Source organism: Lissotriton helveticus, chromosome 10 (assembly GCF_964261635.1).
Source record: "Lissotriton helveticus chromosome 10, aLisHel1.1, whole genome shotgun sequence".
Taxonomy (NCBI): domain Eukaryota; kingdom Metazoa; phylum Chordata; class Amphibia; order Caudata; family Salamandridae; genus Lissotriton; species Lissotriton helveticus.
Window position 1 is genome coordinate 1,029,731,257 of NC_136071.1, and position 288,358 is coordinate 1,030,019,614.

The 288,358-nt window shown below is 44.0% G+C and overlaps 1 protein-coding gene across 2 annotated transcripts; it reads right to left on the bottom strand.

The window, feature by feature from the left end:
- Window positions 1-8,414: 8,414 nt before the first annotated feature.
- On the bottom strand, window positions 8,415-179,303 carry LOC144784738 (ankyrin repeat and SOCS box protein 4-like). Of its 2 annotated transcripts, XM_078663726.1 has the most exons (5): window positions 179,118-179,303; window positions 162,635-162,934; window positions 149,687-150,177; window positions 43,861-43,974; window positions 8,415-10,997 (listed from the first exon to the last, which is right to left on the bottom strand). In XM_078663726.1, exons 1-5 carry the CDS (start codon window positions 179,299-179,301, stop codon window positions 10,809-10,811), a joined length of 1,278 nt encoding a protein of 425 aa, XP_078519852.1. In that variant the 5' UTR covers window positions 179,302-179,303; the 3' UTR covers window positions 8,415-10,808. The 2 variants fall into 2 exon arrangements, with proteins under 2 accessions (XP_078519852.1, XP_078519853.1); XM_078663727.1 differs by lacking the exons at window positions 8,415-10,997; window positions 43,861-43,974 and adding an exon at window positions 99,341-101,691.
- Window positions 179,304-288,358: the final 109,055 nt, after the last annotated feature.

The following is a 288,358-nucleotide window of genomic DNA, read 5'->3' on the forward strand; positions in this document are numbered from 1 at the left end:
CACGACGCCTCAGGGCAGCAGTGCGCTATACAAGACACATACATTTAAATTTACATTTATCCCACGGGGGTGGTTCCGTGGCCCGACACAGCTACAATTGCCCAAGAGGGAAAGGCCAACCTGTAAAGACTTGCTGAGACCTTTTTGGGACGCATGGCTATACGCTCCCTGGTCAATCTTTCCCTAGAGACGGGGGTAGTCCCCACTAGTTGGAAGCAGGCGGTGGTGTCTCCGATTATTAAAAAACCTTCTCTTGACCCGTCTAAGCCGGAAAGCTATCGTCCCATTTCGCTGCTACCCTGGCCTGCCAAGTTGACAGAGGCCCATGTCAACCTGGCCTTGTCTGAACATCTTGCCCGGTCCAATGCCCTCGATCCCACACAGAATGGCTTTCGTGCTGGTCACAGCACGGAGACTGCCCTTCTTGTGATGGTGGAACATCTCCGTGCGAGGTTGGATGCTGGTCAGACGGCGGCGCTGATTTTGTTAGATCTCAGCGCCGCCTTCGATACTGTATCGCACAGCATCCTCCTCCAGCGGCTCGAGGAGATTGGTATCGGTGGCCAGGCGCTGCAATGGTTCCGCTCCTTCCTAGACAACCGCTCCTTCTGTGTTGCCATCCCTCCCTTCAAGTCCAGGTTCCAGCCTCTGGCCATGGGGGTTCCGCAGGGATCCTCGCTGAGTCCCACGTTGTTTAATCTTTACGTGAGACCGCTGGCTGATGTCGCAAGGCAGTGGGGCCTAACTTTGGTCGCATATGCCGACGACACACAGCTGGCGGTTACTCTAAGCGGGGACGCGGAACAGGACGCCCCCAGGTTTCAGTCTGGACTGAAGGCGGTGGCCAGCTGGCTGACAGGCAATTGTCTCCAGCTTAATGCCACAAAAACAGAGGTTATGGTTGTCGGGAAGGGAGTGGAGCTCTGGGGCGATCAGTGGTGGCCGTCGGAGCTGGGCCCCACCCCGACCCCGGTGTCGGAGGTGAAGAACCTAGGGGTCTGGTTAGACGCTGGTCTCACATTCATAGGGCACACCAAAAAAACTGCAGCCTGTTGCTTTGGACTTTTAAGAGGCTTAAGGCCAGTGCTTAGGTTTTTTGATGCTCCCACCAGACAGCTTGTGGTCCAGGCAACCATCATCTCTCGTCTGGACTATGCAAGCTCTCTGTTGGCTGGGGCTAACCAGGCTGAGTTAACCCGCCTGCAGCGGGTGCAAAACGCCGCGGCGAGAGCCATTGTTGGCTTACCCAGGTTTTGCCCGGTGACTAATGTCCTTCGTTCCCTGCACTGGCTCCCGGTCAGGAAGCGTATTCTTTTTAAGGTCTTGTGTTTGACCTTCAAAATCCTAAGAGGCATAGGCCCTGAGATTCTGGCCAACTCTATTTCTTTCTATGTCCCCACCCGCAACCTCCGATCTCAAGGTCAGGCCCTCGCTGTTGTCCCTAGATTTAGGTTGAGCAGGATGGGGGGTCGTTCTTTCAGGGTGAAAGCGGCGTTAATCTGGAGCACCCTTCCAGTTGAAATCCGCCTGCTTGAGGACCTGTTGTCTTTCCGCAGAGCCATCAAGACCTTCTTGTTTTAGCCTCTTTTTCTGTGGCATTGTCTCCCTGTTATGTTGTGTTGCTCCGCTGTCTCTGCGCCGGGATGCCCCTTCGCTGGGGTCGCTGTGCGCATAATAAATTGTTATAACATAACATAACATAACAATGACCCAGAATGCTACTTGGGAATGCCGGGACCTTACCTATGTTTTTTCTAGGTTTTGACGGTTCTGCCGGGGGGCGACCCTGTGAGGTTTGCTGCCATGAACCCCAATCATTTTAACACAGGACCAGTACTGGCAATGTGCAGTACCTACCACCTTCCAGGGTCAGGGACTCAGATTTTGTTTGGTTTCGTGTTGGGTTTGTTATTGTGGTACTCACATGTAAAGCATCAATATTATAGACTGGGTTTTTACCACACCGGGGTGACTCCTCCTAACTCACTGAGGCCCATCAGAGCCCTATATTTCCCATACTCATGCCAGGTACTCCACTGAGGGTAGTCACACTAAACATGAATGGGCTTAATAATTTTGCCAAGAGGCATGCCATCATCTCCTATCTGGAACAATAGCAAACGGACGTTTGCCTTCTCAAGGAAATGCATTTGGTTGCAAGAGATTGGCAACAACTAAGGTCCAAAGCATTTCCCTTCAAAATTCTTCTTCCCCTTGGCCCATAAAGTGGCTGGAGTAGCAATTCTTATTTCACATTCCTTTCGAGGGAAAATTGGACCTAAGCTTGCAGAAATTAGAGGCCACCTGCTTGTCTACCAGGTACAGTTAGACACGCATACACTGATCCTTGACTCCCTTTAAGCCCCTAAAGACTGACAGGAGCCTTTTCTGCGGACAGTAATAGCTCACTCCCTGACTGCACAAGATAGAATGGCTTTAATTGAGGGCGATCTTAACTTGGTGTTTCATAATGATGTACATCGCATGACAGGGAAGGAGGTGCAGGAGCACTATCAGCGGAGTGCATTCAATGGCTACAAGAGATGAGCCTAAGAGATTTGTGGAGGGAGTATTATCCGCACACATAGGATTAAACTTTTTATTCCCATGCACCTAAATCTTTTGCCCGCCTTGACCACTTGTTGGGATCCTGGGAACTACAGCCGATGGTCAAATTGGTAGTAATAGAGCCATGATCCTTTTCGGACCATTCCACCATTTCTGTAGAGATACAGTTACTGTAGAGCGATGCTGACTCTAGGCCTTGCACTTGAGGGATCCTTCCTGTAGTGCCCAGCTGTGGTCCAGCAAATAAGGAAGGTCATTATTGATTACCTTAGCATCAATGATAATCCTGATGTTTCTGTGTCACTGGTGTGGAATGCTCTAAAAGTAATCACCAGGGGTGAGTTTCTCACAATCTCAGTGGCAGATAACAAACTGTGGGAGCTCAAAAGAGAGCAATTACAACAACAGGTACGCAATCTAGAATGTATTCACCACCGCACTGGGGTCCCCAGGATTTGGCATCAAGTAGAAGCCACCAGGAAACAATTGGCAGGGTTAGTCCTTGACAGGGCTGAGTATTCCTTACTTCATCTGAAGCACTCCTTCTACGTGGGGGATAATAGATGTGGGAGGTTACTGGGAAATAAACTTGCAGCACAACGACAAGCTGCAGGGGTTGAGTTCCTGGTGACAGGAGAGGGAGTGGTTGTTAAAGGGGATGTCCCATCACTTTCAGGTTCAGGAACTTTTATAAAAATCTCTAGTCAGAGCACTCCTTGCCTGCCCGATAATCCGGCCCTTTACCACCACCGCGAAACTCTTCAATTCCATCACTACCTCAGCGTCACTTCTGCCCTCAATGATGGAGGCATAGATTGTGGTCATCCCTAAACACGGCAAGGCCAGCCACCAGTGTGCGTTATATCGACTTATTTCGATGCTAAATGGAGATGCTAAGCAACTTATTGGTGTTCTGGTGGCTCGACTCAACCCCTTCATGCCAGGACTGGTGGCCCCGGACCAGGCAGCCCTTATTCCTCAGAGACAATGGGTGGATAACACAAAGAGGATCATTCACCTCATAAATAAGGCAAACTGCTCCAAAAGGAAGATAATGCTCATCTCCATCGATGCTGAGAAGGCCTTTGATCGTGCTCACTGGCCTCACTTGGTGGAGAACCTGGTCCATTTTGGTTTCGGGGAGCAGTTCCGGGCCTGGGTCTTAAGCAACTATGGGGAACCAAGCGCAACCGTTAAAGTTAATGGACGGAGTTCCACACTCTTCTCAATATGGAGGGGCACACAACAGGGGTGCCCATTGTGATCCTGTTGTTTGCGCTCTACACAGAGCCATTCACACAGACTGTAAGGTTTCATCGAGCTATCACCGGCGTACATTTCAGGGGAGAGGAACATATTATTAGCTTATACACAGATAATGTTATCGTAGAATAAGACAACCCCCTACATGCCCTGCCGAGCTTCTTGGAAGAGATGAGTGACTGTGGAGAGGCCTCGGGTTTCCGGATAATCCTTCACAAGTATCAGGCCATTTAATATCCTTCTCCCGCATTAAACGATCCTCTTACGACCTCAGCCAGAAATAATATCCTCCTTACAGCACAGGGCTTTGTCTGGGCTGATTGACACCATCCCATGAAGAAAGGGCTCAGTTGGCACCCTTCTGTGGTCTCATTTACCGCTTGGACTCTTCTGAGCACAAGAAAGTGTACAATTGAATTGCACAGCGGACTGACCCTGGATGGGCTTCAGACTACCTTCAATTTGAGCCAGGATATGGCACTACACTCCCGCACAGAACCACGAGCGGATAAGGTACATTCAACCAGGATTGGTTGCCCCCCACCTTCCTCACTAATCCCGTCCTGAGGAAGACTCGCAGGCAAGGCTTAAACATCCTACACGCCACAAGTCGAGTCGAAATGTCGACTACCATATATTCCTGTACCTGGACCCAGCCTTCCTATCCCTACTACGTGCCACAGATGATTACAATCTGTGATTGTACAAATCATTGTAAATAGACCATGTAAAATAGCATTGCGACAGGACACCAAGATTGATACATCTGATCAATCTCACCAAATTTCTCTACTCTTTTCTTCACTCTGGGAATAATTCTCCCACCCACTTACCTTCAAGCACCCCTTCTTTTGCACGTTCCCCTCTGGAGCAACCACAAAATGTACAGTGATTTAAATCCATTGATGTAAATAAATTGGTTTTGTTACATATGAAGATTATACTCTGCACATCCTTTCATGCATACTGTGGAAAATTATTATATTGAAGTCTATTATTTATGAGGAGCGCAAATTCATTTTTTGCTCGTAATTAAGAATTGGAGATTAATTCTGAGATCGTGAATTTTTGTTTGAGGACCACTGTTCTTCTATACTGTGGAAGGGGGCTTGGGTGTCCCGAGCCTACTCCATTAGTGTCCCAGCTTGCTACATGGTTGAGTGGTGTAGGGTGGAGTCAGAGAAGCCATGGTTGTTTATAGACTGGGCAGTTGCTTGTACCCCACTAGGGAAGATTCTGTTTCTACTTCGAGCACACAGCCCATTATGCCTTTGCCTGTCCCCAATAACCGGTTCGATTCTAAGGACATGGGATGGGACGGGCAGGTGACACGTGGGAGTATCTCAACGATCCCCTCCCCCTTAAACCCAGTGGTGGGGAATCCGGCCTTCACATAGGGACTTGTCCAGACGATATTCAGAGTTTGGTAGGACACTGACTGTCACTAAGGAAGGCCCCATACCCTTTTGTTAGGCTCAAGGAAGACTTTGTGATACCTGAAAGTGAAAGGCTGCACTATCTCTAAATCAGACATTGGATTATGCATCCACAGAGTAGGTGCGTAGAGACCCTTGACAAAGTTCCAAAAATGACTTCTCACCAAACAAAGTGATAAACACCTTATCTCTGACTTCTATGCAATTATTCTCTTGGCTGCACCTGTGCTGAAGTCCCCTGACCTGTTACACTGGGAAGTGGAGCTGGGGAGACAGCTGACCCACAAGGAGTGGCAAGATATATATTACAGGGTGCAACATTCAGCACTTAATATACCAAGCAAGGAGATGGCCACCAAAATAGTAAAATATTGGTACTTGACCACCGCTAGGTTACATAGGGGTAACCTGTCCCATAGTGACGACTGCTGGTAGCACTGCAGAGCCAAAGGCACGCTCATTCATATCCTGTGGGATTGTCCCAAGCTAGCACGTTTATGGGATAACGTTTTGACTGATATTGATACACACCTCCAGACCTAAATTCCCTGCTTTCCAGCTTATACTATTTTGGGACTTCCCAATGCCCTTACATAACCACTCACATCACACAGGGTCCGTCACATTAGCTTGGCACTCGGGCGGCTCACCAGATGATATTGGCACATTGGAGGAAAGAGAGGCTACCACACACCAGCGGTCCGTGCAGGTATGAACGGTGGGGCCGGGTGGGAGTGGGATTTTGACAAACTAGGAAAATTCATTATATATTTCATTTTCCCTTATGGTAGTCTGTCAAATCCCCTCCCAACCCGGCACCACTGCCTCACAGTTCTTACCCGCACGGTCCGCTGCTGCCGTCACATTTAGGATGGCTTCATCACATTTGGCACATACTGGTAAGGGAGAGATTGACAATGACACTGATTGCCCAAGGTGGATACATACAGAGATTTGTGGCATCCATATATATCCCTCTTCTCAGAGGAATTTAGAGAGTTAACTACCGCTACCTGAGATTGCTCCATTTGACCAAATTGATTCGTCCACCAGAGAAGGAGGACCTAACCCCATAGTTCATTCCTCTTTTGTTCATGCTCTTTATATTCAGACATGGCTGTGAGTGTAGGGTGGTAGGGAGGGAGGGGTGGGTTAAATTAGTTATACTACTAAGGATTGATATCAATATAACTGATACATGGCTTACTCCATGAAGCCTTGTGTATGTGTTTTGATGCAACAATAAAAACAAACCTGAACCTAAATCAAATTTTTGATATTTACATTTCCAATAATGTATTGCATTGCATTGTCTTTAGAATCATATTGCTTTTAAGAGAATCACTGCGTGTTGAAATAAAAATGATCATATTTGCACATTTTGGATATTCCTGTTGAGCCAAATGTTTGACATTTCAGCCTTGCATTTAGTCTGATATCTAATTTGACAAGATCACCAATCCCTCCTAGACCTTTTTTCCTTAGCAAGGGGTTGGAAGCTGGTTCAGGTTCACATCTGAATTCCGATCAAACACTAGCCCATCAAGATGTGACAAGATTCCAGCTATATTTGTAAATCATCTAGAGGATCCCTCACCCAGGCATCTATAGCAAAGTGCAACCATTGTCAAGAGCATCAACTGTTTAGCCCTACTGAACTTGACAATAACAAAGGGCCAGCATACATCTCACTCCACAGAGCATCTCAGTAGAACTCATCAACATATCTGCCCCTCCTTGCTCCATCTCAACCATACCATGCAGAGCCAAACAACATAACCACTCAGTTCCCCCCAAGTACCACTAACCTTTCTATGCAGCTAAGAATGCAGGACTTTCAACCCTCTTTTATACACACAAATGCATTTCCCTTTTCCTTACAGTAACCTTGCTTTTCCCAACCATTATACCTATCATTGATGTCCTAGAAGACTACAGTACCTTGCACAGTGAGCCTCCAAACAGACCAGGATGATGTAACCCCACTGTTCACAGAAGACCAGGCCCTGCACTCTGTAGCCATAGACATCCTTCAGTTGCACAAGGTTAATTTTCAATGCACAATGTCTCCTTTCTTCTGATCCGCTAACGGCTCTGATCCAAACCAGCTTTCATATAAAAGATGACTGACCTCTTCACAACGACCTTGAATAGCTATATGAACAATAGTATATTTCTCAGAAACGTAAACCTCCCAGGCAATGGATCGAAACAGCCCTTAAGGATGCCCTCTTTGATATATCAGACACCGTTGCCATTATTTAGCATTTTGCAATGCAAACACAACAAAGGAAACACTCTCCGCTTTGTTTTTCCAACAGGCACTAACCTCACCTGTCAGCTGCCCAAAGAAACATTGATTGGATAGCCAGGAAGTTACTGCTTTCAATCTATTCCTTCTTATGCACACACCTTGTACAAATGAAGTTAAAAAAAGCAGCTGATCAGATAATTGAAGACATTTTCAGGCATGCCACTCCACAAGAACATGAAATCCTTAAGAGTCATCCTGATGGCAATGTTGAGATCCTTCTCCTTAACGTAAGACATACACTGCGCGTGATGGCTATCCTCAACACAAAACGGTAACCAACTGCAAACAAACCATTAAAGATGAGAGCCACCAAGCTCTGTTTGAACCTCCCAATGGATCTAAAACATTCAAAGGATAAGCGTGCACAATCAATAATGTCTTTAATAGCAAGATCGATAATGATCACATATCACAATGCCTCCAAATACACCTCATTGAACACCATTCCTGCCAAATCCCTTCCACTGACTTAGAGCTAACTCATATAAATATGACGTGATTTCATCATCAATATTGAAGGGAATAACCCCATTGAGATACAACTACCATTGCTTTTGTTGACCCATTCTCCCAACCTTATCCTGCTCAGACTAAGACAGATTCCACCCCATGTGTCTTGTGATGTTTGTTTCTTTCTTTTCTCTCTAACCAACAACCGTTCTTGACTATGTGCCCCAACTTTTCTTGCTTAATCATTCTTTCTCCCAGTAGTTCCAAATACAATCCTTCACCACACTTTCCATTCCTTCCTCCATTAACAGCCACATGAATGTTCCCATTGTATCCCATACCCCCACCGCCCAAGAGAGACTTTACTATACACTTGTGGAACCTTAAGGTTCTAAACATGGCTATTCTCACCTTGCTTTATTGTTTCAATTGTGTGTTTGTCTTATATATTCTTCAATAAAAAGATATTTAAACAAATCATGATGGAAGGACATTGACGGATCAGCCCTTAGGCCACTTTGCAGCATCGCCAGCACCTCCCATACCATTCCACCCTGAACAACTCCCTCAAAACTGTACAAACTCTACCACTCCTCAAAAAGCCTAAACTGAGCCAGGACGATGTGGTAAATTACTATCCAATTATGCAGCAGCCATTTCTTAGAAAGATCAACAGTAAGGATATAGCAAGCCAGCACAGAAAATAAAGAGTAACTGCCTTCTACAAGCCAGTATGGAGGACAGAGATGTCACCCCCTGAAGTCGCCAATGATTAACATCGAATCACCATTAACAGCAACCTGTGTCCTTGTCCGGCTGTTGTCTCTGTGGCCTTTAACATTGTTAACCACTAACCCATGCTCAACCCTGTTAGCTCCAGAAAACTTCAATACTAACCAAAGACTAAAGCTCATTTTACCCAGATTATATCTTCCAGATATGAACTAATCTAACCCTCCCATGTCATTCAGTTGTGGTCCATTCTCTGTCAGTGATCTTCCACCTGGGTATCGGACCCTTAGCGTTCACCTGGCTAAAGAGGATATAAGAATCTATTAGTGTGCAGATGACACCCAACTCTGGCTGAAAGTCTTTGTTGGGACTGACAGTAAAGGAGTGTTATGCAACAATTTAACCTTGGAAGTCAACTACCTATCTCAAACTCAACCCAACAAAAAGAACTTTGGCTTATTGCCAATTACACCAATCAAGAAGTGTATGTTTGATTCTCAACAGTGAATCAGCTAGCTCTGACCCATATATCACTGACAAAGCCAACCCTCTGACGTTTTTCATATAAACCAAGCCCAGCTTTTAGTCTCAAATCGCATATGTATCAAAAACTATCTACTGCTAGCACATGAATGCCTTCTATTGGGACTTCACTTCAGAGCTGCTGTCCAAGAATTGACCTGGTCCCATCTCAATGGTGATAACAACCTACTAACCAGTGACTTTGACACACACATCCGCCTCACCAGCCCAAAGAGTGTTGTCCATGCTGATGTCCACCTCATACAAAGTATTCAGAAGTATAACCAAGTCACATCAATCCTGAGAGAACATTTGTCCACCACTACATATCAAAGACCTACTGCATCACCTACAAGTTAATCATCTCACGCTAAACACCAGAACCAAGAATCAGATATCTGGCAGATCATGTAACACCTACAGTAGCAAAATTGTGAGATTTTAGATCAGAAATTGGAGGAACAAGAAGTCAAGATGTCAGGTTTTTTGCTATGAAACGAAAATCTGGAACTCCATCCCAGTCCAGATTTGGAAGGTTCCATCTCTTTGCCACGTCCAAAAGGAACTGTAGACCCATTCTTCAAGCAGCGCATCACTGCATTGTAACCACTAGTTTACTGGTCTTCCCAAAGAAAATACTACCTTACCCTAATCAACTGCAAATGGCTTTCAGTGCTGCTTAATTGATTCATGTGAATATGACTTGCACCAGCCCTGCCTTGTTCTCAACCATTTCTATACCTTCCCTTGCTCTTCCCCAAAACGTTCTTGGACAACTTTTCTCTTGCACAATAAGTATACCACTTTAAACACAGAAAGTTCTAATTTTCACCATCATGTATTTTATACACAATACTTTCCGTGAAAAGAACCTGGTGGTCAATATGTAGCACCATTGTTGCGCATGGTCGTTTATGCAGTTTTTAGTTCAGCCGGCACATAGATCGTACTGATATTTTTTATATACATTGCCCACCTCGCGCCAACCTAATAAATTATGTATCTGCGTGTCTTTAGATAACTATTGATGTTTCACTTTGAGAACTGAAACATTTATACCTGCTGTTTCTTTACCAAAACGCCAAACTGTTTGTATTCATTACTGTTACATAGAAATATCTCACACCTTACTATTGTTTGAAAATTGCATTTGAAGGTTTTCGTGTTAGTTATGCAATGAGGCCCACACATATACACTTCTATTTGAGCTATAACTGGAAACGAAAATGCATGAATGACATTGGTGCTTTGCACCATGTAAATGATCTGCTTGAGTTCCTAAAATAAGTCATGTGGCAGAGGAACAATGCTAAGCAAATACAAACTGTGTTGTCCTAGAACACCAAATGAGCATTGGCAGAGGTCTGTCCCAACTGGGGCACTCGAGGAATGGTTCACATGCAATCAATGTGCATCTCAAAGATCCGGGTTTTTGTAAAATCTCCCCATTCTTCTTTTCAAAATTGTGCGCAAAATTGTGATCTGTTATGTTCACCCACCAGGGCCAAAGGCAAGGGATGAGTTTAGTAGATGACTCCCTCAGGTTCCAAAAGTAGGTATCTTTTAATAGCAGGTGGTAAACAAAGTTGAGGAATTACTCGGTGGCATCTGTTCCACAAAGCTGATCGAACCGCACATCTGGCCAAGTGCATGAGTGTCCTGGGAGAGGTACTACATGCAGCAAATAACGACTCATAGAAATCCCGGTGTGCCTACAAAACAAGGAAATATCTGTAAATTCAGACTGGTCGCTTGCTGATCCACATATGTATTCAGTTACAGAACAAATGATAACCTCGTTCGTGAATTATTTTAGCTTTGAATGTGTTGGAGGGAAAAGGGCTTTATTATGGAACGAAGAGAACATTTTGCGAATGGCGTGTGCCCCCATGATTTGCTAATAGCACCAGCCACAAGAAGAGAACAGGACCTATCACTCTCTTACCTCACTTAAAGAACAACACTGCAGAACAATACCCTTGAAGAAAACTCAAGCACGCTAAAAACATCGAGCACTATATTTTACTCACCTCGAAAGAATAAAGAGCAATCAAAAAGCAACACTTCACATCTAAATTGACCAAATCAAAGAACTATGGACGGTATTTCTTATGCTAAGCCCCACCTTGCTGGAGGGATAACTCAGTCAGATGAATGATCACCTATGCCAGAGAGTCGTCACTGGTAGGTCACATGTTTGATTATTGGCATGCCCGAATCTGAAGGTTGGCAGACTGAGTGCCATATTATCAAGAACGGCGCACACATTATCGCTGCTTTACCGGCAGGAAACTGCCGCTGAAGCGGCGATAAGGGGCTTTTATAATATGCCCTAGAGAATTCCAATGGAAGCCCAGGTTCTGGTGCAAGGACATCAAATCTGGGATTTTATGGAATTCTCTTGGGAATATTATCAAGCCCATTAGCGTCGCTTTAGCAGCAGTTTCCTGCCGGTAAAGCGGCGATAATGTTTGTGCCGTTCTTGATAATATGGCCCCTGAGTGCCATAAATTAAGTAATAGTAGCTAGCGTCAGTTATTTACAGCACTATGAAGCTGCACTTATCTAGCATGTAGCCTCATAGAGAAAAACAAGTTATTATTTTCTGATATTCCAGCACTACATCTTCAAAATCACAACACTCAACTGAATACAGTACCGCTACCCACCATCTGGAACACTCCAGGCAATTGCAACCTGTCGGGACCATAACCGATTCCTTCATTATAACTGTTATTCACCCCCAAACTGTCCCACTCAAGTGATGGCCAACAATCAGCGGCTACTACAGTCCCATTGGCGCTCTCCACTCTGTACCCTAAATTGAAGCAAAAACCGATATAGTCCAACAACAAGTGCACCCTGAGGAGCAACTGCCTAGTGAGAAATGACCATTCTTATCTACTGTTAACACTGCAATGTCTTAGGACGTCTTAAAAAGTCTTGAGAGTAAACTGATAATCATGACCCATTCATAGCCATGAACAGCTCTTTTAACACTGCAAAGTAACAAACTAGTTAGTACTGTTATCTATTGGTTTGTATGTTTTTGTTATAACCCACATATTCTTGGAACACTTCCACCAGTGCCTCTTCTTGAAGCACAACCAGCAGAAGCCTGTAGTGTTCTCACTCTTGTTAAATACATCTATGTGTACAGACCCATCAAGCGATCCAGTACATCTTTAGGAGTGATACCTGAGCTCTATAACGTTTCTGTCATGTCGTAAAAAGATATTTCTTTTTATTGAAGGTTTAGACATTGATGAATGCAAAAGAAGCAGGGAAAAACTTCCTTAAACCTAGAACAACTCCCGACAGCAGATGATATTTCCACATGTCCTAACTGCAAGGCTTGATATCGTTAGCCACAGCATTCTGTTAGACCCGGGATCCTTGGTTGGCTGAGGTAGGTACCTTAGGCCAAGTAGGGATCCACGTTCCAACGTCAGGGAAAGGAAGGTCACCTTCTTAGATAGCCCCGCTCACCCCCTCGGTAGCATGACACGAGCAGCCAGGCTTATCTTCAAAGCAAATGTGTAAAGTATTCACAACCACGCTCACAATAATCCAATGATGACACCACAAATAGACTCCACACAAGTTTTATAAAACAAGTATAAACTTGATGTAAAAAGATATAAGATAAGACCACACAATATAAAACCAACATATGAGGTTGTGTAATATTTTACCTGGCCGGTTGTTAAGCCAGCCAGCCCTTGAAAGTGCTGTGATGTTAATGAGCACTTCTAGACATTTTCCTGCACTCCTAATATCATGTCAAACAGCTCATAATGCTAGAATCAGGCACTTTTGCAATGTAAAAGTATTTTAAATGCGTAAAACAGCAATCAAACACTCTGCAATGAAAAGAATGCAATGCGTAACGCAACTAGCAGGCACTTTGCAAGATAAAATAATGCAATGCGTGATCCAACCACCAGATATGTCGGTCTGCAAATATAAGGCAATGCGTATACACTGATCAGGTCATTCGTTACGCATGAATAATGCTATGCGTAATACTAATGATGCAATGTGTAATACGACAGTCAGGTACTCCGTTATGCAGAAATGGAATAATGCGTAATACACTCAGGCCCGATCACTGGTTCTTAGGCCGTCTCTCCGCCTCTCCGTCTGACCTGTGGTCAGCCTCTCACAGTTGCCCCCAACACAGTACGATGTAATCCCAAAGTGCAGCTTCACACTCTGGTCCCTGTACCGCCACTCCCTTCGCAATACGAGTCGCGATACGAGCCGAAGTAGAGGCTCGCGCTGCCAACACGAGAGAGAGGCCGTGAGCGTCTCCCTCCGAGCCCGCACCCCACCCCAGGAGTCAAAACAGGTTACCTGGGGGGGCGCGAACGCATTCTCCTCTCTCCTTCCAGTGGCTGGGCCTCCAATGCAGCTTTGTGAAAAGGCAACGGTGGCTCGGGTTGGCAACTCAGCTTCTCCGGGACTGCCGGTCTAGGCCGCTCCAATTACGAAGATCTCAGACTGCAACAAAGCACACGCACACAGCCTCGCTGAGTGTTCCTTCACTCTGGGTGCACGATCACTGGGCACTCCACACACAAGTCTCAGGATGCACGAAGATCATGATTGAAGACAGCTGAGACTCTCTTTACTCCGGTGCACACGATCACTGGGCAATCATCACAGAGGGGTTCAGGCTGCACAAAGCACACGCACACCGCGTCGCTGAGACTCACTTGGACGCCAGGCGCCACCAATCACAGGGCAGTTCTTACGAGGGTCTCAGGCTGCAACACACAGTGCCGCTGAGACTCTCCTGGAAACATTTATATTCCTGTGTTTCAGAACAGAGAGACAGCTCACCTCAGGCCCTTGGGGATAAGTTACTTCAGAACACAGTACACAGCAAAGTCTTTCAAGCAGGGGGACAGAGCGCACAACAAAGACCCTTTAGCCTTTCCTTGGTTGAAACAGCTAACTGCAGGCCAGCCCCAGATCACACTGCAAGGGTCAGTCCTATCCTTCTGTCTCTTAAGTTGTTTCTTCCTTGGCAAAGGTCCTCTTGACCATGAAGTAGCTCCATTCCTGTTCACACTTGATCAAGCCATTCTCCAAAGTTCAGGGGCTTCAGCTCTCATAGTTATACCCCTCAATGTCTTTGAAGTCTTCGTGCTTTAGGGGGCACTGACCCCCTGTTCAAACCAGTTCTGTGTGCCTCCCTGCCAGTGACACCTTTCTTCCTTTGATTAGTGGGGGGTCTGGATTCTCAATCACTCAGCAGGAGATGAGCCAATTGTTTATAGCAGCAACCCAGCCCTCTTCACCTCTAGGGGCTTCTGCTCCCCCTTCACTTCAGCTGCAGGTCAGCCTGTTGCTGTCTCCCCTCCTCTCCTGGGTCAAGACATTCCCCAGATCCCATCGCTTTCAAATCCAGACAGTCAATCCACAGCCAGGCAGAGACACACCGAAATGATAGAGCACAAAAACTCAGCCACTTCTAAGAGAGTGGCTTCTGAACACCCAATGCAAAAACCACCTACATAAAAAGATGGGGTATTACATTGCGAGTTCAGGCATACTGAAATTCACCTTTCCATCTTAAGCTTTTAGGAAGATAGGCTGGAAAACATATTACACAGCCTTCCCATTCTGTCCTATGAGCAAGATGGCCCTTCAACAGTGAAAAACGAAATGGAGATTATTTCACTGTCACGACATGACACACACCTTGGTACATGTCCTACCTTTCACATGCACTGCACCCTGTCCAGGGGGTACCCTAGACCTACCATAGGGGTGTCTGATGTGCCTAGAAAGGGAAGGGTAAGGTCTGGCAAGTGAATGCACTTGACAGAACAACATGACAGTTTAACAAACTGCGCATAGGCCCTGCAATGGGAGACCTGAGTTCCCTTTTTAAGGCTACTTGTGTTGGTGGGACAAATAGTGCTTCAGCCCCACTAGTAGCATTTGCATTACCAGCCCTGGCGCACATAGTGCACTGTACTAGGGACTTTATTAGTAAGGCAAACATACCAATAATGGACAACCAATTACCATTACTTTATACAGTGTTATATGTTAGATTGAGGCTCTAACATAGGTGCACCGTTTCAGAGGAGCAAATCCTTTGTGCCACAAAGACAGGCAGGCCCATTCTCCCACTTAAGGCCCTTTCACCTACATTAGCCCTCCCTTCACAATAACGAGCAACAGAGGCTGTCCCTTATCGGTACTCAGACAAAATATCGAAAATAAAATATCGTAAAGACAAAATATCGAAGTTAAAATATCGAAGGTAAAAGATATTGGGAAGCAAAAATATCGGATACAAAAATATCGTAATAGGTAAGTAAGTATAAATATCGATAATAATAATATCGTATGACAAAATATCGACAATACAAAATATCGTGTAATAATGGAAAAAATAAATGGTATAGGAAAAAAAAATAATTGTACATAAAAATACATATCTAGTTTTAGGAGCGGGTAATTGGGTTTATTGGGGATAAGGGTGGGGAGTGTATTAAAATGTATGTAAAAATACATAAAATATGAAAAAATATGAAAAAAAAGATAACATTTAAAATAATATTTAAATTATTAATATTAATAAATAATAATAGATATCAAGTTTTAGGAGCGGGTTATTGGGTTTATAGGGGATAAGGGTGGGAAGTAATTTAAAAATAATTAATAAATTAATATATGTTTGAATTTTTTTTTTATTAATAATTAATTGGTAAATAATTAATATTAATTAGTTAATTAATTAATATAATTGTGTACATTATTTTATATAATAATTAATTGGTAATTAATGAATATTAATTATTAAATTACTAATTATAATTTTTGACATAATTTTAAATAATAAATAATAGGTAATGAAATAATAATAATTAATTGGTAATTAATTAATATTAATTATTTAATTAATTAATATAATTTTGTACATAATTTTAAATAATAATTAATTGGTAATTAATTAATAATAATTAGTTAATTAATTAATATAAATGTTTACATAATTTTAAATAATAATTAATTGGTAATTAATATTAATTAGTTACTTATATTAATTAGCTTCATTTAGTTAAATATATATTTTTTACTTATTGTAAATTATTTTGGAAAAAATAATATTAATAATTACATTTATTTATTTACAGCTAATGTGCTAATATATTTACTTTATTGTTATTGTTCATTAATAATTAATTTGTAATTACATAATAATAATTATGTTTGGGTAAAGGAGTATTGTTAGAGTTCAGGGTCAGTTTTCAGTTTTTGGGTAAAGCGGTATTTTTTGGGTTCGGGGTCAGTTTTCAGTTTTTGGGTAAAGGGGTATTTTTAGGGTTCTGGGTCAGTTTTGGGTTTTTGGGTAAAGGGGTATTTTTAGGGTTCAGGGTCAGTTTTCAGTTTTTGGGTAAAGGGGTATTTTTTGGGTTCAGGGTCAGTTTTCAGTTTTTGGGTAAAGGGGTATTTTTGGGTTCAGGGTCAGTTTTGGGTTTTTGGGTAAAGGGGTATTTTTAGGGTTCAGGGTCAGTTTTCAGTTTTTGGGTAAAGGGGTATTTTTTGGGTTCAGGTCAGTTTTCAGTTTTTGGGTAAAGGGGTATATATAGGGTTCAGGGTCAGTTTTGAGTTTTTGGGTAAAGGGGTATTTTTTGGGTTCAGGGTCAGTTTTCAGTTTTTGGGTAAAGGGGTATTTTTAGGGTTCAGGGTCAGTTTTGGGTTTTTGGGTAAAGGGGTATTTTTAGGGTTCAGGGTCAGTTTTCAGTTTTGGGGTAAAGGGGTATTTTTTGGGTTCAGGGTCAGTTTTTAGTTTTTGGGTAAAGGGGTATTTTTAGGGTTCAGGGTCAGTTTTGGGTTTTTGGGTAAAGGGGTATTTTTAGGGTTCAGGGTCAGTTTTCAGTTTTTGGGTAAAGGGGTATTTTTTGGGTTCAGGGTCAGTTTTCAGTTTTTGGGTAAAGGGGTATTTTTAGGGTTCAGGGTCAGTTTTGGGTTTTTGGGTAAAGGGGTATTTTTTGGGTTCAGGGTCAGTTTTCTGTTTTTGGGTAAAGGGGTATTTTTAGGGTTCAGGGTCAGTTTGGGGTTTTTGGGTAAAGGGGTATTTTTAGGGTTCAGGGTCAGTTTTCAGTTTTTGGGTAAAGGGGTATTGTTTGGGTTCAGGGTCAGTTTTAATTTAATGTACGCTGGATTTGGTATAGTAATAATTAAATTATCAGAGTCCAACATATACTCACATTTAATATACAGTGCAAAATTTCTAATAAGATTGTTACATTATAGTAAGATAATGATACAAATTGTTCAACATGATTGTAGAAACATTATTTTTATTTATGTTTCACAAATAAAATGTTATTTCATAACAAAAATATTTTTATTACATTTCGTTTTATAAACATATTTTATAAACACAATGATAAGCAACTATACAGAAGCATTATTATTTTCATACTTTTTGTAAAAAAAAAGAAAATTATTTATTATCTCTTTTACATATTGTAATTTCAGAAAGAAATGTAGAAATAACAAAAGTATTTTTTCCACTTCATTTCAATACATCAAATATTTATTATATAATTCACACATTTTTTACACATTTTTCAATTATTATAATTTGTGACAATGTACTTATATTTCTAGACATTGTTAACATAAATATTATTCTTTTTTTAATATGTATTTATTACATTCATTTATATATTTGTTAATCAAATCATTGTAGGATTAAAGTAAATATTTCTTTACAATAATAGAAACTTAATGTTTATTTTTGCCTATTTAGTTAAGTATAGATATTATATTTTATACTTGGGACTATTTTATTGCATTTGGGTGCTTTATTTTGTAACCGGGTTAGGTCGTTTTGGGTTATTTGGAAGAAGGGCTGATCGCGGTTGGGAGACACTTCACGTCGCTTCAGGTAAGGTTTATTTTATATGTTTTATGTGTATTTTAATGATGTTTTGAGATTAGTGACCTTATATTTTGTGTTGTTGAATGTGAGGGAGTTATGTTTTAGATTTCGAAAACAGATAATTACTTATGGTATATACACGTAGTGTTAGTTAGTTAAATCATTATATATAGAGTGAATTTTAGTCTTTTACGGTATATCTACAAGTGAAATCATCAATTTTAATATGTTTGTACCTAATTACTAGCTAATTATTGTGGGTGGGAATGTCTGTTTTCTATGTTTTTGTCATAGGTGTACGCTACATCGGAAGTTCCGTTTTTTTTTAAAGGAAGTGTTTGTTTGTTTAATTCAACACTGCTTTACAAACACTTCTTTACATTTTTCGGTTTTGCTGGAGCGATTCTTTCTATTTTTCCAATTTTTCGGGTTTTTTATGGTTATTCGATGGCTCTGGACAACGTGGATGTCTTAATTTTGGAACAGTTGTATTTTTACATTTTTTTTTGGGTTAATTTTGCACTACCTGGATTACTTTGGTGGAGAAGGACGTTATTGGATTGACAACATGATTGGTAAGTCCTTGCTTTCTTATTTTGTGTGGGTGGGTAATGTTATTTTTATTATGGAATTGTTTTTTACTTGTTATTTAGTTTTAATGTGTGCATATATTATAATAATATCTCTATATATTGCATACATTAAATACTTTAGAAGCTCACGTTACATATTTTTGCATACTTAGGTGATACTTTTAGTGTTTTATAACATTTTGGGAATTAATTAGAGTAGTGTTTTGGCAATGATGTTTAGGTATTCTATGCCTTTTGTACTAGGGTAAAGTTTAACTTGTTCTTCCAGGTACTTGTGCATTTGTTTATTTTGCTTTGATGTTTTAGGGACAAGTTCAGTTACAGATTGGTCCATTCTAAATTCCTGGTAGCTCTGTTCTTTCTGTAGGCATTTAATGAAATGTTCTAAAGTTTGTTTGGGTCTGCCAGTTGATTGTACAAATGCATTGTGCCAACCTTCCACTGCATTGTTAGTTTTTGATTCTCCGTTAAGGGTACTTCTGTAAACGTTCCACCAGGGTATGAGGAATTTGGGATTTCGTCTGTGGCCAGATCTGTGGAGTCTGCCTACCCAGGTGTCTTCAAAGTAGTCGAGAAATGGACTTAATTTAGCTTCATTTTGTTTGTAGAAGGGGCTGTCTATAAGAATGTTGTAGTGTTCAGCTACGTCTGTTTCAGGGACATAAGCAAGTGCAATGAGTTTTTTAATTTGAAAAGCAAAAGATGAGTTTGTAGCATATTCGACACTTAAGGTAGTTTTTTGAAGGTGTCTCCATAAACACTGGTTTAAATGATAATAGCAGCCTTGAATGCAGGTATGGGGGTGGATTTTTAGGATAGTTGAGAGCATTGCTTGCTCAAAATCAAGAATGATTTTTTCAGGAGAAAAATCATTAGTTTTTTGTTTAATTATATTTATTAATTCCATATATGTGGAATTATTTTTGTTTGGTAATAGTGCATATAGCAAAGGTATGTTGCAGTTGTGGTAGAGGCCATGTATTGTGTATAATTGGAAAAATGGTTTGGGACAGATGTTAAATGTTCCATCCATCATCCAATGTTGGCTTTGCTGCAGTTTAACTAAATTCATATTGGTACCAAAAATTATAAGCCTTTTGTCATTGTTTTCGTTGTCGTAAACTATAAATGGTTGTTTATTTAAAGTTATTATTTGGTTAGCAGTTAAATTTATATCCTGATATGTTCTGGGAGATGGTGTTGTAGCAGTAGTAGCTTTTTTAGTTCGTGCTATAGTTCTTTTTAAGGAGAGGATATTTGGCATTTGAGTTGTGGCAGTTTTTGGGATTTTAGGAATGGCTTCTTTTAAAATTAAATTTGTTTGCTTTTGGGAACCTGTACTAGCTTCTTTTATATTTTCCAAAGCTGTTCTAACTTCTATTTCAGTAACATTAGGTGAATGATTGTGTTCCCTAGTATACAGTACTGTAGCTTCTCTAGTTGTTGCTCTGCCATAGCACTTGTTAGAATAATATTTACAACATTTCCAATTAACTTTCATGCCATATTGCTTTTCTTGTGTATAAGTGTAACCCATGTAGCATAGTAATAGTTTTCCTTTCTGGCTGGTCACAAATTCGGCTCCTTCGGTCATTTTGTACTTTGTATATCTATAAAATATATATATAATAGTTAATGTCAAATTAAATGTGATAAATAATCTATGTTAGTGATAAGTAGGAATGTTTATACTTACGTGTTTTAGAATTTACAGCAAAATTAGGAGTTGCTTGCTTCTTTTGTTGGGGATAATTGTTTGTGATGTTGTTGTAGCTGTTATGAAAAACATGAAAGTAGTATATTATTAATTAATGTTTCGGTACATTTGCAATGTTAGAGCTCATTTCTACTACAAAAGTGTATCTTCATTATTCACATTGTGAAGATACTTACATATTTTTTTAGGTTGGTCTTTGCCAGTATAGTTGTTTCTTCAGCTTCTGGAGAGTAGTTTGTAGTGTTATCTTAAATAAAAAAGGAACATATGTGTTAGAATAATCACCATGTTGGTATGTTTTTTAATAGATTATCTGGTAATTATGTTCTTTAATATACTTACTTTGTGATTAGTATCTTTATTATTCAGAATGTGGAGTTCTGTATTATGTCTGTATATCTATTCGTTGTGTTTGCTCTGTAAATAAACAATATATAATAGAAAATAATTAGAACAGTTCTAAATGTTTGTATTGTTTTTCCACATTTATTTCAGTTGCATAATACTTACTTAGTAAAATGTATTGGAGAAATAGTACTGATGTCCTTAGTTCATTAGTAGTGCAGTTTTCAGTAGTAGAATCTACAGAAAAAAAGGAATATGTGGGGCAAAAGTCATTATTTCTGTGTGTTTAGATTTATGTGCACATAATGAAACAATGTGAAATTACTTACATAGTTATTAGAATCTGTATTCCTATGCTTTGTTCACAGTTATTTTGAGTAGAATATTCAGTAGTCGTTGTATCTAAAAAAAATAGTTTCATATAATTATTTAGCATGTTAAGTAGTATGAATAGCAAAGGGGCACTGGGTATTTAGCAGGTAAGTAAGTAGTAGTAGCAAATAATGCAGTTTCTATTTTATTTACTTACTTAGAAGATGTGATAGTAGGTTGATAGTCTGGTTCTTCTAGTTGTTGTGCAGCAATTCGGATAGAGATAAATCTCCTTCAGTGACTTTTGGCAAGTAGTTTGTGTTTAGATTTTAATTGTTTATATAGGGGAGTGTCAGTAGTAATTACTTTGCTATTGGTTCATTTAAAAAATTAGGTTTGTGATTGGTTAGTTAGTATATTTGAATTTCAGCTGTGATTACTTTGTAATAGAAGTGAAAAACCAAAAAAAATAATAAAATTATACAAAGTAGTATAGAATATTTTTATATATGTAGGTGATATAATTATACCAATAGGATATTTTTGACAAATTAATAGTGTGTCTATAGTATTAATTTAAGTATTGTGTGTTTATTTAGATGTGAAAACATATAAAACGTTAATTAATTATACAAACAGATGCATATAAAAAGTCGATATAGCTGATAATCCGATATTGAAGTGCACGATATTTTTGATGTCGATATTATAGTTAATGTCATTATTTTTTGTAGATAGCGATATTTTTGTTTTCCGATGTTAATGTAGTCGATATAAAAGTAAACGATGTTTTTGTATATCGATATTAAAAAATCGATATTTGTGTATATATCTAGTTAAGTATAGGAAGCCGATATATTTGATTTCGATATTTTTGCTCCGATATTTTTGTACGTCGATATTGTGAATGTCGATATTTTGTCAGACATTCCCCTTATCTAATGTGTGCTCTGGGCGCAGAAGACGGTCCATCCTAAATACGTCATCTCCATGTCCAACAGTGACTAACCTAAAGTCACAACGAATTCTTAGAAATAGACCCTTAAGTTCTTGGGATTTTCCCTAGCACAGGATTATTGATTTCTCCAAGAACTCATTAAATATCCATGAAACACTATTCCCTAAGGGTTCATTCCTGACGTCTTCCTCTGACTGACTTTACGTCAATACCAACATTCCAAGCCACCTATCAGGTATAAATAGTTCTCCCTTTTCCCAAGTAAAGCAGAGAAGTCGAGACTTCCATGCCGACACTCTGATCTGAGACGCTGCAAACTGCGTCATGCCACAGCTCAGGCTGGCAGAAGTCCATCCATCCATCCTGGAGTGTCCAGCTCGAGATCAGGATGATGTTCGTGACACACTTTTCAAAATGCATTATTTTGTGACACGGTAATGCAGTGTAGAGCGCGAGTAAGCCCGAACCACCTAAGGGGGGGTGGGGGTATCCCAAGAAAATTTTGAAAAATGAGTGGCTAAATTGTGCATTTTTAAGCAAATTTGAGAAAGCAGGAAGGTTAATAAAGCAATTTTGAATCTGTTCTAACAAAGACAGTGACTGGCGAAACTGGGTGGAAGGTTACGCCAACACCCCCCTTCATACAGCCACAAAAAGAACACCATGTATCAACACAACCAACGATCATATACTCCACACACCACCATACATCCACACATACCACATCACAACAAAACTCCTGTAAATTCCCTAAAAACACTAAAGTTGAATGGGTATTAAGGTTGACTAATATATTAACAGTGCCTTTGCCATAAAAATGAACAAGGCGTAAATTAATGAGGAAATATGCTACCTCTACCTCGTGGGCCCAACCCCACCATACTAATTGATCCTTAACTTTCATGCCTGGCACCCAGACTTCTCACCATCAGAGTAATATAACATTTGACACAGTGTAAAACATTAACTACTTTATATGCCAATACCTCCAACATCTCTTAAATGCCCTTACAGTCAGCAATATATGTTGACATCCCCACCATTAAAAGATAACACATCCCCCATAAAACGATCATCCACGCAACATCATATAGGACTGCCCAACCATGATTACACATTGGCATAGTCACAGGTATATGCGTACACACTACTCATCGGACAAACACATGGGTAATTTCATGTACCCACACCCACCAACAAACAACCCTACCCCAGCATCAAATGCCCACACATGCACCATTATATACCTAAACACTTACCATCCTGCTTCAGACACCTGCAATGTACATGTTCATAACCACTATCTGACATCCACCAGCATATCACAATACATTGGCCCTCATGCACGGATAAACAAAGCATTTACCAGTATGCAGTGTCACACCAAGAACTCAGTCACACCATCATTCAACCTTTTACAGTACACCATTATAAATATATGGACCAATTCAAAAAGAAAGTCGTAAAGGAGCATTTGTAACAGTAGGTCGGTGATAGGGTGCTGAGTTACATTTCATTTCCTGTGGAAAAAGGCCTGTCGTGTACCCCTATCAAATTGGAAGATGGCAAATTTCCCTTTCCATCCTGGAAGGAGAGTTGCCTAATTTCTTGGTTGACGTATGTCCCTGATCATTTACAGGGTGAGAGTTTTTGATTGGAGTTTGATAATGCTCACAAATGTACGAGCTGTAATGCAAAACTGTATTATTTTTTAGATTCTAATCTACACCTTTTACTTAAAAACTTGAATCTTGTGCTCTTCTTTTTGCTGTAGGAAACCAAAGGTCATGGTTCAGTATTTCACGTACGATTTTCAGTAAACTTTTCCCTATTTAAAAAGCATATTTGTAAGCCATCTTTAAACTAAACATGATATATAAAATGTATAATAACGTGTTACATAGCTCAGTGTTGCCATCTGATGTGTCACGTATTGAATAAAATAAACAGCATTTTATCCTCTGTTCGTCTTCATATATATACATATAAAATGAAAATGCTGAAGTGTGATGAATGCCCACGTATTCTTAACTAAGGGCATTTTTAAAGGATGCCAGTTGGCATTAGCTCGAAGTTCACTAGACTTGCTTCAAACATTTGGCACCACGCACTCGGCAGTCTGAAGTTGATGAAACTACCTTCACACTGCTAGCATGTCATTTAAACACTTCTGAACAGACTTTACCTCTGGGCAGTGCTCCTCGTCTCCGGGCTGCCTCTCCTATTTAAAGTGCACCGTACGAGCCTGGGATGAGGGCAGAGGCGGCTCTGTGGACTGACTGGGCACTCACTGTTCAACTTGCGTGGCACAGGGAACGAGGCCGCGCGTACACGCTCCTCTCCTGCCTCTGTTCTGCGTCACTGACATGCGCAGACCGTCCTGCTTATTAGCATAATAAAATGAGTTTACAAGTGCTTTTATTGAACGCTATTGTGTGCGAGATGTATATAAAACCACACCGAGGAAAATAGGGTGTAATTTGGACACGTCAGTAGAGCCATACTGTTTTTTATGTAATTACACATTTATGATTTACGACGTACATGCAGAATAGAATACTAGAGCAGTAATCTTCCCTCAGACTTCATCCTCGTGCGACACACCCACACATGGCAGGCGACACAGTACCGTGTCCCGCCACATAGTTTGGAAAGCTCTGCACTAAAGTAATGGGGTTAGACTAAATCCTAGGGGGATTCTTGGCTCTATAAGACCTACACACATGCTAGGTACACTTAGGTACTTCTAGTTAGGCATCATAGGGGTGTAGGCTTTATCTTAATGCATTCTGTATTTCATGAATGTGTTAATTACTATTGCAAAATGGTAGAACTATACAATGCCTTTTTATTTAACTGCACTGCTGGCCATAATTCTCTGCTACTGTCCAACAGTTGTCGCAGCACATATAACAAGTACTAGAATAACAACTGTGTAATAAATGTTATTGTAAACACACCCAACTGCTTCTTCTATGTGCTTCTCTGAGATGAGTGACTGAATGAAAAGTAGTATATTGTTTCCACGATCCTGAGGGCTCAGGGTTTTATGTTATGTGGTTGCCAGAAGCTATTCCCTTCTTGTCTTCAAGAAGTTTCTAGTGGCCTCTGAGCTAGCTGGTACACAGTAATTAAGTTTCATAAACATGATAGTGGCATACTGACTTCAGTCCTATGCCAAGCCTATTGTGTATGTTATTCCAATGCGCAGAACCTATAAGGGAAATAGGAACTACACTACAACAGGGAACACGTACATTTTGACACTGTTTAGCAGTGACAATGTGTCCAAAGCATCTAAGTTGGCAACACCATGTCAGAAAAAAGGTCCAGGGGAAAAGCAAAACGTTTAGGGACTTTAGCCAAAAAGGGCCAAGTCCTACACATTTGGGTTAGTTTTTTCTCAAAAGGAACTAGATTGCTAAACTCCAACCGTCCCTAGTTAGGATTCCTCCTCCCTCTGAAGCCGTCTTCAAACAAAGACTTAAGACCTGGCTCTTCCACAAAATACACTAACTTCCTGTATGTGGCTTGCGCTTCGGGGCTCCGCTGCTTTCACAGCACCGGGACACCTCCTTGTGAGGTAGCTGTTCGCGCTCAATAAATTGCATTATTAGTGTGTCAGTTCTTACTCAGAAACAATGTTCTTGTAAATGAGGCACAATTTTGATTGTCATTGAGACTTCATTAGGGTGTTTTTAATTCTGTAATGTGACAGGTGAGCAAAAATGATAGAATGGAATGCTACTTGGATGCTTCTTAGTAAGAAATGTCAGAATTGTGTACCATCTCTGTATTTCTCAGTTTATGTCCGTCAGGAGGGAAGTAAGTAAAGGCAAAACCCCAAGGCTACTGAGCTTTTGGAACTGAAGCTGCATCTCACAAATGAACCCCAAGTGCAGCTGGGGTTTCTTATGTTCACATGTGGATACGCCAGCCTCAGACGAGCATTCTGCCGATTCCTCGCAGAGGAGAGATTTACCCCCCCCCTAGATCGATCACGTCGGGATCGACTACTGCTTAGCACCGGACAGCGCTCTTCCACCACCGGCCAGCCTCAACAGCAAGATCGGCGCCTGAGACTCACACCGGCCTGCCTTTCGCGTACCTCCGCTGCCATTGGATATCACATAGGTCCACTCTTGATACCGCACTGTCTTCAACCCATCCTTTTCCTGAAGATGATCCTGATTTCCATGGATCGAAACGCCGTCGACACACCAGCGCAATCATAGGCGCTTCCTCACAAAGTGGTTCATGAACAATGAAATAGAATTGTGATATAACCGGACCTACTGAATCTATCAGAACCACACTATGATAACCATTCACTGTATATTTCTTCACACCAGTCACGTTGCGCCGTTCACGCTGCTCACACTGTCACCAGACCTGCTACCTTGGTTTTCACTCACAAACCACGAGCACCTTGTGCCACTTGGGTTAATCCAATTATTCTCATTTATGTACTACAGTGCTGCTATAACTGTATTGTCCACCTTGTTTTCCTTACCAATTTTCTTAAATTGTTTCTATAAATGATGCCAAGAGCACATACTACAACTAAATAGAGGCTCCTTGTTTTTCCTTGTGGATAATGTTGCTTGCATATCCCTAATATTTGCCTATGAATGATACCAGTTGGGATATCTGTTGTTTATAGCACATGTGGAGGGGGGCATGTTTGATATATAAGGCTGGGTTGCCACATTGGATGAAAGTGAAGACTGATCCCCATATTAGTGCATGCAAGTTAAAAAAACAGTAACATTAAATGTTACTCCAAGAATATAGTTGAGAATTGTCTACCCGTTTCCACACATGAATTGTCTCAATCAGTGTCCCTATGTGGAAGGGATGTATAGCCGCACTGGTAATCCCGTAGGGGTTTGAGTTAGTGTAAGCTACAGGTAGACAGTAATTTCCATTTTTGGTATGCTTGAATGAGGGCTTGTGAGAGAGTGTGTTGTAGTGGGTCGATTATGTAATGTAGCCATGCAGGCAGTGGTGTTAGCAACATCACAGCAGAATGTTCAGGCTAGTTATGGGAGTTCAAATTGGAACTGGAGGATGGAAGGTCACAGGATTGCCTGTCCGGTCAAAAGCCTTGTACAGGGTGTCGGGTTCCCTTAATAATAGCATTCTGGATGACCAAGGAGGGTTAACATCAGTGGCGGTTGGTGATATTTGAAAGTGGTGAGGGCGTAAAATTTGTATGGGAGTGCACCGTAGCGAGCGAGCCTGAAGAACCTAAGAGGGGGTTCCGGGGGTTCTCCCCCGAGAATTATTTTCAAAAAGAGTGGGCAAACTGGGACATCTTAAGGATTTTGGGGGCCCTGGGCCAAATATATTTAGGGGGCTCCCGGCCCCCTGCTAGGAACAGCTTTGAATATATGGTCCAGTTTCAGCTGTTTCAAGCCCTTTTTGACCAGGTCACTGACAGTGCACAGCCATTCTGCCAAAATTCTAAATGTGTTTACATCTATAATATTCATGGATAATGATGACATGACATGTGTTATCAATATTGCAACACAACAGCAGCTCACTAATGCACATAATCTCTGTGACGCCCTCTAATTTCTCATATGTGTGTGAGGTACTGTTTTGATCCATGCATTTTCGCACTGAGTGATTGTCTCCTCTTTAACGTTTGATTTCATCATTCACATGGGTTTTGAAGCAGTGCTGCCTTTAGGAAGACTGTTTTTCATTCCTTTCACAGGCTGCATTAAGTAGCAGTGCTCCCTTGTGCTCCTATGAAAAGGCCTTCCTTTCTAGCGATGTTTAGCTTCGCAGTACAAAATGTCAAGCCTTCGACATACCGGTCTCACTACTTTTATATAAGGTGTTTTTTCCCTTTGTATTTTCGTCATTAAGGTAGACTGCAGAGCATGTTATGCAAGCAGTGTGGCCTCACTAGTAAAAACGAAGCAAACAGGAACTCAGTCTATACGCATCGGGTCAAATCTTGACGCAATCCATGTCTGACCTTAAGTTTCACCTTGTGTATATGTTGTCCATCTTCCTGTGTGGATTTGTGGACAGGTGCATTTGCTCTGGTGAGATACACATCATTTATCTTTCTGCCCTTATGTTGTTAGCATGGGTTATCAAACTGCTCTCTGTTCTTTGAATGCAGGCCAGCATCACTCATAGTAAACTGTTGCACGTACCTGTCTTAATTATCTTTGAAAAGTTTCCTACTTGAAAGCACTTGTACCACAGTGTGCATTCATTACCCGCTGATGTGGGGAGTGCACGCCATGGGCCACTCTGGAACAGAAGCAAAGGAAAGAGGATGATTGCCCCTCTACAAGCAAAATTGATCAGTGCGCTAATAAGTGAAACTACTTTTAAACAAAATGAGTGCACTGAAAGTCCCTAACTAGGCCATCCGCGTGCTCGGAGCCTTGTCCACCTCATTTTTCAAGAAACAAGGCGGGCTACCAAGCACAGTAGCAGAGGAAAACTGCTTCTTTTTAACAATGGGCCAACTGTAATTATTCGCCTGTTTCATCCTCTTGGGGCTGGCATTTTCCTGGCCACAACCAAACAAAGGTATGAAAAAACGGAGCTATAGCTAAGCTGATATTTCTTTTCTGCTGCATTAAAAATGTCATAGCCCGCTTCCATTGTCCATGTTTTCTAATAAACAGGCCACTTAGCTGCTGCTGTTAAAGTGCACTTAATGTTTTCATTAAAACTCAGTGAAACCAGAGTGTGTCGTGTGGACTGTGTGTTGTGTGACGGTGTGTGCATTAACACTTGCTTATCCAGACACTTGCGAACGGTTAGGTTTAATTAACTCTACCACTGTTGAGAAACAGTACCTCTGATATGCTGTTAGTAGACACAAAATCCGCAATGATAAGATTGCTCACTGTGGACATCTCTGCCGAACCAGGGATTAATTCTAAGCAGGGGAGATTCAGGCTTTCATGATTTTGAAGTTAGTAAAATGTGTTTGACTCTGCTCAGTTATAGGCACGTATTGTCTCAAATTTCTTGAATACTCCAATGGTATTTTAGGCCTGAGTATGACTAATGCAGATTTATGAAGGACGATACATTGTGGCTGGAATTGACACTTCTGGTTGATGACCCAGTACATAAATCCGGCTATTACAAGACAATCACCACTGAATGCGGAATAAGTGTGAAGACTGAGCTTTTCCTGGTCAAATTACACAAGGAATTGCCAATTCTGTGTAGACTACCGGTTTTGTTTATCACCTGCTCTAAGCAGTTGGTAAATCGGCGCAGGGGAGAAGGGGACAGGTGTGTTGTGGGGTGGGGAGGGTGGCAGTGGGCAGAGGTGGGTGCCGTGCAGAGGGAGCGGGAGTATTACATGCTCCTCCGTAACCACAGGGGGATGTCTTGAAATCCAGGTGCGCCATCCACAGGTGAGTTATCATTGAACAGACTCGCAGCTGCTCAGCAGTATCTGTCTCCTTAACATGTAACCGGGTCCTAAACTGTACGTCAATGGAGAGGTGCTTGTCTCCTCAGGGCGCACACATGCTGCAGCAGTGACCAGAAGTGTAGACCTTACCGTACTTCTTCACCTTGACCTGGGTTGAAGAATTGGTCTCGGGGGAGGAGGACTGGAAAATACACTTTTCAATGTCCCTGATGCTGCTTTCCCTGAGACAGAAGCTTCAGCTCCGAATGCACTTCACAGGTAAAAGCTATACCCCGGTGAAACCTTCCAGAGGCAGACTCGGCGAGTGCCTTGAGCCAGAGGTGAAGCGCTGAGCTCCCGACTCCTGACTGAGAGCACACTGCGGCGGTCTCTGCCTTGGATTCCTGTCTCAAACTCTCTCATCTGTCTGCTTGCCACTGTCTCTTTATTACCTTTAACAAGTACGGCTATGTATTTCCAGTTGCGGCTTGCGCTGCAATACGTGCTGGGGTGGGGGCCATGGGAAATTAAAATTAAAAAAAAGAAAACTTACCTGACCGGGTCTGCCTCTGACTGCTCCTGGGCCTGGGTCCCGCGTTGGCGCCTTCAACATAGGAACAGCTGTGTCACTGGAGTGGCAAACCCTCTCAGCCAATACTGCCGCTGCTCCAGCAGTGCCAGGATTGGCTTAGCAGGGATACTTGCTGCCCTCCTGCCCATTAGGAGACCGAGGGTTGCAGCGTAGATCAACCCTCGCTCTCCTAATGGGCAGCTGCCAGCCAGACTCAACACTAGTGCGCATGACTGGGCTGGTCGGAAAAATTCTCTGACCTAAACCCAGCAAGCACACTTGTCTGCTGCCTGCTGTGTGCTCTGGGCCACCCCCTGGCCTTACAATGCATGTCAGTCAGGTGAGTCAGCATGATGCCGACCGCCCACCTCCTTCAGACTCTGATGGGTGTGGGCGGTCCGGCGTCAAGCTGACTGACATACATTGTCAGTTTACTTCAGTCAGAGCTGCCGAGGGAGCTGCGGGCTCCGGTGGCTTGTGGGTCAAAGCCCCAGCACCCTAATGGACACACCGCCACTTTAACACCCCTCAAAACTATGCCACTCAAGGGGAAGTACTGATCGTTAAGACATCAAAAAAGGGGCCCATTCTCCATTCATTAAGAAGCCTGGGTGTCACTGGAGGATTAGAGGGTGATGTAAAAACTTTAGCTGGTGCCCCTCCCAATGACTATTAATCAATCTGGTGATGTGAAGAAGGAAACCATTATCCACAGGGCCTGCAGATCAGGGTGCAATGTCAGAATCACTGGGATACAGTGGAACATACTTCGATAAATATCTAATATCTAAGTAAAGATACTCCCATTGGTTGTTCATAACTGCAGCCTAGCTGAGACTGCAGGTACACTGAATCTATGAATTGGATGCAGAATGATAGGGGGGGCACATAGTCTACCCAGCACCATGGACAGACACATAGGGCTCGATGTACAGTTGTTGGACCGTATCAGTACCGTTGTAGAGGCAGATCACTGTATTCCTATCATGGAGATTGTACTTTGCCTGCCACATTTAGAGATGCCCGTCAGCCCAGCAGACATCTCTAACATTTACAGTAACCGCCATCATGGCGGTGCGAGTAAATGCACTGAAAGAGTGCCGTAAAGCTCTGTTAACAAGACGGTGTTGCACTGCACATTTTCATTTCCGTTTTTTATTTTATAAAAGAAAATCCCTCTTTTAGTAGAGTCCTGCCAAAACAGGAACCATCACAGAGGTCCCTGTTAATGCACTGGAAGTATGCCATGCTGCTCCGCCAACATGATGGTGCCTCACTGCACACTTTCATTTTCTTTTTTTTTCTTTTCAAACCAAAATCCCAAAGTGGGATTTTGTTTTTGAAAATAAATAGAGCAATGACCTCCTTCACCATGGAAGTATCCTCCCATGTTATGGGGATCATTGAACATTTTAACTCTTACTTTTGCTTACTGTCACATTTTGGGTGGCGGTTTGAAAATTTAAAACTGCCCATGTTTCCGCCCACTCTAAATTGCACATGGCCAACCTCTGACAGCCCTTACTCTATCTGTCCATCAGGAGGATATGTACGTGATGGAAACAGAGTAGTCTCTATCATCTAAATTCTCAACGTTCGCCCATTTGTAAATTAGGTGGGCAGACCTGCAGTTTGGTGGAGAGGGTACTCTGTTGCCTTTGCCACCCTCTCCACCAAACTCTGAACCAGCCTCTTTGCTTTCTCACAGGCCTGCTCTAGCTATAACATTCAGGTGACATATATTCTATGTAGGTGCCAGATCCAGCCTGTCCTGCCTGCACAGAGCCATGGCAAGATGACATTTCCTGGAGATTGAGGTAAAGCAGCCCCATATAAGCACATCTATAAGAAGCCCCCTTTCCACCCACACCCTTCAGAAACTTGTTTTGCCCACAAAACTAGAACAAGAGCAGTGACTCTGTGAGTGAAACATTCACAGTTGTTAACGATATACTTTCAAAACTATGGTCTGTACAACCACGATGGTAAAGCTGTTTTTATGCCAGATCTTTAAAAGAACGGAGCCAATCTATAATTGAAATCCCTCCCTGAGCTTCCCAGGGCGCCCGTTAATCTTTAGGCATACCTGACTTAGGTCAGTCTTGGGCAGCAATGTTTCCTAGAAGATTTGATGGCAAAGAGCAAGCAATCTTGTTTCTAAGTCTTTTTGTGGAATTTTTATTAAGTTTATTATTTGCACGCCTACAGGGCCCCACGTGATCAAGGATCAGCATACATCAACAAGCGCCTGAATTTCTGCCAACACTCCAGACACCTGCGCTCCTCCTCCCTTGCCCTTGCTTGCACTCCCCGCATCCCCCGAAGAAATAGTGGAGGTGCTCCTTCTCCCACCTCACAGCCAAGTCCTGGAACGACCTCCTCCTGCACCCTTCAAACAGCATCCTCTCTCTCTCAATTCAGAAAAGGACTCAATACCTGGCTCCTTGACTCATCCTAGCAAGACCCCAGTGCCTGTATACCCTCGTGGGTGATTAGTCACACTTTACAAACCTGAGTTGATTGATTAGGTGTTCAGCTGTTGGTGAGGCTGGCTTGGCCTGGGGATTGAGTAGGTCATCTCTGAATGCACTCAAAAGAAAAGCATCTGACATTGACATGTGTGTTAGAGTGGCTGAATAAACATGTTGGTCTGTGGTGCCTCTTCCTAAAGATCTTCTCTTGCTTCTGGTGACAGGCAAACTAATATCTGCACTGGAAACCGTAATGGCCTTGCCCATACCCAGAAGTGTTAACAACGCCATGGTAGAATGTTGAAGAGTTCAAGATTGGAACTGGAGGAATGAGAGTCACAGAATGGCCTGCCCAGTCGGAGTCCTTTAAGAGGGTTTCTGGATTCACTACTAGTGCCACCTTGGTTCCACCCTTTCAAGTTTCTATGCACAAAACATACTTTGTCAGAAATATCTTTCCAACCTGTAGAGTACACTTTGACTTGTTGTCAGTCTGAAGATCGAGATATGACATTGGTATCTTTCTCATTCCTACTTATTATGCAATCTGCAAAATATTTGGGATAACAACAGTGGTTGCATACCGTTGACCAGACACTGACTCTCAAAAGATGTTGATATCCATTCACACGGAAGAAACAGTTCATGAGGGGCAACTTCAGCCTTATGATTGCAGGCTCTCTGAATTAGGGGCAGCAAGCCAGGGGATCACTGCATGCTCCACCAAAACCATTACTTAAATGCCAACTTTTTCATATTGAAACACTGACTGTTTAATGGTTGAGGTCTTCCCAGGCTCCATCGCTATATTTGCAGCCTGAAGAATTCACAAACAAAATCCTTCCTCCTTGATATTAATGCGGCAATTTTACACCTTAAAATGACGATTAGGTTGTACAGTGGTCAGAGTGCAAAAACACTGATTTCTCTGAGATCCACCTTTTGATGCATTGTGCCCTTAGCCCACAGTGGTAGTCATTAACATGTTTTGCCATGGCCCATTTCAAAGGGAGGAATTAAAGCTGTAAGCCAGATAGACCTTCACTGAAATTCAGTAAGATTATTTAAATCACTGGCTTCGTACACTACCATTCCGCTCCTATATAGTACAACATCTAAAGCTGGACAGATGCACTAGAATGACTAGATGGTCAAAGTCCTACAAGCGGGGACACATTAGTCAAAGGAACTTATATCTTGTGATAGAGTAATTTGGGGGATCAGTTATCTGCTTCAGAGTCTTGATTGATGGCACACTGGAGTCAGTTAAGACAGAAACTTTCAACTCTTGGCAAATTTGGCACAAAGTGTTAGCAGTGAAGCCAGAAAGCGCTGCTGTTCTTTTAGCATGTTGGACTGTGGCTAACTCCTACGGGCTTCCCACATTCCGAAATCTGTCTCAGCTTGGTTCCTCCTGCTAGTCTGACAGGATGCTGCATCTGGTTAGGAATAGATACAACCAGGGTTAACTGTGGCTAGTTACCTACGGGCTTCAGTGTCTCTGCACCAAGATATCCTAGCAGGGAGTATTTTCCTTGCGGTTCCATCAAGCAGATCCGTGTCAAGCAGCCTTCAGCAAAGATGCAACTCATTATTCAATTTGACACCCAAATGGATGAACCCTGTGCAGAGTGTTTTTGCCTTCCAGAGCTTTCTATGCTTGCAGACACCAACATTATGGTTGTTGACCATGTAGGGTTCACTCAGGCTTGTTACATCTGCTGACATTCTGTCATCATCTGGTACATCCTTGTAGCTGCACAGGTTCACTAAGGCTTCAAACATGTCTGATGTAGTTCAGAACTACCATGGAGCCACCTTCTGATGGAAGTTGGCTAAGGAGCCAAAGCAGTTCTGTAGCTTCATGGAAATATTTCCCCCGATCAATACAAGCCACAGTACTGTTTCTGATGCAGAAGAGTAAATGAACAGGAACACCCCTAGTTATTGCAATGATGTTGAGATGTGCCCCAACAATTTCAAGGTAATCATGATGTACCACCTCAACTAAAATATGTAGCTATTGCATGGAAGGCAGAGCTCTGTCTCAAATAATGAACTTTACTCTTCACCTACACAGCATAAAGAAACAGTGGGGACACATTTGGCTGTGACTCAAACACCTACTGTGCCAATGAAATGGCCAAAGCGCAGGAAATATTCCAAAATATTCCAAAAAGGATGTTTAACAACAACCAACCAAAGGGCGGTGAATGTGACATGATCAAAATGTGAATGACACATACAACTATGAAGGGCTGAGTGTGAGACCTTCAGCCTTATTCTCTCTGTATAGATTGTATAGGGTGTGCCAGTTGTCTCTGCCAGACCTAAATAGGAATATTTTAAAAACATGTTAAAACCACTGAAGGCACTGATCTGTTTAGGTATTAAAACGTTCTTGGAAATTCTGACACCAGTGAACACACATTGGCTATTTGATTAAGGTGTCTTTTTGCGAACTGGAATATCAAAATGTTTACGGGGTATTGTAAATTTTGTTGACCTCTGATTACCTGAATTATTTAAACCAGTTTTTTTTGTATAAACTCTGTTTTTTGTATTTTATTCATCAACATAGTTTTAAATATCATTCTAGTGATTTTAATTTGACCTCAATGATGCCAGAATAAGCTGTTCTGATTTTCCCAGGCTTTCAAACATGTCAAAAACCCAGATGCTAGTTAATTTATTAAACTTTGTTAGACCTGGCACTATTAGCGTGGGTCTACCTTCCATTTTTGCTGTTGCCTCATGTGTTTTTGCTGGTGTTAGATGCTTTGGGCACTGTGCCACTGCTGTCCAGTGCCACAGTGCAAGTGCTCCCTAATGTAAATTAATGTATTAATTAGTGATAACATGATTGACTATTTGGTTTACTTGTCAGACTCTAGTACAGTGCACTGAGTGTGCCCACAGCGTGTTAATCCAAATGCTGCTAGTGGGCTTGCAGCACTGGTTGTCCCACCCACGGAAGCGGCCTTGTAAAATGTGTCTAAGGTCTGCCATTGCGGAGCCTGCGTGCAGTCTGGTACTGTCATGCTGACTGGACAAGTGCACCCACTTGCCAGTCCCTAAACCTTCGCTTTTCTTCATATTAGTCACCCCTATGGTAGGCCCAAGGGCAGGGTGCATTGTAAGTATAAGGTAGGACAAGCCATGATGTGTGTGGCATGTCCTAATAGTGAATTACAGCCATTTTCGTTTTTCACTATTGCAAGGCTACCTGTTCTCCATAGGCCAGAATGGGCTGTTAGAATTATTACATTTTTTAATCCTAACTGACTCAGAGAATATGGTAGAACTTTGAGTTTAGTATGCCTGGACTCAGAATGATAAAATACATATTTTAGTGAAGTTTATTTTAATATTCTGTGTTTTCAAATATGACTTTTAGAAAGTAGCTATTTGTTTGCCTAACCGTTCAAGCCTGTCTCTGTTAGGTTGTGTATTCATTTTCAAAGCTTTATTCGACGTTTGTCATAAAAGCATCAATCCCTACCCTATACAATAAATACTATAGCTAAAAACTTTTTCTTTTTAAAAAAAACATATTAAACAATGACAGTCGAATACTTTACACACATAAAAATTGTGCTCAGTTCATAAAAAGCAGTTAAAATAATATATACATATTTCAGATATAAGAGCAATTGGAACAAGGCGGCCATACTTCATTATGTTACATTTAACAATAGTGAGCGGGAACGGATTACCCAGGCCCAAGCAAGGAATTTTGCTACCGCAATCGCTAATAGTGTAGAGCAGTCAGATTTTAATATTTAAGTGCGGTCGATTGACTACGAGTACCCATATTTAAACAAACTGGCTTTAGCCATTTGCGCCTTGGACTGGCATATAAAGGGCAACAAAACAATAAATGGGAGGTGTGCTCTATTTGGTCCTTACAGTGATGACAGTGTTCATCCCGTTAAGGGTTCCAGTGTTTCTTAAAAGCATTCACTGGAAGTGTTCCAACACGAAATTGAAAGTATAGTTTCCTGTCGTGCGGACGTTCGATTATGTCCCAGTAATCTTCACACGATGGGAACATCTTAATGTCCAAGAAGCGAGATGACAAATTGGGTAAGGAACCTTTTTGATACATTGTTGAGTACACCATCTCCCAATACATTTCTTTCAGTTTTGTTTTCGATGGGAAACAAGCCACATCCCTGTTACCCCACAGATGTTCCAACTTTAACTTTACAAGAGTGTCCCGCAGTTCCTTTATCCATACAATACAGTGGAATCGGTCACACTTAACCACATCTAATAATGCTGTTACATAGTGGGTTAGCTCTGGGGTCACCATCAGGCGCCTCCAATATAACAGAGGCCGTAGCCGAGCTATGTCCTCTACGTTTTTCCTGCCAAGGTCTAGTTTCAAGGGGATTGTGGGCGTGCTCTGTGGGGCCATTACAAGCCCTCGAAGAAATCTATTTTCTGCTCTCCCCAAGTCACCCAAATTTGAGAAACCCCAAAGCTCGGAGCCATATAAACAGGCGCTCAGTACTTTCATATTGTAAATTTCAAGAGCGCAGCTTACTGGTTTTGTCAGTGAGGCCCTGTGTTTAAGGGCTACCACCCCTGCCAGTTGGCTAAACTTTAGTACTGCCGTATTAATGTGCGATTTCCATTTCATGTCTCCCTGTAGGATTATTCCTAGATAGGAAAAAGCATCTACTTTCTCAAGTGGGGTGCCCTTGTATGTTATAACACCCCTAGACGTAGAGTGATAATTAAGGCACATGAATTTGGTCTTAGATGTATTCAGTTCAAGGCCCCTACTATCACAAAATTCACCAAAGGCATCAACCACTTTTTGGAGACCACTCGGTGTACGCGAAAGTAGAAGCGTATCATCCGCAAACAAATAATACGGGTACATGTGAACCTGCTATAATTGGCGCGTCACTTGGGAATTTCCTCAGGTGATCAACAATACCATTTATATAGATTGAAAACAATGTTGGGGCCAGGACACACCCTTGCCTCACCCCTCACTCCACCGGAAAGGGCTCAGTCACTTCTCCCTGCTTGCCCCATCTGATTTTAGCGAAGTTATTTTCATGGAGGCGTACTAGAAGAGTGAGCAGTTCTTGACTTATGCCTGCATCAGCCAGGGTCTGCCACAGTTTTTCTCTTGGGACCAGGTCAAAGGCTGCTTTTAAATCTACAAAGACAGCATATATTGTGCCCTTTTTTAAAATAAAATTTCTCCAATAAATTGTTATAAAGTAAAAGACTTGGTCGATACTACTGGTCAAGGGGCGAAACCCTGCTTGGTATGATGACAGTATGTTTTTTTCATCAATCCATTGTTGCAGCTTATTCTGGACTAGTCGCCCCATAAGTTTTTGCGCTGTATCAATGAGACTGATGAGTCTATAGTTTTTCGCCTGTGTTTTGTCACCCTTTTTAAATATGGGGATGATTTCCGCTCCCTTCCAAGAAGCGGGCACTTCCCCTCCCATCGCCACTGCATTTGCCAACCATGTGAGGTAGGTGCACCATGAGTTCCTATCAGATAGAAACACATCTGCCGGGATTCCATCCATACCCGGTGCTTTTCCCCCTGATACACAATCCAAGGCCAAGCTGACGTCTTTTTCACTGAATATTTGGTGTTTAAAAAAGATACTAGGAGGGGGGGAATTTACAGTGTGCATTGGGTTGCGTGCATACTGTGGTTTGAAAAACTCAATCCAATCATTTTTTGCAACATGGTTATGTGGTTGTGCAGCTATCCCACCCCTGTCCCATTTTACTGTGGCCCAAAATAGCTTGGAATCCTTGGCTGCGCAAGCCTGTTTCAGCTCGCACCAGCGTTCTTCGTCCCAGCGTTTCCTCGCTTGTTTTTGAGTCAATCTATAAGTGTCTCTCGCCTTCCTAACTGTTATGGAGTTACCCGTTCTCAATTCAATACTTAAGTTATGACGTGCCAGTCTACAGCTCGTGTCGTACCAGCCCTGCCTAGGCTGTTCCTTTTTAACTCTTCTTGGATCTACAGATTTGGTAAAAAAGCTTTGAAGTTTGGAGAAGAAGGTTTTATGTGCCTCCATCATATAGACCTGGAAGTTGGGATTCTCACAATGGGACTTGATGTTATTTACTTCCTCTATCACTACTTTTTTGAGGGCCTCTAATCTCGTTATATCTTCAATCAACATTCTCCATTTCAAATGGCGCTGGTTGTTTGAACACACAACATCTTGAGTGACCCGCTCAATTTTGTTGACACAATCTGTAGTCTTGTGGAAGTGTGGAGGGTCAAGCACAAAGGATTGTGGTCACTTTCCATTCTCACTTCCACAGACATGTCTACCAGTTTGCTCCATGCCCTTACATCTATCAAAAAACAATCGATTCTGCTTGTGGCGCGTCCATTATCAAATGTATTGTTCCCTTTTAAGTCAGAGGGCGTACGCCCATTTGCTGCTCTCAATCCTCTTGCTAAGCAAAGACTCTTTAGCTGGATTGCCACAGCACTCCATCTTTTAATGGCTGGCACCTCCAACTGAGGTATTCCCCACCTAATGTCCTCCTCCTCGGACAGAATCCTATCCTCTTCACCCCTGGGTTCAAAAGTAGAGTTAAAATCCCCACCCACAATTACGTGGAATTGTGGTTCCAGCAATTCTAGATCATGTTCTAGTGCAGTTACTACTTCTGAGGATTTGCCTCCGCCAACACCCCTGGCATAGACATTGAACAAAGCCACTTCCTGGCCGCTGTCCCATCTGATGATTAATGATAAAATGTCATTTGATGGGGATGATCTTTGTGTTATTGGGCAGTTCAGCGCCTGGTCAATCCAAATTAGTAGACCTCCAGAAAGACGTCCTGTATGATTTCTAATTGCTGGTATATGATAGTTTAGATACCCATGACGAAAAAATGGATTTAGTGACCAAGTTTCTTGTAACATGATAATGTCATGTTGGTCAATAAAATCAGCCCATTCTGGAGAAGATATCTTATTTGTTATGCCTGCTATATTCTACGAAATGAGGGTCAAGGAAGATTTTCCTGAGTTTGGCCCTGGGTAACCCATGTCCTCAACATTTTCCACATGGTCAATACTCATTATTCTTCCACCCTCCATTACTACCTCACTTTCTGCTCTTGCCCTATTTTTGCCCTGCTGGTCTTTATCTACCTCCCCAGATTTTAGATCTTGGATTTCCTTGGGCTCTATTGGCTGTTTGCACAGTTGTGTGCGTGCCAGGATGACTACCTTTCCCTTAGTTAGCCTTCTCTGAGATGTAGCTGGCGGATATTTGTGCCTTGCGAGTCAGTCACACTCATTTAGGTTGGATATGGCTGAAAATCTATTTTCCAAGTGCAACCCCCAATCACATCTTGGGCTGTCCCTAGCACTTCTGCTACCCACGACAGACCACTTGGTCCTTAAGACACTAGGCTTTGTCCCTAGTCCTCTTCTACTATAGAAGAAGTCTAGCGTAAGTGGTATTAGTTCTGCCGTTCTTCGTTGTGGTGGGAATAGATAAAGCAGGATTTCCGGTAGCACTTCTGGGCCCTTCAAGTTCAGTACCACACAGTCCCCCGCAAATGTCTTAGGTTTGCCCCTATCCACTTCACTCGTCTTGCTGTAATCAGGTCATCTGTCAGCTTTTCCTTTCCCCAAGGAGAAATGTGCATGTTGTTACTCAACCAGTTTAGTGCTTTGTTTAACAGTGATTCTGGTAACTCAATCTGTCCTACATTCAGAGGTGGCACGTTTGCGAGAACAAGAATCAAGGGTGACGCTTCTATAACTAGCTCTACAGGACCTGTCTCTAGATTTGGGCCTGGATCTATGGTTTTCCCTGGGGTAACTGATAGATCAGCAGCAGTAGGGTTAGATGGTTGTATATCAGGATTTAATCTTGTTGTCTGGATGGGGGCTACGACATCTACTACTCCCCCAGATATAATTTCTATAGATTGTTTTTCGTTGATTTTATCCAATACCAGATTTGGTATCTCCCCCACATTATCATTGGTAGTTTTTAAAAGAATCTCCAATTTGTTAACTTTATCGGTGAGGTGATCAATTTTAGATAGCAACGGTTTGATTAACCTGTTTAGTTTATTATCCAACATACCCATGAGTTTCTTTATAACTGCATCATCCCAGCCTATACTCCCATTTTCTTCTCCCGCTTTACCTTTTATGGCGTTCTTGCTAGGGGGAGTTGCTGGTCTTTTCCTATTTGACCTCAACCCTTCTCTTCTGGGGAGGGTCTTAGTGCCCCCTCTGACTACTCTTGGAGCGGGGACAGGAGCCAATGGAGAAGAATAACACTCGACTGGCTCTAGATCATGTTGGAGGGCATCTATATCACCCTCCTCTATTATGTCAGAGTTGGTTTTTGAATTTGAAACCACAGAAACATTCAGCCCTAAATCATCGGCAAAATGCTGAGTGGGTAGATCTATGACATTTCCTGCATCCATATCTATCAAATTCATACATAGATTTCCCCCTTGCGACGATATTGGTGAGGCGCTAAGACCCAAGGAAGACCTGCGCTCATTATTTATTTTTGCCACCACCTGCACCAAATAGTTATCCATGGTGTTGGTTGGAGCAATGGGGGTCTTCTGTTTAGACATATATGGGTCTAATGACGACAAATATAAAGATTGTATTGAAGACCCTTACCAATATGGATATACAACACTTCAGCCCACTTCCCCCAAGTACAGTCACTAAACAAAAGAGAGGAGGCAGAATTATCTAAGTACCTCACCACAAAAATAGATTTTCACTCAGGAGGTATGGCCCAGTCCAGTCGTGGCCAGTCTTGGACTGTCTTAGACTGTCCGCCCTTAGTCCGGGCTTCGTCCGGCGCATCCCGCGCGCGTCCTCGCGGGACGAGGGACCTGCAGGCTTCTTATGATGCGCCGCCTGGCGCGCTGTTTGCTGGCGTCGCAGCCCCCCTAGGGATGCTGGGGGCTGTAGTCCGGCCGGCGGAGTCAAGCCCGGCCGGTCGGTTTTCCTCACGAGTTCTGGCAGAGCCAAGCCCGGCCGCGGCACTTCAGGGTGGGAATCTTTCAGGTAGGGCAGCAAGAGTAAACAGGAGAAAGACGGGGAACTCGGCCCCTGCAGGCTTCTTATGATGCGCTGCCTGGCGCGCTGTTTGCTGGCGTCGCAGCCCCCCTAGGGATGCTGGGGGCTGTAGTCCGGCCGGTGGAGCCAAGCACGGCCGGTCGGTTTTCCTCACGAGTTCTGGCGGAGCCAAGCCCGGCCGCTGCACTTCAGGGTGGGAAGCTTTCAGGTAGGGCAGCAAGAGTAAGTCTGTGAGTGACAGGGCTGGGGGATTCCAGGAGACAGGCTGGGGCAGCCCAGTGGTGAATAGAGAGATCTGCATCTCGATGGGAGGGAGGAGTTGCACCTGGGACCTGATTAGGGCTGGGCCTTCCCTCTACAATGCCGGCTCCACCCCCTGTGGTGCGTCTGATGTCTCTGCCCTGCACACTGAAAGAAGAGAAGGATGACTGTCAACAAAGTGCTCCAGGACTGTACTTGCCTTCCACAATGCTGGCTCCACCTCCTGTGGGGCGTCTGATGTTCCTGCCCTGCACTGTGAAAGGAAAGGAGAAGTCTGGTAAACAGAGTGCTTCAGAACTGGTTTGGACTGGGTACAGGCCCCTCTCCCCTCAGAGAACAAAGGATTTTGGGGTATAAATATTGGGACCCTGATCCCATGAAATCAGATCACTCTTGGACTAATAGACGAAACCTTTGCTGAGGAGAGGAACTTGAAGAAACTGAGGAGAGACTATTCCCAAGCTAAAGTGCTGCTTGGGGGATTGGCCTGTAGTGGTTTCCTGACTGCCAAAGAGAGGAGAAAGAACTTTGTGTACTTTACTTTCTACTTGGGAAAGATCTCCAAGGGCTTGGAAGAGAGCTTGTCCCCTGACCGAAGTCTCAGGACCAGTAGACTTCACCAGCCTTTGTGGATTGCTGCTGGAAATGCTGTTTCAGTGGCTACAGAGGCAGGGAGCTGTGACTGACTCTCACGACCAGCCCAGTGTCCTGTAGGCACCGCATCGACCAACGTCCACCTCGAACAACGCAAGCTCTGAGCTCACTGACTCCGTCCTGACGCCGTCACCGAGCCGTTGCCTGCACCACGACTGGTGGACACCGCGACGTGCAACGCCTCGCTACACCGACTCGTACTGGTCTGACAGATGCGGTCACTGCTGCTGACTTCGTGTCCTGGGAACGCACCGGAGTTGGGCACCACCTTGCATGCTTCGCGACGCACCGCCTGACTCGCACCGCTGTCCTGACTGATCGACGCCAGCTCCTGAACTCCAGCTCTGTCGCCTCACCAAAAGCTGCAAGCACTGCAACGAAGCACCGTCTCGCCCTGCAATGCAAGCTTTGGATCCACCAACTCTGTCACCGGGCCGCTGCCTGCACCGCATCGAGGGACAACGCATCCTGCAACACTTTCTTTTCTGCACCACGACGAACCCCGGAACCGGCTTGCACATCCGTGCCGGTCGCATCAAGTAAAAGGTACCGTGACTGAGTCTGTCGACATTTGAGTGGGCCCGGACCAATGCAGTCTGCTGGATTTGTTAGACTCTGTGTTATTTCAACAACGCGGAAGCTGGACAGGGCTACCGACTTACACTGAACCTTGATTTAAGCCTTTTTAACCAGAACTCTTGAAATCTAATAGTATTGTGGATTATTTTTGTCGTTTATTGGTCTTGTGATAACTCTATATAAAGTATACTTATTTTTGATATAAAACCTTGTGTGGTGTCCATGTGTATTGTTGTCACTTGATTATTGTATGTGTTCACAAATGCTTTACACACTGCCTCTGAGATAAGCCTGTCTGCACCTGCCAAGTTACCAAGGGGGTGAGCAGGGGGTTATTCTAGGAGTGTACGCCCTTTACTCTGACTAGAGGAGAGGGTCCCTACTTGTCACAAGTACCTACCTGTGCCAACTAGAGAACCCCAATTCTAACAAACTTCAAGACCAGGCCAGAAAGAAATAGGTTTATCAAACATTATGTATAATTACGTTCCGATTTGGGAAATTGCATTTAGATTTTAAAAAAAAGAGCATATTTCAGTTAGATGTGTTAACTCCATCAATGGGGAAATTACAGAATACGGATTTGCTGCTGACAACGGTGACTGTAATTCAGCCAGCAGAATTCCAGTAGTTAGCAACTGTATTAAATCAACCAGAGATCAGCAGGTTTAACTTCACTGCCCACCTCTGAATCAGGATTTGTGTTTATTTATTACCTTGAAGGAGTCTTCAGGGATAGCCTTTTTCCATCTGTATGTTGTTGTAATGTGTTCATATGCATTAGCCATCACTTCAACCGCCTTCGGGTATGCATGACAAGATTCCAGCACCTAAAAAAGCGAAACATAATTATCAGGTGCCACATTTACAAAAGCTAACGATTGCAGTGTTTCTATCAGTATTTCGGATATGTCACCCTCAACTAGTCATCAGATACGCCTAGAGAACTGGTGAGTAAAAGTGCTAGGTTTTGGCCAGATTTTCAGGATAGCCATGCAAATCTAAACATTCCGAATCTAACTGAAACAAATTTACAAAAGTAGCAATAATCCCAATAGTCCAGAAAATCCAGCTCTCTTCAAGTGAGGATGGACAGATTTTGCTAGGATATCTGGACCCAGAAAGAAATATCAGGAACTGTCTGCGCAATCATGAAGGGTTCGAATGAGATGACAATCTGTGAAATGAATTTGAAATGAGAAAAAAACGTTTCTAATCCAGAATTTCGTGCTTTTAAAAAAAATTATGAATTCATGTTTTTTTTTATCTGTTTTTAATAGTTAATTCATATAAGAACTGTATATAAAACAACATTTAAAATTAATTAAAATGTATGTAGGACTTGGCATGATTCTTAGTTTTTTCCCAATCATGTTTAATTGTATTTCCTGCTAAATATATTGTGTCCGGCTATTGAGCTACAAACAAACAAATGAGGAATCAAATAGAGAGTTCGTCCTCACCAAAATTGTCTGTGAAGTAAGACAGACCCCAACGACTGAAATGTATTAATTTGCAATGTTTAAACAGTTTTATTTTTGCTATTATCTATATCCTACATTTCATGAACATTGTGTACCCATTTATGCACGATTTCATTACGGTTCTCGATTATTTGCTTAAAGCAATTCACACTAGTTCAAAAAGTAAACAAAGATTTTTATTCAGCAACTGAAAAATGCAAGTCATTCATTGCATGTATGTGGAACACATTCTGCTTGCATTAGCCGCAGTCTGTATGTACTAATACTGACAATGGAATTCACGTCACTCCTGCCGAAGTTCTAATAGGTTGTCTGTTCAAATGATAACAGTAATATTGCAATTCTTGAAAAAAATACCTTTATTGAATGTATGAAGGCCAGCTTCTTTAGAATCCTAATAATGCGAATTAATTATTAAAACCATTCCTGTTATATGACATACTTCTGTTTCAAATAAACTTAATACCTTTAAACTTAAATTGCATGCATGAAACGTAAAGAAAAAAAAGCACCACACATGATGCTGTCTAAATTCCAAATTCAACAAACATTTCCAAAGCCAACAGTTCAGGTGTGTTTGACTGCCATCCGTTAGGACTTTGTCAATGATTGTTTTGGCATATCATTATGTTTTATACAACTTTATAGTTGAGCCCGATGCTGGGCAATTGGCAATATAAAATAAATGCTACAAGCAGAAGTAATTTCGGGTGTGTAAAAGCACACAATGTAAGAGTAGTCCCTGGCACTAAAGGGAACTACTTTGTGAGCGGTTGTGCTCCTTGTGGAAGAGCAGAACATCGTCATTCGCAGTGAATTTAGACAATGGCTGAAGTGAATTGACCCACTGCCCCATGCTGAATGTGGAAGAAAAATGTGAATAATACAACAACAGACTAATAAACGAAGAAGGCTAGATGAAAGACCCTAGAAGTATGCAAACTACACTTTTAATTATGATAAAATCAAAGGTCCTGGCCAACGCCAGACCTAAAAAGTATTGTTCAAGTCAATCATTTTGTGTTTGACAATTTGAATTTACTGAAATAGGAAATCCTTTTTCTGACATAAAGGTAAAGACCTGTCTGCATCAAGCAAGGTGTGCAATTTCAGTAAATGTGTACTACAATCAGAAAAAATCATATCACCAAAACTCTGTAAATAAATAAAATCGTCCCACAGCTTTTCTGGATAATTGCTAATGTTGTAAATGTGTTTCAGTTAAGATTCAGAATATTAAAATTTATCTTTCATGACTATCCATAAAATCTGGCTGAAACCTCCCCCTTTAAGACACTAGTGCTCTAGGCATATCTGATAACTAGTTTAGGAAAACACATTTAGAAAACTGATAGAAACACTGCAATTTTTCGCTTTGCAAAACTGGCACCTGATTATTGTGTTTTTCTTTTTAGGTGTTGGAATCTTGTCATGTCATAAGGCGGTAGAAGTAATGGCTAATGTATACGAACACATAGCATCAATGTTCAAATAGAAAAATACTACTTGAATGTAATAAATATACACAAAGCCTGAATTACAGGTGGGCAGTGAAGTAAAATCTGATCAAAGAAAAAACGTAATAAATGTTTTATTCCAAGTGGCTCCACAAGCCTTATAGGGCTTAATTTGGAATTTGTACTAGAATCATACTTACAAATAATGCACCAGGACCCCTGGAACATTTTGTCCCACACAAAAGTTACAAGGTAAAGCCTGACGAAATATGTACAGCCAAAACAAAGTCACAATTCCTAGTTTCACAATTTGAAAAAGGGGAAAACATCAATATTACTCTTTTATCCTCAATGTGACCTGCAAAAGGTTCAGTGGGGAATACATACCACACCAGGGGAAAAAACATACCGTGGTATTGTTTTTTCCCCAGGTGATATTATTGTATGGGCTTAACACACAAATCATAAGAAGGCAAAAATATGTGCGCTGGGGCTGGAGTCTAACTTTGTTGCAATATCAAGAGGTACCCGACAAGGGTGCCCCTGCTCCCCTTTACTGGAACATAGGCTAAATAGTTTGTTGGCGAGACCATGGCTGGAGGTTACTATACTAGCATAAGCAGATGATATTGAGGTTATTTCACCAGATCCAATCAAAACGGTGAAAGAGATTGAACAACTAGCGGCTGAATATGGGGAAAGATCTGGTTTTAAATTAAATACAACAAAAACACAAATAATCTGCACTGAACAATGTATGTATTAATGATTCCAGGGTTACAGAGGAGGCCACATATTTGGGGATCCTCATTAATGCGTGTTTGAATAAAATGGTATTATCTAATTGGGAGCCATTTGTGCGGAAAATAAAAAAGACTTGGATAGTATGGAAAGCCTACATTTATCAATAGTTGGGAAATGTAATGTTATAAAAATGGATATGTTCGCCAAAGTGCTGTATTATTTTAGGTGTGTCCCCTTGGAACTTACGGTGAAGTAACTTCAAAAACTACAATCTTTCTGTGGTATCTTTCCGTGGGCACTAGGTAAACCCAGGCGAGCAATGAGGTATATGACCCTGCCTCGATTCTGAGGGGGGTGGGCTGTTCCGAATTTTTTGTTCTAATATTGGGTGTGTATTTTACAACAAATGGGCATTCTGTTGGTTGGGGAAGGAGAGGGAAAGGCAGAAGAATTTCCGAATGTTTTTCAGTTGTTGCGCGCCTAAAAACAGAGAGGAATCGTTTCTTAAATTTGGAGCCCAGCTATTATAAAAAAAAATGATTCAAAGTGCTTCAAGCCGTCAACAAAGTATGGATATAGGTTTGAAAATATTTGAAGCTTGGTAAACTTAATTTATATACACCCACCTCATCTTAGCACTACCTCCCCTTATCTTCTCTGATAATGTTATGGCTCATGACTTTGGGGAACTTAATTGACTGCAGTGGTATCAAGACTTATTCTTCGTTAATATCTGAATATGATCTCTCCAAAACTTTTTTTTAAAATAACTACAAATTCACGATTATTTACAAAAGAGAGTAGATGTATTGGATTTGGCAAAAAAAGTAACTTGTTGGAGACAATCAGGAAGCATGGGAGGATTGGCATCTTATACCAGAATCTTATAGAATTGCAAGGGGATGACCTTGAAATACAGAACCTCAAATGGAATAATAGATTAATAGAGTCAGGTCAAAGTCAACCCAAGTCAGAGCCATTTACTTTGCAAACCCTAAATTAACCTGTGCTCATCCTCCAGTAGCTAAGCACAGAGCAGTCAGGCTAAACTTAGAGGCAATGTATAAAGTATTTGTGTAACACTTCAAACTGTAAAACAGGTAAAACACCACACAAAAAGGATCCCATGCCAGGTTGGAAAAACGGAACTTAGTTCAATAAATAAAACAAGATAAAAATGATAAAAATCCAATTAGTACAACCAGTAAAATTGAATTTTTAAGTTTACATTAAAAGATAGAGCCTGAGAGCACAACTCACTATTGGGGATAACTGGTCATGCCAGACCAGGACAAAGTTACATGTTCTGGCCCGCTGTGATGGAGTGTGTGCTAGCAATGTGGACCCAGTTAGGCCTGCTGAACAGAGTACCTTAAAGCCTGGTTGCAGAGTGCTGTGTGGATCCACGTCAACCATTCATCGGGCAGCCGAGGCTATGCATCGGTTCCGAGATGCTGCGAAGCTGTAGTGCGAGGTCCTGTTATGTCAACGTTGAAGATCCCATCAACGAGGTTTACGATGCAAAGTACGGAGTCAGGGATGTGATTTGGAGCTGAGACGATGCGTCCATTCTGATGAGCGGTGAAGCTGCGATGCAAAGTTTCGTCGTTGTTGTTGAGGCTGCTGTCAAGAAGAGATATGAGGACTTGCACTAGAGAAGTTCCACACTGTGGCAGTTCCAAAGGCGGTGCATCCGTCCCAATATGTGGGTTGCCATGGCGATGCAAGTCTTTTGCTCAAGTCCAATCCACGCAGTAGTGGTAATGCGTCGGTTCTGCTCGGGAATGTGCCTCTCAGCCAATAAATGTATTTATTTATTTTCAGCCAATAAAGAGTTGTCCGTTCTGTTCAGGGATACACCACTCAGCAGAGAAGATCTGCCTGTTCTGCTGACAAGCATCTTAGGTCCATTTCCAAGAGTCCATGACTGGGAGGATACCACTTGGCAGAGTAGATTCACAGATGACAGAGTCGAGGTACAGGTGCAAGGTTGTTGGAAGCCTGTTATGTCCCTTGGAGTCACTCTTGGTTCTGGGCTCAATAGATGCAGGTCCAGTTCTTCTCATCCTGGCAAGAGGGCAGTAGACAGCCGGTCAGCACAGCTAAGTAGGAGTCCAGCAGAATGCAGTCTAGCAGAGTGGCAGTCTTGTAGCAGGACAGCAGTCCTCCTGTCAGAGTATCCACAGGTCCAGAAGTGTATTGAAGTGGTGTTGTCTGAGGTTCTTCTTTAAATCACAGTTATGCCTTTGAAGGTGGAGAAGCTTCTGTAAGTATGCCTTTGAGGTGTACAGATGTCCTGCCTTCTCTGTCCTGGCTCCAGATTAACTACAGGAAGCATGCAGCCCTTTGTCTGGGGATAGGACACTGCCTATTCGGTGTAAGTGAGGCTGGGTCCTGCTCCTCCCTCCCATCCTGCCAGTAATGGCCCATTCAGTCACACCTAAGCTCCCATTGTATGCAGCTGTCTAGAAGGAATACACATACTGCCAACTACCCTCAGTCAAGTGACCAGAGTCAGGCTGCAGGCACCAAATGGCTACGGCAAGAACATGCCAAATTTCAAAAAGTGGCATTTTCAGAATTGTGATTAAAAATTTGACTTCGCCATAAGTTAGGATTTTAAATTAGGATTCCAGAGACACCAACCTTGAACCAGACATATCTTCCCATTTGGAAATACACTTATAAAATGTAATAAGGTAATCCCAATGTTATCCTATGGAAGATATATGTCTTGCAGTAGTAAAAAACACATTTAAGAGTTTTCACTTCCAGGGCATGTCAAGATTTTTAGGTACATTGCACCCTGCTCACTTAGCTGCCCTGGTTCTATCCTAGGGGTGACTTTTCTGTATAAAAAAGGAAGGTTTGGGCCTGGCAAAAGGTTTGTTTTGGTCAGTTTAAAACTTCACACACAAGCTCTGTAATGGCAGGTCTGAGACACGTTTAAAGGACTACTTAAGTGGGTGTCACAATCTGTGGTGCAGACCCACTAGTAGTATTTAATGTACAGGTCCTGGGAACATGTAGTGTACTATACTAGGGACTTAGAAGTAAATTAAATATGCCAACTGGGTATTAGCCAATTTTACCATGTTTTGAGCAGACAGTACAAGCTCTTTAGCACTAAGGCCAACAAAAATGAAGTTAGCAAAAACAGGTGGTCTGAAGGTAAAATGTTAGGGAGAAACCATGCGAAGGATGCCAGGTCTAACAGGTATGAAGGAAAAATATGCATTTATGTATTGTGCCTAAGAATTGTGGTAATCTGCGGAAACACGTAATATCATGTGATTCAGAAATCATTTTGCAAAATGTATTCATTTTTGTACACAGGCTTACTTTTGGAGGCTAAAAAGGGAGAGAAAATTAATGGATGATAACTAATGTTGTACTATTCTGTGTTCCCACACTTCTGATAAAAACTGTATCCCGCTTGTGTGGATGGGCCTGTCACCTGAAACAGGAAAGGCATCAAATTAAATGGAAGATGTAACGTTTTAACCTTAAAAATTGACTTATTTTGGCAACGTAGATAGCTGCAGTATTTTAGCCAAGGCTTAGCCACCACCCAGAGAAAACAATCAAATCCAAAGTTTTTTCAAAACTAGACACACAAGGGAGTCCAGAGTTCTGTGACTTGCGTGGATCCTACTACATTGGCTAAATCTTCTTACCATTTTCTTGCCAAATGCCATGCAGCCATGAAATTGTGGCTAAATCGCACATTTTCCTCTAATTCTATGAGGAAAAGATCACATAATCCCTACTACCCCGCATTCCCACACTTCTCCTGATTAACTGAAATCTCTAAAAGAAACTGCATGGGACACTAAAGTGTTATAGTGAGTATGTGGTATAGAATGATTCCTCCAGCAAGTTGGGGATATTTTTAGGGGTTATGTGCTTGTCTGTCATGGTTTACATGACAGTTTTTCATAGAAGTGATAAATTCACGAAATTGGTCAACCACTCATTTGTCATATCGGGTATCAACACATCTATTCCATGTCATATGATTAATAGATAGTCGATTTTTTTTACTAAGGGAATCTCTTTTATTTATTTATTTATTTATTTGCGGGTTTGTATCACGCTTGAATCGACTCCCTAGGGAGTATCTCTGCGCCCTAGAAACATAACAGACACAGTTAGAGATGGGACCGGATGGAGCTAATTTTGAAACAGGAAGGTTTTAAGTTTCTTCCTGAACATAAGATGTTCCGAACACTGTCTGAGGTCTAGAGGGAGTTTATTCCATAGCGATGGACCGGCCACGGAAAGGGCTCTACCTCCGTGCCTTGCTTTTCTTGCGCGGGGCACAACCAGTAGGGATTGGTTGCTTGACCTGAGGGAACGTGAAGGGGTGTAAGCTATAAATTTATTATTGAGGTATGCAGGACCTAGTCCGTTTAAGCTTTTGTGGATTAGGCAACAGATCTTAAACGATGAATGAATTTTGATGAATGATTTATTTGCAGCCTACTTCCTCCTTCAAAAACAGTTCTTCTTTCCTGAAATTGATATACTTTTCATGGACTCTATGTGAAACTTGAACATGCCCTGTGGGATAGAAAGTAATTTATAAATGTATTTAATGATTAAAAAATGAATATTTATATAAAGCTGATAAGGAAATAAAGACGCAACCTGCGCACTCTTCAATTATTGGGTTCCATGCCCGCTTCCTGTGAACACTCAATTTAATAATCAATTTGGTTAGGAACTTGATAATATTTGTCTGTGTTACTTGTAACAATTTTGAGTTAAGTAGTTAACTTTTAGAGAGTTTGTGAAATTGAAGGCTATAATCCATACCCTGTCTGGTTACATGAATACTAAATTGCATGTGTTTTCCTCGTTTGGAGGATGATCCATAATAATATGGATTTTGGTAGAAAAGCAGCGAATATACACATTTACATTTCACATGTATTTATCTATAGGACCAACCAGTTGCCTTTAGTGCGCCCGACGGGCCAATTATCAGGCTTTGAAAGGAAGAGTGGTTTAGCAGAGAGGTTCGTTTACATGTGGAGATTGGAGGTGTTTTTGTAAATGATGGCAAGTCTCTCCAACCTTGTCCTTAAAGTCCCTGTACTGCAGTGTAGTATAAAGGATAAACAACTTTAATAGTCTGGAGGCAGGCTTGTACCAGTTTTCTGTCATTATAAATAATTCTCTGTTGTCATCGTAGATGTTATCGAAACATTTCAGGAAATTGGCGTGCACAGACCTGCAGTTGTGTAGTTCACATAGAAGCTGAGAGGCAATTATGTTGGGTGTAAATGCTGTCTGCTACTCTAACCTTCCCAGGTTTGTATGTATTTGTCTTTATTGTGTTTGGCCTGAGTCTGCGCGCATTGCTCTTTGGCCATGACATGAGGGTGCCCCCTGCCTTTACGTGATAAGCCCCTGTATGGGAATTGAATAAGCTGAGGCGGTGGCAGATATCAAACACTGTATCACACTGTATCACACTGTCAACAGGCTTCCCATCTGCACCGTGTGCACGCCACGCCCTTGTAATATGTCTAAGGTGTAGAGACTGTCAGTTTATTTTTTTTCTATAGGGTTCGTGGCAGTAAATGAATTGTTCAATGTGTTTTAATGATTACACCACATAACATACCTTTTGTTGCATAGAGGAAAATAATTTCCACTTTCAATATTTGTTTAGGGCTCAATGAATGACTAGCTCAATGATAGGAGGTGGGCGATCTGCTGCAGAATGGAGAAGAGAATAAGGTCACATTCTATAAAGCCAGCCAGGCCACCTGAAGTAACATGCGCTCGCAGGTGTACTAAAGGGGGTTAAGGGTGCAAGATACAGCGCGACAGATAAACACAACACTGAAAAAATGATTCACCAATGCCAACCTAATTTGGCTCAACACAATTAAGAGGTAAGTCAATGCTCATAGAAGTCCACGTTTATAACCCTAATACAAAAGAAATATAGTTGGATTCACGCAGGTGCTTTTTTAAAATTTATTTTTTATAGTAACACACAGACTTGCCTCTTGCAACAGAAATCTAACACAGATATGCACCAAAAGGGTGTGTGCGCGAATGTAAATAAAGAGTGGCAGTCCTGATTCAATTACACTAGCATTCCAGTGGTGCACACTAAGGACCTCATTTATGGGGAGTTGGCTAGGGCAGTGCCTCAAGTCTTCTTACTACGCTGCCCTACACCAAAGTAAGAGGGGAGGAATGCACCGTATTCAAGAAATATGGTGCATTCTGTCCTTTCCCCCTGCTCTGCAGTACAATTACTGCCGAGCGCCAATGCAGGCACCCTTGCACCATGGTACAAGGGTGTCTGCGTTACATTCAGGATTGTTTTTTTGCAGGCAGGGGCACCTCCCTACACAAACACAATCCTGAGATAAATTTTCCACTTTCTATTGGTGCTGCAGAATGCACCACACAATGAAAGAGGAAAAAAACACAAATATTTCTCCTTGTTGCACCTGCTCTTGGCGTAAGGTTTTGGTGCTGCCCCGGTTTACGTGATTAAATAAATGTGGTGCAGCGTCAAAACCCATTGGTGTTACGTGGGATAACCCGCCACAATGCCCATGGAAAGCCTCCCTGGCACATACTGCCTCATAGATATGATTGAGAGACTTGCGCCACCAGAGTGCCATAAAAAGTGACGCTTCGGTGGCACAAGTCTCATAAATAAATAAGACCCTATGTCTTAAAGACATTGGGTCTGATTCACAAAAGCATTTAGGAGAATCGGAGCCCTTTATACCAGTGTACTCTAACATACTCCTACATGCTTTGGGGAATCGGGGCACAGCATCCACCTCGCCATTAGTGAAAGTTCTTTCTATTCGAATTAACTTTTTATTAATATTCCCTTAAGTTTCTTGCTTTACTTCCATTTTGGTGTTCTAATGGCCAATCCATAAAGGCACATAAGAGTATGTGAAAGGGCACCCCAGGAGTCCCATTTTATGTACACCAAAATGCCTTTGTGAGTAAGTCCCACTCTGTCCAACCCACGAAGATATTTAACATAAAACTGTAAGCCGCCTGGTAACAAACCTCACCACATATAATACAATATAATACAATATCATTAGAACAGGATTAAAAAAAACACACTGCTGCTTCCGAGGAAGCTTTCCGGTGCTAGCAGCAAGGCACCGAACGAACTGACAGGCATCCAGATCCCAAGACACAGACCTCAGTGGCGTCACTTGGGTTGGTGTCACCTGGTGCGGGTAATTCATGGTGTCACCCCCTCACAACTTACCGGATGGACCAACTCACCCTCTGCCTGCACCATGTCCCCTCTGCCTGCGCCATCTCTCCCTCTGTCTGCACCATCTCCCCTCTGCCTGCACCTTTTCACGCCCTGCCTGCACCATCTTTCCCTCAGCCTACACCATCTCACCCTCTGCCTGCATCATCTCCCCTTTGCCTGCACCATTTCCCCTCTGGTTGCAACATCTCCCCTCCGCCTGCACCTTTTCAACCCCTGTCTGCACCATCTTTCCCTCAGCCTACACCATCTTAGCCTCTGCCTGCATCATCTCTCCCTCTGCCTGCACCATCTCTCCATCTGCCTGCTCCATCTCCCCTCTGCCTGCACCATCTCTCCCTCTGCCTGCACCATCTCTCCCTCTGACTGCACCATCTCCCCTCTGCCTGAAAAATCTCTCCCTCTGCCTGCACCATCTTCCCTCCGCCTGCACCATTTCACCCCCTGCCTGCACCATCTTTCCCTCAGCCTACACCATCTCACCCTCTGCCTGCACCATCTCCCCTCTGCTTGCGCCATCTCTCCCTGTGGCCACACTATCTCCCCTCTGCCTGCACCATCTCTCCCTCTGCCTGCACCATCTCACCCTCTGCCTGCACCATCTCCCCTCTGCCTGCACCATCTCCCCTCTGCCTGCACCATCTCTTGCCTTGTCCACACTATCTCCCCTCTGCCTGCACCATCTCTCCCTCTGCCTGCACCATCTCCCCTCTGCCGGCACCATTTCTCCCTCTGTCTGCACCATCTCCCCTCCGCTGCACCATCTCACCCCCTGCCTGCACCATCTCTCTCTGCCTGCACCATCTCACGCTCGGCCTGCACCATCTCCTCACTGCCTGCACCATCTCTCCCTCTGCCTGCACCATCTCTCCCTCTGCCTGCACCATCTCCTCTCCGCCTGCACCATCTCTCCCCCTGCCTGCAACATCTCTCCCTCTGTCTGCACCATCTCCCCTCCGCCTGCACCATCTCACCCCCTGCCTGCACCATCTCTCCCTCTGCCTGCACCATCACACCCTCTGCCTGCACCTTCTCCCCTCTGCCTGCACCATCTCCCCTCTGCCTGCACCATCTCTCCCTTTGTCCACACTATCTCCCCTCTGCCTGCACCATCTCTCCCTCTGCCTGTACCATCTCACCCTCTGCCTGCACCATCTCACCCTCTGCCTGCACCATCTCCCCTCTGCCTGCACCATATCTCGCTTTTTCCACACTATCTCCCCTCTGCCTGCACCATCTCCCCTCTGCTGCACCATCTCACCGCCTGCCTACACCATCTCTCTCTGCCTGCACCATCTCACCCTCTGCCTGCACCATCTCTCCCTCTGCCTGCACCATCTCCCCTCCGCCTGCACCATCTCACCCTCTGCCTGCACCATCTCCCTCTCTACCTGCACCATCCCTCCCCCTCCGCCTGCACCCCCTCCCCTGCCTGCTGCTCTTTTAACCCTTTCCTCGTCACCTTCTCCACCCTCCCCACCCATGGTTTCTCCCTCACAGTTCTCGGCTTTTCTCAAAGTGATTGAAATAAACACATGAAATGTGCTTTGAATTTGTGCGCGCCGAGCTGAGGATAAGTTTAAATAGAAACAGAGCAGAGGCGAGGCTGCAGAGCTGTGTTACATACACAGCGTAACCAGATGGTGTCACTCCATGTAAGGGTGTCACCCGGTGCGGTCCGCACCCCCCCGCACCCTCCTAGTGACGCCACTGACAGACCTAAAGGTTGAAAAGAAATGTCTTCAAGTTTTTCAGAAAGACTGATTCAGAAGGGGCAAAACAAAGTTTAATTGGAAGAGAGTTCCAGCGTTTCGCAGTAAGAAAAACAAAGGATCTTCCCCCTCTTCTGGACCTAGGAATTTGCAGACGTTTTAGAGCATAAGACTTCAAAAATCCACCATGACAGTAGGCCTTAAGCCTTTTTAGGTCCAAAGGCATTTCTGCTCAAAGCTTCTATAGGCAAATATTAATGCCTTGAATTTAATTCGGTTAACAATAGGAAGACAGTGAGGATGGTGAAAGTAAGCAGACACTGACAGACGCACCAGAACTTTTAGAATAAGACTAGCTGCATTTTGTGTAATCTGCAGATGACGCACGCCGCAGGTAGGACGGCAGACCCAGATATAAACTGTTTGTGTAATCTAACTTTGAAGTGACCAAATAATGGACAATGTTCTTCCTGTACCATATGTAGCATCGTCATGAGAGAATTCAAAGTTGCAAAGCAGCTCAGATATCGTTTTAAGCTGCAGTTAAAATAGAGGTTATCCTCAAATTTGCAAACTAACTTTCTCACATATAAAGGTTCTTCACATGAAGATACGGAAGGTGGTGCACTTAACTCAGAAGACTATCAATTATGCGAGTCTGGATAATGATTCATGCCAAAAGAGAAATGTCATTTTGTTGGAATTCAATTCAAGGCAATTGTCACTCACAGACAGATTTCAGACACCACTTAAAAGGTCTCTACCTCATTGTCCTGAAAGAAGAGGAAGAGCTGGGTATTATCAGCATAAAAAATCCCCTGCAGGACCCAAGATTCCATAAGGTTTGCCAAAGGCTCCAGGTAGACATTAAGAAGGGTGGGGCTTAAGGCCGAGCCCGGAGGTGCCCCACAATGAAGAGGCTTCGCGGCAGAGGTAAAAGGGGACAGCTATGCCACTTGAAACTTGCCTTCAAGATATGATTTGAGGCGGGCCACATGAGAGGGTACTCGTTTTGCACAGAGCAAAGATATTCTGCTCTTTGAGATCCTAAAATTTGCAAAGCAGCACTCCTTCTCTGGATGTGCCCTGAATTCCTGTAAGTCTCTTGCAGTCATAACTGTAGCGCATTTCAATAAGAACTCTAAAATGACATACTTCCTGAAATACTTTTTACTTCAAGCTTGATAAGCTAAGTAATGCAATCCCCCTTAGTGCTCTGAATTTACTAAATTTCACAGGCAGAACATCATAAAACTTCCCAAATACAAAGCTTTGGAACTTCAGTTTTCAAAATACAAATGTGCTGGATAGTCAGCAGTTGCCATGCTTCCACATTCTTTGCTTACTAAGTAGGCATGGGAAGTATGTGTAGCCTCTTGGGACCAAGGCACACCAATGTGTACTAATGCCAACTGACTTTATTAACCAGAAAGATTTGCAGGAGCTAAAAGTAGTGCCTTGGTACCTGATAACCTCAGTTACCAGATCACTTCTACTGATCAGTAGTTTGTTCGCACTCATACAGCTCGTCACAAATCAAACCTTTACTATTAGTAAATGTATTCCAAACACTTTCTGTTTTTTGTGTATTTAAAGCTTTAAGATATCTTTCTTCTGTATCCATTCTGGAATAGTTTTTAAGTTGTCACACATAATGATCTAACACAAAGCTGGGCAGGTTCTGAAAACTATGCAGTGTGAATAATCTAAATGTAGTGGGGGTGGTTAGTTCAGTTTGAGTTCATTTCCCCCTCATTTTAATGTAGGACAAGCATAAACACAAAGCTGTCAACTTATTTGAAATTCAACTTCATCCCGATGTATTGTTTATATTTTTAAAACCCAAATCACACAACTTGTGTATGTGAATTCTTTGCATCTTTATGGAATTAAAATTACAGCCACTGCAGGGGCAATGAAAGAGAACACATTGGTGGCAGCTGCGGCTCCTCCGCAATGGCGGCGGAGCGTTGCCCCCTTCCAGCAGCGAAAAAGGAAAGAAAAACGATAATAAACCGTGGTTTATTATCGTTTGTGACACGGGGTCTTGGGGCGGGGCCAGTGGGCATACCCAGCAGCCACGGGGAGAGGCATGCATTGTTATCAGTCTGCATGACTGTTTGCCATGTATCCTATACTGACTACACCCAGCTCATCTTCACCATCACTAAGGACACCCTCACCACCAGACTCAGCATCCAGGAAGGAAAGGAAGACGTCACATTCTGGAATAGCAACAGCTGCATGAAGTTTAACTCGGAGAATGCAGAAGTCCTCGTTCTCGGACCTTCCCCCTCTGGATGGGACAAAATCCTGTGACCCGCCACCCTCGGCAGCCCCTCGACCCTCACAGACCACGCTCGGAACCTCTGCGTTATACTAGGCTTCTCCCTCACCACGACCCGGCAGATCAACGCCATCACCTCCACCTGCTTCAACACACTCCGCATCCTTCGCAAGACCTTCAGATGGATCCCCCGAATCAAGAAAGACCGTCATCCATGCACTCATAACCAGCAGACTGGACTACAATAACGCCCTCTATGTTGGGATCAATAAATCTCTACTCCGCAAGCTCCAGACCATGCAGGACACTGCAGCCAGACTCGTCCTCACACCCCTCGACACAAAGACATCACCCAAACCTGCAAGAACTCCACTGGCTCCCCTTCAAGAAGAGAGTAACCTTCATGATACTCACCCATGCCTACAAATGCCTCCACAACACCAGACCCCAATATCTCAACAAAAGAATCTCCTTCCACTTACCCAAGAGAAACCTCCGATCCTCACCGAAACCCCAAGCACCTGCAGAGCCAGAACAAGTGGAAGACCATGTGCCAGAACGAGTGGAAGACCATGTGGCAAAGACCTTGAATGAGCTCCCAATCAACATCAGACAAGCCTCCACTCTGCACATCTTCAGGAAGACCCTCAAGACCTGGTTCTTGGACTGACCGGAGCTGCACACCGCCCCTCCAAGAGCCCTGAGGCAATTATAGGTGAGTAGCGGGCTTCACAATTCCCTGATTGATTAATTTATTGATCACTGGTGCATACCGCTGCATGCTCCTCTTCCTGCATTCTTCACTGCCTCGGAGCCTAAACATTGTCCCACAGCCCTTGAAGTCTCAGAACACTGCAAGCTGACAATGCCGCTGGTGCTGGAGCTATCCTTAAGTGGGACAGGTATAGCCAGACATGGGTCCTGACCACACTGTGTAACTGGACCCAAACTGTACCCAACTGAGGAGTTCATAACTTAGGCAAAACTGGTTGTGGGTTGCTTGTGTTCCAGTTCAAGGAGAACCTGACTTTGCAGGTCAGGTTGGACTGTTCCTATTGCAGCAGTGTCAAGAATCATTTGCATATAGCTGGGTTCAGACTGAGGTGCCATGGTGTGCAAAATAACAATGGATTGGGATGTAGCCTGAGAGTTTACCAGTGGGTGAGATTAATTCAAGCATTCCGACCAGCACTGTTTTGTTTACTTGGAGCTGTGCATCAAGCAGGACTCACCCAAACCACCTCCCTACCCATGCCCACCACCTTCCGCAGCCACCCAAGAACTAAGACAGTTTAACCTTCTGCTCTGGCACTAGAGTATGCAGATGCCCTGGTGCTGTCACAACACCACTATTCATACCACAGAAGCCTAGAGTACCACTGGCCCGAGTAAAACATGTCCTCGTGCCCAGCCAACCTGGCCTTGCATTACCTTTGGACCAACACACAAACACTCACAGGCCAAGCTCGCAGACCTGGGCAGAGAAGCTTGAGCCCAGTGAGCTTAGCACTGACACCCTTACCACAGGCCTATCAGAGTAATGCTTAAAAAATGGGCTTTACAAGTAACTGTAGGGTTGTAAGTGCGTCCACCACCTTCGCAGACATCCCCTCGCACACTGGGCATTACAAAGCCATGCAAAGAAGGCAGAGGGAGATGCAGGCCTCTTGACAATAGCAACAGTGCTGCCAGAGGTTGCTTGCCTGACCTGTGCCTGGCATGCTGCAAGCCTTTACATGTCAGGGCAGAGAGGAGCACCACATACGACTTCTGCTGTGCATTTTAAGAAACAACTTAAGGACTCATCGTCAGCAGTAAATGATTTGGTGGACATAGTTGGGGAGAAGAATATACTTTTCTAAAGTATACAAGTTTGGGTCATGGGAGATAGTGTTTCTTCATTCATTGTTGTGTACTAGCATGTGCTTGCATATGTTAGTAAATTAAAGACCAGTCAACTGGTCTAGGTTTAATGTGCTAAGTCATTGCAAACAAAGCATGTACAAATATGCCCATCCACCACAACCACACAGGCGCATAATCAATGAAAAAGCATTTTCCTAAATAAGTCAGAAATGCTGGTTTTGCCAATATTTGTTGTTGCTCTGTTTGAATCTGTTCAGTATGTTTTGATAAATATGGCTAGCAAAAACAAGTTGGGAAGGTTTTCATGCATTTAAAGCATTAATCCTCTAGAAGGATCTGCATATCTAAGCAATCTAGTTGGCTGGTCGGACTGGCAATGTTCTTCTAATGTGAACTACAAAAACGCAAAGATCCTGGCAGCATAAAATTGACTGTATTTTTGCACCCCCAAAAATATTTTTCAGCCAATTGCACTTTTAACTCCTTTCTTGATTTTTAGTTTGAGGCACCTTGTGCTTGAGCATTTGTAAAATTTCCCCAAAAAAGTATGCAGGCCAAATTGAGTACTTTTTCCTAACATTTAGGGGATTCTAAAGGTATCCTGGGGTGGTAGATTACCCTGGATGGAACAGAGAATACAACAAAAATATAAAAAAGTTGTGGGTTTCTCTTAAAGAATTGCAAAATGTGTACTTTTTAATGAAAATGCCGTCAACACAAGGTTTGCTGTGCCAAGAACACTATCGGCCCAGCTATCAGGAACAAGCAGAGTTATAAAACAAAAACTTTTTTTCATACTTGTTTGTAGTTTCTGCATGCTTGCAGTTTGTGGTAAAATGAATATACAATTAGTTCCATCAGACCCTTCTGGGTGCAGGGATATATAGTGTATGTTGGCTGTGGAAAAAAGGATCACTGATAGAATATCAGAAACAAATATATAGTGAGGACAGAATAGTGTGTCAAAAATATAGAGGACCAAAATAATGTGGAAATATGGAGAATTTAAGTGCAAATAGGTAAATATAGATTTATTATTCTCAACTCCACATGGATTTTACCTTGAAGATATATACCTCGTTGTGGGCTCGTTGTGGGCTGCAGGCACTGTCTTCGCAGCCCCTGCCTTATGGACACCTGAAATCGGAGGCTGAGGCGTACCAGGGGAGCAGAGGAGGTTTTGTTGCGGACAATCAAGCTGAAAAACAGAGCATCGCATTTTGTTTTGTTTTGTGGACTCACTCTGCCTAATACCGAACTCACGCACAAGGTTTTACTTTCATTCCATCCCCCCAGTACTAACCCCCATGGTCCACTCACAAGGGACTCTGGGACCTGTAGTTTTCCCAGATGCACGGGATACCATACAGGTGTGCTGCCTTAAGTTTCTCTGGGGGAGGTGCGGACTCGTCACATTGAGTTTAAAAGAGAGGCGGGACTTTGAGCACAGTCATACTTCACCTGTGGAGGCTTTGGGCGCTGACGAAGGCACAACAACAGCCAGAAATGCATCCGCCACTCTCTTCAATAAAGCCTCCAAATGTTTCCCCTTGGGTCTCTGTTCTCTTTTGTTTGGAAGGAGTTTATGCCGCATATATATATATATATATATATATATATATATATATATATATATATATATATATATATATATATATATATATATATATCACCAAACTTCCTCCTCCCAAAAGAGCAGAGCAGAGGACACAGCGGGGTACGTATGGTTGCTTTATTTTAAAACTGGACGGCATGTCCGGTTTCGGCTGTGCGCCTTTTTCAAATGCCACAGTTCAGTTTAGAGTCACCTGACAATGTCTCCTTAATAAGCTCCTCCTTTCTCAATAGTGGAAGGCTCACGAGCGCTGCTATAGCCTGCACGATGTCACAACAGACAAATGTTAAGACTGCATGCCCCATAATGCAGCGTGCTGGTTCATACCGTGTTGCACGAGGTGAACTCAGCAAAATACTGGCGATAAAACAACCTTGGGTCCCCAACTTCCAGCCAGCACAATCCACAGGAACAGAGGCTGAGGGTGTAAGGACAGTGCCAGCACCTATCCAGGCAGTCTTGGACTGCCGTTTGGACGCAGCGTCTCGATCCCCTGTAGTCTGGGCGACGGGTCGCAATCATCCGATCCCTCGGTACAGAAAGTTGCAGTTGCAGTTGCTCATGTTCATGCGACCTCAAAGTGGAAGGGTCCTCTGTTGCGCACCACGAGCTGTGCGCTACAATATCACCAAACTTCCTCCTCCCAAAAGAGCAGTAAGAGAACAGAGTGGGGAACATATGGTTGCTTTATTTAAAAACTGGACGGCATGACCGGTTTCGGCTGTACGCCTTTTTCAAATGCCACAGTTCAGTTTAGAGTCACCTGACAATGTTTTCTTAAAAAGCTCCTCCTTTCTCAATAGTGGAAGGCTCACCTGCGCCGCTATGACCTTCATGATGTCGCAACAGACAAATGTTAAGACTGCATGCCCCATAATGCAGCGTGTTGGTTCATACCGCGTTGCAGGAGGTGAACTCAGCAAAATACAGGTGATAAAACAACCTTGGGTCCCCAACATCCAGCCAGCCTAATCCACAGGAACAGAGCCTGAGCGTGTAAGGACAGTTCTAGCACCTATCCAAGCAGTCTTGGACTGCCGGTTGGCAGCAGCGTCTCGATCCCCTGTAGTCTGGGCGGCGGGGTTGCAATCATCCGATCCCTCGGTACAGAAAGTTGCAGTTGCTCATGTTCATGCGACCTCAAAGCGGAAGGGTCCTCTGTTGCGCACCACGAGCTGTGCGCTACAATATCACCAAACTTCCTCCTCACAAAAGAGCAGAGCAGAGGACACAGCGGGTACGTATGATTGCTTTATTTAAAAACAGGACGGCATGACCGGTTTCGGCTGTGTGCCTTTTTCAAATGCCACAGTTCAGTTTAGAGTCACCTGACAATGTCTCCTTAATAAGCTCCTCCTTTCTCAATAGTGGAAGGCTCACCTGCGCCGCTATAACCTTCATGATGTCACAACAGACAATGTTAAGACTGCATGCCCCATAATGCAGCGTGTTGGTTCATACCGCGTTGCAGGAGGTGAACTCAGCAAAATACTGGCGATAAAACAACCTTGGGTCCCCAACTTCCAGCCAGCCTAATCCACAGGAACAGAGGCTGAGGGTGTAAGGACAGTGCTAGCACCTATCCAAGCAGTCTTGGACTGCCGTTTGGCTGCAGCGTCTCGATCCCCTGTAGTCTGGGCGGCGGGGTTGCAATCATCCGATCCCTCGGTACAGAAAGGTGCAGTTGCTCATGTTCATGCGACCTCAAAGCGGAAGGGTCCTCTGTTGCGCACCACGAGCTGTGCGCTACAATATCACCAAACTTCCTTCCCACAAAAGAGCAGAGCAAAGGACACAGCGGGGTACGTATGGTTGCTTTATTTAAAAACAGGACGGCATGACTGGTTTCGGCTGTGCGCCTTTTTCAAATGTCACAGTTCAGTTTAGAGTCACCTGACAATGTCTCCTTAATAAACTCCTTCTTTCTCAATAGTGGAAGGCTCACCTGCGCCGCTTTAGCCTGCACGATCTCACAACAGCCAAGTGTGAAGACTGCATGCTCCATAATGCAGCGTGTTGGTTCATACCGCGTTGCAGGAGGTGAACTCAGCAAAATACTGGCGGTAAGTGGGCAGTGGCAGTGTCCCTACCGCTTTTAAAAGACGCGCTACCGGCGTATTGGTGATTACAACTTGTATGCTGTCACAGCGTTTGAGCTAATTTTTAAAATCTTTTAATCAATTGGGCACTGGTGTGAGATAGAGCGGGTCGCTGTACCCGCGCTGTCTATATTTGCGCTATTGTGCTTGTATTTACCGGAGGACTGGCCGCATTTTGCACTCTGCTCTGCTGAGGCACTCTGGAAGCAGACAGGTAGTTGCAGCAACCTATCACTGAAGCACTGGACTCGTCCCTCCCTCCCGCCTCGTTCTGACGCCGGTGGCTAACACCGTTCGAGCAGAGGGCGTGGAGGGTCCGAGCCAGCTACTTCCTGTATTCCATCTGCAGCGCTCTAGTTGTTGGGACGCTGGGGGGGATATAAGGCGGATGTGCCCTAGGCAGCGCAGCGGACGAGCGCAGCGGGCGCGACGAAGGCGCGCCGAAGTCGCGCCTAAGTTAAGCCCGTCTGTGCCCATCCGCGGCCGGGCGCGGGCCAGGGCCAGACCCCCTGCCTCTTCACAGAGGCACTTGGTCTGGAGTCGTGAGGATCTATTGGCCCTCCGTGGTACACAATCCGGCCTTTGCCTGCATAAAATGAAGGCTGAAGATACGGTGGGTTGTAACTACTGTGACTTCGTCTTCCATCGGGGCTGCATGACATCAAAGGCCCATCATGCTTTGGTCTGCGGCCTATTGAACGTCCGCTCCTTGCGCAGGCACTGCCTTGACATGCACATCTCCTCAGTAATAAACAATGGGACCTGGTCTTTATCACGGAAACGTGGCTAGGCCAGGATTCCATGCCTGAGGTCCTCGATGCTATTCCTGCGGGTTACTCCCTATTGAGGCTAGATAGGGAGATAGGAAGAGGTGGTGGGATAGCCATCATAGCTAGACAGGGTCTCCAATGCAACTGGAGCAGGCCAAGATCGTGGGTGGGGAAGTCGGTGCCTTCTCCATCTCGGTCAATGGCAAATGCACTTTGAAGGGCCTACTGATTTACAGGCCGCCTGGCACTGCAGCAAGATTCAGTGAGAGCCTATTTGAGGGAATAACTGAGGCTGCAGTGCGAGTTGACAAATACCTGGTACTGGGTGATCTCAATCTTCACCTTGACGATCCCACAGATAAAGCAGCCAGTGAATTCCAGCAAAACATGAAAGCACTTCATTTTGAGCAGAAAGTTCTAAAGCCTACTCACCATCTAGGCCACACACTGGACCCGATTTTTGCAAATTGGGAACAGGTAGAAGTTGCTGATCCTATCCCTATTCCCTGGACAGATCACCACCTGATACCCTTTCTGATCTATACCCAGGGAGCTCGGCCGGTGATACCGTCGGCCGCTAAACATCCTAGACGACGATGGATGAATTTTTCCCAAACTAAATTTAATCAAGTCCTCACGGAGAAAGGTCTTCAAGGGGGAGTGGGAGTGGAAGCCATAAATACAAACTTTGATCAGCTTATCGTGGAGGCCCTGAACCAGGTGGCTCCACTTGGCATAACAAGAGCGGGTGGCCGGGTGCATAGCACGGCACCATGGTATGATGAGGAGGTACGAGCAGCTAAAGTGGTATGTAAGCACGCAGAACGACAATGGAGGAAAACCCTTACGGTACATGCGAAAGCAGAGTACACAGCTAAAAGGCGCATCTACCATAGGCTGATTAGGAAAGCCAAAACTTTATATTTTAGTATTAGGATTACGGAAGCGGAAAACTCTACCAAAGAACTGTTCCTAATCTACAAAACACTCTCGGTAGGGAAGCCTGCAGTGGTGCCTGAGGAACTCTGCACGGTGGAAGGTTGCGACCGGATAGCAGAGTTTTTTGCTAACAAGGTAGCAACAATTTACGCCACCTTCCCACAGCAGCCAGATCAGATTTCTAAGCCTCTGGAAACAACTAAGGTAATAGGGAAACAGCGGCTGTCTAGTTTTACCACCCCCCCGACTGAGGACCTCATCCGCATTTGCGGATCCATACAATCTGGCTCACCTAGGGACCCCACTACACCCAGACGACTAAGGGGAAGTCTAGACGTTCTCGAACCATACATACGTCATCTGGTAAATACATCTTACGAGACGCAGACTGTTCCCGCTGCGTGGAAGCAAGCAATTGTTCTCCCGCTGCAAAAGAAAGCTAATGTCAGCTTTGATAAACTTGAGAACTTGCGCCCTATTTCCCTCCTACCATATATGGCAAAGGTAGCGGAAAAAATAGCGAATCTCCAGCTGATGAAATACGTGGACGACACCTCTCTGCTCCACGATTCTCAGTTTGGCTTCCGCCCGCGCCATTCGACGGAGTCAGCTCTTCTTATGGCAGTAGAGGCTCTGCGACAGGGTGTGGATGAAGGCCAGACCATGGCTTTGATCCTCTTGGACCTTAGCGCTGCATTCGACACTGTAGCACATTCCATCTTGCTACAGTGTCTGAATGAAGGAGGAGTTTCAGGAGCAGCGCTTGGGTGGATAAGATCTTTCCTAACTGACAGACGCTTCCAGGTTCGTCTGGGTGACTGCTATTCGAGGGAGATTGGGCTGGGCCAGGGAGTGCCTCAGGGTTCGTCCCTGAGCCCAACCCTGTTCAACCTTTATGTCTCCCCATTGGCAGCAATCGTTGAGAAATACGGTTTGCGCCTAGTGTCCTATGCCGACGACACGCAGCTGGCTATCTCCCTCTCGCGCACCCCAGGTCTTGCGGCGGACAATTTCAGAAACTGCATGAAAGATCTGGCAACCTGGATGTCCGCCAACTGTTTAAAGCTTAACGGTAGCAAGACCGAGGTGCTGATTGTGGGAGGGTCGCCGGCTGCTTGGTCGTCGGCTTGGTGGCCTCCTTGCTTGGGGGAGACTCCAGTTCCTTGTCAGGAGGCTAGGAATCTTGGGGTCTGGCTGGATACTGGCCTGACCTTTGACACCCAGGTCGGCCGGGTGGCTGGGGTATGCTTCCGTGTTCTGAAAACTTAAAAAAAGGTGTTAGATCTACTCCCGCTTGCAGCTCGTAGAACGCTGGTGCATACCCTGGTGACATCCCGCCTTGATTATGGAAATCTGCTATATCTGGGTGCCACGGGAAAAGTCATCAAACGCCTCCAGGTGCTGCATAATGCAGCCGCTCGCTTGGTATTGAGGCTCCCTAGGAGGTCTCCTTCCAAAACAGCGCTTCACGCACTTCACTGGCTTCCAGTTGCTAGCAGGGTGGAATTTAAATCTCTAACCACCTGCCATCGTATCCTGAATGGCAAAGCCCCTGCTTTGCTTAGAAGCCTGGTCACCGGGTACGAGCCCACGCGCAATCTTCGCTCTTCCTGCACGGGTCTTTTGACGGTGCCAAGAGTAAGGAAAGCACGTATGGGTGGTAGATCCTTCAGATACCTGGCTGCCAAGTGCTGGAATGCTCTACCCCTATATTTGTGATTGGAACCGTCTGAAACCATTTTTAGGAAAAATCTTAAAACTCTTTTATTTAGCAGGTAGATGTCTGGTAGGAGGGTGGGCGTACTTCCAGGCGCTTTACAAATGTCCAAAATGTAAAATGAAATGAAAACAACCTTGGGTCCCCAATTTCCAGCCAGCCCAATCCACAGGAACAGAGGCTGAGGGTGTAATGACAGTGCCAGCACCTATCCAAGCAGTCTTGGACTGCCGTTTGGCAGCAGCGTCTCGATCCCCTGTAGTCTGGGCGGCAGGTCGCAATCATCCGATCCCTCGGTACAGAAAGTTGCAGTTGCTCATGTTCATGCGACCTCAAAGCGGAAGGGTCTTCTGTTGCGCACCACTAGCTGTGCGCTACAATATAACCAAATTTCCTCCTCCCAAAAGAGCAGAGCAGAGCAGAGGACACAGCGGGGTACGTATGGTTCCTTTATTTAAAAACTGGGCGGCACGACTGGTTTCGGCTGTGCGTCTTTTTCAAATGCCACAGTTCAGTTTAGAGTCACCTGATAAAGTCTCCTTAATAAGCTCCTCCTTTCTCAATAGTGGAAGGCTCACCTGCGCCGCTTTAGCCTGTACTATGTCACCACAGCCAAATGTTAAGACTGCATGCCCCATAATGCAGCGTGTTAGTTTATAACGCGTTGCAGGAGGTGAACTCAGCAAACGTCCCTGAAACCTATGTTTTTTTCAGTAAATTTCTATGGATTTTTTAAATGCTAATTTCTAACAATAACGTCCCTGAAACCTATGTGTGTTTCAGTGAATTTCAAAGGCTTTTTAAAGGCTAATTTCTAACTATAACGTCCTTGAAACCTACGGTTTTTTCAATGAATTTCAAAGGATGTTTAAATGCTAATTTCTAACTATAACATAGCAGTCGGATTTGCAGAGTGGTGGAGAAAGGTGAGCGTGGCCTGCAACTACTTTTTAGCAATCCCACTGTGTGGGATTTACTGGAGGTAACAGGAGGGGTAGTTAACCCTCAACGTCAACCTTGGGGGCCAACTACTCCTTTTATTACCTCAAGTAGGTCCCACACAGCAGGATAGCTAACTTGTTGTATATGTACCCGCCCCCTCCCTGCACCACTGCGCAAATTCTGTAGTTTAAAAAAAACTGATTTCTTAGCCCAGGCAGACCTAGGTGGTCAGGGTGTTCCTACCCTGCCTCCTTTTCTTGTTTTTTGATGTTGTTTTCACAGTAGTTTGTGACTCGGTTACTGAGTCACAAGATGGCTGCCAAGTCAGCACGTGCTCGGGAGGAGTCACAACTCCTCCTTGATGCTCAGATATCGAAATTAATTTCTCAGGAACTAAGGAACAAATCTACACCATTTAAAAAAAGGTCTCTTTCTGGACCAAGACCTACCTTTTTGCCAAATTTGGTGTAATTTTATACTGCTGTTCGGGCTGTAGCCTTGTCTAAAATTCCTATGGAAATTAACACGGGTTAAACGCATTTAGGGACCCCCCCTTTTTTCTTGGCCCCCCTTGAAGAATCACCCTAAACTTTCAAGACAGGAGCTGACCGGAGCAGGCCATTAGTTTTGAAAATTTTGCGAAGATTCGTCAATCGGCGCCAAAGATATTGGCAAATCAAAAAACGCTTTTCCTATGGAAAATAGTTCCTAACTATAACTACCTACTGGCGACCGCTAGTAGGATATATATATATATTCACTGAAAAAACCATAGGTTTCACACCAGTTATAGTTAGCTGGAAATTTTACTCGTATAAAACCATTGAAATTCCCACGTTATAGTTAGTTGGACTCACTATAACTTGCGCGTGCAATGCACTGCTGATGACGTCACTTATTAATTCACTCATGACATGGTCAGTGACACTTTTCATTGGTTCAGGACAGTTTTGTTTTCCAAATGATGAAAGCCCCCACCTATTTTCCTCATTCTCACTTTGTATTTTGAGTGAGGAAGACCTGTTGAAAGACCTCTCTGTACCTATTTGTCTGAAAAATGGCTACAGTAGCAGCAGCTGCAGGAGCATCTGCACCACCACCACCACCACCACCACCACCACAAGGACCACCACAACACCACAGTGGTGAGAACAAGAAGAGGAGGAGGAGGAGGAGGAGGAGGGGAGGTTCCTACGAGAAGATACTACCCCATATAAGCCAAAGGAGCACATTATCTGGGAGTTTTTTTCCATCTCGAAGGACCAGAAGAAAGTGAATGCGCCAAAGGTGACTTGTTTAATCTGTGGCACTCAACTTTCAAGGGGGACCCCTAACAAAAAATACTCTTTTGGCAACAACACCATGATTCGCCACATGCAACGCCGGCACCCTAATAACTATGCTAGGGCAGAGGTCAGGAAACTGGCCAGAAACCCTGCCCAATCTTCTGCCAGCACCTCCCAAAATAAACAACCCACCCCATCGGGTCCAGAGGCAAGGGAGATGATCCCATGCAGTCAATCCAAGTTTTCCAATTTTAAAATCGTTTGCATATTTTGTGTAGTGACAATATGCTATGGTGAGCAAAGCATTACACTTATCACCCGTGCTTGGGATCACCACAAGTGCCCGAAGAAACATTAATTTTTTCCTGTTTTTTTTTTTGCTCCAGTTGAGCCATTTACAATGACCTGTTTTTTGTTTCTCCCCATAAAAAATACAAAAAAAATATAAAAGTGTTCAGAAAAGCCACAAAAAGTAAAAAAAAAAGTTCAGAAAAACAATAAAAAAATATAAAACAACAAAAAGAAAAAAACTGTTATTTTTAGAACTACCTCCAATTTATAAAAAAAACAATTTTTTTTTTTTTAAACTCTGTCATTCTTTTTTCTCCATGGTACGCTCCCCGGTGGCTCCCACATCAAACCTAGGGGTCAGGGGGGGTCTACCTGCCCCCTTATGGTCATTTCTCCCTTTGTTTTTGCCACCTCTTGTGTCTCGATCCTACCGAGACACAAGATGGCGGCCGCTCCGGACTGTTTGGAATGTTGACAGACACCCGAGAGCCAATCAGCTTTCCGCTCGCGTACTCGAGTAGCGCACCCGGTGCGCTCCCCGGTGCGCGTACCGGGGCGCGCTTATAGATATATATATTTTTTTAACCTAAATTACTCAAAATCCTCTGGAGCACATATCTTGAGACATAGCAAAGGCACATCGGGCTACCAGTCCCTACAATTTTGCCAAGTTTCGTGGGAATCCATTCAGCCGTTCGGGCTAAAAGTCCAACCGCCCTATGGAAATTAACATGGGGAAAACACGTTTTGGAACCCCCCTTTTATCTCGGCCCCCGCTTAACGAATCCCCCCCAAACTTTCAGGGAAGGAGCGGAGCGGGCCATCTAATTTGAGAAATTCGCAAAAATCCGTTCACCGGCGCCAAAGTTATTCCCAATAGAATGTTGCGGATTTCCTATGGAAACTAGGTCCTAACTATAACTACCTACTGGCGACCGCCAGTAGGTAATATATATATTACCTACTGGCGGTCGCCAGTAGGTATATATAGTTAGAACCTAGTTTCCATAGGAAATCCGCAACATTCTATTGGGAAGAACTTGGGCGCCGGTTGATGAATCTTTGCAAATTTCTCAAAGAAGATGGCCTGCTCTGCTCCGCTCCTTTCCTGAAAGTTTTGGGGGGATTCGTCAAGTGGGGGCTGAGAAAAAAGGGGGGTCCCAAAATGTGTTTTCCCCATGTTATTTTCCATAGGACGATTAGAGACGGCTACAGCCCGAACGGCTGAACGGAATTACTAGAAATTTGGCTAAATGGTAGAGTCTGATTCGCAAATCACGCTTTTGCTTAAATGGTGTAAATCCCTCCAGTAGTTCCTGAGAAAATTAAAAGGAAAAAAAATTATATATCTGGGCGGAGCCTAACCACACATGTCATCGGGAGATCTGATTGGCTGTCAGCACTTCATCCAAGAAGTGTTGGCAGCCATCTTGGGACCAATATACATGATAGCACCTCATTAAAAAGCATTGCAGTTAATAGAAGGTTTTAGGACTTTAGTTACATTATAAACCATTTGTTGATGGTACCATACTCATTTTAGGAATTGTGGTGTGTTCTAAGGTGATTTTACCATGTGAAAAAGCCTTCTGCTGGGATATCATGAATCATGTTTGAAAGAAAACTATTATCTAATGCTTTTCCCACAGTGGTTTGGAAGGGGATCTGTAAGCTAAACTGAAAGCATATTTTCTGTAAATTCACATTATCTTTCTCAGTCATTTGAGAATGAAGTCTGACATTCTTAGTAAAACATGTACATCCAACAAGGACAGAGACTGTCAGTTGATTCCTTTGTGTTCTACTGCAGCCTCCTAGATTGTTATAAAGAACAACTAGAGCGCTAACAGTCCTACTTATTACAAAGGTATGGCACACCTGAAGCCATCTTGATTGGAATAAAGTGGTAACTCTTAAAACATTTAATTTAAAAAGGAAGAAAACGAGGGGTTATATTTTGCCATAGAAAGTATGATTAGTGCTGCAGAAAGAAAAATGAGGGCACATTTTGAGTGACTTCTCAAATCCTCTTTTATTTCATTAAAAAATTCTGACATGCAGTCTCCCAAGATGGCCACCGGAGAAAAAAGAACCCAAATGTAGCCCAAATATCACCCAGATGTAGCCCAAGTATAGCCCAATGACAGAATGTCCCAGAGTGTTCTAAAGAACAACTAGAGCGCTAACAGTCTTACTTATGACAAAAGTATGGCACACCAGAAGCCATCTTGATTGGAATTAAGTGGTAAGTCTGAAAACATTTAATTCAAAAAGGAACAAAATGAGGGGGGTCATTTTGCCATAGAAAGTATGATTAGTGCTTCAGAAAGAAAAATTAGGGCACATTTTGAGTGACTTCTCAAATCCTTTTCTATTTCATTAAATAAATTCTGACATGCAGACTGAAACATGCACTTTGAATACCAGCAGCAGACTTCCCTGGTGAGCAGTAGCTTTACTACAGTGATCTAATGAGCAACTAGAGTGCTAACATTCAGAATTTATGGCAAATGTGTGACACATCTGAATGCCTTCTTAATGGAACCAAAGTAAACAAGCATTGAAAATGCAATAGATCTCGCCCTCGTTTAAGTTAAACCCATTCTGTTTGTAACGAGGTGGCTTTTTAGCTTTGCTTTTATTAGTGTTTTTCAAACTTTTGTGTAAATAACATGCATATGTATGCATAAATGTATATGTATGCATGCATTTATATTTGTATTTATATAGATATGCAGATTATATATGTTTATATATGTATGTATATATATATACACACATACATATATATAAATGCATATGCATATATATGCATATATATATGTGTATATGTGTGCGTGTAGAGAGAGGTAGGGAGGTAGAGGTAGAGAGGTAGAGGTAGAGAGGCAGAGGTAGAGAGGTAGAGACTAGTAGAGAGAGGTAGAGAGGTAGAGAGTAGAGAGTGAGTAATAGAGAGTAGAGAGTGAGTAGTAGAGAGTAGTAGAGAGCAGTAGAGAGAGTAGCAGAGAGTGAGTAGTAGAGAGTAGTAGAGTGAGTAGTAGAGAGTAGTAGAGAGTGAGTAGTAGAGAGTGAGTAGTAGAGAGTAGTAAAGAGTAAGTAGTAGAGTGAGTAGAAGAGAGCAGTAGAGAATGAGTAGTAGAGAGTAGTAAAGAGTGAGTAGTAGAGAGTAGCAGAGAGTGAGTAGTAGAGAATGAGTAGTAGAGAGTGAGTAGTAGAGAGTGAGTAGCAGAGAGAGAGAATAGTAGAGAGTAGTAGAGAGTGAGTAGTAGAGTGAGTAGTAGAGAGTAGTAGAGAGAGAGTAGTAGAGTGAGTAGTAGAGAGTGAGTAGTAGAGAGTAGTAGAGAGAGCGTAGTAGAGAGTAGTAGAGAGTGAGTAGTAGAGTGAGTAGTAGAGAGTGAGTAGTAGAGTAGTAGAGAGAGAGTTGTAGAGAGTGAGTAGTAGAGAGTAGTAGAGAGTGAGAAGTAGAGAGTGAGTAGTAGAGAGTAGTAGAGAGTGAGTAGTAAAGAGTAGAGAGTAGTAAAGAGTGAGTAGTAGAGTAGTAGATAGTGAGTAGTAGGGAGTGAGCAGTAGAGAGAGAGTAGTAGAGAGTATTAGAGTAGTAGAGAATGAGTAGTAGAGAGTGAGTATTACAGAGTAGTGGAGTAGTAGAGAGTGAGTAGTAGAGAGTAGTGGAGAATATTCCAAAGTTTGGCACAGCACCACTTGCACAACAAGTCCAAACAAATCATATCACTTAGAGTCCTTATTGAAGCCCTGAATCTTGGTGTATATTCAAATGCTTTTATTTTCCTTAAGTTTATGTACCACAGCCAGCCGACGCGTTTCGTTCTGTACAACAGAACTTCTTCAGGGCGTTCTTATTTCCTTCAAGTTATGTCGGTATCCTGTTGTCATATAACTAGATATTTCTTCCAAATGTTAGACGAGACGTGAGTACATTCTTATTCAAAGTGACTAGGTATCAATTTTACCCACACAATTCGGGCAGACTTGAGTAATTTATAGCATCCTCAAAGTCAGTCTTTCAAAAATTGCTAAGTATATGACATGATTATCCAAATCCAAATGTTTCTCAAGAAAAGTCATTTTCAATCGTTCGGAATATCGGCGTTTGGACAGATATGACCCAAGGACACGGTTTATGACTTTTCTTGAGAAACATTTGGGTTATCATGTCCTATACTTCGGAATTTTTGAAAGACTGACTTTGAGGATGCTATAAATTACTCAAGTCCATGGATGCTGCTGGAAACACCCCCAGCAACACCTATTGCACACCCCTTTAACGCAGGACACTGAGTTAAAGGGGCTGATATTTATCAGGCAGGATTATGCCACAAAAAGTGGCTTAGTCCTGCCTGATAAATATCACTCAGTCTTCTGCGCCACCGGACCGTCACAAAAAGTGCATCATTCATGACATGGTCAGTGACATCACTGATGGCATCACTGATGACATCTCAAATGACATCACTGATGACATCACTGATGACATCATCCATGTGACAATCAAATACACCTCATCACACACTAGTATAATCTTTCATCACTCACTGTAAAATAGAAAGTGCCATATTTGAAACCATTGACACACCAATAGAAATTTCTAAACACCCACTCAGTTATTCTTAGAACTATACACACATCTAATCACTTACCTATAGATTCAGTGTTATATGCAGTGAATAATCAACAGAACACTATCAAATATAATTATACGCCTATTTCAACATTACACACCAGCACACATTGTATTCACTTATAAAGACATCCTTCTGACTTATGCAAACAATTGATTATACTTACATTTACTCACCTACACACTTATACAAACACCACTTCATCTATTTATATAGATAGTAACTCACACTTAGTGTGTTATAAAATCACTATTACAAGTATACAGTTATCCATATAGTGACTCATAAAATCACTAAGTCTTAGGCACACTTAATTAGATATAACTGTCACATACACTGCCTTTTTTTTTCAAGTTTAATGGAGATGTACCATTGAGAGAAATATTTCATCACCACCACACCCATAAACATATACACTCACTGAAACAACTGTTATAACATGTAGTCTTAACCTCATATACCTACTGAATGAACTATTCACACATTTTTTGGCAATCACACACCCCCCACCAAACCACATCAGCAGTGGATTGTGGGCGCGCAAGTTATAGTGAGTACAACTAACTAAAACGGGGGAAGTTCATTGGTTTTGTATGAGTAAAATGTCCAGCTAAGTATAATATATATATATTTATATATACGTGCGCGGACGTGCGCGGACCTTCGCGTGCGCGAGTTGCATGCTGCTTGGCTGCCAATGTCTGTCAACACTCCAAAACAGAAATTGTTGGCAGCCATCTTGTGCCTCGGTAGACTGAGGCAGAAGAAAGCAGAAAAACAAACGTATAGAACACAAAAAGGGGAGAGGGTAGAAACACACTGACCCCCTAGGCCTGTTAAAGTGGTCCCACAAAGACCCCCAAGGCCAATTTTTTTTTTTAGTAAACCCGGTATGTTTTTTTAAAAATTACCTCCCAGGGGGACCATATCGCGAGGGCATACTGATAAAGAAGTGTGGGGGGTGCCCAATCCCCCCCACATTGCCCCGGGGACTGCCGCCCTCCAGGGCAAAGCAACACAGTCCCCTGGCACATACTGGAGGCTCCTGGTGGGCTAGTTGGCCCCCAGGGACCCCCAGTATGCAAGGGGAATGAGTTCCCCCTCTTCAAACATGCACGGGGGCTGCGTTGCAGAGAGGTGTAAAAAAGGGTGTGGCCTCATTACACCTCTCTGCAATGGAGCCCCCTGGTGCATACTGGAGGCTCCTGGTGGGCTAGTTGGCCCCCAGGAACCCCCAGTATGCAAGGGGATTAGTTCCCCCTCTGCAAACGCGCCAGGGGGCTGCGTTGCAGAGAGGTGTAACAAAGGGCATAGCCTCATTTCACCTCTGTGCAATGCAGCCCCCTGGCGCATTTGCGCCGGGACGCTCCTTGGCTGGAGTATCTGTGCGCATAATAAATCACCCTAACATAACATAACATAACATAACATACTGGAGGTTCCAGGTGGGCTAGTTGGCCCCCAGTATGCAAGGGGAATTAGTTCCCCCTCTTCAAACATGCACGGGGCTGCGTTGCAGAGAGGTGTAAAAAAGGGTGTGGCCTCATTACACCTCTCTGCAATGCAGCCCCCTGGCGCATACTGCAGGTTCAAGGTGGGCTTGTTCGCCCCCAGGGACCCCCAGTATGCAAGGGGAATTAGTTCCCCTCTGCAAACACGCCCGGGGGCTGCATTGCAGAGAGGTGTAAAAAGGGGCGTGACTTCATTACACCTCTCTGCAATGCAGTCCCTTGGCGCATAGTGGAGATTCCTGATGGGCTTTCAGGTCTTATATAGTTAGGAATTAGCATTTAAAAAACCTTTCAAATTCACTGAAAAAAACATAGGTTTCAGGCCTTATATAGTTAGGAATTAGCATTTAAAAAACCTTGCAAATTCACTGAAAAAAACCATAGGTTTCAGGCCTTATATAGTTAGGAATTAGCATTTAAAAAACCTTTGAAATTCACTGAAAAAAACATAGGTTTCAGGCCTTATATAGTTAGGAATTAGCATTTAAAAAACCTTTAAAATTCACTCAAAAAACTATAAGATTTAGGGGTGTTATAGTTAGCTGGACATTTCACTCATACAAAACCATTGAAATTGCTCCTATATAGTTAGTTGTACTAACTATATTTCGCGCACCCGCAATCCACTGCTGATGATGTCATGATCAGCAGTGATGAAAATGGCCGAAATTAGTGGACTAGCCTATGATGATGCCATGTATCAATCTATTTTGGATAGCATGCCGAGCATTTTAGATGCTGTTCCTGCCCCAGCAGTGGTAACCATTGAAGACTGGACCAAGGTTTTAACCTTGAAGAAATCTCACTCACTCACCATGGTGCATGGCTTAGTGATGGCGGAATACATGTCAGCTAGCTGTGCCCCACCGGGCCTGATAGTGTCTAATGCTCCACGGTTATTTCTGACGGATAAAACTTTCCTCAAAGATTGGTCTCTAATTGCGTGGCGGTGCACCCGCGATTGGCTGATCTTAAACATTAGCACAGCCAAGCGGGTGGCCGACCAAATTCTTGTCGAAATACAAGTTATAGAGGCAGGAATTAGAGCTACAGTTACACCAGCTCTATTTAAAAAACAACAAGAGGAATCTAACAAAAGTAATAATGAGTTTAGGGCGCCTATTCTACAGGCTAAGATTGACAAATTTAAGAAAGATCTCTCTAAATTTAAGTTTGAAACTGTATACCCATACACCTGTGATTCCTATAAGGCACCTGAATTTAGGAACAATGGTAAGAGGTATGGTTCTAACTATTCTGGTTCCAGCTCGGGATCTGAGAGTGACCCAGACTCCAATAATTTTCCACCACCCATGTTGAGGGGGAGAGGCCGTTCCCAAAGATCCCAGAATTATAGGGGCCAGAATCCAGGTCAATTTCAATCATGGTGGCCACCAACACCTTGGGGACACATGGCACCTCCACAATACCCTTTCCCTATCAATCCGGGCCCCTTTCCTGGATACCAACCAAACTATGGAAATCAGTCTTTTTTAGCGTCTGGCCCACGATGCCCCAGAGGAAAAAGAAGAAATGCACAGGCCCAAGTACATTGGGAAGATCCAACAGGGCCACATGCAGGTACCAGGATCCAGACGAGGAGAAACCCAGCTCAGACAGAGAACGAATAACACCAAGTTTGGTGGTTAATCTGAGTCACAAAGTCCTCACAGAACATGAAGAAATTGTTCTTAATAAATGATTGGGATTTGTGATTACCACCGCTGGGGACCCCTTTCAGATTCATGTCGAACTGGCCCAATTTTTTCGGAAACTGCGATTGCACTATTTCTTCCGGAACCAAGACACTACAGAAACAACCACAATTGATGGGAACACTGGTCTTAAGAAGAAGTCAACTTTCCAACCATTCATTCATCAGGTACCTTCTCAGGTAGCGACATTTGAGCAGGCTGTGAAAGATGATATTCACAGGTTACTGAGTTCTCCCAGGAATGATTTTAAAAACCTATCCAGGGCGGAAAATCAAGCGCTCCAAGCTCTCACACAGGACTGCTCAATTACAATCAAGCCCGTGGATAAGGGCGGCTCGATAGTAATTCAAGATACTGAAGACTGTTACATGTCGAAACATCATATGAGATACTCACCACAGATCCCACAGAAAGACTGTCCTTGGAGATTAATACTCTGATAGAAGAGGCCTTGAGTGAAGGCTGGATTATGAACCACAAAGCCAAGTTTTTGGCTACGGCTCACCCCTCAATGCCCTATTTTTACACTTTGCCTAAAGTGCATAAGGCCCAGAGACCACCTCCTGGAAGGCCTATAATATCTGGCCAAGGCTCTCTCCTTGAGCCACTATCGGCATTTGTTGACCACTTTCTCAGACCTATCATGGAGAGAATGCCTACGTATCTTAAGGACACAACAGATGTCCTGAGAGCTCTACCTGATATTGAGTACAACAAGGAGACAGACTATCTAGTCTCGTTTGACGTTGAGTCGCTGTACACGTCGATTCCGCAAGACGAGACCCTAGATACTATCAGGGACATTCTAAGTCACACTGAACTGAATTCTATTACTCCAGTGTCTTTCATCATGTCATTGGCTAAGCTAGCCATGAAAGATAACTTCTTTAGATTTGAGAACAACATCTTCCTCCAGAGCTCTGGGACCAGTATGGGCAGCATTTTCGCCCCAAGTTTGGCGAATCTGTATGTCCATACTTTCGAACAGCAACACATTCTAACCACATCTAATCCCTTCCACCCTTATATCAAGTGGTGGAAGAGGTATATAGATGATATCCTGGTGATCTGGAGAGGTGACCATGAGTCCATTTGTTTGTTCCATCAATGGCTGAATATGCAGAACCAGTACCTACGCTTTACAGTTGAGCTGAATAAAGAAAGGATCTCCTTTCTGGATCTATCCATTTACGCCACAGATACGGGTCTTGAAAGTGAATTGTTCCGGAAGCCTATGGCCAGGAATTCCCTTTTACTATATGGGAGTCAGCATCCTAAAGCCCTTAGAGACAATTTGCCTTATGGGAAATTTCTCAGAGTGAGACCCTATTGCTCAGTGAAAGAAACTTTCTCAAAACATGCAGAATTTCTAAGTCAACAGCTGATCCAAAGAGATTATCCGAAACAGTTAGTTAAACGCTCGCTGAAACGAGAAACTAACAACAACCGTCTCGCATTACTTGACTTCCCAGTAGTCAAACCACCTTTGGAACGTATCACCTTTGTGAGCACATTCAACACAAGGTCAAATCACATACAACGTATTGTCAAACGTCACTGGAGAATTTTAAATGCGAGCAATGATAAAATCGAAATTCCTTTGTTCGCCTTTAAGAGGGCTACTAACCTCAGGGACAGGCTGGTACACACCCGTCCGAAGGATATACCCAAAAGGCCAGTTGGTACCCTTTGGGACCTTCCAGCAGTGACAGGGCATCATCCTTGTGGGTCCTGTTCGGTCTGTCCTCAGACTTCACGTACGTTAGAACTAGACATTGGGACGTATCAACCGTGGGTGCTTAAACAATTCACGAACTGTAATAGCACCAATCTGATTTATCAAATGACCTGCCCATGTGACAAGAAGTATGTGGGTATGACGACTCGAAAGGTTCGAACCAGAATGCAAGAACACAAGAGCCTGTTTCGTTGTAAGAAAACTGTGTCTAAGCTGACTAAACATTTTTTGGAATTTAACCATTCTGAGTCAGACTTTATTTGGACTGTCCTGGACAAACCCCATATCCCATCCCATGTGAGTGACATCTCGCATTTTTTATTCTTGAAAGAACAGAAATGGATATTCAAATTGTCTACTGACACACTTGGATTAAATGATGAAATACCTTGGGTGGCCCTAAACTGAATAAATTAGCCTCCCTGTTTCATTTTCTGTGAGGCATGAAGGTGTTCCCACTGCTTTGGAAGTGAACCTTCTAATTTGACAAGGGAATTTAACGTATCCACTTACAACATTGTGTGAAAATCTGAGGGGAACCTCTTCTCTAGTTGTAACACTAAGGACCAGAGTTGGGGCTTGGCAAATGAGGAGGTTATTGAGTATGGGACTGTAATAATATCGTAAGGACTCTGATGGAGTTGTTTTAAAACGAACTAACAAAATGGCTCCCATACAGTTATTTGATGAAAACTATAATGCAGTACCATCTTAGATACCGGCTTGATGTAAGCCTGCATGCTGCTCGGTTTTTGATTCTTTTCTACTCCTTGCTGTGTGCGTCAGGTATCTGCTAATACTCAGGGATTAAGCACTGTTCACTCTATCTCGAAACCCGAGTTGTTTTGCATGTACCGTATACAGTATTATAAATATGCGTGGAACTACTATAATGGCGCTGTAACAGCTGGTGGGAATACACGCCAGCAAGACAACTCGCCATCTAAGGCCGAGCGGTCTCACAACATTCGACACCGTTGTTGGTAGCTCCGCCCACTTCCTGTCCTTTCCAGTACTTGTTCAGGAAGATACGAGTGTGCTTTGCCTCCCACTGAGCTCAGATGAGCGTAAAGGGGTCGCGACGGACAGGTCAGTCCACAGCTCTAAGGGCTTTCTAATCATTTGTAATAATTTCTAATCATTATTGAATTGGTAGTAATAGTACCAAGGGCTTTCTAATCATCATTGAACTGGTAGTAATAGTTATCCTTCCTCTCTAAAGGATTGGGACCTTACTACTTAAGCTGGTAGTTATATTGGGAGAGGCATACCGGGTTACTCAGGTGGTCCTGTAACCTGGTCTGTCCCTATTTTTTCTGAGACTTTTTAACTGTCCTCTAAGAGGTTAGGATCAAGTGGGGGTGAGCGTAGTCGTAGAGGCAAGGATAGTACAAGTTGGTCTTCCCATTCCTCTTCACATACACCCCTCCTTACCTTTTGTAGAGGGGGACCTCCTTCTATTCCTGAGCTAGGTTTCCAGGAGAGGTGAGGTACACTCCCTGTACAATGCGGGTGAGTATGATTTAATTTTGAACTCACTGTTTGGAGACTAGTTATGGTTTTACTTCCTCCGTTATGATTCATTTCTTGTGTTGTTAGTTCCACACAGATGGAAGACACCAAGTTGATACAGAGGAAAATCTATCTTTGTTTGCACACTGATATCCTTTTTTTGTTGCACTATTGAAATGCAGTAGCGAGTATTTAGAACTGTGGCCCTGACGAAAGCCTTTGGTTGAAACATGTTGGCCTATTGATAAGCAGCTATTTGGTTAAACTGCTTCACTTGCTTGGTTTTTTTAATGAGGGAGAGAACAATGCTGATTAAAGTTCGTTCTTATTGTTTCTCTATCCTTTTTTAATCTACACCACTTTTTCCTTTTTGCACTGCACTATTTCCCATCTAGATCATAGCTCTATGGTCGTCACAGTGATTGAGGGCTTGACCCTGAAGAGTCTGAGGCATGGCATGGTCTTACTGATCAAGAGACATGCCAGCCAGATTAGGATGACCAAATTATAAATATTTGATCTACACAATATGTTGATAGAAATCCTATTTTGCTCTGTATGGGTCTGTTCAAACAATCGCAGTGGATCATAGGTCTGTGAGGTTGTATTTCCATTTCTATTTCAGGTATTAAGCTTGTTCTAGTACCTTACATGCTTGCTCACTTCTATAGGAGTTGAATGTACGTAGGGATCATTAATTAGCTCCCCTTTAGACCCCCAGGTTGTGTTTTGTGATGAGATTTCTATTGGTGTGTCAATGGTTTTAAATATGGCACTTTCTATTTTACAGTGAGTGATGAAAGATTATACTAGTGTGTGATGAGGTGTATTTGACTGTCACATGAATGATGTCATCAGTGATGTCATCAGTGATGTCATTGGAGATGTCATCAGTGATGTCACTGACCATGTATAATATGTGATGCACCTCTTCACACCCTAATATAATCTTTGATACACTCAGTCTAAAATACAGACCACCATTCTCGAAACCATCCACACACCAATACGAGTTAGTACATACCCACTCACTGATTCATAGATGCACACACATCCACTCACTCACCCATACAGTCGCTCATTCATGCAGTCACTCATCTATACAGCCACTGATATATGTAATTCTATACCCATACAGACACTCACACACTGCCTCTCACTCATAGAGTTAATGATACACCTAGTCGGTCAGGCAAATAATTAATCACATTGCCATTTACTCACCTATACAGTTATAGACACACCACCTCACTTATTCATACAGATACTAATACATACTTACTATCTTATCAATCACTGACTCAAGCACACACTCATCCAAACAGTCACTGTCACAATCCTCACTTTCACATATAGTCAATTATATACTCCAGCAATTACATATACTGCCTTTCCCATATGTAGTTACTCACACATATACCACTGAGATATCCACTCACTCTTGAACACTCACTCATGAACCCATTACCCAGTGATTCACCCCTCACACATCCATGCAGTGAGTCACACACCCCCCACCCACCCACACAGAAACTCAGGCACCCAATCATTAACGCCTATAGACACTCATGTAGCTACTCACCAACACATGCAGCCACTTACACACTACGGACAGACTGATACGGACATTGACACAGATTAGTCATTCACCCATGCATACACTAAGCCATGTTCTATCACTCACTTATTTAGTCAGTCCCATACCCAACAAATCATCCATTCAGACACTCATTCAGCCACTCATTCCGTTTGGCAGGTCGATGGCGGCATCACAGCGTTGCTGCCATTGTTGGAACGAGGGCAAACTGGAGCCCGTGCAGGGGAAGCCAGTTCGAATGTTCCGGTCGACAGCACATAAAGCGGGGCAGGTTCCGCCATGGACATTTGCAAATTTGAAAAGGCTGTGATTTTAAGTTGTTTGGAGGCACGCCCACTGGGGAAAATACAAGGACACTACATCACCCATAATTCCTTGCAAGAGGCCACGCCTTATGGGCGGGTGATACAATTATCGTGTGTGTCTTTATAAGCGCTTCCAGCCATCTTTGCCAAAAAACGCCACTGAAGAAAGGATCACTCCTGAAACGCGTCTGGCGTGAACGTTTGACTTTTGATTATTGCTGCCCTGATGGTCCCTGCTGGCAGGCTGCCTTCCAATAAAAGTGGACCTTATACTTACCCTCGTGTGGCTCTATTTCAAAGGGGTTCCTGTGAGTGTGGACATATATATATATATATATATTCCCACAGGCCGTCTCTCTTCCACAAGATAGACAAGGGGGCACGCTGGATTCAAAACAAATTTCTTTATTGGTCAAGGTTTGGCATGACGCGTTAAGCTTTCATCAGATGCGCTTCCTTGTAAATTGCCACTGCGGTCCTAAGTTTGAAGTGTTCTGGCATCTAAAGTAGATCTGCTTGCACACCTGCTTGTCATTTGGGAGGAGCCGCCTCAGTAACCCACCACGTGAAACTACAGCTCCCAGAATGCAGTCTGCTTTCACCAAGGTGCTGCGATGTGCGGGTCCATCAGCCAGATTTCCTTCATTTCCCCATGGTTGAGGTTGGCGGCAAATGAGATCAGGTAAGGATGCGCAGTGTTTTTCTGGGCGAAGTTTTGTATCCGTTATTGTCTCCAAACTTCCAGCCTTTACACCGCCGACAATTGCAGGTCCGTGACATCACTCAAGTAGTGGTGTCTATCCACGTAGGTCATGGACTATCATTGATAGCGGAATTGTAATGCCTGGTGATGAAGGGCGATCCAGATGCTTCCTAGTCCACACCCGGGACGTGACACACCGGATACTTCGGAAGGTGCCTCCCTTTCACGGTATTGCTCCGCGCTAATATTCCCACAGGCCATCTCTCTTCCACAAGATAGACAAGGGGGCACGCTGGATTCAAAACAAATTTCTTTATTGGTCAAGGTTTGGCATGACGCGTTTCAGCAATAAGCTTTCATCAGATGCGCTTCCTTGTAAATTGCCACTGCAACTGTGGTCCTAAGTTTGAAGTGTTCTGGCATCTAAAGTAGATCTGCTTGCACACCTGCTTGTCATTTGGGAGGAGCCGCCTCAGTAATCCACCACGTGAAACTACAGCTCCCAGAGTGCAGTCTGCTTTCACCAACGTGCTGCGATGTGCGGTCCATCAGCCAGATTTCCTTCATTTCCCCATGGTTGAAGTTGGCTGCAAATGAGATCAGGTAAGGATGCGCAGAGTTTTTCTGGGTGAAGTTTTGTATCCGTTATTGTCTCCAAACTTCCAGCCTTTACACCGCCGACAATTGCAGGTCCATGACATCAATCAAGTAGTGGTGTCTATCCATGTAGGTCATGGACTATCATTGATAGCGGTATTGTAATGCCTGGTGATGTAGGGTGATCCAGATGCTTCCTAGTCCACACCCGGGACGTGAAACACCGGATACTTCGGAAGGTGCCTCCCTTTCACGGTATTGCTCCGCGCTAATATTCCCACAGGCCGTCTCTCTTCCACAAGATAGACAAGGGGGCACGCTGGATTCAAAACAAATTTCTTTATTGGTCAAGGTTTGGCATGACGCGTTTCAGCAATAAGCTTTCATCAGATGCGCTTCTGTGTAAATTGCCACTGCCACTGCGGTCCTAAGTTTGAAGGGTTCTGGCATCTAAAGTAGATCTGCTTGCACACCTGCTTGTCATTTGGGAGGAGCCGCCTCAGTAATCCACCACGTGAAACTACAGCTCCCAGAGTGCAGTCTGCTTTCACCAACGTGCTGCGATGTGCGGTCCATCAGCTAGATTTCCTTCATTTCCCCATGGTTGACGTTGGCTGTAAATGAGATCAGGTAAGGATGCGCAGAGTTTTTCTGGGCGGAGTTTTGTATTCGTTATTGTCTCCAAACTTCCAGCCTTTACACCGCCGACAATTGCAGGTCCGTGACATCACTCAAGTAGTGGTGTCTATCCACGTAGGTCATGGACTATCATTGATAGCGGTATTGTAATGCCTGGTGATGTAGGGCGATCCAGATGCTTCCTAGTCCACACCCGGGACGTGACACACCGGATACTTCGGAAGGTGCCTCCCTTTCACGGTATTGCTCCGCGCTAATATTCCCACAGGCCGTCTCTCTTCCACAAGATAGACAAGGGGGCACGCTGAATTCAAAACAAATTTCTTTATTGGACAAGGTTTGGCATGACGCGTTTCAGCAATAAGCTTTCATCAGATGCGCTTCCTTGTAAATTGCCACTGCCACTGCGGTCCTAAGTTTGAAGTGTTCTGGCATCTAAAGTAGATCTGCTTGCACACCTGCTTGTCATTTGGGAGGAGCCGCCTCAGTAATCCACCACGTGAAACTACAGCTCCCAGAGTGCAGTCTGCTTTCACCAACGTGCTGCGATGTGCGGTCCATCAGCCAGATTTCCTTCATTTCCCCATGGTTGAGGTTGGCTGCAAATGAGATCAGGTAAGGATGCGCAGTGTTTTTCTGGGCGGAGTTTTGTATCCGTTATTGTCTCCAAACTTCCAGCCTTTACACCGCCGACAATTGCAGGTCTGTGACATCACTCAAGTAGTGGTGTCTATCCACGTAGGTCATGGACTATCATTGATAGCGGAATTGTAATGCCTGGTGATGTAGGGCGATCCAGATGCTTCCTAGTCCACACCCGGGAGGTGACACACCGGATACTTCGGAAGGTGCCTCGCTTTCACGGTATTGATCCGCGCTAATATATTCCCACAGGCCGTCTCTCTTCCACAAGATAGACAAGGGGGCACGCTGGATTCAAAACAAGTTTCTTTATTGGTCAAGGTTTGGCATGACGCGTTTCAGCAATAAGCTTTCATCAGATGCGCTTCCGTGTAAATTGCCACTGCCACTGCGGTCCTAAGTTTGAAGGGTTCTGGCATCTAAAGTAGATCTGCTTGCACACCTGCTTGTCATTTGGGAGGAGCCGCCTCAGTAATCCACCACGTGAAACTACAGCTCCCAGAGTGCAGTCTGCTTTCACCAACGTGCTGCGATGTGCGGTCCATCAGCTAGATTTCCTTCATTTCCCCATGGTTGACGTTGGCTGTAAATGAGATCAGGTAAGGATGCGCAGAGTTTTTCTGGGCGAAGTTTTGTATCCGTTATTGTCTCCAAACTTCCAGCCTTTACACCGCCGACAATTGCAGGTCCGTGACATCACTCAAGTAGTGGTGTCTATCCACGTAGGTCATGGACTATCATTGATAGCGGAATTGTAATGCCTGGTGATGTAGGGCGATCCAGATGCTTCCTAGTCCACACCCGGGACGTGACACACTGGATACTCCGGAAGGTGCCTCCCTTTCACGGTATTGCTCCGCGCTAATATTCCCACAGGCCGTCTCTCTTCCACAAAATAGACAAGGGGGCACGCTGAATTCAAAACAAATTTCTTTATTGGTCAAGGTTTGGCATGACGCGTTTCTGCAATAAGCTTTCATCAGATGCGCTTCCTTGTAAATTGCCACTGCCACTGCGGTCCTAAGTTTGAAGTGTTCTGGCATCTAAAGTAGATCTGCTTGCACACCTGCTTGTAATTTGGGAGGAGCCGCCTCAGTAATCCACCACGTGAAACTACAGCTCCCAGAGTGCAGTCTGCTTTCACCAACGTGCTGCCATGTGCGGGTCCATCAGCCAGATTTCCTTCATTTCCCCATGGTTGAGGTTGGCTGCAAATGAGATCAGGTAAGGATGCGCAGTGTTTTACTGGGCGGAGTTTTGTATCCGTTATTGTCTCCAAACTTCCAGCCTTTACACCGCCGACAATTGCAGGTCTGTGACATCACTCAAGTAGTGGTGTCTATCCACGTAGGTCATGGACTATCATTGATAGCGGAATTGTAATGCCTGGTGATGTAGGGCGATCCAGATGCTTCCTAGTCCACACCCGGGAGGTGACACACCGGATACTTCGGAAGGTGCCTCGCTTTCACGGTATTGATCCGCGCTAATATATTCCCACAGGCCGTCTCTCTTCCACAAGATAGACAAGGGGGCACGCTGGATTCAAAACAAGTTTCTTTATTGGTCAAGGTTTGGCATGACGCGTTTCAGCAATAAGCTTTCATCAGATGCGCTTCCGTGTAAATTGCCACTGCCACTGCGGTCCTAAGTTTGAAGGGTTCTGGCATCTAAAGTAGATCTGCTTGCACACCTGCTTGTCATTTGGGAGGAGCCGCCTCAGTAATCCACCACGTGAAACTACAGCTCCCAGAGTGCAGTCTGCTTTCACCAACGTGCTGCGATGTGCGGTCCATCAGCTAGATTTCCTTCATTTCCCCATGGTTGACGTTGGCTGTAAATGAGATCAGGTAAGGATGCGCAGAGTTTTTCTGGGCGAAGTTTTGTATCCGTTATTGTCTCCAAACTTCCAGCCTTTACACCGCCGACAATTGCAGGTCTGTGACATCACTCAAGTAGTGGTGTCTATCCACGTAGGTCATGGACTATCATTGATAGCGGAATTGTAATGCCTGGTGATGTAGGGCGATCCAGATGCTTCCTAGTCCACACCCGGGACGTGACACACTGGATACTCCGGAAGGTGCCTCCCTTTCACGGTATTGCTCCGCGCTAAAATTCCCACAGGCCGTCTCTCTTCCACAAAATAGACAAGGGGGCACGCTGGGTTCAAAACAAATTTCTTTATTGGTCAAGGTTGGGCATGACGCGTTTCTGCAATAAGCTTTCATCAGATGCGCTTCCTTGTAAATTGCCACTGCCACTGCGGTCCTAAGTTTGAAGTGTTCTGGCATCTAAAGTAGATCTGCTTGCACACCTGCTTGTAATTTGGGAGGAGCCGCCTCAGTAATCCACCACGTGAAACTACAGCTCCCAGAGTGCAGTCTGCTTTCACCAACGTGCTGCCATGTGCGGGTCCATCAGCCAGATTTCCTTCATTTCCCCATGGTTGAGGTTGGCGGCAAATGAGATCAGGTAAGGATGCGCAGTGTTTTACTGGGCGAAGTTTTGTATCCGTTATTGTCTCCAAACTTCCAGCCTTTACACCGCCGACAATTGCAGGTCCGTGACATCACTTAAGTAGTGGTGTCTATCCACGTAGGTCATGGACTATCATTGATAGCGGAATTGTAATGCCTGGTGATGAAGGGCGATCCAGATGCTTCCTAGTCCACACCCGGGACGTGACACACCGGATACTTCGGAAGGTGCCTCCCTTTCACGGTATTGCTCCGCGCTAGAATTCCCACAGGCCATCTCTCTTCCACAAGATAGACAAGGGGGCACGCTGGATTCAAAACAAATTTCTTTATTGGTCAAGGTTTGGCATGACGCGTTTCAGCAATAAGCTTTCATCAGATGCGCTTCCTTGTAAATTGCCACTGCCACTGCGGTCCTAAGTTTGAAGTGTTCTGGCATCTAAAGTAGATCTGCTTGCAAACCTGCTTGTTATTTGGGAGGAGCCGCCTCAGTAATCCACCACGTGAAACTACAGCTCCCAGAGTGCAGTCTGCTTTCACAAACATGCTGCGATGTGCGGTCCATCAGCCAGATTTCCTTCATTTCCCCATGGTTGAGGTTGGCTGCAAATGAGATCAGGTAAGGATGCGCAGAGTTTTTCTGGGCGAAGTTTTGTATCCGTTATTGTCTCCAAACTTCCAGCCTTTACACCGCCGACAATTTCAGGTCCGTGACATCACTCAAGTAGTAGTGTCTATCCACGTAGGTCATGGACTATCATTGATAGCGGTATTGTAATGCCTGGTGATGTAGGGCGATCCAGATGCTTGCTAGTCCACACCCCGGACGTGACACACCGGATACTTCGGAAGGTGCCTCCCTTTCACGGTATGGCTCCGCGCTAATATTCCCACAGGCCATCTCTCTTCCACAAGATAGACAAGGGGGCACGCTGGATTAAAAACAAATTTCTTTATTGGTCAAGGTTTGGCATGACGCGTTTCAGCAATAAGCTTTCATCAGATGCGCTTCCTTGTAAATTGCCACTGCCACTGCGGTCCTAAGTTTGAAGTGTTCTGGCATCTAAAATAGATCTGCTTGCACACCTGCTTGTCATTTGGGAGGAGCCGCCTCAGTAATCCACTACGTGAAACTACAGCTCCCAGAGTGCAGTCTGCTTTCACCAAAGTGCTGCGATGTGCGGTCCATCAGCCAGATTTCCTTCATTTCCCCATGGTTGAGGTTGGCTGCAAATGAGATCAGGTAAGGATGCGCAGTGTTTTTCTGGGCGAAGTTTTGTATTCGTTATTGTCTCCAAACTTCCAGCCTTTACACCGCCGACAATTGCAGGTCCGTGACATCACTCAAGTAGTGGTGTCTATCCACGTAGGTCATGGACTATCATTGATAGCGGTATTGTAATGCCTGGTGATGTAGGGCGATCCAGATGCTTCCTAGTCCACACCCGGGACGTGACACACCGGATACTTCGGAAGGTGCCTCCTTTCACGGTATTGCTCCGCGCTAATATTCCCACAGGCCATCTCTCTTCCACAAGATAGACAAGGGGGCACGCTGGATTCAAAACAAATTTCTTTATTGGTCAAGGTTTGGCATGACGCGTTTCAGCAATAAGCTTTCATCAGATGCGCTTCCTTGTAAATTGCCACTGCCACTGCGGTCCTAAGTTTGAAGTGTTCTGGCATCTAAAGTAGATCTGCTTGCACACCTGCTTGTAATTTGGGAGGAGCCGCCTCAGTAATCCACCACGTGAAACTACAGCTCCCAGAGTGCAGTCTGCTTTCACCAACGTGCTGCGATGTGCGGTCCATCAGCTAGATTTCCTTCATTTCCCCATGGTTGAGGTTGGCTGCAAATGAGATCAGGTAAGGATGCGCATAGTTTTTCTGGGCGAAGTTTTGTATCCGTTATTGTCTCCAAACTTCCAGCCTTTACACCGCCGACAATTGCAGGTCCGTGACATCACTCAAGTAGTGGTGTCTATCCACGTAGGTCATGGACTATCATTGATAGCGGAATTGTAATGCCTGGTGATGTAGGGCGATCCAGATGCTTCCTAGTCCACACCCGGGACGTGACACACCGGATACTTCGGAAGGTGCCTCCCTTTCACGGTATTGCTCCGCGCTAATATTCCCACAGGCCATCTCTCTTCCACAAGATAGACAAGGGGGCACGCTGGATTCAAAACAAATTTCTTTATTGGTCAAGGTTTGGCATGGCGCGTTTCAGCAATAAGCTTTCATCAGATGCGCTTCCTTGTAAATTGCCACTGCCACTGCGGTCCTAAGTTTGAAGTGTTCTGGAATCTAAAGTAGATCTGCTTGCACACCTGCTTGTCATTTAGGAGGAGCCGCCTCAGTAATCCACCACGTGAAACTACAGCTCCCAGAGTGCAGTCTGCTTTCACCAACGTGCTGCGATGTGCGGTCCATCAGCCAGATTTCCCTCATTTCCCCATGGTTGAGGTTGGCTGCAAATAAGATCAGGTAAGGATGTGCAGTGTTTTTCTGGGCGAAGTTTTGTATCCGTTATTGTCTCCAAACTTCCAGCCTTTACACCGCCGACAATTGCAGGTCCGTACTCAAGTAGTGGTGTCTATCCATGTAGGTCATGGCCCCAACATTTTTTTTAAAAACAATTCCGAAAATCGCGGAGTCCGCGTACGGTACACGTACGTGTAGGTTCGTGTACGTGTACGCGCACCGTACGCGGACCCCACGATATCGGCATTACGGGTACGGCGTGGAGCTGGTTGCAATCCTTTCTGGAGGACAGGTCACAGCTAGTCTGGCTGCCTCCGTTTTCCTCGTCATCCTCCCCTCTCTCCACTGGTGTCCTGCAGGGCTCTTCACTTAGCCCCCTTTTGTTTAACATCTTCATGACTCCCCTGGTTTACCTCGCTGAGTCATTGGGGGCTAAGGTGATGGCATATGCGGATGACACGCAGTTATTGTTCACCTGGAGAAGGGGTGAGGACTCGGTCATCACGGCTCAGCGTTGTCTTTCTGCGGTGTTTCGCTGGCTGGCCAATGCACAACTTAAGTGCAACGAGGAGAAGTCGGAGGTGCTCCTGTTTGGAGCATTTCCTGCTGGCTTTCGAACTAGACTGTGGCCTCCGGACTTTCCGCCCCCCTCAATCAGAAAAGGGCCTTGCAAAAAACTTGGGGGTGTGGTTTGAGGAAAATCTGAATTTTGCGACACATGTCAAAAAACTCACAGGGACATGTTTTGGTATACTTAAAACCCTGTGAAAATTCGTCCCCTTTCTGCCTGTGGAGGCCAAAGAAACAGTAGTCCGGGCTTTGATCCTTTCGCGGTTGGATTACTCCTACGCGCTTTTAGTTGGTTGTCCAGGCTATTTGATAAAAAAGTTACAGGTAGTCCAAAACGCGGCTGCTCGGCTCCTACTGGGCCTCTCTTCCAGGCAGAGCGTGCGGGTCCATCTCCACCACCTTCATTGGCTCCCAGTTGAGGCCCGTTTGAAATTTAAAATGTTGGTCATTGTCCAACGGGCCTTGTATGGATTGGGTCCACTCTATCTGCAGAAGCGTTTTGCTTTTTATTCCCCTACCAGGACTCTGCGGTCTTCGGACCAACTCCTTATCCAGAATCCGCGTTTTTTGCGCCATAGGTTAGGTGGCTGCTCTTTCACCGGTAAAGCCGGCCTAGCTTGGAATGAGCTTCCTCTTGCTCTCAGGAAGGTTGCTGATCCGGCTGTCTTTAAAAAGAGCCTAAAAACACTATTGTTCTGAGCCTATTCTTTTAGAGGCTTTGCCTGCGGTATTGGTGGGCGAGGGTTCAGGGTAGCAGCGCCGGGATACTCTGAGTAGCTGTGCACTTTAGAAATGCAGGATAACATAACATAACATTTTCGAAAAAAAATAAAAATGTTAGGCTTTGGGGGTCCTTGTGGGACCCCCTGAGCAGGCCTAGGAGTCAGGGTGCTCCTACCCTGCCCCCTGTTTGAGTTCTACATGTTTGTTTTTCTGCTTTCTTATCCCTCAGTCTACCGAGGCACAAGAAGGCTGCCAACAATTTCTGGTTTGGAGTGTTGACAGACAATTGGCAGCCAATCAGCATGCAGCTCATGCTCGGAAAGGCATGCTCATTGGCTGCCAACGCTACAAACCAGGAAGTGTTGGCAAACATCTTCTGGCACAAGAAAGCAGAAAAACAAATGTGTAAAACACAAAAAGGGGGCAGGGTAGAAAACCCTGACCCCCTAGGCCTGCTCAGGGGGTCCCACAAGGACCCCCTAGGCCCCAAAACATTTAAAATAACCCGGTCTGCCTTTTTAAAATTACCCCCCGGGGAGACCAAATCCTGGGGGCATAGTGAAAAAGAAGTGTGGGGGGGGCCCAATCCCCCCACACTGCCCAGGGACCGCCACCCCACGGGGCAAACCAACGCAGCCCCCTGGCGCATACTGGAGGCTCCTGGTGGGCTAGTTGGCCCCCAGGGACACCCAGTATGCAAGGGGAATTAGTTTCCCCTCTCCAAACACGCCAGGGGGCTGCATTGCAGAGAGGTGTAAAAAGGGCGTGGCTTCATTACACCTCTCTGCAACACAGCCCCCCTGGCACATACAGGAGGTTGCTGGTGGGCTAGTTGGCCCCCCGGGACACCCAGTATGCAAGGGGAATTAGTTCCCCCTCTGCAAACGTGCCAGGGGGCTGTCTTGCAGAGAGGTGTAAACCAAAAAATATTTGGGGCCTTGGTAGTCCTTGTGGGACCTCCTGAGCAGGGCTAGGGGTCAGGGTGCTTCGACCCTGCCCCCTTTTTGAGTTCTAAAACTTTATGTAAATGTATTGCGATTTATATAGCGCACGTATCACCCGAAGGCATCAAGGCGCTTGCCTTGGGAACCCGTCCTGGTATTCCCCTGTGAGATAACCCCAGCAGGGTATCCACAAGGTGAAAGCCAGGCATCCCGCCGCGAGGGGCCGTAGTGGAGATTAAGCAAGCTATTGCCCAGAGTCGCAGAGTGTGAACCCGTGAGTAGAGTAGGCAGCGGAACGAGAATTATTGAGTCCGTGGAATTTTTGAGCCCAAGACCCACCGAGGTGGGGAATTGAACCCTGGTCCAGGACTGATCTCAGCTTCCGGGTCTGCCACCTCTAACCCCTGAGCCACACTTCTCCTCTCACTATGATCAGGAGCTGCATGCTCATTGGCTTTCAACACTTCAAACCAGGAAGTGTTGGCAGCCATCTTGTGCTCGGTAGACCGAGGCACAAGAAAGCAGAAAAACAAATGTGTAGAACACAAAAAGGGGGCAGGGTAGAAACACCCTGACCCCCTAGGCCTGCCCATGTGGTCCCACAAGGACCCCCAAGGCCCCCATTTTAAAAAAAAAAAAACGTTTTATTTTTTCAAATTACCCCCGGGGGGCAAAATCATGGGGGAATAGTGATAAAGAAGTGTGGGGGGGCCCCAATCCCCCACACTGCCCGGGGATCGCCACCCCCCGGGGAAAAGCAACTCAGCCCCCTGGCGCATAATGGAGGCTCACGGTGAGCTAGTTGGCCTCCAGGGACCCCCAGTATGCAAGGGAACTTAATCCTCCAATTTAGAACACTCTACAGGGCGCGTTTGCACAGTTTAAGTTGGGGAATTAATTCCTGTTCAATCTAGAGGTCCCCTAGAGGGAACTAGTCCAACAGGTATCTCCAGTAAGCGCCATGGAGATGCGCTGCAGAGTGTTGTAAAAAGGGGGCGTGCCCTCTGAACACCTGCCAGCAAAGATGTAGTAAATCAGTATAAAAAAAATAACAATTAATACATTTAAAAATTGTCCTTTAAAAAACCTTCGAAATTCAATGAAAAAACGATAGGTTTCAGGCCTGTTATAGTTAGGAATTAGCATTTAAAAAAACATTGAAATTCACTGAAAAAACTATAGGTTTCAGGCCTTATATAGTTAGGAATTAGCATTTAAAAAACCTTTGAAATTCACTGAAAAAAACATAGGTTTCAGGCCTTATATAGTTAGGAATTAGCATTTAAAAAAACCTTACAAATTCACTGAAAAAACCATAGGTTTCAGGCCTTATATAGTTAGGAATTAGCATTTAAAAAACCTTTGAAATTTACTGAAAAAACCATAGGTTTGAGGCTTTATATAGTTAGGAATTAGCATTTAAAAAAACTTTGAAATTCACTCAAAAAACTATAAGTTTTAGGGGTGTTATAGTTAGCTGGACATTTCACTCATATGGATATGTGTCAATGGATTCAAATATGATACTCTGTATTTTACAAAGAGTGATGAAAGATTTTACTAGTGTATAAAAAGGTGTATGTGATTGTCACGTGGATGATGTCATCAGAGATGTCATCAGTGATGTCATTTGAGATGTCATCAGTGATGTCACTGACCATGTCAAGAATGATGTAATATGTGACATCATCAGCAGTGGATTGCGGGTGCGCGAAATATAGTTAGTGCAACTAACTATATAGGAGCAATTTCAATGGTTTTGTATGAGTGAAATGTCCAGCTAACTATAACACCCCTAAAACTTATAGTTTTTTGAGTGAATTCCAAAGTTTTTTAAATGCTAATTCCTAACTATATAAGGCCTCAAACCTATGGTTTTTTCAGTGAATATATATATATATATATATATATATATAATGGCTCCATTCGACCCTTCATTCGAGACGAAAACGCACTCACGGGGGTATGTTTGCACAAGATTTATTTCGGCTTCTGACAAAAACAACAGACGCGTTTCAGACCTCTAGTCCTTCGTCAGTGTTAGTTTGTGCCACGTTTCCCGGCACACTATATACATTGCACTTCCTGTTTAGCGTGAATGAAAAGGAAAAAAGGACAATGTGCAAATATTTACAACAGGGCGGCCATTATTGAGTGGATAAATGCTAACACACATGAACATAATTACAGTGTGCTACGACCCTTAGATATACTAATGCCTATCTTTTCAAATCATTAAATGAAAAATGAAAAACAATCTCGCTGTGTATCAGCATGTCATGGCATTTCAACGCCCTATTTACAAATATTTACAATATATACATTTTGAACACCGTCCTGTACAGTGAAATCATCGTACAGTTACATTGTGGGTTAAAGTCCGATCCACGTGTTCAATACACATATGTAAAAATAATAATAACCCAAGTCGGTGAAAATTAATAGATCTCGCCGTGTATCGGCATGTCACCGACAGTAGCTCAGACAATTAACGCAAATAACAACCTAATCGTATAAACCATACATTGGCAAACTCATTGACTTCCCTTATTCAAATCAAGAATTAAATCAATTAAATTCAATAATATACCAATAGGGAACGACACCACTGTGTGTCCCAAACATGACACAATGTGGCAAAATTAATTAAATACCTCAACTCCAAGTATTATAAGTCATGTATTCAAACTCAAGCCGTGTATCAGCTTAGCTCGTAAATCACAGATCCATATGGACCAATTTTCACAATTATGATACATGTGAATTTTGTTTGCCATGTGTCACAAATCTAATCAATCCAAAGATTATTAATTAGACCCAAAATTTGATAGGGAAACAAACTGAGAGGGATATGCCAATAAGAGAATAAAAGAATAAAGTAAGGAAACGAAGGTGAAAGGAGAAAAGTACACAACTATTTCATCTCCTATGAGTTTTTTTAGAGAAAGAAAGAAAGAATCTTCAAAGAAGTTTGAAACAAGCAGAAAAAGTCTCAAAACAGTCCAACAATGGTCAAGACAGATCTTCTACAAGCAATACAGCTCTTAATACATCAAATCTGCTAGTAGCATTCTCTGTCTGCCATATATATATATATACACATATACATGCATGTACACACCCACTTCATGTAGAGTTTTTCATTTACCAAGATGTACACCTAGTTCCTCTCCAATGTTGAGCCCTCCCGGATGTTTTGTTTGCATATCTATGATATGTCGTGACTCAAGTCTACGCAAGCGTAACAGCCTGTCTCCACCCCTAGGATTAGCTGGTACATGGTCCAGACCAAAGAATTGGAGTAAATCACGATTGCTCTGATGGACTTGAGAGAAATGTCGGGCCACCGGATAAGAAGCGTCCCGATTCATTATGGCCCGTTGATGTTCTAGCACTCGCATTTTGACCCCATTGATCGTGCTCCCTACGTATTTATAGCCACAGGGGCAGATCAGACAATATACCACATACGCTGTAGTACATGTGATGAAGTGCTTGATTTTCTTCGGTAAAGCTACCCCTGGGATGGAATAGGAGAGTACTCTTTTACTATGCTCACATGCGCGACATTTCCCACAGGGAAAAAACCCCGCCATATCCCTTAGGGTACTCTGTCCGATTGGTTTCACAGGTGTTAAGTGACTATGGACTACCATATCCTTAATGGATCTAGATTTGCGGAATGTGATGAGCGGTCTTTCTGGTACATCACACCCAATCACTGGATCTGTGCGCAGTATATGCCAACTTTTTGAGAGAATCCCTCTCAAAGCATTGGCCCCTTCTGAGAATTTAGTGATCATTCTAAATTTATTAGCATTCTCAGTATTGGTTGTTTTCTTAGGACTGCAGGCCATCAGTTCCTGTCTAGGAATTCTCGTCACTTTCTTGAGAGTTTTGTTGAGGACAGTTGGATCATAACCTCTCAAAAGAAACCTTTGGATACTCTCATTGACTGCTACCCTGAAGTCTTCCTCTTGTGAGCAGTTTCTTTTTATTCTCAACCTTTCACCGTAAGGTATGCTGTTTTTTAGGCTAGGTGGGTGACTACTCTTAGCATGAAGTATGCTGTTCCCCGCAGTGGGTTTTCTGTATAGGGCAGTATGTATTTTTCCCTCCCTGACAAAGACTCTCAGATCTAAGTAGTGGACTTCCTCACTACTGATATCAGCAGTAAATACCAGGTTTAGATCATTTTTGTTTAGATCCATGACGAAATTGTTTGCGTCTGTGAAGGAGCCCCTCCACACCACGAACAGATCGTCGATGTATCGACGCCACATCACAATATTTTCCGCCCATTTGATGTTATCTCCGGCAAGGGCCACCTGCTCCTCCCACCAGCCGACGAATAAATTCGCGTAGCTGGGGGCGAAGCAGGTTCCCATCGCCGTCCCGGAGATCTGTTTAAAGAGAGTGTCCTGAAACAAAAAAATGTTATTTTGCAAACAAAACTGCAACATCTCTATTAACATTAGACCATGTTCTTTATACTTTCCAGGTCTCATATCGAGGAAATATTTTACTGCATTGACCCCAACATCATGTCTAATGCAGGTATATAGACTGGTTATGTCTAAAGTAATGAGCCAGAAAGAGTTGTCCCATGTGATGTCTGTTATCTGTTCAATGAAATGTTTGGTGTCTCGTACATACGATTTCAAGTTCACCACAAATTCCGCCAGGAAAGAATCAATATAGATCGATAGATTCTCTGTCAATCCACCCTTCGATGACACAATAGGGCGTCCCGGGGGACTTGTTGCATGTTTGTGTATTTTGAGGAGGTGGTAGAAAGTCGGAGTTAATGGTTCTGGATTCCGAAGATACATAAATTCATCCATGTCCAACATGGTTTTATTCCGCCATTTCGTCAGGAGGTCATGATAAGATCTCTTGCTGTGTTCATATTCCTCATCACTCGTGACACAGTAATGTTCCTGGTTTTCTAGTTGTCGAAGGGACTCTTTACAATACTGTTCTCTTGTCAACAAAACAATATTTCCTCCCTTATCTGATGGTTTTAGTATGATCTTATCGTTTTTTTGAATACTCTCGAGGGCGGATTGTTGTTCTCTAGTCAGATTATGTTTCTTCTTCCAATTGGACCGTTTACTGGTACTCGTTCTAAGATCAACCAGGTCCTGTATGACGGCATCAGAGAAAGTGTCTATAGCGTCATAAGGCATCTGTGGATTGAATTGTGAGGGTGCTCGAAAAGTTGTTTGAGGCGATTGTTGTTCAATATTGGTTTGAATTTCCAATGTTTGTGTTTGTTCTTGCCTCAATTCCTCTAATGCCTGGACTGCATTCAAATCCTTCACGGTCAACACATCAGTTAATTGGGCAGTTGTTCTCTTTTTCTTGGTTTTGCGGGAGTCTGCAACACAGGGTTTGGTTTTATGAAATTTATGCAGCTTCATTTTCCTTACCAATTTGAATAAATCAATTCTCGTTTGTGTGAACTCTAATTGGTCACTTGGGCAGAAAGTAAAGCCCAGTTGTAAGGTGTTTGTTTCAGTTTCTGTGAGTTCCTGATTGGTAAGATTCACGATGGTTAAATTTTCACTGCTATCTACCATCTGTTGCCCTTTTTGCGAGTATTGTAGCTTGTCGTCGATATATATATATCATCAAGGTACAATTTTGTTCAGTTACATATAGAAAACCTTTGCTTACCTATATAAACTTACCTTCACAATACTTTTGTCCTTGATATTCTTGACACAATATTTTGTCCACACAGTTTTCCTGTCTCCGATATTCTGTCTAAACACTGGAAAACATTTGTTAAACTGAGCCGCAGAATTTAAAGTCCTTCATGGTGCACTGACCACAGTAGCAAGAGTGGGGTGACCCATACACTCATGTAATTCCGAGGGCATTTTGCAAAATGTGTTCTTGTTTGCACACTGGCTTACATCTGGGGCCCAAAAAGGACAGAAATTCTGTTCTGTGGATGATAACAAATGTTCTGCTATTCTGTGTTCCCACACTTCTCTTAATAAAAAAAGGTACCATACTTGTATGGGTGTGCCTGTCACCTGCAACAGGAAAGGTCCCAAATGCAATGTAGACACAAAGTAAAAACCTTGTGTGGAAATGTGCCTTTTGATGAGTACAACGGTGCAGGGTTCACATATATCATGTCCACGGGTCCATAGACCAACAAAATAGAAATTTACACTGATGCTGGAATTCAAAGAACAAGTTTATTAATCACTCATGAGTGGGACTACGTCCATACAACACCCTCAAGTGTTCCAGGAGGTAGCCCATTGAATACACAGACCATGGTGCTTATATACAGACTTTGTTGCAGAGTCAGCATGTAGATACAAATAAAAGGTACAGGCCTACACAGAAACAGTTTCAGCCAAACATGGGCAGATGAGTAATCACTTAGTCAGCAAAGTACTTAAATAATCTCCTTTAGTGAAGATTTGAGATTACTACTAGTTATAGGAAGCTGTGTAAAGCCTATATTTTCCTTTCAAAACTATATTTTATTTCCTTAAACTGATATACTTTTTAAGGATTCTATATGGAACTTGAACATGGCAGTTGAAATAGAATACAGCTTCCACTGCTTTCTTATGCAGATAGCAGCTCCCATTGCTTTCTTAGTCAATATGGCTGTTACAGCCTCTGCTACATCCTGCAGGACCTGAAAACTGTATGGACACTTGCTTTCCCGAGAGACGTAAAGGGAAGAGCTCTTTCACTAGCTTCCAAAGAAAGGTGTTATACATTTCTATATCTCTACATATGTATATATCTGTATATATTATCATATGGAATTGCTCTCATAGATATTCCTTGGTTTAGAATGCAGTTTCTATGCTAAATATATATATTCACTGAAAAAAACAAAGGTTACAGGGACGTTATAGTTAGGTTGACATTTCACTTGTTTAAAACCAGAGAAATCCAGCAGTCATAGTCACCTGAGTTAACCATAAGTTAAGCCCCCGCAATGCACTGCAATGATATCACAAATTACATCACTCTTGACATGTCATGGCACTCAAATGACATCACTGATGACATCTGGAATGACATCATTGATAGCATCATCCAGAGAAACACTGACATACCCACTTACATCCTCTTAAAACATGTCATACACCCACTCTCACACAATCACTAATAAAATCATTCACAGAACCTATATAAACACTCACACATCTTGTCTCGTCACTCATCCATACAGCCAGTACACATCAACTCACCCTCAGAACCACTTACAGAACCGTAAACCCACATTTACAGCCACTCATGCATCTACTCACTTACCAATACAGCCAGTCTCAGATCCAGTCATAGAAACATAGTCACACTTACATACCCACTCATACACCCATACAGCTACTGTCACAGTGAATGAGATTAACCATAGACCTGCTCACACACATACTCACTCACCCATACAGTCACTCACACAGCCATTAAGTCATCCATACAATTACTCACACAGCCACTCGGTTACTTCTACATATACTGATAGATATGCTTACTCAATTATAACGTGACTGAGTACCACATACTCTCCCATACAACCTCTCTCACACTCACTTATTCACCCATACATCCACCAAAACACATATTCGCTCACACATACAGCAAATCATACACCCACCCATACACCCACTTACACACCCATTGATGCACCGAGACAGCCACTCATGTACCCTGTCACTCGCCCATTCAGACACTTATGTACCTGCTCAAACAACCATTCAGCCACTTCTGCACCCTCTCATTCACCATATACAACCATTGATACACCAACTCAGTCAACTCTGCAGATACTCACACAGCCACTCTCTTACTCATACATGAACTCACACACCCACAATCTCATGTATGCTGTCTTTTATATACCCAGTCAATCTTCTATACACCATTTACACACCCATTCACTTACCCATACAGGTACTTCCACAGCAAGTTACCTTAGTATATATGTTTATCACTCAGTAACTTTTAGAAAAAACTCACAATCACTGGATGATGTCACAGTGATGTCATTTCAGAGGTCATCAGTGATGTCATCAGTGATGTCACTGACCAAGGCATGAGTGATGTAATATGTGAGGTCATAGCAGTGCATTGCAGGGGTGTGAATCTTAGTTAGCTCAATAACTTTAACTTGTGAATTTCTCTGGTTTTGTATGAGTAAAATGTCAGTCTCAGTATAACGTCCCTGTAACCTTTGGCTTTTTCAGTGAATTTCTAACGTTTGTTAAAATATTTTTCCAAACTATAACGTCCTTGTAACCTCTGATTTTTTTCAGTGGATTTCTAAGGTTTTTTAAACTCTATTTTATCTCTATAACGTCCCTGTATTTTTTTTAGAATTAGATATTGAACATCACATCTGCATGCTGGACCTCTTATTGTTGTATTTGTCATCTATTTATTTAAAAAGTACATTAATCATCTTATTTCAAGATATTTTTGGTTTTCACGACAATGACATGATTGCTGAGGACACATTGCGAATACTGCTTGTTTTTGACAAAGTGTAAAACATATCTATAGTCATAATTCACATAATGTTTTAGTCCAGCTGTTTAATAGGATACTAATTTAACTTTCCTCTTTGTATTCATTTGTCTAAATAACTACATAAAAAATGCATTTTTCTTCTACACAGCAACACCGGAGGTTGCAATGACATCAGTAGTCAGGAATACAAATGCCAAAGTGTAAAACCAATATATAGACATATTTTACAGAAAGGTTGACTCTAGCTGTTTAGTAACATAATGGTTTTACTTTATTTCAGCAACACTTTCGACAAAAACACCAGTTTTAAAAAATAACTTTCAACATCAGAACTCACAAATAGAACATGACTACCAAACAAAGAAATTACATTTGTTTACACAGTTTTACAGATGAATTGGTGAAGTGTAGCATATGTTAGAAGACGCTATCTTCTAGCACAGCAAACAAATATGTATGTGGTACAACAAGCATGTTGTACCACTTGAAAACATACCACAAGAAGCAACTTAAAATTTCACAAAGAAAAAAACTGAGAGGGAGCATCAGTCGCCCGACCTCCAGTCCCTGCTCCTGGCGACAAAGTTCCAGCTGAAGTGGAAGAAAATGCACTGAAATTTCACCAGAACGAAAGCGTTTTGCTACCTTCTGCATGAACTATAACACCATCGTAACAGCTGGGAAGCAATATGGAAAAACCATACTTGTTTATTTGTATTCTTCTTTTATTGCAGCAGTTCAAGCACTGTGAAAAAATATAAACCAAGACAAATGTATTAGCATGTCATTTTTAACATTAGGCAACCAAAACAAGATACAATAGTGAAGTGGAGAAGAGACATCTTAGATGCAACTTTAGGTTGCTGGTATTATAGTGCCTCATTTATTTTTTTATCTGTAGTAACAGAATGTAGTCCTGTAATGCTTTATGAATTCCTTTTCCTCCAGTTAAATACAGTCTTTTATTTCTAACAACATGCTGTAAACAATACCCCTAACAGGCCGAATAATGTCTCAGAAACTCATAGTTTATATACATTTTAACACAATACCACATTTTGTTATCCTAAATTGTCATTAGAACTTCGGTTCTAGAAATAGCAGATATAAGTTTGTTAGCTTTTTACGTAGTCTTGATTTGAATAGCATCTCTGTGTCATTGCACTCTGTCCATCTACTTTGACATTTTTAATATATATATTTTTAGTGTGTAGAGGTTACATTAACTCCTTCATGAAATATGTTGGTTATAGTTGTGAAACTTATTTTTTAAATGGAAATTTCTCCAGCTACAACGTTTGTAATTTCAGTTTCTAATTTACTACTATCCACTCTGCATCACCGTAGCTTGACTATGACACATTTTCATACGTTTGTACTAGCAACATACACCTAAGCTCTAATCTACAGTTTGGACAGGCCATATCTTGATGGGAGTTTTCAAAGGCCTCAGCTTAACAATCTGATAACATAAAGTAGCTGAATTGTTCCAAATTAATTTCAGAGCTAGAGGTGAATTTACAATGTTCGCGATCATTGTTCCATTTATAACGTAAACCAAGAAATTCATTGATATTTACATCCTCTTCCTCTAATAATCCTAGCATTACCATTAAATCTTCTTGAGCATCCTGCTGAACATTTTGAGAAAACACTACTATTCCAGTAAAGCTTTCTACCTTTTAGACCTTTCTGAAGCTCTGTTGGTGGTAACTGCATGTCTTTGGCTCCTTACGGACTACAACCTGAAATGGATGTATACTTTGGATAAGAATTGACTCATAAACATTTAAAACCTTGAAGTGGTTCTGAAATGGGAACCAGTACTGACTTGTTATGCACAGCTCTAGCTGTCATTTTATTATACTCTAATTTATTGTAACAGTACTTACGTATAACTTGATGTGTGGACAAGACAATGCATTCATCTACAAATAAGTACACAATAAACTTTGACAGTTGCCATTATTTTCTTTTGCACTTTTTAAATACAAGTCAACAGTCAGTGTTTGAATCTTGTAGTTAGTGTGTCGACTACATATACAAACACACTCTGGTTTTTCAGAGCATACTGTGTTAAATTTTGTAATCTCTACTTCAAAACAATAAGCTATAATATCTGTGTCCTGTTCTGCAAATCCTCCTGTTATCAAATCTTCATTTACCGCAGAGTCCGGTTCTGGACAAAAGAAGCAAAACTGCACATCATCACAAACCTTATCAATCTGTGCCGCAGTACCACACAAAAGTGGTCTATTCATTTCTCCTACACAAAAAGCAGGGATTTTTACATATCACAACCTCCTAACTAAAGTTCGCATTGTTCAGAGGAGTAAAGCTTACTTCCTGAAATGATGTAAGGTGCTTTGCCACAATATCTTTGATAAACAAGGTACGGAGTGTCCCTCCAAATGTGTATGCTTTTTAACCTTGCAAGGACCCAACCCTCGTAAAGTACCTATTTTGTATTTAAAATTTGCCTTCAAAAGATATGTAGAAATGTTCATAGTATATCAATGGATTGCTGTCAAATACTACAAACACTATTACATTTCCCTTTGTATACAGGGCCTGACAACGCTTTCCCTGTACCTCTTCTGCAATAATTTGTTCTACAGTTCTAGATATCGTCACCTCTTTCGCTGTAGGAGTGTCATTCTTTATTTCATAACATCGTCCTCTTTCGTCAATAGCATAAACTTATGTGTTATCCTCGCGATTGCTTTCTTAATTAAAAATTGTATGTATCCATTCTCCACTAAAAACTGTACTAAAGTTAGGTCTATTACTAATCTTTTCTTCTGGTTTTGTCTCATCATGTACAACACTATTTTGTCAAGAGTATTCATTCTATTTATAATCAAAATGAAAAGGTTCCTCTTCAAAGCAAAGGCCTTATCAACTACTCCCTCAACTTGCTCTTTCTGTTTGTTTCAATGCCTCTCTAGGATGATTACATGAGTGAAACTCTAGTGCCTGGATGATTGCAGGAGTGCATAGATAGTATATTGGTGATTTATAGAGTGCATGGATAGTGCATACATGATTGTTTAAGTACATCCATAGCACCTCGCAGATTGGATGAGTGCATGATTAGTGTCTGAGTGATTGGATGACTGTTAGACTTGGCACCATTGGCGTGGGTCTCCCTTACATTTTGTGCTGCTGCCTCCTGTGTTTTTGCTGGTCTAGATGCTTTGGGCACGTTGCCACTGCTTTTCAGTGCCAAAGTGCAAGTGCTCCCTTTGTAAATTGTTGTTATGGATTAGTGATTCCATGATTGGTTATTTGATTTACTTGTAAGACCCTAGTACAGTGCACCATGTGTGCCTAGGGCCTGTAGATCAAATGCTGCTGGTGGGCTTGCAGCACTGATTGTGCCACCCACAGAAGCAGCTTGTAAAATGTGTCTCAAGCATGCCATGGTAGACCCTGTGTGCAGTCTGGGACTGCCATGTTGACTTGGCAAGTGCACACATTTGCCCGTACCCAAACTTTCCCTTTTCTGCATGTTAGTCACCCCTAAGGTAGGCCCAAGGTACCCCTGGGGGCAGGGTGAATTGTATATGAATGGTAGGCCAGACCCTGATGTATGTGTCCTGATAGTGAAATACTGGCAACTTCATTTTTCACTATTGCAAGGCTATCTGTTCCCATAGGACAGAATGGGTAGTTTGTTTATAACATCTTATAAACATAACTGACCCTGGGAACAAGATGGAAAGAACATTTTAGTATGCCTGAACTCAGAATGTTAAAGTGCATCTTTTAGTGAGGGTGATTTTTACATTCTGTGTTTGAAAATACCACTTTTAGAAAGTGGGTATTTTCTTGCCTAATCATCCAGTGTGGACCCCAGACTTTTAGATCACTTCTGGGAAATCAAGAGGAAACCTTTGCCAAGGAGAAGAGCCGGAGAAGCTGAGGAAGAATACTGCCCCTGTGCTGTTTGCTGTCTGGGGTTGGCCTGCAGTGGCTGCTTCCTGCCAAGGAAAGGAGAAAAAGGACTTTGCTGCTTTGCTTTGTCACCTGCTAGAAGAAAAGATCTCCAAGGTCTGAAACTGAGCTTGCCTACAGTTCTGAAGTCTCAGGAACACAAATACTTCACCCCTTCTGTCTCCCTGTATCTGGAACTGCTGTTTTAGCTGCTACAGAAGGAAATTACAACACCGAGGAGCGACGCCGGAACCTGCCATGAAGCCTTGAGTGCTGCTTTAACTTGCGACGTAGGCCCGATGCCTACTGCCGTGCCGTAACGACTCGCTATCTCGATATGGGTGAACCCTGAATCCATTGACATCGTGCCATTGTAAGAACAGTGGTTTCGGCGCCATCATGATGTCACCTCCCCGACGCAGTAAGGAACTGTCATCTCACCTCTCCTGCACTGCAGTAAGGAACAGAGGCTGCACCTCCCCATGGGTCATAAAGAACCAATGCCGCGCAGCACCTACGAAGCCGCACCTCCCCGACGCCGTGGACGGTCTTTGTTTTCATCAATTCCAAGTTACTGTTCTTTGTGGGTCTGCTTGACACTAGGCCTCATGCTGCGCACCTCACGGTCAGTGCCGTACTTTGGGATTTCCACCGGTCACTATGTCGTTGCTACAAGCTTTATTTTTGTGAAGAACCTATTTTGGAGGATATCTTGATACCTGTACTGTGGATTTTAGTTGTTTGGTCTTGTTTTGGTTTAGATAAAGATTATTTATTTTTCTAAACTGGTGTGGCGTCCATTTGTAGTGTTTTCACTGTATTACTGTATATGTTCAAAAATGCTTTACACACTGCCTCTGAGATAAGCCTGTCTGCTTGGGCCAAGCTACCAGGGGAGTGAGCAGGGGTTATTTTAGGAATGTATCCCCCTTACCCTGACTAGAAGCAAGGGCCCCTATTTGGACAAGGCTACCTACCTCTGCCAACTAGAGACCCCCATTTCTAACAATGACTACATGGCTGCTGCCTCTGTCTTTTTGGTTCGGTAAACAGGTAGTGCCTTCGTGTTTAGATAAGTATATAGGTAGTTCCTGGATAACTGAAATGGGTGCATCAGAAATGCCTGGCTGAACAGGTGCGTACATGACTAGTGTCTGAGTGATTGCATGAGTCCATTATTATAGCTTGAGTGATTGGATGAAAGCAAGTGAGCTGCTCGGGTGATTGCATTAGTGTAGCAGTATTTCCTCAGTATGCATGGGTGATAGGTTCACTGCAATGGTACTGCCTGCGTAATTGGATGAGGGCATAGGTTGTGCCTCAGTATTTCAAAGAGTGCATGTTTTTTTTTGTTTATCCTCATTCTGCAATAGTAAGTATACGGAGTTGTCAGGGACCCGCTTCTCTGTTTTCTGTTCCTTCACTGCCCCTTTTTGTGTTCCGAACGTTGGTATCGGGGATTCTCCCTGTTCTTTATATCATAGGGGGGTCCCCTTATTTCCATTCTACCTTCAATAAATGTATCCATCCTGGGGAAGCTGACCAACCAGGCCACTCATACAAGCACTTTGCCTGTTTATTTATTGCCATCGCATAATCATTGGACTTTACTCTTTTCCGATATAAAGTGTAGGTCATTCTTTTAGGGGGCATATTGGGAGACCTCCCATATTTCCCAAAAGTTGTACTTCCTTTTGGAACTCCCCTTCCTGTCCATCTTATTTATCTTATTTACGGAGGTTACCCAATCCCGATGTATCGGGGGAGCTGAGCTTATCCAATTAATACATATCTGTCTTCGTGCTAGCAGGATTAACATAAATAACAGGTTCTCCTCTTTTTTTGATAGGCTATTTGGACCCATGTTATAAGTCACCCCAAAGATAATAAGATCCATACTTACATCTGTTGCTCTTCCCAGTACTGTGTCTAGAGTCTTACCCACTTCCTTCCAGAATTTGTCGAGCCGGGGGCACTGCCGACACATGTGCAGGTCATCTGCTTTTTCCCACCCACATTTAGGGCAGCTTTTTGTGTTTGAGCCGCGGAATTTAGAAAGCCTCTTCGGGGTCCAGTAGGCTCTATGGGTTGTAAAGAGATGGTTTCTTCTTAAGGTAGCGGATTTCACACTTGACCAACCTTTTTCCATAGATACTTGCCATGATTTCTGGACCTCCAGCGATGGCAGCTCATTCCCCCAGGTCGCTTCTGGAATCAGGAAGTTTTCATCCCCTGCTAGAAGGAGGGCCCAGTACCAGCGGGATATTTCTTTTTTTGTGGAAGAGCTCGTTATCATCTCTTTCTCTATCATGGCGTTCCCTCTTTTGTTTTCCTTCAGAGATTATAGATACCTGGGAATAGACCTAATCAAAGATCTAGACAAACTGACTAAGATTAACCTTGATAGGATCACCACTGAAGTCAGGAAATTGCTCAAAGCATTGGGAGCTCTACCCCTTACCTTTATTGGAAAATCCAACTTACTAAAAATGTCGATACTTCCCAAATGTACATACATCTTCGACACCATCCCATTAGAATTTAACAGGGAAGCCCTAAAAAAGATACAAGAGGAACTCGCAAGTTTCATCTGGTCAGCAAAAAGCACAAGAATAGCCTGGAATAAACTGAGGAGGAAAAGGGTACAAGGGGGAATAGCAAGCCCAGACCTACTGGAATATTGTAGGGCTTTTCAATTCAAGGCTACAAGGGTACTGTTGAAAAACAATGATCAATATCCGGATTACCTCCAAGCCCTGACAGAGAAGGAGGGTCATTTCCTATATAAATTTGGGCACCCGAAGTACTTCAAAAAGGTAAAACTAAAGATACTTACAGCAGCAGCGAAACTATGGTACCGGATAAGAAGTACCCTGAAGAATCCATATTATAGTAACCACGCTCCAATTTGGAGCTCTCCCGGAACACCAGAGTGCCTTAAAGATAGCTTGGCAAACCCTTTGAAATCAGCGGGTATCCAGGAATGGGGCCAACTAATGATCGGAAACACCATAGTAGACTGGGAAAGTCTTACAACAATGACAAATGCGTCCATGGCAAAATTCAAGTATTACCAACTTTCTAGCTGGGCAAAATCTCTGAAGGAAAACAAAAGAGGGAACGCGGTGATAGAGAAAAAGAGTGCATGGGTTGTAAGTGGGTGCTTGGCTGAGTGCATAAGTTGTGCCCGAGTGTTTGAATGACTGTATAGGTGCAGCCTTGTTGATTGTATAAGTGAATGGTTAGTGCCTGGGTGATTGATGAATGCATGGGTAGTGCCTGCATAGCTCAATGACTACATAATTAGTGCCTGCATGATTGGAAGAGTGCATCTGTCATGTCTGGGTGATTGAATAAGTGTGTGGATAGTGTGTAAGTGATTCGATGACTGCCTGAGTAGTGGCTGGGTGATTGGATAAGTGCCTGAGCAGTGCCTGGCAGACTGTGAAAGTGCCTCCCCTGCTGTTAGATACATAACAGTTGTGACTATATCTGTGAGTCATTGTTAAAGTCCTTCTGTCAGTATCAAACTACCTATTTTAGTGTATCTATCCTTTTCTACTGAGCTATATGTGAGTAAAGTCTAAGTATCACATTTGATATATAGGAGCTTACTTTGCTGTGTTACTGCGTCCACATGCATCAGTAAGTTTCTAAAACAACAATTCTCACTTTTTCAAAGCACAGCACCTTTTCTTAATGGTATACCTACATCATTTCTCAAATATTTCTTGTGCCTTTAAAACATTTATTGAGCATTTCTCAAAGAAATGTTACACACCAAGTGAAGCTAGCTCAAGAACTCTCAAGAGATATTCTGCAATGTTTACCTCCTCAATTTTAAACAGAGCATGTTGAAAGAAATGCACCACCCTCACCATATACATGACATTTGCAACAGCCTAAAAAAACATAGATCACCATGTAAACATGCATGTGATTTTATAATAGAAATAGATCTTCGGCCATCTTCACAAAAATATATAATTTTCTACATCTTTAAGTAAACTCCAGAGTCTCACATATAAATATCTGCAAATAGAAAAAAACATATCTCACCATCTAAACACGTGCAAACCGGTCATATAAGTTGAAAACCACATTGACAAGCACTTCGTAATACATACCCAGCAAGTATTACTACTTTAAAATTCATATACAGGCACAGCACATTTTCTTATGTTTTCTTCATGACTACACTACTCCTGTTTAATAATGTGACTAAAATACTACACTTCCCAGAATGCAAATAGCATAGATCGGTCTTTCTGCATATGATGCTTAGACATTGAAAACATCAGTTTCAAAGGCATTGCTCATGGTAACTTTCAACAGTACTAACATCTTAAACACATACCTTCTGCCAGATACAGTTCATCTAATATATTTTTTTTCACACCACTGTGATTCTCTTTTTTAAGAAAACACCCATATACATCTTCGTTTGTAATGTACATTTTTAAATAATTAAAAAGTTAGATACATACCCGTGAATTGAGTTTGTAGATTATATTATTGTTTTAGCTTATTCTGGATATTTGTATCACTGTTGAGATTTGTAAAAACTAAGCACAAGAATTGTACACCACTCTCATAGAAAGCAACAATAAAATGGCAACCTCTTCCACTTTTCACTCTTTGATCATAAGAAAGGAAGCAAATGAAATCATGTCTTTCGTTTTAGACTACTATATCTTCATCTGTGAATGGTTAGCATCTGTTAACCCTTTCACTCTATCTTTCAAAACGAGGTTCCTGTCTCCGCTTTTGCAAGATGTTTTCACGATGATCATGGAGAAATCGCAAAAAAGGGAGTCCAAACCTTTATTTAGCAGAGGTGTATTAACATTTAAATACTGCACAACAGTTTATTACATAGTCCTGAGTTGGAAATTAAAGTTTATCATTACTTAAATTATGTCATAACTCTTCAACTTAAAAAAAATCTGTCTCTTTAACACCCTTCCCCCAATACACTCTTAGCTTAGTGTACCTAGCAACCCAGTGGAACCAGTGGATCACAAGTTCACAGCTCCTTCTAGAAAGAACATGCTACTTCAAAATGAGATACAATAGGTGTGGTTTACTCCACAGATTCTAAATAAGTATATCCATGTCTGTATTACATTTCTTTTTTTAAACAACAGCCAACAATAGGACTTCTAGCTATTGCATCCAACACACTATGTACTTGTATTCACTTACATGCTGACAGCATCCAATCAAATATATATGTTTTTAAAGAAAAGAAAACACCTCCATTGTAACTGCTTTTCATTTGGAGAACTACCCCAATCAGTTCCAGCCTTCACCTGACTGCTATTGCTCCTTCACTTCAAAATGCTTAGAGTGTGGATTGATGGCCACAGCTATGTCTAGTGGGCTAAAGAGGCAGCAAAAAAGAGAGGTATTGACAGGGATTTGGGTTTGCCAAATGTAGAGATTACTTGGCTGGGCCAGAGAGGGTCAAGCTTCATCAGTTGCTGGCATTGGTAAAAATCATTGTGGATTGCAGAGATCCTCACCTCATGATTGTGCACTGCATTGGCAATCACTTAGGCACATTGACTGTGGTAGGGTTGGAAAGGCTAATGAAAAATACTTTTGCTGAATTGATGATGCTTTTCCTGACACTGTCTTGGTGTATGCCAAATACAGAAATGGAAGTGGTGTAATCAATTCTACCAACTGATTGACAACGTCAGGAAACATCTTAATAAAACTGTTTCTGATTTTCTAAGAGACCGTAACATGGGATCTATCAACATCAACAACCTGCGTATTAACATGCAAGGAATCTATAGAAGTGTCACTTTACAGACAGAGGGAACAGGGTGTTTCTACGCAACCTGAAAGTCTGCATACAGTCTTATCTGTAGATGTATTATACACACTCTCAACACAAAGGCTCTAATGCCCATAATTCTGTTCATTTTCTGGTTAAAGAATTATTATTTTTAATGTTTGAAATCTGCGAGGATGTCGTGATGACCGCGATCACGTTGCGAGACACAACACAAAAGCAGACATTCAACGACGACACCACATTAAAAGGTTTTAACGTACAAAATTAACTCTAAGTATTACAATACACACATTACCTACCACGTCACTGCTTAAAAACATCTTTGTTCACATATTTGTCTAGTAAGTGTTTTTAAAAAACTGTTTGAACCCTACTCTCCGTCCTTGCAATGACGCCAATGATCACAATGACTTAGATAACTGAGATCATCGTGCCTTTCTTTGGAGGTGTAAAAAAACACATATGCACACATTTTACATCATTTTAGACACTTGGGGCCCAATTAAAGGCAATCTGAGACAAAAGTCCAACTTTATGACTTTTGGTATTCACAGAGGTCATTTACGAGTAGTATCTTTACATCCACAGTCGGGCTGTACTCTCCAGCTCAAGCCGTATACTCCGGCTCGGGCTGGATGAATTGTAATCAATGGGCCAGAATGTAATTTTTACAAAAAGGAACATTAGGAATGTGAGATAAATGATAGAGAAGGTCATGAAAATCAATTTGGGCAGGGAAAGGCTGTGGCCAGACACTACATCACTTCTCAGAAAAGTGTGCAGTCCACAATTTGTGCTCCCCTCAGTGTTGAATGTAGCATTACACCACACTCAGTGTTGACTGTACTGTTACACCAACATTGTGTCTGTGACAGTGACCGACGAGTGTGCACAATTTGTACTAATATTCGCAATGTCACCTCGATAGTCGTGATGACCCCTTGATGGTACATGGGGGGGCTGTGTTGGTTATTGCATGCAAGAAAAAAACCTATTTTGGACACGTGTCACTAACACCCCATTTCTCAAACATGCGGTCATAGTATCTGCACCCTGACTCCTTATCTTAGGTTTTACACACATTTTCAGCCCCTGGAACCTTTTTACATTTGATAAAGTGGTAGCCGCAACTTTCTTTTCAGGTTCCATCCAGCCAATCAGAGCATTCCCGGTGGCGCACGCTTTCGCGATTTACATCAAACTTGTTACGATGCCACTACGATCACCGTAAAACCACCGCAAAATATACGTGGCCAGAGATATCACTATATTGTTTAAATGTAATTCCACCAAAACTACTGAAATGATTTGCACCAAATAACAAAAAGCACAATCTGCATAAAAACATCTACCTCTCTGCCACATTTGATGTAATTCCGTCCAGCGGTTAGGACTGTAGGTTCAGCAATGCGTTCCTATGGGAATTAACATTACAAACGCACCCTTATTTCACACCCTTATTTCTCAGTTCCTATTGCTCGGATAACCCCAAATTTTCCATGACACACAGAACCTAATTTGAGACTTTCTTTGTAAAATTTGATGAAGATTGCTCAAATGACAACAAAGTTATAGGCAAGTCAGAAAATGCTTTTTCTATGGAAACTAGGTTCTAACTATATCTACTTACTGGCCAGTAGATAATATATAATATATGTGTGTGTGTGTGTATATATATATATATATATACCTAACTATAACATCCCTGTAACCTTTGTTTTTTCAGTGAGCATAAATATACACACATATACATATATCTGCGCTAACTATAACTTACACCCCTGCAATGCACAACTTATGACCTCATATATTACAACACTCATGACATGGTAAGTGACAACACTGATGGCATCACTAATGACATCTCAAATGACATCACGCATGACATCATAAAGTGATTGTAAGTGCTTTCTGAAGGTTTATGAGTGTTAAACCTGTATACTAAGGTACTTTAAAAGTTACATTGGTATACTTTGTGTACTACTGAGTGATACTATTTCTGATATATATATTATGTAAGTGGTTGTGTGACTGTGTGTATCTGTGGGAGTGACTGTATGAGTGTGTGAGTAGGTGTGTGAGTGGCTATATGGTGAATAAGTGGGTGTGAGAATAGCTGCATAGGTCAGTAAGTGTGTGTGTGCTTGGCTGTATGGGTGAGTGATTGTGTGTAAGTGGCTGTAAGGGTGGTGTTTGTTTAACTTAGTGGGTGTGAGTGACTGTATTGTAGAGCGAGTATCTGTGAGTGGCTGCACTGGTGAGTGAGTAGATGTGTGAGTGCTTGTATGCATGTGTGAGTGGGTGTGTGATTGGTTGTATGGGTGATTAGTGGCTTTGGTGAGAGGCCGTATGGGTAAGGGGGTGGGTGTGTGAGTGGATGTATGCGTGAATAAGTGGATGTGTCAGTAGCTGTATGGGTGAGTGGGGGGCTGTGTGAGTAGATGTATAAGTACATGAGTGGCTGTGTGACTGGCTCTATGGAAGAGTGAGTGAGTGGATGTGTGTGCGGTTGCATGGGTGTGTGAGTGGGATTATGAGTGGTTGTGTGGGTATATGAGTGGATTATGTCATCAGCGATGTCATCAGTGATGTCATTTGAGATGTCAACAGTGATGTCATGTAATATCAATCAATCAATCAGTCAATAAATTTGTAAAGCGCGCTACTCACCCGTAAGGGTTTCAAGGCGCTGAGGGGGGGGGGAGTCGCTAATGCTCGAACAGCCAGGTCTTGAGTTGTTTCCTGAAGGAGAGATGGTCCAGGGTCAGCCGTAGGTGGGTGGTGTGGGAGTTCCAAGTCTTGGCCGCCAGGTAGGAGAAGGATCTTCTTCCGGCGGTGGATCTGCGGATTTGTGGGACGGAAGCGAGGGCGAGGCTAGCGGAGCGGAGCTGGTGGGTGGGGGTGTAGAATGTGAGGCGGCTGTTGAGGTATTTTGGGCCCATGTGGTGGAGAGCCTTGTGTGCGTGGGTGAGGAGTCTGAACATGATCCTCTTGCTGACGGGGAGCCAGTGCAGGTCTTTCAGATGGGCGGAGATGTGGCTGTGGCGCGGGACGTCCAGGATGAGTCGTGCAGAAGCGTTCTGTATGCGCTGGAGTCTTTTCTGGAGTTTGGCAGGTCATAAGCAGGTCATAAGCAGTGCATTGCAGGGGTTTAAGTTATAGTTAGTTCAGGTAATTATAACTGCTGAATTTCATTGTAACATCCCTGTAACCGTTATTTTTTCTACTGAATTTCTACGGTTTAAAAAAAAGAAATTCCTAACTATAACGTCAATGTAACCTGTGTTTTTTCAGTGAATTTCTATGTTTTTCTATGTTTTTTTAATGTTATTTCCTAATAATAACATCCGTGTAACCTTTGGTTTTTTCACCTAATTTGTAAGGATTTGTAATTCTATTTCCTAACTAAAACGTCCCTGTAGCCTTTACTTTTTCAGTGAATTTCTAAGGATTTTTTAATGTTATTCCCTATCTATAACAGTCCGGAAAGCTTTATTTTTTTCAGTGAATTTAAATTTTTTTAATTTTTTGCCTAACTGTAACCTGTTAACTTTGAGAGAGGCTGTGTGAGTGGCTGCATTGGTCAGTGAGTGGGTGTGTAAGTGGCTGTATGGGTCTGTGAGTGGATATGTCACTAGCTGTATGGGTCTGTGAGTGGGTGTGTGGGTGGCTGTACAGGATGGTGACTGGGTGTCTGAGTAGGTATATGGGTTGCGAGTGGGACTGTGAGTGCCTGTGTTGGTCTGTGAGTACCTGTCTGAGTGGGTGTGTGAGTTTGTGAGTTGATGTGTGAGTTGCAGTGTGAGTTTTGGTCTTTTACATACTTAGGGTATTTAACAGGGAGAACCAAGGACTCAGCTCTCACCAGGAAACCATAAGAAAGAAACGATTCATCAGAGTCACTACACATCGGGGGCCTAATATTTAAACAAGTGCTGGAGACAGAGCTTGCTTTTAAATAAATAGTTTGGCAAGAGTTCCCAGGAAACTCCAGCATCAGGGCTATGGGGTCAGGGTATTTATACCTTTCCGCCTTTTCTTTATATTTTTGTTTTGTTTGGGACACGGCTGAGGCCGAGTCCTAAGATGGCTGTTAACACTTTCTGGATGAAGCGTTAGCAGCCAATCAGATCTCTGCACAGGTCGTGAGTATTCGAGGAGTATTCGCTACCCATCTTATACAAATGTAGATTGTCTTCATTAAAACTAGTAACCCGAGTTACATCAAATCACAAAAATTGGTGAAATTCCTTTCAGCGGTTCAGGTTGTAGTCGTGTCTAAAATCCCCAAGGGAATTAACGTGGTAAACGCAAATTTTATACATATATAAAGTTAACCTACCTTACACTACCCCTACATTACCACTCAACTCAGACGTGGGTATCAAAGGTGTTACAGATAAAATTAAGTTCAGGCCACTCTTAACTTAAACTAGTGCATAATTTGGCACACAGAGGAACTTGCCCAGTACAGACAGTGTTAACAAGAGCTTATAGCTATTGATCATCACTTTACAGCACTGTGGTTCAATTACGTGGAATCTTGGCTGATGACCCTTGGACTCCAAGAATTGTAGGACCAACACACCACAATCATCAGAAGAACTGGCAATCTTTTAAATTCACTTTACCGGTTTCACGAAAAGGAGTTGTGGTGTCAAACATTGAGACCTGTAAGTATTACTGACCATTTCTTGGATATCAAGCATGTTCCAAAGTTTGTGCAATTTGTAGATGAAATTATCCCTTTTTAGAGCAAACATCTATATAGGAGATTCAGACATTACATCTTACCTTTAAGGGGCTTTTCAAGCAATTGGTGATCTTTCACCCCTCCTTTGCCCCCTGCCTGTTGCCCGAGGTGTGTTTCACAGAAGGAAACTGAGACACATTATCTTTACTTCTGTCCACTATGTATGGCTGACTGGACAAAGTTCGATCATACCTTTATGTTGTTTGTTGTGAGTTGCACAGTATGAAGAGGCCTTGCAGATGTTGAAATGAGATACAAGAAGTGCAATAGGTGTTGGCTTGGCTCGTTTTGACAAACAACTTGGTACATCGAAGTAAAATGTTAGTAAGAAGCAATGAAGTGTTTGCATATACTATAGTGTATCAATATTTTAGGTCTTGTTGTATACTTTTTGAGTTGTCTGTTAAAAATGTATTTTAAACATGGGCGTGGCTTGCGCGCCGCTTCGAGATGGCGTGCCGTGCTTGAGCTCCAGGGAAACGGAGACGGTGGGTCGTTTTTCTATCCCGTTCATGAACATTTCCTTTCCTGCTGCTGATATGTGATGTCGGAAGGTGCCGTGAACGCTTTTATGTTTATTGCCACAGTGTCCACCGCCTGGAACTGCCTTCTTTCTTCCATTGCAGCCTTCATTTCAGCACTTCAGTGAGCGGCCGCCATTTTGTTTTGGTGGTGGCCTCGCTCGTTATCTGTGAGACAAGACCCTTGCCTTTCAGCGCAACATGCTCAGACAGATATATTGAGGTGACATTTTTTTTTTTTATATATTGATGGTCCTCTGCAGTCGTTTTTTGCCTACTTGACGCTATTTCTGCTTGCTAATTTTTATGGATTGCTGACTGCCTTTCTCACCTCACTCGACCTATTTATGATGGCTCCCTGCCTTCCCTGAGGGGCTCATGCTTTGTGACCTGATTGCTAGGTTGCTTGCAATGTAACAAACTTTGTTTTTTGGCGCTCTAGGGTCTTTTTGCCTTCTTTTTCTATTCCAACTGCTTTGGTCCGCCATTTTGTGCGCTGGTGTCCCGGCCATAGTCTACGCTTTTGGTGTTTTTTATCAGTGGCAGCTGGTGAATTATTACTTGTGTGATTCCTGGCCCTTGCTCATTTACTTTACGTCAAGTGCCTTTAGTGGTGGTGTTTTTGAGCCGTCTACTGTGACCAGTTCCTATGGCGGACACCATGGGGCCTTCCCCGACGGCGAAAGACTCTAAAGGGGCTCTGAAATGTTCTAAGCAGCAGTACCCCTGTCCTGAGTCCTCTCAGAAGGATACTAACTCCACTTTGGATGCTATTTTGACGCGTCTCAATGCCGTCCATGATATTGCGCAGTCTACTAAAACCAATACCAACTTATTGCAAGTTGAGGTGGCTGCTATCAGGAATGACTTTAAAACATTATCTGTCAGGGTTACGAATGCTGAATCTCGTATAAGTGTGGTAGAGGACTCTTCACACCAGCATTCGAGATCTCTTCTCCAGCTAGAACGTTTGATGGCGGCCTTACGCAGAGACCTTACAGAGCAGGAGGATCGTAATCGGAGGAGCAACCTGCGTATTTTTGGCCTTCCTGAAGATGCAGAGCAGTCCGCTTCCTCAATGATTGACTTCCTCTCCAAATGGATTCCTTCTACCCTACAAATCTCCCTTCAAAGAGACTTTGAAATTGAGAGAGCTCATCGGGTGCCTGCGTTCAAGCCTAAAAACTCCACTTCTCCTAGAGCAGTAATCCTTAATCCACTGCGCCATCAGCATTCAGAACAGATTTTGGCCCACATGAGGAAAGTCAAGTCGGTGGCTTGGGAAGGTCATCGGATTACTATCTCCCAGGATTTTGCCAGAGACACTGTAATTCGAAGGAAGGGATTTCTCAATCTGCAGAAACGTCTGTTGGACATGATTATTCCTTTTTCCTTTGCTGGTCCATCCAAGTTTCGTATCACTTTCAAAGGCCGCTATCGGATTTTTGATGAACCTGCTGATATTTCCTCTTTTTTGGATAACCAACTTGAATCTCAGATGGATTCTTCTTCAGCTCCTGGCTCTTCTGGGGCTTGAATTTTTGTCTCTGTTGTTTCACGTGGTTTAGTGAGTCGTGCTGTTTCGCATATGCCTTTGTTTTTTCGTTCCATATGTTGATTGCTGGTTGCTTCTCGTTTTTCAAATGATTTGTTTGTCACTTGTCCGTTTTACTTTAAACTTGCTATTGATATTTATCCACTTCTCCCGATATTTGTCTGTGGCCTTTTTGTCTTTCTTGATTGTCCTCCTCGTTGTGGGCGATTTTTGGTTCCTCGCTCATGTGTCTCATATCTTCCGATATCTGTTTCGTATTGTATTTTTTCCCACCTTTGTTTTTTATTCTGGCTCTTCTGAGTTTTGAATTTTTTTTGTCTTTATTGAGCCTCGTGGTCTAGTACGTTTTACTGTTTCACATATGTCATTGTCTTTTTGCTCCACATGTTGTTCGCTGGTTGCTACTCGGTTTCCAATTGATTTGTTTGTCACTCGTCAGCTTTAGATTGTCTTGTTATTGGTATTTATTTACTTTTTCTCTGTATTTGTCTGTGGCCATTTTGTCTTTCCTGATTATCTTCTTTGTGGTGGGCGCTTCTTTGGCTCCTTGTTCATATAGCTCATATTTGCTGATCTTTGTTTCAGGTTATATTTTTCTCTTTCCCTACTCTTGTTATCTTTCGATTTTGTATTTTGCCGTGCGGTGCTCTTCTCTTTTCTTGGCGTAGGTTACTATGTTTGTTTTTGTCATGCCGTTCGGTCCGATGTGTCAGTTTTCCTCTTTATCCTCATTCATTTGGTTTCTTTTTCTATATTTGTCTTTATTGTATCTATTTTATGGCTCCCTGGCTAGTATTTCTTTTTGTCACTTGGTGGTATTCTGTTTATATTTTTGCTCTGTGTTTTTCACCCTGCAAATCTTCTTCCTGTTGATATCTAATATTGCTTGTCATTTTAGCTGCTTAATTTTACAATTTACATATTTCTTGTTTTTCTTCTCTCTATCTACATACCATGTACTACTGCCTTTTTATTATATTTTGATAGTTTCTTGTTTTGCACCATCTTTTGTTTTTTATATTTACTCATCTGGTTCTTTGTATTGCATTCATGGGTTTTTTGCAATTTAATTGTTGCCATATAGCTAAGATCCTGTTATCTCATTTTAGCTTTTATTCACAAGCCTGTTATTTGCTATGCCTCATATCATATTGTATTTTTCTGTCTTGGTTTTCGATCATTGCTTGGATTTGCTTATTCTGTGCCTCTTTCTTGTAGCTTTCATTTCCCGATTTCAAGTATGTTATTTGGTTAACTTATATTGTTCTACGCTCCTTGCTTGCTGTTTCCTTTTCCAGTCTGGGATCTATTGCTTTCTTTACTGTTCTTTTTCCTGACGGTCTGTTGTTTCCCTCTCCATGTTCCCCCTGGTATGAGTTGGGTCTCTCATAGACCTACCCTGGCGGGTCTCTTTTTCTCTCTTTTTCCATTCTTTTTTCTTCTTTTCTCTCTTTCTCTTTCCCTTTCTTCTCTTCTTTCTCTTTTCTCTTTTCTCTTGGATTTCCTGGTGGCGTATCTCTACTTTGTGTCAGATGGTGGTGTTCTGTTTTTCCGTCCATCTGTATTCATTATTTGGTGTGTTTTTTCTGTGCGTCTATGCCTGGCTTAAATGTTGTTTCCCTTAATGTTAAGGGTTTGAATCATCCGGTTAAGAGGGCTAAAATTTTAGATTATTGCAAATCTTTGCCTTCGGATCTGGTCTTTTTGCAAGAGACGAAATTATCCCATAATGAGGCTCTGTGGTTGCGGAATGGCTGGGTTATGGATGTGGTATGCTCTGCTGCTCTTGGTAAACGTAATGGTGTGATCACCCTTATTTCTAAAAATTCTGGCTTATCAATCCTTTCTTCTGACCATGACTCTGAAGGTCGTTGGATTTTATCTAGATTGTCTGATGGTATTCATGATCTTTATGCTTTGAATATTTATGCTCCAAATAATGATGATCCTCTTTTCTGGCAGAATATCACTAAATTACTGTCCCGAACGCCTCATAATGGTAACCTAATAGTGGGTGGTGATTTTAATTTGCCGTTGGATCCTCTGTTGGATAGAAACTCTGCTTTTTCTTTTCGCCCTCCTAGAGCTCACAAACACTTATTACACATGTGCTCTTCCGCTAATCTTCATGATGTCTGGCGTCTTCATAACCCTACTGGCAGTGATTTTTCTTTCTTTTCCTCTCCTCATTCTATTTTCTCCCGTATTGATTACCTCTTGGTTCATTCGTCTCTGCTACAATCTTCGTCTTCACCGTACATTCATCCTATTCTTGTCTCAGACCATGCAGCGGTTTCCTTCTCCCTCTTGGGGCTCACCCCTAAGAAATCCTCCCCTTCGTGGAAGTTGAATACGGAAATTCTTTATGATGACGCTGCGGTCTGTGCCTTGCAAACTGAAATTGACCAGTTTTTTTCTGTTGATGAAGGGTCCGTTGATTCTCCAGTGGTTTTGTGGGATGCCTTTAAATATACTCTTCGCAGTTACATCATTAAAGTTATGGCACAGAGGAATGCTGCCGTTAGGAAGGAACTTTCTGATTTAGCAAACAGTATTAAACGAAATGAACTCCTTTTTCGTCAAACGAAAGATTCACAAATTCTACAAACTATTAAAAATCTAAAATATTCGTATAATTCTCTTGGCACTAAGCGGGCTCATATTGGTGTTCAAGCACAAAAGTCTAAACGGTTGTTGTTAAAAAATCGTGCTGGTAAGGTTTTAGCGGCCACGTTGAAGTTCCAGGTTCTAAGTCATCTCAAATTTCTTCTATCTCTGATAGATCCGGCGTTAAAAAATTTCAGACCAAGGAGATCCTTGCGGTCTTTCGTGATTTTTATGATAATTTATACACTCCTACTAATCCATCGTCCTTGGAGGCTTGTCAGGAGTTCTTAAGTACTATTCCTATTCACTCTGTTTCTGACGAAGTTGGGGAGAAGCTAGGTACCTCAATTACAACTGAGGAAATTACTCTTGCTATCAAGGCTACTCGTTCTGGCAAGGCTCCGGGACCTGATGGCTTTCCCATTCTTTTTTCTAAAACTTTTCTCCCTTTCATGGTCCCTCGCCTAAAGACCCTTTTTGATGCATTCATTCAACGAGGTGCGGTTTCCGGTACAGCGGCGGATGCTACTATTGTGGTTATCCCTAGGAGGGGAAGGATATCACGGACCCTAAAAACTTTCGTCCTATTTCCCTCCTTAATATGGAGACGAAAATGTTCGCCAAAATTCTGGCTAAACGTTTGGAATCCTATATCCCTTCTCTGGTTCATCCATCACAGACTGGGTTTGTCAAAGGTCGGCTTGCTAGGGACAACATTCGTACCTTTTGCCATATTTTGGGGGCAGCTAAACGATCTACGCTTCCTGCTGCAGCTTTAGCCCTTGACGCCGAGAAGGCTTTTGACAAGGTCTCTTGGCCTTTTTTGCAAGCTGTTCTTCGTGCTCACAATCTTGGGGACTCCTTTGTTAATATGGTGATGTCTCTTTATGCTCACCCTCGAGCGAATATTAGAGTAAATGGGGCTACCTCTGAGTTTTTTAGTCTTCGTCAAGGTACTCGTCAGGGTTGCCCCCTGTCCCCGCTTCTGTTTTTACTTGCTATCGATCCGCTTCTGAGACTAATTGATCTTCATCCAGCCATTAAGGGATTTACGTTTGGTTCACAATGCCTAAAATCAGCGGTGTACGCAGATGATGTCCTTATTTTTTCTGACGATATTGTTTCAGCTATTCCTGCGATCACAGATATAATTGCTCTTTTTTCTACGGTCTCTGGCTATTCTCTAAACAGAGACAAGACGGAGATGTTTCCCCTTAATGCTTATTGTTTTCCGGCACATATGGGTTCTGCGGGTTTCAAATGGCAATCTAAACAGCTCAAATACTTAGGGCTCTGGTTTTGTAGTACTTTATCGGATACTGTGGCTTATGTTGAGACTCAGACCTTAATTAAAGTCCGTCATCTTTTAGAGACCTGGTCTCCTAAACACATTTCTTGGTGGGGCCAAACTTTAAAGATGATGGTTACTCCTATTGTTAACTTTATTTCGTCTATGCTCCCGTTGAATCTCTCCTCTTCCTTTTTTCCTGAGATTGATTCCATCACTACCTCATTTCTTTGGAATGACAAGAGAGCTTGAATTGCATATAAATCCTTGAGGAAACCCTACGATATGGGTGGCTCTAATTTCCAAGATTGGGGGAAGTATCAGGTTGCTTTTTTAGCCTCCTAAGGAGCGTTGTGGTTATCCTCACTTCCTGGTCATATCCCTTCTTGGATGTGCATCGAGCAGGCCCTCTCGTTTCCTCTTCCGGTCTCCTCTTTTTTAACCACGTATTCTTTATCTATTCTTTTTTCTTGTGCTATTATTTTGGATACCATTGCTGCTGTTAAATTGGTCGATCGGAGATTGGCTACTCCGATTCATAAATCTAGGTGGTCGTCTTTGTGGCGTAATCCCCGCATAAAGGTTCTTATTGATCCTCCACTCATTCAATATTGGTCTGCCAAAGGTATCACGTTGGTACGGCATCTTTATAACTCCAATGACGACCCGTTACCCTTTTCTTTTTTAGCTCGGCAATTTTCAATCTCTAATCTGGATTTCTACACTTTCTTGAAAATTAAAGTCGTTCTTGCCAAAGTGCATCTTGTTCCTAACTCCCCTTTGGTTTCTCTATTTTCTTTGTGGCTCAAGTCTGGTCACATTGCTTCACGCATTTATAAATTTTTGTCCTCAACATCTTCAGATTCATGCACTATTGCGCAGCAAAAATGGTCCCGTCACTTTGGTTCGGAGATAACGGAGCGCGTGTCGTCGGACACTTGGCAATTGATAGGTATGTTCTCTCTGCGCAATAAAATTGCTCCTTCTTTATTTCAATCCAAATTTTTCTCCATTAACCTTCTTCATTGGACTCCTAGGCGGCTTTGTTCTCTTCATTTAAAAGATGATGATTTATGTTGGAGTTGCGGATTGGCGGTTGGTGACTATCCACATATGTTCTTTCATTGTTCACTTCTCCAGCCCTTTTGGGATCTTATTCATAAACATCTCATGTTAATTTCTCAAATTAAATTTCCTCTTTCTTTTCCTATGGTCGTATTGGGACCCTGGGCTTCCCAGGAACCTCTGCCATTGGATACCTCAGATATGCAATTGTTGGATCTTTTATTGACTGTGGCTGTTAAGGTAATTCCTATGGAGTGGAAGTCTTTTGCTTCCGTTTCTTATCACACATGGTGGGCATGGGTATCCTTCTTGAGAAGTGCACACACTTCTGTGGATAGGGCTCATCTCACTCCCACTATTTCTTTTAATGTTTAGAGAACTTTATATACCTATATGGATTTGGCCTCAAGGGGGTTGGTTGATCAATATCCCTTTGTGACGTCTGACTGACTGGTGTCTGTAGGGTTTTGCTTTGCTGCGCCATCCAGTGAGATCCTTCCTTTTCCTTTTTCTTCTTTCTTCTTTCTTCTTTCTTCTTTCTTGTCTTCTGTCCTCTTTCCTTTTCTCTTTCTCCTTTATCTTTCTGTTTTTTAAATAATGATGCCACTCATGGGTTCCTATGATTCCCTAATGCCACTCTGTTTCTTGATTTTTATTCTTGTTTTACGAGATATGAGTTGTGGCAATTTATTGACTATTATTTCATATTCTAATGAGTTTGTGGATCTTTCATTATTTTTCATATTGGTATCATTATGAACTGTACCTAACTGTTTTTATCTTTTTAAAATCTTAATAAAACTATTGAACTTAAAAAATGTATTTTAAACATGATGTATTTAAGTTTCTGTTTTAGGTGGAAAAGCCCTAAAAATCCGATCAAAAATGTATTTAATACTTAAAAGGTGATTATTCTTCATAAAGTTAATAAGGAAATAAAGAATTAACCTGACCACTCTTTCAGTACTGGGTTCTAGGCCTGTAAACATTCATTCCTATTAATAATATGCTTCGGAATTTGTTACACGTTTTGTGTGTTACTTGGAAAAGGTTTTGAGTTAGGAGGTAATCAAAGACAGTTTGTGAAATTGAAGGCTGGACGTGATGGAATGTTACCCTAGTGGAGGTTTAATTTACTTAGAAATATGAGGCCTTGAGTTGATTTGCTACTTGATTAATGAGTTGCCTTTGAGCCGTTTATCATGTTTGGGAGGTTGATAGATAATAAGATTGATTTTGATAGTGAGAACAGAAGATAATTCATTTAACCATCTAAATTTCACAACAAGTTATCCATAAACCGGACAAAGTGCCTTTATTATACCCAAAGATAAACAAACTATAAGGATTAATCTTTAGAAGGAAGATTGGCTCGACACTGTTATTTGTTTACATGTGGAGGTGTGTTGGTAGATTATGGAAGATTTTTTTTCATCTTTGTCTCCAAAGCCATTACAAAGCAATACAGCATGATAGGATAAACAAATGTGAAAATAGTCTGTTGGCAGGCTTGAAAACATATTCTGTCATTATTGGTAGATCAAGGCACTCTTCTTGGATGCTATCCAATACTTAATGCCATAGGGGTGAAGGGACCTGAGTTGTGAAGTATGCATAGAACACAGAAATGCAATTATGTTGGGTGTGAGGAGGTATCTGATTCTGTAACCCTCTCAGTTTTGTACTTATTTGTATTTATTTTTATGGAGTGTGCTTGCTAGACCCTTTCATTACAAAAAGGGAGTGGTGATGGACAGAGTATCTGAGTTAATCAGAACACTCCTACCCAGTCAGCAGATCTGCAATTTAGTCTGACCCTGGCCCAGTGCATCATGGAAACAGGGCAGACCAAACTACCAAGTCCCTTGCTCACTGCACCATCAGGATTCAAGCAAGCCGGGCCGAAGACGGGTGTAATGCCAGAAACCGGTCCCCGGAAGCTTGTTTCCTTTCCAGTAAAGAATTGGCTTGGTAGTTTGGTCTGCCCTGTTTCCATGATGCACTGGGCCAGGGTCAGACTAATTTGCATGTAGCCGGGTTCTGAACTGGGATGGTGCAGTGAGCTAAAAAACGGTGATGGATCAAGCCCTGATCTTTTGACTGGGTAGGAGTGTTCTGCTTAATTCAGATACTCTGTCCATCACCACCCCCTTTTGAATCGTTTTGGCCACCACAAGTGTGGAAGGGTATGCTCAGATGTGAGTCCCTTGCTCACTGCACCATCAGGATATTTCAAGCAAGCCGGGCCGAAGACGGCTGTAATGCCAGAAACCGGTCCCCGGAAGCTTGTTTCCTTTCCAGTAAAGAATTGGCTTGGTAGTTTGGTCTGCCCTGTTCCCATGATGCACTGGGCCAGGGTCAGACTAATTTGCATGTAGCCGGGTTCTGAACTGGGATGGTGCAGTGAGCTAAAAAACGGTGATGGATCAAGCCCTGATCTTTTGACTGGGTAGGAGTGTTCTGCTTAATTCAGATACTCTGTCCATCACCACCCCCTTTTGAATCGTTTTGGCCACCACAAGTGTGGAAGGGTATGCTCAGATGTGAGTCCCTTGCTCACTGCACCATCAGGATTCAAGCAAGCCGGGCCGAAGATGGCTGTAATGCCAGAAACCGGTCCCCGGAAGCTTGTTTCCTTTCCAGTAAAGAATTGGCTTGGTAGTTTGGTCTGCCCTGTTCCCATGATGCACTGGGCCAGGGTCAGACTAATTTGCATGTAGCCGGGTTCTGAACTGGGATGGTGCAGTGAGCTAAAAAACGGTGATGGATCAAGCCCTGATCTTTTGACTGGGTAGAAGTGTTCTGCTTAATTCAGATACTCTGTCCATCACCACCCCCTTTTGAATCGTTTTGGCCACCACAAGTGTGGAAGGGTATGCTCAGATGTGAGTCCCTTGCTCACTGCACCATCAGGATTCAAGCAAGCCGGGCCGAAGACGGCTGTAATGCCAGAAACCGGTCCCCGGAAGCTTGTTTCCTTTCCAGTAAAGAATTGGCTTGGTAGTTTGGTCTGCCCTGTTCCCATGATGCACTGGGCCAGGGTCAGACTAATTTGCATGTAGCCGGGTTCTGAACTGGAATGGTGCAGTGAGCTAAAAAACGGTGATGGATCAAGCCCTGATCTTTTGACTGGGTAGGAGTGTTCTGCTTAATTCAGATACTCTGTCCATCACCACCCCCTTTTGAATCGTTTTGGTCACCACAAGTGTGGAAGGGTATGCTCAGATGTGAGTCCCTTGCTCACTGCACCATCAGGATTCAAGCAAGCCGGGCCGAAGACGGCTGTAATGCCAGAAACCAGTCCCCGGAAGCTTGTTTCCTTTCCAGTAAAGAATTGGCTTGGTAGTTTGGTCTGCCCTGTTCCCATGATGCACTGGGCCAGGGTCAGACTAATTTGCATGTAGCCGGGTTCTGAACTGGGATGGTGCAGTGAGCTAAAAAACGGTGATGGATCAGGCCCTGATCTTTTGACTGGGTAGGAGTGTTCTGCTTAATTCAGATACTCTGTCCATCACCACCCCCTTTTGAATCGTTTTGGCCACCACAAGTGTGGAAGGGTATGCTCAGATGTGAGTCCCTTGCTCACTGCACCATCAGGATTCAAGCAAGCCGGGCCGAAGACGGCTGTAATGCCAGAAACCGGTCCCCGGAAGCTTGTTTCCTTTCCAGTAAAGAATTGGCTTGGTAGTTTGGTCTGCCCTGTTCCCATGATGCACTGGGCCAGGGTCAGACTAATTTGCATGTAGCCGGGTTCTGAACTGGAATGGTGCAGTGAGCTAAAAAACGGTGATGGATCAAGCCCTGATCTTTTGACTGGGTAGGAATGTTCTGCTTAATTCAGATACTCTGTCCATCACCACCCCCTTTTGAATCGTTTTGGTCACCACAAGTGTGGAAGGGTATGCTCAGATGTGAGTCCCTTGCTCACTGCACCATCAGGATTCAAGCAAGCCGGGCCGAAGACGGCTGTAATGCCAGAAACCAGTCCCCGGAAGCTTGTTTCCTTTCCAGTAAAGAATTGGCTTGGTAGTTTGGTCTGCCCTGTTCCCATGATGCACTGGGCCAGGGTCAGACTAATTTGCATGTAGCCGGGTTCTGAACTGGGATGGTGCAGTGAGCTAAAAAACGGTGATGGATCAGGCCCTGATCTTTTGACTGGGTAGGAGTGTTCTGCTTAATTCAGATACTCTGTCCATCACCACCCCCTTTTGAATCGTTTTGGCCACCACAAGTATGGAAGGGTATGCTCAGATGTGAGTCCCTTGCTCACTGCACCATCAGGATTCAAGCAAGCCGGGCCGAAGACGGCTGTAATGCCAGAAACCGGTCCCCAGAAGCTTGTTTCCTTTCCAGTAAAGAATTGGCTTGGTAGTTTGGTCTGCCCTGTTCCCATGATGCACTGGGCCAGGGTCAGACTAATTTGCATGTAGCCGGGTTCTGAACTGGGATGGTGCAGTGAGCTAAAAAACGGTGATGGATCAAGCCCTGATCTTTTGACTGGGTAGGAGTGTTCTGCTTAATTCAGATACTCTGTCCATCACCACCCCCTTTTGAATCGTTTTGGTCACCACAAGTGTGGAAGGGTATGCTCAGATGTGAGTCCCTTGCTCACTGCACCATCAGGATTCAAGCAAGCCGGGCCGAAGACGGCTGTAATGCCAGAAACCGGTCCCCGGAAGCTTGTTTCCTTTCCAGTAAAGAATTGGCTTGGTAGTTTGGTCTGCCCTGTTCCCATGATGCACTGGGCCAGGGTCAGACTAATTTGCATGTAGCCGGGTTCTGAACTGGGATGGTGCAGTGAGCTAAAAAACGGTGATGGATCAGGCCCTGATCTTTTGACTGGGTAGGAGTGTTCTGCTTAATTCAGATACTCTGTCCATCACCACCCCCTTTTGAATCGTTTTGGCCACCACAAGTATGGAAGGGTATGCTCAGATGTGAGTCCCTTGCTCACTGCACCATCAGGATTCAAGCAAGCCGGGCCGAAGACGGCTGTAATGCCAGAAACCGGTCCCCGGAAGCTTGTTTCCTTTCCAGTAAAGAATTGGCTTGGTAGTTTGGTCTGCCCTGTTCCCATGATGCACTGGGCCAGGGTCAGACTAATTTGCATGTAGCCGGGTTCTGAACTGGGATGGTGCAGTGAGCTAAAAAACGGTGATGAATCAAGCCCTGATCTTTTGACTGGGTAGGAGTGTTCTGCTTAATTCAGATACTCTGTCCATCACCACCCCCCTTTTGAATTGCTAAACCCTTTCGACATAACATGAAAGTATCTTGTGCATTTTGGCTCGATAGGCTAATTCATTTATCTGAGGTGGTGGCAGATATCAAACAATGTTCCATCAGTTTTACAAGGTTTCCCAGGTGCACCACGTGCACAACAATATGTAAGGTTTAGGGAGCGTGTATTTATTAATTATTTCTTTAAGATTCTTGGCACTGAAGTGCTTTGTTTGAATATCTCTACAATGATTTACATAGGTCATGTTATTGGCATCTTATTACACCATATAATGGATGTTTGATTTTATTAAGAAAACTAATTTTTATATTGCAATATTTGCTTAGACCTAAATGAATGTCTAGATCAGTGACAGAATGTGGAGGAACTTATGGAGGATGATGAAGAGGATGAAGCCACATCTTGATTAATTAGAGGCAGTCTGAATCACTCCCCAAGAGGACTTAGTCCTTTTTAGTGCTATTAACTGTATATGAATATTCCCTGACATTTCCTGTTTTGTTCCGGTTTTAGGTTCCTGGGGCCAATTCACAAAGGCACGTAAAATATGTAAAAGAGGACTGCAGGAGAACTATTTTACTTACGCCATAATCCCTTTGTGCATAAATCCGCTTCTGTCTAACCCACGATGCTATTCTGCGTAATAATGTAAATCACCTGACAACAAACCACCATATGAGATGCTGCTCATTTTGCACAAAGCAGCAACCTTCTGCACGTAGAGATTCCACTAAAGTACTAAGTACAAAGTACCAACCACTTCAGAAGTCCTTATCTGGATGTGCCATGAAGTCCTGTAAGCCGCTCGCAGCCCCTAGTTCTGACGCATTTCAAAAAGAACTCTAAAAAGACCCTCTTCCTGAAATGAGTCATCAAGGAGGCTGGATAGGGCAGTACTGTAAACCCCTTTTGCGTTCGGAGGTGGCAAAACGTTAGATGCAGCGCACTGTAAAACTCAGGAATCCCAGACTTCCTCAGTGACCAGATCTACCTCCAAATACATACAGTCGCCTCATTTCATTGTAGTATATGTAAAAGATACAAACTCTGCAACTTATTTGAAATACCACTTCATCCTGTTACAGTTTTTTTTGTAGTTGTAAAACAGAAGTTACACAACTTCTATAAGTGACTTAAGGACGCCTTTATGGAATCAAAAAAACAGGCACTGCAGGGGTGACGCTGCGTTAATGCAGTGACCCTGCTAGTAACTTCCACCAAGCTTACGAGGCTCTTTAATATTAGCAGCACGAGCTAAACAGTTACAGCTCATGTTTGATCCCTGCCAAAAGCTGTCCCAAAAGGTCACACCCGAGTGCTTTTGTCTGTAGTGTAATACCTATGCATTTAGTACAGGCACCAGAATATTGTACTTCTAATGGCACTGGCTCTATGTGTAACATAGGGGCTCACCTGGGTACCATTGAGGGAAAACGCACAGGACCTAACAGTTTATGCAATATCTATATTAGCTGATGGAGCTATGTATTATATTATAATTTATGCACGATATTTATGTCAACATTTGAAAAGCTATATAGTGCGGCTTGTTTGTGATTCCTTCTTGCGAAGTATATAGTTATTTACTGTATTATTCATCTACATTACTTGCTCCATACATATTCCTGAATTCTAGATGCACTGGTGCAAGGCTTATGAAACACCTATATTCGCTTTCACCATCCCTATGGTGCCAAGGGACATGACAAGTAAATATCCAAAAAAACATTCTACATATGTTTAATATAGAATGAAAACACTGGGCGTGTAAATGAATTAGATTTAGATTCATTGTAGGTGCATTTATTTTATGGCGATATCCTAAAAATCTGCCATGCATCCAGTCCTCCTCGATCTAATTGGGCACTCCTGCCTTAAAATATGGTGCAACTATATCATTAGACCAATGTTCTGAATGTGCAAAATACAATATGGACTACTTACATTCAAGTTTGAACTGCATACAGAATACGTACCACTATTCCTACGCATTACATGGGGGATGGTGTTTCATAATCTAGTTGGACTCGAGCAAATCTATGTGAAGTAACAGCAGTATGAAGTGGTTATTCCTCGCCCTTGCTTTGGAGTAAAACAGCTCCTGCACTAACATTGTTCATGACCTGTCCCTAACACCGAGCAGTACAAGGAGAAACATTAGTACTCCTTTGCCTAAGCCCGCTAATGGGGCATGCTGATGACTGTGTCCTTTCCTACATCCCCCACGGCCCCTGGGGTCTGCTTGTGCAAGTTGGGGCCTTCTCATGCTCCAATAGCCCCTGCAGCTTCAAAGCACTGCAAGATGACCATGCCACAAGTGTTGAGAGTGCACATAAAGTAGAGCCCATAAGACCAACGCTGTGCCGAATCCCACCCGGTTGATGTAGCCGCCCACCCACTGCAGGAGTTTAACTGCAAGCTCTGACGCTAGCAGTCTGCTGAACCACCTGGTTCTGTCCTAGCACTGCTGTTCATGCGTCGTAAGGCTGGAGGACCACTACACCGTGCACAACACAATCTTCTCATTTCCCTCCGACCTGGCCAGACACCAGCATTGGTACAAGCCATGACACCTACTAGGGCAGCTCATGGCCCCTGGCAGGTGAAGGTCGACACCGGCAAGCCAAGCACCGACACCCCCAGGAGAGGCCACTCTGCCGCATTCTCCAAGGATGATCTTGAAAAGCGCCCACAGGGCAGTAAGTGCTTGTGGTACCAGCCCACCTGTGCAGGCACCTCCAGGTCCATTTGAAAAGAATTGTAGCAACGTTGTGAGCCTGGTGTGTAGAGACCAGTGCAGATAGGAGCCCTCTCCACAGCTACTGCATTGTATCTCAAGGAACCATGTAAAGAGCAATCACTAGCAGAACATTTTTTTGTGGACGGGACACATGGTTCAGGTTTGGCTGAACAGTAAAAGTGCTTATTTGTTGTGGTTGAGCACATATATGTGTTTGCATGTGGTAGTACATTAAAGCCTTTTCATAGGCCTGACTTTATGCTAATTCAGGGACCCAGAGAGTGCCCAACCATGCTCAACTACCACAGCCACATGTTCATATAATCAATGAAGAAACGTTTTTATTTCTCTGCCGGGCATACAGGCTTTGCCAATGCTTGCTGCTGTTTGGTAAAAACCTGTTCAGTGTATTTTGGGATATGTGAAGTACAAAAACATGCTGGGAGGGTTTTGAAGCATTTAACTTTTCTATTACGGTCTAAATTGGGAGAGGAGTGTTTTTTTACAAGTTGTCACTTCACATCTGCAAATCCAAAAGTGATCTGCAAACACTAGAAATGTGATGTGCTGGTCATACTGGAAAGTCTCTTTGTCGCGTGAACTACAGATAATAAAGAATCCTGCAGCATTGTAAAACGAAACTGAGGGGATATGGTGACTGGTGGAGCATCTCCTAAACCCAGGGAGGATGAGGAGGGATTATGAAATGGCAGAACCTACTCAAAATAGTAAAATAGCTGAATCTGAAAAGGGAACCGTGGATCAGAGTGGGACACGGGTTTGGATCTGCAGCACACATTTTATCTGTATTTAGAAAGAAAAAAAGAATGAGACTCAAATTGCTGAGTTCAGGGAGACTGGCCACAGAGCAATGGAAATTTCAGTTCTATAGTCATTAGAAAAAAAAGTTAGTTAAAATATAAGAGGTACCTCTATGCAACCGACGCTCACTCGGCACAGGCAGAAGCCGTGCTCGGTGGGCTGTTTGGAGAGAGGCCATATTTGTAGGGTTAATGTTGCAGGGCATATATTATTCTCAAGGTCATACATGGGAGCACTACAAAATACAGTTGTATATCATAGCAGAATCCCTCCTTTTGGAAACACATTTAAAAAGAATTCTGCAGCTATCAGTATGAACTTCTACAGCTCCAAAAAGATCTCAAGCTACTGCGTATTCACAGACATTTGCAGTTATGACATCGGTACTTGTAATTAGTCAGCAAAGCCGCACTAAATAACTCTTTCATGGAGGTAAAGTTGAATTCAGGTCTATACACTTACCTTTAACCCCTTGGATGCTGGTAACGGAACCACTCCATCACCAGCCACGGGTGGGCAGTGCTAATGACGGAGTGGTTCCGTCACAGCCCAGCCGCCGCGCCTGCGCAGCATTTATTTCGTGCCTGCGCGGCGCGTTCTATTAGGCGGGCGGGGACGTGACGGAACCACTCCGTCACAAGCACAGCGCGCCCATGGCTGGTGAGGGAGCGGTTCCGTCACCAGCATGGCAGTGCCGTGGGGCCCCCCTCCCCCCCAGCGCCGCGGCGGAATTACCGCCACGGCCAAAGGGTTAATAAACTGAGACTAATTGTAAACGCATCTTGGTTGCAATATCTCTAGAGATAAATCATAAATCTGCCCCACTTATTATATACACACCTGGCTAATTCCAGCATGTATACTATTTGCCACCTTGGCTGAATCAGATTGTCCCATAGATGAACAGTCATCCTAGTGTCAAACAATTTCTTGACATACTGTGTATTAGAACATTGGAAGGTTGGAGTGCTCTGGGCTTCTAATGTCTGGTAGAAGCAAGCTGCAACATTCCAGAGTTGTTGTTCACAGCTGTTGCTAGGGTATAGGTCCGGATTTGTCTCCGACATCAGTTCCGTCCTGGAAGTGTCAGCCCTCGACAGCTCTTTTACTGTCCTAGGCGACTTCAATTTTCATTTTGATAAACTTGAAGACAATGACACGGCTGCTCTTCTAGCAGATATGACAACTTTTGGCCTCCCTTTGTTGGTAAAATCTTCTACTCACGAAGGGGGCCATATACTTGATGGTATCTTTACCAATTTGGAGGACCTACATTTCACCCAAATCCTTCCCCTAACCTGGTCGGACCATCATGTCATATTGGCTTCACTGACCACTCACGACACTGGTGCCCCTGTGGCAAGTGCCAACCCTCGTCAGTCGTTTCTGGCCTGGAATGACATCGATAGCTCTAGTTTGGAATCACTCCTGACCATTTCCAATCCTCTCCTTTCACCCGACCCTAATACTGCCATTACTCAATTTAATGAGTGGGTGGGTTCCGCGACCACCGCTCTGGTTCAGGTTAAACAACGATCTCGCAATAGATCTGCTCCATCAGCCCCCTGGTACTCGGAGGCCTTAAGGACACAGAAACAACTGTGTAGGAGCAAAGAGAGGCATTGGCGAAGAGACTATTCCGAAGAGGCCAAAACCAAATACAAAGAAATGGTGGCCAAATATAAGATGATGATCACTGAGGCCAAGAACAAGTTCTACTGTGAAAGAATTGAACTATCTAAAAACTCCAATAAGGCTTTGTATGAAACCACCAAACATCTAGCAGGCTATTCGCCCAATTTACATCCACCTCCCTCCCAACTGCTCTGCGATGCTCTGGCTAACTTCTTTTTTAGCAAAGTCAATGACATCTATTCTACCTTTGCTAACTGTGCTAAAACCACCTCTAACTTGGTTCGTACCCCCAGAACTGGCCCTTCGCTCCTCCAGTTTGCGGATGTCTCCACATCTCAGATCAGGGACATCATGTCCTCCATTAAAGCGGGTTCTGCTCTTGACCCATGTCCCCTTAAAGTACTTCTCCCGGTCATTGAAGTGGTTCTTCCTGCCATCACCACCATTTGTAATACCATGATAAGAACAGGCACCTATCCTCTCACCTTAAAAAAACACTCATAAAACCTCTGCTTAAAAAAACGAATCTCGACATGGAAGAACTTAAGAGCTACCGGCCTATTGCTAGCCTCCCAGCCTTGGCGAAAATCGCCGAAAAAGCACTGAACTTCCAACTTTCAGCCTTTATAGAGGAACACCACTTGCTTGATGACTCCCAGTTCGGATTTCGTCAATATCACGGGACGGAGACGGCCCTGATCAAAGCCGCGGATGATATTAGATCCATCCGGGACGCTGGGGGAACAGCAGTTCTCATACTGCTTGACTTGTCAGCAGCTTTCGACACGGTCGATCATACCACCTTGATCGACCGTGTCGAAAACATGGGTGTTCAACAAAAGGCCAAGAAACTCCTGGCCTCCTTTTTGGCAGAAAGGACCCAGGTGGTTACTATGGGATCTTTCCATTCTTCCACCTTGTCGCTGCCATGTGGAGTACCCCAAGGCTCATCCCTAATTCCGACACTTTTCAATATCTATGTGTCGGACCTCGCCAATGTCATCTGAGCCCATGGGATGAGCCTTACATCCTACGCTGACGATACCCAGTTGGTCCTTGCCATCAGGAATGATGGCCAAAAAATAGCAGAAGAATTCAATTCGGGCATGCAAGCTATAGGGAACTGGATGGCCTCCAATTGCCTGAAATTGAATTCTGACAAGTCCGAAGTAGTTATCTTCGGAAATTTGACCCCGGAATGGTCCTCCCGCTGGTGGCCGTTGTCACTGGGTACCCCTCCTGTACCTGTGAGCAGGGTGAGGAATCTGGGAGTCATGTTCGATGACCGTCTAACTTTTCTCCTGCACGCTAATCAGATTACCTCCTCTGCTTTTCATAAATTACGACTCATTAAAAAAATACTTCCCTTCCTTCCGGCTACAGCAGGCAAAACTCTGATAACGTCCCTGGTACTGTCCACCTTGGATTACTGCAATGCATTATTTCTAAACACACAAGAAAGAGTTCTTAACAAAATGCAAGTTATCCAAAATGCAGCTGCTAGGCTTTTGGGAGGAGTCCCCAAATTTCATTCAGTATCAGAAACCATCAGAGAACTCCACTGGCTTTCCATCAGAAACAGAATAAAATTTAAGACCCTCTGCATAGTTTATAAAGCCTTGCATAACCAGGGACCAGCCTTCCTAATCCAAAACATTACTCCCTATCGCCCCTCCAGATCTTTACGATCCTCCAATCTACATGAGTTAGTGGTACCTCGTACCAAACTTGTGTCATGGGGTGACAGAAGATTACTTGTGTCAGCACCTAAACTCTGGAACACTCTGCCACATGCCATTAAAATTAGCCCTTCTCTCTGGTCTTTTCGTAAACAACTCAAGACCTGGCTTTTTAATCAGTAATCTCCACTTCCCCCTCCATGGCTGAATACGGCAGATATCCTAGCGCCGAGATGCCCAAGGGCCTTCGTTCGCGCTCTATAAGTGTTGTAAAATAAATAAAATAAATAATAAATAAATAAATCTTGAGAATACAGTTCAGTTCATGCTCACGTTTAGAGTCTAACATTCTATTCGTATTTAACCTTCAATGTAGAATGCATTTGCTTGTAGTTTGTTCCCACTGCAGGTGTGGGCAACGCCTCATTAGTTAACATACATATATATAGCAAGGTATGAGAAGAGAAAGTTGGCAAGGAGAGGCATTGTAATGAGCAAGGAGGCGTGTTCTCATGGGAGAGGAGAGGAATGACCAAGGACGAAAAAAACTGAAACTTATTGATGTGGGAAAGGTGGTGCAAGTATCTAGTTGTGCCAGAGCCATGACAATTCACTGGCAAGGATCATGTCGGAATATCTAGGGGATAGCCCAAGACTAGGCCCAGGACCCAGAGCAGGGTGGTCACTAGTAAAGTAGACTGCAAGTTCAATGCTTGGAAACCTTTTACACTGGACCAGGTATAGATCAAGCAAAATAAGAAACCTTAGCAGTTAAAATACTCATGTCTCTTATCACCCCAGGGTACACAGACACTTCTCCAGTCTAAACAATTTTTTCTTACTGAGCAAAATTGGCACAGACCTCAGAGTGGAAAATGTCTAGACGAAGGGTGTCTCTGTTTTCTTCTGTGACAATTCCCTAAAGCATTTATGAGAATGGGAAGTAGTGTTTAAGGAGAACTCTACTGCGTACTCTTAAAAGCCTTTGTGAAACAGACCCAACATATTCAAATCCCCATTAGTAAACGTGCACACGGGACATAGTCCTATTTGTACTAATTGTTTACGATTATTACAAGACTAGTCCCATTGTACTCCTTTTTTAGATGTTTTGGGGCCAATTTCCAAAGGTGTACATAAATGGGAGGATCTCCCTTTATGCAGATTATCTTTAGATCTATTAAGAAGGATTCATGACTTTTGTCCCAAGGTTAATGGACAAATGTCAAGAACATGCTAGCAATCAACCTTTAAAAATATCTGGTGAAAACTGATTCTTTAGTCACCATTTTCAGTTTGGCATATCCCCATTATGGCTCATTAACAATTTTAGCTACTGACTTCATTTTCTCATATCTCTGATCGAGAGAATGGTACTATATATAGGTCAATCATACATAACAGTCCAGAAATCTGAATTCATGCAAGTAGAAGATGAGATAATTGAATTAGCTTGGCATGACTGCTAGGGCACCTCTATGGAACCACTGAATGGAAACCTTTGGGGTTATATTATTAAGGACACGCAATAAATATTGCAAATTGGGCTTAGCGTGTTCTTCATTATCGTCCTCTATCACTTAATTACATCGCAGAGTTAGCGGCGTATTAGCAACGCTATGCTAACAGGCGAAGTACAATCCAGCGATAGACTGCTATAATGATCATTAGCGTGTAAAATCCAGCGATGATTTCACAGCGCTAATGAAAAGCTTGGTAACAGGGAAGTGTGTACTCAACCATACAATCCATCTCCCATAGACAATAATGCTAAGTCAGGTTTTATTCAGGCGTTAGAATCATGCGATAATGGAGGCTTAGCTCGCCTTTTGTAACCGCTTCGCTGTTGAGGGGCAGCGTTCGTAATACCACAATGTTGGTTTTGCGATCATTTCACATGTTGTTCTAGGAGCGAATGCCTACTTTGCATCTCATTAGCGATATCTATCACTGTCATGAGATGCATTGCAGATTCGGCTGCTAACATGCGCTAATGAATGTTAGCGACGCCTTGCTAATATTGAGATAATAAAATTGCTGATATATCTCTTGATTATATGCCCCTTAGCGTCCCAGACATGCCTAAGTACTACTAGGCATTGTAACGACAGGTGGCAAATTACTGCTTTTTAAAAAGTGCTGGATCCGTGCGGATAGACCACAAAAGGTTTGTATGGGAAAACCGAAGCCCAACGGAAATTATACACAGGGTTAGCAGACCACAATCTAACACTTGCAATGACTTCAGTAGTTCAAGCATGACAAGTAGTATCACTTCAAATGAAATAGAAATAGAAAATCAGAATGGAAAATCTTTTTGCACTTCTTTCACATACTAATGAAACCCTTAGTTACAATTTCCAAAGTGATGTTGTTGTCATTCCTTAAGCCCCTAGGCATGGTCAGAGAGAAATTGGAAAGTGACTTTGGTGAGCACTGGGATGTCATAGGCAAGAGAATATAATTTACAGATTTTCTGGATACAAACCCTATTACTCAAAAATGAGGCTGCAAACATTCAGGTGAATCTGAATTCCAACTGCCTGCTCAGTAAAACCAGAGTGAATAAGCTTATTTGGTACCCACATTAAGTAACTAGCTTCAAAATAGGGTGACAAGTTGAACCTGAAACTAAGGGGCTTCTTATCAGTGGGCCTGAACTGATCCCAGGATTACATTACATTTGTAATTCGTTATTTGCGTTGCTCCCTGGACGGGAGGACGTCTCCAATTGCACTCTTTTGAATTTTCAGTAATTTAATCACTCTTCAAAATTGTATTTCACATGAATTTTTATTCATTGTTTTAGAGATTAAGCACCTGATGAAGAGCAGGGCCCGAAATGCATTGGGCATGAGAAATATTTTTAAAAGAATTAAAAAAATATAATGTTATATCACTGAAGAAAGTTATGTGACAAAAAAATATCAACAATGAATACAAATTCATGTGAAATAACATTTAGAAGAGTGATTAAATTATTCAAAAGAGTGCTATTGGAGACATCCTCCCATCCAGGGAGCAACGCAAACCAAGTATTCAATTCGTCCTCTTACTCAGGAGGATTTACCAATTAGCACCAACTACCCATAAAACAATGTGAACAACTACACAACAGGTGTGCGACATCCTTTTCAGTTTGGATGTGACATTTGTAATTCCTCAGGGGGTGGAGTTTAATACAACAAGATGGTCCCCAGAAAAATGAAGAATTTCCAGTGGAATCGTGAGTACCGTACGCTCTGTAATTCCCCACTGTTCCCAGGATTTACAAGCCCAAGTATCCACGTGTGCAGAACTGGGCCTGCGGTGTTCCTCTGGATCTTTCAGTCTCATTGAGGCTGAGAAATCCAGTTCCAAGCCCCATTATGATTACTGAGACACTCATGATGAGGGCCTAAAACAATATTACAAGGTACATGGGAAGACATCAAAATAATGCAACACTGCCTGCTGTTACTAACACACGACTACCTGGGTTGGGATTAAAGGCTGTGAGTACAGTTCTATTTCCATGTTAAACTCAGGTGCACAAAACTTGACTGCATTTTCCACCTCAAAAATCTTCCTAGTGGATACACTTTTAATGCTGAGGCTTCATTGCTTTATGGTTCAATTCATAAAACAATTTCATTCCTATGTTAAAAAACCTAGTAGTTTGTAAAACCTGATTTCACTTTTAATGATCAACTTCTGGAAAGTTTTTGTGTGCTGAGTATATTGTTATTGGCGGTAGCATCTACTGTTTGTGTTGAATTTTTCCACAGCATGTAATGCAATGAGACTACGCACATAGGAAAAATGGTCAACTGCATGACCACTGATAATCTGATCCAAAAAAAGTAGAGAGTGCCCAAAAAATGTTACTCAGTCTGGGCCAAATTGAGAGATCATACTTAACCAAGCAATCTGCACAGAACAGGTGTTACAAGGGTGTGCAAAGATTCAAGGCATTATCCAGGATGACCGGTGTCATTACAGAAATGTGGGACACATTTTGCTGAAACTCCATTTTGACTTAACATGGATGCTGTTATGATTCTCTTCCTTTCACCCCTGTTCTTACCCCTTCCATTGTTATCCTCCTGCGCACCTTCTCTCCCCATAGCTCTGCGGACCGAAGCAAATAGAATATCATACTGTATTTTTCCTAAACGTACATGTATTGTGAATTAAAGGTTTCTTCCGCTGTAGTTCCGCTGCTGGTTAGTACTCTTGTGCCGGTCTATGGCCCTTTGCAATGGCAGCTCCTCCGCTATGGTGGAGGAGCGTCGCCCCTCCCCGCAAAGCACTTCAAAAAATGGGAAAATGAAAACAATATTAAAAAGGATTTATAACCCGTTTTATCATCGTTTTGTTTTTCCTTGTGCTGAGTGCTGAGGCTTGGAGGCAGGGCCAGGGGGGTGACAGGCTGGGTGGGGAGTGCTGGGCACTGCGTTTACTGGGCATGTGGGGTTGGCCAGCCGTCCCAGGCCAGCTAAAACTACATGCGCATTGAAGCTCTCTCCAACCCAGCTGCATTGGAGAGGCTCCCAGTCTATACTGGAGGGCACATACACAGCGCTCAAGCCAATCCTGAAGCTCCTCTCGCATGAGAGCAGCTTCATGATTGGCCGGAGGGCAGGCTGGGAGTATCTGCCTGCCTGCAGTGAAGAGGAGCACAAAAGCGTGATGCGGTGGAGGAGGGCAGTAGGGCAGCAGGTATGTTTTGTTTTATTCTTTTTCTTTTTGTCCACGTCGCCCCCTGTCCCCAATCCCCCTGTCCCGCCGTACCCCGCCCCACCTATTTTCGCCAATCCAATCCGCCCCAGGCACTTTGTTTAAATGTTGCATTTTAGCTGAACTATCTATGACAATGTGTTGCTAAGGTAGCCTGCAGCATACTTAGAAAAGTGTTAGTGTCATAAGGCTTACCTTGACACTGCACAATCTAATTTGTCCAATATTGGTTACTTTTAGCCGTGCAATTTCCCTAATTTTGTATGTAAGAATTGCATATAAAAACCCCTTAGTGTTGGGGGTGAGCCAGATGACTTTGTATTTTAATTAGAGATGCTGTCGGTTCCTTTTATGAATTTCCCTGTTCATTTGGGGATTCAATAGTCTGATTTCTGACTACGCACTCTGCATTTGAGTCTTTATGGTGCTTTCCACTTATTCTATATCACCAGATTTTAAGATTTTGTAATAAAAGCCTTTAACCTTTTCCTGATCTAGAACTCAGTTATTGAGTGGTCCCAGTTACGTATATGCTACTCTGCTAAACTAATAATAGGTTTGTTGATGGGAGGGATCTTCTTAAAGCAAGACCCGGAATCAGAACAACCAGAGGTACATTTTGGGTGTTTTGAATTTTGTAGTGTCCTGGATTTTGGGGATCACAGGGTTCAGTTTCCACAGCGTACAATGATTCTAGGAATTATCCAGGTTGGTAGGTTTCATTACAGAAATGCGGTACTAAAGAAGTTAGAGAATGCCACAATTAGAATTCAAATCTTTATTGTGTAATACTATCAGAAAAAAGGTACACAACCATTAAAGCATTAGAATCTTATTTGTTTGTTTAAATCAACACTCTACACTGCACTACACCTGCTTGGCATGCATTGGCAACTCACGCTGATAAGCTCCCTATCCCTGCACCGGCATTACCACTATTGCACCACCCCACGATTTCGGTCGCACAGGAGGCTAGGGCACTTGTCATGTTGGGCAACTTGAGTATATGGTCGATGGAGGACCTGTGCCTCCTGGAACTCACAGACTTTGTGTGCCATTCACATACCATCATCTGTGACTGGTGCTGAAGACACTGTTCCCTTCCTTCCTACAAGAACAAGAACTATAGGGGTACCTGCAGATTTTCCTCACCTGTATTGATTGCAAGAAGCTGATAACTAAGCTCTATAATGCTTCCCAGAGCGAACCGCCTGAGCAGCCTAACACTGGTCTGGACCGCTGGAACACGGTTCTACAGCGGCCAATCGCACTGGATGAATTTTGCAGTGACTCAATGACCACACTGAAACCCAACTGCAATCTAAGAATAATTCATTTTAAATACCTACAGCAGATGTATTACTCTCCTCTGCAATTACATAAATTTGGTTTACGGAGGATGGAAGTTGTCAAGGCTGCCGGAACCCTTCGGCGGGGTTTTTGCACTTAACTTGGGAATGACCCTCGGTCAACCAGTATGAAGGGAGTTGACGATGGCCCTCTCAGATATGGTGATGGAGGAGGTGAAATGTACCCCAGTGGTTTGTCTTCTAGGCCTCATGAAGACCATCCAGGGAGTGAGCCGTAAATTTGTGGCTGTGGCACTGTTGCTTGCAAAACGAAGTGTGTCAATGTTCTGGGGTGAGAGAAGGGCACACAAATTTGATGCATGGACAACGAATATGGTGTACTGTAAGGCTGCGCTGGGATCCTGAGCAGAGGAATTGTCCAGTGCATCACAGCCTAGGGACTTTGTGTCATATCTACTAACACCAGATGTTGTAGCTAAGAATGCATGTGATGATGCTGCAAGAATGCCGGAAATGGGGGTCATGTAGGCCACGGATATGGTTATCTGGTTCTTTAGTTGCTGATGTAAGACAATGCTGGTATCTGTGTTCTGGTGGGGTATTTTAATTTCTTGTTTTTTCTGTAACTGTCTCAACAAGAAATATAATAAAATAATTTTAAAAAACATACCTTATTTGTTTGTTTATTTCATTGTTTTAGGAATGGCAACTAACCCCTTGGCCGCAGCGCTAATTCTGCCGCGGTGCTGGGGGGGAGGAGGGGAGCGCGGCACCACCATGCTTGTGATGGAACCACGGAGCCACATGAGCCAAGGGCGAGCTGTGCCCATGACCGTGTGGTTCCGTCACGACCCCGCCCACTCACTAATTCGCCCACACAGGTGGGGATTCAGTGCCGCGTGGGCGGAGCAGCCACAGCATGACGGAACCACGCCGTCATGAGCACATGCCACCCGTGGCTCATGACAGCATGGTTCCGTCATGCGCAGGGAAGGGGTTAAATATAATATAGAAGAATGCATGAATTGTCATGTGTCCTCATAAATCAAGCCCCATGATTTTCTTCTTTCTAAAGTCTAGGGGCCATATTTATTAAATAGTGAGGCAGTGCAGCTCAGTGCAGCTGGTCACCTTGCTGTGTAGTGCTGAGTTACAGGAAAAGGGCAGGAATGTGCCGTAGGTATGACAATATGGCAAATTCTTGCCTTTTCCCAGCGCTGGTGCACAATGTGCTGTCTAGAGCCATCGCAGGCACCCTTGCACCTTCCTTCACAAAAATAATCCCCTGATGCATAATTTACGTTCGATGTGTGCTGCAGCATGGTTCCGTCGTGCGCAGGGAAGGGGTTAAATATAATATAGAAGAATGCATGAACTGTCATGTGTCCTCATAAATCAAGTCCCATGTTTTTCTTCTTTCTAAAGTCTAGGGGCCATATTTATTAAATAGTGAGGCAGTGCAGCTCAGTGCAGCTGGTCACCTTGCTGTGTAGTGCTGAGTTACAGGAAAAGGGCAGGAATGTGCCGTAGGTATGACAATATGGCAAATTCTTGTCTTTTCCCAGCGCTGGTGCACAATGTGCTGTCCAGAGCAGTAGCGGTCGGCAGTAGGTGTTTCTGTAGGGTGGTGACATGGGCAGGGGGAGGGGCAGGGTGGGGGGTAGTAATGTATGGATTACGGAGTTTTACAGGTAAGTAAACATTTAAATAAATAAAACTAATTTGTTGCGCGCACTGCATCACCAAATGTGATGCAGTGCGCGCAACGAAATTCGTTTTATTTTTTAAAATGTTTACTTACCTGTAAAACTCCGTAATCCGTACATTACTGCCCCCACCCTGCCCACGTCACCGCCCTACAGAAATACCTACTGCCGACCGCTACTGGTCTAGACCCATCGCAGGCACCCTTGCACCTTCTTGCACAAAAATAATCCCCTGATGCATAATCTACTTTCGATGTGTGCTGCAGAATGCAACAAACTAGAAAGTGGAACTAACAAGGAGAAATAAAGATATTTCTCCTTTTTATGCTTCCCCTGAGACGGAGTAGCTTGTTGGCACAATCCCATGTCTATCAATGATGGTAAATCTGGAAATGAATCAAAATCCATGGGTGTTGCATGGTAACACCTATGCAAAGCCCATGGAATGCCTCACTGGGGCAGAGTAACGCAGCGCAGTGATTTGCGCTGCGTTGCATTACTCTAGATTTATCAAGCCAATGAGGGCACACAAGGGGGCCTTGTGTGGCTTGATCAATCATATCTTAGGGGTTGCATCACTTTTGCACTATGTTCCATGGTGTAAAATTGATTCAAACATGTTTTTGATACTGTATCAACAATTCTTTCTTTCTAGTTTATTTATTGTTATATGAAACATGTAACAACATACACTACAGGCACGATCACGGCTCACCTGTACGGTCCACAAAACGAAACAATTTTCTAAGATATATTTGTTTTTGTATCCATTATATTATTGGTAAAAAGTTAATATGTAATCTTAAAATCTAAGGCTTTCTCTATTTTTATTTTTTAAGATTATCAAATGTTACTCCTTACCACATCGGTGGCTCCGACAATGCAACTATCATGGTATAGTACCATATAGAAAGGTATGGCGTATGTAATACCAAACAAACTGTAGATCAGTTCATATCTAGATCGTGTCAAGGTATTTCCTTGTCAAAATTAGGTTAAAATGTGTATCTATGTCATTGTTTCTTTAGGATATTTCTGCCTTTACTCTTCACAAGAAGATCGTTAAACCTCCCATTTGAAAAAGGGATTGATGAATTTTATGTTGTTGTAATAGGTAGGTCTAGAGAATATATGGATCATGCGTTGTTGTAGTCATTGATGTCATGGGGCATCACTGTTAAGATTGCAAAGGGTAATTAGATAACAATGATTCAATGGGTAAAAGGTTGCAAGGGGAAATCAGATAATGATTTTATGTGTAAAATAGGTAATGCAAGTGTAAAATATGAACACTGTGACTACGGATGTATAAGCTAATATATTGTTGTATTATTTAATATTGCTTTTAGAAAACTCTGTCCTGAAGAAGGTGGTTGATCCATGTCTCCCTGAAAAGCTGCGTCGACTGTCTTGTAGTTTTCTCTGGTTTTATTTATATAACGTGTCCTAACTTTATGAAACTGTGACTGTGGATGCAATATTATAAATTTGTCAATTTATGAATTTTAACAGTGTTAAACTCTTTGAGTGAAATTTTAAAATTTTGAAATAAAAACTGAATTATTTTATTTGCTTTTCCTGTTTTACTCTTATTGTCGATTCACCATTCTACTTTTATTTGCTTATGCATCCTTGTAATTCCTTTGCAACCGGGGTTGGAACGATTGCTGGACTAGCACTAACATTGTGTTCTTCGGAGCACAACATTCCACAACATTATATCCACAAATAGTTTAACATAGGGACCTGTTAAATTTTTTTTTGCACTTGATTACCCTGTCCCTACTTCCGTCAATAGGGTTTCTCCTCTTTTTTCCATTTACCTCGTAAAATTGATGCAACCCCTTGATAAATATGGCCCTCGATCTCTGGCTGCCTTAACGCCTTAACCGCGGTAAGATTTACCGCGGTGCGCTGAAGATTTCAAAAACCTGCTGTTCATGACGAGCTCAGCTCGTCATGAGTGTACGAGAGGTGTACCTCATGACGAGCTGAGCTCGTCATGAGCGTCGAAAGGGGTTAAACAAAGTATTACAGCACTCTTAACAACACTGCAACTTGCTTGTCTCTCTACAACTTTCTTTGTTCTGTATTGTTCTCTTGGCTGTATCAGTTGTGACATAACAACAGATGATGCTATCATTAACTTTTCTCCATTTGCCTGTACTATGTGTTAACCAATGACTTATCAACCTGGATTACATGCATGTAAGTAAACAACTTTGTATCACTTCCAGAGATCTCAAGTTATCTCATGGCATACGTGAGTAGATCTATCAGTATATTTCTTTGAATTACAGTACCTGTACGTTAGATTTTCCACTGAAAACAGAATATGCCACAAAAGCACCTACAAGTTGGAAGGTTCCACACAGTTTCTCATATTTCTTGGTATCCTATGTCCGATGATAGAAATACTGCAGAGAACACCCCTCTGCCAAGGGTTATCTGTGCTTCGCAGTGATCTTGCTTTTCTGGGTCCAGAACTAGGGACATGGGGCTGAAGACGCTCGCCCCACTTTTGTTGACTTAGCAGACTGGTCCTCCCAAAGTAGGGATGCTTTGATATCAGAAAAAGATGACGCAAGGTGTATATCTTGTAATAGTGTCACCTTTATCCTAGAAACGTCTCAGCCAGATAACTGTCAGGACTGATTTGTTTGAACAATAGACAGAAGGAATACAAGTGCTCCATTACTCTAGAACATAAGAGCTCATCTTATGGACAGTTGTACTGCTCAGGTAACTATTAGACCTTTTATGGCCCCACCGTATGTGCTTTTCGGCAACTGTTAGCCTCCAAAAGTTGTTTCTCTGTGAAGAATCCCAATGTGTGTTCTATGAGCATTTGTTTGTCCCTTAACTCTTTATTTATATTGAGAAGCGTGGGGCCAGCAATTTCACAAGCATCATTTCTGTCGAGCCACAACTAGAGGCATCACTATACAATAACAAAGCCACCAAGTAACTAATGATTATCTGAACACAAAAATCAAGTATCATTCCACTACAAAATACATCAATGTGTGAGAGAATGCCACTTTTTGTGTGGGCACCCCCACTTTGTGCTGAATTTTCTTGCTGGATTTTAGGCTTTGCATGCTCAGGAGCTTCCGTCCAGTGGCCAGTGTATGTGCCCTGATGGCTAAAACATGTAAAAAATTGTTTAATTTCTGAATAGGATGTTTAACTCTTCTGTAATACCACTATATATGATGTTGAAAGTCTACTCATGGATTGGAAAGTTACATTTCCCCTTTGCCTTGAATCACTTAATGTGCCATCCACTAATGTGACAAGGAAAGCATGGCTTTAGGCCTATCAATGTAGCACCACCACTACAGTTTAAACATGCGGCTTGACCTGTCGAAATACCCCTTTTGACAGGAGAAAAACTCTCCTTTTAAATATCAATAAGTCTCCCCTAAGAAGGTCTTGTTGTCAAAAAGGCAAAAAGGCAGGTTGCTTAGAATTTAAAAGTGGGGCTTGTAGAAATGCAAGGTTACCATAACCCTATACTGGCAAGCCTCCAAAAGCTTCTTTCCCTGTGGAAGGCTCTGACTGTTCTATGAGAAAACCTACAGTGCATATATATAGTTTTGCTAATTAAGGATTGAGAGTGGTAAACTTGGAGGTTTGATAACCATTTAAGAAAAGTAGCTTTTAGAAAGTTATGTTTTCCCAGCCTGAAGCTCCTTGATACTAATTTGTATTAGCCTGCCAGCAACTGATCCTGCCAGGGTTTAACCTTGATGAAGTGTGAAAACTACTCCCAGAGCAGAGAAAATGACTTGCGCCTGGTGAAAGGTTGGTTAGGGGTGAGGTATGTGATGCCTGTCAGCCCAGGCAGAACAGCTGGGAGGGTTCAGAATGTTATTTACTGCAAAGGGACACGGATGAGACTCCTTTAACACTAAAGTGTAAGGGGAAGCCTGAGGAAGGTAAGCATTTGATCTTTTGACCTACTCTAGCTGACTGGGCACCAGTCTTGTGGGAGGGGGGCTGGTCACAACAAAAACCCTGGCTGGCTCACAGTGTCCCATCGGTGGCTGAAGGCTTAGAATTCCCTTAGAATAGCTCATTCAGGATTAGTTTGCAGTGGGACAAACAGTATGTGTTGTAAAACTGGGTAGGCCTACGTACAGGAACTTTTTCCCCATTGGTTATGGAGTGTACAGGAGTCTCCCTCAGCACCTCGGTACCGGAAAATAGACCCCACTCACTTACCAGCTCCTCAAAACCCTATCTAGACCTGTGGAAGAACCAGCTCCGAATTGTACCTAAGTTGAGTGACCTCCTGAGTGGCTACAGGGTCATCGAAATTGCAAGCAGCCTTTTTCCTCAAGTGACTAGTTGCAACTGGAAAAGAGCTGGACTTGGCTGGTTTCCTCTGGTGGAGTGAGTCTTGACCAGAATATGCTGTCCCTGAGGTTCTAGAATTCTTACCAGTGTTCAGAAGAACTTATTTTAAAATATCAGTAAAATTTAGACTTTGACAAATGTTATACTTCCAGACCTCCAGGTGACTAAGATCAACTACCCAAGGCACAACCTCACTGGACAAGAACATTTGGTTGGTCCTGCACTGAGCTTTTTGCTGTCTGAAAACGCAGTTCAGTGGGCCCTTGCAGCAAGCATATTCAAATTTGGTGCACCCTTCCTAGATGCAGCCTGCTGCCCTGTCCTATTCTCGAGGTAGGGGAATTTGACTTTGCCCTTTCTGACCTTTCCCTGCCAAAATCAATGGCTTCAGAGGATCCTCACTCAATGCCTGTCTGTCTTTGAAGGGACTTCGCCAGATACAACCTGCTGCCTTGCATCCCTGAAGGATTCTGACTTCTATTTCTCAGAATAAGTCAGAAGGTAAAAAATGTAATGGTAAAATTCTGCTTGGAGTATCTGACACACGCACGATAGCGGTCAGCTGGAAATTGCGTCTAGGTCCCAGTTAACTGTAAACAGTGATTACTGATTGGCGTTCTACTTTTTCTTGGTTCTTTGTGTCAAATATATTATAAAATTCATATATCTGTTTCTTTTGATAGGGTTTTTATCAATTTAGGGTCATTTTGTCTATTAAATTGTTTGCTGTTTTTATATTTTTCAAAGATAAGTCTGTTTGCTCCATTTCATAGCTACCATATTTTAGATTGGTGATCTTGGGTTTAAATTATTGAATTGCTGAAACCCTGTGTTGAACCTAACACATTGGCAACATTATTACTTGTGGTGGACTACCATTCATCCCAATCAATTAATAATTCACTTTCTGACAATAAACGTAAAACTTCTACAATTCGATTTCCTGCATGCTCTTCCACACAAACTACTTTCATTCTGCTTTTTCATCTCTCAAGCCAGGCTTAATTAGCCAAACCCCTAGATCAAAGTTTACTCCTCCTGTAAATCAATTTTCACACATTAATCATCAACTGCATGGTTTATTTCTTTCCGGAAATAGAGCTATTCTCTTGACTATTCCTGATGCAAGCTCTAGCTTGATCAGATCAACAATAGTACACCTTTCCCAGTTTTCAGTGTGCCTGGCCATCTCACATTCAATCTTCTCTGTCTCGTGGCTTTCCCCACCCACCCTTCATGCAAAGTTAAAGTACGCTATCTAATATTTTAGATTTCTTGTACAGCATTGTCTACAGTGAACCAAAAGAGAGAACATATATACATATTTTTTAAAGTCATATTAATTGATTTGTAAAATGGATTCTTTATTTTTTTCAACGAGTCAACTGGTTCTCTTGTATCATGAATATTGAAGACTAGCATGGATTCACCTAAATACAAATACAAAGAGTTTATAAAGCACATGGTTGCTTCAGAATGAGCGCCAGGCACTAGCAACTAAAAGTCGCCACAGATAGGAAGTTAGAGGGTTAAGTTAAAATGAAACGTTTTCAGGTTTTTCCTGAAAATAGATTCTGAAGAAGCTAGCCAGAAGCTAAGCGGAAGGGTATTGCAGAACCGAGTCATAAGGTAGACAAAAGATCTTCGAACCCTTCTTGCTTTGTGCACACGAGGAATCAGAAGACATTTTTGGTACTAGATCTCAAGGATCTAGATTGAGAATATGCCTTGATTCTTTCCTTAGATATATTGGGCCTTTATGAACAAGGGCTCTAAAGGCCAGGATAAGAGCCTTGAATTAGACTCATTTGGTAACAGGCAGCCAATGAAGCTGTTGTAATAGGGGCGTTAATCATTGATGCACTGTAATTTTGAGAATCAGGTGAGCTACGTAATCCAGTTTTGACGTCACTAAAGAGTGAACAACTGTTTTACAAGTGTAATTGCGCATAACATATGATATTATCCGTAGTGATTTAAGAGTAGAAAAAACAGCCGGCCAATGCAGCTTTAATTTGGGGGGGAGGGGGGGGGGGCAAATGAAAGTTCGGAATCAAGTTAAATCCCCTAATTGAGGCAGGGGAGGGAGAAGGCCCCAGCTCCGAAGGCCACCAGTTAAATGAACCAGGGTAATGCTTAGTTCCAAAAAAGAGGACCTCCATTTCATCAGAGTTAAGCTTAAGACAATCATTGATCAACCAATTGCCACTGAATTTACACACAATTCAAATGAGTTGAGGACCAGGAAGCCCTTCTCGTAGGAGAATCTGGGATTCACCTGCGTAGAAAACCCTGAGGCATACAACATAATCCTTATCAATATTTTGTTTCCAAGGGAAAACTTCCTGTTGGGCGCATATAGCTTCTGTGTCTGAGTATACATTCTTTGATCAGAACCAATTGCTCTTCTACTCATCATTTTTCGCCACGCAAATTTCACCATGATCTTTGTGTGGAGAAAACTTGTATCTATTCAGGTTGAAAAGCCGTTGATTGATTGATTGAAAGGGAAAAACGTGAAGTTTTACCAAGCAGAAAAAAATGAACTCATCCCCCATTCTGACCTGAGAACATGCAATTATGAGGTAAAACGAAGATAGACAATAAAAGGCAATGCACTGTACTGCCCTTTTCATGCAATAATTCTAACGGTTAGAATGACAGGTAATGTGTGCTTCCTCCCCTGATAGGATATTCAGTTCAGCAGCTCTTACTGGGTACAGTTGAGACCTATATATGTTGGGGTATTCAAATATATCTTTCCAGTGTAAAAAGCTAAGGAAATAAATAATAACTGAACCCAATAGAGATCATGTGATACCAATAATCAGTTTCATTTTACAACTAGAATCAATAGGAAACCCGTGCAGAACCATTGTTCTACGTTAACAAATCCATCTGACATACACCAGATCCATAAAGCATCATTAATGAGAGGTCAATTGGAACTTTACACAGAGTCTCTAGGTACCAGTCCAAATATAAATGCCATACCTTATGAAACTGGGGTGGATATATTCGAGCTGCTCCGTGGTTTAAGAGCAATTGGTAGCAGATTTCTGGCAGAGCAGCTGGACGCACCCCTGTCACCTTTAGCACATATTGGATGGGTGCACAGCCATTGACATCCATGGCATTTGCTTCTGCTCCGGCGTCCAGCATCATGTTGAGCAGTACATGGTCACAGTTCCAAGCAGCCTTGTGAAGAGGTGCCTTCATGTCCTCATCACGGGCATTGATGTTTGCATTACAGTCTAACAGCATCCGGCAGATAAGCTGGTGGTTTGAGCTGTATACCTGCTCCTTCATTTCTAGAGTCCAGTATGCTGCAGTTGCCAAGGGAGTTTCCATTTCAGCATTGAAACTATCAACATCTGCCCCATGGCTAACATAAAAGGCTACAAGCTCAGGTACGCCGGCACGTGCCACTGTGTGCAGCGGAGTCTCTTCCATTTCGTTGTTGCTTCGTATGTTTACATTTGCACCTGGATTTCAGATAAAAATAAAACAATTATTAAAACAAATGGACCATGCCAGTAAATTGTCATACAGCTTCAAGGTAAACCTGCATCAGATCAGTTATTAGGTGCAAGACATACAAATGTGTCAGCTACCGTGTGAACAGCTGGTGCCCCCACCACCTCTACTTCTCAGTATTCTCTGTGTAGAAAGTGAAGCTAATACTTACTTCACATTTAACATAACTTTTGTTTTTTAAATTGCAGTAAACCACGTCACAACACAGGGCAACTCTATCGGTTAGCAACAGCAAAATAATTTTAATGTGGAAAAACATGCACGCAGAAACCCTGATTCTGCATGTTTTGCACCAATTATAACTAAATTTGAAGTAATTTCACATATGCTGGATTGGATTACTCTGTTACTTATTTTTGGCGTTAGTGTACATTTACCAGACAACTATGAATGAGTGCATGAGAGGGAATTGGCTTTTCCCCTCTTTCAGCTAAATGTCATCTGCAGGCTTCGTAACCTTGAGACATTGAAAGTTCAATAAAGCTCACACGGTAGGGAGTGGTGCCTTATCACAGTATGTGGGACTAAAGGTGGTGACATCTCTCTGTATGTACATGATAGTAGGTTCTCTATGTGGGGCCAAAAGTGATGGAGTTTATCTGTGTGCATATGATAGCCTTTAGTCTACTTTGCTTGAGGTTTGAATTAAGAATTGTGGTTTGTCTTTTTCAATAATGTGCCCTGTGCACCATGAGAGGAAGAACACAACATTTCAGTTCCCCTTATGCTATGTGTCTCTCCCGCTCCAGTAAACAATGACCACGACTAAAAGTGGCAAGACCTTTTTATTATGGGCATACCAACATGGGGCGAGATAGGGACTTTGATGGGAGACATGCATGGCGATTTGGAGGCGGTGGAGTTTGGCCTATCCAGACTCTCCTGAAAAGCCATAATCTCCTTCACATGTCATCTATAGAGGAGGAATAGGTAGACATATATCCTAGTATCCTCTTGATACGTTTTCTAGATTGCTCTAAAACAGAGAGTTCAGTTTTCTCTTTCAGGTTGGCACATTGACTATGGACTCAGTCAATGTTCCAAACTGAACCAGAAAACCAGAGGGACTGCACCCATCCACAAAACCCATGGAGCAATATTTGAGTGAGCTGATTTACAGGTAACGATCAGCCCATGAGAGATTTTAGGGATAGTTAGTGGAAGCCCAAACCTTCTATCATTAAGGAAGGACACACCGAAGAACACTAGAAATTGAGGGCTATATTTCAATGAGCGTTTACTGAATGCGTAAATAATAGGAAAAACTCCAATATATTTGCTTATTTTTATAGCAATTCTACCCTTGTTCTGCTACTTCCTAAGCTCTAGACTAATAATAGCTCAACAGAAAATAGAAAGTCTATTTTGAGTTTCAGAGTTGGTTCACACATGCATACCAGTTTGAACATTAAGGCTTGCGTTCTGTTTATTATTCTCACCATACAAGGGCAGTGGTGCTTGAACAGCAAGCAAAGGCTAATTACCTTTCCTGATAGCCTTTAAGTAAAATAGGTGATGCGATTTTGCATGCCATGCCTCATTGTCACCTGACATAAGGGTTTCTCTCTAATCCTTATCTATTGTGTCTAACTTTTATGTTATTTAGCAGTTTTTCAAATTTTACAGAATAAACAAGTAACCAAGAGTGAGCTAATGCCTTTCACTTTCTTCATTCTGCAAGAATGTGGTCTTTTGAACAACAACAATAAACAATACTCAGAGTTATCAACCTTCCAGATTTTTTGCTCATTATTCCACAACAATGATTTGTCACTCTAAAATGAGGAATAACCAGAAGAGAAAAGACAGTGGGGGCGATTTGCAAACTACATTTTGTAGTACTACAATATTACTACTTGAGTACTACAACATGCTATTCACAACCTAAATCTCTAAATCTCCACCTTTCCGATCTTCTCTACGGGGTGACCCTAAGACATGTAAGTTTACTACTTAATAGTAAATATGGGCGGGACCAGGGGGTGTGCAGGAAAACAAAGCATACTTACTGCTAAACTGGAGAGGTTTAGGGAGGAGTAAGAAGGGGTTTGGTTAGGATTAGGAAGGGGTTTAGGGAGGGACATGCACCCTCTCACAAAGGAGTAGGCCCCCAGCTAGTTACAAACTGCGCTTCTACAGTCACTGCTGCCAAAAAGGACCCAAAACCGTAGTAATTTACTCCAGCTCAGAACTGAAGAAAGCCTGGTACCGCACATGGCATCTCACGTGCATTGCAGCCCCCTCCTATTGAAAATGACGGAGTCAGAGACTTAAACTTAAACGTCTTAAGAAATAATGTTAAATTATTTAAAATAGTTAAAAATATAAATATGTCCGAGTTAGACCACAATGGGGGTCCTTGAGGCCAATGACATAAGTAGAAGGGATGCTATTTAAATAGTATTACCTTCTCACCTGTCTTCCTCATCCAATTCCTAAATTCATGAGCAATCGCTTATCATGCACACACATTGTTCTACCCTAACCAAAAAGATAAAATCACTCCAACATGGTCGTCACACTAACTTCCTGTTATGCTCCCAGTACAAGAGCCGAGCACTCCCACGCACTGGTGGACTCGTCATTACAGGTAACAGAGACTGAATTGCCACATCGCTGGAGCGAGTGGCAAAGGGCTCCCATTGATTTTAAACCACAGCTGCTCACCAGACCTAGCGCACTATCACTCTTTTTAATCAGCAAAAAATTGCTTCTTAAATCAAGCAGCTCTCACCTTACCAAAGCACCCCCTTCCCCAGTCCACCACTGACGTAGTCAGATTGTTGTGGAGGGAAGGCAGGCCGGAAGTGACTACAACTTCCCCTCACTTGCAGTGCGCAGGTTAGCAGGCTAATTGTTCTACCCTGTCCTACTATAAAAGAACGATGCCTTTCTGTTCGCGTAGCGGACGCGCCAAAGGCAAGCCCGTCTGCGCCCGTCCGTGCCCGTCCGTGCCAGAACAGGCCCAAGGCGAGGAATCTCTGCCCCTCTCCCCTCAGTCCCCAGAATTTACACCCGGGAGACACTACTTCAACTCAGGCAGGTTACAAATACACCATGCCTCCGCTCATTCTCCCTGGAGGGACGACAAGGCAACTGCACCCACTGCTCCTACACTCTTTCACCAAAGACAATCCCATCCCCATCGAGCCTTCAATCAACATGGCCCTGCTGAACTACAGGACCCTGCCCAAACAGTCACCGGAAATCGATATGCTTCTTCAAGACACAGAACCAGATGTTCTGTTCCTGACAGAGAGATGGTTATCCCCAAGCTTTGAGCCGGATGTTGTTCAGAATTTTTCTCCATCAAAATATCCTAAAAACCCTCCCAGTCCCTGACTACCTACCAGAACACCACCCCCTTGTTCCCGCAATTAATGCCCCCCACCTAGACTCTTTCTTCCCCCTCACAGTGGAGATGCTCCCCCATATCTTAAATTCAATTAAAAGTGGCTCCCTCCTCGACCCCGCACCTTTTAACATCCTGAAACTTGTGACACCCACCATCACCTCCCCCATTACCAACTTAATAAACGCCTCCCTAGAACAGGGTACTGTTCCCCCCAACTGGAAAAGAGCCACAGTAAGAGCACTGCTAAAGAAACCCCATCTGGATCACCTGGAGCTGGGCAACTACCGGCCCATCTCCTTACTACCCGGAATCAGCAAGGTGGCGGAGAAATTCGTTAACCAACAGCTCTCCGCCTTCCTTGAATCTAATGGACTCCTACAACACTCGCAGACAGGTTTCAGGCCTGGCCAGTGCATGGACACCGCCCTGATGGCAGTTGTAGAAGAGGAGCGAATGATCCTGGACTCGGGTGGATATGCAGCAGTGATCCTCCTAGACTTAAGCGCAGCTTTTGATACGGTGGACCACCGTATCCTTGTATACCGTCTAAACAGAAAAGGAGTTACTGGGTTGGCCCTATCCTGGCTTAAATCATTTTTAGAAAATAGAACCTTTTAGGTCTCCGAAGGCAACATTCGATCCAGAGCTATTCCACGCCAATGCGGGGTGCCCCAGGGCTCATCTTTAAGCCCAACACTTTTCAATGTGTATATGTCCCCACTGGAGGAAATTGTAGCCCCTTTCGGCATCAATGTGGTCACGTACGCAGACGACACCCAACTTGTTGTCTCCCTAAATCAGACGGACCGCTCCCCGAAAAATCTATGCTCCTGTCTAAAAGAAATCTCCAGCTGGATGAGCAAATCTCTCCTCAAAGTAAATGGAGACAAATCAGAGATCCTAGTGTTAGGCAATCAATCTAAATTCTCCCCCGAAACCTATGTGGCCAACTTGCATGGGACCAGCTCCCTCCCCGAAAAAAGAAATAAAAAGCCTGGGTGTCTGGCTCGACCAGGACCTCACTTTTCAAGCCCAAGCTAGGAAAACTGCTGGAATCTGCTTTTGTCTTCTACGCACCACACAAGAAATTCTCCCCCTTTCACCCCTCCACTCCAGAAAACTCCTCATTCAGGGTCTCATCCTCTCCAGACTGGATTACGGGAACGCCCTCTATCTTGGTGCCCCGAAATCAGTCATAAACAAACTCTAACTCGTCCAGAACTCGGCAGCTAGGCTGCTAACAGGCACAAAAAATCGATGCTCTGCCAAGCCTGCCCTAAGCTCACTACATTGGCTCCCAATCCAAGAGAGAATTAATTTCAAATGCCTCTACATAACACATAAAATTCGCCAGGACAAGGGCCCTCTAATTCTGAGAACCCTGATCAAACCATACAAAAGCCAACAGGAAGCTAAGATCCGACCACCTCTTTCTGGCAAACGTCCCCAGAATCAAGAAGGCACGGTCAGGGGGACGCCTCTTTTCGTACAATGCCCCCAAGCTTTGGAACTCCCACCCCCTTAACATTCGCAGGGAAACCAACCTATCAAAATTCCGTAAGCTCTTGAAAACCTGGCTTTTCCCCTAGGTCACATCCGTTCCCTAGCTAATTCCACGATCTCAGCGCTGGGACGCCCCTGGGTAGCCTCGTGCTTTACACATCCGCTTCCAATTCCAATTCCAATTCCACAAGGACGGGGCTTGGCTATCTTGCAGATCGCTAGGTAATTGTATTTTATTGTTTTATTATAGATTAAAGTTATTTGGATATACCCTACAATCCTTCTTTAACAATTATATTGATGGTGCTCCTTGATGCTACTGGTGATGTCAAATCAGCCCCTCGCTGAAGATTGTAGGGGTACCAGGGCATCCAAATCAGCTTGTGCTAAGTACTGATTGAAAGTGCTGTTTTTCAGCTGAACGTAGCATCCACCTTGCCTAGTTTCATGAAACAGAGCTTTCTTGAAAGACTTCACATGAGTGCAATACTTCTTTACCTGGCAACAGGGAAAAGACAGCTATGTTTGGCCTGTGCTGTGGAATGGGTATTCAGTGTTTGCTTTTGGTGCTTATAGGTTCAAGAATGGAGGAAACCAGAAAGGCTTATAGGAAGTTCAGATATTTAGAGGAACACTCTTTCTCCTCAAGTGCTGCAGAGTAGCCTGAGCCACAAGTAGTACCACAGAATACTCCTACTTTGAAGGGCATTTTGCAGATGGAGGAGCAAGTGAAAGGTGCTGCATTTGAAGCTAGAGAGGTATCTGCTCCTAAAAATTTCCAGAGTAGCTCATACTCAAGAAACTCACGATAAGATGCTCAAAGAAGAAGAAATGAAGGGACTCCTTTCTCAAGGGCAAAATTATCTGAACTTTTAGCCCATCTAAACGTTTTCTGAAAGAAGATTTCTTTTTGGTCAATATCAGAGGACTGGCCATGAACACCTGATTCTACATGGTGCTGTGAACAAGGTTTTGGTGCACGAGTGGAATGCTATTAAGTGCCAGGTTTCTGTAAAGGCGATATCCTCTGCAAACCTTTTCTGTGGAATTTCCTTCCACAGTGAGAGTAGATCCTTTGACGGCAGCACTGTCATCTCAAAGCTGTTCCAGAGGGCGCAGTCAACTTAAAATGGAACCTGAAATTAAGTGGACCTAGTCAGTCTGCTTGTTCACTACTTGAGCAAGCACCTATGAGAACTACATCATTCATTTGCTGGCAGATTAGATTTAGCAATGGGCTGATTTGACCTCTACCTTTACATGGAGCAACACGTTTGCTTTTTGTCAGATATCTGTTTTGATTCTTTATCTGCAGCTGCGTTGTCTTCAGGATCTGGGGTCACAGCTAGAAGGCATCTGTGGATGCAGTCTAGGAAAGATGATGCATTCCAAACAAAAATATTTGTACACAGACCAATGCTGTGAACTATAATTCATTAGGATAATCAAGCCTGTTTCAATGTTGTAGGCAAAGTTAAACACAACAGAGAATGTGCCATTAAAGACAGGTGTATAGTGAAGGTGCAATTCTTGTAAGTGAAAATAAACTACAAAAAACATCTCAGATATATTTGAGATCATTGATGGCTGTCCATGTGTTTTAAGGTAGGCTGGGCAGATTGACCATATAACATTTCATCCTGAATGCATACATTTATACCATAGTAGCCTCTTCTTCTGTGCCTCTCTATGTAGCTCCTGTGGGTGTTTCCGATTGTTTCCTTACCTCTCAATGGGGCAAATTTAACACTAATGTGGCAGAGTGCAGCGTTAAGCCAAGAAGGCTAACGCAGCACTCTGTCACTTTAGAAACACAGGGCTGCACCCTATTTACAACAATACGGTACAGCCCTGCGTTTCTCCCCGTGCTGGCGCTAAATTTAGCTGCCTTGCACCAACACGGGGACTCTTGCACCATAGTGCATGGGTGCCTGCATTGTGTGAAATGATTGTTTATGTGCACAAAGGATTTTCTTCCGGCACATAAACAATCATAAATGGTGATTTATAATTGTTGCAACTCGTCATTTTTAAAATATTTTTTATGAGCTTGAAGGGACATCTTTCTGCACATAATCACACACAGCATTTTGGTGTTTCTATGGGTGCAGGGCAATGCACAATGCAGCATACATTGAAACAGCAAAAACGAGAAGAAATAAAGTATTTCTCCTTGTTTCACCTGTTTAAGACCAGGTTTTGCCTGGTCTTAATTTTGGGGCTGCCTCATATTTACGCCACCCTTGTATATATGCTGCAGCGTCAAAATCAATGGGTCTTGCAGCGGAACGCCAACCACAACACCCATTGCCCACCCCTTTCACGCTAAGTATCGCATGAAAGGGTGCCTTATTCATAAGGCAGCATTAAGCACGTTAAGTGGCTTAACACCACCTTGTAAATAAGGCGAAGCCCCTATGGCTACAGGAACATCATGAAAAACGTGACGTATCTGTGGCGATTGGGGCTTGTAAATATATCCCATAGTTTCTCTTTTTCCCAACACCTTATTATCTCACCTCCATCATTTAGTTTAGTACTTGACAGCAGGAGATTGCAGTCTCAGTCATTGTCTGTTGAGGTTGCAATAGCATTCAGAAATCTAGGTGGCCTCCTAAACTGAAGAATTAGGCTCGACAATGGCGAAATTTTGAGAATTGGTATCTTTTAAAGGGTTTAAAATCCAATTCTTGTGACTCAGTTAAGGTTCTAGATTTTATAAGAGTAGGCTTTCTATTAGAGCTGACAGTCTCTAAACTATACTGTAAGTGATCATTGATAAAGTCTATCAGGGGCACAGACATGCAGCCCATTTCATTGCTATCTTAATGCCTCCTACAAAGTTTCTTTCTTCTGAAACCTGTAATCCACTCACCAGTGCCTTCCTGGAATATTCTGTTGCTCCTACAAGCCTTAACGGTTCTTTTTTTTAACCTTTAGATTCTGTGGATCTCAAGTTCATTTTCTAGAAGGTATTATATTTTTGGTGGTGGTTTGGAGAATTAAGGCGTTGTGTGTTCATTTATGTTCAGAGCTTTGGCTTGATTTTTTTCAACTTTCTTTCCTTTTTTATTTGGCTCAGAATTGGGGTTTTCCGGACTATATGCATCCCTTTCATTCTCCAGGGAATATACGTAGGCATTTTCTTGATTTACGAATGCCACTGTCAGTTAACATGGCCGGAAGAGCCCCGATTAGAAAGGTAGATTTCGTTTTGTAACTTTGGGGCATTTTTTCAAGGGCATTATCCTTCTTCCTCTACCCTGAGTCGTTAATAATATTTTGTCTTATCAGAAGGCACACTTCCTGGTCCAATTCAAGGTCGATCATCAACCAGAGGGTTATCACTTCAGGGGCAGAATTTAATGGTGTATCAGTGGTGGACATTTGTTTGCTGCCATTTGGTCATCCCTACATACTTTTATGATGTTCTATAGCTGTATGTAAGGGGAAAGGTTTTTTGCAAAGTTTGTTAAACATATTTGGATGCAGCAAATGTTCAAAGTAATTAATTAGTTATTCCTAAATAAAAGTGCTTTGGGCGTTGCCGTATTTATGCCTTTTTATTGATTCTTTCCTTCTTGTTGCCTTTCTGTGAATCTGCTTAGTTACCTCCTCTCAAATTAAGGACTGGGACAAGGAAGATAGATGAAGAAGTAATGAACGTGTTACTTACTAGTAATCAAACCCAAGAAGATGATGGACGGAGCGCTGAAATTTTTCAGACACTCACTCCCAGTCACAGATCTGGGTTGAATTCATTGTTGTTCTTTATTGCACTTTGCCACCCCAGTTCAGACCAAGCCATATGCAAATCAGTCTTGACCCTGTGTCTCATGGGAACCTTTCAGCCCAAACTGCCAAGCCAGGTCTTCCCTGGACCGGAAACAAGCATCCTGGGACCAGTTTCAAGATAACACCCTTCAACAGTCAGGCTAGCTTGCATCCAGTGGCAAAGTGAGCAAGGGACCTACTTCTGGGCATACCCTGCCAACTTAGGGCGAACAAAGCAAACACAAGGATTCAAGCTAGCCTTGCAGATGAGGGTTGTTACCCCGAAACCGGTCCCAGGATGCTTGTTTCCGGTTCAGGGAAGACCTGGTTTTGCAGTTCAGCTGCACTGTTCCCATAAGGCACAGGGTCAAGACTGATTTGCATAAAGGTGGGTCTTAACTGAGGTGGCGAAGTGAGCTAAAGAACGATGATGAATTCAACCCAGATCTGTGACTGGGGGTGAGTGTCTGAAAAATATCAGCGCTCCGTCCATCATCTCCTTGTGATTGCTTTGTTTGCCCTAAGTTGGCAGGGTATGCCCAGACATGGAAACCTTGCTCAGTTTGCCACTGGTTTTCAAGCTATCCTGGCTGATGAGGGGTGTTACCCCAAAACCGGTCTCAGGATGCTTGTTTCCGGTTCAGGGAAGACCTGGCTTTGCATTTCGGGGTGGACTGTTCCTATGAGGCACAGGGTCATGACTGATTTGCATATGGTTGGGTCTGAACTGAGGTAGCGAAGTGAGCTAAAGAACGATGATGGATTCAACCCAGATCTGTGACTGGGAGTGAGTGTCTGAAAAGTTTCAACGCACCGTCCATCATCTCCTTGTGTTTATTTACTAGTAATCTTCATTGCTAAGAGTCTTGGATTTCCACGTCACAGTTTTATATTTTTACCAAGGATAGCTACAACAATACATGTGCCTGGGACCAATTTCTCACAAAGTCAGGGCTATGATGAGGGATACCAGGACTCAGAATAAAGAAGATTACTGATTAGTAACTGGACTAACTGTACTTATCAGCACCTCCCAAAGAGCGCAGAGGTGTTTTAAAAGTATGAATAAGGAGCTGGGAACTACATAAAGGACGAACTATTCCCTACCACCAGGAGGGAGGCTACATATCAACTCATTACAATGTGACAAACCCTTCAGTATGTACAGATATAAGGGGCTTTATTCCTAGTAATAGGTCATATTCTCCCCTTTAACCCAAGCAAAGAGTGGCACTGGATAGCCCTTTCCCGCCATTTCTAGATATACCCGTATAAATTGCCCTGTTGGATGATCAGGATGATGTAAATATTGAAGAAGACTTTTATTCAACACTTTATGAAATTTACACAAATATATTAATATCAAATCTCTGTGACATCATTTTTACTATAGGTCAATCATAACGATAAAACTAGCATAAACAATGGAAATAACAGATTTCAGCCCATTTGCCAGCATTGGATCCATCTGACAACGCATTTTCAATTCTGTCAATTCAAGAGCCTCTATTTAATGCGCCTGACCCCAAAATGGCGCCTACAGAAGATCGTCGCCAGTGGTCAGGGGGCGACACCCCAAGGGAGGCCCCCTTTAGCACCTACAGCATAGTGTCCATGGGGTGAATGGTAATGGCAGCAACAGCTCCGACCTCTAGGGAAGACCACAATCAGCTTTAAGATCAACCGAGTAAGATACCTGAGGCGCCCCGCCTGATCCTAAAATGGCGGCTGTCTCCCCTCCTAGCAACTATAACTCGTAAATACTCACCTCGGGAGATAAGCGGACACTGGTTCTGCCCTCAAACTGCTCCTCTGCACAATAACCCCCCCCCCCTTGTTGAGCAAAAGATAAAAATGGGAACCGGCTGATTGTTAACACCATGGTCAGAACCCCTTGCCCGACCCCAAGATGGCTGCCACAGCAGTACCTTCCAAGTTGTGCTCCTACTATGGGATATTTAACTTGACATTGACCTTTCCCCCATCCGGTGGAGCTACCTGGTAGCTAAAGAGGAGATGGGCTGTGGACTTTCCCCATCGGCTGTAACCTACCCAGCTGCACGTTGAGCAGATTTTCCTGTGTCTCTTTGTCATATGCTCCCTCCTACTCTTTTACCCTACCCCATTACCCCTCTATACGCTCAGGTTATTTTCCCCTCTATGTTCTTTAACGTTTTCCCATTGAGACCTAGCTATTTAGCCAATGCCCGGTGGAGCTACCTGATAGCTATAGAGGAGATGGGTTTTGGGACTGCCCCCTCAACCGTCACCTACCCAGCCGGACGGACTTTGGGCAGACTCTCCTTCGTCTCTCTGCCGAGTCTCCCTCCTACCCCTTTACCCTTACCCCCTTCCCCTGAACACCTTACTTATCTCCCATGGGCGTAGTTTGCGTAGCAGAACTACACGTAGCCTTCGTGTGGTTCATAGTCTGCGTAGCGTAGCTGAAGACACTGTATTTGTCTGTACTGTGCAAAAATTACAAAATAATTGCAAAAAGCTTCCTGTACGTGACCAGATATGATAATATAAGTATTTCTATCTTTATATGCTAAAGTGCATATAATACTTTCAAAATGGTGAAACTGAAAAATTAGCAAGCTGTGGGAGATGTGATGATTTTGGGTTCCTCCCTAACCTAGGGAGAGTACCAAACAGATGCCTTTGAAACAAAAACGCACATCTTATTGAACAATTTAGATGTGGTCCCATCCTCTTAGGACAAACCCAAACACAGTTATTGGCAAAAAAACATTCCCAACCAAAGGCCCTGCAAAGCATTATGGGATGAGATTAGCAGTGGGCAGTGAATATTATATAGTATACAATATCAAAAGAATTTTACAAAGAGCTGCAGTTCAACTGGTGGTTACTAGATGTCCCTCAGGAGTCAAATGCAACTGCTTGATGAAAGGGTTTCAATGGTTTTGCATTTGACTCCTGATGGACATCTAGGGACAACCAGTGGTACTGCAGCTTGATGTAAGAATAATTTCAATGCTTTGCATTTGACTCCTGAGGGACATCTAGTAACAACTAGGTGAACTGCAGCTCTTTGTAGAATTATTTTGATATTGGAAACTATAATATTCACTGCCCACTGCTAATCTCGTCCCATAATGCTTTGCAGGGCCTTTGGTTAGGATTGTTTTTTTGCCAATAACTGTGCTTGGGGTGGTCCTAAAATGATGGGATCACCACTGAAGTTCAACAAAATGTGCTTTTTGTTTATGCTCTTTGTGTTCAGGGCATCTGCTTGGTACTCCCCCTAGGTTAGGGGGATCGGTAGCGTAGTTTTAAGCCCAGGGTTACTTGTAATGTTTGTCTAGCAACTGATGTAAATTGTAACTGATGTAATTTTGTGGAACTTCATGTAAAGCGCTCTGATATCTCCAGGTCCAGCACTATATAAAACTCTTAAAATAAATAAACTGTTGTCACTAATATTACATCATAAAAACTATGTTTTTTTTCACTATTTCATTCCATGATTATGACAAAAACGTGTTCTATGTTTTTAAAGTGTACTTTCTTGCAGATAACTTGCCATTATTAACTTTGCATTCAATATATTGTATAGCAAAATAATACGCAAATAAATGCATTCATATGTATGAAAAACATGAGCAGGTATAGTTGTGTACATTTCATGCACGGCTACAGGAAGGTGAGGCCTCAAAGAGGAACAGAAATCTGTAAAATACCAATATCATAGTAGCACAAAATAGTAAAATACAGGCTATATTACAATGAAAAAACATGTTTTGACATACCTCTCCATACTAACTGCTTTGCACAAGGTATGGACTCCTCCGTTTTACACAGATGCAAGGGAGCATGTCCGCCCAGCGAAAAACAATTAATTTTGGCTCCATGGTTGAGAAGGATTTTCAGGCAATCAACATTTGCCACTTCGCACGCTACATGCAGTGGAGTTTTTCCATTGGGCCGACAGTTTATGGTTGCATTATGTCCTAGGAGCACCAAAAGGCTCTCCACGTGTCCCAGCATTACTGATATATGCACTCCAGTTGCCCAGGAAGATGTCATCTTATAGCTTGGAAGCCAGAAGCCTGCAGAAAAAGGTAAAATAAGTGAACCATGCTATAGAAATGCATGTCCCGATCAATCACATGTCCCATACAGCTCTACTATGCATTTATGAAAAAGGTTTTTAATTTAATATGGAAAAAGATTGGGTATACACATTCTTCCACCAGTCTGTTGGATTAATGCATCTATCGTTTTGTTATGTAAATGTGATTCATTTTCTGTGCTATCCTGAAAGAAACTGTGGTCAACATGAATGTAACATATGTTGTGAAATCTTTTTATTCGTGATTGTTAGTATGTAAAAAGTACCAAGTAAACAGATTTATTCTCATTCACTTTATAATAACTTTATAGCTAGGCCTGGGAGTAATTTTAATATGGCAGAGTAATGGGAGTAATTTTGCTAATTCTGCGTTACTCTTTGACACAGAATTACCAATTACGCGATTATGCACACTCACATAATTAAGAGTAATTTGGGGGGGAAATCCTAGCGCAAGACAACATTTAGCGAGAGTGAGCGGCTGCCCGCCCTGCTGTTTAGCTGTTGCATTCAGCGATATTCTCTAGCGCAAAATGCATCCTTGTGTCCATTTTGGATGCAAGGGTCCCTTTTGTGCTTAGAAACAAGTACAAAATGCCAGAAGCAAGTAGGGGATAATCCTACCCCAAGTACACATTAAGGAAGTACGAGCGGCTGCTCACTATTCATGTCCTGTTTCATTTAGCACCATTTTTTATGCAAAATGCACCCTCGCGTCCATTTAGAGCATGAGGGGGCATTCCTGAGCTAAGAAAACGATAAATGCAGAACTACTCTTCTTGCATAATGCCACTGAATTTTTAGGTAATTTTGCATGATTACGCTACACAGAATTACACAGGTTACACCAAGCTCCACTTGTAGCCACCCTTAGCAGCCTAAACTTGGCCATGTAAGATCCTACATAGTGTTATGCACAACAAGGAAACTGGCCTTTGATGGTCGACACAGTCTACTGCAGCAGACTATAAGGCTGTTAGAACATTTCACTCTACGAGGGCAGAGGTTTTCTAATTTATATGAAAAGAGAGACACAGAGGGTTTAAAATCCCTGCAGCCTTGAAACTTAATCAGGCTCTATTTCATATTACCGCTGTCAACGTTTAACAAATACTGTCCACACGCATGTCTTTGGATGTACCTGTCAAGCATGCACAGAGGAAGCTGTGAAAGCGGCCAGCAGTCAATCACTGATTTGTCTATGAACTGTTTGGCTGAATCAAGGGAGAGATTCAGAAGCTGTGGGGAATCGCCCCTTTATCCTTCCAAGTCTTCAGTCACACAGTAAACTACGGGAGGAAGGGGGTGGCTCGCTGTGTGCAGGCCCATCCACAGACTTTGCCTATCTCATCCAGAGACTTTGCCTCTCTCATCCACAGATTTTGCCTCTCATCCAGAAACTTTGCCTCTCTCATCCAGAAACTTTGCCTCTCTCATCCACAGACTTTGCCTCCCATCCACAAACTTTGCCTCTCTCATCCACAGACTTTGCCTCTCATCCACAAACGTTGCCTCTCTCATCCACAGACTTTGCCTCTCATCCACAAACTTTGCTTCTCTCATCCACAGACTTTGCCTCTCTCATCCACAGACTTTGCCTCTCTCATCCACAGACGTTGCCTCTCTCATCCACAAACTTTGCCTCTCTCATACACAGACTTTGCCTCTCATCCACAAATTTTGCTTCTCTCATCCAGGCTTTGCCTCTCTCATCCACAGACTTTGCCTCTCATCCACAAACTTTGCTTCTCTCATCCACAGACTTTGCCTCTCTCATCCACAGACTTTGCCTCTCTCATCCACAGACGTTGCCTTTCTCATCCACAAACTTTGCCTCTCTCATCCACAGACTTTGCCTCTCATCCACAGACTTTGCCTCTCATCCACAAACTTTGCTTCTCGGTATACAACCTTTACAACGCAACTTTTACCACGACCTACCATTACCACGCATTTTTTACAACGCAGGATCCATTACAACGCATACCATTACCACGCATGTATTTACAACGCAGGTACTTTTACAACGCATACCATTACAACGTAAGTATTGGTAAGTATATTATTTTATTAAAAATATTATTTGCGTTTTTTGGTAAAGGGGTATTTTTAGGGTTCAGGGTCAGTTTTCAGTTTTTGGGTAAAGGGGTATTTTTAGGGTTCAGGGTCAGTTTTCAGTTTTTGGGTAAAGGGGTATTTTTAGGGTTTAGGGTCAGTTTTCAGTTTTTGGGTAAAGGGGTATTTTTAGGGTTTAGGGTCAGTTTTCAGTTTTTGGGTAAAGGGGTATTTTTAGGGTTCAGGGTCAGTTTTCAGTTTTTGGGTAAAGGGGTATTTTTAGGGTTTAGGGTCAGTTTTCAGTTTTTGGGTAAAGGGGTATTTTTAGGGTTCAGGGTCAGTTTTCAGTTTTTGGGTAAAGGGGTATTTTTAGGGTTCAGGGTCAGTTTTCAGTTTTTGGGTAAAGGGGTATTTTTAGGGTTCAGGGTCAGTTTTGGGTTTTTGGGTAAAGGGGTATTTTTAGGGTTCAGGATTAGTTTTGGGTTTTTGGATAAAGGGGTATTTTTAGGGTTCAGGGTCAGTTTTGGGTTTTTGGATAAAAGGGTACAGGGTAAAAATTAAATATAATTAAATTTAAATTAAATTAAATTAAATTGATTAAATTAAATTAAATTAAATTAAATTAAATTAATTAAATTAAATTACATTAAATTACATTATATTAATTTTAATTAAATTAAATTTTAAAAAATATTATATACTTACCATTACTTACGTTGTATTTGTATGCGTTGTAAAGGTATATGCGTTGTAAATACATGCGTGGTAATGGTACTTCGTTGTAATGGATCCTGCGTTGTAAAAATTGCGTGGTAATGGTAGGCGTGGTAAAAGTATGCGTTATAACGTCATACACCCTTGCTTCTCTCATCCAGACTTTGCCTCTCTCATCCATAGACTTTCCTTCTCTCATCCACAGACCTTGCCTCTTTCATCCACAGCCTTTGCCTCTCCCATCCACAAACGTTGCCTCTCTCTTTCTCTGCAAAATCCACACATCCTGGAGAAGAAGGTCGTCAGAATGCATCTGCCTACCAGCATATCTAACCCCAAAGTGAAAGGATAGAAGCTGTCTTACAAATCCAATGGCCTTCCTAATATATTAGGAAACCTCTATTTTGGTTAGGTATAAAATGAGTCCAATATTTGTTGTGCAACTCCTCAAAAGGGAACCTGTGATGGGAAGGTCAGGGTCTCACCTTTTAAACTAAACTCTTGAGTGAATCTCAGCCCTTCCCTTTTCGTCAGTTTATACCTACTTGTTTCCTTGCCAGGGACCTGGTGCTTTCATAGGGGCAATAGGATCACAAGGTTCTGAGGGTCAGTCGTCTGAGTCTGCTAAGGATAAGGTGACATTAACATCCATCATAAATTCTTACAATTCGTGGTAATAGCAATCAAGCCGTATGTGGGGCATTACGGTTTCTGTACTGTAGCCTGGGTCAATCTACAAACCCACACAGACTTTAGTAATAACCAGTTGCTGTAATGTATATGTTGTACCATCTCTGCAGTATGGCCCAAAGCTTTGTACATTTGTGGGTTGGGCTGGTCGACTAAAACTGTGACCTTGGGCAACAAACCTTAGCACTGCTGCGCTGGCAATTCTGGCTCGTTGGGTTCTGGTACCCTGCAGGATACATTCCAACACCCTCTTAAGACAAGACGTCCTCTCAGGTAGGACACAGGATAAGAGGGGAAAAGGCTGCTTTCCTCTGCAGTTGATTGGAGTGGTGCATGGTGTAAATAAGGCTGCGATGTGACAAGCCATCTCACAATGTGCTGGTGTGTATCTCTGCACTTCGCAAACCAGGCCAAAGTGGTATTGTCATCGAAGAGCACGAAATGTTCACCTAGGAGGGAATACTTCAAAGACTCTCGCATCTGCTTGAAGACTAGTCATTATTCCTCTATAATGGCGTAGCATATCTCATGGGAAAGAGGTTTTAAAGCTAATGCATACATGCCAAACCTCACAGATATTGACTGCTAAAGAAGAGGATTGCTTGTATCCTATAAAGCTTCACCACAGGCAGGACTGCACAGAAGGCAAAAGAAAAATTGGAGCGTTAAAAAGTCTACAGAAAAAGTTCAAATAAATACATTACATGCAAATGTACATTTCCATAACAATTACATAGGTCTAGAGCAGTCACATGAGTCTACTGTAGCACTATGTATTATATAGAATAATCTAAATGTAATTCTGAATATACACTCTTTTCCCAGCTAATAACTGAATGTGTTCAGTAAGGTCACGGGGTTCATCGTTCTGACAGTAGGGATAGTGAGCGAGTGGCCTCATACCTTTAATTTCATCCATTTTACGTAAATTGGAGCACTCATATTTTTTTTCGCAAATGAAACAGGGCAGAATTAAATGTGAAGTTGGGTATAAAACATTCACTGCTCCAAAGAAGCCCAGGAAAGTGCTAACTTCTTCTTTGCTGATGGAACAGGGCTCCAATTCAGGGGTTCCACACTTCGTATCTGAGGTTTGATGAGGCTGCTCCCCAAAATATGATACACCTTTAAGAATTTCCTTTAAACTCACTTGCTTTCAGCAGATGACTGGGACCATATAGTCTAGGGACACAGACCAATAGTCAACGATTTCTTAATGTGCTATCCATCAGCCTCTGAACGGTAGTTGGTACACACGGTGTAACACCGAGGGAAGCCTGCAAAGTGCAACAACTCGTTTTTGGTGACAAATTCGATTCTATGATGATTCCTCGCCTTGGATTACTCTGGCAGTATCCCATCGGATTAACAGACGTGCAAAATAGGAATTTGCGATTTGTTTAATTCAGTCTTTGGAAGCATAGGCAATGAGCTAAACATTGATACACTTTTCTGAAATCAATGCAGGACTCTACTGATTGATCCCATGTACAACCAGAATAGTGGAGTACCAATCTATTATGCCCTTTTTGCAGCAGTGCAGTTGTATCAGCTTCCGAAATCCTGTATGGTTGGTAACATACGCTCTTATGTTGTTTATTTTGTATAGCTCATTCAAACAACGTAATGAATAAAGAATGTCAAAAGAATGGAGTATGTACTTTTCAATGCAACCAGGCCTTGTATTCGTACCTCTGAAAATAGGGTTGGCTGCCAATGTTCAGTTTTTCTCTAATCTCAGTGGGAGAATACATTGCCTGTATTATTTGTTTGATCACAGAACAATGATTTTTTTTTGCTTGCAGATTGATTTACCTTTTTTAACAGATGGCTGTGGAATACATGTATTTGTGGTTTCGAGCTCTTTGATATATAACAATATATAAAAAGGATTTAGTCATTTATATTCATTTCAAATTTATAAAAAGACATACCTCACATTAAAAAATAAATGCATAAATCTTATGGATGCAAAACTTCAAGACAGGGCAAGAAAGACCTATACGTCACATCGTAGGCAGTACAGTTTCCAATTTATTTAGTAATCCTGAGTGCTTTTCTTATTTAATTATATATGCTAAGAAAGACACTGTAATAAAAGAGGTCTTAATATCATTCAAATCCTTCAGGTATTGGTACTCATTTTTGTAAACAGACCTTCACAAAAGGGGCATTAAGAACTTTTTTCTACCTGCAAGATAAAACGTACAAAAATAGTTAGTCTCTATTCCTTGAGGTGGGCAATTACCCACCCCAAATCATTTACTTTTTTTCAGCCACCAAGATGAAGGATGCTTTAATTTAGTACTCCAGATTCATCGATCATTGGAGCCCATTAAGTAACCGAATTGCAGGTGCCCAACAGCGAAAGACTAACTGCATAATGGAAGAACAGTAGAGAAGGCAGGAAGTATAAGCAAACCTGAAGAGAAGGCAGAACCCAATGAGCAGCGGTGAGTAAGGACGATTGTGGCCCAATGCTTGATCATAATACAGGCCGGCCACCTTTGCGTCAGAGGGTTGTCGGATGCTGTGCATGTCCCAACTTCTAAAACCTGCAGTGTTAGACCTGACAGAACTTATCCCAAAGTTTTAGCCTTACTCCTTTATATTTGTGTATCTCTTTTTTGGTTGCCATAGGACTCTGTGCACTCTTACACTGCTAAACAGTGATAAAGTGTGTGTACACTCCTTAAATTATGGTAGCATTGGCTCATCCCCAATAGCCATATTTAATTTAACTAAAAGTCCCTAGTAAAGTGGTACTACATGTGCCCAGGGCCTGTAAATTAAATGTTACTAGTTGTACTGCAGCACTAATTGTACCACCCACTTAACAGTCATTAAAACATGTTTGAGGCCTGCCAATACAGACTGTGTGTGCAGACTTGGCGCCAACCCTGCGGGCTTGCCTGCTGACTTTGCCTATTGCCCCTAAAGTTGACTTATCCTGCAGCTGCTGAATCCCCAACTCCTGAGAGACCTAACAGCCTTTGCCTAGAAACCAAGACTTCCAGAGGGAAAATGGAACTGTCCCCCGTATACTGCAGATAGCAAAAGAACGACCAAGAGGACTCCGGTCTGCCAAACTTCACGCCACCAAGCACCACTGCATCAAAGCCCCCCAGCCATTGTCGAAGTCGGCCTATGGTGTCAGCGTGGTCCCCAATCCCTCCAAACACCAAGTTCACTTTGGAGTGACTTCTCCTGAACTCCCCGACGTCGCCTGAAGCCTCTGTTTGCAAACCCCCTCAACTGCAAGAGTTACCGGACAGAGAAACCCGACTGCCCTAAGACCCTCTGCACCCAGATGCCCTGTCCCGCAGAGACTAGCAAAGGTATCCCTACGTCCCCCAACATCACAAGAACTAAGGCCACTCATTCGTTTCACCAGACTTGTCACACAGTCCCCTCCTGCGGCCTCTTTCTACCAGGGCTGTTCTCCATTGAATAACATTCGACCCCCGATGCTGTTTTCCACATCTGCACCCAGCTACCCTAGTGGCACTGGCGGTGTTCTGCTGGTGCTGTCTTGGACCTTGCCTACCACTCACCTTAAGTCCTGGAGAAGGTTTCTGTTATTCGCAGACAAGAACCGATAAATCACATCTGATTTACCTCCTATAGTTTAACATTGCAGAACTTAGAAAATGCACTCTGTCAACTTTTTGAACTTAGAAATATTCCTATTTAAAAACGTAGGTACCTGAAAGGTTTTCATCTGATGCCTAACCATATATATATATTTGTTATTTTTATAAATTGGTGTGGATCTCCTTTTTGAGTTGTGTGCCTCATTTATTGAGGGTTGTGTGTATTTTAAGATGTCTTGCACTCCTCTGTGTTAAGGTTAAGGCGGCTTGACCACATCACCCTCTAACAGATAACTTTGGGATTGCATAGAAAGCCCCTGTGCACTCACAAGGGAACCCCTGGACTCTTTACACAATATATCTCAATTTGAGATATCATATAAAGAGCCAGCTTCCTACAGCCACCCCTATGTTAGGCCCTAATCAACCCTCAGGGCAGGGTGCAATGTATTTAAAAAGTAGGGCATGTAAATTGCAATTTTGAAAAGTTGGCATTTTCTTGCCTTAACTATTCCATGCCTGTAGCCTGTCTCTGGGTCACAGTCTGGAACCAGTGCAGGGGAGGCAGGAAACCTGTGAAACTCAAAGGCAAACTTCTAGAAGCTTTAATATATATATATATGAACCTCAGACAGCAACTCTTCAGTACACTTCTGGACCTGTGCAAGACTCTGCCATAGATAAAGACTGCTGTGCTGCTGAAAGCACTGCCAATCTGCTGGACTGCTGCCCTGAAGGACTGCTGCATGCCTCCCTGACCTGCTGCCTGCCTCCCTCTTGCCTGGGTGAGAAGGACTGGACCTGCAAACAGTACCCACTACTACCAGAGTGACTCCAAGGGCTAGTATGTTGTAACCAGCACATGGACTCTGCAACAGTGAGTCCTACTCTGCCATGTGGTGCCACCCCAGTCCTTGGAAGATGGCCTGAGGGTGTTCTGCCAGTCCATCTGTGGATCCAGCAGACCCAGCACATATTCTCTGCCATGCGACATAACTCCTGCTGTGTGGCATCGCAGCCACACAGCACCTGAGATGTGTGATGCATCCTCGGTAACGAACTTTATACTGCGAGTGCTCTTAGATGGGATCTTTGTTGCAGGGTTCCTCAACACAGACTTGCAACTCCTTGGAACTGACACATTGCATCAGCTGCGTGATAAATCCTCAATGCCGGAATACGCATTTCAAGCCCTCGTTGACGGGATCCTCAATGACAATGCAGGACCTTGCATCACAGCCTCACAGGCCCTCAGAACCGATGTATCGCCTCCATTGCACAACACATCCTCGATGCTGACCTCGCAATGCTATGCAACCAGGATTTAGGTACTCTTGTTCAACAGGGCTAAATGGGTCCCAGTAGCTGGCCCGCACTCCATCGCAGTGGACTTGAACTTGTGACTTTCGGGCACATGCATCATTGGTTTTTGCATTCGCAAACGGTGCGAATCGGTAAAATCGTCCGTTTGCGAATGCAAAAACCATGTGTGGGATGCATCAAACTTGTTTGCACAATTCGCATTTTTTAGCATTTCTAAAAAATGCGAATGCATTTAAGGAATCGCATTTGTGCGATTCCTTAAATGGAATGCATCATTTTTTTAAAAATTGCGAAAATGGAAATTGGAAGTGCAAATTAACACGAGGTTGACCCTCGTGTTAATTTGCGAAAATTTTTAAAAAAACAAAAAAATGCATTTTTTTAACTTGCATGTTACAGACACACATGTCCTTAGGACATGTGTGTGTGAAACATCCACTTAAAAATAAATTTCAGGGGGGCGGGGGGGGTCCAAAGGCCCCCCCCTGCACCCATGGAATGCATCAACATTATGCGAATCCTAATTTGCAAATTCGCAATTCCCATTGATTCCTATGGGCCTTTTGGCCCATAGGAATCAATGGGAAATGCGAATTAGCAAATTAGAATTCGCATAATATTAGCGAATCGGTAAAAAATGCGAATTTTACCGAATCGCTAATATTATTAGAAAAAAATCATGCATCCCGTTTTGCGAATTCCAAATTGCGATTCGCTATTTTTCGCAATTTGGAATTCGCAAACGGCCGGGATGATGCATGTGGCCGTAAGTCCCGGTTCGACTCAACCAGATGTCCACAGTTGGCTCCTTGTGCTTTTTGAGCTATTTTTACTTAGATCTCTAAAATTACATATCTCTGATTCTACTGATTGGATTTTTGTTGTTTTGGCCTTTTTTTTATTTATTACTGTTTAGAGTGTGGCACAAATACTTTACATATTATCTCTGAGTTAAGCCTGACTGCTCTGTGCCACGTTACCCAAGGGCTGAACACAGGTTCATTTAGGGATTGCTTGTGCCTCAACCTGACAAGGTTTGTGGTTTCTGCTGGAGCAGGATTTCACCCCCTCAACCAGTAACACAATTTCTAACATGTAGTCTCTGTTATCTGAAAGGAACATAGAGAGAAATCTCCTGCCTGACCCTGAACATTAATATAATCAAGGGTACCTGCCTGGAGGCTAGATATAAACTTAAATGACGGCTTTGGACGTGATGAGCTGTGCCCTACTGGTAAGCAGGATTAGTATGTAGGAGAGTGCAGCTGAAGGAGAGCTGCCCCCACATGCAGAGGGCTGTCATCCTGGTGAGAAAGCCCATTGCACATGACAAGCAGACACTCTAAAATACATATTACAAGGGGATGTCTACAGAGGTAGTCTCCTCAAGACCAAAGATAATTCCACCCGGCAGGTGCTAGTGCACCTGCCGGATGGAAGCAACAGAATAAGCAAAGAGGCAATAACAGACTATGTAGACATGAAAACCCAGCACAATGGCACAATGGCACAATGAACCTTGGCAATGGTTGCAACAAAGAACACTTAGCAGCTTAAACTGCTCACAGGTTAAGCTGAATGAACAACAAGAAAATTAAAGGTCAGAAAATTGTTAGGTTATATTGTTCTAAGGTTAGGACCAAGACAAACTAAGAAGCAGCAAGTGACACAGTACATAATAGTCTGAAATAAACTGTCAGGACGGTCTGGTAAGATAATGAGCAAGTGGACCAACAGGTCACAAAACTGGATGGAATTTCTACTGTCCTATTAATGGTGAAATGGGAAAAGTTGCCAAATTTAAGGAAATGGCTATTGAGATAGGGGTATAGGACCTATAGAATTAGCCGGGTCCAGGTAGATGTGTGTGTCAGGACCTACAAAATCAGCCGGGGAGAGACAATGCAATGACCCATAATGTATCAGAAGCCACAGAGGGTGAAATTGTACTGCAAAATGGAAACAGCAGTTTGGAAGCATCCTCGATCTGAAGGAAGGGAAGGAGGTTCAACAGGAAGGAGCCCATAGAGTAGTCCCACTCAAACCAAATTAACATTCTAAGCTGAAAAACATACAGCCTGATTCATCAAGCCGAATTGCGCTCGCAAAGGGCCAGATTCTGAGAATCTGGCCCATTGCGAGCGCAATTTTTGCATTTGGGATTCATCATCCCAAATGCAAAATTCGGTCATTGCTAATTCGTTAAATTGCGAGGAATTACATTTAAGGAATCTCTATTTGAGATTCCTTAAATGCAATTCATCAACCATTTTTAAATTGTTAATTCGCAATTTCGGGCCGCTATTTACCGAGAGGTCAGACCTCTCGGTAAATAGCAAAAACTTAGAAAAATGCTTTTAAAAGCATTTTTCTAAGTTGCATGTTGCACACACACATGTCCTTTGGACATGTGTGTGCGCAACACCAGTTTCAATTTCCATTTAAGGGGTGCTACAGGGTGTCCTTTGGACACCCCTGGCACCCTTTAAATCGCTATCTTATTTGCGAGTAGCAAATTGCTAATCGCAAATAAGGAATACTCCCCATTCATTCCTATGGGCCTTTTGGCCCATAGGAATGAATGGGGAGTTATTCCTTATTTGCGATTAGCAATTTGCTACTCGCAAATAAGGAATGTGTAGGAATCACTATTTATTTAGCAATTCCTACATGAATACCGTTTTGCGAGTCCTTAATAGCGATTCGCTATGAATCGCTATTAGGGGCTCGCAAAACGGCCCGTTGATGAATAAGGCTGATAGTGGCCAAACTCTCTTCATATCCGCAAAAAGGAACTCATGATTAGGGAAGCAAGGCAGATGAGTTGTGTTACCTTTCAGTGGCATACACAGTTGGTGCTGTAGAACTAGGCACCCTCTGTCTTGGCTATGATTAAATTCGATAAGCAGCTAGTGGAAGAACTTGGGTGTCAAAAAGAAAGATACAGATGGACTTTCATTGAAATATCTACCTACATTTGGAAGAAAAGCACTACCATGTCACCTTAACAAAGGAAGAAATGGCACTACTTGTCCCACAGGTACTAGGAACATCCACATCAACACTAATTGGGATTACACTTGCATGTGCTAGGCCCTGTAGGGCCCTTTTCAGTAAGTGTTGGGCGCGGGCAACAGATGAAAGGTAACTAGACCACAGGATGTCCTGTGGTCGTCAGGTTCCGACATATCATGGGGTTGGTTAGAACGTGTTAGTTGTTGGGGATTTTCTTTAGATGGGGGGCAACAAGCAGGATGGGAAATTTGGCCGAGTCAAAAACATTGCAACGTAAAACTCAGTCGACTCAACACAAAGCAAACTGGCCTTGCTATACAATGAAAAATGAATCAGCAAGTTATTACCTTTATTGTAAGGGGATTAACTCCGCGACTGAGCAATCACGGGTAGAAAACAAGTCACAGATCTTTCTACAGGGCTCTTTTTTTAAAGAAAGACACTTCGGAAGGTTAAGACCATGCCATTATGAATGGAATACCTTCTACAGCTGAAACAAAAGTATGCAGAGAGACAATATTGGAGTGGTAGTTTCAGAACCCTTGTTGGTAAGCATGGAAGGTATGTTATAGAGCAGGTAGTGAGATATTTACCTTGGCTTCAGCATTTGCTCTTAACCTGGGCCAAGGTATATTCATGCAGCAAGTGCTTCTGAAGCAGCATGGGTTTATGGAGTGGGATGTTGTGTTGGGAGTTGAGTTTAATGTGGGAATATGTTGAAAATTGGATAGGTCAGGATAAAGTCAGTGGATGTCAGGATGTATGCCAAATGAATGTTTAGACTCGCTTTGTGATATATACCTAGTGGATATTCTGCATCTTAAGCATCGAAAGGGCAGTGACTACACCTACTACTCTCACGCTCATCTAACGTACGCTAGATTTACGTGCTTTTACTGTCTACCACGTTAGAATGGCAACGAGAAACTGTGACTACACATACAATAGCCATTTCAAATCATGCCCAGTTACAGTTAGAATGAAAGGAATTGAGACAGGCCTCATGGACAGGAGATAAATGCTTGGCAGATTGCTGCTAAATGATGTGGTAAATAGACCCAACGTAAAGCAAATTATACAAGGCTACCTAGAGCGTAACAATACCCCTGAGTGGAAAGGAGTCCCCATGGACACCCCAGACACTCCCCATTTCTAAAGCAGGCAGCAAGCTGCCTGCACTGTGAAAGAAACAGCCACACCACCTTTCAGTAAAGCATTGCCCTATGGGCCACACATTATCTGTGATAGGGTGCACTGCCCCTGTTTGCGCCTGGCTCACCTAGTTAAAGATGTGCCGCAGCACAACCAGGGACAGTGGACCCTTTACATAATTTAGCCCCCTAGGTGGCAATGTGCAAAGATATTGATATTTTGGAAGGAGGGTCTGGCAGCAATTAAGTATATCATAGTTTTTGCCATCCTATGTGACTAAGAATGTATAACTGGAAACAGATGAGTAAGAACAAATGGGAATGAATCTTCCAGATGCTGGTTTCAACTAAGACTGTAATAGCTCAAATGTGGAAACCCCTACATTAAATGCTTGGTACCACAAAATGTGGGGGACAATGGCCACCGAGAAACTCTTGGCACCTTGTCAAGGACAAGATCGCTTTCTATCAGTATGGCAACCAGTGTTACAATATATGGGAAAAGAATGCAGGGACATAACATGCCCACCAGGGAACCACACACAGTTCACACAAACTCATCTGAGAGAATTGCAGTACACATCATACAGAGGTTGTAATCTGCCAAGGTGGAGTGGAAAGTTATTGAAATATTAAGCGATTAAGTACTAAAATCTGAGGTTTTCCAAAGACACCTGATGTGCGAAATAATATAAGTAAAAAGCTGGAGATAAATATCTTTGTTAATAAATCACTGAGAAGCTGTTCTGTTGTTTGATCAATCAAAAATAATAATAAAAAATAATTTGGAAAAATTAAAAATTAAAAACAGAGCAAGAAGGATCACAATTAAGGAAAATGTGTTTGCGTAATTGATGAACGTGTTTTTTTTGTTTCAACATCTGCAAATCACTAACGCCCACATGCATCAAGGTAAATTGCATTCGCAAACGGTGCGAATCGCATTTTTCGGCCGGTTGCGAATGCAATTTCCTGATTTGGGATGCACCAATCTTTTTCAGAAATTCGCAATTTAAGAAATTGCACAATTGCGATTTCTTAAATTGCGAATGCATTTAAGGAATCTCAATTTGAGATTCCTTAAATGCAATTCATCATACTTTTATAAATTGCGAATTTGGAAATTAGAAATGCAAATTACCATGAAGTAGACCTTCATGGTAATTTGCGAAAATCTAGAAAAATGCTTTTAAATGCATTTTTCTTTGTTATATGTTACACACACACGTGCCCTTGGGGCATGTGTGTGTGTAAGATGTATCCAAAAGCAAATTTCAGGGGTGCAACAGGGTGTCTTTTGGACACCCCTGCACCCTTGAAATTGCATTCTCAATTTGCGAATTCACAATGATGAATTGCAAATTGAGAATGCCCTCCAATTCATTCCTATGGTCCTCTAGGCCCATAGGAATGAATCTGTAGAAATTCCTTAATTGTGATTCTCAATTAGAGAATCGCAATTAAGGAAAATTACCGAATCGCTAAAAAAAAAGCGAATTATTCATGCATTGCCGTTTGCGAATCCTTAATTGCGATTCCTTAATTTTCACAATTAAGGATTCGCAAACGACAACATTGATGTATGTGGCCGCTAATCACTAACTAACAGCCTGATTCATCATTCTCCCGTTTTGCGAGCCCCTAATAGCGATTCATAAGGAATCGCTATTAAGGACTTGCAAAACGGGATTCATGTAGAAATTGCATGAAGAAATGCGATTCCTACACATTCCTTATTTGCGATTAGCAAATTGCTAATCGCAAATAAGGAATAACTCCCCATTCATTTCTATAGGCCAAAAGGCCCATAGGAATGAATGGGGAGTATTCCTTATTTGCGATTAGCAATTAGCTAATCGCAAATAAGATAGCGATTTAAAGGGTGCCAGGGGTGTCCAAAGGACACCCTGTAGCACCCCTTAAATGCAAATTGAAACAGGTGTTGCGCACACACATGTCCAAAGGACATGTGTGTGTGCAACATGCAACTTAGAAAAATGCTTTTAAAAGCATTTTTCTATGTTTTCGCTATTTACCACGAGGTTTGACCTCGCGGTAAATAGCGGGCCGAAATTGCGAATTCGCAATTTTTAAATGGATGATGAATTGCATTTAAGGAATCTCAAATAGAGATTCCTTAAATATAATTCCTCGCAAAATAGCAAAATCGCTATTACCGATTTTTGCATTTGGGATGATGAATCCCAAATGCAAAAATAGCGCTCGCGAAGGGCCAGATTCTCAGAATCTGGCCCTTTGCGAGCCGATTTCGACTTGATGAATCAGGCTGTTAGTGACTCCAAAACATGGCGTCATTTCGAGAAAATCCAAGTGAATTCAGGTTGGTCCAATGTTACCGAACCAGGGATTAGATCTGTAAATTGTGGGCTGAGAACTCTGCTCTGGGAACATGAAGCCCGGTTTCGCCAGCTGTGCATCTGAGTGTGCCAGGCCCACACCGTGATAGGAGAAGGACGCTCAGATAAGTTTTAGTTTATTTAGGCCTCTTCAATTGAGGACCAGCTGGAGTCCACTCCCACAGTGAGAGAATGACCAACCTCTGTGCATACCTGGTACGCTTATGGCATCACACTTGGAAAAACAAGAAAATGACAGATGGAATGCTGGAATTATTCTTAATCACTGGTAATTACTTAGGTCACATTCCAGTCCATCATTTTTTGCCGATGGTGCTACTCTAGACGGAGTCACGTGGACCTACTGGAACCTTCCACCCCATGGCCCCTTTTGATCGCAATACGGGAAACCCCAAACCAGGGGCCTTATTTATGAAGGCCTTGCGCCGCCGGTGCGTCACTTTTAACATGGGAAAAAGTGACGCATCGGTGGCGCAAGGCTTTCATAAATAAGGCCCCAGGTTACACATCTTGAGTCAAATGGAACAAGCGTACATGAGCACAGCATCCAAAAACTACCATACCAGAATCTACCAGATGCCCTTGCACCTCACATTAATCTAAACCCCAGGTGATTTCCAGTGGAAGGGGTGATACGCCGATGCATTCCAATCCAGTCTTTTTAGCCACGCAGCACTTTAGATTTTTCTGGGGTTTCATTTGCATAGGAGTGTGACTGTTGAAACCCCCCCCAGAAAGGGAAGTGCTCTTGGCTGAAGAAATAGGACTGACGGGAGCTGCCACACAAACTAAGACGACTTGGAAGCCACGCATCTGTCCCTAGAGATATCTGTGAAACCTTCAGTCATCACATCACACGAGCGCCCTATCAACATTTTTGCCCCCTTAAAAAGTGATAGCGGTGCGGCTCCGCATTGCACCGTGTTCCATATTTAGAGCGTGCACATTAGCCCGTGCAATATTTTGACCCAGTTCTTTTACAAAACGTTTCAGCTATTAAAATGTCATTTGAGCATACCTTTTCAGCGATACAATATTTTCTAAATGAAAACGAATGCTCTCTAAACACGCAGCCTCTGCGGAACTAACTGCACACGTTTGCTGAGGCGCGTGGCTTACCTACCAGAGCCCGCGAGTCCGTTTCGCGCGCGCTGTTTATTCTCAAGCAGCGACGAAGCGGAATCTTCCCTGCCTCTGGAAAAGGAGTATAGTTTATTTCCAGCGTGGACACACTTGTTTACCTCTTTTGTAGGATGCCAAGACCAGCTTCTCATCCTCCACCTCAAACACAGTGTCGACGTCTACGGCCCGCTGGCTGAGAAGCCCTTCCAGGCAGGCGAAGTCGTTGCCCTGCAGGGCATGCAAAAACTGTTTCTTCAGAATCTTATCCGCAGCTGCGCGCGTGCTGCCCGCGGTGTCGTCCATGTTGGGCCGGGGCTTGACCGCCTGCGTCTCCTGCAACATGCAAGTATGTCTTAGGTGAATATCAGTTGCACCGAGGCTGCAACAACGCCAAGAGCGAGGCCGGCGCTCCGGCCAGGGTAACCGTATATAACCCAGTCATGCCCTCCTGTTCTATTTATACACGTAGGGTTCAAACTGTGACATGCCGATCTGGAAGTGGATTTGCAGTTCTTAAACTGTAGGTAAACAAGACATGCTTGCTCTCACGTTAGAAAGCTAGCGCTGTGAAGAATGATGACTTAGGGACAGAGAGATAATGTAAAGTGTGCGTATTTGCATGGATCTTGTTTGCTGCAAACTATACAGCTAAGTGCACACGTAGGTTGAATGTGGAATTAATCTCTGCGTTGCTGCGTAACTCGAGAAATCTTCCGCCAACATTCACCAAACATTTCTATAGATCAATATTTAGTCAAGGACAAGGGGGCGCCACAGAGTAGATGAAGGTTTAGGCAGTGGAGGAGTGATAGTAAAAATAATTTCTTTACTTAGACACGTTATTTATTCAGCTACTCATAGTAAGAGCCAGAAATACTGAGAAAAGAGCAATTATTAGGTAAATCATAAAACAGGCGCGTTTTTTAATAGTAAATGTGTAGGAAAGACGACGCAGGAGCAGAAAAGTTTCTCGTATAAAGTTTAATCAGCATATACAACCCGTCAGTTCCTCGGTTAGTATCAGAATGCCTGATAACCGTTCTCTCTCTACAATCCACCGAACAATCTCTTATTTTGAAAGATACTGAACAAGTAACCTCATGCATGAGACACGAGACAGACACGAGCCATGATATGCAATATCATGTTCGTGTCTGTCACGCACCCAAAAGGTACAAACACAAACCAAACACACCTTCCCCCCTTATAAATAAAACAAAAACAAAAAAAAAACAACTGGGGGGCAGATTTACAAGCCCCGTACGCCACATTTACGCCGCCGTTGCGTCACTTTTGTGACGCAGTGGTGGCGCAAAACCAGCGCCATGCTGCTGGGCATTTACAACGTGACGCATCTAGGGAGATGCGCCACGTTGTAAAGCCCTGCGCCACATGTGGGCGTTCCAGCACAGGGGGGGGGGGCGTTCTGGCGCAGCAACGCCTCCTAAAAGTGGCTGAGTGAAATCTAACCCTGGGCGTAGTGTGCGTAGTGGGGCTATGCGAAGCTACGCAAAGTGGGCGAGAAACTATGCCCACCTGCGCACTTCACGTAGCCCCACTACGTGCCGCATGCCCCCCTCCCCTACATACCTAATTTTAGCAAATGGGCACATACAAATAAATAAAAGGCACTTACCTTGTCCGCGGCGTCCCGGGGCTCCCTCTGCTCGTTCACGTCGCCGTCTTGATAACCAATGCGCATGCGCGGGCGGCCGCGCATGCGCATTGGTTATCAAGACGGCGGCGTGAACGAGCAGAGAGAGACCTGGGACGCCGTGGACAAGGTAAGTGCCTTTTATTTATTTTTAAGTGCCCATTTGCTAAAATTAGGTATGTAGGGGAGGGCGGGAGGGAGGCGGGTGGCGGGCAACTTTGCTACGCCCAAGGAGTGGGCGTAGTGTTGCCTGCTTCGCCTACTTTGCAAAGGGTGAAGTAGGCAACATTACGCCCACTCTGTGGGCGTACCGAAGTCCTTCGCCCAGGGTTAGTGAAATCTACAGGATTTCACTCAGTCACAATTACGGCCATGCTGCATCAAAACCCTGCACCTGCTTGAAGCAGGCGTAAGGATTGATGTAGCATGTTAGGCATAGGGAGACCCCTAGCCTTGCTGGAGCCGCGTCACGCTTGCCACGCAACTTCAGCAATGTGTCACCTTTACTGCATCAGATGGTTCATGCATCTGTCTATTCTTGCCCCATGGTGCGCCGCATTTTAAATGCGGCGCATCCATGGTGGTGCAAGAGGTGTCTGCCATGACACAAAATAACTGGCGCATCCCTGCTGATATGCAGGGATGCAGCAGTTATTGTAAATCTGCCCTTGTGTGAATAAGAAAATAAGTTAAAACAATTAAACTAATTCATGACATCGGGCCAAATGTAGGTAAAATCAAATTTGCGAATCCTTAATAGCGAATTTTACTGATTCGCTATTAAGGACTCGCAAAATTGAATGTAGGTAGGAATCGCTAAAATATTAGCGATTCCGTAATATTCCTTAATAACGAATCTCAAATTGAGATTCGCTAATAAGGAATACCTACCTATTCATTCCTATGGGCTAGGAGGCCCATAGGAATAAATAGGAAGATATTCACTATTTGCGATTTCGCTATTAAAGAATCGCAAATAGCAGGAGCTATTTCAAGGGTGCCAGGGTGTCAAAAGGACACCCTGGTGCACACCTGAAATGTGCATGTGTGCACATGTGGCGCACATACATGCCCTAAAGGCATGGATGTGTGCCACATGGCACTTTAAAAAAAGGGAAAAAGTGCTTTTTTAAAAGAAAATCGCTAATTACCACCAACTTGAAGTTGGTGGTAATTATCGATTCCTTAAGGATAAAGTGCACTTTCTTTTGTGCTACTTACATTGCATTTAAGGAATCACAATTTGCGATTCCTTAAATGCAAGAGCAAAATAAGGAATTACAATTTTGCGATTCCTTATTTTGCTAGTAGGTTTAAACTTACCTATATTGCTAGCTGTCAAATAGCGATCGGAAACGCTGAAATTCTGCGAATTTCAGCGTTATCGCTCGCTATTTGACCGCCTACATCTGGCACATAGTCTTTATACCTTGCAGCAAGACGATTAGTTCTCATGCCTCTTCGAGAAACATCATCACAAATATTAGAACAAGATTCATGACATTCATCATTATGTAACCTGACATCCAAAAATACATTGCTATCAGGGTCATACTCCGAAGATTTCATACCTTTAAACACAGAAACCCTATTCAAATTCCATACACTTCCTCCATCTATCCTGACAGCATGTTTAAAAACTTCTACTACTCTTTTTGGTGGTGACCAAACAGAAGATCCTTTTGCAACTCCTTCTTTTTTTTTATACGAACCATGTCTCCTACTGAAATTTCTTGTTTGCTTAAGGATCCTTGTTTCTTTTCCATGTTTTTTTTCATCTTCTCCTTGTAAGCATTTACTCTACGACGAACCAAACTATAATCTACATTAGAAAATTGACTGCTCTCACTTAGGTTCTTTTTTAACCACCATGGAGTTAATTTAGTGCTAGGTTTACGCCCTCTCAAAAGCTCAAATGGGCTAATTAAGGTAACAGAATTAGGAGAAGTTCTGTACGATAATAACATGGACTGCAATGCATTACGCCAATTCAAACCACCTCTCACAAAAAGTTGAATAGCTTCTTTTACCACACGATTAAAACGCTCAACTTGACCATTTGCCTCTGGATGGGAAACAGCAATGTTTCTATGTATAATGCCACATTTAAAAAAAAAAACTCTATTTCTTTACTACCAAATTGTGGTCTGTTATCAGTAACTACTTCCTCAGGAATACCTTCTCTACAGAATACATTATCTAAAAACTCTATTATATTCTTCGACGTGACATCTTTTACCATTTTAACTTCGTGCCACTTTGAACAGTAGTCAATTAAGACAATCCCATAAGCTTCTTGTCTAGGTAAAACACCAAACGGTCCAATAATATCAATGCCCAGTTTGCGCCATGGATTAGATGGAAATTCTACTGGGCAAGGTTCCGAACGTAAAGCTACAGCAGACTTGTCACTATTGGCAAAATTAGTGCAAGAACGAACAAAGTGTTCAACACATACATCAGTCGCTGGCCACCAAAAAGATTCCCTTATGCGCCTCCTCATAAAGGAAAGACCTAAATGGCCCTCATAGGCAATACCAATAATCACATTTCTCAAAGAATGAGGAGGAGTGAACTTATCTCCTCTCATAATTAACCCATTATCAACAGCCTACTCATCATGTACCTTTAAGTAACTCATCATGTCACCTGATACTTATCTCTGCTCAGGCAAACCCTGCAGAATATATTTTTTGACGTTAGTTAGTTCTACACCTTTCTCCATTTCGTGTAACCAAAAATCCTCACTTAAATTTGCTTGTTCACCACATAACAAATTTACATCAAGAGAAGTAAAAGCAACTTCACTTTCCTACTCTTCTGTTAGATCAGTAGTGGAAGAATGTAACCTAGACATACAATCAGCATGTACATTCACTTTACCTTGCACATATACAATTTGGTACTGAAATGATTGCAATCTAGAAGCTAACCTTGCAAGACGTGAAGACATTGAATGCCCTCCACATGGTGCCCACATGTAAACAAGGGGTTTATGGTCAGTTTTGATTGTGAATTTTGTGCCACATAGGAATGATTTAAAATGTTCTGCTCCCCAAACACACACTAACAATTCCCTTTCAATAACTGAGTAATGATTTTCAGCGTCTCTCAATGCTCTAGATGCATATGCTATTATCCATTCTTTTAAAGATCAATGTCCCGCACCTTTGCAGTTCATTTAGAGTTGCACAGCCGTGTGTACTTAGTGTCGCTAATGAGTCACTTCCACCAAAGTTTTTCAACATTTATCCATATTTTATTTGCATGATTTGTCCAAGTTTCATTGTCACGCCATTGCCAGGAAATTCATATAAACTTATGCGTATAATTACTTCATGATTGCCCATCCGGGCCTAAACATGCGCAATGCTTTGAATCTCGAGTCCTCCACATTATACTAGAATTACATCACACCCAATGCATTTCGGAAAAACCTTCGTCAGGGGTATCTGCAATGTTAAAATATACATGTATGAGTCACTGATTCTTTTACAGACCAAACATCCTAATTCAAAAATGCAATTAATTAATATGCCCAATGCAACCTTATGACTGACTAAACCCATTGTGTCCCAACTCATCATAAATGCCCCACAACGCCCGTAATAATCTTGATGTAACCCCCATAACGTAACAAAACATCATTGCTAAAATCACCCTCTAGTGCTGAATGTTTACAAATACACGTTCCCTCATGCTACTATACCCTCACTTCTAACGTAGCTTTACTCTATCCCGGTGTAGCCCACCAACTTTGTTTATCTAGTTTTGTGCTAAAGCCATCCGGCTCTTTCCCTCTCACGACACTTCCTCCTCCTAGTTCACTGCCCTCCGTACCTGATGTGAAGCTGCCGCGTAACTTCCTCCATGTTGAATCTCTATTTCCCTCATCTACCTGTCCTTCACTCAATTTAAACGTGCGTGACCCGCCCTCCTGTGCCTGATTAGTGTATTTGATCACGTGCCCCCTATTCTCCTCCCACTCCTCCTTAACGAAACATCACATAGTTAAAGCCATAAAAATACAAATAAAAATGACACCGTCCATCTTAAACATTTCCCCTCCCCACATAAGTGTATATACTTATAGTCCATTCGTAATGTAATGTCCCATTTTTTGCATGAAAAAGTAACTCGTGCATGATCCAACAATCCTCAGTATCGGTGGTTTAATGAGATGATCCTTGGCGTGACCTTCGTGTTCTCCTTTTGAGTTTAACAGTTTTGCGGGGGAGGACACAATGGGTTTAGTCAGTCATAAGGTTGCATTGGGCATATTAATTAATTGCATTTTTGAATTAGGATGTTTGGTCTGTAAAAGAAGCAGTGACTCATACATGTATATTTTAACATTGCAGATACCCCTGACGAAGGTTTTTCCGAAATGCATTGGGTGTGATGTAATTCTAGTATAATGTGGAGGACTCGAGATTCAAAGCATTGCGCATGTTTAGGCCCGGATGGGCAATCATGAAGTAATTATACGCATAAGTTTATATGAATTTCCTGGCCCTGGCGTGACAATGAAACTTGGACAAATCATGCAAATAAAATATGGATAAATGTTGAAAAACTTTGGTGGAAGTGAATCATTAGCGACACTAAGTACACACGGCTGTGCAACTCTAAATGAACTGCAAAGGTGCGGGACATTGATCTTTAAGATTATGTGTAATGCGTGACAACGGAACGGAGCACGCTACGAGTGATGCCCACCAAACTGGATTAAAGTCATAAGGATTAATCAGAAAAATATAAAATTGGGAGTGCTACAGCATTCTGCTTGCTGTAAAATTATCCATTCTTTACCATTGTCTCTTTGCATGAAAACACCATCCAATCCAGTGTTGCTTGCGTCCACCATCACAATGCATCTTTTCCCAGAGACAAAAGGTTTCAGACATGGGGCATTCACTATGAATTCTTTCAAATTTTGAAAAGCTGTTGTCATGTCAGAAGACTATGAAAACGTCATTTTTTTAAAAAGACACGTGAAAGGATCTACTTTAGAAGAAAAATTGGGTATATATTTAGCACAAAATTCAAATAACCCAAAAAAAGCTACCAATTGTTCCTTAGAAGTAGGTACAGGAGCGTTGAGGATGCTCTCAACATGTTTGTGTTTGGGTTTAATTCCCATACCACTGATGGTGTGTCCTAAATACCTCAGTTGCTCTAATTTTGCATTTATCAAGACGTAATGTGAGCCCCTTAACAGATAATGCTGAAATAACTTTTTTTAAATTTTCATCATGTTCTTCAACATTTTTCCCGAACACAAGTATGTCTTCTTGAAAAGCAATGGCACCGGTTACACCTTCAAGAGCCTCTTTCGCTAACCTTTGGAAAACAGATGCTGCATTAGCAAGACCAAAAGGCATACATTGGTATCTGAAAAGACCTTCTGGAGTGATCAAAGCAGTAAGGTTTTTTTGATTCCTCATCCAAAACTACTTAATGGTACGCATTGGCTAAGTCAAGGCATGAGAATATTTACGCTCCCACTAAAGTAGATACCATCCTATGCAAATTTGGTAAGGTTACCTACATCCGACAAAAACAACGTCCATCTAGACATAGGCAACTCCCCACGCCTAACCAACTTCCACCCACTCTCTGAAGAGGAAGTGCTGGCAGTTCTCAAAGCAATTAAATCCGGTTCCCCTGCAGACCCCTGCCCGCACTTTGTGTTCTCAGAAATTGCTCCGACACTCTGCCCCCTCATTACCAAACTTTTTAATCAATCCCTCGCCTCCGCGTCCTTTCCAGATTCCTGGAAACACGCATCTGTAACCCCTCTCCTGAAGAAAGCCGGCTCTGACATCTTCAACCCAGAAAACTACAGGCCGATCTCACAGCTCCCCTACCTCTCCAAAGCACTGGAGAAAATGGTAAATTCACAATTGTCCAAATACTTGGAGGACAACTCGCTTCTGGACCCCACCCAAACCGGCTTCAGATCTAACAACAGCACCGAGGCCACGCTGCTGGCAGTGTCGGACAGTGTCAGATGCATCACTGATCAAGGGGGATCGGTGGCTCTGATACTGCTAGACCTGTCAGCAGCGTTTGACACGGTGTCGCACGAATGCCTGCTAAACATCCTCCAGGGTAAAGGAGTACAAGACACAGCATTAAAATGGATTGAATCTTTCCTGAGCAATCGCTCTCAAGCAGTGCACATGGGCCAATTCCACTCTAAACCCCGTCACATTGGCTGTGGAGTCCCACAAGGGGCCTCTTTAAGCCCCACTCTCTTTAATGTCTACGTTTCATCTCTGGCTGACATTGGAAGAAAGTGTGATGATACACAGCTGATGGTGACCATAGATGAAAGATTGGAAAGTTCGGAAACAACTAAAAAAAACTACATAGTTGCCTCTCCGAAATGGCAGAGTGGATGCGCAACCACTGCCTTAAGCTCAATGCCGGAAAATCTGAAATATTGCTGTTCGGAGGAGCAAAACTATCATGGAATGATACGTGGTGGCCACCGACACTGGGAACAGCCCCCACCCCGAAACAGTATGCCAGAAACCTTGGCATCATGATGGACGACGCACTATCCATGAAAGCCAAGGATTTGCAATCCTGAAACTCCTAGCCAAGATCTTCTCCTGGATCCCACTGGACTGTCGGCGTACGATTACCCATGCCCTCCTGGCCAGCCGCCTGGATTATGGCAATGCCCTATTTGACGGGATGAACGAGCAACTGTTCTCCCGCTTACAGATCCTTCAAAATCAGGCAGCTAAACTGGTATGCAACAAGGGCAAACGAGATTCAGCATCAGCATGCCTGAAACAACTCCACTGGCTGCCAATGTGCCAGCGAGCCACCTTCAAGCTACTCTGCCACGCGCACAAAGCCCTCCACAAAACGGGCCCTACAATCCTGCAAGGGAAAATCGAGTTTTACGTTCCAAACAGGAACTTAAGATCCAACAACTCAGCCCTAGCAAAACCCAAGCGCATTTACAAAACAAGAACGGGTGGACGAGCATTCTCACACCTGGCGGCCAAACGATGGAATGAATTACCCATGGATCTTAGACACACTACTGACCTTCTCCAATTCCGGCAAAAACTCAAAACTCACCTTTTCCCTAAAAACTAACTCCCCCCGCACAATTTCAGTAGTCCCCTTGTTCTTTTTAGCGCCGTGATATCCCCTGGGATGAGTGTCGCGCTCTACAAATATCAAAAATAAAAAAATAAAAAATAATGAGCATCAGCCCAAATTGCATTGTTGAGACTACAAAGGTCCACACATAACCTAAGCTCACCGTTGGATTTAACTGAAATAACAATCAGAGAAACCCATGGTGATGATGCAATGGGTTCAATAATCTTCTTATCACAAAGATCTTTGAGTAAATCCATACGTTTATCCCTGTAGGTGAGAGGAACATTTCTCACTCTATGACAAACTAGTACTGCATTAGCATTTAATTTGATGACATGTTTGAAACCTTGATATTCTTCAAGTTTCCTGCTGAAAACACTATGAAATGTTACCTTTAATGGATGTACAAGATTGGCGTTGTCATCTTTTATAGTCTTGATAGATTCAACAACATAAACAGGGGGATTGGCTCTAGGGTCAAGTCAAATTCCCAACTGTTCTTGGTGCGGCAAACCCAAAAGAGATTGCCCAGATTTTGCTATATAGACTTTCCCAAAAGTGTTACATCCTGCAAACATCAAATTGGTCCAGAAAAAAATTACTAAATCAATTTTGTGGCCCGTGTACACACCAGGTGTAACATCAGGGGGGGGAAAGATCTTATCAGGCCAAATTATCTATGACTACATCAAGAGCAATGATAGTGTACCATGCACGTGGGTCAACAAGAACTTTGAACTTAATATTATCAATAGTGATATCACAGGAAGGAAATTTACTAACTCCTTCACTACTACAAATATTAATAACAGTATTGATATCATTCTCATATGGACATTCGTATTCATCCATATCTTGTACAAGATTTACCTTCTTTTGAATTGTTTTACGAAATTTGCTAAAATGACCTTTCTTGTTACATTTAGAACATGTCTTGTCAATAGCTGGACACATTATGAAATTAGCTAAATGACCTGGACTTCCACATCTAAAACACAGAAATTGAGTACTTCTCTTTTCATTCCTTGTGTTCTTAAATTTCCATTAGATTTTAGTAGGGTACTCACTATTTTGCATAGAGTTTTTTTTTGTTTGTCCAAATCTTTTGAAACACTAATTGCATCACTCTTGTCAATTCCTCGTATTTCTCTTACAAATTTCTCAGAATGTTCGATAGATCTGTCAATTTCGATGGCTGTATTTAGAGACATGTCTGATGTTGTCCATACCTTTCTTATACTTTTTTGTGATTGGTTCTCATTAATATTTGATCTCATCTCTAAGCATCTGTTCATAGGTGATGTGTTCAAAATCACATGTGACAGCAAGTGATCTGAGAGCTGATACAAAATCTTCAACAGATTCTTCAGCATGTTGTTTTCGGGAATAAAACACAAATCTTTCCATGACGATATTCTTCGTTTTACCAAACCTTGGTTTCAATTGTGCAGAGGCATATTCATAGACACTGGAAGACCTCCTTCCTCTCGGCCAGAACACAGAACGTTCGCCTCCCCCCTTCCGCTCCAAAGCCACTGAGATCGTCTGCAGCGTACCCCAGGGCTCATTCCTCAGCCCAACGCTGTGTAACATCTACATGGCACCTGTTAGAACTGGGGTCTCTAGTTGGCAGGGGTAGGTACCACGGTCCAAATAGGGACCCTTGCTTCTAGTCAGGGTAAGGAGGAAACCCTCTGAGATAGCCCCTGCTCACCTCCTTGGTAGCTTGGCACGAGCAGTCAAGGCTTTTCAAAGGCAATGTGTAAAGTATGTGTACCAACACTCACAGTAACACAGTGAAAACACCACAAACTGACTCCACAACAGTTTAGAAAAATAAAGGTATTTCATCTAAACTACACAAGACCAAAATGACAAAAATCCAACATACACAGTTCAAGATTATGGTTTCAAAAGTGTTCTTAAAGTTGCGATAAAATAATCCACAGTTGCGTGAAAAGTTCACAGTTGCTTCAGGTTTAGCCAACAGTACCTTTAAATGCGACAAAGTTCCAAAATAGAAGCTGGTGCGGTGGAAAACAAGCAATGCGTCACTCCTGACACCTTGGGGAGGCGATGCGACAATCCAGCCGGATGTAGCGGGCGTGTTGCGGTGACTCCGGTTTGTATGGGGAGGGATGCGATTCCTTGTATGGATTCCGGTGCGGAGGTTCCGTAGTGAACAAGCTCGCAAAAGGCACGATGCGATGATCTTTGGGGCTGCGACGATCTGTGGTAAATAAATAAATAATACCCTATTTTTGACTAGGCATATAGCATAACAGATAGCTCAATAAATAAGAGTCAAGATTCGAGGTAGTAGGAGTTTCTGCAGGTTTATTACAGCATAAGGACAGGATCAGGACAACCTGCATAGGATGACCCAGCAGCTGCTGGGGCCGGGTCTGGGATGAGCTCGCTAACTTTTAATAACAATACATGAACTTATATACATAGCGCAAACACATAGCATTACATTGCAGTAGGCGTAGCAGTGGGTGGAGCAGAAGGCGTGACGCGTAGCAGTCGCGAAAGATAACAGTAAAAGTAGGTGTAACTGGGCGTATACATAGACATGTGGTGCAAACGTAACAGAATATGTCATGAATGGGGCGGAAACATAGGAGGGGGCTACCTAAGGAGCCGGGACCTCTAACCTGGTGATGCGCGTAAACTGGCAATGACGTATCACTAGGAGAAGCTGGGGGCTATGAACTCTGTGCTAGGAGCAGAGACTAAAGTCTGGAGGGTCGGAGCGACTTGTACCTAAACCCTATCTAGTATCTGATGTTTAGGGAACATGTTGATATAAACTAGAAGTCATGAGGGGAAAGGCTAACTTGATTCTAAGACTGGACCATGCATTATTCTACATGTAGTGTGTGATGAAGAATACTAAATGACCATTAAATACAGTATTTCTCTAACGTGGAGCCGCATAGGCTAGACAATGACGGGAACTATTGATGCAGTTCAGTAGCTTAGGAATGCAGAGAAGGAGGACTGAACTGATAACTGGAACTATAACATACTTTTGGCAGACTCAGAGGCAGAGCCAGGCTGCACCGGGCACTGCGAGGCAGGAAGTAAGTGAAGGGTCGAGGATACAGGTGGGGGCTGTATCGCTCCTCAGCGAGACTTCAGGAGACAGGAGCTGAATCTGTGGTCCGGGCCCTGTTGAGGCCTGGAAACGGGAACTTTATAATGGAATAACGTGCACACTGAGAAACGTGGCAACGTAACTTTACATAGGCCTGATATTCGTAGTATTCACGAGGACTGGAAACTAGCATACTAAAGGTGGACACAACTGTAATTGCGTCATTAATCGGACATGGGGAATAACATATGCATATTGGTCATGCACACATAACATATGATGGATGAGGCGTAGGGACACAGAACATGGCAAAATTTACTTTTCCACATTCCCTCCTTGTCACTACGTTTCCATCAGGAAACATCAATTTTCATGATACCATCTATCATTTCATACAGTACCATTTGCTCGTCTCGAATTATCTTGGAACGGGACTTAGAACGGGGCTTAGGACTAGGAATACAAGAGGTAGCACACATACCGCAAATCGCAGGGCCACATTGTATACAGAGGCAGCAGCTAAATATGATCGCTACTGCAATACTTAGAAAGGACAGGAATTTCCATCCCCATGCGGAAATTATATTCCAGAACCAACCGGACCATGTCCAGGTGCCTGGATCTTGATGTAACAGATGGGCAATTTTATGGAGTCTGGTTATAGCTGAATAAACAGACGGCGCGTTATTTGGAATGAAAATGCAACAACTAGATCCGAGGACTCTACAGGCCCCGCCCCTATCGGCCAGTATGACGTCAAGGACGAGACGATTCTGTAAAACGACAATTCTCATAAAGGATTGCTCTTCAGTTAAGTTACCTAGAGCGGAAGCAGTCTCATCTACTACTGCTTCAAGGGTTCTTGTTAACCTACGAATTAGCTTACTATTTACAACTGTGCCTAAATAAGGGAAAACACCTTTATCTATATCAATGAATTGCTCTGCGGCAGTTTCAGTATAATCGACAATCGGGAGATTTCTCTTGTGTCTAGTATGTACTAGATGTGTGTTTCTATGATAGTCAGGTGGGGCTAGAAAAACAGGCGGCAGTAGGAAGGCAATGTAACAGGTTCCCTCCCAATCGAGGGGCAGATGAACATATGCAGTTTGACCACAAACAAAATAAGAATGACGTGAGGCTTTAAAAATAGATTTCCCACTGTCACTATACTGAATAACAGTGGTACATTCACTATGGCCTACGTGTACAGAACCATAATTACGGACACATAATTCGCCTTTGACTGGTAGTACTGAAATAGCAGGTGAGTCTGGAGTAGTATCAGACTGAACATTCAGGACCATGAAATTCGACGAATAATTACCTAAATTATACACTTCATTTTCTAGATCTAACCCTGTTCTGTGGGGGAGACCTTGCTTGTCTGGGAAACATGTGCTGTTAAGAAAAGACATATCTGTTGAGGAGGACGTTAACGTGGACCATGCTCCACACGAACCATTATGTGAAAAAGGATAAGGAAAAAGTGGCAGAACTCCCTTCGGTGTCTGGAAAGGGGGGAGTCGACCACACACCCAACAATTAGTGGCATTGCTGGTCTGGTGTGAGTAATGTAACATACGGATAAATGAATTATTACGCATAGCGAGGCGGTAAGAATATTCGTGAGGAGGCAGATCACTAAACGTGTGCTCTACTGTAGCATTAGCAGACTTATTTACATGAGAAACTGGAAAATATAGGAAAAAGGCATAACTGGTGCAGGAAATCATTAGGCTGATGAATAATATGAAACTTAGAAAAACGATACATTGAATTGAGCTTTGACTGACTCTCTCACTATGGGGGTCTATTTTATACATGTCAGAAACAATCTAACCATTTCACCTAGGGGAGGACTTATACAATCAAACTGACTGACTTATTTTACTAGACCGTAGTTTTTGCTTATACTCCTGTTGCGGAGTTTTCTCTAACAGGGAAGGGGTTGTAACAATGTCTTTTGCGGGACAGTCCTTAGGAACAATATTTCGGCAGTCTTTAAAATCCTGGGACTCCTTGGAAATGTTTTTAGAAACGGGTTTCAATCCATTGAAAAGTTTTACATGAGAAAGGTGGACCCACCCCTTCCTGCCTTCCAGCTTGACGGCAGTACGGGTGGTCAAGAGGACCTGACGTGGCTCCTTCCAACGAGGTTCCAGCGGACTTGATCTGTCAAAATTCCGGACCATCACAAGGGAACCTGGAACGATTTCATGCGGTGCCACCTCGGTATTGTCTGGAAAGGCGGCGGCAACCTGTGAACGACATGAGTTGAGGGCAGACATCAAGGAAGCTAGGTAATCTGTCAACATATTACATGAAACATCGGTAATACTTCGGGGTCTAGGAGTACCCCACATGTTAGGGGGGCGGCCGAATACGACCTCATACGGGGACAGACCTGATCTGGAATGTGCGACCATGCGCATATAAAATAGAGCAACTGGCAGAGCTACTAGCCAGTCCACACCTTTTTCTTTACAAACTTTTGCAATACGGATTTTCAGGGTCTGATTATGTCTCTCGACTAGACCGGCTGCTTCAGGATGGCGTACACAATGGAACTTCCACTGGTACCCTAACAACAGGGAAACATGCTTCATTAACTCTGAGGAGAATGGCTGACCGTTATCAGAATATACGACTCTAGGGAGTCCATATCTAGGGAAGAATTCACGAACCAACTGCTTGGCAGTGGTCGCGGCTGTGTAATCTGGGACTGGATATGCTTCTGTCCATCTGGACAAAGCGCATACTACTACAAGGACATACTTGAAACCTCGACATCGCTCCATCTGAATATAATCCATCTGGAGGACCTCAAAAGGGTGGTCAGGGGGCTGGAAACCACCTTGTTCCACCGGGACACTTTTACCTGGATTAAACTGACAACATATCATACAGGTACGGACTTTCTGCTTGGCTGCAGCTCGTAAATGCTTGTTGAACCAAATGTTCTGGATACTGTCTAACATAGCTTTTTCTCCTAAATGTGCTGGACTATGTGCGGTATTGATAATGACTTGAACCATAGAGTCGGGGAGAAACCATGTGGCTCTACCCTTTGTTAACCATCCTTGATCTGTCTGGACCCCTCCTTGTTCGGACCATTTCTTGATTTCCTCGGGAGTAGCATGTAACTGGATATCTATGACATCTTGTGTAGGGTCCTTAACTGTCATGCATGTAGTCGGATCTGGAGTATGTGTCTGATTAACTGGAATGTCTAGAGTCTGTGCTGTAAGCTTGGCTGTGCGGTCTGCTAGATCGTTACCTTGGGAAATAATGTCAGTAACTTTCGTATGTGCTTTGCATTTCATGATAGCAATGGATGTCGGTAAATGTATGGCATCTAACAGAGCTTGAATAAGGAGACCATGCTGAATCTTGGTTCCATGAGAAGTCATGAAACCTCTCTCCTGCCAGAGCACTCCGAAGTCGTGTACAACTCCGAATGCGTAACGTGAATCTGTATAAACATTAACTTTCAGGTTCTTGGCGTGTATACAGGCTTGTGTCAGAGCAACTAGCTCTGCTGCTTGAGCGGACAGGGTATCAATACAGTGTTTTCAATAACTTCGGTGTCAGTAGTCACTGCATACGCGGCGACTAGTTCTCCTGTACTAGTTCTCATACATGAACCATCCACATAAAGTGTCAGGTCAGGATCTGGTAACGGAATGTCTGTCAGGTCTTGTCTTGGCTTTGTCGTAATGTTAACTACTTCCACACAGTCATGTGGGTCAGGGTTCAAACTGACTGATGGTAACAGTGTAGCAGGATTCAGGACGTTGCAGCGTCTAATTTCTATGTGTGGCTGGAACAGTGTCAATTCATAACCTGTTAAACGTGCAATTGTCAAGTGCTGAGTTTGTGTTCGGTTTAAAAGAACTTCCACAGAATGTGGAACTTGTACTGTCAGGGAATGTCCTAAAACTATGGAATCACTTTGTCTGATAGCTAGTGCGGTGGCTGCAACTGACTTAAGGCACGCAGGCAACGCCTGGGCGACTGGATCTAATGTGCTAGAAAAGTAAGCACAGGGCTTGGATTGTCCTGCTTGATCTTGTGTGAGAACAGATAATGCTGTACCTTCTCGTTCAGTAACGAAAAGTGTAAAAGGCTTACTGTAGTTCGGTGTAGCTAGAACTGGAGCTTGACATAAAGCTTTCTTTAACTCGTTGAAACTAAGTGTATGTTCAGATGTCCAAGGGAGGACAGTCGATACGGCTGCCTCCTGTGTCGTTAACTGTATCAGTGGCTTGGCTAGAAATGCATACTGGGGAATCCATTGTCTACAATAAGAAGTAAGGCCGATAAAAACACGTACCTCCTTCTGGGTTCTGGGCTGGGGAAGACTCGCTATTAACTGGATACGGTCGGGTGTCAACTGCCTACCCCTCTTGGACAGTAAGTGTCCTAAGTAGACCACTTGCTGGACACAGAATTGAAGCTTCGAAGGGGACACCTTGTGCCCCATCTCGGCTAGAAAATACAAGACTGTAAGTGATGCTCGCTCGCAAGCACGTTCAGAACGGGCTGTGATCAGTAGATCATCGACATACTGGAGCAGGGCAGTGTCAGTTGGCATGTGAATATTGTCTAGTTGTCTCTTGAGTGCTTGACTGTAAATACTAGGACTTTCTGTGAAACCTTGAGGAGCGCGTGTAAACATATAGCTCCTTCCATTTAAACAGAATCCAAAAAGAAACTGGCTGTCTGGATGAATAGGAACACTAAAAAATGCATTCTTGAGGTCTATGACAGTGAAGAACGTGGCTTCAGAATCAATGGCTGTTAATAGGGAAGAGATATCTGGGACTACTGGGTACTGGGGTATGATACATTTATTAAGCTCTCGTAAATCAATCACTAATCGATATACTGGGGGTGCATTCGGATCAGTACGTTTCATGACTGGAATGATCGGAGAATTACATACATTGGAGTCAGTTTCTACAACTACTCCTTGAGCCATGAGCTCGTCAATAATTTTGGATAAGGCTGCTACAGCCTCAGGTGGCAATCTGTACTGTCTGATTCGTGGTAACACTACACCTGGTTTGAGAGTCACACGATAGGGTGTGATTTGCATATAACCTACATCTGTTGGACCTTGTGCCCATAGATGCTGCGGAACATTAGACAGTCTGGAATCAAAATCTCGTAATACATAGTGACCCTTAAAGTCACGTAGGAACAGACGTATTCCCTCTGGGGAACAGCAAATGACTGCACCTAACTCTTTCAGTGTCTTAATGCCTAATAGATTTTCTGGACATGACTTAGTAAGTAACAGATCAGTAGTGCGGGACAATGGACCTACTTCTAGAGTAACTGGCTTTGAGATCTCATTTATAATGGGTTTTCCTGAAAATCCAAGGGAAACATTTCTTGAGCCTGAGAGCGGAGCCCCTGGAACTTCGGCATGACTAATTGTGGTCCTACTTGCCCCTGTATCGATCAAAAACTTTCTGTCTTTCCCTAATACTTGACTGTGAACATAGGGACCTTCTTGATCTACAGGTATCTCGATGAGAGGCAAGCCTACCTCCCTCTCTAGGCTGTTTCATGAATATGGCTGATACTCTGGATACTCGGACTGTGCATACTGGTACATCTGTGATGTGACATGCTGTGTGGCAGCAATAGGCTGCGGTACTGTAACTGTCTGTTGTGCATTCTGTGACTGAGGAGTCTGTGAAACTTGTTCTTGTCTAGGCGGACGTGGTCTTTCTTTAGTCTTACCAGTAGCTATGTTATGTTTCAGAACTGTACACTCGTTTATAAAATGACCTGGCTGTTTACAATAATTGCAGTTCCCTTTAACGGGAGCTGCAGGATGACTGGCTTGATTCGGACCCCTCTTCTGACTGTCTTGAGGAACAGATTGTGCAACTAGCACTTTCATTTTCGTGTCTTTCATACGTTTTCTTTCGTGTTCTTGCTCTTCTCTGATTCTATTCTGGTGGTATTGGAGCATCTGGAGCATCTGGGACGGAGTATTTGCTTGCCAGGTGCTTTCGACTTTCAAAACTCGATTTTTAATTTGAGGACTTGAATTCTCGACTAATTTAGTAACGAAAAGGTGAGGGTATGACTCACTACTTGTCTTGAGACCACTGTTAATACTAAAACATTTTTCAAATCTAGAATAAAAATCACTAATATCTTCGTCTTGTTTCTGTTTACAGGCTGAGATTGCATCCCAGTCTTCTTTTCTAGTTGTCAATAATCTGGGTAAAACTTGAATCAATAATTCTGGTAATTCTTTACATTTATCTCCAAGACCGGTACCTGGTACTCGAGCCTTGTCTTCAGCTTCTAGAGCTGTCCAATCGATCTTTTTCTCTCCCACCTCCCATTCTTTTTCCTTTAGCTTTTCATACACCCCTGCGGGTAACAGGACCTTTAACATTTTAATGATATCTGGGTAAGTGTATTCTCCCATACGGAGCATGTCTTTTAATTCTCTATGGAACCCTGCTGGATCTTTGTCATGACAGGGAATTAATTTCTTCATTTCAAGAAGTTCCATCTTTGTTATTGGAGTGTATACAAACACTCGTTGCATTTCGCCACCCGTCCCTCTGACTGGGTGGACTTCTCGTAACGGATTCTGTCGGTCTATGTAGAATGATTTACTTTCTGGGGGTGAGACATGAACAAAATGCGGGTTCAAGAACGTTCTATATTTGTGGCGTTGTTCTAGAATGACACTAATTAAATCGGTACCTAGACCTCTCCATCTGTACTGGAGTAACTCGTTCAGGATATCATGTAACGGACCTGGATCAGAGTGTTGACCCTCATACAGAGTAATGAGGTGCTGAATCATATACATACCCACCAGTCGTTGCTCGGCTGGGGGCATTTTCAGAAACATTTGTGCCACTATTTCGTCTGGAAAAGTGGTAGAATCAGTAATCCATCGGACTGCTGATCGGGCTAGTTCTTGTTCATGCATGGTACTTAACTCACTATAACCGATTCGTGATTTCAGAATGTGATCGGTAGCTTGAAATACTTGTTCTAGAGAACCTTGTTCTGGTGCTGAATGATGAAAAATAGACTTGGGTTCTAGGCGTAAATGGCGATCTGGAAATCTAGATTTTCCTACATACGCTATTCTGGCGGGATTCTCGTCCTCTTCTTCTTCGGGATCAGAGATACTTTCTTTCTCGCTTACTTGTGCTGCTTTACGCTGTTCGTGTATCTTTATTATCTCTTTACGGATTTTCTTGTACATACTCTCCATAGCACCGACGGTCTTGTGCTTACCCTCGGCTATATTATCACTCCACCTTGTCAGGATTCTCATTTCGGCGGAATCTTTAGACGGGTAATCTTGTTCTCTTATTAGACAATTGATCAGGAACTTTAATATCATGAGCTGGATCTCGGCTTTCCTTTGAGACATAGTCTCGCTAATACTTTCTGGATCATCCCCTGTACGGATGAAACGATATATTCTGTCTAGATCTTCTTTCATATTCGGTAAGGTGACTAGATACTCGGCCACCTTTCTTACGCGAAATGAATATAAAACCATATTATCCTCGCCTGGGACTGGATCATAGCAACATTCGGCAAGGGATTTTCTTATTTCTGCAACAGACTGATACCTAGGCGTACGCTGTGATGCTTGTGCATGTAATTCGGCTAACGTTAAACGCTTGTGTGGCGGCGGGGTTTGAGGAGGACCTCCTCCTGCGGCCCCTAAACTAGAATCATCGACGGACATTCTTCGTGGCGGAGCGGGAAGTTGAAATGCTAGCTGGACCGGGGGTACCGTAGCAGGTACTCCGGTGTCTGGAGGAGCGGGAAGTGCCTGATTTACAGGGACTGGCGGAGCGCGAACAGGATTTGCATATTCTGGGACTGTGTCGTCCAAGTAGGACGAAATAAAAATATCAGCTGCGGTCTGTTTGTGACGTAGCTTGGTCGGAAGTAATGGTGGCGGGAAATTACTGGATGCCTCTGGGGTCGCTTTTGGCAAGCCCTCGGCAAGAAGAGGATACATACCCTTAATGAGGGCATGCCTCTGTCTGTCTGACTGTTCGGCTTTGACTCGTTCACCTATCTCGATTAATTCTCTTTCTTGGGCTCGTTCTTGGGATTCTCTACTTAACTCTGACTTTCTGACTTCCTTTTCGGTTCTTCTATGCGCTTCTTTACGCCATAACTCGATGGCATCTTTCTGTGACTGTCTGGCTTTCTTTTTCCATAATGCTTCTTCTACTCGCATGATACATTCGGCATCCCATGTACCCGATACGGGCCATCTATACTTTTCTTCTAACTGTTTGGTATACTCTACCCATAAATCTAGATACAATATGGCGCTTATGCCATGTTTCTGATACATAAAGTGACCTGGACTGTCCCTAGGCGGGACAGGAACTGCTTCTTCTAATAAACCCTTTCTAGTTTTTAGCTGACGTAATCTTGAAAAGAGCGGCATTGTAAACTTGAATCGGAACACAATACAATACACGAAGAACAATAACAATTGGGAAAACAATTCAGGCATACCACGACATTGGAATTACATTAAACAATATCATAACATAACAGTTCGAACAGAATATTACCTGGAATACTTGAGAACAGAAACAGAACAGAATTTCTCGAGAACGGAACAGACTAGAATTACTGGATGCACTGCTGAAACAGTACGGAACATACCGGTCCCATAAAGGAACGCATCAAGACCCGTATCCACCTAGGTGAACACTTCGTTTGTGAGTCTGGGTACCACCAACCCACGGACCAGGAGTCAATTTAGATTGGTCCTGTCTAGATACTACCCCAGCAATGGTACTCACCGGGCAGCAAGAACGGAAGGCCTCGGACGGGACTGGGCTGACGACGACGGACTTCGGACTTCAGTTACGGGTGGGCCTCCGGATACCTCGGACCTTGGACTCTCGGCTTGGGCTCTGGTCGGGACTCGCCGCGTTCCTCCACCGTCTCGTTCGGATGCTGGACCGCCTCCTCCGTCTCCTCCGTGGGCCTGAGGGATACTTGAGCAGAAATATCTGCCACTGCGCAGAAGAGTTCCGTCACGACTGTAGAGGGTCAGGGGGTCGGCGTGGCTTCACCGACGCGTGGGGAAAGGGCAAGTCCCTGTTCGGGCGCCATTATGTGGTAAATAAATAAATAAATAATACCCTATTTTTGACTAGGCATATAGCATAACAGATAGCTCAATAAATAAGAGTCAAGATTCGAGGTAGTAGGAGTTTCTGCAGGTTTATTACAGCATAAGGACAGGATCAGGACAACCTGCATAGGATGACCCAGCAGCTGCTGGGGCCGGGTCTGGGATGAGCGCGCTAACTTTTAATAACAATACATGAACTTATATACATAGCGCAAACACATAGCATTACATTGCAGTAGGCGTAGCAGTGGGTGGAGCAGAAGGCGTGACGCGTAGCAGTCGCGAAAGATAACAGTAAAAGTAGGTGTAACTGGGCGTATACATAGACATGTGGTGCAAACGTAACAGAATATGTCATGAATGGGGCGGAAACATAGGAGGGGGCTACCTAAGGAGCCGGGACCTCTAACCTGGTGATGCGCGTAAACTGGCAATGACGTATCACTAGGAGAAGCTGGGGGCTATGAACTCTGTGCTAGGAGCAGAGACTAAAGTCTGGAGGGTCGGAGCGACTTGTACCTAAACCCTATCTAGTATCTGATGTTTAGGGAACATGTTGATATAAACTAGAAGTCATGAGGGGAAAGGCTAACTTGATTCTAAGACTGGACCATGCATTATTCTACATGTAGTGTGTGATGAAGAATACTAAATGACCATTAAATACAGTATTTCTCTAACGTGGAGCCGCATAGGCTAGACAATGACGGGAACTATTGATGCAGTTCAGTAGCTTAGGAATGCAGAGAAGGAGGACTGAACTGATAACTGGAACTATAACATACTTTTGGCAGACTCAGAGGCAGAGCCAGGCTGCACCGGGCACTGCGAGGCAGGAAGTAAGTGAAGGGTCGAGGATACAGGTGGGGGCTGTATCGCTCCTCAGCGAGACTTCAGGAGACAGGAGCTGAATCTGTGGTCCGGGCCCTGTTGAGGCCTGGAAACGGGAACTTTATAATGGAATAACGTGCACACTGAGAAACGTGGCAACGTAACTTTACATAGGCCTGATATTCGTAGTATTCACGAGGACTGGAAACTAGCATACTAAAGGTGGACACAACTGTAATTGCGTCATTAATCGGACATGGGGAATAACATATGCATATTGGTCATGCACACATAACATATGATGGATGAGGCGTAGGGACACAGAACATGGCAAAATTTACTTTTCCACAGATCTCCGGGGCGATGATGCCCGGACCAGCGGTGATCTTCCTCTCGCAGCTCCTTGATGCGATGGTTCTGCGACGACACTCGCAGCAACGTGATGCGGTCCGCAAGCAAGCGGTGCGACGATCTCACCCAGTGTCGACAGGCTCTGCGACGATTCTCGCAGCGATGGTAATCTTCCCGCACCGGACTGGTGTATCCCGCAAACGAAGGATGCGACGACTCTGGCAGTGGCAACAGGCGCTGCGACGATCTCGGCCTTCGTAGCGGCAGGAATTTCCTCGCTCTGACGGGGATGTGCTCCGCAAGTGAGCGATGTGACAAAACTTGCAGAAAGTCTTTAAAAGCTTGGTTTCCAGCTTCCCAACACAGGTACAACTTCCAGAGGCACCACAACTGGCCCAGGCACTCTAGGAAGGACAGAACTCTCTCAGCAGAGTTCAGGAAAGCTGGGAGTAAAGTCCTTTTGTTCCTGGGACTTCATAACGGAGCCAGCTCTTCTGAGGCCCTTGGAGATTCCTTCATGCAAGGGGACACAGCACAAAGCAAAGACCTTTCCCTCTCCTTGGCAGCAAAGCAACAGCAGGTCAGTCCAGCAGAGCAACAGCAGGACAGTCTTCCTTTTTAAGTTTCAGCTTTCTCCTTGGCAGAGGTTCCTTCTTGATTCCAGGATGATCTAATTTTCTGTAGTCAGGGGTCCTGTACTTATACCCCTAAAAGTCTTTGATCCCTTTGTGCAGGAGGGCCCTGAGCCCGGTCTGAACCTTTTCTGGCCAAGGAACACAGAAAGGTCAGACAAGAGAACAGCAACTTTCTAAAAGTTTTGTTCTTAAACAGAAGATTTAAAAACAACCTTTCATAAAAGATGTGTTATTAAATTCTGAGTTCAGGGATACCAGACTTTTATGTCCTATCTTGCTCCTATGGGAAGATGTGCTGGTAGCCCCTGTAGCCAGCATTCCCCATGGTAGCCTATGGGGCAAGATAGCCTTACTATAGTGAAAAACGGAAATGGCTGTAATTCACTACCAGAGCAAATCACCTGAACAAGTACATGCTCTACCTTTCACTTACACTGCACCCTGCCAAGGGGGTGCCTAGGGCCTTCCATAGGGGTGACTAATGTGTACAGAAAGGGAAGGGTTAGGCCTGGTCAGTGGGGACACTGGCCAGGAGGACATGGCAATTCACACACTGCACACAGGCACTGCGGTGGCAGGCCTGAGACACGATATTAGGGCTACTCATGTGGGTGGCACAATCAGTGCTGCAGGGCCATTAGTAGCATTTGTTATCACCAGCCCTGGCACCCTCAGTGCACTTTATTAGGGACTTCTGGGTGACACAAATATGCAAATCATGGATAACCAATCACAATAACAATTTACACAGGGAGCACTTGCATTATGACAATATACAGCAGCAGCAAAGTGCCCAAAGCATCTAAACCAGCAAAAACGAAATCCAGCACAGCATCAAAAATACAGGAGGTAGAGGCAAAAAGATAGGGGAAAACCATGCCAAAGATGCCAGGTCTAACAGCACCGCTGGCCCACGTCGCCCGACTACATGACATCAACATCATCTCTTACGCCGAAGGCACTTAGCTGATCCTCTCCCTCACCAAGGACACACACACACCGCCAAAACCAACCTCCACGAAGGTATGAAGGCCGTCGCTGAATGGATGAGGAAAAGCTGACTAAAGCTGAACTCGGACAAGATGGAGGTCCTCATCCTCGGCTCCAACCATTCGGCCTGGGACGACTCCTGGAGGCCGACCGCACTGGGAACAGCTCCAACACCCACTGACCATGCACGCAACCTAGGGGTCAACCTCGACTCCAACCTCTCCATGACTAAGCAGGTAAACGCCGTCTTGTCCTCCTGCTTCAACACCCTCCGCATGCTCCGCAAGATCTACAAGTGGATCCCCACTGAAACGAGAAGAACGGTCACCCAGACCCTCGTCAGCAGCAGGACTATGGAAACGCCCTCTACGCAGGAGCCTTGGCCAAACTTCTAAAATGGCTCCAATGCATCCAGAACACCTCTGCACGCCTGATCCTCGACATCCCTCACCGCAGCCACATCACATCCAACATGAGAGACCTGCACTGTCTCCCCTTCAACAAGAGGATAACTTTCAAGCTCCTCACCCACGCACACAAAGCACTCCAAAACACCAGACCAGCGTACCTCAACAGACGACTCAGCGTCTACAGCCCCACCCACCAGCTCCATTTCGCCGACCTCGAGACAGTCCCCCGCATTCGAAGAGCGACGTTTGGCGGCAGATTGTTCTCCCACCTCGCCGCCAAGACCAGGAACAGCCTCCCCACCCACCTTCCGCAGACCCAAGACCTACTGACCTTCAGAATACTCCTCAAGACCTGGCTCTTTGAGCAGTAGCAGCACTCCCCACCCCCCAGCGCCTTGAGACCCTCACAGGTAAGTAGTGCGCTATGATTGATTGATTGATTGATTGATTAATGTTGCCTGGATCAATTAATGCAGGTAATGTGCTGAATTCTTTCAGACCAATTCCACCTAAACAATGTTTTACTAAGGAACGTTTTCTCTCAGGTTCACACTCCCCTTCTTCCAACACATCAACATAAGCTAAAAATACAGGTTCCCAAACTTTCCAATCCATAGGAGGTTCCACTTTATTCGATAAAAAGGACGGAGGTGAAACAATTCCAGACATGTTGAAAAAGTTTTGATGTTGATGTTTAATGAAGTTATGCTCAGTAATTAAGTTCAGTAGTACATCACTCGTGAATGCATGTCACCTTAAAAATTAAAACTTAAGAAAGTAATTAAAATAATATGCTGATAATACCTTAAAGACACATGGTGTGCCTATCACCGAAGATTAAGTATTTTGAAAAGTAATACAGAGATTTTTTCTTTGAGATCGTAAAACAAGAAAAAAAAACAATGTTGAGATGCAATTCAAGATGGTGGAAGAAGACGTGACTTTTGTGTGGCCAAACGTTTTACATCATACGTTTCTAATGCGTCACTTACAATGCACCATCGTCAGGGAAGCAAAAGACAATGAATAATGCCGGTGCATGGAACATCGCCATTGCTCATAAAATGCAGCAGGAGACGGTTACACCAACAGTCACCCATTACCAAATAATGCTTCCCAAGTCGGTAATTTGTAAATATTCGCGAATGAATCCACAATCTGTAATTTTGTGACTGTTGATTGGAGAGGACTTAGTAACACGACAATTTGCCTCAGACCAATGACACAAGATATTAACTTTTAAAGTTTCAAAATGTAAAGTATACGCTTTAACAGTACCTTTTTAGTTGAATCAATTTTTAGAAGTTGCGGAAAAATAATTCCTCCTTATTTTGTTCTTGAATGTAAGTTGAATGAAAGCTGCAGAGAAATCCCTGAACACGACGAAGATTTAGAAAAGAGGTTAAAATAGTCTTTCTTAAATTTATATTGTAGTTGTTAGACCTGGCATCTTTGGCGTGGTTTTCCCCTATCTTTTTGCCTCTACCTCCTGTATTTTTGATGCTGTGCTGGATTTCGTTTTTGCTGGTTTAGATGCTTTGGACACTCTACCACTGCTGATCAGTGCCAGGGTTTAAGTGCTCCCTATGTAAATTGTTATTGTGATTGGATGTACCTGATTGGCATATTTGTATCACCATGAAGTCCCTAGTAAAGTGCACTGGGTTTGCCAGGGCTGGTGATGACAAATGCTACTAGTGGGCCTGCAGCACTGATTGTGCCACCCTCATGAGTAGCCTTAAAATGGTGTCTCAGGCCTGCCACTGCAGTGCCTGTGTGCAGTCTAGGAACTGCCATGTCCTCCTGGCCAGTGCCCCCACTGACCAGGCCTAACCCTTCCCTTTCTGTGCACATTAGTCACCCCTATGGAAGGCCCAAGGTAACCCCCTGGGCAGGGTGCAGCGTATGTGAAAGGTAGAGCATGTACCGGTGCAAGTAACATGCTCTGGTAGTAAATGGCAGCCATTTTCATTTTTTACCACTGTAAGGCTATCTTGCTCCATAGATTAACATAGGGGAAGCTGGCTACAGTGGCTACCAGCATTTCTTCTCATAGAAACAAGATAGGACATAAGACTCTAGTATCCCTGAACTCAGAATTTAATAACACATCTTTTAGGAAAGGTTGTTTTTAAATCCTGTGTTTGAGAACAGCACTTTTAGAAAAAGTTGCTGTTCTCTTGTCTGACCCTTCTGTGTGCCTTGGCCTGTTTGTGTATTGACTGTCTGGTTTGAGACTGACAGGGGCTGGGGATTCCCCAGGAGGCTGGCTGAGTCAGCCCTAGGCTGAATGACTGCATTTGCAACTTGAGTGGTGGGAGGAGTTAGCACCTGGGCCTGAATAGGGCTGTGCCTGCCTTCCACAATGCTGGCTCCACCTCCTGCTGGGCGGCTGACGACCCTGCCCCTCACTCTGCAAGGAAAGGAGAAGCCAGGCAAACAAAGTGCTCAAGCAACCCCCAGAACTGGTTCAGACCGGGCTCAGGGTCCACTTGCACAAAGAGAACAAAGACTTTTAGGGGTATAAGTACAGGACCCCTGACAACAGAAAATTAGATCATCCTGGAATCAAGAAGGAACCTTGGCCAAGGAGAAAGCTGAAACTGAAGATGGAAGATTGTCCAGCTGTTGCTCCTCTGCTGGATTGCCCTGCTGTTGCTTTGCTGCCAAGGAGAGGGAAAGGACTTTGCTTTGTGCTCTGTCCCATTTCTTGAAGGAATCTCCAAGAGCCTGAGAAGAGCTGGCTTCCTGTTCTGAAGTCCCAGGAACAAAAGGACTTCACACCCAGCTTCCCCCGAGCTCTACTGAGAGAGCTCTGTCCTTCCTGGAGTGCTTGGCCCATGTGTGGTGCCTCTGGAAGTTGTACCTGTGTTGGGAAACTGGAAACTAAGCTTGAGAGACTTTGCTAATGAAAAGTTATCGCATCGCTTGCTGCGGAGCGCATCCCCGACAGTGCGAGAAGATTCCCTCCGCTATGAAGGTCGAGATCGTCGCAGCGCCTGTTGCCGCTGCCAGAGCCGTCGCATCCTTTGTTTGCGGGATGCACCCGACCGGTGCGTGAAGTCGAACATCGCTGCGAGTGTCGTCGCAGAGCCTGTCGTCGCTGGGTGAGATCGCCGCACCGCCTGCTTGCGGATTGCATCACGTCCCTACGAGAGTCATCGCCGAAGCCAACGCATCGAGGAGCTGCGAGAGAGAAGATCACCGCTGGTCCACGCATCGTCGCCCTGGAGATCGTCGCACCTCCAAAGATTGTCGCATCGAGCCTTTGCGAGAACAAACTTCCTACGGAACCTACGCAGCGGAACCCATACAAGTGGCCTTCCTCCCCATACAGACCGGATTCGTCGCAACACGCCCGCTGCTGCAGCGGGGCTGTCGCAAACGCCTCCCCAGGGTTTCAGGAGCAACGCATCGCTTGTTTTCCACCGCACCAGCTTCTGCTTTTGGAACTTTGTCGCAACTAAAAGGTACTGTGAGTAAACATGACGCAACTGTGAACTTTTCACGTAACTGTGGATTATTGTTATCGCAACCTAAAGATTTTTATCGCAACCTAAAGAACTCTTTTGAAACCATATTCTTGAACTGTATATGTTGGATTTTTGTCGTTTTGGTCTTGTGTAGTTTAGATTAAATATCATTATTTTTCTAAAACTGTTGTGGAGTCAGTTTGTGGTGTTTTCACTGTGTTGCTGTGAGTGTTGGTACAAATACTTTACACATTGCCACTGGATAGCCTAGACTGCTCGTGCCAAGCTACCTAGAGGGTGAGCAGGGGTTATCTCAGAGGGTGTCCTCCTTACCCTGACTAGAAGCAAGGGTCCCTATTTGGACAGTGGTGCCTACCTATGCCAACTAGAGACCCCCAGTTCTAACAGTAGTAGATCTGGAATAAAATGTAGAAAGTGAGTCTGTTCCCTGTCATCACCAGTGTAGTAAAGACGATGCAGAAGCAGAAAGGTTTCTCGTAGAAAGTTTAATCAGCATATTCAACCTGTCAGTTCCTCGGTTAGTATCAGAATGCCTGATAACCGTTCTCTCTCTACAATCCACCCAACAATCTTTTATCTTGAAAGATACAGAACAAGTAACCTTGTGAATGAGTCACGAGACAGACATGAGCCATGATACGCAATATCATGTTCGTGTCTGTCACACACCCAAAAGGTACAAACCCAACAAAATGTGCTCACAAACATTTAAAAACTAGATCAGAGTTGCACCACTTTAAAGTGAACAAGTCCATACAAATAGTTATTGCTCAGTAAGGCGCAAATTGACACAATTTCTTCTTTATTATTTTGTCTTAAAAAGCAACAGCCAACTCGTTTTGTCCTGTAGCGTAAGACTTCTTCAGGGCTGTAAGTTAAAAACATATAGTAACGACATTTACAATACATGAACTATACAATACATACAACATTAATATATACACATATATTAAGTGTTTAGAAGACATCAAATCAACCACATATATACAAAAACTGTTCACATAAAACAGACACATATCAAACATTGATATAAGACCAAAGTCTAAAACGTATACAAAGAAAACATTAATCACACAATCCTAATACAAAAACCAAAAGCACACAGCCAAACATTATTAACATATATTCAATTATGACAGAACAGAGAGAAGGAGAAAATAGACAGCAGCGAGAAAAATTAAACTAAGCCAGAAATAATGTTACCAGAGAAGAATCCAGTATGAAAACCCCAGTGGAATCCTGCGTAAATGTCAACAAAAACGTCTTTATCTAGATCATATACACTAGGTCTAAATCACCGCAATAATCATGACCATTGTGAGTCACGCATAAATGATGATACAAATATAAATCACAGTATGTCAATAATGAAACCTTTTGCAGTCACGACTTAAGTCAGGTTAAAGTCAACATCCGGATTAATAGAGCGCACCTCATTTGGAGTGCGCTAATAACATGATAATTAGGTACATCATTTTAACAGAAGCAAAGAACCAAAGATGTGCCCAGTAGCCCAAGTGAGAAACTACGCTCATCTGTGTCAAAACACCCTAACCAGAGGGAACACCTACTATTCATAAGTCAAAATCAACCAGAAGAAAGAGTGCATATGGTAGCTGTTAGACCGGGCATCTTTGGCGTGGTTTCCCCTATCTTTTTGCCTCTACCTCCTGTATTTTTGATGCTGTGCTGGATTTCGTTTTTGCTGGTTTAGATGCTTTGGACACTCTGCCACTGCTGATCAGTGCCAGAGTGTAAGTGCTCCCTATGTAAATTGTTATTCTGATTGGATATACATGTTTGGCATATTTGTATCACCATGAAGTGCACTGGGTGTGCCAGGGCTAGTGATGACAAATGCTACTAGTGGGCCTGCAGCACTGATTGTGCCACCCACAGGAGTAGCCCTAAAATAGTGTCTAAGGCCTGCCACTGCAGTGCCTGTGTGCAGTTTAGAACTGCCATGTCCTCCTGGTCAGTGTCCCCACTGAGCAGGCCTAACCCATCCCTTTTTGTGCACATCAGTCACCCCTATGGAAGGCCCAAGGTACCCCCCTGGGCAGGGTGCAGTGTATGTAAAAGGTAGAGCATGTACTAGTGCAGGTGACATGCTCTGGTAGTGAATGGCAGCCATTTTCGTTTTTCACTACTGTAAGGCTATCTTGCTCCATAGGTTAACATGGGGGATGCTGGCTACAGTGGTTAACAGCATTTCCTCCCATAGGAACAAGATAGGACATAAGTATCTAGTATCCCTGGACTCAGAATTTAATAACACATCTTTTAGGAATGGTTGTTTTTAAATCCTGTGTTTGAGAACAGCACTTTTAGAAAGTTGCTGTTCTCTTGTCTGGCCCTACTGTGTGCCTGTGCCTGGGCCTGTTTGTGTATTGACTGTCTGGTTTGAGAGTGACAGGGGCTGGGGGATTCCCCAGGAGGCTGGACGAGTCAGCACTAGGCTGAATGACTGCATTTGCAACTGGAGTGGAGGGAGGAGTTAGCACCTGGCCCTGAATAGGGCTGTGCCTGCCTTCCACAATGCTGGCTCCACCTCCTGCTGGGCGGCTGACGACCCTGCCCCTCACTCTGAAAGGAAAGATGCGGCCAGCAAAACAAAGTGCTCAGGATCCACCCAGAACTGGTTCAGACCGGGCTCAGGGCCCACATGCACCAAGAGAACAAAGACGTTAGGGGTATAAGTACAGGACCCCTGACAACAGAAAATTAGATCATCCTGGAATCAAGAAGGAACGTCTGCCAAGGAGAAAGCTGAAACTGAAAAAGGAAGACTGTCCTGCTGTTGCTCTGCTGGACTGACCTGTTGCTTTGCTGCCAAGGAGAGGGGAAGGACTGAGCTGTGTCCCCTGTCTTGAAGGAATCTCCGAGGGCCTGAGTAGAGCTGGCAAACTGTTCTGAAGTCCCAGGAACAAAAGGACTTCACCCCCAGCTCCCCTGAACTCTGCTGAGAGAGTTCTGACCTTCCTAGAGTGCTTGATCCAGTTGTGGGGCCTCTGGAAGTTGTACCTGTGCTGGGAAGCTTGAAACCAAGCTTGAGTGACTTTTGAAACTGAAAAGTGTCGCATCGCTCGCTTGCGGAGCGCATCCCCGACAGTGCGAGAAGTTTCCCGCCGCTACGGAGGTCGAGATCGACGCAGCACCTGACGCCGCTGCCAGAGACGTCGCATCCTTCATTTGCGGGACGCACCAGACCGGTGCGGGAGAATCGAACATCGCTGCGAGTATCGTCGCAGAGCCTGTCATCGCTGGATGAAATCGCCGCACCGCTTGCTTGCGGACCGCATCACGTCGCTGCGAGCATCGTCGCAGAACCATCGCATCGAGGAGCTGCGAGAGAGAGGATCACCGCTGGACCGCGCATCGTCGCCCCGGAGATCGTCGCAGCCCCTACGAGATCGTCGCATCGTGCTTTTGCGAGAACAGACTTCCTACGGAACCTACGCACCGGAATCCATACAAGTGGCCTTCCTCCCCATACAGACCGGATTCGTCGCAACACGCCCACTGCTGCAGCAGGGCTGTTGCATCGCCTCCCCAGGGTCTCAGGAGCAACGCATCGCTTGTTTTCCACCGCACCAGCTTCTGCTTTTGGAACTTTGTTGCAACTAAAAGGTACTGTGAGTAATCGTGACGGAACTGTGAACTTTTCACGCATCAGTAGAGAATTCTATCGCAACGTAGAGAATTCTATCGCAACCTAAAGAATTTTAACGCAACCTTAAGAACTCTTTTGAAACCATATTCTTGAACTGTGTATGTTGGATTTTTGTCGTTTTGGTCTTGTGTAGTTTAGATTAAAATACCTTTATTTTTCTAAACTGTTGTGGAGTCAGTTTGTGGTGTTTTCACTGTGTTACTGTGAGTGTTGGTACAAATACTTTACGCATTGCCTCTGGTTAGCCTAGACTGCTCATGCCAAGCTACCTAGAGGGTGAGCAGGGGTTATCTCAGAGGGTTATCTCTTTGCCCTGACTAGAAGCAAGGGTCCCTATTTGGACAGTGGTACCCACCTCTGCCAACTAGAGACTCCCAGATCTAACATTGTGGTAAATAAATAAATAATACCCTATTTTTGAATGTATAAATGAATAACAGATAGCTCAATAAATAAGAGTCAAAATTCGAGGTAGTAGGAGTTTCGCAGGTTTATTACAGCATAAAGGACAGGAACAGGACAACCTGCATAGGAATAGGATGGCAGGGCCCAGCAGCGCTGCTGGTGTCAGGATCGGGACAAGGAAAAGGAATGACTTTTTTAATAACAGTGCATGAGCATATATACATAACGCAAACACATAGCATTACATTGCAATAGGCGTAGCAGTGGGTGGAGCAATAGGCGTGACGCGTAGCAGTCGCGAAAGATAAGGGTGGAAAGAGGTGTAACAGGGCGTATACATAGACATGTGATGCAAACGTAACAGAATATGTCATGAATGGGGCGGAAACCATGGAGGGGACTACCTAAGGAGCCGGGACCTCTAACCTGATGGTGCGCGCAAACTAGCAATGACGTATCACTAGGAGAAGCTGGGGGCTATGAACTCTGTGCTAGGAGCAGAGACTGAAGTCTGGAGAGTCAGGGCGACATGTACCTAAACAGTATCTAGTATCTGATGTTTAGAGAACATGTTGATATAAACTAGAAGTCAGGAGGGGAAAAGCTAACTTGATTCTAAGACTGGACCATGCATTATTCTACATGTAGTGCGTGATGAAGAATATTAAATGACCATTAAATGCAGTCTTTCTCTTACGTGGAGACGTGAAGGCTAGACAATGACGGAAACTATTGATGCGGTTCAGTAGCTTAGGAATGCAGAGAAGGAGGACTGAACTGATAACTGGAACTATAACATACTTTTGGCAGACTCAGAGGCAGAGCCAGGCTGAACCGGGCACTGTGAGGCAGGAAGTAAGTGAAGGGTCGAGGATACAGGTGGGGGCTGTATCGCTCCTCGGCGAGGTTTTCAGGAGACAGGAGCTGAATCTGGTGTCCAGGCCCTTTTGAGGCCTAGAAACGGGGACTTTACAATGAAATAACGTGCACACTGAGAAACGTGGCAACGTAACTTTACATAGGCCTGATATTCGTAGTATTCACGAGGACTAGAAACTGGCATATTAGAGATGGACACAACTATAATTGCGTCATTAATCGAACATGGGGAATGCATATGCATATTTAATCATGCACACATAACATATGATGGATGACACGTAGGGACACAGAACATGGCAAAATTTACTTTTCCACATTCCCTCCTTGTCACTACGTTTCCATCAGGAAACATCAATATTCATGATACCATCTATCATTTCATACAGTATCATTTGCTCGTCTCGAATTATCCTGGAACGGGATTTAGAACGGGGCTTGGGACTAGGAATACAAGAAGTAGCACAAATGCCGCAAATCGCAGGGCCACATTGTATACAGAGACAGCAGCTGAATATGATCGCTACTGCAATACCTAGGAAGGACAATATTTTCCATCCCCATGCGGAAATTATATTCCAGAACCAACCGGACCATGTCCAGGTGCCTGGATCTTGGTGTAACAGATGGGCAATTTTATGGAGTCTGGTTATAGCTGAATAAACAGACGGCGCGTTATTTGGAATGAAAATGCAGCAACTAGATCCGATGACTCTACAGGCCCCGCCCCTATCGGCCAGTATGACGTCAAGGACGAGACGATTCTGTAAAACGACAAATCTCATAGCAGATTGCTCTTCAGTTAAATTACCTAGAGCAGAAGCAGTCTCATTGACTACTGCTTCAAGGGTTCTGGTTAACCTACGGATTAGCTTACTATTCTGGATAGGTCCTATAAAGAAAAAGAAACCTCTGTTGAAATCTGTATATTGTTCTAGAGCAGTTTCAGTATAATCGACAATTGGGGACTCCCTTCTATGTCTAACGTGTACTAGATGTGTGTTTCTATGATAATCAGGTGGGGCTAGGAAAACTGGTGGCAGTAGGAAGGCAATGTAACAGGTTCCCTCCCAACCGAGGGGCAGACGAACATATGCAGTTTGACCACAAATAAAATAAGAATGACGTGAAGCTTTGAAGATAGATTTCCCACTGTCACTATACTTGACAATAGTAGTACAATCACTATGTCCTACATGTACGGAACCATAATTTCGGACACATAATTCACCTTTGACTGGCAGTACTGAAATAGCAGGTAAGTCTGGAGTAGTATCAGACTGAACATTCAAGACCATGAAATTCGAAGAATAATTACCTAAATTATACACTTCATTTTCTAGATCTAACCCTGTTCTGTGGGGAAGACCTTGCTTGTCTGGAAAACATGTATTGTTAAGAAAAGACATATCTGTTGAGGATGACGTTAACGTGGACCATGCTCCACACGAACCATTATGTGAGAATGGATAAGGAAAAAGTGGCAGAACTCCCTTCGGCATCTGGAAAGGGGGGAGTCGACCACACACCCAACAATTAGTGGCATTGCTGGTCTGATGTGAGTAATGTAACATGCGGATGAATGAGTTATTTCGCATAGCGAGGCGGTAAGAGAGTTCATGAGGAGGCAGATCACTAAACGTGTGCTCTACTGTAGCATTAGCAGACTTATTTACATGAAGAACTGGGAAATACAAGAAAAATGCATAACTGGTGCAGGAAATCATAATGCTGAGAAACAATATGAAACATAGAAAAACGATACATCGAATTGAGTTTTGACTAACTCTCTCACTATGGGGGTCTATTTTATACATGTCAGAAACAGTCTAACCGTTTCACCTAGGGGAGGACTTAGACAATCAAACTGACTGACTTATTTTACTAGACCGGAGTTTTAGCTTGTACTCCTGTTGCGGAGTTTTCTCTAACAGGGGAGGGGTTGTAGCAATGTCTTTTGCGGGACAGTCCTTAAGAACAATATTTTGGCAATCCTTCAAATCCTGGGAAATGTTCTTTAAGACGGGTTTCAGTCCATTAAACTGTTTTACATGAGAAAGGTGCACCCAGCCTTTGCGACCTTCCAACTTCACGGCTGTACGGGTGGTGAGGAGGACCTGTCGGGGCTCTTTCCAGCGAGGCTCCAGCGGACTTGATCTGTCAAAATTCCTCACCATCACCATGGATCCTGGAACAATTTCATGCGGTGCCACCTCGGTATTGTCTGGAAATGCGGCGGCAACCTGTGAACGACATGAGTTGAGGGCAGACATCAAGGAAGCTAGGTAATCTGTCAGCATATTACTTGAAACATCGGTAATACTTCGGGGTCTAGGAGTACCCCACATGTTAGGGGGGCGGCCGAAAACGACCTCATACGGGGACAGACCTGATCTGGAATGTGCGACCATGCGCATATAAAATAAAGCGACTGGCAGAGCTATTAGCCAGTCCACACCTTTTTCTTTGCATACTTTGGCGATACGGATTTTCAGAGTCTGATTATGTCTCTCTACAAGACCGGCTGCTTCAGGATGGCGTACACAATGAAACTTCCACTGGTACCCTAACAACAGGGAAACATGCTTCATGAGTTCGGATGAGAATGGCTGGCCGTTGTCAGAATATACGACTCTAGGGAGTCCATAACGGGGGAAGAACTCACGAACCAACTGCTTGGCAGTGGTCGAGGCTGTGTAATCTGGGACTGGATATGCTTCTGTCCACCTGGACAAAGCGCATACAACTACAAGGACATACTTGAAACCTCGACATCGCTCCATCTGAATATAATCCATCTGGAGGACTTCAAAAGGGTGGTCAGGGGGCTGGAATCCACCTTGTTCTACCGGGACACTTTTACCTGGATTAAACTGACAACATATCATACAGGTACGGACTTTCTGCTTGGCTGCAGCTCGTAAATGCTTGTTGAACCAAATGTTCTGGATACTGTCTAACATAGCTTTTTCTCCTAAATGTGCTGGACTATGTGCGGTATTAATAATGACTTGAACCATAGAGTCGGGGAGAAACCATGTGGCTCTACCCTTTGTTAACCATCCTTGATCTGTCTGGACCCCTCCTTGTTCGGACCATTTCTTGATTTCTTCGGGAGTAGCATGTAACTGGATATCTATGACATCTTGTGTAGGGTCCTTAACTGTCATGCATGTAATCGGATCTGGAGTGTGTGTCATATTAACTGGAATGTCTAGAGTCTGTGCTGTGAGCTTGGCTGTGCGATCTGCTAGATCGTTACCTTGAGAAATGGTGTCAGTAACTTTCGTATGTGCTTTGCACTTCATGATAGCGATAGATGTCGGTAAATGTATGGCATCTAACAGAGCTTGAATAAGGAGACCATGCTGAATCTTGGTTCCATGAGAAGTCATGAAACCTCTCTCCTGCCAGAGCACTCCGAAGTCGTGTACAACTCCAAATGCGTAACGTGAATCTGTGTAAACATTAACTTTCAAGTTCTTGGCGTGTATGCAGGCTTGTGTCAGAGCAACTAGCTCTGCTGCTTGAGCGGACAGGGTATCAATACGGTGTGTTTCAATAACTTCAGTGTCAGTAGTCACTGCATACGCGGCGACTAGTTCTCCTGTACTTGTTCTCATACATGAACCATCCACATAAAGTGTCAGGTCGGGGTCTGGTAACGGAGTATCTGTCAGATCTTGTCTTGGCTTTGTCGTAATGTTAACTACTTCCACGCAATCATGTGTGGCTGGATTTGAATTAACTGATGGTAACAGTGTAGCAGGATTTAAAACGTTGCAGCGTCTGATTTCTATGTGTGGCTGGAACAGTGTCAATTCATAAGCTGTTAAACGTGCAATTGTCAAGTGCTGAGTTTGTGTTCGGTTTAAAAGAACTTCCACGGAATGTGGAACTTGTACTGTCAAGGTATGTCCTAAGACTATGGAATCACTTTGTCTGATAGCTAGTGCTGTGGCTGCAACTGACTTGAGGCACGCAGGCAGAGCCTGGGCTACAGGATCTAATGTGCTTGAAAAATAAGCACAGGGCTTGTATTGTCCTGCTTGATCTTGTGTGAGAACAGATAATGCTGTACCTTCGCGTTCAGTAACGAAAAGTGTAAAAGACTTACTGTAGTTCGGTGTTGCTAGAACTGGAGCTTGGCATAGGGCTTTCTTTAACTCATTGAAACTAAGTGTATGTTCAGATGTCCAAGGGAGGACAGTCGATACGGCTGCCTCCTGTGTCGTTAACTGTATCAGTGGCTTGGCTAGAAATGCATACTGAGGAATCCATTGTCTGCAATAAGAAGTAAGGCCAATAAAAGCACGTACCTCCTTCTGGGTCTTGGGCTGAGGAAGACTTGCTATTAACTGGATACGGTCTGGTGTCAACTGTCTACCCCTCTTGGACAGTAAGTGTCCTAAGTAGACCACTTGCTGGACACAGAATTGAAGCTTAGAAGGGGACACCTTGTGCCCCATCTCGGCTAGGAAATACAGAACTGTCAGTGATGCTCGCTCGCAAGCACGTTCAGAACGGGCTGTGATCAGTAGATCATCGACATACTGGAGCAGCGCAGTGTCAGTTGGCATGTGAATGTTGTCTAGTTGTCTTTTAAGTGCTTGACTATAAATACTAGGACTTTCTGTGAAACCTTGAGGAGCGCGTGTGAACATATAGCTCCTTCCATTTAAACAAAATCCGAAAAGGAACTGGCTGTCTGGATGAATAGGGACACTGAAAAATGCGTTCTTGAGGTCTATGACAGTGAAGAACGTGGCTTCGGAATCAATGGCCGTTAATAGGGAAGAGATGTCTGGGACAACTGGGTACTGCGGAATAATACATTTATTAAGCTCTCGTAGGTCAATCACTAATCGATATACTGGGGGTGCATTTGGATCAGTACGTTTCATGACTGGAATGATCGGAGAATTACATACGTTGGAGTCAGTTTCTACAACCACTCCTTGAGCCATGAGCTCGTCAATAATTTTGGATAAGGCTGCTACAGCCTCAGGTGGCAAGCTGTACTGTCTGATTCGTGGTAACACTACACCTGGCTTGCGAGTCACACGATAGGGTGTGATTTGCATGTAACCTACATCAGTTGGACCTTGCGCCCATAAGTGCTGCGGAACATTAGACAATCTTGAATCAAAATCTCGTAATACATAGTGACCCTTAAAGTCACGTAGGAACAATCGTATTCCCTCTGGGGAACAGCATATAACTGCACCCAACTCTTTCAGTGTTTTAATGCCTAATAGATTTTCTGGACATGACTTAGTAAGTAACAGATCAGTAGTGCGGGACAATGGACCTACTTCTAGAGAAACTGGCTTTGAAATCTCATTTACGATAGGTTTTCCTGAAAATCCAAGGGAAACATTTCTTGAGCCTGAGAGCGGAGCCCCTGGAACTTCGGCGTGACTAATTGTGGTCCTACTTGCCCCTGTATCAATCAAAAACTTTCTGTCTTTCCCTAATACTTGACTGTGAACATAGGGACCTTCTTGATCTACAGGTATCTCGATGAGAGGCAAGCCTACCTCCCTCTCTAGGCTGTTTCATGAATACTGCTGGTACTCTGGATACTCAGACTGTGCATACTGGTACATCTGCGATGTAACATGCTGTGTTGCAGCAATAGGCTGCGGTGCGGTAACTGTCTGTTGTGCATTCTGTGGCTGAGGAATCTGTGAAACTTGTTCTTGTCTAGGCGGACGTGGTCTTTCTTTAGTCTTACCAGTAGCTATGTTGTGTTTCAGAACTGCACACTCATTTATAAAATGACCTGGCTGTTTACAATAATTGCAGTTCCCTTTAACGGGAGCTGCAGGATGACTGGCTTGATTCGGACCCCTCTTCTGACTGTCTTGAGGAACAGATTGTGCAACTAGTACTTTCATTTTCGTGTCTTTCATACGTTTTCTTTCGTGTTCTTGTTCTTCTCTGATTCTATTCTGGTGGTATTGAAGCATCTGCAACATCTGGGACGGGGTATTAGCTTGCCAGGTACTTTCGACTTTCAAAACTCGATTTTTAATTTGTGGGCTTGAATTCTCGACTAATTTAGTAACAAAAAGGTGAGGGTATGACTCACTACTTGTCTTGAGGCCACTGTTGATGCTAAAACATTTTTCAAATCTAGAATAAAAATCACTAATATCTTCGTCTTGTTTCTGTTTACAGGCTGAGATTGCATCCCAGTCTTCTTTTCTAGTTGTCAATAATCTAGGTAAAACTTGTATTAATAATTCTGGTAATTCTTTACATTTATCTCCAAGACCGGTACCTGGTACTCGTGCCTTATCTTCAGCTTCTAGAACTGCCCAATCGATCTTTTTCTCCCCCACCTCCCATTCTTTTTCCTTGAGCTTTTCATACACCCCTGCGGGCAGCAGAACCTTTAACATTTTAATTATATCTGGATACGTGTATTCTCCCATACGGAGCATATCTTTTAATTCTCTATGGAACCCTGCTGGATCTTTGTCATGACAGGGAATTAATTTCTTCATCTCGAGGAGTTCCATCTTTGTAATCGGAGTGTAAACAAACACTCGTTCTAGTTCGCCACCCGTTCCTCTGACTGGGTGGACTTCTCGTAACGGATTCTGTCTCTCCATGTAAAATGGTTTACCTTCTGGGGGTGAGGCAGGAACAAAATGCGGATTCAAAAACGTTCTATATTTGTGGCGCTGTTCTAGAATGACACTAATTAAATCGGTACCTAAACCTTTCCATCTATACTGGAGTAACTCGTTCAGGACATCATGTAACGGGCCTGGATCAGAGTGCTGACCCTCATACAATGTAATGAGGTGCTGAATCATATACATACCCACCAGTCGTTGCTCGGCTGGGGGCATTTTCAGAAACATTTGTGCCACTATTTCGTCTGGAAAAGTGGTAGAATCAGTAATCCATCGGACTGCTGATCGGGCTAGTTCTTGTTCATGCATGGTACTTAACTCACTGTAACCGATTCGTGATTTCAAAATGTGATCGGTAGCTTGAAACACTTGTTCTAGAGAACCTTGTTCTGGTGCTGGATGATAAAAAATAGACTTGTGTTCTAGGCGTAAATGGCGATCTGGAAATCTAGATTTTCCTACATACGCTATTCTGGCGGGATTCTCGTCGTCTAACTCTTCAGGATCAGAGTTACTTTCTTTCTCGCTTACTTGTGCTTCTTTACGCTGTTCGTGTAACTTTATTATTTCTTTACGGATTTTCTTGTACATACTCTCCATAGCACCGACAGTCTTGTGCTTACCCTCGGCTATATTATCACTCCACCTTGTCAGGGTTCTCATTTCAGCCGGATCTTTAGACGGGTAATCTTGTTCTCTTATTAGACAATTGATCAGAAACTTTAATATCATGAGCTGGATCTCGGCTTTCCTTTGAGACATGGCCTCGCTAATGCTTTCTGGATCATCCCCTGTACGGATGAAACGATATATTCTGTCTAGATCTTCTTTCATATTCGGTAAGGTGACTAGATACTCGGTCACATTTCTTACGCGGAATGAATATAAAACCATATTATCCTCGCCTGGGACTGGATCATAGCCGCATTCGGCAAGGGATTTTCTTATTTCTGCTACAGTCTGATGTCTGGGCGTACGCTGTGACGCTTGTGCATGTAATTCGGCTGTCGTTAAATGCTTGTGTGGCGGCGGGGTTTGAGGAGTACCTCCCCCTGCGGCCCCTAAACTAGAGTCGTCTACTGAGGCTCTTCGTCCTGGCAGAGTGGGAAATGGAAATGTAGGCTGGACTTGTATGGCGGGCTGGACCGGGGGTACCGTAACAGGTACTCCGGTGTCTGGAGGAGCGGGAAGTGCCTGATTTACAGGGACTGGCGGAGCGCGAACAGGATTTGCATATTCTGGGACTGTGTCGTCCAAATAGGACGAAATAAAAATATCAGCTGCGGTCTGTTTGTGACGTAGTTTGGTCGGAACTAATGGTAGCGGGAAATTACTGGATGCCTCTGGGGTCGCTTTTGGCAAGCCCTCGGCAAGGAGAGGATACATACCCCTAATAAGGGCATGCCTCTGTCTGTCTGACTGTTCGGCTCTGACTTGTTCACCTATCTCGATTAGTTCTTTTTCTTGTGCTCGTTCTAAGGATTCTCTACTTAATTCTGACTTTCTGATTTCCTTTTCAGTTCTTTTATGAGCTTCTTTGCGCCATAACTCGATGGCATCTTTCTGTGACTGTCTGGCTTTCTTTTTCCATAATGCTTCTTCTACTCGCATGATGCATTCGGCATCCCATGTACCCGATACGGGCCATCTATACTTTTCTTCTAACCGTTTGGTATACTCTACCCATAAATCTAGATACAATATGGCGCTTATGCCATGCTTCTGATACATAAAATGACCTGGACTGTCCCTAGGCGGAACTGGAACTGCTGCTTCCAGCAGACCCTTTCTGGTTTTTAACTGACGTAATTTCGAAAAGAGCGGCATGACTGAACTATAATCTAGACACAATACAATACACAATAAACACGATACTTATTCCCCATTCATACCACGACATTAAAATACATGAAGAACATTTAAAAATAACAGTTCGAACAGAGTACTACCTGGAATACGGAACACAGAATACATGAATTTTCTCGAGAACAGAACTGACTAGAACAGGAACTAGATGCACTGCTGAAACAGTACGAAACTTACCGGTCTCATAAAGAGACACGTCAGGACCCGCATCCACCGAAGTGGATACTTCGTTTGTGGGTCTGTGTACCACCAACCCACGGACCAGAGTCAATTAAATTGACCCTGTCTAGATACCACCCCAGTAACGGTACTCACCGGGCAGCAAGAACGGAAGGCCTCGGACTGGACTGGACTGCTACGACGACGGACGACGAACTTCGGACTTCTGTTACGGGTGGGCCTCCGGATACCTCGGACCTTGAACTCTCGGCTTGGGCTCTGGTCGGGACTCGCCGCGTTCCTCCACCGTCTCGTTTGGATGCTGGACCGCCTCCTCCGTCTCCTCCGTGGGCCTGAGGGATACTTGGAGCAGAAATATCTGCCGGTGCGCAGAAGAGTTCCGTCACGACTGCAGAGGGTCAGGGGGCCGGCGTGGCTTCACCGACGCGTGGGGAAAAGGGCAAGTCCCTGTTCGGGCGCCATTATGTGGTAAATAAATAAATAATACCCTATTTTTGAATGTATAAATGAATAACAGATAGCTCAATAAATAAGAGTCAAAATTCGAGGTAGTAGGAGTTTCGCAGGTTTATTACAGCATAAAGGACAGGAACAGGACAGCCTGCATAGGAATAGGATGGCAGGGCCCAGCAGCGCTGCTGGTGTCAGGATCGGGACAAGGAAAAGGAATGACTTTTTTAATAACAGTGCATGAGCATATATACATAACGCAAACACATAGCATTACATTGCAATAGGCGTAGCAGTGGGTGGAGCAATAGGCGTGACGCGTAGCAGTCGCGAAAGATAAGGGTGGAAAGAGGTGTAACAGGGCGTATACATAGACATGTGATGCAAACGTAACAGAATATGTCATGAATGGGGCGGAAACCATGGAGGGGACTACCTAAGGAGCCGGGACCTCTAACCTGATGGTGCGCGCAAACTAGCAATGACGTATCACTAGGAGAAGCTGGGGGCTATGAACTCTGTGCTAGGAGCAGAGACTGAAGTCTGGAGAGTCAGGGCGACATGTACCTAAACAGTATCTAGTATCTGATGTTTAGAGAACATGTTGATATAAACTAGAAGTCAGGAGGGGAAAAGCTAACTTGATTCTAAGACTGGACCATGCATTATTCTACATGTAGTGCGTGATGAAGAATATTAAATGACCATTAAATGCAGTCTTTCTCTTACGTGGAGACGTGAAGGCTAGACAATGACGGAAACTATTGATGCGGTTCAGTAGCTTAGGAATGCAGAGAAGGAGGACTGAACTGATAACTGGAACTATAACATACTTTTGGCAGACTCAGAGGCAGAGCCAGGCTGAACCGGGCACTGTGAGGCAGGAAGTAAGTGAAGGGTCGAGGATACAGGTGGGGGCTGTATCGCTCCTCGGCGAGGTTTTCAGGAGACAGGAGCTGAATCTGGTGTCCAGGCCCTTTTGAGGCCTAGAAACGGGGACTTTACAATGAAATAACGTGCACACTGAGAAACGTGGCAACGTAACTTTACATAGGCCTGATATTCGTAGTATTCACGAGGACTAGAAACTGGCATATTAGAGATGGACACAACTATAATTGCGTCATTAATCGAACATGGGGAATGCATATGCATATTTAATCATGCACACATAACATATGATGGATGACACGTAGGGACACAGAACATGGCAAAATTTACTTTTCCACAGTCAGGCGGTGGGATTTGAACTTGTATTTGTACTTGACCCACAGTAATTGGTGTACATCACTAGTGAGTGCAGACCACTACGCCACCCCATACTACTGGTTTTTGGTTTTGATTTTTCTATTTTTGAGTAACTCTTCTAATACATCATGTCTTTGCATGGGAAGGCACCCAGTAAGGAGGCAAAGGCAGAATTGGAGTTTGTCATTGGAGATTTGTATTCATACAAAGTTGAGCAACTGAGGAAATTCTGCATTGAGTTTGAGTGCCCCATAAAGAGCGCCTACAGAAAGGAGGAGCTGCAAAGAATCTTGAAGGCCCATTGGGAGGCACAAGAGGGAGAGGATGATGTGGATGTAGAAAATAGCTTTCAAGTCACAGATTTGCCAGTGGGCAAAGTAGGTGCAGGAGCTGGCAGCAACCATTCCAGCAGGGGCCTCTCCCCAGAAGAGTTACAAGAAAATCAGAGAATCAGAGAGTATGAGTTGGAAGTCATGAAAATGAAAATGAAGCAGTTGGAAGTAGAAAAGGCGGCGGAGGAGAGCAAAAATGCCCGTGCCTTAGAAGAGAAGAAATTGCTTTTGGCTCATGAATTGAGCATGAGAGAACAGGATCTTAAAGCCAAGGAGGTGGATGCCAGTTCTAATGGTGGCAGCGCGCAGCCAGTGCAGGGGGGTAAAGTATACATTCCCAAGGACCTGGTGCAGAATTACCATAGGAGTGAGGATATTTTTGCCTGGTTCACTTCGTATGAGATTGCATTGAGGATGAATGGTGTACCTGAGCAGACTTGGGGGGCGGGCCTGTGGAAACATTTTGAGGCTTCTGGGAGGAGTGCTCTAGAGCCCTTAGAATTAGCAGGTGCCATGACCTACCCCAACATGAAGGAGGCCTTATGTCTCAGGTATGGCCTTACTCTAGAGCAGTACAGACTGCAGTTGAGGAACTCCAAGAAGAGAGAGTCTGAGACTTGGATGGAGTGTGTGAATTTGTACTCGCGTGCACTGGAAGGTTGGATGAAGGGCAGTAAAGTAACTGATTTTAAGGGGTTGTTGCATTTAATCAGTTGGGAGCACTTGAGTAGTCTTTGTGTTCCAGAGCTGCGCCAGCATCTTTTAGACAGCAAGCTGACAGACCCCATTGAGCTTGCTAAGGAGGCGGACCGCTGGACCAGTACCAGGGTCCACAGAGGAATTATGGGTACCACAGCCAAAGGTGGGCAGGGTCCCCAGCAGAAGAGTGGGGGGGACAAGGGTAACCAAAAGGAGTTCTCAGAAGGGCCCCAAAATAGTTCCCAGGGAAAGGAATCCCAACCCCCCAAACCTAAACAGCCATGGCCCTCTAAGGGCAGGCGGGACAATAGAGACAGAAGGGATAACCAAGGTCCCCCTACCTGCTATCACTGCAATGAGGTGGGCCACATTGCTCCAAAATGTCCCAAGAAGAAGGCCGCACCCACTGGTGCTCCCGCCCCAGCGTTAGCTAGTGTAGCTTTGGGAGGGGATTTGGTTTCTAGTGACTGGGGGGAGCTAGCAGTTATGACCCTTGTCTCTCTAGGAGACCAAGAGATGGTCCAGGAAACCTTACTGCCCTCTAACACTAAGAAATATAGGCAGAAGGTGACCATCAATGGGAGGGAGATTGAGGCTCTGAGAGACACAGGAGCCAGCGTGACATCCGTGAGGTGTCAGTGGGTGTCTGAAGAGCAAATCATCCCTGGTGTACTCCGCCCTGTAGTGGCAGCTGACAGCTCAGTGCGCCTCTGCAAGCTGGCGCGTGTTCCCTTTGCATGGGGGGGAGTCTCTGGTCTCTTGGAGGTAGTTGTCAGTGATGCCTTGCCTGTAGACTGTCTGTTAGGTAACAACCTGGAGAGTTCTCCATGGAAGGATGTAGAACACAGAACTCACTTGAAGATCTTGGGTTTGCCTGCGTGGATCTGTGTATCCACACGTGCTATGACAGCCAGTAGGGGGGATGCAGCAGAACTGGAGCCTGAAACAGTGGCCCAGAGACCTGCCAGGAGAGGAAGAGGCAGAGGGTGCGGGAAACCAGCCCCAGCCGTTCCCACGGTCCAGGAGGAAGCAGAACCTGAGGGGGATGCCCTGGAACCTACAGGGGAACAGGTGGCCGAACTGGGAGACCTACCTGAGCTGACCCATTGGCAGCAGGAAGGTGGTCCCTCCAGGGAGGAATTCTGCCAGGCGCAGAAGGAATGCCCTTCCCTCCTTGGTCTGCGGCAACAGGCTGTAGATCAGGCAGCAGGTGGAGCAGCCAGAGATCACTTTATCTACTGGGAAGATGACTTGTTATATAGCGAGCCTAAGTTTGCTGAGCCCGGAGCAGCCCGTGTGCTGGTGGTACCCGAGCGCTTCAGAAACTTCCTAATGGGTCTGGCTCATGACGTGCCTCTTGCAGGACATCTGGGGCAAGACAAAACCCTAAACCGGCTTGTCACCCACTTCCACTGGCCCCAGATGAGAAAGCACGTTGGTTCCTTTTGCAGATCTTGCCAAACCTGTCAAGCCAGTGGCAAGACTGGAACAAAGTTGAAGGCACCCCTTCAACCCTTCCCAGTAGTGAGCACCCCTTTCGAGCGGGTTGGCATAGACGTTGTAGGGCCCCTGGACCCCAAGACAGCCTTAGGCACCAGGTTCATCCTGGTCTTGGTGGACCATGCCACCCGGTACCCGGAAGCAGTCCCTCTCAGGACAATCACAGCACCCGTGGTGGGCCGTGCATTGATGGGGATCTTTTCCCGTGTGGGGTTCCCCAAAGAGGTGGTCTCCGACCGGGGTACCAACTTCATCTCTAAGTACATGAAGTCTCTGTGGGAGGAGTGTGGGGTAACTTATAAGTTCACCACTCCTTACCACCCTCAAGGAAATGGGTTGGTTGAAAGGTTCAACCGGACCCTGAAAGGTATGATTATGGGCCTAGCGGAGCCCATGAGACGGAAGTGGGACGTCTTGTTACCATGCCTGTTATTTGCCTACAGGGAGGTGCCTCAGAAGTCCTTAGGGTTCAGTCCCTTTGAACTCCTGTATGGCCACCCTGTTAGAGGACCTCTCTCACTGGTGAAGGAGGGTTGGGAAAAGTCCCATGGGAAAACCCCCCAGGATGTGTTCAGCTATGTGCTGGCCATCCGCAACCAGACACAACGCTTCAGGAAGCTCGCTCAGGCGAACCTGGAAGCAAGCCAGGAATAAATGAAAAGATGGTACGACCAGAATACCACTCTGGTCGAATTTCAACCTGGGCAGAAAGTGTGGGTGATGGCGCCAGTGGAGCCTTGTGCGCTCCAAGACAAGTGGACTGGGCCATATGAGGTGATGGAAAGGAAGAGTGAGGTAACCTACCTGGTTAACCTGAGGACTCCCAGGCAGCCCCTGAGAGTCTTGCATGTGAACCGCCTCAAACCCCACTTTGAGAGGTCTGAAGTGACTATGCTCATGGCTACAGATGCAGGAATGGAAGAGGATAGTGATCCTCTCCCTGACCTCCTGGCAGTTAAGGAGCAAGATGGGTCAGTGTATGGTTTGGTCCTCTCGCCCACCCTGACCCCAGAACAGCAGAGTGACTGTCGCCAAGTGTTGGGTCAATTCTCCTCCCTGTTCTCCCTGACCCCAGGAGTCACCAACTGGTGCGTCCATGATGTGGACACTGGAGACAGTCTGCCTGTGAAACACAAATTTTACAGGGTAGCTGACAAGGTCAGGGCCAGCATCAAGGAAGAGGTTTCCAAGATGTTGGCGCTAGGGGTGATTGAGCCCTCCAGCAGCCCCAGGGCTAGCCCAGTGGTCTTGGTGCCCAAGAAAGCTGCTACGCCCGGTGGCCCTCCAGAACTCAGGTTTTGAGTGGACTACCGTGGGCTCAATGCGGTCACGAAGACTGACGCACACCCCATCCCCAGAGCTGATGAGCTCGTGGATCGGTTGGGAGCTGCCCAGTACCTCAGTACATTCGATTTGACTTCTGGGTACTGGCAGATTGCCTTAACTGATGGGGCCAAAGAGAGGTCAGCATTTTCAATGCCAGAGGGGCACTTCCAGTTCCGAGTCATGCCCTTTGGGTTGAAGAATGCCCCTGCCAAGTTCCAGAGACTGGTTAACCAGGTACTGTCCGGGCTGGAGGAATTCAGCGCCGCATACCTGGATGACATTGCTGTGTTCAGCTCCACGTGGGAGGAACACCTGCAACACCTCTGCGAAGTGTTGAAGGCTCTGCAAAGGGCAGGCCTCACTATCAAGGCCAGCAAGTGCCAGATAGGGCAGGGATCTGTGGTGTATTTGGGACACCAGGTGGGGAGCGGCCAGGTGGCGCCCCTACAGGCAAAGATTGATACTATTCTGGCTTGGGAGCCCCCCAAGACCCAGACAGAGGTGAGAGCCTTTTTAGGACTCACCGGGTATTACAGACGGTTTGTCAAGGGATATGGCACCATTGTCACCCCCTTGACAGAACTCACTTCCAAGAAGTTGCCCGAAAGAGTTGACTGGACTGACGCCTGCCAAACTGCTTTTGAAACCCTGAAAACTGCTATGTGCACAGCACCGGTTCTCAAGGCACCTGACTTTTCTAGTGAGCTCATAGTACAGACAGACGCTTCAGAGCATGGTGTGGGAGCAGTACTCTCACAAATCACTGAGGAGGAAGGAGACCAGCCGGTAGCCTTCATTAGCAGGAGACTACTCCCCACGGAACAGAGGTGGAGTGCGATTGAGAGAGAAGCATTTGCTGTGGTCTGGGCTCTGAAAAAGTTGAGGCCCTACCTGTTTGGGACTCACTTCCGTATTCAGACCGACCACAGGCCCCTCAGATGGTTAATGCAAATGAGGGGTGAGAACCCAAAACTGTTGAGGTGGTCCATCTCCCTACAGGGAATGGACTTCACGGTGGAACACCGCCCTGGCACAGAACACGCCAATGCTGATGGTCTGTCCAGGTTTTTCCGCCTTAGTGAAGAGAACTCCCAAGAGGGTGGGCAGTTCTCCCCACTTTCAGCTGGAGGGGACACGTGTTAGACCTGGCATCTTTGGCGTGGTTTCACCTATCTTTTTGCCTCTACCTCCTGTATTTTTGATGCTGTGCTGGATTTCGTTTTTGCTGGTTTAGATGCTTTGGACACTCTGCCACTGCTGATCAGTGCCAGAGTGTAACTGCTCCCTATGTAAATTGTTATCCTGATTGGATATACATGGTTGGCATATTTGTATCACCATGAAGTCCCTAGTAAAGTGCACTGGGTGTGCCAGGGCTAGTGATGACAAATGCTAGTAGTGGGCCTGCAGCACTGATTGTGCCACCCACAGGAGTAGCCCTAAAATAGTGTCTAAGGCCTGCCACTGCAGTGCCTGTGTGCAGTTTAGAACTGCCATGTCCTCCTGGTTAGTGTCCCCACTGACCAGGCCTAACCCTTCCCTTTTTGTGCACATCAGTCACCCCTATGAAAGGCCCAAGGTACCCCCCTGGGCAGGGTGCAGTGTATGTAAAAGGTAGAGCATGTACTAGTGCAGGTGACATGCTCTGGTAGTGAATGGCAGCCATTTTCATTTTTCACTACTGTAAGGCTATCTTGCTCCATAGGTTAACATGGGGGATGCTGGCTACAGTGGTTAACAGCATTTCATCCCATAGAAACAAGATAGGACATACGTATCTAGTATCCCTGAACTCAGAATTTAACACATCTTTTAGGAATGGTTGTTTTTAAATCCTGTGTTTGAGAACAGCACTTTTAGAAAGTTGCTGTTCTCTTGTCTGACCCTTCTGTGTGCCTGGGCCTGTTTGTGTATTGACTGTCTGGTTTGAGAGTGACAGGGGCTGGGGGATTCCCCAGGAGGCTGGATGAGTCAGCACTAGGCTGAATGACTGCATTTGCAACTGGAGTGGTGGGAGGAGTTAGCACCTGGGCCTGAATAGGGCTGTGCCTGCCTTCCACAATGCTGGCTCCACCTCCTGCTGGGCGGCTGACGACCCTGCCCCTCACTCTGAAAGGAAAGATGCAGCCAGCAAAACAAAGTGCTCAGGATCCACCCAGAACTGGTTCAGACCGGGCTCAGGGCCCACATGCACCAAGAGAACAAAGACTTTAGGGGTATAAGTACAGGACCCCTGACAACAGAAAATTAGATCATCCTGGAATCAAGAAGGAGAAAGCTGAAAATGAAAAAGGAAGACTGTCCTGCTGTTGCTCTGCTGGACTGACCTGTTGCTTTGCTGCCAAGGAGAGGGGAAGGACTTTGCTGCTGAGCTGTGTCCCCTGTCTTGAAGGAATCTCCAAGGGCCTGAGTAGAGCTGGCTCCCTGTTCTGAAGTCCCAGGAACAAAAGGACTTCACACCCAGCTCCCCTGAACTCTGCTGAGAGAGTTCTGTCCTTCCTAGAGTGCTTGATCCAGTTGTGGGGCCTCTGGAAGTTGTACCTGTGCTGGGAAGCTTGAAACCAAGCTTGAGTGACTTTTGAAACTGAAAAGTGTCGCATCGCTCGCTTGCGGAGCGCATCCCCGACAGTGCGAGTAGTTTCCCGCCGCTACGGAGGTCGAGATCGACGCAGCGCCTGACGCTGCTGCCAGAGACGTCGCATCCTTCATTTGCGGGACGCACCAGACCGGTGCGGGAGAATCGAACATCGCTGCGAGTAACGTCGCAGAGCCTGTCGTCGCTGGGTGAAATCGCCGCACCGCTTGCTTGCGGACCGCATCACGTCACTGCGAGCATCGTCGCAGAACCATCGCATCGAGGAGCTGCGAGAGAGAGGATCACCACTGGACCGCGCATCGTCGCCCCGGAGATCGTCGCAGCCCCTACGAGATCGTCACATCGTGCCTTTGCGAGAACAGACTTCCTACGGAACCTACGCACCGGAATCCATACAAGTGGCCTTCCTCCCCATACAGACCGGATTTGTCGCAACACGCCCGCTGCTGCAGCGGGGCTGTCGCATCGCCTCCCCAGGGTCTCAGGAGCAACGCATTGCTTGTTTTCCACCACACCAGCTTCTGCTTTTGGAACTTTGTTGCAACTAAAAGGTACTGTGAGTAAACGTGACGCAACTGTGAACTTTTCACGCATCAGTAGAGAATTCTATCGCAACGTAGAGAATTCTATCGCAACTTAAAGAATTTTAACGCAACCTTAAGAACTCTTTTGAAACCATATTCTTGAACTGTGTATGTTGGATTTTTGTCGTTTTGGTCTTGTGTAGTTTAGATTAAAATACCTTTATTTTTCTAAACTGTTGTGGAGTCAGTTTGTGGTGTTTTCACTGTGTTACTGTGAGTGTTGGTACAAATACTTTACGCATTGCCTCTGGTTAGCCTAGACTGCTCGTGCCAAGCTACCTAGATGGTGAGCAGGGGTTATCTCAGAGGGTTATCTCCTTGCCATGACTAGAAGCAAGGGTCCCTATTTGGACAGTGGTACCTACCTCTGCCAACTAGAGACCCCCAGATCTAACAGTAGCTGCCTTGTGAACAAATATTTTTCAAACAAAAGTAGCAATCTCACATCTGTATAAAACAAAAATGAGAGAAAACCACATCATGAGAATAATAATAAACCACATCTGTGTATCAGAAAGTTGATCCAAAGTAGGGATCAAGTTTCAAAGAGTTTCCAATCTCAAAAAGTCATAGGAGGGTCCATAGATTAACGTGATGTAATAGCCACGGTTGTATAGGAAATGTGCTGATACATTAGAACCTGCACATCTATTGGAACCGCTCCTAATATATGCAGCCGTACCTATGATGGACAAAGAGAGTGAATGTTAGACCTGCCATCATTGGCGCAGGTCTCCCTTCACCTTTTACTCTTCCTGTCTTGTATGTCGACTGGATGTAGATGTTCTGGGCGCCATGCCACTGCTAATCAGTGTCACAGCTCGAATGCACCCTGTATATAAATGACTGTGTGAAAGAATAACTCTAATGCTTACATCTGTGTAGCCTGTTTGTTAAGGATTAATTTATATCCCCCTATCCCCCTATGGCCATAGGAACCCAATAGGAACTACGAGTTTGGTATGTTTATGCTCTGGCCAGTGAGGGCCACCTTTTAGTAAGGACTGTTTAGGTATCACATGTTGGGAAATGCCTTTCCTGGAAACTATGTAGTTGCTGGCCTAAAGCTTTGCTGCAGGCTGTTGCGAGTATGTGTATTGGTCATCTGGTTTTGGAGCAGCAGGGCCAGCTAGATCAGACCTGGCTGGAGAGAGAGATCTGTATTTAGAGCGTAGGGAGGGGTGACTCTTATCCAAGGAGAGCAGTGCCTGCAAGGTGAATGATGGCTCCACCTCCCACTGGGTGTCTGATAGCAGGCCCCCTCATTCCGAAAGGGAAGGATGTCGCCTCATAAGTGCTCCCTGACCCCACCAAACTGGTTCTGACTGGAGTCATTCATTTGCGACCTTAGAGAACAAAGACTTTTTAGGTATATAATGATGCGCTGGAACTTGGGCCAAGTGTGTTCCTTCTGGATGTCAAGACGAAACTCTGTCCGAGTGAACAGAGGAAAGGACTTTGAAACTTTCACCAAGCTCGCCGAAGAGACTACCCGAGGGCCTAAATCGAGAGAGCCTCCTGCAGAGTCTCAGGGACATTAAACTTCACCCCGTTAGCTGTCGGAATACCTGTGCGAAGAATTCAACTTGCAGGTGAGGCCTCCGTCGAGTAATCGCGAGCCTCTATTCCTACTGCGAGGACTGCGGACTGGGCCCCTTTGAATCCTTTGCAAAACCTGTGCAGGCCGCTGCAGCTAAAAGAGAGTTGTCGCCGCTGAAAGCCCGCCTAACGCTGCACCTTTGAATACTTTGCAAAACCTGTGCGGGCCACTGCAGCTAAAAGAGAGTGGCCGCCGCTGAAAGCCCACCTAACACTGAACCTTTGAATCCTTTGCAAGACCTGTGCAAGCCGTTGCAGCTAAAAGAGAGTTGTCACCACTGAGAACCTGCCTAACGCTGAACCTTTGAATCCTTTGCAAAACCCTGTGTGGGTCGTTGCAGCTAGAAGAGAGATGCCGCCACTGAGAGCCCGCCTAACTGTGAACTTTTGAACCTTCTGCTAAACCTGTGTAGGCCGCTGCAACATAGAGAGAGTTGCCGCCGCTGAGAGCCCACCGGAATCCACACCATCGAGTCCTTCTCTGAACCTGGGAGGACCTCTGCAACCAAGGGAGAGCTGTAGCCGCTGAGTGTCCACCAGTGAATTGTCCCATGGGCTGCCGCAGCCAAAAGAGAGCTGTAGCCGCTGAGTGCCCGCACCCTTTGCTGCTTTGCATCATCATGAATTGTCCTGTGGGCCGCCGCAGCCAAGAGGGAGCTGTAGCAGTTGAGTGCCCGTACCCTGTGCTACTCTAAATCATCGTGAATTGTCCTGTGGGCCGCCGCAGCCAAGAGAGAGCTGTAGCTGTTGAGTGCCTGCACCCTTTGCTACTTTGCATCACCGTGAATTGTACTGTGGGCCGCGGCAGCTGAGGGAGGACTGCTGCTGCTGGGCGCCCCGCATCTTGTCACCCTTGTTGAGGATTGTCACTATCGTTCTGTGGGCCGCCGCAGCTAAGAGGGAGCTGCTGCCGATGTGAGCCCACCACGGAGCTGCAAGACGGGAGTCATCGCTCCACCAGCCTGGGCCACCGCAGCCGTGTGTTGCAGCCGCTGAGCGCCCGCCTGTCCCCGAGTGCCCGAATCATTGTGGGTGCATGCTGCGGACCTCAACCTCTGAGTCTGTTGTGGTCGCTGGGAGTCCCGTAGGCCTGAACTCAGTCAGTGTCACGCTTTAGTGAATAGTCTATGGCTAATTGTTAATGGGTAGCAGAGTGTTCTCCTTGATTCTCACTGGGAATAATCTGAGGGAGCATTTTTTTTTGTTTAAATAAGGGTTGTCTTTGCCAGATCTGTTTAGTTCCTGGCAGACTATGAAGGGGACGAGAACTGCGAAGAAGAGATCGAAAAAGCAGGTCCTCCTATGCTTTCCCTTCTCCTTATCTCTGCAGCTGAGGTACAGGAGATGACTGAAGCAGCAGTTTCCAGGGCACTTTTGGCAAAATCGAAAACCAAAACCAAAGGTTGGAAGGTCTCCAAGCCCAGCAGTTTGAGATCTCTGGATCTTTCATAATTGCCTAATTCAGAAGTACGAAGTATTTCCTCATAGGGCAGGTATATGTGGAGGGTGGAGATGTCTGAGATATTCAAACACATTAGACACAACCTCCAATTTCTTTCATTTGTTACTTTTGATGCAGAAGGTTCATTTCTACAGTATAACAAGCTTTCTTCTTTTTCCATGCACATTCAGTGCTGGAATAAGGAGCTTATTTTCAGGGAGTTGAATGAGGTAGACATAGATTTCCAGTGAAGCTATATTGTCTCGAAGAATCCGAGGATGTGCTTCCTCACTATTTGAATGTGAGTGCTATATTGGCTATGCCTGTACGTTATTCTACCAATAATCATGAAGACTGTTTACCAACTGATGACATGGACAAAAAGCTGGATAATGCTCTGAAGAGAACGTTTGAAGTGAATGCATTGTCTCAAAGCCTGTACTTTGCCTATGCTGCGCAGTGCCTTGATAAAGACTTTGAGAGTCCAGCAATGGCAAATAGCACTGATGTCCTCCCAATTACCATCTCTTGTTTGACCCAGAAGCAGTGGTCAGAAGAATCCAAAACTATCCCCAGACTTGGTAAGGGCTACCTCTGATCCAGTGCTTAATTCGGGCTGGTGGTTTCCGGTGGTTGGCACAGGCCGTTAATTGTCAGCACTGGCTCTCGTAACAGTCCACCACATGGTGGCATAGTCCTTTTAATTTTGAGATGAGCACAACAACCATGTTTATTAAGTCAATGTACTCTGAAAATAAATAATACCATCCTCTCGTTCCACTAGTATAGCTTTGTGTAGCCTGACAAGTCACACTTGTAGGAGTGTGATGGTTAGGTGCTTTGTTAGTACTGCCATTGGCAGAGCAGGCAGGGTATGGGTGGTGAAGGCTGCAGTGGCCATACAGTAAGAGCCCTAACACTTAATTTTCTACAAATTAAGCACTGCTCTAATCAGTGGGTCTTGAGCATTACCAGGAGAGCCTATCACATGGATGTCGTGCTCTTTATGAGACAGGAGTATCAGGGAAAAGGAAATTGTTCGAAATCAGTTTACTAGTTTACTGGGGAGTGAGCCCTGGTCAAGCAGCAACCACAATCCTAGTCAGGGTATGGCATAAGGGAACCCTAAACTAACCTGTACTTAACCCCATGCTAGCTTGGCACAGAGCAGTCAGGCTTAACTTAGAGCCAATGGGTAAAGTAATTGTGCAACACTTCAAACAGTACAGCAGTGAAAAGACCACAGAAAAAGATCTCACGCCTTGTTTAGAAAAACTGCTTTATTTAATAAACAGAACAGGACCAAAACGGAAAAAATCCAATCAGTAGAGTCGGAGTTATGAATTTCCAAAAAATAAACTGCAATATAGCACCCAAATGCATGAAGCGCAAACCATGGCTATATGATCACGCTAGATTGGGTGCAAGTTAATGTTCAGGCCAACCGTGATGCAGCGTGGATTGGATACAGTCCCTGATTAGTCCAGCGGAAGTTTTACCTTCTTAAGTTACGTGCCAGGAGTATCGTTCTCATTGAAGAGGGCCGTAGGGAGGAAGGAGAGTGTCGCTCTCAGTGGTCGGCGTGGTGCGAGGAGCAGGCCAGGCATCGCAGATGGGCAGGCTGGAGCATCACAGTGGTGGTCCTCTGTGGTGATTGATGCTTGCTGTGCACTCCGAGTGCCTGTTCACCAGGCACTCCTTCCTGCGATCTCAGTTGGCACCAAGAAAAGCACACCGCGCTGCATAGACTCACTTTCTTCCGGTGCACACGATGATCAGCTGATTACCTCCACAGTCCCAGGTTGCAGCAAAGCACGCACACTGCTTCACTTAGACTTACGCCAACTCCGGTGCCTGGATGTCCCAGTGCTCTTCAGCAACGCCTTCGGCCTCACCTCGACACGCTCAATGTGTCCAAGCCTCTCTTCTCCTCCTGTGCACCCGATGACCAGGCGCTCTTCACCAGTGCCTCCGGTGCACTACGACACGCACCCTGCGTGTCCGAGACTCACACCACCTCCGATGCACATGTTGACCTGGCGCTCTTCACCAATGCCTCCTGTGCATTACATCACGCACCCTGCGCATCCGAGACTCACTTCACCTTCAATGCACGCGCTGATCAGGCGCTCTTTACCAGCGCCTGCGGTGCACCACAACACGCACCCCACGCATCTGAGTCTCCCGTCACCTCCGATGCACACGCTGACCAGGTGCTCTTCACCGGTACATCCTGTGCACCATGACACGCACACAGCACATCTGAGACTTACTTCACCTTCGATACACACGCTGACCAGGCACTCTTCAACAATGCCTGCGGTGCACCACGACACACCTAGCGCGTCTGAGTCTTGCTTCTCCTCCGTGTGTTCAAGATCACAGGGCACACCTTCTGAGGATCTCAAGCTGCCACAACATGCGCTCACCGCGTCGCTTGAAACTTCTCCAGAAACCTTTATGTTCCTGTGTTTCCAAACAGGGAGGCAGCTCACCTTGGACCCTTGGGGGAAAAAGACATAGCACAAAGCACCGTCTTCTTCAAGCAGGGGGACCCAGCACTTGAAGCACTGTCCCAACAGCCTCTTCCTTGGTTAAAACGACAAACTGCCGAACAGCCCCAGATCACAAAGCAAGGGTTGGTCGTTCCCAGCAGTATCTTCAGTTGTTCCTTCCTTAGCAGAGGTTCCTCTTGATCACGAAATGGGTCCAACCCTTTTCAGTCTCAATCCACTTCTATTCCAACGTTCAGGGCCTCAGCTCTCATAGTTATACCCCTAAATGTCTTTGAAGTTTGTTGTACTCAGTGGTCCATGACCACTGCCTAAATCAGTTCTGGGTGTCTCCCTCCCAGTGTCATCTATCTCCCTTTCATACTGGGGGCCTAGATCCTTAATCACCCAGCAGGAGATGGGTCAATTGTTTTATAGCTGCAACCCAGGCCTCTTCACCTCCCAGGGTTTCTCCTACGCCCCCTCTCCAGATGAAGTTCAGACTTGTGCCATCTTAACCCCTCCCTTCTCAGATCCAGACAGTCAATCCACATTCAGCAGAGACAGTCAGAAATGCTTAAAGCACAAAACTCAGCCACTTTCTAAAAGAGTGGTTCCTGAACACACAGTGACAAAACCACTTTCATAGAAAGATGTGTTATGACACTGTGAGTTCATACATACTAAACTTCACCTCTCCATTTTAATCTTATGGGAAACTAGGCTAACAAACACAATACCCAGCCTCCCCCAATCTGTACTATGGGCAGGATGGCATTTCACCAGTAAAAAACTAAATGGAGTGTTTTTCACTGTCAGGACATAACACACACCTCAGTATATGACCTGCCTTTTACTTACACTGCACCCTGCCCAGGGGTTCCCAGGGACCTACCACAGGGTCCAAGTGGTTGCACTGGTCAGGACAACATGCTAACTTAGCAAACTGCGTGCAGGCCCTACACTGCAGGACTGAGTTTCCTTCTCCGCGCGCCTTTGCATTACAAGCCCTGGCACACACAGTGCACATCACTAGGGACTTTACTAGTAAGGCAAGCATGGCTAATCATGGCCAACCAATTCACCATTGTACTTTACACAGGGTACCCTTGTTCTTTGACACTTATCAGCAGTGGCAAAGGACCCAAAGCATCTTAAAGCAAAGAAGTTGGAGGCAAAAAGTCAGGGGTAATCATGCCAAGATATGCCAGGTCTGACACGCATCCCCTCTGTCAGGAATTGACACCATCGCGCCTAACATACGATCCGTGGATGAGGGGAATAACGCTGGAACTACAAATCCCAGAAGCCCAGAGAGGGAGGGACTTCCCGGTACATTAGGCACCCGTGCACGCCAGATGGCGTGCGTAATTCTAGTTGAAGGACCAGGTTCGATTACGGCTGCTTTTTTTTGGATCCTCTGAGTGAGATCACAGGAAAGCTCGTTCCAGTTCGAAGGGGGACCTTGGCTGCCTGCTGACTCTCGCAGGTTGAGCCGTTGATGTTACGTGCTGCTTCGCAGTGGGGAATCACCAGCATCTGAGAAGATAGGAGGCTGGCACAGTGGGAAGCGCTGTCTCGGTTGGAGCTGTTCTGACTAACGGTGAAAGGATGATCCAGCTGCTGCTAGGGTCCGGGGGCTGCTCGTGATCGAGTGGCCTCATTTTCTGAACGACTTTTGTACAAAGACAAGACACATGGGCGAGAGGCGGCCTGTGAAGGTACTGTCTCCTCTCTGGGGGGTGCTTGCATATCTTGCTTGGTGACTTGACATGCACGGTTTGAAAATCAAGACACATGTGTGTTTCTTGTCGGTGTAGATTACCAAGGAGGGTTTTAGTTTTTCTGCTAATTTTTGTTTAAGGGTTTGGACTTCCTCATTAACATTTACTTTTCTTTGGCTGAAGTTATATGGCTCTCTGATTAAAGAGTTCCTGGTGCTTCCTATTAGGCTAACCTCGGCGGAGACAGGATACTGCATATTGCATTTCTGCTCCTCTGAACTATCTTCGGTGAAGTGTCACTTCTCTTATCTTTTCTACTAATGTTTTTGTGGTTTTTTAGGGGTATGTAACTGAAAGGTTATGTATGTGTAATGGAGGATTCTTACTAACCAAGTAGGTAGAGTGAATGCGGGTTTAATCAGTGTGCTTTTTGTTATAGGTATATTCTCCTTCCGGTTGCTAGGTGTATCACCACTGGGTAGAGAGTAGAGAGAGAGAGGAACACTACTGTAGGCGGAACTTGTTTTTTTGCAGGTACTAATCCTATTAGCAAGAGTCAATGAGAGTAGTAAGAGAGGTGGATCTGTACTAATATCTGTGTCTTTTGTTTGCAGGTGTCCCAACCCTCCACTGTTCCTACCCTAATTCCTTTCCCTCACTTGATCGCCTCAATACTCTGTACGTTGTGGGTCAGAGTTGGGGATGTCAAGAGGTGGAACCCTTTGAGCATCGCCTGGATTCCTAGGAGTTCCTGTGTCTGTTACACCCTCCAGCCAAAAAGTGGGGCAAACTACCCACCCTCATAGGAGTTCTCATCACTAAGGCTGAAATTCTGGACAGACCATCAGCATTGGTGTGTTCTGTTCCCGGATGGTGTTCCACTGTGAAGTCCATCCCCTGTAGAGAGATGGACCACCTCAACAGCTTTGGGTTCTCACCCCTCATCTGCATCAACCATCTGAGGGGCCTGTGGTGGGTCAGAACCATTAGTGGGTCCCAAACAAGTAGGGCCTCAGCTTCTTCAGCGCCCAGACCACAGCAAAAGCTTTCCTTTCAATTGTACCCCACCTCTGTTCTCTGGGAAGTAGCCTTCTGCTAATGAATGCTACGGGTTGGTCCAAGCCCTCGTTGTTCAATTGTGAGAGTACTGCTCCCACCCCATGCTCTGAAGCATCTGTCTACACTATAAACTCACTGGAGAAGTCTGGCGTCCGTAACACGGGTGCTGTGCACATGGCAGTTTTCAGGGCATCAAAGGCAGTCTGGGAGGAATCAGTCCGGACCATCTTCTTGGGCTGTTTCTTGGACATCAGTTCTGTCACGGGGGCAATGAGGGTGCCATACCCCTGGGAAACATCCTTTACAACGCAACTGTTACAACGCACTACCATTATGACGCAACCATTACAACGCAAGTCATTACAACGACTTGCGCTTGGGGGGCGCTCTAGGATAGGGAATAGTTTTAATTTACTATCCAACACCTTCCCTACTATCCACGGGGACTGGAGTTGGAATAGTAAATTAAACTATTCACTATCCAGAGCCCCCCAACGCAAGTCGTTGTAACGACTTGCGTTGTAAAACTTGCGTTGTAAAGGCATGCGTTGTAATAGCATGCGTTGTAACGTCATACATCCCATACCCCTACACGAACCGTCTGTAATAACCAGTGAGTCCTAGAAAAGCCCTCACTCCTGTCTGGGTCTTGGGGGTTCCCAAGCCAGGATGGTATAAATCTTTGCCTGTAGGGTCTCCACCTGGCTGCTCCCCACCAGGTGTCTCTAGTACACCTAGGAATGCTGCCCTACTTGGCACTTACTTGCCTTGATAGTTAGGCCCGCCCTCTGCAGGGCCTTCAATACTTCACAGACGTGTTGCAAATGTTGCTCCCAACTGGAGCTGAACACTGCAATGTCATCCAGGTAAACAGTGCTGAATTCCTCCTGCCCACTCAGCACCTGGTTAACCAGTCTCTGGAAGGTGGCAGGGGTGTTCTTCAACCCAAAGGGCATAACCCTGAACTGGTAGTGCCCCTCTGGCATTGTGAACGTTGACCTCTCCTTGGCCCCCTGGGTCAAGGCAATCTGCCAGTACCCAGATGTCAAATCAAAGGTACTGAGGTACCGGGCAGCTCCCAGCCGATCCAGAAGCTCATCAGCTCTGGGGATGGGGTACGCCTCAGTCTTAGTGACCGCATTGAGCCCACGGTAATCCACACAGAACCAAAGTTCGGGGGTGGCACCTGGCGCAGATGCTTTTGGCACAAGGACGACTGGGCTGGCCCAGAGGCTGCTGGATGGCTCAATCACCCCTAGTGCCAGCATCTTGGAACCTCTTCCTTGATGCTGGCCCTGACCTTATCAGCTACCCTGTAAAATGTTTGTAATACATGCGGACTGTCTCCAGTGTCCACATCATGGATGCACCAATGAGTGACTCCTGGGGTCAGGGTGAACAGGGAGGCGAACTGACCTAATACCTGGTGACAATCCCTCCGCTGCTCCGGGGTCAGGGTAGGTGAGAGGTGCATCCCATCCACTGGCCCATCTTTCTCCTTGGCTGACAGGAGGTCAGGAAGAGGTTCACTCTCCTCTTCCGCCCCATCGTCTGTAGCCAAGAGCATGGTCACCTCAGACCTCTCAAAGTGTGGTTTGAGGCGGTTCACATGGAGAACCCTCAAAGGATTCCTAGGAGATCGTAAGTCCACCAAGTAGGTCACCTCCCTCCTGTGCTGCACCACCTCAGAAGGCCCAGACCACTTGTCCTGGAGCGTACCATAACCTACACTTTCTGCCCAGTATGGAACTTGACCAGAGTGGCATTCTAGTCTTACCACTGTTTCATATCCTCCTGGCTGGCTTCCAGGTTTGCCTGAGCAAGCTTCCTTAAATGCCTAGTTTGGTTCCTGAAGGCCAGCCTGTAGCTGTATACATCCTGGGGAGGGGGGGGGGGGTTTACTAGGAGCCTTTTCCCAGCCCTCTTTCACCAAACTCAAGGGTCCTCTGAGCAGGTGCCCATACAGGAGCTCAAAGGGACTAAACCCCAATGACTTCTGTGGCACCTCTCTATATGCAAACAGCAGGCATGGCAAGAGGACGTCCCACTTATGCCTCATGGGTTCCCCAAACTCATAATCATGCCCTTCAAGGTTCGGTTAAACCTCTCTAGCAGACCCTTGCCCTGGGGGTGGTAAGGTGTGGTGAACGTATAAGTTACACCGCACTCCTTCCATAGAGATTTCATATACCTCGATATTAAATTAGTACCTCTGTCGGACACCACCTCTCTGGGGTACCCCACACGGGAGAAAATCCCCATCAGTGCACAGCCCACCACAGGGGCTGTCACTGTCTGGAGAGGGATGGCTTCCATGTACCGGGTGGTATGGTCCACCAAGACTGGGATGAACCTGTTGCCCATAGCCGTCTTGGGATCCAGAGGCCCCACAATATCAATGCCCACCCTCTCAAAGGGTGTGCTGACTACAGGGAAAGGTTGGAGGGGAGCCTTTTGCTTCCTTCCACTCTTACCACTTGCCTGCCAAGTCTGACTGGTCCTGCAATGAGTATCAGAACTCTTGCGCATCTGGGGCCAGTAGAAGTGGGTGACAAGCCGTCAAAGGTCTTGTCATGCCCTAAATATCCCGCTAAAGGTACATCATGAGCAAACCCCAATAGAAAGGCTCGGAAGTGCTGGGGTATCACAAGCGCCCGGGCTGACTGAGGCTCAGCCACCCTTGGCTCACTATACAGGAGATCATTCTCCTGTATAGTGTGATCCCGACTGATCATCTGCTGCCTGGTTTGCTGCCTGCTGTCGCAAACCTACAAGAGGCGGGTACTTCTTCTGTCCCTCACAGAACTCCTCCCTGGAGGGCCCCCCTTCCTGCTGCCATTCGGTCAACCAGGGTAGGTCCCCCAGTTCAGCCACTTGTTCCCCGGTAGGCTCCAGGGCATCCCCTCAATGGGTGCCTCCTCCTGGACCGTGGGGGCTGGTTTCTCGTGCCCCCTGCCTCTTCTCTTACTGGCAGGCACCTGGCCCGCTGTTTCAGGCCCCAGGTTCTCTTGAATACCTTTTACTGGCTACCATAGACCAGGTGGTCGCACACGCCCACTCAGGTAGACCCAACATCTCCAAATGCGCCTGGCGCTCCACCTCCTTCCAGTGGGAACTCTCCAGGTCATTCTCTAGCAGACAGTCTACAGGCATGGACGGACTTACAACAACCTTCAGGGAACCTGAGACCCCTCCCCATTCAAAGGGAATCAGCGCCGCCTTGCAGAGGCGCACTGAATTGTCTGCTGACATTACAGGGTGAAGCACATCGGGAATTACTTGCTCTACAGACACCCACTGCCACCTGACAGATGTCAAACTGACTCCGGTGTTCCTCAAAGCCTCCACCCAGCGTCCATTGATGGTCACCCACTGCCTGTATTTTTAGTGTTCTTAGGCAGAGGGATTTCCTGGACCATCTCTGAATCTCCTAGGAGACCAGGGTCATAATTGCTTGCTCCTCCCCATTCCAAGGACTCAATTCATCCCCCAATGCTACACTCACTAAATCAGTGGTTGCAGATGACTTTTTGGGGCATTTAGGGGAAATATGACCCACTTCTTTACAGAAGTAACACGTAGGAGGACCTTGGGGCTCCTTCTTGCACTTGGAGGCCCATGCCCTCTTGCCCTTGGGAGACTGGGACCCTTTCTTGGGGGAACTACCTTGAGGCCCCTTAGAGGACTCCTTGTGGATACCCTTAATGGGGACCCTGCATATTCTTGGCAGTGGTACTTACAACCCACTGGTAGACCTGGGTACTAGTCCAGCGGTCAGCCTCCTCAGCAAGCTTACTGGGATCAGTCAGCTTACTATCCAATAGATGCTGGCGCAGCTCTGGGACACACAGACTACTCAAGTGCTCCCAACTGATTAAATCGCATAAGCCCTTAAAATTATTAACCTTGCTGCCCTGCATCCAACCATCCAGTGCGTACTCATTCACACATTCTACCCGAGTATGGGATTCTCGTTTCTTGGAGGTACTGAACTTCTGCCGGTATTGTTCAGGAGTGAGCCCATACCGAAAGCATAAAGCCTCCCTCATGTTGGCATAGGTCAGGGTTCCCTCCCTCTCTAAAGGTGATAGAACGTCCCTCCCCGAAGCCTCGAAGTGTTTCCATATGCCCGCCCTCCAATGCTTTTCAGGCACCTCATTCATCTTTAGTGCAATCTCATATGCCGTGAACCATGCATAAATATCATCAACCCTCTAGTAATCTTGCACTAAATCCTTGGGAATGTACACCTTCCCTACTGGCACTGGTGGTGCGCTGCTCCATTCAAACTGGACTTTGCTTTTTTACCCTTAATGTCCAATTCCCTCATGCTTAACTCATGAGCGAAGATAATCCCTTTCTCTTCCAAAGCGAGAGCATTCCTGCTCTCCTCAGCTTGAGTTTTAAGTTTTAACACCTCTAACTCATGCAGCCTGACCCTTTGGTTTTCCTTCAACTCCTCTGGTGGAAAAACTCCTCCCTGAATGCCTACTACCAGCCCCTGAGGCTGGTCCCTCCACTGGCAAATCCTGTGGACCAAATCCATTCCCTGGGTCATCCTCATCCACCTCAACATCACCCATTTCCTGAGCCTCTTTGGCTTCCCACCAGGCCCTCAATGCCACTTGCAGCTCCTCCTTCCTTGTGCTACTCTTCATTGGACATTCCAAAGCTCTGCAGAATTTCCTCAACTGATCAACCTTGTAGGTAAACAATGTCTCAATGTTAAATTCTAATTCTGCAGCCGCAGCCTCACCGACTATCTGGCTCCTCTCTGAGACATGATGTGTGGTTTACAGGTTACTCAACAATAGAACCAACAATTCAAACAATATGTTGCTGCTTCGTGGTCTGTGGTCAATTTATGATGTACACCAATTACTGGGAGTGGTTTTGCACATACGCTTTTCAATCACGTTAGGATTGTATCTCACCGCTCTGCCTCTAAATGCTGGAAGCTGGAGTCCCAGTCCCGCACCACTGTCACCAAGTGCGCAACCCGGGACTACCCGCTGAAAGTTAGGCCAAGTAAGGACACCGTTTGAGATAGCCCTGCTCACCCCCTTAGTAGCTTGGCATGAGCAGCCAGGCCTATCTCCAAAGCATGAGTGTATAGTTTGAGCAACCACGCCCACAGCAACCCACTGGTGACACCACAAATGGACACCACACATGTTTGATAAAACCAGTATAAACTTCATATCAAAAGATGTACGATCAGACCACACAATACAAAAGCCAACATATAATAAACGGTAACATTCGTTCCGGGTCGCTGGTAGGTTCAAATCCCAGCCACCGCTTTCACAATGCTATGCTGGTCGCAATGCTGGTACATGCCCTTGCCCTGCGCGACCCTATCTCCACTGCCCCCTTCCAGAAGTACACGCGAGGGAAATTAAACGAGGAGGAAGGAACCGGGAACGACCAAAGCGGCGCGCCTGACCCTAAAATGGCGGCCGCTTAAGACAGTCGCCCGTCGGTAATTGTCAACAAACACTGAGGACCATCCAAAATGTATAAAAATTCGGGCATAAAGAGATGAACACCCTGTTACTGATTGGTGAAGGGATATTGAAATATCCTATAATGCATCAATAACCACCATAGTGCCGGATAAGGAACAATTAACAGAGAAATAGGACTAATCGACCAGGGAAGTGGAACACAAAGCACTGGAAAGAGAGAAAGTCCCTCTGCCCTCATAAGGATAACAATAACGGCGGCCATCTTACAACGTCCTAGTTCTTGATAACACTCAACCCAATACATAACAAGGATCAGTGAGCGAGTTAGCGTTTACCATCTTTGTGAAACCCTACGATGAAGAGATAACAGAGGAATAACTGGTTGATATTGAGGCAATATCTACTACTCAACAAACCCTTATCTAGACACTCCTAGTTCTGGAAAGGAAAACCAGAACTAAACAACGCCGGCAGTGATCCTACCCTGAATCAAAAAGAAACCATGCAACACGGAAATAGAATGAATGAAAGACACCTAGAGACTGTTGGCTTAAATGCCCAGATTATAAAATATCCGCCTGATCTCACCAAAAATGCAGCTAAGAAGTTCAAACACGACACACTGAGGAAAAACCCGGACACACTTTTCTCAGATCTATATTTCAATGTAGTGAAAGGTACGACAATGAACGACCTCATATTCTACACAAATAAAACAGCGAAATGGCGCAATGCCTTCACAAAGCTGCTGGCCATTAAAGCTACGAAAAACATCCCACATGGCACAAAGATGATGACTTCACCATCAACAAGATGCAGAGCCGAACTAAGCATCTCCATATACAAATCCGGAATTGTGCTGGTACAAGCAGCAAATCGAGAACTAGAGAAATTTGACAGGATATTCCAAACGATAAAAGATTCACTAGAAGACCCAAGATACCAATTCCACCTGACCCCACCACTGAACACTCATGACATCCACAATAACAGTACCAGAGGCACCTGTAGAACTAAGGGCCACCAACACGCTCAAAGCCCTAACCCGGAAGATATACCTGAAATAGTAATGTCAGTACCAGAGAACACGACAGATAGGACAGAGAGATCTACCTATCAAGCAAATAATGAACAAGACCAGCTTCAAAGTGAAGAGCCGCCCGTGTCTCCAAACGTTGAGACTTCCAACGTAGTGCTTACACCGGCCACGAATATAATACCCTATGATAACCAGGAATTGGATGAGGCAGAAGATACCAATCGTCCTACACCTCTCTCTAGTACAAGACTAACGTTGAACGGATCCTCTTCCACAAACGCGCTCTCAACAACACGTAACATAGCCAGCGCAGATGACATCTCCAATAGAATAAAAACCGTCAATCAAACAAAGGATTCAAAGAAAAGGGCTGCGGAACTTAGAACAGATCCAAAACGAAGACGAACAAGATACAAAGGCAGGATAAACAGATCAGACATACCTAAGAAATCTATCCAGAACAGGAGAGACATTAAGGAACTTCAGAAACAAATGAGCAAGCTGACACAAGTCACTATTAATACCTTACAGGTGATTGAAAAAATAGGGACAATGACGGAGAGCATTCACTCAAAGGTCGAGCATATTCAGAACCTCGGACTCTCCTCACAAAGAATCAGTAATGAGACTAACATGCTTGCAAAAAATAGAGACAACCGTCCAGACAGGACAAAATCTTTATCAAAGGAGGAAACTCTGGCATTAATCCGAACATATGAACCACTGAACCACATGGAAGAGGAAAGAATTGAAACAGTTCCACTCGACAACAACAGAACATCAAGAAAGAAGGATAGAGCATCTAACCCTCACAATTTACAACACATACAGCTAACAACAACTGAATCCGAAAATATGAACCTTAGTAACAAAGAAAATCCACTGACATGTCTCCTACTCAATTGTCGGTCGGCAACCAAACATGCATCGGACTTAGCGGACCTCATCATCAACAAGGACATTGCTCTGGCAGTCCTCACAGAAACATGGCTTACGGAATCTTCATCCCCAACCTTGGACCTCTTAGTACCACCTCAATATAACATCTTGAGACTGGATAGACCTAAAAAGGTAGGGGGAGGTATAGCTTGCATTTACCGATCTGATATTGAGGTCAAACAAATTCAAGCAGACCCTCTAGAAGCAAGCGAATACCTGGGTCTTAATATAAAATATACTAATAATCAAAGATGCAACATGCATACGTTTTACCACCCACCAGGGGACAATGCAAAGTTCACAGAGGAGTTAATGGAGATCATAACGGCCAACTCTAACAGCGAAACCAAAAACATATTCCTAGGCGATTTCAACTTACACTGGGAGGACGACAATGATAAACTGGTCAACACGCTTAAAGATTTCCTCGTCGAGCTAAACCTCTCCCAAATGTGCACACACTCGAAAGGAGCGACATTAGACTGGATTATCTCTAGGAACAAATATACAACCATCCTCTCCATAACCCCATGCGACTGGTCTGACCATCATGCTATAATATTCGGAATACCCATAGTGGAAAAAGGCAAGACCAGACAACCCTTCCAATCCAAAAAATGGATGCGGGACACAAAAAAAGCAAATATGGAGCTATTGGTTGAAAGCTGTGAAAGAGACCTAAAGCCACCGAACAACATGAAAAATGTCAATGAGCTGACCGATCATTACATAACGGCGGTGGAAAATATCGTCAATGACACCATGCCATTAAAACTGAAAAGAGTCACGGAGAAGACAAAAAATCCATGGTTTAATGAGTCACTAAATGAAGAAAGGCGTAAATTGAGGATGGCCGAAAGAAAATGGAGACAACACCCTTCATCCCCTGAGCTGAAAGCCCTCAGAATTATCAGAAGCCAATATAACAAAAAGATCATCAACTCAAAAAAGGAGTTCATAAGATCTGAACTAGACAATGCCAAAAACAGACCTCGAAAACTCTTTGAAATACTAAAGCAACAATCGAACAAATTAGCCAAAACCGGTCAAGAAAACATAAAAACATCCCTAAACTGCGATGACTTTTCTACATTTTTCACAGAGAAGGCCAAATCGCTAGAAGCAGAGCTCAAAAACGCCGTGGCGAACCTTCCCATCGAACGACTGCATGCGAGCGATACCGTCTGTTCAACGGAGTGTACCAATGCAAAAAACAAGGCAAGCTGGGATACATTCGAACTGTACGACCAGCACATGATCGCCAAGACGCTTTCAGAAATCAAACCAAACAATCACTATCAAGACCCTCTTCCGGCAAAGTGCTTAAGAGAAATCAACCACGTTTTAGTTCCGATATGGACCGAAATAGTAAATGCCTCCCTATCACAAGGGATCCTCCCTGACTGCCTAAAAACAGGTCAAGTCGCACCCATAATCAAAAAACCCTCAGCGGACACCTCAGATCCAAACAACTTTCGCCCAGTGACCAATATCCCTGTACTAGCCAAGTTAATTGAGAAATGCGTCCAGAACCAACTCAGCCAACACATCTCCAAGTTCTCCTTGCTTGACGAATGCCAGTCAGGATTCAGAACAGGACATAGCACGGAAACAGCGATTCTCCATATTGTCGATGATGCGATACAGGCACTTGACCAAAATCAAGCATGCCTACTGATTCTCCTTGACCTGTCGGCGGCGTTTGACACGGTAAACCACGAAGCACTACTGACCAGGCTGCAGGACAGGATGGGATTGTCGGGAATTGTACTGAACTGGTTCAACTCCTTCTTACAAAACAGAACACAGCGATTCCGGGTCAACGAATCTATCTCATCTCCATGCCCTATCTCAATAGGAGTCCCTCAAGGATCGACATTATCCCCAGATCTGTTTAACCTATATGTCGAACCACTTACAGAAATTCTCCAAAAATCACAGATATCATATCATATGTATGCGGATGACACGCAGATATACATAAAGATCGCATCCCTAAAAGACATTGAACTAATGAACGAGACATTAAAAAGGACAATACAATGGCTAACTAATAATCATCTGAAACTAAATGCTCACAAAACAGAGTTCCTACTAATCTCACCACCAAGGAGCCAGGCGGAAATAAAGGAATGGACGAAACTCGTGACTGCGCTCAACTGCACCCCAACCCTAGTCAATTCAGCTAAATCGCTTGGAATCACTCTAGACGAAAATCTGGACATGAAAGCCCACATTAACTCAATGACTAAAAAGGCCCGCTTCCACCTGAACTACTTAAGAAAACTGAAACCATTCATCTCAGAGCCAGATCTCAAACTGGCAATCCAATCCTTGGTTATCTCAAGGATTGAATATGGCTGCACCACCTTAGCTGGCCTACCAAAAACATCCACAGCCCCACTAAAAGCCTGCCTCAACGCCGCGGCAAGACTTATCACCGGATCTAGGAAATATGATCATATATCCCCTCACTTGAAAGCTTTAAACTGGCTACCTTACGAAGCCAGAATCCAAATGAAGATAGCTTGTATCACACATAAAGCGATCCACTACAACACCCCTGGATACCTAGCCAAGAAAATTCAGCTGTCTGGAGGTAACCGACCAACTAGAAGCGCTGAGGAGTTGCTATTACGACCAGCCATTTTCAGAAAGAAAAAAACCTATGACAGAGCATTCTCAGAGGCTGCCCCCAGAATCTGGAACTCACTCCCTCCAACCATTCGGAAGATCAAAAATGTGGCAACATTCAAGCGGGAAGTGAAGAACCTTCTGATGAACAAGTACAATAAATAGAGAAGAACGTTGATCACTACCCTGATCTCTTGCTGCTTTACTTCAGAACATTTATGACATCAGGAAGGCGAAGAACAATCAATACTATAAAGATTTGTTAATTCTAGGTTATGAAACGATCCAAAACTTACCTCCAAACGTTATCTTTAGATGACCTTATAACCGCATCCCTCAGGGATTTATAACTATCTACCTCACCTATGTGTATATACTTTACTTTTGATACAATTGGAGCTGCAACTCATTTTTATCAACACTAGCACGTGTCAAGAATGTTTGCATTTCATCTACCTCATATCTGTGACTCTTTTTACTGTCAATATTTATGTTATGTTTTCACCTACTCTATGTTAAGCGCTCTGATACCCACGGGTCTTGTTCGCGCTATACAAAACTCTATAATAAATAAATAAATGCTAGAATCACACATGTTGCAATGAACAAACAATAGTGCGCTGCGTAACAATACAATCCTGTGATGGGCAAAGGAGAAATAATACAGTGCGTAACGATACACTCCGGTACCTTGCAATTGGAGAAATAATGCAATGCGTACCGCTACAATCATGGACTGCACAATGAAGGAATAAGGCAATGTGTAACACCCCTATCACCTACTTTGCAATGAAGAAACAATGCAATGTGCACCGCTACAATCATGTACTTTGCAATTAAGGAATAATGCAATGCGTAGCTACAATCATATACTTTGCTGTGAAGAAATAATGCAATGCAGGCTGCTTCAATCCTGTACTTTGTGAGGGAGAAATAATGCTATGCGTAGCGCTACAATAATGTACTTCGTTATGCAGAAATAATATCAGGCATCATAAGACAGTCCGGCAGTTTGTTAGCAGCAATATTGGCAATGTGTATTACGACATTCAGCCTCTTTGATAACAGTTGCCCCCCCCCCCACACGGATCAACAATGACATAAAGCACAGCTTCTCACTCTGGCCTCAGTACTGCCACTCCTTTGGTCAGTAAGGACCCCACTCTGAGCCAAAGTAAAGACTCACGTCGCCAGAAGAACTGAGAGGCCGGGAGAATGTCCCTCCGAGCCCGCACCCCGCCGAGGCAGTGATCCACGATACCTGGGGGCGCGACCCCACTCTCTTCTCCTCCTTCAACAGACTAGGCCTTCTGGGCTTCGTCAATGGGCCTCAGTGGCTTGGCCTGGCAGCTCGGCTCCTCCGGGTCTGCCGGTCCAAGCCGCGACTGTTAGGAAGATCTCAGGCGGCCGCAGGGCACATGTACTCCACGCCCCAGAGATTACGTTACTCAGGGTGCACGTTCACCACAGCACCCTCCGGGTCTCCTCTGGCACAAAGCCACACACACAGTGCTGATGAGGCTTCACGTCGACTCCGAGTGCACGTTCACCAGGCACTCTTTCCTGCGGTCTCAGTTGGCTCCCAGAAACGCACACAGTGCTGCAGAGACTCACTTTCTTCCTGTGCACATGATGATCAGGTGATCACCTCCACAGTCCTAGGTTGCACCAAAGCATGCACACTGCTTCACAGAGACTTACTCCAACTCCGTTGCCCCGATGTCAAGGCATTCTTCACCAACGCCTTCAGTTGCACCACAACACACTCACCGTGTCCGAGTCTCACTTCTCCTCTGGTGCACTCAATGACCAGGTACTCTTCACCATCCAACGTTTTTTTGCTCACCATGCCATTCCAGTTTGAACCCAGCCATATGCAAATCAGTCTTGACCCTGTGCCCCATGGGAACAGTCCAGCCTGAACTACCAAGCCAGGTCCTCCCTGGAATGGAAACAAGCATCCTAGAACCGGTTTCGGGCTTTCAGCCCTCATCAGCCAGGATAGCTTGATTCCAGTGGCATGGAGAGCACGGAACTCATGGGAGGCACAGGGTCAGACTGATTTGCATATGGCCATGTCAGAACTGGGTGGTGATGTGAGCTAAAGAATGATGATAGATTAAACCCAGATCAGTTGACTGGGAGTGAGTGTTTGATTTGCTCAAACGCTCCGTCCATCATCCCCTTTGGTATCACTTTGTTCGCCCTAAGTTGGCAGGGTATGCCCAGACGTGGGTCCCTTGCTCACTTTGCCACTGGATTCAAGATAGCCTGTCTGATGAGGGTTATGAACCCAAAACCGGTCCCAGGATGCTTGTATCTGGTCCAGGGAAGACATGGCTTGGCAGTTCAGTACTGGACTGTTCCCATGAGGCACAGGGTCAGACTGATTTGCATATGGCCATGTCTGAACTGGGGTGGTGGAGTGAGCTAAAGAATGATGATGGATTAAACCCAGATCAGTTGACTGGGGGTGAGTGTTTGATTTGCTCAAACGCTCCGTCCATCATCCCCTTTGGTATTGCTTTGCTTGCCCTAAGTTGGCAAGGTATGCCCAGACGTGGGTCCCTTGCCACTGGATTCAAGATAGCCTGGCTGATGAGGGTTATGAACCCAAACCCGGTCCCAGGATGCTTGTTTCCGATCCAGGGAAGACCTGGCTTGGCAGTTCGGCACTGGACTGTTCCCATGAGGCACAGCGTCAGACTGATTTGCATATGGCCATGTCTGAACTGGGGTGGTGGAGTGAGCTAAAGAATTATGCTGGATTAAACCCAGATCAGTTGACTGGGGGTGAGTGTTTGATTTGCTCAAACGCTCCGTCCATCATCCCCTTTGGTATCGCTTTGTTCGCCCTAACTTGGCAGGGTATGCCCAGACGTGGGTCCCTTGCTCACTTTACCACTGGGTTCAAGATAGCCTGGCTGATGAGGGTTATGAACCCAAAACCGGTCCCAGGATGCTTGTTTCCAGTCCAGGGAAGACATGGCTTGGCAGTTCGGGCTGGACTTTTCTAAGCATGGGCGGCAAATCCGTTACGTCCACGGATTTTTCGGATTTTTGGTGAATACGCAATCCGTGTATTTTACGTATTTACCCAAAAATCCGACAAAATCCGCGGATGTAACGGATTCCCCCCACCCTTCCCCCCACCCACTCATGTAATGGCGCCAGCAAGCTGCCAGCGCCGTTGTAAAATAGTTACAAAGTTAGCTTGCACAGAGCAGGTGCAGCTAACTTTGTAACTATTTTTCAACGGCGCTGGCAGCTTGCTGGCGCCGTTGGAAACAGTACACAAATGGTCCCTGGAACTTGTTGAAGCTCAAATGCAGTGACTCATTCATTTTTAAATAATAAAATGGAGGGAGGGTGCAATTTTCTCATACAACTTCCCCAGGATTGAGTCCATTCCCGCCGCTTTCCCTGTGGGAAGTGAACCAATCATCCTCCTTACCTCATCCTCCGTAATAGGTGCCTCTAATAATTCCTCTAATAATTCCTTCTCCTCAAGAGACAATCGTTCCCCCGGCAGACCCATTAAATATTCCTCAATTGCTTTCTTCTTACAGTGGATATCTCAGTTGTTTAGGAGAGTGTGAAGCCTCGCTGCACTTGGCTCAAACAGCATTTTTTTAGGCTAATTTGTAGGTGCTCTGATCGGCCTCTGACCTGGCTTTTATACACACAAGAGGCATGCCCACTCGCATGGAAGCCCGTCCGTTTGGCCATGTAGCCACATTGTGTTCGCACGGGTTTCTGCACGTTCGCGAGCGTTTTGTACAATAAAACCCTCGCGAACTTGCAGAAACCCGTGCGAACACGCAAAAAAAAAATACGCTGGGATCCGCGGATTTTGCGTATTGTCGCAATCCGCAAATACGCAAATACGCAGATCCGCGGATTGCCAATACGCAAAATCCGCCCATGCTTAGACTTTTCCCATGAGGCACATGGTCAAACTTATTTGCATTTGGCCATGTCTGAAGTAGGGTGGTGGAGTTAGCTAAAGAATGATGATGGATTAAACCCAGATCAGTTGACTGGGGGTGAATGTTTGATTTGCTCAAACGCTGACTACATTGCCTCAACAAACTACATACTCATTGGAGACCTGAACTTCCACCTCGACAACCCCAGCAACCCCAACTACACTATCCTTCGTGACAACATCACCAGCATCGGACTTAAACAACTCGCCAACACACTGATCCACAGAGCAGGACCCACCCTTGACCCCATCTTCGCGGCAGGAAAAAGTGTCCAATTCAGCCACACAACGCAGCAGCCATGGACCGACCACCACTGCGTCCACTTCGCATCAACAAACCCAAGGCACCCGAACCAGCCCCACGCCCCCCATGAAGGAACTGAAGCAAGCTTACCGACGAGCAACATAACTCCACCCTCACCCGAGACAAACACACCTTGGCACCTGACGCAAACAACGCAGCCGGAAAACTCCACACCTGGGTCTTCGACTACGCAGAAGAGCTCGCCCACTATGCAACCCTGACAGACAACACCACAGGAAAGCCGCCTGGTTTACCACCGCTCTCCAAGAAGCCAGATGCAGCTGCAGAGGCCTGGAGAAGAACTGGAGAAACACCAAGACAACCGAAAACCACACCACCTACAAGGACGCCATGACGGACTACCTCAACCAGATCAGAGCCACCAAGAGGAACTTCATCCACAACAAAATCCTGGCCAACTCCACCAATTCCAAGAAACTTTTCAGTGTCATTAAATAATTCACCAACCCATGCAGCGAAGCCATCGACATCACCCCATCCCAAGACCTCTGCGACAAGCTTGGAACCTATTTCCACCTCAAGATCAAAAACCTCTATGACAACTTCATCGACCATCCACCAGGCGCCACAGTTGCCCCCGCGCCCCTGAAACACCAGCCAGACCACCATCTCCAACTGGACATCCATCACGGCTGAAGACACCGCCTCAACCATAAAGAGCATCCACTCGGGGCCCTCCACTGACCCCTGCCCCCTCACGTCTACCACAGAGCCGCGGCCACCATCGCACCTGAACTACAACGCACCATCAACACCACCTTTAAAACAGGCACCTTCCCAGACGACTGGAAGCGCACAGAAGTCAGACCTCTACTCAAGAAGCCCACAGCTGACCCCACCAATCTCAGGAACTATCGGCCCATCTCGCTCCTCCCCTTCGCAGCCAAAGTTGCAGAGAAAACAGTCAACAGGAAACTGACACGATTCATTGAAGAGAACGCCATCTTTGACCCGTCCCAATCCGGATTCCGAAGCAACCACAGCACAGAGACCACTCTACTCACCGCCACAGACGACATCTGCACCCTCCTGGACCAAGGCCACTCGCAGCCCTCATCATACTCGACCTATCAGAGGCCTTTAACACCGTCTCCCACTGCACACTAGTCGTCAGACTCTATGACGCAGGCATACAAGGAACAGCCCTGGACTGGATCCGATCATTCCTCACCGGAAGAACTCAAAATATCAGACTCCCGCCCTTCCTCTCCAACCCCACGAAAATCACCTGCAGAGTCCCACAAGGTTCATCCCTGAGCCCCACCCTCTTCAACATCTATGCCCCCCTCGCAGCCATCGTCCAACAACATGGCCTCAACATCGTATCCTACTCCGACGACACCCAGCTCATTCTTTCCCTCACCAAAGACCCCACCACTGCCAAACTCAACTTCCAGAAAGAAAAGGAAGACGTTGCAGTCTGGATGACCAACAGCTGCCTGAAGCTCAATGCCAAGAAGACAGAAGTCCTCATCCTCAGTACCCCCCTTCTGCATGGAACAGCACTTGGTGGCCGACCACCCTCAGAAGTCCATCTACCCCCTCAGACCACGCCAAGAGCCTCAGCATTGTACTCGACTCATCACTCACCATGAACCGACAGGTCAATGCCATCACCTCCAGCTGCTTCAACACCCTCCGGATCCTCCGCAAGACCTTCACGTGGATCCCTCCTGAGTCAAGGAAGGCAGTCACTCATGCACTCTTCACCAGCAGACTGGACTATGGAAACGTACTCTACGCTGGCATCAACAAGTCCCTACTCCGCAAACTCCAGACAATACAGAACACCACCACCAGACTCGTCCTCTGCATCCCTCAATGCAAATACATCAGTCAACACCAACAAAGTCTCCACTGGCTCCCCGTGGAGAAAAGAGTCACTTTCAAAATCCTCACTCACGCCTACAAATGCCTACACAACAACAAACCCTAATACCTCAATGACAGATTCAACTTCCATGCACCCAAAAGAAACCTCTGATCTTCCAACCTCGCACTGGCCAAACCCAGCGCATCCACAGAGCAGGCAGAAGATCCTCCTCTCACATTGCAGTCAAGACCAAGAACGAGCTACCGGCAGACATCAGTCGCGCCCCCTCCCTGAACACCTTCAGGAAGACCCTCAAGACCTGGCTCTTCAGCTAAACAGGTCTGGGGACCCCCTCCCTCAGCGCCTTGAGACCCTCACGGGTGAGTAGCGTGCTTACAATTCCCTGAGTGATTGATTAATTGTGTGACAATAGCAGATTTGGTTCATGTTCTCTCATTCCTTCAGGATAGCTTTCAACTACGCCTTAAATTGTCCACATTGAAAATGTAATGAGCAGTGAGTAGAGCCTTCAGGACTTCCAGGGGAAACCTTTCAGATAATGATGGATTAATGCTGTGCATGGTAAGTGAGATGCACACCCTAAATTAACCTGTGCTCACCCTTTGGTAGCTTAGCACAAAGCAGTCAGGCTTAAATTAAGTGGCAATGTACAAAGTATTTGTACACACTTTGATTACAGTAACACAGTGAAAACACTACAAAAACACTCAACAATTTAGAAGAATAAATAAGAATTGTCTGAGAAAAACAAGGCCAAAACAACAAAAATTCGATCAGAAGACGTCGCGATAATAATTTTTAAAGATTAAATCCAAACATAATGCTTAGAACTCACTAGCGGTCTAAAGGTTACTTGAGGTCGCAAGGAACTGGTGCAAATTTAAAGTTCAGGCCCGCAGCGATGGAGGGCAGGGTGAATACAGAACCCACGCTACGCCTGCTGAAAAAGTACCTTGTATGGAGCAAAGCGTCTACGCTGAGGCATGGTGCGTCCATTTTTTCCACACAGTCGGGACTCTGCATAGCTGTTGAGCTCAGTTGAAATGCAGGTATTGCATTGTACTTGAGCAGCGCACAGTGTTGCCATCAAACCGTGCAGGCTGTGAAACCGCGGGAGGGAGGGGGGTGGGGTTGCCCAAGAAAAAAAAAAATACATTTACCTTGCCGCCTGTGTCTCTGCTCCTTGCTCCTGCTCTCCTTGTGGGACTCTAGGAACAGGAAGCCAGGAAGAACAGCCAGGCTCCCCTGACCAATCACAATGCTGCAATGCAACGTTGTGATTGGGAAAAACCCAGGCTCCCCTGACCAATCACAACTATGCCATGCAACGTTGTGATTAGTTTTGAGCGTCCTAGTTCAATGCTCAACCAGAGAATGGGGGCCTGGGCATGTTCTCCATGCAGGCTGTAATGCAGCCTATATGGAGAACAGGGAAAGTGTGCATAACTGTTTGGGCCACCCCAAGAGGGCTGACCAAACAGTCATTGGGAACTTAGGAGTGGGCAAACCACTCCTCCCAGCCCTGCTCCGAGTGCAGAGCAGCCCCGCCCACCCACCTACCCTTAAAGGAAATATAAAATGATGATAACAAAGTTATTATCATTTTATATTTCCTTTACTTTGCACTGCTCAAAAGCAGTGGGGCAACGATCCTCCGCCATAGCGGAGGAGCAGCAACCGTGTACAACTGGGACCTGATCCAGGCTGACTATTAGCAGGCCGCTTGGAATAGTTTTTATATGCTCCCGCTGCTGTCCACCTCCCCAGCCCCTGGTGCCCTACAAATGGCACAGATCACAGGTTGTCTGATGACAGAAGGAGCAGGTTTTGTGACACAGCACAGTCTGCAGCAGTGACAGCAAATTCTACTTTATGCAGTGCTTTCCTCATTTGATGCCCGTAAAAAAGTGGTGGTTGCAATAATACTGTCCAAATTGGACTACTGCAACGCCCTTTATTTAGGCATCAACAAAGGACAACTGCGTCGCCTGCAGCTGGTGCAGAATGCCGCTGCAAGGTTGGTGATGGATCTACCCAAACATCACTCAGTCTCGTCTTCCCTTCTTTCGCTGCACTGGCTCCCGGTGGATCGCAGAATTATGTTTAAGACCCTCTGCCTCACTCACAACGCCTACTAAGGCCTGGGGCCGTCGGGCATCAAGGCCTTATTCCAACAGTATGCGCCCTCGAGGAACCTTAGGTCAGCAAAAAAGAATCTCCTTATGGTTCCTAGGTTTAAAAGGATGAGATGGGGCGGGAGAGCTTTTTCATTTGCTGCTGCCAATGTTTGGAACTCTCTCCCGGATGATCTTTCGGGGCAAAGATCTCACACAATCTTTCGAAAGACTTTAAAGACCTGGCTGTTCCCTGAGAGACGGGTTTGAGTGGGATTCTGTCTGCTTGCATATTGGTGTGTACTCAGTGCCTTGATGCCCTTGGGCTAAGTCTGCGCTTTAAATATTTTCTATTCATTCATTCATTTCTATTCAGATGGTTGATGCCTCCGGTTGCATCATCTAGAAGTGCTGCAGCACTAGTTTCCCCTCCTCTACGTTGGAATAGTCAAAGCATTATGAGCATGTGAGTTTCATTTGCTGTAGTTGAAGCGGTTAAGGACAAATCTCTAGACTTTGTTTTCTTAAGGCTACAGATTATGCTTGTACAACGTCATCCAGTTATCTGAACGGAATGTTCCCCGAGTCAATTATAAGTGTTTGTTTCTCTAGTAAACTTGCTTTTGTCTTTAAAGGCTATGATCTCTGTTAACTTTTGCAAAGTCCCTTGTGTAGAATAGGAGCTAGAACACCCAGCAAAGAGGTGGGCACACAATCATCGCTTGCCTTGGACAGAGTCTGCGTTCCATTTATGTCCACTTTGATGCAGATCTCCAAGATGGCTTAAAGAAGCTATAATTGCTGATGAAGGAGATGCACCGTCAATAGGTGCTTGTGAGACTGATATGGAAACATTCTCTAACTTATGCAGTTTAAGCTTGGGCTTGTTATATTGCTAATGGAGACAGTAGCCATCATTTGATTGTGTAGGCGAAAGCATAGCTTTTTGAAATTAATCTTATTGTTCCTTAAGTAGGGGCGAATATGGGAGGAATGAGGGGTACTTCAACAAAGGGCTGAATCCAAGCCCCATGGCCTCCTGACTCTCTCACGTTTGGCCCTCAAGCAGTGGAGTTTATTCGGAAACTAAAGGGAAGGCGATGCACTTCCCCTCTTATGCAGGACAAGGAAGGAGGAAGTGGCAGGATACTTCTAGATGTGCAGACACCTTAAATTGTGAGGCATACAATGTAGGCTAAAGTGCAGGTGCAAAACAAGGTGTGGACCGGAACGATCAGATTGCTTCTGTATTGTCTGTCCGTGTCAGAATGTGAGATCTGTCAACATTTGCATGGTTTTACGCCTATTAGACTACAGCTTTTTATGTCAGCCATGTTGTTTTAAACTACTTATAATGTGCTCGCTCATCTGTTATTCCAGGATGTGCGAAACCTGAAGCCTCGTTTTCACGTTAGCACTCGTGAGCAAGAACAATAATCTTGTTAGTTCTGCAGATTACACTCTGCTGTGTATCGTTTCTTCAAGGTCCTTTCAACTGTTTTCTTTTAAGAATCAAGAGCACCCACTCTTAGCTCCTGTTAGCTACAGTTTTGCTCTTAACTATATAACTTCTTCTTTGCCTCTGCTAAGTAAATGTATAAAAGCAATGCGATTTCTGCACTTTAGCATTATATGCTCAAAAACGTTGTGAGGCCAAAGTTACGTTGGTTTATTTAATAATTTACTAACTTTGCTTTTAGTAATAAATATGTTCCAGACTTTTAGTGGGCTCCTTTGCATCACTAAACTGCAGGGGACCGGTCACTAACTCGGAGAAAGGATCACTGCTGTGCACTTCTGCCCACCTCACTCACCACCAACTCCTGCACACGATAACACGCCAATTGGAGGAGCAACTGACAGCTCGCTGTTATCCTCCACAGGCTTAGCTCTCCCCTTCACCCTCAGAAGGTCATTTAGAACTATCATGCTATTGTATTTTTCAGGCCCCAATACGCACACCGCACCCAGGGCTGTTTTTTCTTTGAATTCTGGTACTTTCAGTACTTAATGTATTTTGGCATCCATAGTCCTACAAGTTTGAGAATGCAAATCATTATTTTTTTGGAGGAGATACTCATGCCTGAACCTGTAATACTTGAGAGCTTTGGGGCATCGCTCAGCTTTTGTTTTCCTTATTTCTTTCCTCCGCCCCTGCTGCCAGCCTGGTAGCCATTGGTACGCTTCTCTTCTACTTAATCTATCTCCCTTACATGAGGGACCCACAGCAGTCTTCAGCACACTTTTCCGAACAGGCCACCCACCACCCTTGCTTCCTCAAAATGTTCTTGTGAATACTCAGCGTCCTTTCCCCTATTTCTCTCATCCACTCTCCCCTTTCATTTTCCCACTTATCCTTCTTCGTTCAAGACCCCTCTCCTGGGTACTTTAACCTCACCAGTTTACAGATTGCCCTAAATATCTCTTTCTCGATGAGGAGGTTGTTTTTTCTCTCACCCTCCTTTCCTCACCATCCCAAAACACGCCGACCCCTTTGATCTCTGCTTGGCTTAGTGAGACCCCATGCACTTACCTTGCCTACTAAAAAAAAGAAAACTGGTGTTCTGTAACACATAGTATTGGGTGTATTGCTACAGCCCTTATCAACCAAGGATTACCAATTATAACACTGTATTGGTCATGACATTTGGTATCCGCAACAAAACTCTGTGGTAAACATGGTAAGATTGGTCTACACCTGTTTGGCATATTTAATTTACCTGTCAGTCCCTTGTTAAGTGGCATCTCGGATACCAAGGGCCAGTAAAATAAATGCTATTAGTGGGCTTGCAGCGCTGATTGCGCCACCCATCAAAGTAACCTTTCAAACCTGTCTCATGACTCTGCTATTGCAGGGCCTGTGCGCGCAGTGTTACTTCCGCTGTGATGTGACACCTAAAGTGTGTCCCACATTTGTGACCCCCCTTTTACTGCATGTCAGTCATCCCTAAGGTAGGCCCTAGCTAGCCTTATGTGCAGGCTGCATTGTAGGTAAAAGGTAGGACATGTAACTTAAGTGTGTGACATGTTCTGGTAGTGACAAACAGCCATTTTGTTTCTCACTGCTGAGAGGCTGCCCTCTCATAGGAATGCATTGGGCATTCCCTGATAAGTGTTTCAGTGGTAATTCCTGATATGAGAGGAGCAGCGTGGTCAAGTTTGGTATGGTTGGAATAGTGATAATAAATGCTGCGCAATGGTGTGTGCAGATTTATTATCACTATTTTAGAAATGCCACTTTTAGAAGTTATACCAAAGGGGATGATGGACGGAGCGTTTGAGCAAATCAAACATTCACCCCCAGTCAACTGATCTGGGTTTAATCCATCATCATTCTTTAGCTAACTCCACCACCCTACTTCAGACATGGCCAAATGCAAATAAGTTTGACCATGTGCCTCATGGGAAAAGTCTAGCCCGAACTGCCAAGCCATGTCTTCCCTGGACTGGAAACAAGCATCCTGGGACCGGTTTTGGGTTCATAACCCTCATCAGCCAGGCTATCTTGAATCCAGTGGTAAAGTGAGCAAGGGACCCACGTCTGGGCATACCCTGCCAACTTAGGGCGAACAAAGCAATACCAAAGGGGATGATGGACGGAGCGTTTGAGCAAATCAAAGACTCAACCCCAGTCAACTGATCTAGGTTTAATCCATCATCATTCTTTAGCTCACTCCACCACCCCAGTTCAGACATGGCCATATGCAAATCAGCCTGACCCTGTGCCTCATGGGAACAGTCCAGCCCGAACTGCCAAGCCATGTCTTTCCTGGACCAGAAACAAGCTTCCTGGGACAGGTTTCAGGTTCATTACCCTCATCAGCCAGGCTATCTTGAATCCAGTGGCAAAGTGAGCAAGGGACCCACGTCTGGGCATACCCTGCCAACTTAGGGCAAACAAAGCGATACCAAAGGGGATGATGGACAGAGCGTTTGAGCAAATCAAACACTCACCCCCAATCAACTGATCTGGGTTTAATCCATCATCATTCTTTAGCTCACTCCACCACCCCAGTTCAGACATGGCCATATACAAATCAGTCTGACCCCGTGCCTCATGGGAACAGTCCAGCCCGAACTGCCAAGCCATGTCTTCCCTGGACCGGAAACAAGCATCCTGGGATCGGTTTCGGGTTTATAACCCTCATTAGCCAGGCTGTCTTGAATCCAGTTGCAAAGTGAGCAAGGGACCCATGTCTGGGCATACCCTGCCAACCTAGGGCGAACAAAGCGATACCAAAGGGGATGATGGACCAAGCGTTTGAGCAAATCAAACACTCACCCCCAGTCAACTGATCTGGGTTTAATCCATCATCATTCTTTTTAGAAGTTGGCATTTCTGTGTGCTATGTGTCTGCCTGCCTAATGAGTATGTCTGGCTCTGGAGTGACAGGGGCTGGTATGTGTGCGTGGCTCTAAGGAGGGAAGGGTGAGTCAGCGCTAGGCTGAATAGGAGATCTGCATTTGGAGTAGTCCCCTGACCCTGAATAGGTCTGTGCCTGCCTGGGTGAATGCTGGCACTGCCCCCCTGTGGTGGTCTGATGACCGAGCCCCCACCTGAAAATGTGGAAGAGGAGCCTTGTAAACAGAGTGCTCCAAAACTCCCAGAACCAGTTCAGGCTGGTTCCCCAAGCCCTGTGCCTAGGGCAGAACAAAGGGATATGGGGTATATATGCAGGGGCTGTGACCCCATGAAGGGGTGCTTCTTTGTGCTACTGGGGGGACCCGCTGCTGCAGGAACACAATGGAACTGCCACGAGGGACTGCCTCCCTGCTGGAGGGCCCTGTGAGCTGGCCTGCCTGGGCCCAGCCTTGTGCCCTTGAATCTGTGGACTGAGCGCCTCGTGAGTGCTATGCTTTCTCCCAGGATGGGGGAGTGTGGATGGCCTGCAGCGCTGTGCTGCATGAGGATTTAGAGGGAATCCCGGCATAGATATTCCCCCCGAGTTGCTGGTGGGAAAACGAAGCCCACCCCGCGTCTGTGCGTCTGAAAGAGAGAGCCCACCCCGCATTTGTGCATCTGGAAGCGGAAGCCTACCCCGCTGTATTTGCATTGCCGCCCTGGAAAGGCATAAAGTCTTTGCTTTGGGGGCCCGCTGCGGGCCCTAGGGTGAAGGGGGGTTGGGGGGTGCACATGGGGTGTACCTATGGTAACCCCCTGCGTTTCAAAGTAGAACATGGCAGGCACCGCGCGGTGCCTGTCATGTTGTGCTTTGAAGCGCACAACATGCATTTTTAGCATTGCGGCGGGCGGTGCTTTCAGCACCGCCCGTCGCAATGTTAAAAATGCGGGATGCACCCGCCACTGTGGCGGGTGCATCCTAAATCGACGCACGGGACCCGGATGGTGGACGGACTTATCCTAATTGGCCCCTTAGGGTGAAGGGGGGTGGGGGGTGCACCAGGGGGGACCCCGTAGGGGCCGATTAGGATGGCAAACTGACTTTGTCCGTCCGCCATCCTGTCGTGGGAAGGGACCGTCCGCCATAAGAGCAGGGGTCCCGTGCGTCGAATTAGGATGCATCCGCCACAGTGGCAGGTGCATACCGCATTTTTCACATTGCGGCGGGCAGTGCTGAAAGTACCGCCCCCCGCAATGCTAAAAATGCATGTTGTGCGTTTCAAAGCACAACATGACAGGCACCGCGCGGTGCCTGCCATGTTGTACTTTGAAAGTCACCCCCCTTCACCCTGGGGGCCCGCAACGGGCCCCCAAAGCAAAGACCGTATGCCTTTCCACAGCGGCAATGCTGCCGTGGAAAGGCATAGGACCACAGGCATCGTAATATGGTTGGCGGTGTACCCACTTTTTCCGCCGGTCGCAAAGGCGACCGGCGGAAAAGCGGCGGACGGGCTTCCCGTCCGCTGCGGACCCCCCAGCCATCCTAATGTGGCAGGGGGTCGTTTCAGTGAGGATGGCGGACAGATTGCCCCCGCCGGTGGCTACCGCCAGCCCGGCGGGGGCAATCCATCCACCATCCTAATCGGCCCCAAAGTCTGGGAAAATGCTGGATAGTAAACCATAATAACTTACTATGCTAACTCCAAATGCGATTAAACTCTGGGAAAATGCTGGATAGTAAACCATAATAAATTACTATTCTTACTCCAAATCCAATTAAACTCTGGGAAAATGCTGGATAGTAAACCATAATAATTGACTATTCTAACTCCAAATCCAATTAAGCTCTGGGAAAATGCTGGATAGTAAACCATAATAATTTACTATTCTAACTCCAAATCCAAAACAACTCTGCGAAAATGCTGGATAGTAAACCATAATAATTTACTATTCTAACTCCAAATCCAATTAAATTCTGGGAAAATGCTGGACAGTAAACCATAATAATTTACTATTCTAATTCCAAATCCAAATAAAGTCTGGGAAAATGCTGGATAATAAACAAAAATAATTTACAATTCTAACTCCAAATACAATTAAACACTGGGAAAGTGCTTGATGGCAACCCATAACATTTTACTTCATTAACTCCAAAATTATATAAGCTGTAAACAATAAATATTTAATATCCCCCCTTTTAATTACTGCACAGATAAATAAATATCCTTAAAAATGTAATTTAAAAATTACTTCTATATAGCTTTCTATATTTGTAAATTACATAAAAAAATTACAAAAATATTTAACTATTATTTATATACATTTTAATATAATGTATTTATTGTTAAAAACTTCTAAATATTTTTTCCATATTTTACATTTTTTATAATTGTTGACATTTACATTAAAATTTCTGTCAAATTCTAATTTAAATAAATTTAATACATTTATAATCAAAATCCAAATATTTGTTTTAAATATGATTCATATTTATAACATTAAAACATTTAAAATATTACCTTTTTTAACATTGAATATTTTTAATTCAAAAAATGTACCTAAATTATAATATTATTTAAATTTCATAATATGCTTATAACAAAAGATCATTTCAAATGTTACATTTTTTATTTTTTTATTTCTAATTTAAAAATAAAATTTAGAATTTCAATTTTGTTTCACATATATTATAAATGTTAATATTTAAATTATAACACAACATATTTAAATTACTCCCCACCCTTATCCCCTATAAACCCGACATCCTGTTCCTAAAATATATACAATTTAAAACATTTAAAATTTGAAAACAACATTTTTAAATTACTTCCCACCATTATCGCCTATAAACCCAACATCCCGCTCCTAAAATTATAACAAAAATTTGAAAAAATAATAATTCCCATTTATTATTTACATACAAACATAATAAATTCCCAAAAAATACAAAACAAATTCTAAAACACTAAAGTACAATTTACATCATAAACATAAAGGGATCGATTCCGATTCGGTAAAAACCCCTACGAATCGCCGTACGGAGCATTTTTCCCGTACGAATCGTACACCTTCAACGTCCCTGTACGTACGATGAAGTACGATCCAAACCCATTGCAGATCTCCGTACGAATCGTACTAAAGACTAAGCCTGGGCGTCCGAATCGGCTACGCCCACGGAGTAGGCGTAGTGTTGCCTCCTACGCATTTTGCGTAGACAGCGTAGCCGGCAACACTACGCCCACTCCGTGTGCGTAGCCGAGTCGGCCGCCACCCGCCTCCCTCCCGCCCTCCCCTACATACATTATTTAAGCAAACTACCCTAAATAAAACAATTTTAAAGCACTTACCGTGTCCGGGGCTCGTCCGGGGCGCCCTCTTGGAATAGCGTCCCTTCCTAGATACCAATGCGCATGCGCGGCCGCCCCGTAGTGGGGCTACGCGGAATGCGGGAGTGGGCGTAGCTTCTCGCCCACCCCGCGTAGCTCCGCGGAGCCCCACTACGCCCACTACGCCCAGGGTTACTAAAGACCATGCGACTTAAAAATACGTACAAATCGCATTCGGAACACGCAGTACGTGACGTCCGTACGGATTGAAGCAGCTTTTCACGAACCAGCAAGTACGATTCGTTATGACAACACTCCGTACGACTCTTTTCCTACGGAAGTTTTAAATGTCCATAAAAGCATATTTAGACTAGAACCGCGTTGGACACGGACCCCCCCGGGTACGCTAGTGCACCCCATGATTGCAGGGGTACGGTGAGTAGGGGTATGGTGCGTAGGGATACTGTGCGTAGGGGTACGGTGCATAGGGGTACGGTGCATAGGGGTATGGTGCATGGGTGTATGGTGCATGGGTGTACGGTGTGTAGGTGTACGGTGCATCGGAGTACAGTGCGTAGAGGTACAGAGCATAGGGGTACGGTGCATACCCCCATGATTGCAGGGGTACGGTGCGTATGTGAATGTGTGGTTCTCCGTATGAATTGCTCATACGATGTTTTCCGTACGAATCGCGTTCTCGTTCCCTGGTTCGGATCGTACTTGTTGGGTCGTACAGCATGTTTACGATTTGTAAGGTTCACCGTGAGGGTCCCGTATCGTACGGTTTTTCCCTTGCTTTTCGTACGGTTCGCATACATTTGTACGGATTCTTTTCCTATGGATCGTTATACGTGATTCGGACAGATTTGTACGATTCGTACGGAAACAGCTAAGAATACAATTCATCGTACGGATTTGTTTCCCGAATCGGACTCGACCCCAAAATCGATATTATTCACAACAATATTACTTACAACGATATTTTCTACATCGATATTTAACACTGTCGATATTCTTGTATTTCTAAAGAAACTACATTTTTTTTCATCAATATAAATGACAACGATATTTAAAACAAACAATATTCTTACCTCAATATTTCTGTATCTCGATATTTTCCCGTTGATATTCTTGCTCTGCACCTGTTAAACACTACTGGCAGCTAGAAAGAGATAAGGACAGCCCTGCAATGGCCTATCTCCAGGCAGCAATAAACACCCTTGCGCTAAAAGACCTTTGGGAAGCAAGCTGCACGCAAAAATGTTTCAATCGACTCGTCAATAAAACTGTCAAGATCCTATCCCTGGAAGAAGACAAAGCAGTTCTAACCAGGAGGACGCATGGATGGTTTGTGATCCAGAGTTACACCAGGCTGCAACCACAGGCCTACCTAGGCACTGGCTTCTCAAGGGCGGCAAAGGAAATCTTCTTGCAGTTGAGGATGGGGGTAATACCGTCAAAAGAACACCTACCCCCATGGAAACGCTTGGATTCAAACATAAAGTGCAGACTCTGCAAGGATACTAAGGAGAACGTACTGCATTTGTTATGCAGTTGTAAAGCCCTAGATACTGAAAGAAGGAGATATCTAACACACTGTGGAACCAAAAACGCCTGCGAACTCGCCGACAGGCATTGGTGGTCTGCTTTAACGGGGAGGACATTCAACTAGCCTGCAGACTGGTTCACTTCATGAAGTCAGTAAACGTCGCACTAAACTTAGCCGTTACTCCATGAACTGGGAAAACCATGACCAGCGGAAAACTCCAACAAGTAAAGAACCTTTCACTTGCGAGTGCTTGTCTGAGTTTTTGACTTTCCTGCTACTGCAATTACAAAAGCTATTCAAGGACAGTGCCTCACAGGTTTTATTGGGTCTTTAACTTTTCCTTACTTAAGGATAGCAAAAGATGCACTTTTGCACACACTGATTCCTTTTCATATTTATTAATATTACAAATTAAGAAATGTTTTTATACTAATGTGATTGTATGAAATGTCTAATTTTTATATCTAGTTTTATGTACTTTAAATGGCGCGCAACCAAGTACTTTTTATGAATAATTGCAAAGATTTTTATTAATCAGGCAATAAAGAAATTACTTACTTACTACTGGCAATACATAGATGATATCTGTTTAATCTGGCACAAAAGAAACTGCACTTGAATTTGTCAATGTCATTAACTATAATAAGTAAAATCTGAAATTTACTGCTACAATTGATGACAAGAGTGTAGAATTTGTAGATGATCTGGTATATACCAATGAGAACAGAATCCCTACTAAACTACACGGAAACAAGCTGCCAGAAATTTTATTTTATATGCAGAAAGTTCCCATCCCCGTCATCTGATCAAAAGTATTCCTTACAGCGAATTTGTGCTGATTTTCCATATCTGCTTTTCAGACACAGATGCACACATATGTCAGCAGGAGGCCCTCTCTAGTTTTTTGGATAGAGGTTATAAGATGTCACAACTAACTACGGTATTGAAGATAGCTAATAACCACTCTAGAGAGGAATTGCTGGCATCTAAAGAACAGCGCCAGATGCAGATAACATTGTGGAAAAACGTAATGTTAGACTGATAACTACATTCAGTGTACAGGAACAAAGGATTCACAATATCATTTATTCCCAATGGCCAATAGTACTCACTGACATGACTTTAGGATCTATTTTACCTACTTTACCTGACATTACATTCAGGAGGTCACCCACAATGAGCGATGCATAGGTGAAATCAAGTCCCAAAACTCTTCCTAAAAGTACTTGGCTTGTCAGCAAGGGTTTCCATAAGTGTACTCCATGCCCCGCTTACACTTTTGCAAGCAACTTAACACACTACGTGACGGCATTCAGCAATAAAATAATAGAAATTATGGATTACCTTGCTTGCCACACAGAATTTGCTATTTACATTCTTTGGTGCCCCTGTGGCCTTGCTTACATAGTGAGTACCAAGCTCCCCGTGCATAAACGAATTCTTCAACATGTCAGGGCGATTGTGAACTCAGATTCCAGCTATCCAGTTACCAGGCACTTTAAGTTAGTTCATCAGAATAAACTAAGGATCTGTCATATTCTGTTCTAGGTGCCGTTCCAGTCTCCGGACCGGAAGGGAACCGAGAGAAAAGTCTCAGGCAACTGGAATCACATTTCATTCTAGCACTAGACACTAGAATGCCAAATGGCATGAATGCTAGTGAAGATATGCACAATTTCCTGTAAATCTATTCTCTATTTCTTTATGCCGTTGTGTGTACACATGAATTCATTTTAACAAATTGTCTGAGTTCCATATGCGCTCATTCTATGTATAGTAACTACACTTTTACTTCTGCTCGTTTTTATTCCATCTTTAAAAATGTCTCCAATACGGGTACTGTATTATGTTTACCATTCGGGCTTGAAGGTAACAAATGCTGCTATTTGAATCTATAGGTTGTATAGCACTTAATTTGCACAAGTTTGCGAGTTTTGCAATTTTTTTTGCACTTTATGTCAGATGAGGCTGGTTTCTCATATTCTAAGTGTGTGATTTTACATTTGTCTAGATTTTATGGGATCATTTTCTACCTGTACTGGTTAATGCTATCATGAACTATAGTGATTGCTCCAATTCTTTGCTTTTAAACATGTATTTAGTCTGTAATTTTTTACATATATTTAAATTGAGTTCCTATTTTTAGTATTATAGATATACTCCCCGGTTGTCAATTGACACATCTCATTTGGTATACTTTAATAATTTTGCACTTGCAGTTTATTAACCAGGCAGTATGCTGTACAATTTCAAGGACTGAGGACCAATCTTGCACTTGCACTTTATATGTAATTCTATTTTAACGATTGTTATTCTGTGAGAGTTTGTTTACATCATATCCTATGAATTAGGAGGTATTCTATTAAAAAAAATATCCAGTACTGTATCCTATATTTTGCATATTTGCACATATCAATGTTTCTTTTCCATCTAGAAATTCGAGTACCAGTTAATATGCTATGGGTCTAATTTAGAATAATGTGGAATATTCGTGACTTTTGAAATTCTAGTAATTCTGATCAGTCTGTCTTCCATTTTCACTGATGTCACGTTTGTTTCGCAGGTCAGTTGTGCGCTCTTTTGTATTTTTTGTATTTATTTGGTTTCCTGATTACGAGACGCTTCATGTGATCAAGCTGGCTTGATGCGAGCGAAACGCGCCAGGGCAGGCACTATGCCTGATTATTCTCTGGCAATTATTCCAGAATAAATTTCACTGCTACTTGAACATTGCAACGTTGCTGTGATTATTTGTTTGAGTGCAATGAGGTCCGTGCCTGGGTTTCCTGATTGAGAACGTCAGGCCAGGGTTTGGAGTTTGATATATATGTATATATAAAAAACAATATTTTTGTATATATTTTTCGATATTAGTGTAATAACATCTTTTTTTTCGGAATTTTTGTACTTACCTTTATATGTTTAGAAAAATGATATTGATGTGATCAATATCATTGACATTATATTTTGGTTGCACGATATTTATGGTTTCGATATTATGTCAGTGAACCACTTTTAGCTTTTAAATGTGGTTTAAAGCCTCATTTATCCAAAGTATCATGGCAGACAGAGGTGTAGGCTTCCACAATTATTTTTGGTAATTCCTGCTCATGATCTGGAACTGCTTACAGTCTCTGGTATATCGTTAAAACCGGAGCTTCACCCTTAATGTTGTTCAGGATGATTGAGGAACCTATAGAAATGTTCCCCATTAACTTAATTCTTAAGTCCCGATCTGGTGAGGCTCCATGCTCCTTCTGTACTTGTTTCAATACCTCAGGGACAACTGCCAGTGAAGGTGTATCATACGTGAGGATGTAAATTAATGTAAATATGCTTCCCCAAGTGTTACATTCCTCTTCATTTGGCATCATCCCAAGAGGAAGACACACAATCAGTATTCTGTGTTTGTCTTGGGGTGTTGTATGCAAATAGACCGTTTCCAACTGTTTTTTTTGCAATCAACCTAGAGGGCACTCTCATTGCGCTTTGGGGTGCTTTTCTCATGATAGCACTTATTGTGTCTGATTTGGAAGTAGGCGGAGGGAATACTCCATCACAACCATGACAGATATCCCCTCTGCCGTATTACAATCCCGTAGGATAGAATATGATCTCAATACAGTGGACGTAATATCTGTCATGTTTGTGATGGAGTGTTCCCCACCGCCAACTTTCTAAATCAGGCCCATGGTCTCCGGATTAGTGGATTGTACCTGTACCTCAACTACTGGTCCCACACCGAAAGCAGGTCTAAAGTTTATGGTATGCAGTACAAACTGTTCAAGTCTCCTGTATAAGGTGACTGTGTAATTGAGAATTCCTACAACATCAGCTATTGCTAATGTGTAAGGATGTGGAACAGGGGTGTATCCAGCTAGTACTGTGCATGTGGTAACTGACCAGCAAACCAGTTCTGGTGTTCCTGGTAAATTAAAGGGATTTCCAAACTTTGGTAACCCCTACAATGTACAGGGAGTGGGACTGTCCTATAAGCTTCAAATTGCCCTGAAGCAGCATCTGTAGCCTCAAACTTCACCTATGAGTAAAATGTTTTAGAGGCAGATGCTGTGTGAGCAGCTATTACAATAGTTGCCCCCCCAATCAGGTATACTTCGAAGCTTGAGATGCTGAATAACTGCTTCCCTCTAATTGTCTCCCATGTTAATAGGGGCCGCCATGAAGATGAACGTATTCAAGTGGAATGAATTCAAAGAATTTGAAAAGCCCACAAAATGTGGAATAACCTTTCAAGAGTCAAGCTTGACAAACCGATGGCAAAAAGTGCTTCCTTATTCCCTGTAGAAGCTAACCATGAATAGTACGGACATCTCTGTAATGACAGTTCACTTGTATGTGTATATCAAAAACAAACTACTCAAGCCTTCTCAAAGCTTCTAGGGCCAGTGCTGAGCACCAGTGTTTCATAAACTGAGTCTTTGGCTGAGCTCTACAAGGTTTGTTTTCACACCCATGGGTGACACAAGAGAACTTAGTTCAATATACCAATGTTTGAATGTGAAAAACAGATTTTCTAGCCCCTCAGAACACCCCAATAGATAGTTGAAGCGGTGTCAATATTTTTGGGTGACTAACAGTCCAGGAACCAGGAACACCGGGCTGATTTGAACCATACCTCTTTCTTTCAATACCATACACACAAAATGCACTAAGAAAAACACACTTTAATTAAAAAGCTTGTTTATTTCAACAGGTGCACCCTGTTGCTCAGCAGATCTATAACAACAACACAGAATATAATAAAACAGCACAAATGCATGTTGCAGACAACAAAAATAAAATTGACACTACCATGGCTAAAATGTCATCTAACAAACCTAGCACCCTGAAACCTACTTCTTTAGATAGATTAAGAGTGCATGGAGTAGTATAACTTGTTTCCCGAGTTTCTTAGGGAGTATCAGCGCACTGCAAGCCGGTTTACAGCAAAGCATGGTAGTTGGCAAAATTAAGGGAGGCCATGTTCTCCATGAGGGGTAAACACATTTCACATCAGCCCCTTTCCTCCAGGTCTTGGTGGCTTGATGTCAGCTTTCATTAGAAAGAACAATACAGCAGCATGATAATACGGGATGAAGGACCTCTCCTAACAAGTGGTCAATTTGCAGACCTTTTATACTATATATTGATGGAATTTTCAACATCATCCTAGGAATGTCTGGCCTAAATAATGAGCATCAAGATGCTAGTCTTAGATGCTAGTCTTAGAATCGTTCTTATAAGCATGGTACAAATACAACAGTTCAGACTATAATATTTTGGCTATTATTCTTGTTCGACCTTGAAATAGCTAGTACAAGGCACTTGCTACAGACTTATGTTGCATCAGGTGTCTTATCGGTGCAGAGCAGGAATATCGACGGAGAAATATCGTCTGACATAAATATCCCCGCAGAAATATCGATTTGAAGAAATATCGATAACAAAAATATAGTTTGACCAGAATATCGACTGAAAGGTAAATAATATCGATAACAATAATATAGTTGCAATAAATATCGTTTACAAAAATATAGTTTACAAAAATATCGATTTTTTAATAATGTTATGTATTTTAGTGTTTTTAATGAGAATTGTTTGTTATTTTATTATATGTTGTAGAATTTTAATAGTTATTAATGTATATTATGTAGACTTTTGTGTTAATAGTTCCGTAGCGGGTTGTGGGTTTATAGGGGAATAGGGTGGGAAGTAATTTAAATATATAAAATTAATTGATTAATTAATGTGTTAATTTATTAATTATTTGTTAATTAATTTCAATTAGTCAATTATTAATTAATGATGTTAATTCATTAATTATGTTAATTAATTATGTTAATTGTTTAATTAATTTTAGGTGTGTGTAGTGGAGTTCATATGTGTAAATGGTGTGAAGTAATTAAATTGTTATTGATTAATTATTACATTATTTATAAATTAATTACCATTAATTAATTAGTAATTATTAATTGTAAATGTGTAATTAATTTTAGGTTTGTGTTGTGGTGTTTATAAGTGTATATGGTGTGAAATCTGTCAATTAAATAATTAATTAATTAATTTTAAAAGTACTTTAATTTTCATTAATTAATTAGTAAATATTAAATGTAATTGTGTAATTAATTCTAGGTGTGTGGTGGATATTATAGTGTTAAATAATGTATATATATATATTTTTTTATTATCTTTGTTAATAATATTATATTTAAATGTATATATTAATTATGTTTATATTGAAATTAAATTTAATAAAAAATGTGATAGTTTTTTTTTTTATTGTTTTGGGTTCCAGCGCTTTCCCTACTGTTGCACACTCTGGAGTGGGAATAGTCATTTTCACCCCTACGCTATCCAACGCTTTCCCTACTGTTGCACTCTCTGGAGTGGATATAGTAATTTTTACCCCTATGCTATCCAACGCTTTCCCTACTGTTGCACTCACTGGAGTGGGAATAGTAATTTTTACCCCTACGCTATCCAACGCTTTCCCTACTGTTGCACCCTTTGGAGTGGGAATAGTAAATGTTACCCCTACGCTATCCAATGCTTTCCCTACTGTTGCACCCTGTGGAGTGGGAATAGTAATTTTTACTCCTACGCTATCCAACGCTTTCCCTACTGTTGCACCCTTTGGAGTGGGAATAGTAATTTTTACCCCTACGCTATCCAATGCTTTCCCTACTGTTACACCCTCTGGAGTGGGAATAGTAAGTTTTTACTCCTACGCTATCCAACACTTTCCCTACTGTTGCACCCTCTGGAGTGGAAATAGTAATTTTTACACCTACGCTATCCAGCGCTTTCCCTATTGTTGCGCCCTCTGGAGTGGGAATAGTAATTTTTACCCCTACGCTATCCAATGCTTTCCCTACTGTTGCACTCTCTGGAATGGGAATAGTAATTTTTACCCCTACGCTATCCAGCACTTTCCCTACTGTTGCACCCTTTGGAGTGGGAATAGTAATATTTACCTCTACGCTATCCAATGCTTTCCCTACTGTTGCACTCACTGGAGCTGGAATAGTAATTTTTACCCCTGCGCTATCCAACGCTTTCCCTACTGTTGCACTCACTGGAGTTGGAATAGTAATTTTTACCCCTACGCTATCCAACGCTTTCCCTACTGTTGCACACTCTGGAGTGGGAATAGTAATTTTTACCCCTACGCTATCCAACGCTTTCCCTACTGTTGCACCCTTTGGAGTGGGAATAGTAATTTTTACCGATACGCTATCCAATGCTTTCCCTACTGTTGCACCCTCTGGAGTGGGAATAGTAATTTTTACCCCTACGCTATCCAACGCTTTCCCTACTGTTGCACCCTCTAGAGTGGGAATAGTAATTTTTACCCCTAAGCTATCCAGCGCTTTCCCTACTGTTGCACCCTTTGGAGTGGGAATAGTAATTTTTACCCCTACGCTATCCAACGCTTTCCCTACTGTTGCACTCACTGGAGTTGGAATAGTAATTTTTACCCCTACGCTATCCAACGCTGTCCCTACTGTTGCACACTCTGAAGTGGGAATAGTAATTTTTACCCCTACGCTATCCAACGCTTTACCTACTGTTGCACCCTCTGGTGTGGGAATAGTAATTTTTACCCCTACGCTATCCAGCGCTTTCTCTACTGTTGCACTCACTGGAGTTGGAATAGTAATTTTTACCCCTACGCTATCCAACGCTTTCCCTACTGTTGCACACTCTGGAGTGGAAATAGGAATTTTTACCCCAACGCTATCCAACGCTTTCCCTACTGTTGCACCCTCTCGAGTGGGAATAGTAATTTTTACCCCTACGCTATCCAGCGCTTTCCCTACTGTTGCACCCTTTGGAATGGGAATAGTAATTTTTACCCCAACGCTATCCAACGCTTTCCCTACTGTTGCACCCTCTGGAGTGGGAATTGTCATTTTTACCCCTAGGCTATCCAGCGCTTTCCCTACTGTTGCACCCTTTGGAGTGGGAATAGTAATTTCTACCCCTACGCTATCCAACGCTTTCCCTACTGTTGCACTCACTGGAGTTGGAATAGTAATTTTTACCCCTACGCTATCCAACGCTTTCCCTACTGTTGCACCCTTTGGAGTGGGATAGTAATTTTTACCCCTACGCTATCCAACGCTTTCCCTACTGTTTCACCCTCTGGAGTGGGAATATTAATTTTTACCCCTACGCTATCCAACGCTTTCCCTACTGTTGCACCCTCTGGAGTGGGAATAGTAATTTGTATCCCTACGCTATCCAGCGCTTTCCCTACTGTTGCACCCTTTGGAGTGGGAATAGTAATTTTTACCCCTTCGCTATCCAACGCTTTCCCTACTGTTGCACTCACTGGAGTTGGAATAGTAATTTTTACCCCTACGCTATCCAACGCTTTCCCTACTGTTGCACCCTTTGGAGTGGGATAGTAATTTTTACCCCTACGCTATCCAACGCTTTCCCTACTGTTTCACCCTCTGGAGTGGGAATATTAATTTTTACCCCTACGCTATCCAACGCTTTCCCTACTGTTTCACCCTCTGGAGTGGGAATATTAATTTTTACCCCTACGCTATCCAACGCTTTCCCTACTGTTGCACCCTCTCGAGTGGGAATAGTAATTTTTACCCCTACGCTATCCAGCGCTTTCCCTACTGTTGCACCCTTTGGAATGGGAATAGTAATTTTTACCCCAACGCTATCCAACGCTTTCCCTACTGTTGCACCCTCTGGAGTGGGAATTGTCATTTTTACCCCTAGGCTATCCAGCGCTTTCCCTACTGTTGCACCCTTTGGAGTGGGAATAGTAATTTCTACCCCTACGCTATCCAACGCTTTCCCTACTGTTGCACTCACTGGAGTTGGAATAGTAATTTTTACCCCTACGCTATCCAACGCTTTCCCTACTGTTGCACCCTTTGGAGTGGGATAGTAATTTTTACCCCTACGCTATCCAACGCTTTCCCTACTGTTTCACCCTCTGGAGTGGGAATATTAATTTTTACCCCTACGCTATCCAACGCTTTCCCTACTGTTGCACCCTCTGGAGTGGGAATAGTAATTTGTATCCCTACGCTATCCAGCGCTTTCCCTACTGTTGCACCCTTTGGAGTGGGAATAGTAATTTTTACCCCTTCGCTATCAAATGTTTTAACTACTAATGTGATAATTTTGTTATTAAATGTATGTATTATTATTTTTAAATACTTTTATGTGTTAATTAAATATAGAAAATGTTATTTTATTTAAAATGTTTTATATATGTTTTTATTTTATTTTTATATAATTATTAAAGTTTATAAATTAAATAAAGATAATAATAAAATGTATTTAAGAAAATATATGTATATGTACACATTTATTAAGTTTATAATGATTAAATTAAGTTTATTTGTTATAAATAGTTAAAATATAAATGTAATGTAATTTATTTTGTTAATATTATTAATAATATTTAATTATTTAATTTAAGTTATAATATTTTTTAAAGTCGATATTTTTTACATCTATATTTATTACATCTATATTTTTGAGTCGATATTATTGTACTTACCTGTTTAAGTATAGGGAGTCGATATTTTTGTAATCGATATTTTTACATCTATATTTTTGTAAACTATATTTTTGTAATCGATATTTAAACATGGAAGCGTCTTATCAATGTCATTGTCTGAGAGACTAGACACCTTCAAAGGTTCTTGGAAAGGTTAGGACAGGTTAAAACCTCAGTCAAAGTAGACATGTTGATGATTCTGTAAAAATCTTAGTAAAATGGTGTCTTCTTGCACTGTTCAAAATGGAGTCGACCTTCTAGTCTTTTTTATCAGTGTGTATCACTTATAAGAGAGCACCGAGTTCTCACCAAGGCGATGTCGTTAACGCTTGAAAAACATTTTCTGATTGTTATAAATAAATAACCATTTGGTCGAGAAAATATATTGTGGTATCGTTTACCCAAGGTCCCTGAGGTTTCCTTGTTACTTAGAACTAAAAATATCCTTTCGCACGGAAGGAATATTATAATATTTTTGTGGTGTGCCAGATAATTACTATCCTCATAGGCATTGAGCTCATTCTTCCCAAGAAAATTTCGAAAGAGTTTCAAAATAGTAGATTTTTCACACAATTAGCTCAAATATTATCCAAAGTGATATTTATAGTAGAGCCATGTGAAAAAGAACAGTGAAATACTTAGTGCATCTGTCACTACTGATTTAGAGCAGTCCTTAAGAGTCCTTGTGGGTCTCCTAGAAGAATTGTGTATTCACTTTTGATGGGGGGAGCGTTTTGTGGAATTTGCCTTAATAAAGCATCTGAGCTAGCCCACATACCAAATATCTTGCTCTTTGAGTAGAATGAAGAGCCAAAATACCTGAACCCAGGATTCTTAATATGCATCGTAAGCAAATTACAAGAGTCCACCAGGACTATGTTTCCTATATCTGCAAAAAGCGATAGTCTTTTGATGCAAGCCAGGTGTAAAAAAAACACGGAGAAAACCTAGAAATGGCATTAATTAAGGTTCAAGCATGCTGAGGTGAACAAATAAGAAAGCATTATAATCTGCACTAACAAAGGTGAGCACTTAGGGCCCCGTTAGGATGGCGGGTGGATCGCCCCCCTCCCCGGGCCGGTGGTACTCACCGCCAGCCCGGCGGGGGCGATCCACCCGCCATCCTCTCGGCAAAGACCCCCCGCCATATTACAATGGCTGGGGGTCCGCGGTGGATGGAAAGACCATCTGCCGCTTTTCCGCCCGGAAAAGGGTTTATTATGGTGACGGTGTCTGTTAGACACCGCCAGCCATATTAGGATGTGTGCTGGGACATGCCTTTCCGTGGCGGCAAGCATGCAGAGTCTGCCTTCGGGGATCTGTTGCAAGCCCCCAGGGACTCGGGGGGTTGGGGGTGCACATGGGGGGTACCTATGGTACCCCCCTGCAGTTCCATGCACAACATGGCAGGCACAGCGCGGTGCCTGCCATGTTGTGCATGGAAGTGCACAACATGCCTTCCTGGCATTGTGGCGGGCGGTGCTGAGTGCACCACCCGCCGCAATGTCAGGAATGCAGGATGCGCCCGCCAGTGTGGCGGGCGCATCCTAATCTCTGTAACGGGACCCCGCACCTATAGCGGGCGGTCCCATTCCACTGGAGGATGGCGGGCGAACAAAGTTTGCACGCCATCCTAATGGACCCCTCAGTTTGCCATGCAAAATACACACAGCAATACGTAAGCATACTTTACACAGCTGCGTTCACCCTAATAAAACTACTACAACTTTTACCGACAATGTTATCAGTCAAGTGGCTCGCACTGTGTGCAAAATGAGCAAGTGCCTTCCCGTGCATCTTTGGAATGTTAGCACAAGAGAAGTATGTTAAGTTTTGCTATTCCACACCCAGGATGTCCACTCCTTGGGGTTTTCAAGCATCTATGGCTAACCTTGAAAAGGGTTAAGTGGTAACCTGTCTCTAGGCAGCATGCCTTTTCTGCCACTCTTGCCTGTTCCACACTATTAGTGACATGCCAAATTAGGAAAAGAAGCTGGGATAGAGAGAGTCATGACAATAATTTGCATGAAGATTTAATGCATTAAAACTAGGCCAGGTGGAAAATAAACTTGAGGATGTTATTTCTTGCACAGAGATTTTACTTTGGATCCCGGGACTGCGCAAGTGACCTTAGGTTTCGTATGGCCAATAAAATAGGCAACAGGTGAGAAGGAAAAGCTGCAATGCTCTTTCAGGTATTGCCGGTCTCCCACACTCACTCTCTCACATACATATATATTCTCACAAGCATGCAAACTTTATCGGTCACACGCACAAACACATACACTCTGCTCTGTCTCACACAAGCTCACTCTCTTTCACACTTACAAGTACACACACCACAATCAATACAACATTGCATTCCACTTACATTGTTTTCTCTTCTACTTCAAGTCAGGCAGGCCTCCAGTCTTTCTTCATGGTTGGCTGAAACATCGAATCCAGCCGATCAAGACTCCTGCAATTGAGCAGCATGGGCGGGATGTGAGTGACCAAAGCCCCGTTCCAACTGCTGATAGGGCTGGCTTTGTTGCTCTAGGCGAAAGAGTTATGCCTCTGGTTAGACATAAATTAGATGTTCAGACTCCACATTCTGATCTATCTCTCAGTCTAACCGTAGGTCAGGTGTCAGACACCTGAGCTATCCCTCACCAAAGCAGAAGAGCCACAGACCATTATTTTTGCTTGATTTTTTCTAACATTGGCAACAGCCTTGCATTTAGTGCAAGTGGGCACTCACTAAATGCAATGACAATCTAAAGCTGCAGGATATGAGTTGATTTGTTACTTATAAAGTGCATATTGGCGCTGAACTAAACTAACAACATCAGAACATATATAATCAATAAAACCGACGAAGAGCATTCCAAATACAGTAAGCAACAAAACAGAAGGAACAATTCTCTCTACTACCTCTCCATCAACCACCTTGCTGAGTTTTTCTAAATCAAGGGATTGATAGCACGAGGAAAGAGACAAAATAAAGGATTGGCATAGACTTGGAAGCAATTACATAAACAGCATGGGGCCGGTTGCACAATAGGCTATGCATACAGGATTTCCTGAAATTGATGAGTCACAATGCTATAATCTGAGTGGCATGAAACGTGTAAATAGCGGAGTGCTGAAGGCCAATGCAGTAAGCAAATGCATACATACATCTAGAAATGATGGTAGCATTAAACAACACAAACTTTCAAGTGACATGAAATAGTAAGAATGTGTTCTTCAATATCCTCATTCGTGGTGTAATTGAATGATTCAACAGCAGGATAAGGCAGGGGGAATGCTATCATTGTAATTATTGTTGACAGCATTCAATGTTACCACATGGGAAATCACAGTACCTAAACCAGGCTTTAAGTTCATCTGGTTAGCATCCAATAACGGGTGCTCTTCAAAATGTTAAGAAAGCAGGTGACCCAGAACTTCTCACTAATTTTAGTGACAGTTTGCAAAACAAAGAGGATCCTATAGTTCTATAGGTCTAAGTTTGACTTCTTTACAAGAGGTGTGGTGTCCCCTTTCATTCATCAACTAGGTTCAATGCCAGATAAAAACATGCATTACAGATGAAATTAAAAGCAGATGTAACAACCACGGATACAAATTTTAATCAATCAATCAGTTGTTATCACCCTTGAGGGTATATTGGCACTGTGTTGAGCTTAATCGAAAAGCCAGGCCTTGAGTCTCTTCATGAAGCCTGTCAGCGAGGGTAATGTTCATAGGTGGAGAGGAAGTGCGCTGCAGTTCTTGGCTGCAACGTGGAACAAGGCGCAGCCTCTGCTGCGGCTATAGTAGATGTGCGGTGTGTGCAAGGATAAGGGAGGCGGAGCAAAGGTTTCCGGAGGGTTGGCAGAAGTTCAGCCAATAGTTCATGTATGGTGGCCCTTGGTCGCGGAGGGCTTCAGGGCCAGACTGGCCGTAGCGGGCACTGGACATTTCCCCGGTAGACCCAAGGGGTGGGGGCCAGTTTTGTCACTGGGGGCTGGTTTTGCAGCAATCTGCCAGGGCTGGTTGCTGTTCCCATTCCGGCCCTGAAGGGCTTCGTAGTGGTTTCTCAGTAACTTGAATTGCCACCTTTTCGGTCCATTTGGGCAGGTTGAGGATCAGTCTGGCTGCTGAGTTCTGTATCATCTGGAGCCTTCGCATGAGTTTATTGGTGGTTCCTGCGTACAGTACGTTGCCATAGTCCTGCCAGCTAGTGATTAGGACTTGTGTGACTGTTTTTCTCGTGCTTATGAGGGGCCACTTGAAGAATCTTCGGAGCATTCTCAGAGTGTGGAAGCATGTTGATCTGTTGTTCCATGGTGAGTTTGCTGTCCACGATGATGCAGAGGTTGTGGGTGTGGTCCTTTGGTGTGGGGGTGTGTTCAAGTTCGGCGGGCCACCAGGTGTGGTTCCAGAGGGAGGTGTGATTGCCAAAGATCAGCACTGTTGAGCTTCAGACAGATTTCCTTTATCCAGGCTGCAACATTCTTCATGCAGTTGTGGAAATTTGTCTTAGTAGTGGTGGTGGGGTCAGCTGAGAGTGAGAGGATGAGCTGGGTGTCATCACATAGGATGTGATGTTGATATTGTGGGTTCTGATGATGTCGCCTGGAGGCGTCATGTAGGTGTTGAAGAGGGTGGGGCTGAGGCATGAACCTTGAGGAGATGCGACAGATGGTGCTCGTGGGTTCCCAGATGAAGGAGGTAGGTGGATTCTCTGGGTACATCCCATGAGGAATGATGCAATCCATCTGAGTTTGTCTCCCTTGATCCCGATCTGGTGCAGTCTCCTGATGAGTGTGTCCATAGCTGCAGAGAGGTTGAGGAGGTTCAGGGACACCAATTCTCCTCTGTTGAGTAGGGTGTGGATGTCCTCTGTGGCGGTGATAATGCAGGTGACGGTACTATGATTGGCACATAAATCGGATTAAGAGGCATCTAGCAGATTTTTTCTCTCCTGGTTTTTGGTGATGGCCTTCTCCAGGACTTTGGCCGGAGAAGGGAGCAGCAAGTTGGGATGGTAGTTCTGGAGTTTTCTGGCGTCTGTAGGGTTTCTTGAAGAGAGGCCTGACTTCTGCGTGTTTCCATGCTTAGGGAAAGTTGGCTGTGGTGATGGATGCAATGAGGATGGTGGTGAGTTGGTGGCTAATCTTGTTGCTTCCCAGGTTAAAGAGATGGATGGAGTTCATGATGGTTGTGGTGTTCGGTGTGGTGAGCTGTTCCCATGCTGAGAGATGTTGGTCAGGGGAGGTTTCCGTTTGATTGAGGACACTGAGGAGGTCGGTGGGTTGGGGATCAAAGTTCCTGTAGATGGAGGATATCTTGTTGTGAAAGTGATTCCCTAGAGCGTTGCAGTGTTCTTGTGAAGAAGGAACTGTGTTCTCGATGGCTACTGGGCAGAAGAACTCTCTGACTATGGTGAAGAGTTCTTTGGTGTGGTTGGCGCTTGCCTCAATGTGGTCTGCAAGGGCATCCTTTTTCGCGTATTTGAGTCATTGGTGGTATTTGAGGAGGGCTGACTTGAAGGTCGCTCGGTATCTATCATCTCTGCTGATGCTCCATCTTCTCTCTGATTGTTTCCAGCTATGTTTTGTTCTGCTGAGTTCCGGTGTGTACGAGCCGGCTTGTTTGGTGGATCTGCAGATTTTGGCTGGTTTGATGGGGACGACTCGGTCAGCGGCGTTGGTGATTCAGGTGTTGAAGTTCTGAGCTGGCTGCTTGTTCCAGGTTGGTTGCATCATCAGAGTGGGTGATGTTGAGGGCATCTATCCATTGGGTCTATGTCACTTTGCTCCAGCTGTGGAAGGAGGCGCTGGGAGGGTTGAAGGTGGTGCAAGGAGATCCTGTGATGGTGAACTGGATGATGGAATGGTCGGTCCAGGTAAGTTCTGTGGCAGAGCTGTATTTGACTCTGTTGCTGGACGTCAAGATAGGGTTCAGTATGTGTCCTGCTCTGTGTGTGAGGCCAGTGTTGTCCACTTGATCCAAGAGGTTGGCAGAGTTAGTGTCTGTGGGGCCATTCAGGTGGAGGTCTCCGAGGATGATGTAGTGCTTGTATTCGAAAGCAAATAGGGCGATGAAGTCTGTGATGGCATCACAGAGGCTGGTGATTGGTCCTGGGGGTTTGTAGGCAAGGTTGCCTTTGATGGTAGTTTTGTCGTTGGTGTGGAGTTGGAAATTAAGGTGTTCTTTAATCAGTGTGGTGTTGTTTTCGGTGGTGGTGCTGCAAATTGATTCTTTGTGGGTGATGGCAATGCCCCTTATGTGTTTGTTGGTGCGGTCCCGATTTGTCATCTTGTAGCTGTTGTCCTAAGTGGACTTACATCATCTGGGGAGTTCAACTTTAGGGAAGAAAAACAGGCCCATAGCTGTAGATGCTTTGGGGGCCGGCCCCAAATGATAACTAGAGCATAAAGGGGGTCATAAGGTAGACAGATATGTGACTCCCCCTACAATATCTTAAAGAAAATCACAATATACTGAGATTTTAAAGAATGCACCATATTTGGTGATATTTTTCAAAGTATTCTACCTTGAAAACTAATTCTGATAAGTAGTAGGAAATATTGCCATTAAAAGCAGTGAGAAAGAAACATTGGGAATTTTTCAAGAAATGTATGTTACATATGTAATTTGGTTCTTTATTGCTGTTGCAGGGTTATCGGTGACATTTACTAGCCACTCAGCCTCCAGTCTTGTGGTTTATCATGTCACCAGAGCACCTTGGTACTAATATTGGACCATATTACATGTATATATTCACTGAGAAAAACAAAGTTTGAAGTGGAGTTATGTGTATGGCATCTAATAATCAGAGCTATCACAAGGAGATGATGAACAGAGCACTGAAACTTTTCAGACACTCACCCCAGTCACAGAACTGGGTTAAATCCATCATCATTTTTTATCTCACTTTGCCACCTCAGTTCAGACCCAGCTTTATGCAAATCAGTCTCGACCCTGTGTCTCATGGGAACAGTCCAGCCCTAACTGCCAGCCAGGTCTTCTCTGAATCGGAAACAAGTATCCTGGGACCGGTTTCTGGGTAATACCCTTCATCAGCCAGGTTAACTTGAATCCAGTGGCAAATTGAGCAAGGGGACCCATGCCTGGGCATACCCTGCCAATTTAGGGCAAACAAAGAAAACACAAGGAGATGATGGACAGAGTGCTGAAGCTTTTCAGACACTCACCCCCAGTCACAGATCTGGGTTGAATCCATCATCCTCCTGGCGCAATGGTGGTTGGGGAATGAAATCCCCTTGAATGCTGAGGGTCTTTGGGGGACAGCAAACCCTCTTGCTACCTCCAGTAAGTCCCAGAGAGCAGGAGAATGGTGGAGTGTCATGCACGCACCTTCTTGTCACGGAAGTGTCCTGGAGTCACGAAGCGTTACACCCCGTCTCCCCCTCGTCACCCCCCGGGAGTCAGGAATAAACGCTAACCCCCGACAAGTAACCAAGGGGAAAACAGGGGAACAAAACAAGGGTAGGAAGGGGAGAACAAATGGCACTCCACAATCTTCTTCCACTCAGAGGATGTTCTATCTTCTGTTGAAGGCACTGCAGTAATACACAAGAACAATTAGTGAAAACTATCCCCTCCCTAGAAGTCCCCAATGTAGTGAATATGTTGTGTTGTATTGTTACCTTGTAGATTGTGAAGGGAAACGATAAAGAAAATAGGAATAACTTCTAGAACACTGAATATTGAACTGGATATTGTCTATATGCTGTAGCTGTAATCTAAATACAAATGGACACGATAAATAAATCATACATGACGGTGTAGTTAGTATTTCTCCTCTCTTTGTGCAACTCACCACTTCTACACCTTGAAATCTCTTTAAAGAATATCATGGACCGTTCACCAAGAACGATAATAATCTTAACAACAAAAAACACCACTATGACCCAAGCGGCAAGAGAATTGAACATACTTGGTCATGTGGGAAACGAATCACTTAGACCGACCGCTATAAATCCTCAGCGGCAATAAAGCAAAACCGGGAAAACGAAAACAGAACACAATCCTAGAAGCAAGACGCTTCTAATGACTTACGATATCAAGAGTCGAGCTCAAACGCGCAAGGAACTGCGTACAAACCACCACGAACTCCTAGCTCCTCGGAAGCCGCCACCGTGACCCGGAACGAAAGGGAAACCAATCTGGCTAAACGCAAAGCGTTTCCTGATTGTTTGGGGCGGGTTTAAGACTGGGAACACTATACCTCTGCGCATGCGCGTCGACTACGCATGCTCCAAAGTCCGTGTGCATGCTATGCCAACCATTGCCAACCACGTCTTTTCTTCAGTGGAACACACAGCATGATTCAACGAACCACTAACTCTTATACTCTGTTTTATTAAACGTTCTGCTCCCATGTGCACTACAGGCATGACATGGAGCAAGTGTGGTGGAGAATGGAGGCAAGGCCTCTGATAACCTATCACCAATCCTGCTGTGTAGGTGTTAATTGAGGTGGCAGGAGGAGTACGTTTATTTGCAGATTATTTAAATTTGTTGCAATTTGTAGCCATACAGAAAAATAATCGGAAGTTATTACTAAAATAAGAAGCATTATTGGTTAAAAGAGAGTTTGAGGTTAAAAGCGTCTTACAGTGTGAAAACAGTATTCTAGAAACGTTATTACTTGTAGTTCAGTAAAGTGCTCCATGCCCAGATTTTTACTAGAGAGTTTGTGCCAACTTCTGCTTGAAAGAAACCCCTTCTGAGTTAAAAAAAAAATCATTATAGGGGCATTGAACTATGCCAAAAGGGTACCCTTGTTCGTTACAACCAATAGTCCATAAAGTGCTCAATACGCAGGTTCTCCCATGGGGGTTTTCCAGTTTCTACTTGAGGGACCTCAAATAATTTGCTGGCTTGGGGAAGGTGTCCTTACCCGGACTAGGTTGGGCGCTGGGGCCTCCTGATTGATGGTTAGGATATTTAGTGGTTATAAACGCCCAAATCAGCTACGCTACATGTGAGGGACTTTGGCTAAAAATGTCAACTAGTAGTGCACCAGGAGGTGCATATGCAGAGTGGTGTAGAAAAGGGGTGTGGCCAATGAACATCTCTCAGTAAACCCACTATGTGGGACTTACTGGACTTAACATGAGGGGTAGTTGGCCCCCAAGGATCCTCTGGAGCCAAGGGAACTTCATCCCTCTACTAGTAGTGCGCCAGGAGAAGTGTTGCACAAAGGTGGAGAAAGGGGGCGTGCCCTCCAACAACCTCTCAGCAATACGGCTGTGTGGGACTTACTGGAGGTAACAGGAGGGGTATTTAGCCCCCAAGGACGTCCTAGAGGGCCAGCTACCCCTCGTGTTACATCTAGTCATTCCCACACAGTGGTAAGAGGTCTTTTGGAGGCCATGCCCCCTTTCTTCACCACTTTGTAAATGCGGCTTCGCTCGTGGTGCACTATTAGTTGGGGGATGAAGTCCAAGTTACTCTTGAGGGACCTTAGGGGCATAGAAGCCCTCCTGCTACCTTCTGTAAGTCCTACACAGTGGCTGGTCGGAGGCCCAGTCCCCTTTCTCCACTACTCTGCAAACGTGATTACTAGTTAAACAAGCATTTGCAATGCAATAGGTCTCACATTTGTGAGAGTTAGAGCTATTGGTGTTGTAAATGACAATGTCTTTTACCCATGTGTTATGCGCGTGGTGGCCGGTGAAGCGGGCGCCATGGCGATAAAATAAAATGCACCAATATACGCTGAGGCAGAAACATGAAAGCCGGTGCCGTGGTGAAACATGAAGCTCAACGCCTGTGTAGTTAAAAGATATGTGCACGGCGCCCCGTGAAGTGGGTACCATGGTGAATAAATAAACAGCAATTGGTACTAGGAATAGGCAAGCAGGAAATAAAAAAAGTAGACAGAAACCGCCATGGCAGTGGCTCCTGTTAATGTAAAGAGATGTCTGCAGGGACTACAGACATCTCTCTATTGTGGAAGACATAATAAAGACAGGGTGGTGAACATTTAAGTTATCTGCAACCTTGTTTGCCTTTACTTTGACCACCAAACCTTACATCAGGCCATAAGGGCCTTATTTGGGGTTTGGAATATTTAGACAGTCTTTCCACTCTGCCAAATCTGTGATTCCCACTCTGTTTAGAGTAGAAGATCCGCGGAGTTACACCGTCAAAGTGTTCACTTTCTCCACCGGCGGTAACCTCTAACCCAGTCGCTATCTTCCGGGCTATGCTTTCTCTGAACAATAAAGTTTACAGAACAGGTGCTTTAAATAGGAATCCCGCCTAGCAAATATCTCATGCTGTGAAGGGAACTGTAGTGGCAGCTACTCTCTTCACATGCAGGCTAGGATTTCTAAATACAGAGAATGGACGTTTGCAACGGTGCCAGAGGTCATGACCTTCGCACCTATGAAAAACCAGAGGTCCATCCACCAAGGTCTATAGAAAGGCCTAAGCAATTTTTAGGCACTCAAATAATAGATGATAATATTTTCAAACTATTTGGCCCCTTGTGCGGTTGTATGTCGCTATACTAAGTTTGAGAATATAGAGCTACAAAAATATTTGCATCTTCTACATCGCAGGGTATGTATATATTTGGATTACTTAACTCCACATACAATATACAATCATACTTACACTAGACTTACCAGTAAGAAATAGATCTATATACTGGATGTACCATTTTTGTCATTGATAAATCAGGTGTAATCTATTAATCATGTGCCAGATGTTCTCACCTTCTGAAGAATAAAAGGCTTAGTTGGCCCTACTGGGCCTGAAACCGTAGATAACGTGGACATCAGAAAACAGATATTTCAGGTGATTTTCTTTTTTCAATCACAGGAACAAGGAACCTCTATACTAGCAAGTTCCCTATTTAGTTTTGTGGGAAACCTTGCACCCCTCATACTTGAAACTTGCTCTTGGACATTAGCTACATCCACTGAAACAGGTCTTACATTTTGTACTCAATATACTTTTTCTTTATTGTGATCACCAATAGCAGTTGGACAAGAAATGCTCTGCATGGTAACAGGAAGATGGTGCATTAGGCCATCAACTTGATTAAAAGTTTTATTTGAAAAAGTATAGAACACGATTGTTAGATACTGCATGTGATAATTGGGAGAACACCTCATCAGAGGTAGTAAGTGCTATATAAATACAATTAAAATTACAGACACTTACAAAAGATTTATGATATAGAAACTTTGACATCAGGGACATTTAAGTGAGACTGAGAGCTGAGAATCCAGATAAGCATTTGGGTGGATATTCCTTTATGTTTTATTGCTTCCTATCTGAGGAGGTTTGAGCCAGCACTATGTTTGAGTCTGGGATGTGCTCAGAGTTGGTTAAGGCAACTGTTTATTCCTGCTGTCCCCTCATACTCTGAATCTGTTTTTGTTTGTTTGTAAGAAAATGTTCTACCGCAATGCCGTGGTGGTAGTTTGTAAAGCGCTGAAAGCGCTGCGTGGAACAGGAGCAGAAAGGGGTTATGAAAAGTGATAAGAGGACTGTATAGGGAAGAGGCGGGATGTGTAGGGTTGTCAGGACTCCTCCACAGTAGTCTAAACACACAATTTCAGCCATTCTAAACAGATAGACGTTGTGCAGCAAGAGAAATTGCCCAAAGAGTAATGAATGGTCTTATTTGGTAAAGGAACGGAATTCCAACATGGCCGCCATCGTGACTGAAGAGGTAGTGCTCTAGCCTTCAGGCAAGTCACAGGTGTTTGAATCTAAGTGAAGCGCACGGGCGCAATTAATCGCACACTTCACTGAGGAAGAATTCGGAGACAGTTGTGTTGTTGCGCATTTGTTCAAGTTATGGAGATTTCGAGGAAGATTCAGTAAAGAAACTTCACCGCGTTTAAGATTAAAGACGCCATTAGAAGTTCCGACATTCGGACATTTGGAGATTTGAGAAGCAGTAGCACGTGAACCTCTTACCCTTCGTAAGCAGAGGCATTTCCGGATTTCTAGTATCGACGAAATTCCTGCAAGGCTTGAAAAGAAGAGATAAGTGAACCAGAGGCGTCTAAGGATATAACAGAATGTTTCCTATGTAAATAATTTAAAAGCCAGCATAAAAAATATAATAAAACATACTTACCGGTCTGAACGCAATCCCAGAGGTTGTAAGAGTAGCTTGGGTTAGACACATTAGAATAGAGAGGGAGAAATAGTAGTTTAGCACTGAGTTAAAACAACATTGTATAATACTAGTTAAGAGCTCTTTAGGTAGGGTAGTTAGGAACACTAATTAGAAGAGTTAAATAAGGCAAAAGACTATACCAAGAGGATGAATAAAGTTGCCTTGAAGAAGTCAAGTAGGTAAGAAATAAAATAGCTTAATCAATAAGATATAAAAGTAGTTATTTCAAATAATAAGCATAGTTCTGTTTTTAGGGCGCTCTTCTTCAAAAGAAAATAAGAGACATAATACACAAGAGAGAAGCGGAGCAAGATTACTGGAATAATAGGTAAAGATACTAGATGAAGAGTTATAGAGAGAGAGTAGAGTAGTCAGGTGGTGTGATAATTCTTTTCTTTTCTTTTGCAAATACCTCAGGTTTCTCTGAAGTTGGGTCTGCAGGCAGATTTAACAAGAGGAGCAGAAAGAACAGTTCCAGTGCAGTCTCTTCTGTGCACCTTTATTATTTTATCCATTCCCTTTTGCCCCTGTGGGGTTTCCTAGAGTCAGGTTTCTTAAACGGGCTCTGGAGAATCCTGTGGAGGGAGTTGGGAACAAGCATCTTCTGTTCCTGTGCAAGTCTGATGGTAAAAGGTACGGTCCGACAGAGTGAAGTGCCTACGTATATTCTTGCACCCGAACAGAAATGGCGGAAGGGTTAAACTTGCAGAACTTAGGAGCAGTATTGGAAGCATTACAAAAGGAGTTAGTGGCAGTCTGAGAAGATAATAGGAGCCTTAGACAGGAAATGTCCAATGCCAGAAAAGAAACTGCAGAATTGGCTCAGAGGATTGGTCCTTCAGTGGGTTCTAGTAGAGAAGGTGTTAATCAGCTTACTGAAGGTCCGAATAGATTAACAACTCAAGTAATTCACTCTTTATCCCCAGTTGTTCCTTTAGCCCCTCCAGAGAGATTTAGTGGAAATCCACAAAAGGCACAGATTTTTCTCACAAAATGTTCCCTTAATTTCATGTGCCGCCCTTCCATTTTCCCTGATGCGCAAACTAGAGTGGCGTTTGCCCTATCCTATCTGAGCGGAGATGCTGCATCATGGTCAATGCCATTAGTCTAAAGAGATGATCCCATATTGCAGAATTACGACGAGTTCAAAAAAGAATTTCTTCAGATCTTTGACTGACGAAGATTATCACAGGCAGTCGATATGAACTGTTAGAATTACGGCAAGGCAACCGAGATTTAGTGGCATATTTGGCCCAGTTAAATAAACTGGTGGTTGAGACAAACTGGCCAGTGAGTAAAAGAGCTGCAGTCTTCTATCGTGGGTTACGTGACGAACTCAAAGATGTTCTTGCACAGATACCAAACAGACCTACCGAAATCTCTGAGTTAGTAGACTTAGTGTTGGAAATTGATTTTCACCAAGGAAAGTGGAAAGGTGAGTGGAAAAGAGACTTTAAAGCTCCTATACCAAGGTTTGACAGAGCCAAGACAGAACCTAATCGATCTATGGATGGATCAACCAATCCTGAACCGATGTAAATTGGAATGATTAGAGGCCCCTTAACAAAAGAGGAAAAAGAGAAAAGAAGGACAGGAAATTTATGTATCCATTGTGGTTCCAGTGGACATTTTGTGAGAAACTGTCCCAAGAAACCGA

Bases quoted from the DNA above. Each gene is read 5' to 3' on its own strand.
- LOC144784738 (XM_078663726.1), bottom strand. From the start codon at position 179,301: ATGGACGACACCGCGGGCAGCACGCGCGCAGCTGCGGATAAGATTCTG. The intron at 162,935-179,117 runs GTAAACAAGTGT...CTTTTTCTGCAG, and splicing joins CTTGGCATCCTACAAAAGAG to GCTTCTGGCTTCCAAGCTAT. The intron at 150,178-162,634 runs GTATGTCAAAAC...TCTGAAATCCAG, and splicing joins AAAGCAGTTAGTATGGAGAG to GTGCAAATGTAAACATACGA.